Source organism: Glycine max, chromosome 7, assembly GCF_000004515.6.
Source record: "Glycine max cultivar Williams 82 chromosome 7, Glycine_max_v4.0, whole genome shotgun sequence".
Taxonomy (NCBI): Eukaryota; Viridiplantae; Streptophyta; class Magnoliopsida; order Fabales; family Fabaceae; genus Glycine; species Glycine max.
The window spans coordinates 1791941-2080298 of NC_038243.2; the positions used below are offsets into that span (position 1 = coordinate 1791941).

Here is a 288358-nt window from a genome sequence, read left to right on the forward strand (position 1 = left end):
ATAACATCTTCCAATGTACATGAATGGATTTCAAGGGAATGGATCCATATATATTCATAAATTGTTTAAGTTCACAAGCACATGGTAGATCGTGAGTAACTCTAAGTGTGCAATCACAAGTAGAACTATTAGTATCTACGATGTCAACCCGTTGCAACTCAAGGAAAATGATGTCTTGTACTTTTCTCGATACAAAGCGCCATATAACTTCTTATATACTAGAGAATTACACCTCTGCTCAACCACATTTATGCTTTTATGAAACAAAGCCTTAATCATCGCATATTGCAAGGCAAGTATGATATTCATAACAAGAAGTTTTGATGGAATTTAGATGTGCCCACAACATATCTCTGACAACATCTTCATTGTCTAGGCATCTAAACCACTAAACATATTTGTCGTGTTATATCAACTTCATCAGGTTGTATTTCCATTCTTGGTCCCTTTTGTTCATGATGATAACTTTGACATTCATTGCACATGGTTTTGATGGTGTTGAGATTTGTCTGGTCTTGATCTTTGATTGTCAAAAAATTTGACTAGGCTTCACCATGCTTTGGGTCAATTGATTAACCATAATTTTTCTCCACTACTTAAACGATTAACATATGAATGACTAAGTAGTGTTGTCATCACTTTATGGTTATAGAAACCACATTCTAGAGTAACTTTCCACCATATGGTTCTCACAAACTTTTTTTTTAATTTAAAAGAATACCTACATTTTCTAATTCTAATGAACTTGCACACTAACTTGTCTTTGTATTGTTTGTACTTCTTTTCCTTTTTTTCGCAACCCAATACAACATATTTTTTTACTTACCTCTAACTTATGAATCACAAGCAGAAACATGTGCTCATTTCCCACAAGTTGAGCCCAATTTAACAATTCATTGTGCTCTCAAAAAATTTAAAAGATTCAAAAAAATTATTTCATAACAAAACACAAGACTTTACAAAACATAAACACATAAAAGTCATGAAATAAATAGAAAAGTCAGGATAGCTAGGTTGCAGTTGCATTTTAGTGTCTTCACCACCCACATTTTCATCATTGTCATTCTCCGTACCATTATCCTTAGGGTTGACTCCATATAAAAAGTCGTGTTAGTAAAATAATTAGCTTCTATAATTCATATTTTCTCATTCATTTAACATTGTAACCTCATCAGATATAAATATATTTCAATCCATTGACCTACAAAAGCAATACAAAAATAAACTGGTTATTTATAAGAAAAAAAATGTTTGCAACATAATTTGCAACCTAATGGAATTGTGATCCCGTTATGTAATAATTTATCTATCACACTGAAATCGTGATTTCATTGTGTAATAATTTGTATAACACAATGGAATCGTGATTTCGTTGTGTTAGACAAATTATTATACAACGGAATCATGGTTCTATTGTGTTACATGAGGGACGAACTTGTAACACAACAAAATTTCAATTTCATTGTGTTACAAATATGTTATACAACGGAATTATAATTTCATTGTGTAACGAAAATCCTAAAAAAAAATTATGATTATGTTATGTTTATGAAAACAGAAAGAAAAAAAAAAACCCTTCAACAACAATGAAAGATAGGGAAAAAGGTAAGAGGCAGAGGATAATGAATTGTGAAGAAAGGGAAGGAAAATAAAATATTTTGGATAGGATGGAAAAGGATAATTTGACTCTTGGTCCGAATTTGGAAGGTTCCCAAACAAAAACGGAAGCAGCTTAAGCCAATAATTGAAAGCCCATTCCATTATTCCCAACCCAAAAAAACAAAACCATTTGATCCAACAGACACACTCCCTCTCTCTCTTGATCATTCTCTCTCAGTGCTCTCGATCTCCATCTGCAACTTCCTTGTCTGACAGGTACATTATTTACACCTTCAAATCATTTTAATTTAATTTAATCCTCCGTTTCAATTTTCTCCGTTTAACGAACGCGAATTTGCATTGGTTTTGATCGATCAGATCCTGTGTTCCGGAGAAAGGAAAGGAAAGGAAAGATGTCGGGGCAAACGCAGCGTCTGAACGTGGTCCCCACCGTGACGATGCTGGGAGTGGTGAAGGCCCGATTGGTCGGCGCCACGCGCGGCCACGCGCTCCTGAAGAAGAAGAGCGACGCGCTCACGGTGCAGTTCCGCCAGATCCTGAAGAAGATCGTCTCCACAAAAGAATCCATGGGCGACATCATGAAAACGTCGTCGTTCGCGCTTACCGAGGCCAAGTACGTCGCCGGCGACAACATCAAGCACGTCGTCCTCGAGAATGTGAAAGAGGCCTCCCTCCGCGTCCGCTCGCGCCAGGAGAATGTCGCCGGCGTGAAGCTCCCGAAGTTCGACTACACCGCCGACGCCGACGCCACGAAAAACGACCTCACCGGACTCGCACGCGGCGGGCAGCAGGTGCAGCAGTGCCGCGCCGCGTACATAAAGGCCATCGAGGTGCTCGTCGAACTTGCGTCCCTTCAAACATCGTTTCTGACTCTGGATGAGGCCATCAAGACCACGAATCGTAGGGTTAACGCTCTGGAAAACGTGGTGAAGCCGCGGTTGGAGAACACGATTAGTTACATCAAGGGAGAGCTGGACGAGCTGGAGAGGGAGGATTTCTTCAGGCTGAAGAAGATTCAGGGGTATAAGAAGAGGGAGATTGAGAGGCAGATGCTGCAGCAGAACAACTCCAAGCTTGACACTAATCTCCCTTTGCGCAAAGGTCTTTCCTACAATTCTGCTCACAACTTGTTGTCTGTGGGTGACAAAGATGAGGATATCATTTTCTGAATGTGCTGCTGCTGCTGCTGCTGATGGGTGAGACTGAGACTACTCTGCTATTGTTTAGGTCTCAGTTGAGTGTATCATGAATAAAGGATGATACTGGTTAGTATATGTTTATTTATTTCTTTGTTCATTTAATTCAGACATTCATCGTTTTTAAGTATGTGATCTTATGGAAGATTTTTGAAGTTTTTGTGATTAGCTGTATTTTCGTTTCGAAATATATTACATCTCAAAAGAGTTATGAGACTTGTGGAAAGAAAGGCATATTTTTTGAAGTTACCTTTTGAGAATAGTTATTACTTTAGCTTATCATCACTTATATCTGTATATCAATGACGGCAGATGTTTTAAATTTTGGTTCGGTATGAAGAATGGGTTTATAGATATGCTCTTTAGAATAAGAAAGGTTAAGGTTTTGTTTTCAGGGCTTCAGATATTTTAATTTTTTTGTCTTGTTTAATTACATGTCATTAGTTGGATTTTTTTTTGCTGGTTTAGTGATACATTTCCGAAAGATTTTGGTGACCACTGGTCAGAGAGACTTACTAAGATAATTTTGTTTAATGCAAGAAAAATGTAATGATCTCTTTTAAAATTAAGTGATAAATTGGTGAAAAATGAAAACTCTCCTTCGATCAATTCTTGTACAGTTGAGTTTATATACACGACCACAACAAAACCCAACTACCTAGTCTAAATGTAACCAAATGAAAACCGAAATCACTAACTTAACTAATGATAGTTAGTTTAGCCATGCTTAATAATCCACTCAAGTAGAGAGGCAGATATATACTGTTACCAACTCGGACAATGAGGTCTGGATTTTGCAGCTGGAAGGGATTTGACAAGAAGATCTGCCAATTGATTTGGTGTTTTCATGCGAACTAGTTTAAGAAAGCAACATGTTCCCAGATAAAATGGCAATTGATGTCTACTTGTTTAGATCTCTCATGATGTCCAGGATTTGATTCTAAGTGAATAGCTGATTGGCTGTCATGAAACACTATTTTTTTTAGGATTGTAATACCAAAGTTGGGCAGAAGTTATCTGAGCCACAGCAGCTCACAAGTCACTCCAACAGATGAATGTGGGACTATTGGTTGTTTATTGGATTTCCAGGACACTAGGGGTTGGCCTAGGAAGACAGAACCCTATGGTAGATCTCCTTGTGTGTGGGCAATTGCCCCAATTAGCATAAAGCAAATGCCATGAGGTTGAATCCTAACTGAGTTGGAAATAGAAGTCGTTGGATTGGAGCACTATTCAAGTGGTGAAGGACATGATGGACAGCCTGTAAGTGGTAGATCACTTGGATCTTGGAGCAAACATAAACTCACCAATTTTCTTGACCATGCATGTGATGTCAACTTTGAGGTCATTAAGTACATTAAACTACCAATCTATCTTCTCTATAAAGATAAATCTTCTAATAGATCACCAGCATCCCATTAAATTGGAGGTTGGGATCTATAGACAACGACACTGGTTTTGTTTAGCCCCTAGGAAGCCTGTATATATTCCAGTAGAGAAACGGTGTGCATTGGCATAGAGAAATGCCTTTGGTTAAAGAATTTTAGGTCCCCAAGAGAGCCTTGAGCTTGAACAAATTTTGGAGTAATGCTGAATCTCTGTCAAATTGTATTTATTTGGGCCAGCCAGGATTGTTTATATCTTTGGAAATTTGAGGTAAGCTAGGAAAACCACCAGTGGATAGACCAGAACCAACAGTGAATAGGAAGTAGTCACTTTTAGATTAGGTGAAACCATTGTTAAGCCAGGTATGGAGATCTTATGAAACCATTGTCTCAAAGCTTGTCTGAGACCATAATTGGGCTTCTGTAACCTGCAAATCAGCAGCCTCCCTTTAAGTGGACGTCCCAATGATCTTGTAAACAAGTTATAGCGTAAGGATAATGTATCCACAAAGCACTAAATGATATTAAGTTGATATGAAAAATGGGTATGTATAGGACTTCATGTAAAATACGATCAGGGGTCAATTGAACTATGCCAATAACCACTGGCAGAGATAGGATTTTTAAAACCATTTGGTAGAGTGATACATTTGTTTTGGAAAGGTGTATGAGAGTGAAAATTGAATATATGACATGACAAGAAGCACCGGAGTCTAAACCATTTATAATTATGTGCTGGAAAAGAAAAGATGTTAGTAGGCAGAACAAGACCAGTATTCTGTGGGTCTAATACTTGGTTCTCAGAATTTTGCAGAGAAGCTTGAACCAATTGAGATTGTGGCAAAGCAAGAAGCTGCTCATGGTGTTGAGGAGTTAACTGCGGGGCTGGGCAGATGGAAACAAACCATAACTATGATCAGAAAGGTGATTGGTTTTGCTGGTGGATCTGTATTACTTATAACCAGGTGAAATCTGTGTAATTTGCAACATTTATCCTCGATGTTTCCAAGGATGTCTCACAATGAGTACAAATAGGTCTATCTTTCTTCGTGCCTTTGGGTTTTTGATCTTGACCATACTTGGATGAAGAAGACACAACAAATGCAAGTTGTGATTCTTGCTGAGTCGTTCCAAGCTAACGTAGTTTTTCTTCTTGGATCAATGGATCACAACAAATGGTGGGAATCAGTTCCATCATGAGGCTCTGAAATCGAAATTGGGAGATTGATCCATCCAATCCTATAAAGAAGCAAATTTAGATACTCTGTATCCAAATTATCTAACAAAGTTTTGACTTCGCCACAGGTGCAATTATGCACTCGACCAAATTCCCACCAATTCTTCCCAAATGCCTTCCAGCTTAGTAAAGTACTAACTATTAAGTAACTGATAAAAAAAGTATTAACTATTAAGTAACTATTAACTATTAAGCATAGAGTTCCCTCTTCAGTTGAAAAATGCGATGACCAGTTTGCTGCTCAAATTCACGAATATCTGGCAAGATTGCATTGTAGATGAGGAATAAATCACACTAGCTGTGATTGCTTTAGTGTTGCGATTCCAATAAACTGGCGACTTTGTTGTTGCGATTCCAATAAAAACTATTTTCTGTTTTCATCCTAATGATTAGATGGAACTTACCAATCTTTATTTTCTGTTTCCATACCTATTTTTTTTATTAAAAATATTATTATCTTGGTTGGAGATGGAAGGAGTCAGTTAACTGGAATCAATTCGGACCTGCAGTCTTGGGTTAATAGGGCAAAGACCAATTATCCGTTCATGTGCAAAGGTAATATGATTTAATGGTATAGGTTTATAGTTTTTATTTTTCACAATAACAAGATAACAAGAGTTCTCACTGTATTTAGTCCCTTTTCTCTTAACATAGCTGAAAAGAGTTCTAACTGGGCCCATCGTAACTTGGGCCTTATTGTTAACCAGTATTTTTTTTTAACTCTCTTTAAGGACAGCAAACTGTTGCCCCAAAAGGATACATAACCAGTTCGCCTCATTATATGGAATGATAATTTCTTAGTATGTGCTTCCTAATTAAGACGTTCCTTACATTATTCCATTTGATTGTGTGTCACCTTACCTATGTAAAAAAGGTTATTAAAAATGAGATATAGTGTGATTTACAACATTGAAATGATATGCATTAAATAATTCAGAATCAGATTTCTTTGTTGTTTCAAGAACACTTTAGGTCTTTATTAATTGAAAGTTTTTCAAGGAAAACAAAAAAGAAAGTACTTTGAAAATCATGAGGCAGTAGAACCTGGTTTTTGTTAATTGTATTTCACTCAAGAATTTCGATGCCAAGCCACATCGCTCATGTGATGTGGTACTTAAACCATTGGGCAAGTCGAAGTAGCTAACCTGTGGGATAACTAAGGACAGTGATAAACTTTTAACCTTGTCTTTGAAATATGTAGTTAAAAATTTGATTCTCAAATCTATGTATTGGAGACTCTATGTAGAGATGACTGATAAGGATTAACTGCGTCATAGTCGATATATTTTTTCTTTCTTTCAAAAGTAAAAAACGTGCCCTCAACTTTGTTTATAGGCCACTGTAGTTACACATTTTATTTTTATTTTCCTCACTGCAATTCAAGTTTTCTTTAACTCGGAGAGTTCCCAGGCGTTTAAACCGAATCTATTATTCCCATGGAATTACGTAGCATCTTCTATTTTTGACTTTGTAATATCAAATATGGAAATGGTGTTACAGATTGAACGTAGGTTCACTTAGATCGATGTGAATGCAATGTCGTTTAAGACTTTCCCATATATAAAGGAAATTTATAAACACAAACGGAGTAACCTTCCTACAAGTTTGGTCAAAATGTACTTCCGTTCCGAAAAGCTTCCCCCTTCTTTCATATATAATAATGTGTGGATACTATTACATATGATTTATGTCACGTTGATCATACGTGATTCTCAATATCTCCGTATAACCATCATACAATATTTAAATCAGTGATGTTCAGCGTTAATCTATCGAGGTATAATTTTCGAAATGAATTTCTATTTTTGTGAGCCAAACCCTGATGATGTACTTAAAGGGATTTCGACGCTTAAACTCAACATATACAAGATATAAATAGTGTAAAAAAAATTATATATATATATATATCTTAGACCTTTTTAGCCTATTTATATTGTCATATTTAAATTGTCATCACACTAATCCCTCAAATATTTTGTCACTAAATTATCTTTCAAAAACTTGTTATGTCATTAAATTCGTTTCTTAAAAAAAATAAGATGTCATTAAATTAATCTCTCAAATATATAAATGTCGTTAATTATATTAATTTTATAAAAGACCAATAATAAAAAAATTAATTTAACGATAAAATAAATCTTCAAAGGGTTATTTGAATAACTATTTTTTTGAATAAATTAATGTTATATAGTATAACTTTAAAATTTCTAATGAGAATTTTGTAACAATTTCGTCCAAAGAGACATGAAGAAATAGATGGTCGTGGACTTTATATTGGTTGTGGTTGTGGTTCTCAGATTTCTAAAGAGATGAGATGAGAGGGTGGCAATGCGTATGACGTTGACGTCCTTGTCGTTTTTTAATTGCTTTCAAATCAGAACTGCCCAATGCGGTGCCCGGAAAGGGGTCGGAATCTATGGACTGCCTTTGGGAAAATCGCCAAAACCATGCATTCATTTGATATTGTTTGCATTTTTAAAAAAAAAATATATCAGTTTTTTGTTTGCATGTTTAAAATAGAAAAATTAAGGGATAATTTAGTTTGAGAAAATGTTTTTCTTTCTTCTTACTTTTCTTTTTTTAAAAAAATGTATCAAAATGAAAATAAACTAATAACAACTGCGTTTGTTACTTTGGAAATAAACTTTTAAAAATAGAAAACAAATATTTTTTCTAAATAAAAATTTTTGTTCATTCATTTAAATTCGTCAATGACAATCACCTGGGTTATATATATATATATATATATATATTGATTTTTTATTTAGAATTCGAATTTATCACTTTAATTTTCATGTCAATGAAAAAACGAGATAAACAAATAAAATCAATAGTTTTCAAGATTAAGAATTAAAAAAGATTAAAAAAATAGAGATTAAATTAACTAACACTTACAATTTTAGAACTAATTTGAGAGTTTACTGAAAAATTTAATAAAGCTATACTCAAACATTTATTCAGTAAATCTTAGACACTCTTTTTTCTTAATAACATTTTTTTCAATACAAATTTTGTAAATGTAAATGCAAATGCTGAATCGTGTGATATCATTTTGATAAGTGTGTATATCAAAGTTTAGATAAATTGAATAATTATAAATATATTTTTTAGCCAATATTTATTTATGTTTAAAAAATATATTGTACATTAAAACAAAATTAATTACTGGAGTATCAAATAACTTTAAAACATGTAATTTCTTTTATATTTGATCTACTTAATAAAAACATTTCAACAAATGATCTGATAATGAAATTTGAAGTCTATAATACCATGAAAATTAAAATTGGACTTATATATAATTTAATTTCTGTGAAAAAATTAAAGACGAACAATTTAGATTTTTTCACCCCAATAATGCAAATAAAATAAATATTTATCCAAATAATAAATAGTTATCCAGGAACCGATTTTCCTAACGTGAACTGTACTATTTTTTCAGAAATTAATTTCAATTCGTGTTCGTGGGAAATTGATTTCTAAATTAGGTTTTTTTAAAAAAACTCATTTCAAATGATAATTGAGTTTTTTTTTTCTGTTTTTAAAATTTATTTTCTATTTTTTTTCTTACATTTTTTTAAAAATTAACTGTTTTTTGTTTTACTAATTTATATATATTAATTTATAAAAAATATAATTTATCTAGAATAGCATTTAAGAAAATACATATATTTAAGTGATCTAATTTTTTTACTTAAACAAATTAAATAAATAAAATATGTTCAATTTTAATATAGAATAAATATAACAATAAAATTAATATTTTTAATTCATAAATCTGGAACTTGTTTTCCTTAAAGAAACTTGATGAATGATTTGCTTTAACTTTTGTTTCTGTTTCTATTATTTTTTTTTGCCTAAATATGTTTATATTAAATTAAGCGAACCTAAAAATAATAAAAAGATCAAGATAAAACAAAACAAACAGAGAACTAATTAAATTTCATATATAACGAATAATTATACTTTTTTGTAGGAATGAATAATTACAATGTAGTGAAATGAAATAAGTGATTTAGTGAATAATTAAAGTTATTTAGTGAAAATAAAAAGTGATTTGAATTATCCAACATAATAAAATAACAATGAAATATTAAGAAAAAAGTGTAAAAATTATACAAAATTTCATTTAACAGCTTATGGAATTTTTTTTTCTATACTAGCACATAGATAATTAAAAAGAAAAAAAATAAAGAAATAAAAAACCAAAACAAAAAACTCAGTTCTGAACTGAATTTTAAAAAGAAATCTTAGTTTAAAAATCAATCAATAAGAAATCAATTTTTAAATTAAGACAAAAAAATAACACTGTTAAAAAATTGGTTCTTCAAGGAAACGATTTATTAACATGAACAATATTTTATATTATTGGAATAAATATTTTTAAATTGTATTATTTAGATAAATGTTTATTTATTTTTGTATTATTTAGATGAAAAAATCCAATAATTTATGCAATGATTATATTAGTTCTACACTTTTTTCATTCAGTGACAATGAATTTCATCTATAAATAGCCAATTAAATCTTATCTGAGACATAGGATTATAGGAATAGTGAAGAAACAAAGGGTCAACTCCATATATGCTCTGCCTTAGCCTACTTTTCCCTCAAGCTATTTCTGTCTCGTGATTGTTCTGATGAACCCTATTTTGTTCCTTTGTTCGGCATATCTTATCTCAAATCTTTAATTCATGTTACAATTCCTATTCTTCTATCTACTTTGAAGCCAATTTGGGCAAAAAAAAATGTATAAAACTCATTTTCACTAAATCAGGTGATCCGTTATTGACATATTGGGACTTACTCTGCCCAAGTTGTTTCTTGGATTATCATTCATGAAAGTGAAATTTGTTATCTGTGCCAATGTTGAATTGTAGTTTTTTTAACGATAGTGACGCCAAACTGTTGAATCATACAAAAATATAACACATTTTTACATTTTAAGTATTATTTTTTGGGTACATTTTCACATTCTATGTATCAATATTGAAAATTTAAATATATTAATATATAACTTTTGTTTAAAGAATTATTGGATTTTTAATATTCTTCTAAAAAAAATTGTTAATCACGTGTTTTTTCTTTGGAATTAATCATGTATGGTTAAAGATTGGCTATATATACATCCTTTTATTCTTCACTTTTTTTCACTCTAAATTCGATCGATCATCATAAAAATTATAAATGGATCTTTAATATTGTGATTTGATGTGTGTTTGTGATAAAACTGAAAGAAAGATAAACTTATAGTTTTACGTGTGTGTTTTACTTTGTACTAAAACTTTTAAGTAAGTGAAACCATTATTTTAATCATTTAAAGATAATAGTTTTGCTGTTTTCAATAAAATTTAAAAATAAAAAAGAGTTTGATAGAAATTATGTTGCCAATAATCTATCACTCCTCCTAAAAAGAATCGGAGAGGATACTTTAGTTTTGCTGTTTGTACATTTCATGTGTTATAATTAGCTTAATTTCTATTAATAAAACTTAATTTCCCTATAAAAAAAACTTGATATGTTAGTTATTTTATTTTTCTTTTTTCTTGTTTTAATGTTTCTACGGATACTAAGTAATATTGTATTTGCATTGTCTGTGTGTCTGTACTCTGTACATAAAAGTGCAAGTGTTAGCCACAAAAAATAAAATAAAAAGTGTAAGTGTTACATCTAATAGTTCGTTATTTATAGTTTCCAAATAAAAGTATTTTTATTTTAAATTTCTTAATAATATCTTTAACATATGTGTTAGCATTTTTTTTTTTGAATAAGTTAAATTTGTTCACGGTAGTTAGTAAAGAGAGTGAGAAGGAATTAATGGCTTGGTTTGATATATTTTCCTTTATATTGAATAACATGGTTGAGGCGACTGAATGATGGCTGCGTTTATTATGTACAATAATATTACTAGAATTGGGAAAGGAAAAATCAACTACGTATAGTAATAGAGTTTACTTAAAATAACAGTAGAGTTGCATTATTTACTATACCCAAAAAGAGAATTGTATTATTAATACATTCACTCATACAACATTTTATACAATAATACATTGATATTATTATATTTTTTATTGATAAATATTAGTTATTAATTATTAATTTTTTTTATCAGTGAGAATAAGATTATCAAACTCGAAAGTCTATATAGATTCATAAAAATTCTATAGACTCAACTCACATACTTAGAAAAGTTTACTTTATATTAAAATAACAACAAAATATATATAAATAATATATCAATCAAACATTTCAACAACATAATTAAGTAAAATAATAAATCATAAATTTTACAATACATATCTAATCAAATTTAATAGTGCATAATTATTAGATAATAACTTACGGAAGTGATAATAACAGTAGAACATTTCAATTGAGGATTTGATGTTGTTGGAGGTGATGATTCTTCGATTCAAGAACAACATGTCAAATGAAGGTATATTGAACCTTAAACACACAAAAATACAACCTAAAATGATTTGTGTTTTGGTTTTTTTTTTTTAATTTGTTGACTTGATAGTAAACTCAAAGTCTATCAAGATGACTTAAAGGAGAGTTTGCACATGATTCAACTAGTTAAAAATAAGTGAATTTATAAAAGTTAACTCAAGAATTTGATAACTATGAATCCAGAATCTTTTTCTTGCTTCCCTTTTCTTTTATCATCAAATCAAACTTATAATTTTCAATATTGTTGTGTCTATATTTCTTAATTGCATCATTATATTTCTTCTCTCTCTTATAAGAAGATAAGGTTGTACTTAATTTGAGTGTTTTTTGTTTTTATCTTAAAAAAATAGGAGAAAAAATACGTTTTCTTTGTATTTTTAAAAATGGATCCAAAACTAAAAATAATAAATTAACTTTTTCAGTCTTTTTTAATAAAATTGCAATTACACTTTAGAATACTTTTTTTTCGATATATGTTTTCTAAATCTTAAAAATTTCAAAAATAAATTATTTTTAGAAAATAAAAAAAAAAACAAAAAATAGAGATAAAGCTAAGCACAGTCTAATTTGTTGTATGAGTTTGTTGTTATACAAATATCATTTCTCATGTCAATAATTCCTGATAACCAAGCTAAATGGTTCTGTATATGGCCATGGAAAATTGAAAACGATGGCCACACAGATGAGGGATTGATACCAATTCTCCACAGCCATTCATGTCAAACCTATATATATCTACCTGCTTTATAGTATATTGAAGAACAATGTTATGTGGGCATTGGCATTGGAATTAGACTTGGACAAGAATCCAAGCCACACTCGATCATTGGCTTTAGCTTTATGCCTTAATATTAGCTGTAATCGACTCAAACGCACGTCAGCAGGAGTCCCACGCTTCTCTACCCTTGACCTAGGTTTCAAACCACGTTTGGATTTTTTTAGAAAGATAACGGCGCCCATTTATCATTATTAACGTGTGGTGGGATGTCTAACTAATTAATTGCGATCTTCTAGTATTAACATTTTTTTATTCCATTCCATATATTATGTGATTTTTTTAATTTGAGAGGACCATATACTATGTGCTACTATATTTAAACAAAATATAAGAAGAAGAAAAATTACTTAATTGATTCATATAAATTGTTTAGGAGACTTCTTTTTAATTAGTACATACACCGAAAGTTTAGATATATAATGAACTAAATGGTAAGAGTAAACCTCCACTTTATATATGTGTTATACTAATAAGTTTGCCTTAGATTACTGTGTTGGAATAACTTATATTTAAAGAAAATCGAAACGTGAATATAAATATTAAGCTTAATGTTTATATTAATAGTATGATAGTTTGTTGATTTCGTAGTGTTTGCTGCACTCATACTTCTTTGATGATTTGACAAGATATCAGCAAACCATAATGCCAAAGAGAGGAATTGTGGCAGTAAGATTTATTACGTTAATAGATATTTTTTTTAGTATAAAAAGTTAATATATGTTATAAACATATCAAATATTAATATAATATTACTAGTATAGATACATGATTAGTTTTTTTCCAAAACACTCGACCATTTTCTTAAATTGATTGATGAATGATCGTAATTTTTTTTATCACTCTACTTATTTATTAGGACAACATTTTCAAGGATCAACTCAATAATATTTTACCTTTCAATTAATCATTAACCCTGCTAACTTTAACCGGGAACCCACAAACTTTATGAAAACAAATGACCATTATTCCAATCCAACCACGGATCTGATACTCTGTTTGGTTAAGAAAAAAGAAAAAAGAATGAAACACAGGAGAGAGAATACAGACAAATGATCAGATACATTGCTTTTTCGAGATAAGAAATATGCATTGCTTAGGTGAATAGATATTGAAATCATATATTTGAAATAAGAATAAAAAAATATTAAAATTTTTAGTCATTTATTTGATTATGTAAAAAAATAAAATAGAATATTTTTACAGACAATTTTATCATTTAACAGCTACGTTTTTGGCACAGAATAAATAAAACAAACAAATAATTTATGTATAATGCTCATATAATATAAAAGTTTTTCACATTCATTTAATTTATAGATTGTTATTTCAGAAGAAAGAAGCGCCGCCCTATCTCCCTCTTTGAATGGCACCGAGTTGGGTTACTTTTTTAAATAAATAAAACGCCATCCTATCTTCAGGTTCATTTATTTAAGAATAGTAACACTAAACATAAAGAGTTCAAAAGTAAGATCATATATAATGTAGGATGGCGAATGCCAATTTGGCGACACCCAAGGAACAAATTAAAATAAGATAAATTTAATAAATTATAAGACACAATCATAGAAAAAATTTAATGAAGAGAGAATCATCCTTAAAAAAATTAAGATATGAATATAATTACTTTTGCTGACTAGTTTGTTCTATTTTTACATATTAATTAATAAATTAAATATAAATAAAACTATTATTATATTCATAGATTTTTATATTACAATAAATATCATTCAATCATGATTTTAATTGATTGATAATGTATTATTTTTAACGCTAACAATATATAGAAATTTTAAATTATTATATTTTATGGTTGCAAATTAATCATACTATTATGTTATATTTAATTTAGTTAAATATTTTATAATTAAGATATGAATTTTTTTAAAATATTTTTTATTAGAATAAACGTTAGATATTTAATATTTTTGCAATTAACTTTAATATTAAAATAACAATTTTATGTTACTAATTTGTTAAAATTAAGAAGATGCTGATTAAAAATATGAGTATGAATACGTTGATATTCATAAGTAGGAATGAATACTAAAAAAAAATGCTATTTACAAAATAAGTATGAAGTTATAAATGACTTTTCTTTAAATATGGGTATGAAAATAAGTACAAACGTTAGTAATTTTTAATTGGGAAGAGGGTAGACCGTCTAATTCTTATTAGAAAGTCTTGAATTTTATATATAAGATTAATAATAAAATTGAGTAGTTATAAAATCAACAAGTAAGTTTTAAAAACTTTTAAAGAGTTACTACTTTAACCAACAATAATTTATACAAATAATAATAATTTGTGTCTTGAATCAAGTTATTTAAATCAAGTGATTCAGGATGATAAGAAAAAATTAAATTATATGAATGTGATAGATAATTTATTTTTTTATATAAAATTTAAATGAACACCTCATTATTATTATATATAAAAGAAAAAAAAATACAAATTGGATTGCAATAATGATTACAACAAAACCTAACGGCGCTCAGTAGGAACTTGGGAACCAATTGGCTTATATCCCCAAGACGTGATGTAGGCAAGTTGATCCAATTTTGGCTTCCCCGAATATTTCATCTTCTATTATTAATTCACAAAATACTCAGCAACAGAACAGTAACCACATCTCTCTTTCTTCACTTTCTTAAACCTCTTCTCCACATCTTTCTAGACACACACCCCAACCCAAACAAATTATCCCCTTCATTTTTTTTCTTCTTTCAAACGTTACACCGCATAACTTGCTCATCTAGAACTGAACACCCTTATCCTCTTCCAAATCCCGCTGCTACCTTTTCCTTATATACTATAGAAATCTCTATCTACTCATTCCCATCACACACCATCTTGTTCCTACCAGTCCCACTGGGTATTCTTTTTTACTTTGCATCTTCTTCATCATACATGCATGATGAAGATTTTCAACCCCTCTGAATGCTTTCTTCGGAACGTGGTATGTCCATCCGATACCATCTTCCTGAAAAGCATCAATCTTTCCCATCTGGGTGTTTCCCATCTCTACCTATTCAGAATGTCCATTCTCTCCTGGCCCAATTAGCAGCTACACTACACCCCAATACAACACTATACTTCTTCTCCTATGGATCCACAAAACCAACACCCCCCTAACCCGAGAAGCATTATCTTCAACAAGTACGAGATGGGGCGGGTCCTGGGGCAAGGAAACTTCGCCAAAGTCTACCACGCCCGAAACCTCAACACCAACGAGAGCGTCGCCATCAAAGTCATCAAGAAAGAGAAGCTCAAGAAAGAGCGACTCGTGAAGCAGATCAAGCGCGAGGTGTCGGTGATGAGACTCGTCCGCCATCCCCACATCGTTGAACTCAAGGAAGTCATGGCCACAAAGGGAAAAATCTTCCTCGTCATGGAATACGTTAAAGGCGGTGAACTCTTCGCCAAAGTCAACAAAGGAAAACTCACCGAAGATCTCGCCAGAAAGTACTTCCAACAACTCATCAGCGCCGTCGACTTCTGTCACAGCCGCGGCGTCACCCACCGCGACCTCAAGCCGGAGAATCTCCTCTTAGACCAAAACGAAGACCTCAAAGTCTCCGACTTCGGACTCTCCACGCTGCCGGAGCAGCGCCGCGCCGACGGCATGCTCGTAACCCCGTGTGGGACCCCTGCTTACGTTGCACCCGAGGTCTTAAAGAAAAAAGGTTACGACGGTTCAAAGGCCGATTTATGGTCCTGTGGGGTAATCCTCTTCGCTTTGCTTTGTGGCTATTTACCCTTCCAAGGTGAGAACGTTATGAGAATTTACCGAAAGGCTTTCAGAGCTGAATATGAATTCCCAGAATGGATTTCTCCGCAGGCCAAGAATCTTATTTCGAATCTCCTCGTTGCTGATCCTGGCAAGAGGTATTCCATTCCTGATATAATGAGGGATCCTTGGTTTCAAGTTGGGTTCATGAGGCCAATCGCGTTTTCTATTAAGGAGTCTTACGTTGAAGACAACATTGATTTCGACGATGTGGAGAACAACCAGGAGGAGGAGGTTACAATGAGGAAACCTGCCAGGCCGTTTTACAACGCGTTCGAGATAATATCGTCCTTGTCGCACGGCTTTGATCTTAGGAGTTTGTTTGAGACGAGGAAGCGGTCGCCGTCGATGTTCATATGCAAGTTTTCGGCTTCGGCGGTGTTGGCGAAGGTGGAGGCGGTGGCGAAGAAGCTGAACTTTAGGGTGACGGGGAAGAAGGAGTTTGTGGTGAGGATGCAGGGGACGGAGGAGGGGAGGAAGGGGAAGCTGGCGATGACGGTGGAGGTTTTCGAGGTGGCGCCGGAGGTGGCGGTGGCGGAGTTTACTAAGTCTGCCGGAGATACGTTGGAGTATGTTAAGTTCTGTGAGGAGCAAGTGAGGCCTTCCCTCAAAGACATTGTTTGGAGCTGGCAGGGTGATTGATACTAATAATAACTCCAACAGTAGTTACTAAGTCATTTCTCATTTCTGTGTCTTTTTTTTTTATAGTACTAGTACTTTCTATGATCCATCATGGTCGTGGTTTAATTTAGTTTGTCTTTGATTTGCTTAATTTGATTTCATACATACTATGTAAATTTGGACTGTGGAGTTTGTGACGGTGTTTGATTTGAATATACTACACTACAGTAGTATATATATATACTAGCAAAAATAATCCCGCAAATCATGGAAAAGTGAAAACATTGTTGTTCACTTTACAGCACTAGTCTTGGTTTTTTATTAGAGTTTCAGTTGGCTGGCTCCAATTAACAGAATATGATTGATGTTCACCAAAACGAAAAATGATTGGTGGAGGTGATGACCGATTCAGGGGTTTGGTTTGATCGTAGTTGGTGGTTAATTGGGTCCCTCGTGTAGTGTTATTAAAAGTTTGATGGGTATTTTGGGAGAAATTTTGAAAGGCTAACTGTGTTAGCGGAAACAAGATGTTGTTGAGATTTAAAAGGCAAACTATTTGATTAAACAGCCAGAAAACGTGGAAATCCCGATTAATCATATCGTAACATCAACTTTAAAAAATAAGTACAAATCGTTTACACAAATCAATCATCCAAATCAGTTTTAAAAAACAAACTAAGCTTGCTTCAGCGCTTCTCGGTGCTCCAAATCAGTTTTACATGTTTGTTGTTTCCTTACATATGCATTGGTTTTCAATTTCAATTTATTCACGACAGTCATCAACTCATCATGAATTTGAAAATATAATTTACACATGCGTAAGTTATCTTCTCTAGAGATACTCATTTGATCAAACTAGAGCAAATTATTTGATGCTTTTGAAGGTTGATGTGATAAAAGAACAAGCAACGCTATTTACATTGCCGTAATTTAAGACGTTTAACTGTTGCTCTTTTTGTTGGAGATAAAGTCATTTGATCAAATTAAAGCAAATTGTTTTAAAAGTAAAATGTTATTAAAAGCAAGGTGTGCACCTTATTTTTTAGCAGTAAAAAAAGGACCATGATCTTTTGCAGATAGAGGGCGTTAACGTTTCTAGCAGTGGAAGATCTTACTTGGGTAGATGATTCGCACTTATTTTTGGAAATTAATTTTTAATTATTTGATTAGTTGTGGTTTTCTCCTTTTTGGCTGTTAAATCGATTAGTTTGTTTCTTAAATCTCAAAACATTTGATTTCCTCCAACACCGGTAAGTATCTTTTAAGCTATATATCTCATGATTATTACCTTATTAACCGGGATCAAAACTGATGTGAAGATTTAAGATCACTTAATAATTTTTCATATTTTGGAAGGTGGGGTAGATTGCTTCCAAATTATTTTAAAAGAGATTTGGAAGGGCTGGAATTGGACCATGGAGCATAAGAAAGACCAAGTGGGCACCAACATTAGTGTGATGTTAGACTTGAATCCATTAATCTCTCTTTGATCCAGTGGATGAAAATAGAAGAAAAAGATTTAAATTAAAGTAAAATATAGAATATGTGAGATTCATACGAGATTGGTTTTTTTCTTATTTTTTTCCCTACCAAACACAAGTTTAATTCTGTAAAAAAAAAAACACAAGCTTAAGGTTTTCAATTTCAGAAAAATGTTTTTTTAAATGCATTCAAAAAAATGTAGTTATAAGAAGAGATTTTATCTAAAAATTTATTGCACTTAATCTTGAAAAAAAAAAGTGATTGCACTTGGATTCTTAATAAATTTTAGGATTTGATTTTTGACTTTTGAATGAAGTTACAATCAGAATACTATTATTTTATTTAAAATGGGCCGATTCAACAAATAAAATTAGTTGAATGTCAAATCAAAATTTAAATAAAAGTTAATTATATTTGACAAAAAAATAATTATTAATTATACTAAAATAAGATTTTAATAAAAGAGATTAATTATTAATAAAATTAATAAATATATGACTTAAAATATTTTTTATACTTATAAAATCATTTATTTTGATTTTATTACCCCAACTATTTTTTTAATTATATTATCTGACATTTGTTTATGCTTGATTTTAATATTTATTGTTGGTAAAATGTTAGAGTAAATTTAGATAATAAAATCAAAATAAATCATTTTATAGGTACAAATGACATGTTTAAATCTAAATAATTTGTATATGTTAATTACCGAATTTCAGTTCAATTAGATTAAGTTGGTGCGTGTTTGGATTGCCCTTATACATGAAGAACTGTACCACCCTACTTGGAGCAGTGATGGATACCAACCAAACACAAGGTACACTGGAGGGCACGAGACACACTTTCTTATCATGGCATGCCATCTAACTTAGATATTTTAAGTACTTAACAATTAAAAATTAATATATTAAATTTATTTTTTAAAAAATATATTTTATAAATTGAATACTATGTGTTAGACTATAAATAAATTGAATTATGAATGAATTATTTTACTTTGATTGTTAAATTTTTATTCAAGTTCGTTTATCTAACAATAAGATTATTTTATAGTTAGAATTAATTATTTATATAAATTAAATTTAAATTTTATAAACTTGATATTTAATATTTACATATATATATATATAAAATTTAAGTAACTGTAATTCATTTGGTGTATTTATTTAAATATTGTAATTTTGTATATAGTCATTTCATATATTAATCATTTACTTAATGTTAATTTTCAAGATTCATATTCTGAATAAATGATTACAATTTTTTAAAAATATATTTATAATTTAGGAATACTTTATTTGTCAACATAAAATTATTTTTTAAATATAAAATTAATAAATAGAACTTTAATTGAAGAAAAATGTAAAAAAGAGTTAAAGCCAAAAACAAATTAATTAGTGAGTCAAGTTTTAAGTTTTGGAAATTTTAATTAAATTAAATTAAATTTGAAAAAATAATTATGTCAAATTTAAATACTAATTAAGAATCATGGATACCCCTGTTATGCATCCCAAATTAGGGGTTTGTTGAAATTTGTGTTGGCACCATTTTTTTGTCAAATACGTTGATTGAGAATTTGAAGGGGTAAATTATGACCTTCGGCTCATAATCATAGATTCATAAATTCATAATCCACTTACGTCAAAGAGCATGGACCAACAAGGTTGGAAAAGGGTAAATTGAAAGACATGCAAGCTAAGGCTTGGGATTTTCTACGGTTTAATCATTGTTAATTATTATTATAGTATTTAGGTTGTGCCCTTTTTGCAGTTCTGTCCCCCTGCTGTATAAGTTTTAACCAAAATAATCCAATGGGTAAACTGCCCTTGCTGTCTATGTGATCCATCTTTCGTGGTGCCAGTTTAACATCTCGAAAGGACATTGAATGTAAAAAAATATTTGATAAACATCTCATATATTATTTTACATTTTAAAAAATATAAATATAATAAAATTTATGATGTAATAAAAGAAGAGATAAAAAAATATAAAATATTAATAAAATATTTAAAATAAAGAATGTTTTACATATTATTATTTTTAATTCTATTTTTTTTTCCAATAAAATGGATATTAGGCAGTGCCAGTGGAGGAAACATTAGGAGGTGTCCCTTTTGAGAAAAGGCTCGAGTGCGAATGGTGTTTGTACCCTGTACACAAAAAAACACTAACAAGTACCAACAGTGGTTGTATATATCAAGATTTATGGGACCTCCACAACATAGGACGTACCATCAGCTGACTCGGATCATACTCAGTTTTGTCAAAATGAGGCTCCAAATGCCCTCTGACAGTGGATATTTCAACAGCTCATTCAAATCTTTCTCATGCTCAACTTGTCAAGTTGCCTATAAATAGACATTAAAATATATTATGATGCATTTTTTCCACGACACTAGCCTCTCACCTAAATACATAATTAATCCCTTGGTGAGAGAACTATATTATCGATAAACTCAATTCATATCATATGATTAGGTGAATGCATGTCATATGCTTAAGTTGAAAAAGTTATTCCCTAAAAAAAAATGAGAAAGTTATCTAAAATATATTGAAGATGATCATGTTAATTATTACTTAATTACACATAACGACTTTTATCACTATATATATATATTTTTGTTCATCTTCTTAATTCTTCACTATTAATTGTACACAATTTTATATTTGAGTTACAAATCATGTCAATTAATTAATTGCGTTATTTACAAAATAAGAACTTCCATCTGTGTGGTACTCTCACAAGAGGCAGGTTACGTAAGTGGGGATGCATAGCTCACTGATTATCCACTCAAACTATTTTTTCTCTCCCCAGCTTGATGTTTGACACATTATATTATGCCTTCCTTTGTATAAAATTCATCGACCGAGAAATATTTATAATAGTGAATTCGATTATTCAAAAAAGTTGGGTTATATTGTTTGAATTAGATTATTACAATGAGTGGAAAGGGTTATAATGAAATAGTTGTGTTGCTTAAAAAATATAACAAATTATAAGACAGAAGTCTATATATATCTTGAGGTTTCTGTCAAAGGCAAGCACATATATTATAATGCTGTATGATTGTAGTAACCACTAAGTCAAATGAATGAATTTCTTTGGGTAAGAGAAATACAAAGAAAATAAAGAGCACCCAATTCGGAAATTCGATCGGTGTGACAATCCCACTCGCCAATAAGTTATAAATTATAATATTATATGAATGTAATAATTATTCAATCGAATAAATGAATTTCTTTTATTTGGGGAAGAGAAATACAAAGAAAAGAACATCCAATTTGGAAATTTTAATCAGTGTTGCCACACGCCAATCATATTGCTTAATGGTTGATTCTGGGCTTGCTAATGCGTAGTCCTTTCAAGCTAATCGTGATCATTATGTATTGCTTGTCTTGGTTGTTTCCAGAGTTGAAGATTAAAAACGAACACATACAAAACAATTATGTGAGGATTAAAATGTGAATTTTACACCTTTCTTGCACATAATTAAGATCTTAAAAAACAAAGTGGTTAAGTCAAACCGCGGCATGTGTGAGAGAAGTGTATATCAAAATCTAAAGGAGAGGGAATAGTTTTTCTTTTCTTTATTTTTCTTAATAGAGGGGACCTAAGCCCAACTAAAAGATAACGATGAGAGCTAGCAAGCCTGAGGAAAATAAAATGAATGTAACAAAAAAAAAAGAAAGAGTAGCATCAAACTATATAGGAACATATAATTGACTTGGGCACGAGACAATCTAAACTTCGCCATAACATCTGTCGGTCGATATATTGGCTTCACAATAAATATGACTCCATCATTAATTGCAAAAACTACACCCTTATCTCTAAAGGCTGTTATATGTATATATATATATATATATATATATATATATATATATATATATATATATATATATATATATTCGGGACTAAAACGTAGCACGTATGAGATTTGAAACACCCTTGTCTAAGAAGTATATATAATTGCCTGAATTCAAAGGAAATCTGATTCAACAATAATGTTATAAAAACCGGCTGGCAAGCAATATGAATTCCATGGAGGATTCCTAGAGTTCAACATTAAGAACCGTATATTCCTCCAAGTACGAAAAGTAAGCCAAAACTAACTAATACTTCTACTTTTTAAAATTTAATATAATATATATTAAGCAATATATAACAAAATAACATAATATTCATTTCATAACATTAAAATAAAAGTTAAGCGTTACTTTTAAGTATGTATTAAACCAATACAAAGCTTTTTGTCTTAAGATATTATACGTATTAGGATTAGAATCTTATATACTACTAAAACTAACTATTATTTTTTTCTTTCTTTTCTAACGTACTTTGTTGCATTTTTTTATTTCTTTAATATACAGAAGGTTTACATATAGTTTGTTATTACTCAAAGTTTCTCTTGTCTGAACCCAGAATTAGTCTCACATTGTTTTACTTTAAAGTTATTGATAAAAAGTTTTACTCAAAGAAGCCTCTCTGCAGATTCCACGTCGTTAAAAATGGATTATGTGCTGGCTTTCAGTAATCAGCACCATCGTTAAAATAGACTGTGTGCACGCATTAGTGGCATATATATATATATATATTTAAAGGTTTAGTTCATTAGTTTGACAATTGATCGAGTCCTGTATGTATTGGTAATAAAAGTGCACTTCTCATACTATAAAGAAAACGACAAAGATAAACATGTGATGAGTATACTCGATGCCAAATGATCTATTATAGAATGATTTTTAACTAGTTTTACAGGTTTAAGAACAGTTCTATATAATTGGACTATTTTATGGTCTATTATATCAATAAGTCGTGATTTTAATCGGTGATTATTTTTATTCAGTAGTTGACATGCGATGATAATTAACTTAGTGACAAAGCCGTGCTATGATATAGGAATATCATCATGATTGTTTAATATCTGTAAAATATTTGGATTTTTTTTGTTAACATGTTTCGATCGATTGATACATACTGTAATTTTGTTTAACATATTCTGCATGTGATAAACTTGTCTATATGGTTATTGGTTGTTTCCGTAAAATATTTTTTACCAATTAATTGATTTTTCTTATTAGTTAATTTCTTAGATTATTAATTGCTTTTACCTTGATATTTATAACCGTAATGAATAAATCTGTCAAATAATCCTTGAGATAAAACACTCATTGATTACTTAATCTAGGAAATTCCTTACTTTAATTTGACAAAATCTAGAAAGTTAAAATTTAAAAAATAAAAAAGTAATAATAAAGGAAGGAAATTAATTAAAAAGAGTTAATACGTAATACTACTGTTAATAATTATTAACTAACATACATATATAACAAAATATATTTAATTAATATAATAAATAATAGGTTATAACTTATGAATTTCATATATTTAGATACGTATGTAAGACAATCTCTGCCGTATTTGCGTAAGTCAAATATGTAGCTTGTTGCATTATTACGATCTCATACACGCCGTGCTGAAAACAAAACAAATTGATAGAATCAGTGTGATGTGAAATTTAAAATCATCATGCATAAAAAATATTCATAATTGATACTTTTTCAAACTAATGGAATTGTATTCTTCTTTCCTTTTTCTCTTAATTTGTTAACTGGATGTTGCTGTTGAGTCCAAGATGTTGACACTGCTTGGAATGAATTAACATGCAATCTTATAGGGATGATGGAATGAATGGTAGGTGGATTAGTTGAACAAACAAAAATTTGCCACATAGCTAGCAGGCTTGGGGATCTTCTGGATCCCTTGTGTGATTGGTAACTTGAAGGAGTTCTCCAGATAACTTGGGAGTAACATATTGGATAATGGAGACTAGAAATGTCCATGTGTCCCTATCTCTTTTGGCTATTATTTGCCCTTATCCTGATAATATTGCTTCCTGACATGCCATTCAACTCGGAGGGAAAATTGAAAATTGTCATTTTCTTAAATTAGGACAGTTTTCTTTTAGTAGTATATAACTGACTCAAACATGTATTTATTAAGATTTTTTTATGGATAAATATTAGTTAATTAATTTTTTAAAAAATATTAGTTAGTAGATTGGAATCTATAATCTCTTTTTTTCTTCTTCTTCTTTCACCCTTAAACTCTCTTCTTTAGCCCTCAAACATGCATTTATTAAGATTTTAAGTTATAAACATTATAAAAATTAAAAGAGTATTTTAATATTTTAATTTTTCACTCACTTATAAATTGCTTTATCAAATAGAAAATAGACTCACATATTTAATGAACATAAATATAATTTAATAAGAATTAGTATATAAAGAACAAAGTGATATGTTGTTAACATTTATCTCTTTCCCCTGTACATTGACAAAGTATTTGATAAATATGTAATAAATAAGCTCTTACTACGTGACAACTCGAGAATGATAGTAGCTTAGTAGTTTTATTTAAGAATTTAATTAAAATTTACTAATAATAACAAAGTTTGTCAACATATTTTAGACTGATGTTCAATCATAAAATTTTATGTATAATAAGATTTTGTTTTTATAATAATTACTTTAAAAGACATATATGATATAATTTCTATTTAGTTAAAAAAATTTAAAAATCTTAGGATCAAATGTATTTCTGCCTTTAACCAAAAATAGAATAATCTAAATCATCAAATCTTTACAATAAGATTGTACTATGAAAATTAAATTAATAGAAATCTGTGGAACACTGTTGATCACAAGAACACTGAAACCTATAATGGTATTACAAAGCTAGTTCATCACTTGGATTTGGGCTCGCTAAATTTGCATGCCAGGATTGCTTTTGGGCCACCTGATGGACCTGTCAGCTTCCCGCATTGCATTCTAGGCAATTACTTAACGCATAGTGTGTTTGCTTTGGTGCATTAAATAATTACCTGCATTATAGTTAGAAGAACAAAAAAACAAAGCATTTCCTTTGTTCTTTGTTGAGAAGGGTCAGAGTCCAAAGATTAGATTAAACTAGATACAGGCTCGTTAATTATCGTTTGAATATGACTTGTTTTTCAATTTAAGGTATGAGCTAACTCTTTTTTTTTTTTTTAAGAGATGAGTTAACTTATTCATTTGACATAGATTTTTTTTAAATTATACACATATAATTTTGGTTGATTAAAAAAAAAAAAATCAAAGCACTAGTATGCCGCAGGCCAGCAGGGTTATCTTTCCCTGATCTGATAAATAGGTTTTTCAGTTTTTTATTTCCCCTTTTTCGATATATGAAATATGAAGCTTTTCAAAGCACGTGCAGCAGGGTAGTTCACCTAAGCCAATTTGGTATAAACTAATAATATCTTATTCGCTTAGTCTACTAATAAATTCCTTGAACGGGTATTGTGTCTACGTGAAATAATATGAACTGATATTAGATGTTAATTTGATATATAACTTTTTATAAACATTAACAGTTATCAATATACTAATTATATTGAAATAAGCTTTTATGGAATAAATGCAGAACACGCATTTTATATAATTTAAAAATTGATCAATACTTTATCATAATATTTTATTTTAATTTGTAGCATTCTATTTAAAGTACAATCAATTTTTTTAATAACAAATCACATGTTTATGAATGTTTAAATTATTTAATAATATATATTGTCGCCAGGATAATATTCTATAATTTATCAGTTTAATTGATAAATTTAGTATTTATAAAAATATATATTAAAAGTATAATTAACCAAGAGCAATTTCTCAATATTTAATGTAGTATAATCCGATATATTACAAATATATAGATTAATCTAATCCTATACTAAATAACACTATCTTCATAGTTTACAATATTTAGTGTTAGAAGCCAAACACAATTTTTCAATTGAGTATCATGTCTCACTCGGATAGTTGACTTCTTCAAAAACAAATTAGCCGAGATTAAGAAATAAAATAGAAGGAGGAGATGGCGATCGACTGCAACAAACAATGAATAGCAGCACGTAAATAAGATATTAATAGGTGCTGTTACTTTATGCCTAAAAAGAAGGTGCTGTTACTTTAATTATATTACATAAACAATACATATTTCTCACACTTGAAGTGCCATAAGTATGATTTAAACTATTTAATTCGCTCAAATTTTAATGATCGACGGAAAAAAAAGCATTATAATGACAACGTATATACACACAAATCAATAATTTTTTTTCATCGGACATAAAAATTACGACAACAAAAAAACACCTTATTCCTTTTCATAAACCTTTTTTTTCCACAAGAACGTGCAAAATACTTGTTGACTTATTCCATATTTTTTTTAATTATCTAGTAAATGTATTGATTAGTTATTCCATTTTAACCATTCACGATATAAGGACAATTCTTGGGACATTCATTCCTGGACAATGGCTGCAGTTTGCTAAGTTCAGAAGAGTTTTGTATTGCAAAAGGTGGACTGGACGGTGTACGCAATCATTGTAACTACTAACAACTGCACTCTCTCTCTTCTTTTTTCCTTTATGCATACATATTAGTACATATACAATACTTGCAGTTTCAGTTCTCCGACTCTTTTCATTCTTTCCACCTACCAAACTTCATATAGCAAGTAGCCTCTCTATTGCTTTACACCTCGATCTTCATGTTTCATTCTTCTTGTTCTTCACCAAGTTTTTTTATTAATTTAACATTTATGTTACCTAGAATCTTAATATATTGAAGACTTGTGACTTCTTTTTTTCTCAGTTTTGGGTGCAGAAATTAAGGAGTAGAGAATATGACTGTGACAGGTTCATCATCTGGGCAACCTCAATTCATTGCCAGCACCGGTGGTAACCGGAACTTCTCGAATGCACCCTTGATTGAAAACTCAGATACTGATCAAATTGTTGTACCTGATGTGAGTTTGTTTTGCCATTTAATATAATTGTTCATCTAATGTTACTGATTGACTTCGCATAATTTTAAGATGTTTGCTTTATTGATTTGAAAAATTGTGTGGGACATACACGAATATTGCTTTATGTTTGAGATTAAGGTTTATTAGTTCATAGTGGGATGCTTTATTCTCAGTTTATATCCTAATGCTAAAGTAAAATCTTATTTTTTTTAGTTTGATTGATTTGCATATACTCATAAGATGCTGGGAATATTACATGGAAAATGGAAAGAGAATAAGTCGTAAAAGGGGCACAAAGTAGGCATTTGAGTTGACTTGGACAAATTAATTTTAAGAGGAATCCTTATTTATTGAGATTCAATTTGTAGAATTTATTATCTTTTTCTCTCTTACTTTTCTCAGAAAATTATATAAAACCAATTCTCTATAGTTTTTTCTATCTGATTGATTATAATTTTTTCTTAATTTTAACATAAAAATATGACATAAAATGTGTTTTAACCTTTTCTTTTTGTCTGGTCTGGGTGCTGTAGTTACCAAATATAACGTCAATCTTCTTTTTTTCTCTAGTATCACAAAAGACAATAGATAAGAGTATGTTTTATGGTAAATTTGTAGATAAATTATTGTATAATCTAGGAGGACTACGTGTTTATAGATCAGTATCAAATTTTATATGAAACTAATAAAATACTCAGTTGTATCATATGAAATTGACCGAAATTATAGATACATATATAGTAACCATATAATAATAATTTCTCCAGTTTTATGTCAGTAGCTTTGGACATGTTTGATTACTGATCCAGAGAGACAGTAGATGTGATTTTCGACATTTCAATGGAAGTTATCAATTGTAACTATTACGGCTTTTAGCCTGCTAATGTCATAATCTGCTTCAGCAACCTATTTCCAAACACACTGTAGTAAACTTTCAAGTAATTATTTGACTGGTGACATGTTGAAAATAAAATAATTTTTCATTTGGCACTTTATGAAGTGAAAAGAATATCAAGATTTATTTCGCACAGCCCGAGTTAGTGATTTGATTGCAAAGTACACTTCGGTAACTCATATTCATTGCCATGGACTGAAATTAACTTGGTATCCATCATTTATGTCTGTTTGTATTTTGCAGACAACAGGCTGGAAAAACCTATTTGCATACGTGGGACCTGGATTTCTAGTTTCCATTGCATATATCGACCCGGGAAACTGTAAGATCACTTATTCATCACTTTCTTCTGAAAGAAAAGGAAATATATTCCCAACATAGATATGATTATTGTATTTTCACCTTGACTTGCAGTTGAGACAGATCTTCAATCAGGAGCGCAATATAAATATGAGGTATGTATGGTATATATATTTTCATGTAGTTGCTTCAACTTGGATTTATCATTTTGTTTCTATTCTAGACAAGAGGTGTCTTGAACTAGTTTATGAAGTCAAAGTATGTATGCCTTGGAGTTTACTAGTTATCCTGTTAGAAATCATAAGTTACATATAAAATGAAAAATATGAGGATCATATCCACAAGAACTCCCATAATATTTTACAAAACAACAACATTCACAAATTACGGCTATTGGAATCAAGATTTTAATTGGATTATGAAAATGTAAATAACAATAGTATAAATAAACAAAAAATATTTTTGACATTTTTAAGAACATAAAGAGTACAATAAAAAAGTAAAATAACAAAACCACAAGAGTTGAGATTGATTTTACCATCTCCTCATGCAAACAATGATCACTTATTTAGTTCAAAGTTCAATTATTATCATTAACTCACAAAAAATACTCAAATCTAAATCCTTTAAATGAAAGAATTTAAGTTCCTTAACCAAACTATCAATCCATTAATTAATCTAATCAAATGATTTATTTTAAGAATAAAAGTCAAAAGATGACTAATAAGTCTTATTCCATTTGTAGACACAAAACCTATTAGATTTTCTTTTTCATTTCTAAGTTCAAATGCATTTTTCAATGATAATTCAGATCACAAAATCAAACAATGGATGATCAAGACAAGACAAACATTAAGCATAGAAGAGAATACTTAACAATGAACAATAAACATAGATTCTTAACTTGAATGTAAATATAAGGATGAATTCAGTTATATCAATCCGCACAAGGAGTAAACCTAATTATATAACTACAAGAAGAGAAGAAGATACAAAAAATGAAGGAAAATCATGCACAAAATGGAGTTGGTAAGGAAGCCGTAGAGAACAAATGAGAGCTTTCCAGCTCCTCACAATCCCTAGATAGCTCCTCAAAATCAAAACTCCCGAAAATTCCTTTAATTGGACGTTTTATGCTTGTGTTTCAACCTCACTTAAGTCACATTAGCACTCCCACGTCCAGCTTTAGCTTTCTCACGTCCTGCCTCAGGTGGACAACAAGCAAATATGTTTTTCTAATACTCTCTGGCCCAACCTCAAATCTTTCAAGTCCAGCCTCAGCTAGCAAAGAGGAAAATGATGGCTTTAGGCTTTCAAAATGTGCTTCCAAAGATGTGTGATTTGAACTTCCAAAGCTATTTTTTCAAAATCTTCAATTCTTCTTCTTTCCCTACAATAAAACATAAAAAACTAATAAAATTTATTAAAAGTTAAAGACACTAAATTTATTAGCATCAGAGTGATTAAAACAAAGTTCTAAGTAATGAAAAATGTAAGATAAATGCTAAAATTTGTAAGCATATATAGCATTTATCAGGGTCACTTTACCAGATTCTCATGGCTTTTTTAAAAGCCACAATCAATTACTTGTTATATTTGTGTTCTTACTAAATAAGTCCATATTTTGAGCTGGACAGTGATTTTTTTGGGTCCAGATCATGCCTCCACAGATGCCTTCATTGGGGATGGTGGTTGTGTACTTCAGTTGTTTCTCATCGATGATTGTTTTGCACTTTTAAAATTTGTTGTTGAATGCAATTAATCCATTTTCCATTGAAAAATAGGTTATTATACACCTATGCTCTAGTCTTCCCATTTTTGTTTTGTCACATTTATACTTCCAGTTACTTTGGATCATATTGGTGGCGTCATGTGCTGCACTTCTAATTCAAACAATGGCAGCTAATCTTGGGGTTGTCACTGGTACTTGATTCAATTCTCTCTTCTTCTTTTTTTTTTTTACTGAATAAATTTGATCAGTATAGGAATGGATGCTAACTTCTTTGTTATCAATTCTTTTAAATTCTATTTTCTGCTTGCAGGAATGCACCTAGCAGAGCATTGTAGAGCTGAATATTCTCGGGTGCCCAACTTTATCCTTTGGGTGATTGCTGAAATTGCCATAGTGGCGTGTGACATTCCTGAAGGTATAGTATAGAGGCTAATTTAATATTTTTGAACTGTTGCTACTTATTTGTAAATTGTACATATCATACATTGTTTTCTAATGCTGATCTTAGATGGTTGATAGGAATGCTTTTGAAATATATAACATGAGTACATGACAAATGAAAACATATACAATAACCATGGTATTGAATAAATTCAACACATTCTCCCCCACCCCTACCACAACATGAGATGCATTTAGTACACTTGATAGAAAAATACGATTAGAGTTATTGGTACACTACTGGATGACAATAATGAAAGTCATCACATAATGTTTTTGGGTTCTCTTTAACTTCTATTTTATTTTTATCTTGACTTTCTGCCATGCGTATGCAGTAATTGGGACAGCCTTTGCATTGAACATGCTCTTCAACATACCAGTTTGGGTTGGTGTTCTTCTGACAGGATTCAGTACATTGATCCTCTTAGCATTACAGCAATATGGGGTAGTTTTCTATATTCTATAGAATCTATACAGCCCTCTTCCCCATGGGTACCTGGCATCTTTCTATGATTTGATATGATATAGAAATTATTATATTATTATATCCTGAACAAATCAATGGTTGACATTGCATTTTCTTTGTTGTTAAACAGGTTAGGAAACTTGAATTCTTCATTGCATTTCTAGTATTCACAATTGCTGGTTGCTTTATGGCTGAGCTTGGATATGCAAAGCCGGTGGCCAAAGAAGTTGTGGCCGGTCTTTTTGTTCCAAAACTTCAGGGGCATGGTGCCACTGGTCTTGCAATTTCACTCCTTGGGGCAATGGTTATGCCGTGGGTGTCTCACTTCTTTTGCATCCATTTCTTTTTCTGTCCCTTAACATATAATGTGATCTAATGATATGTTTCTTTATACATTTGTTTTTATTATGATAGGGTTTTACATTAGCAGTTACAATATATAATATATGTGTTGCTGTAACCTAGCCACTAGTATGCTCTCTCTTGTACCCTTTTTCAACAGTGAATTGCTTTTCCTCTGCCGTGATTTTTTCACGATTCCACGTAAAATCTGTGGATTATTTCTTCTTTACTTTATCTCTGTTGGTCACATTATTCTACATTTCTTTATACATTTGCTTCAGCCACAATCTATTCCTCCACTCAGCACTGGTGCTTTCCAGGAAAATACCGCGATCAGTTCGTGGAATCAAAGTAAACTGTTAATCTCTTGTGTGCATGCATTAAATTTCATTTCTAGTTATAGTTTAATTTAAGTGATGTTGACCTACTTGGAATATTGATATAATAAAATCAATGGATATGTGAGGCCTTCCAGATTACAATGGGTTATTCAATAGTATGGTTACTTCATTCACAATGTTCCACAATATAATTGTCTTTGTCTAATAATGACCTTATCTGACCCATTTACAGATTAAAGAGAAAATATTGTTCAATTTGTAACAACCCATAGTTTTTATCTTTTTCATTGTTCAGTCAGAGAGTATTGTGTTGTGAAAGAATAAACTTAGAAACTTATTGGAGACAACAAAAACAATGGTAAAGTTGTAACTGATGTCAACTGACCCCCTTATTCAATTTTTTTTTACAGGAGGCCTGTAGATTTTACATGATAGAAAGTGCCTTTGCTCTTACGGTGGCCTTCCTCATAAATATTTCTGTTATTTCTGTAAGTGGTGCAGTATGCAATTCTTCAAATTTAAGTGTTGAAGATCAGAATAGCTGTCAGGATTTGGATTTGAACAAGGCCTCCTTTTTATTAAGAGTACGTGACACTGCCACATGTCTTCTTATGACAAACACCATATGTGCCTAGTTCTTGAACATCATATATCATTTTTGCTGGAAAGTGTGCTAATAAAATCATTGATGATAATTTCTTATATGGGCCACACACAGAATGTCTTGGGCAAATGGAGCTCAAAACTATTTGCAATTGCTTTACTTGCCTCAGGTCAAAGTTCTACCATAACAGGAACATATGCAGGACAATACGTCATGCAGGTATACTGCTAGCTCCACCCTTCAAATTAATACTTATTTATTAGTTTGCATAAAAAATATTTCTTTTGGTCATGTTCATTATGATGAATCCATAGATTAGATTACATGATGTATCTCACCATATGATAGCCCACAATAACGCCTTACATAGCATTTTGTGATTTGAATTTTCCATTAAAAAAATTAAGAAGGACGGGTTATGATTCTTTAAAGTAAATTATGAAGGTAGGGTAAGCAGTTGACCATTTTTGTATTTTCATATTCAATTATGAACCCGTCTTATTGTATAAAGAGCTTTGAATGGTGGTGATGGACATCCCTAATAATGATCACTCTTAGTATTGTTCATCTTAGGCAATTTCTATTTTTCATTTCCCCGTAATTTCCATGTTATTTCAGGGATTTCTTGATTTGCGACTGAAGTCATGGATTCGGAATCTGCTAACTCGTTGCTTAGCCATTGTTCCTAGTTTGATTGTTGCACTCATTGGTGGCTCTGCTGGAGCTGGGGAGCTCATCATAATTGCATCGGTAAGAATACCTTGCCATTAGGTTCTCTATTTTTTTAACCATATCATATTATCTTATGCATTTCATTTAGAAATTTGTTGGTAATAAAGTAAAAAAGTTGTTCACATTGTCACAAATTCATGGAAGTTTCTCGTACTCATGTAATTTGAATACATGGCCTCCTATGAACTGTAGAGACAATGTTATATCATTATTCATAACCCTTTGACCTAGGGTTTAATGTTGGACAATTCTATCGTACACAAGATGGATCAAGTCATAGACAAATGACAACATTTTATTGGGACAAGCCCCAAATTTAAGAGATGCAACAACTCTGGTAATCACAAGTCACAACTAAGCATAACTGCACTGGTGGGCATAACTAGGATTGTAGGACCACTCATGCAGTTGCATACAGTTACTTCTGCTGATATGCACCATTTTTGTTGTTGAAAACAATTTTGCATACATGGCATCAATTTATAATTCCTGTCAGATTGTGTATTGGTACATCTTGTGCATCATATGCAGTTATGCACCACTTGTGCTTCTGTGATCAATTTTGTATACATGACATCATTCTGTAATTGCTGTCAGATTGTGTATTGATAAATCCCGTGTATGATACAATTGACCTTGTGAGATTATCATTTGGGCTATATGTGCTGAAGTCCTTCTGTATCTGCTGATCAGATGATCTTATCATTTGAGCTTCCTTTTGCTTTGATTCCACTCCTCAAGTTCACTAGCAGCAAAATCAAGATGGGAGAACATGTCAACTCAATCTCGGTAATTTTTTTGGTGACATGAAAATTGAAACTTGTTACAAATAGTAAATTGATTGCCAACTTCACAAATGTTGTCAAAATATTTAGAATCATTGTCTGACATATGCTATTTGAAAGCAAGAAAGACGCATGTACTATTTGCTTAATTTAACCGTGACATGCAGTTTCCCCTACACTTCAATTAGCCATAATTCTTGAAGTTAATGTTGGAAAAGGGTGTTATTGCTTCATGCTACAAGTTATTTGTCTTCTGCATCTTGTCTGATATATGATTTTCTATATATACTTTAATTGCAGATCTCGGCTGTTACTTGGATCATTGGTTCCCTCATCATGGGCATAAATATATACTATTTATTGACTAGCTTTGTCAAATTGCTTCTGCATGTCCACTTAAAAATTGTTACTAAGGTGTTTCTCGGGATATTGGGATTTTCGGGTGTGGCACTATATATGGGAGGCATTGCGTATCTAGTGTTTCGCAAAAATAAAAAAACTACACACATTTTGGCATTTAGAACATTGGAAGAACAACAAGTGGCAAATGAACAAGGTGATATATCAATTTATAGTCTCCCAAGAGAAGACATAGTAAGCATGCAATTGCCTCAAAAAAGGAGTCCAGCAGAAATTGATTGAGAAATATCTCAATAAGGAAGATTAACTACAGTCCTAGCAAAGGTTTCATCAAGGATATATAATATATAATAATATCCAATTTTATGTTAATTTCTAAAAATTGAACATATGCAAAAGGGAACATTGCTCGGTGCAAATTAAGTACCAAGCACATCACCTCACATATATGTATAAAGTTACTATCAGTGCGAATGTAGAAAATGGGTGAGATCAATTGTAATGAGATGGTAAAAGCTATGGAACTATAAATAGGTTGTGTGTATCTAAGTGTAGGTAACATAATTTTATAGAAGATAAGTATCTCTTTGGAATATTGATGAGCAGGACTTCTGGTATCACTTGGCTGGAATTGCTAAAGCTTTTTAATTATTCATTTAGTGCTTATATTGATAGCCTTTTTCTTGAAATTTGGGTGGAAGGACTGTGTTATCCTTTCCACCCCTCATATTGTCACTTGTTGTACCACATTGCTCATAATCAACAGAAAAAACATTTTTCCTCTCAAAAAAGAGCTTTGTATAGTGCTTCGTTTATTATGGGAGAGTGTTTGGGAGAATTTATAGAGTTTGTGAAAATAATATAAGGTTCTTACAACTCTTTAATTTATTTTTTATTAAATTTCTGGGTATGATTATTAAAAATAAGTTTTTATCTTATTTTTAAAAAAAATCATAGTCAAAATTTGAACATAGTTATCATATTGTAAAAGCTTAATAAACGCTTAACTAAATCATTTATTTAAATACACCCATTTATAATTGAAATAGAGTAGGTGTAACTCCACTTCAAAAGTCATCTAAAGATACTTCACTATGACTATGAGTATTTGTTACTATCAACCACCTTTTCATGTTTCATTGTTGAACAGTTCCTCTTTCCCTAGCTACCATTAAAAAAGATCCTTCCGTCAACAAACTTTTTCCCACATATATACACGCGTATAAGCCATAGCCAATCTAAATAAAAAGTTTGAGATTTATAAGTAATGTGAAAAAGGAGAAACTTGTGGAGAATGATGGAGTTTGAGTAACGTAGTATATTTATTTAAACATTTTGGAGGAAAAAAATAATGAGGCTCATGATTCACATGACCTCTTACCAAAAGACGAAAAACTGATCATTCATAAAGTTAAACGTGTCCCTAGCTACATGATTTTTTCCTTCCCATTTCTTTCATTTTCAGTACTAACAAATACATAATCTCAGTGAACATAAAGCAGCGCTAAATGTCAAGGTCAGACTCAGTGCCTACATTTATCAAATTGTACGGAAAGTTGCTTGGCCTTCGGAAGGGAGCAAGTAAGGATTAATTAGACAGAAAAAAAAAACTTGATGTAAATTAAGAAAAGGAATTCAGCAAAAAAAAAAATTAAAAGAAAATATATGATGACAAAATATAATCCATTAATGTTATCGGTTATACTTTTACAAAAGGCAACAATTTGTGTGGTGTGTGTCTTAAAAACTGAAAATACGTACTTCTAAGGATTAAATATAAATTGATTAACAACTACAATTGTAATTTGTACCAGAATTAAACTTGTTAATTAATTTATGGCAACCTAGCTAGGTAGGATCTAACTTCAATAGGAATCTTTTTGCTTTGGGGGGACAGGAAGGTGGCCATTCTCTTGCAGATTTTTAACGGTGTCATATAGACACTGCTTCACTGGGGTGAATTCCAATCCCAAATCTTTCAGCTTTTGATTTGAAAATATGTAGGGTTTTACTCTCGGGTTCTTTTCATCTGAACATCTGCACAAGTCAAAAATCATGTTAAGTTCCATAATATACTGAGATGTAATAATATAAAATGTTTATATTGGTCTTGGGTTGTAGGTTTCCCAATTTCAACTATATATAATTATATATGACATAATCTTCTAGGTAAAATGTGAAAGCAGCCAAGCAGAGTCTTTGGTGGTTAGAGTGGTGAGGTCCACTGCACTGTCTACTCATTTTTTCATACGAGACGAAATCATTGAATTGTTGTGAGACTTGGATTTCAATTTGACTCAACTTTCTCCTTGTCCTAGACGCCGAGATTAGTATACATAAACAAGTCAAATTTGGTATACCTACGGCCCAATACCTTTCTGAATTTGTCTCCACAATGTTTTACATTTATATACTCCAAATTAACAAAGTGATGACTCATTCATTTTTCTTTTTCTTTTTTTCCCCTTTTCTTGCATGAATAATGAACCTCGGAAGGTTCTTATATGGCCATGTCTGACCCCAAAACTTCTCAAGCCATTTGTGTGGAGGCATTTCATTTTAGCCTTTTAGGGAGTTATTTAATTCTTTGGATTCTGTCCAAAAATAAAATAAAATATATAGTAAAAGTAACAGAAAAGAAAAGACAAGAAACACAGCTTACTTGGTAGGAATTGGGTACTCGGGGAAAAACTTGGCCAAAATTTCAACTAGCTCACCACGATGCAGCGAGCTTTCAGCACATATGAATCGACCAGAAGCTGAAGGTGTCTCATAAACAAGAATGTGGGCTAATGCCACATCCCTCACATGTACGTAAGCCTGAGTGGCATTTACATAAGTTTTGGCAGAGCCAGTAAGGTACTTTAGGATGTGAATTGTACTAGCATTAATGGTTGGTTGCAACAATGGTCCAATCACCAAAACTGGGTTCACCACAACCAAGTCCACCCCTCTCTCTTTTGCTACATCCCATGCTGCTTGTTCAGCCACCGTCTTCCCGTAGCAATACCAATTCTGCAAATTAGCCCTCATCAGTTAAGAACTAACCATTAATTATTTCAAAATGTTAAATTCTCATTCGGTCAATTATTAAAATTCCCATTTCAAACATTACAACTTCATTTTTTTTTTTGGGTAAACCACCGTACTTAAAGTCTTTAGCTTTTCGGTGGGATTTCAACTGTGAGATTAATCTTCGGTCCAGAATTTAATCGTACTTATCACCTTTATATCCAAGAATGAATTCTGCAGATATCGAACATATATAGTTCATTTCTTACAAGTTGTCAACTGAGCTGCGCCTTCGTATATGAGATTAATGACCATGTTTTTTTTAATTGATCAAAGTATGAAAATTATTAAAGTCTTGTTAGTTCTACGTAAGAGGTCACGCACAAATTAATATATAGCCTAGTATTTAAGTCAATGAATTAGCAGTTTGCTGACCTTGGTGTTTTTACAGTACTCCAAGTCACTCCAGAATGATTCATCAACCAACGCATCCCTACTCGTATTGGGGTCCATATAGACGGTGCCAATTGAAGAAGTGAACACCACGCGTCGCACTTTTGCTTCTGCTGCTGCTATGATCACATTCTTCGTTCCTTTCACTGCTGGCTCCACCATCTCTTCCTGAGTACCACGTACAAAGGATTAATTGTTGCTCATTATATCACCAATTTAGTACAAAATCAATTGTTCTTTTTTTTTTTTTTTTCTGGTGAAATGATTAGTACACAAATGTGCCACAGTGAGAAATATGTACCGTGTGATGGTGTCCCACGGAAATAAAAAAAATGTTGGTGGTTGGGAAACTCCTAATCAAGTAAATATAGAAAAAAGAATATATTATAGGTTTTATACAAAATATATAAAACTTAGTTAAATAGTTTATAATTTAATTATGTTTTAAAATATATATTTTTAAAATTTACTAGTTTATTGTAACTACCGGTAATATTAGATCTTTAATAAACTTTTATGTAATTGATTATGAGATTAATAATCGGTTTAATTTTAATTTAATACTTTTCTAAAGATATATTCTGTAAAGATTGAACAATTAACTTATTTAATAAAATAAACAAAGTTGAACAAATGTTTTTGTAAAATAATAATTAATGTGTAGTTAGCTGATTGGGCGGTTCAGAAAATGATAATGATGGATTGAAGGAAAGGAGAAAGAGGGAGAGAAAACTGACAGGGTTGTCGGTGACCGGAGAAGCGGTGTGGAAGACACCGTGGCAACCGTGAAGAGCTGCTTTAATGGAGGCAATATCGAAGAGATCAACTTTATGCAGAGTTAGCCTCTCCTTGCCTCCTTCCAACTCTTTCAAATGACCATTCTTCGGATCATCTGATAGATATATAATTTTATTAACAACCATGCATGCATAACATATCTAAATTTCAGCTACCTAAACCAACAACGTTAAACAAACAAATTAAATTATGCGTGCCTGGATTTCTCACGGTTCCTCTCACAGTGTAGCCTTTCTCTAAGAGAAGTTTGACAAGCCAAGAGGCTATGAAACCGCCGGCACCGGTCACACACACGATTTCGCCGGAAACTGATGACGTGTCAGTTGGCATCTTAAGAAATAAAATGAATTGTGAATTGGTGAATGAGAAGAGAAAAGATGAATAATGCGGTGATGGAAGAAGATGCTTATGGAATATGATGAGTGTGGCACAAAGCAGTATGGCCAAAGGATGCCTTTTATAAAGCTACATCATGTGGCTTTTTTACGAATACCGTATAATTTACTTTTAAATTTATCAAAGTTGGTAGACCAAGTTTTTGAAAATTTATCACTAATATTGCGAGCAAGTACCTGTTTGGAAATTGAAGAAGATAATATCAGAATTTTACAATAACTCATGCATCTTCAATCAATTCAAGAACAAAGTTGTAGAATAGGCCAAGATTATGACGTTTACACAATTATAATTTCTCTTAAAACCCAAAACTAAATTTATACCAAACAATCATTTATAAATTTGAATACTCGTTGGCCCTTTCTCACCCACTTCAATTAATTAACTATACTATTTTTTTTATATTCTGAAAGTAATTAAGATTAACTTTTACATATTTTATAATTTTTTAAATTTAAATTATTGTTATAAATCAGTAGAAAGTTGAGAAAATATTTACTCTGTATACTTGTGACTCTGAGAATTAAAATACTAACTATTGTTATAAGTCAATTGCTTAAAACTAAAGAAATTGAATTCATAAATTACAACTTACCCCACATGAATAAAATTTTAATTAAAAATTACAATAATTTAATAATTTTAAAAACAAATTACAGTATATAATAAGAAAAAATAGGATATACACCAACCATTAAAAAAAAAACCGCTATGCAACTAATTATATATATATAGGATTATATAATTCATACGGTAGAATTTTGTATTTATACCAAATCTTATTCGCATTCCACTTAAATTTAAAGACTGCCATTTCATCATCTATCGAATCACGTGATCATAATATTAAACAAAACGTCATTAAAAAGGGAAGCAAATTGAATCTCCAGCAGATCGATATCGCAAAGAAATATCTCTGTTGTGAAAATGTCATGGCTTCAAATAATTACTGAATTGGACTTTTATTATGATGTTTGTTCTTAAATTTGTAGCTAATGTGAATCGATACTATATTTTATGGAGAGAAGTTTCTTTTTGAGATCTTCTTTTTCACTAAAGATATTCTATAACTAATAACCAAAGACTATATTAATTTACTTTCAAGAAAAAAAATCTTAAAATTAACTACTTTATTTTTTGAATATTTTTCATTCACATGGTTGATAGTTGAAGTGTAATTAACATATGTTTAAAGAATTCGTGTATATTCAGCAACTAGGTCAAACTTTGTACTTTGTTCTTGAAAATTATTTGAATATAATTGTTTATATAACATTGTACACGTGTGAACTTAAAATTGTAAACGCGGTTTCAACTCAAACTTGAGTTGACGTAAAACTCGTCTCATTTTACTTTATCGTGCAACAACTTATTTACCTCGTAATCAAATTTTAATTACATGCATAAGAGTAATCTCCATTCTACAGTTCTGTATTTTTTTTTTTTTTGTGAAACTAACACTTCTAATATTTACTTAAAAAAAAATACTTATAATATTTTATTATTCAAAAATTAACTAAAATTGAAAAATAGCTTGCCCGTATAAATGTTTGTATAAGCGAAGAAAATTTGTCCTGAGAACATATACTGACAAAATATAATAAAAACATATTTAATAAAAAATAGTTTATAGGCGTCTCCGTTATAATTTAGAAACTATATATGTGTTTGTTTGTTTATATATTGTTTGTTACGTGGTACAAAACTTAATAGGTGGGATTCCCTTTGAGATGTAAGATGTTAGATTGTGCATTGTTAATTCTGAAACTATGCATACGTTTGTCTAATTGACTTGTTTGTTAGTGTTTTGTAAAACTCAGTAAGTGTAATCCTATTTGAGATGTAATACGATATATATGCTGATAGTTTAAAAACTTGGTGTTGGAAATAAAATCATATTAACATTTTATAGGATTAAAATAGAATTTTGAGAGACTAAAACTACGTTCTATTGGGATAAAAATATCAAACATTTATGTTTTTAAAAGATTAAATATTTATTTTTACTTAATATCTTATATAAAACATTAAATGAATGAATAAAAATATTATGAGAGAAGTACTAGCTAGGGTTAACCTATCGGTAAGATTTTGGATAATTTGGGCAAATTTTTAAGTTCTAACTTTGTTGTGTTATTGTAAAAAAAAAAAATTATAAGTATAACATAATTTATAAATAAAAACCTCTCCAATACATTTAACATAAGTCTCTGTATTGGATTAAACGAATCGTCGTAAATAAGACGAGTAATCTTAAATAAGATTACTGCCATGCATGAAACATCGCATTCGCATACAGAATCTGACAATAATTGAACCCTAAATTTCATTATTATGTACGTATATCTGGCAATATAATTATTTTTGTGACAACATAAACTTAAACAAAAAGACACAAATCTTTGAATTAAATAATAAATTAATATGATAATTAAGTAGTCTTTGAACTACCGTTTGGAATTCTTTCGCTTGCAGCGTTATTCCCCATTTTCATAACTTGGTTTCCATCAATTACAAAATACACCTATAGATCATCGAAAAATAATGCACTATCTACACATTGCACCTTCTCTTCATTTATGTGATTTTTATTTTCACATGCGTCAATTCTCTTTAGTCTCTTCAAAAGTATGCGAAATGTCAGGATCTAAAACTTATAAGCATTTTTAATAATATGAAAACATTTAATTATACTTTTAGTCCTTCTGATTTAGACTGTTAAAGAATGCAGTCCTTCAAGTTTTTTCAGACTAATTAAATCAAGTCCTTCCATTTTTAAAATCAAGCAAATTTCGTTTCCATTATTTTCTTTTTAAAAATCTCAAATTATTATTATTATCCGAATATTTAAAATTTATGATGGGATTGAGATATATGTAATTACGAGTCTGATTTAGACTGTTAAAGTGGGGAGAGAGAACTTGTTGGAGAGGATCCTAACTAGAAATATTTTAGAATTTTAGTTTGCACATATTTTTGTGATGGAAGACTTTTTAGCAAAGTAATAATTATAATTATAATACAGAAGTGATGTAATGTGCAACCATCACAATTTAAAGACTTGCCATATTTTCTCCATTTTGTAGACTGGTCAAGCGAAATCTGCCTATAATGTCATGCAATGTGGGGGCTTGGATCTACCATCACCATGGATCAGTGATATTTGTCATTGTTTGTATACAACAAGAAAAGGGAGGTGGGAACGGAATCATAGTCTTTTGTTAAGTGGGAAAGGCGAAATATGCTGCATGGGTTGGTGTATGAACGAAATTCGAGGTCTTAGTATTAGAGTAATTGAGTAAATATGGCCCAAAATCAACAACCCCAACCCAATGAAAGGAATTCTTTCCGTCCAATGTCCAACATTCACCTTACATTTACATTGAATGTCGAATGCAATAGTGTATAAACAGTATGGGAAAGTTTGTTTTCAAAAGGTTTGGTGAGTAGTATTTTTCTGCCTTTTGACTTTAAAGTTAAAAACTATGTCAACAACATCAAACTAAAGCTCTGCTGTGCTGATTCAAGCATGAAGTTGACCCTATGATGCTGTAATGCCAATGCTTTTAATTTACCAGACTGTAGCTTAACATATATGAGGGTGCTGTAATTTTTTTTAGCGTAACTGCAGACGTTACCCTTGCACTGCAATGCGTCATTAGATTTTATTTTATTTTATTTTATCTAAAATAACTCATAATAAATTTTACAAGTTTAGCTACGGAGAAGATAACTAGATAAAGGAGCGATTGATGTACATTTTGAGGGTGTATGTAGGTTGGAAAAAGAGAGGCATGAGGGGGAAAAAGAAGAAAAAATTCCACTAATGTGATATGAAAAAAAGAGTCACAGATTGACTGAGACTTGTCCCAAACAAGCATGTTAATCCTTGCAAATGCGTAGACATAAACATTTTTTTAGTTAATTACCTTTTTCATCTCTAGAGCTACAACAACTTTCTCATTTAATTTTTATAGTTTAAACATCTCATTTTAGCTCTTATAAGTATATAAAAAATTTAATCTTTTTTATCTTTTAGTCATCGTCATAAGTATCAACTTACTAATAAATGTGGCATGACTCCTTCAATCTAGGTTCATCTCAAAAAGTAGAAAAATGACAACTATAAGAATAAAATTGAAATAAAATAATTAAACCGTAGGGATCAAATAAGTTGGATAGGTGATTAAGAAAAAAGAAAATGTGAAAAAGATTGCAAATTGGATCCCTTGCTAATTAAAAAAATCCAAATATGTAATTAAACCAATATTTTTTATATATAATTGTTTAATAATAAATATTAAATTATTTTATTATATTATTTCAATTAATCAAATACAAAAATAATATTTAGTTTAATTTAAATTAGAACATAATAGTAAAGTATAGCAATAATATTTTAAAAATAATAAAATTTTATTAGAACTTAAAATAACAGAATTTAATTTGAATTGAACACTGGTTATAAATATTTTTTTTATTAAACACCTCGTCTTTGAAAAAACACTTTTTTTTTTTTTACAAAAACTTGCTATTAGCACAATCACAACATAAATTTTTGACGCGTCAAAATTAGCAAAATGTTAAAAGGTGTGTAGTGTGTTTGGTACATACTCAAGGACAATTCAAATACAATAAAGTAATACCATTTAAATCACATCACAACTTTTTAGTTTTGTATCTCTATGATGATGTTTGATATGCAAAAATATTAAACATAATAATACAAAAAATTATATAATATGCCGACCACCGATAGTGATGACAAGAACAATATTGTCAACCAGTGAGGTTATAATTTTGACATGGGAGAGGTTTAATAGTGTGAGGGTACATTATATGTTCTCGTCTTTCACAAAAATTTAGACTTTTGTGTTGTTCTCGTGTGTTATGTTTCTCAAGCCCATTTTTAAAATCAAAGATGAAGTCAGTCCTTTTCATTTTCTAAGGCATCAAAGGGACCATAAATGTTAAGTACTTTTGAGAGACCTGAAGAAATTCACCCTATGAAGCCAGTCCCTTATCCATGCGGAATCAAAGGTGACAAATCATTTCCTCTGTTATTCAAGAATACTAACCTTGCCAATCAACAAGAATGAACAAACCCTTCTATTCTAACACAAATAGATGACTTAATTTACCTATATGGAACCAAGTTTTGAAAAGGGTGTGAAAAAACCCTTCTGAAGAAAATAGTCTTAGACACCATAATATATCAAACCATGCTAGAGACTAACCAGTTTGCAGGGTTCTTGACACTAACTATGAAACAAAACAAGACTAACTAGTAAACACTGCACAGCTTCACTGCATTGAGGCCCGTAGCTGGTAACCTTTTTCATGCCCTTCTTCATTTACACCCTTCTTCTTTTGGTTTTAGGTGTCCTAGAGTCTTTTCTGCTAAAAATGATAGGTGAATCATCAGCCAAATCAACAGCAGAAGTATCCGCAGATTTCACAGATTTGAAGATGCCTGCAGAAGCTGAAGCTCTTCCCCTACTGATCCATTAAAAAATTCCAATAAGGATCCAAATAACACACCTGCTTTACCTAAATATCTTGCCTAGCATGGAGACTAACCTGGACTGAGAATTTATATTTGCACCCTTGGCTGACTCCAATGCGGATTTTTCCTTGCCATTTTCTGCTCTGTACATTATGAATAACTTGACAGTATAAGCTTAATATATCAGATAAGGATTAATAGCAAAAAAACTGTATAGAACTTAGTTGAGGACACCAACTCAACAATCATATTATTAGATAAAAGGCCTGTTATTGGTATGAAATCGAAGATAATTATGTCTGCTATACTATAGATATGATATAGTTCGAGGGATTTAAAATAACATATAAGAGAAAAAACCTTCTAGTTTGAGGTTCTTTCAATTGAAACTGGATTCGGAAAAGAAAAAATGACAAGTTGAAACATAACAAGTAATGAAAACAGTGCTTTATTAATAACAAAATTTCAATGCATCTAAAATACATAATAGAGGTACTTACATAAAAGAGTCATACTGAGTAGACCCACATGTTAAGATTACACTTACTAATGACCAGTTATTTGGGCCAATAAAAAGCACAACAGTAAACTTATTATTATGTAGGAGTAATGGCATCTATCAGTAGCATTATTGATTAATGAAGGTATAAATATTTAGACAAAACAAGAGAGATCCTTTACTCTTATGAGATGTCTTAGGGTATGTTTGAATTTGAGATTTTGGAGGGAAAGGGAAAGGAACGAAAATTTTTAATTTTAAATTAAGAGAGTCATGCGATGTTTATAAAAAAATAAGCAAAAGACTGCTATGCTAATCTATTATATTATTTATTCCATTTTAAAAAATTATCAAATTAGAAAATATTAAGCATTTATGTCCTTCAAGACCAGATTATACTTACATGTCTGATGCTTGTGCATGCCTCTGATGTGCAAGTCCTTCCTGATAGCAGAATATCAGGCATGCATGAATTAAATTTATAATACAATATCATACTACACACACATGCACTCACTTAAGAACATACAATGATTAAATTAGCATCTAAGCTTTATATTCACCTCATCTAATGAAACGGAAACAGCAGCACATACATGTGACACATGTACATACAATCATTAAATAAGCATCAAAACATGATACTCACCTCATCTATGAAAAATCATCAGCAACACACAAACACGCGGTAATTAAATAAGCATCAAAGCTTTATGGTCACCTCATGTAACAAAACATCAACAGTAACTGGTTCCCAACGCTGTCTTTTGAGGTTCAACACTTCAACATCACCATCGGCATACAAAATCTATTGAAAAGCAATCCAAAATATTAACAAATATAATTATAAACTTATTCAATGGTTTATACTTTTAAAGTTAAGTGTAAGTCTAACTCACACGAATAATTTTGTTTTAAATAATTGTGCACAAGAAGAGTGAAAAAATGAGAATATAAGAGTAATAACATTTTCCTTTCAACTCTCAGGTAAGGCAGTAAGTCTTACAGTTCAGTAGCCAGAAGTTTTAAATTCTAGCTCTTACTGTTTTCATATACCTTAGAAAATGAGTGCTAAAGTTGGGAAACCATCAGAAAGAAATATTAGGACCTATTTGGTTTGGCAAAATGTCTATGATTTTTATTTCCTAAACAAATCTTTGAAAACAGAAAATAAAGTAAAAACAAAGTAACACTTTGTAATTAATAGTAAAAACAAGTAATGAAAACAGAAAATATTGTTACCTACTTTCATGAGGAGAAACCAGGCACATGAATAAATAAAAATCCATGCTTTTCAATAGTTAAAGCCTTAAACTAAATTGTACTTTGTAGTTACAAAGCCCAAAAAAGAAAGATAAAACTTACCACAGGATTAGTAATATTGAAAAAAAGAATGGTTTAAAAGGTCATATGCCACCAAGATATTATCAGAGTCAATGCTACTGTTTGCAACACAAGGACTAGAATATCTTGAATCAGCATGTTACATGGTTTTGATTTATAGAATAGCATACATAATGCATTCCAAATAAGTAGCAACATATAAAGCCTAAATATGCAAAGATGCATGAACGAATACTAGAGCTGAAAAGCCTCAACAAAAAATAAAAAAAGATCAGTAACAGGCATCTCACCTTGTGCTTTCCTTTGATAGGATCATAAGAATCAATAACACCTTCATAAAACCTGAAGTAAAGAATCACACACGGAATTACTGGATAAAATAAAGCAAGCAACAACAGCACACACACACTTAAACTAAAATTACGAAACAAGATAAACATTTAGTAGGTTTCGGGAAGATGTTAAATAACAACCTACCGATATCTTTAAAAGAAAAAACTTCCACAGCATAGCATTTAGCTCTAAAGCTAAAGTTAAAAAACAACCTTCTTTGAATTCTTTATTTAAATCACATAGCATGATTCTTAATTCAAATGTTCTAACACAATCCAATAGGCAAACCAAGAGAAAAGAGATGGTAGATGATCATAAGTGCCTCCACTCTATTTTCAAAAGCACATGCAATTATCTTATAAACCTACTGAATGAGTTTGCAAGACATGGATGGTTATTTCGAAATATAAAAATTCAAAAAGAATCCTTTACAATTAACTTTTTTAAACAATCTCCACCAAAATATAAAAGTATTGCACATGCCAACTCTATTAAGTATTGACAGAGGAAGTTCACATCATAAAAAGGTGGCTCATGGTAAACCTTCATCCTCCATTTTTATGTGTCTATGCTTCCGAACACAACTATGACTTATAACAAAGTTCCCTCTAAATATAAGTATTGTCCTAAACCCATAGTTCATAAGCATGAACCTAAATGTTAGAACCAAGATGGTTTAGCAAAAATATTTCACAAAAGCGTTCAAGAGGAAGAAAAGCCCACTTGTGTTTTTTTTTATTCTCCTTTATCCCTGCACATCATAGGGTCTAATGTAGCTAAGGCTACAGTATACTTGCTTAGAAATTGGAAATAGAGGAATACAGAGATAGAAATAGGTTACAAAATAAGCTACTGAGATACTTACATCTTATCCTTTGGCCACCAGACCTTGATCCTTCTACAAACCAATGAGCTACCATCATCACAAGATTCAGATGCCTGAAGAAAAAATGTACAGCAAACAGCAATTTATTGAGAGAGAAAAAAGTTAATAGGGTATAAATTAGGAGGAAAAATTAATAGAAGAGGAAATTTCCGGTATACACACAACATTGAGAACAATAATCTAATTCAAACCGTTGTCAAAAGCTTGAAATATTATGTCAAATATTATTAGTTAGAGTTTATGCCACTATTGCTATGTAGTAGTGAGGAGAACAGAGTACAATTTTTAGAATAGGCATTGGTCAATGAGAGATGATCAGATATAAATCTTTAATTAAGAAGTCAAAAGCAGCAATAGGAACACTATACTGCCATTAGACTTTCCAAGGCATATCATCTTGTTTGCATAATTAGTACATAATCTTAGAGAGTATCACACATTAAGGACCTTCCAGTGTAAATCAATGAAATTTCATGGGGGGTTTTATTGGAAAAAACTAAAATTTCAATAACTCCGATGAATTTCAAATGCATACCTCTACATTCGCAGTAATGTGTCTCCTCCTCAAACTTGCTTGTGGGGTTTCCTTGACACCACCTAACGTTTTACTTGCAGATTCTACAATCAGCTCCTAAAAAGTGGAGACATCAGCCCCAAAAGACAAAACATGTGAGGTTTTACTAATATATCGTGTTGTTCTGGAGGATTGTAAAAAGGTACTTGCTATACCTTCACAGCTGATGATTTGTTGACACCCTTATTAGGAGTAGCATTAAGCCTCCTCCTTTTCTTAACATCTGTTTGAGCTGAGGATCTGCTCTCTTCTATATTTTCTAGCTCAATATTCACAAATGACTTGTGTTTCCCCTCATATCCACAAGAAGCGCTAGGTTCCCTCTTAGCAACTGATTCTGGAGCCACAAGTTTCCCATCAACCCTTACAGAAAATTTGATTTTCCTAATGGGTTTTATTTCAGAATCCTTCCTTACTTCAGATTCCTTTTCCAACCTAACTGCTGGGGAATCCAGAGAAGTCTTCTCAAGAAGAGAATTCAAGTTGTCTTCCTTTAATATTGACAGAGAATTGGAATGAACATCTTGATTCCCAGTGTTATTTATTTTCCTTGGCTGACCGCATTTGATATGACGTCCATCAGGAATGTTATTATTTACAGGAGCAGCATCCGTATTCTCATCAGTTTTATGTTTAGGTTCACTTGTATCATTAGCTGGAAAATCACTGCCAATATTTTGAGTCCTTCTGGATTGGGCAGGTTTTGCTATGTTCTCACTTTTCAACATAGAAACTAGAGTTTCACTTACAGTTTTAGGCTTCCGATGCAACTTATCCTTTCTGGAAGTAGGTTTTTCAGAAGATGGATATGGAGAACTGCAATTGCAAGCCTTCCTGGATAGAGCTGATTTCCCAGGTTTTCTTTCTTGATAAATCCATGAGTGATCATAGCCTTCCTCTGCATTCAGTAAAGAATTAGGCTTACGGCCCCTCTTCCTTGGCACAGTATTCAACTGCATTTCTGATTTTGGTTCCTGAACAGACTCTAAATTGTCAGTTTCCAAATTGGCTTTTGCACTTCCTCTTTTGGAGTTCTTAGTTATTGCAGAATGTGGTCTCCTTTTTGAACCAGATATGTTTATCGATTCACCATCCATGGCAGAAGTACCACTTCTTATGTTTGACTTTGTATCATCCAAAATTTGGACATCTCTCTCACCAGTAATATCCAGTTCATGCCCCTTGGTTTCCTGATTAAGTTAAAAGTTTAATACTGCATCTATATTGACAGTTGCTTTTAACTAAGCAAGCGTTGTAATTGTATTTAAAGGAAAATTTAATAATCAAATAACTCATTGAGAAGGACAGAAAATAATTTACATCAACTGGTTGTTCCTCTGCATCTTTAGGAACATTAAGTTTGTTCTCAGCTTCCTGAACCTGAAGCAATGCAACACAACCAATCCTAACTTAATCTAGCTCAAAGACTAAAATCAAGTAAAAACTTGTTGCAAATAAAAACAAAAAAAATATCAAGATATCAATGTAATAGTGAAAGGAACCATCCATAATCAAATAACTCATTGAGAAGGGCAGAATATAATTTACATCACATGGTTGTTCCTTTGCATCTTTAGGAGCATCAAGCTTGTTCTCAGCTTCCTGAACCTGAAGCATTGTAACACAACCAATCCTAACTTCAATCTAGCTCAAAGACTACAATCATGTAACAACTTGTAGCAAATAACAATTAAAAAAATATGAAGATAATGTAATAGTAAAGGAACCATCCATAATCAAATAACTCATTGAGAAGGGTAGAAGATAATTTACATCACACGGTTGTTCCTCTGCCTCTTTAGAAACATCAAGCTTGTTCTGAGCTTCCTGAACCTGAAGCATTGCAACACAACAAATCCTAACTTCAATCTAGCTCAAAGACTGAAATCAAGTAACAACTTGTTGCAAATAACAACAAAAAATATTAAGATATCAATGTAATAGTGAAAGGAACCACCTATAATCAAATAACTCATTGAGAAGGGAAAAAGATAATTTACATCACATGATTGTTCCTCTGCATCTTTAGGAACATCAAGCTTGTTCTCAGCTTCCTGAACCTGAAGCATTGCAACACCACCAATCTTAACTTAGCTCAAAGACTAAAATCAAGTGACAATTTGTTGCAAATAACAATAAAAAAATATGAAGATTTCAATGTAATAGTGATAGGCACCATCCATATCCCCCAACCCCTTGTAACAGAACTAGAGTGTTATTACATATGGGAACAGCTTGAGTGAGCAAGAATATTTTGATGGTAAATTACTGGTTTATTAGCAATCAGCTAGAGTGGTTATTTTTCTCTGCTGGAATTTGATCAGAGCTTCCTCCTTGAATGGAACACAGGTGACATGGTTGACAGCTGTTCATTTCCTACTCGAGTTTTTAGTATGCCTATGCTTTTTGGGCATATTTCAAGAAGGAGAACCAGTCTGCTTATGATTTGAAACATTTTTAGAAAACATTTAACATACTAAAGAAACAACTGCAACATTCAAGGTTCTAGAGAACTTGCAGAATTCAGCTAAATTCTTCCATGGTTTCCAATATGCAGCAAAATTAATACTAAGCAAGAATATCACATATTAGCTATAACAGTTTATCTGATAGAGTGTTGCAAGTAAAACTCACCACTGTCTTCTTAGAACCATTTGAATCATCACACTGAGGGGATTCAGATTGGTTCTGGCAAATATCAGTTAGTATCTGTGCATACTCATTTAGAGCTCTGCCTGAGGACTCCACCGCCTTCATGAGATAAGGCTTGAGATTAACAGCACAGTTGCTAATTACTTTCTCCCCCAATGACCAAGACATAGGTGAAATAATCTGGGAAAATAAATCAAACTAGATTGTAAATTACATAAAAGGACATGAAATAACAAATAAGCAAATAAATCAAAGAAACAAAAAGATAAGAGATCAACATCATGCAAAGCATGTTACCTGATTTTCATTCCCTACGCTATCCAACAGAGGTCTAAGAAGAGCTGGGGAAATTTGTTCAATTTCTTGCAAAATCAGGGTCATTATTGGTTCCATTGAATGAATTGCATTACAGGGATGGTCTGACCTTTAAATTGAGCAAATACTTTAAGTAATTAATAATTCTAGAAGTGAATGAAAACTTAAAGGTGGGGAAAAAAAAGGAAAAGGCAATCAACTTTTGTTTTAGTAGCAAGCAATCTGCATTTTCATCAGCATTTATTAATGTAAAACAACTACCCAATGTTTCATCTATGACTAGTCATTTGCAAAAGGAAAATGCAAAGGAGACCTTAATTTCCTTGGCTACACTGCTTCATTCTTGAATACGTACAACACAAAGAATTCACAAGAAAATTGCTTCATCTTCAGAAGCATCTCAAGTAAATTGATAGGAGAACTGTAAAATAGAGCCATGTTTTACTGAAAGTATTCACTCAAATTTCTTCTGTTTCTACTGATACTAAAGTGATATTAGTATCCCTCTGGTACAAGAACTGATACAAAAGCTCACCCAAACAGATAGAGACTGTTAGATATAAAATCATCTGTGAGCCTTCACCTTACAGCCACTTAACCTGTTAGGTGGAAGCTAATAAATGGTTTCAATTCTAACACAGACAATGCAGACACTTCAGGATCCTGGATCTGCTTCGTCCCCTTGCTCCTCACACTTGTAACTTGCTCACCCCCTCTATCCCTCCTCCCTTCCTCTCATTGCTTTCATTTCAAATTTACAACTGATTCTATTCATTGCATTTTAAATATCGCTGATGGTTATCTCTACTATTTTCCTCAATGCCCAGGTGAAACCCAATGTCCTGCTGCCCTTCCCTATCTTCCTAACATACACCTTAGCAATGGGAGGGTGTCTAACAAATGTTTTCAAGAATTTCAATCAGGACAGCATGCAGATAAACTTACACATGACCGAAATTTAAATATGATCCTCTAGTCTTGTGATCAACTACAACATGCTTCAACAAAAATGCAGAACTGTTTAAATGTCAACTATTTCAACAGATCTCAAATATCCACTTAGAAGAAATAAAGAAGAAACTTAAAAGTTGGGTGCAGGAAGAAATAGAGTTATGTTCCTTTGTTAAATAAGTAATTGAAAATAAAGAAACATATAAAAGTTTGAAACAGGAAGAAACAGATAAGAGAGACATTGTTAAGGCTCTAACCTTATATATCTCAAGAAATGCTGAAACATTTCAATAACCAGGTCATTACACTCAAGGTCCAGCATGACCAAGCATAATCTGACTTTATTGGCATTATCGAGTATGGTAAGTGCTTTTTCATAGCCACGGCCAGATATGTGAGACAATTTCTCAAAAGATGCCACTGTGAGCTTGAATATTTCCTGCTCACCATGAAACGAAATGAAATGCTATATTATAATTTGAACAAGAAAAACCATAGTTATAAAAAAGCATTAACATCATTTATGGTATACATTTTACAGTATACTTGGATAATTTAATATAAAAAAATACAAGTACATCAAATTAAAATTAGTACCTTCATTTGTTCATCATCATAAGGGACATCTGGTGCAGTGATTCTTGTAATCTCATTGATGCAAGATGTAACTGAAATCTTAACATCCCCATCTGTGTGCCTCAAAAGTTCATCGGAAATCAATGCCTTCATTGCAGGTACAAGTGATTCTTGAATTGGCTTAGTTGGTTCTTGATCCAGGGATGATAATAGCAGCTCCAATTTCTAAAAGTTAGAAAACCAAAAATAAAAAGTCAAAGTTCAACAAGCTTGGAAGGCCTGTTGTAACAATGTTGTTAAACTTTGCCCAGAATTCATAAGCAGCACTGAAATACATGAGGAAAACTCCCAATTTATTTTTTTACTAAAGAAGAGTTAAACCTGATATTCCACTTGATCTTTTCAACTCAGGTGATGGAATAAACAAAACCCTTTCTGAATATCCATATTTTATTGCACAATTTGTGAGCACATGTCAAATATCAAAGCAAACAATAATGGAAGGTAAATCATACATTCATCCCCAATAAACAAAAAAATATTTGTTTGCATCTAATTAACAAGCCATATAATATAACTCACGATCAAATTCAACAAAGTAGTAAATTCATTTGACTAATTGTCACAACCAAACAAGAAATACAAAAGGGGCCTAAGTTATAACATCAAGGAGATAGAGAGCCTCAAACTCCATAGGTCAAAACTACTAAGCTGTTCTTGAGTAGCACTCTAGCATGGCCTCCCAGATTTGTAGCTGTCAAGGGAAAGTAACTCCTCCCCTGTTAGCGGTGGTTCCCTTAAGTTCGAGACTAAGGGTAGTCTCCAAGAGGAAGAAAGGAAATAACAAACTTAAGCCTAAATATTCTACGTTTTATTCTGTGCCTCTTGATATTTAAAGGCCTATCAAATATGTATAATAACCGCAATCCCACTATAATAACCGCACTCCCACTACGATAACCACTACAATAACCACGACAATAACTACTTCTAGAATGACAACTACCCCTATGGCAAGTTTTCATGGCAGAGCATCTTTTTCCTAACATTCCCTAGCCCATCAAAAACACCTTGTCCTCAAGGTGTTGGGTGCAGAAAACAGAACCTGGATCTCAAATGAAAATGGGTGTAAGAATTAGTGCCTGAAGATGATTGCGGAGACAGAGCCCTTTGGCAGCGACGAGAATGGTGAAGAGGATGAGGAGGAAGGGGTGGTTGAGATTTGTGTCCCTGACCGTGGCAGCACACACAATAGAAAGGGAGAAGCGAATGTCGAAGAGAAGGATGCTGCGACTGGATGGCTTTGTGTGGGACCGGTTACTGGCGGTTGGGAGGGGGTCGGAGGAGAGTGTGTGGTGCTTGTTAACGGGAAGGTGGGAAGTTGCCATGGGAAGGGGAGGCAACGTGGTTTCTACTGTTGGTGGAGGCAGTATGGTTTTTGCTGTTGGTGGTGGTTTAGCAGAGGAAGAAGATGGGTTGGTTACCTTGGGAAGCAAAGGCGACATAGATGGTGACTTCTCAAAGGCAGAAGATGGAGAGGGTTGTCTGGGTACCATGGTATTCAGTATCCGGAGAATGTCATCAAGTTTGGAAGCAATGGAAGTTTGGGCTGCAGTAGTGGAAGTTTGGATTGCAGCAAGTTTGGCCATGGCGGCCTCAAGACGATCCACACAGGCGGTGGAAAGTTCGGTGTCCGCCATTGAAGAGTGGCAGGTCGGACCAATTGTTAGCGGTGGTTCCCTTAAGTTCGAGACTAAGGGTAGTCTCCAAGAGGAAGAAAGGAAATAACAAACTTATGCCTAAATGTTCTACGTTTTATTTAGTGCCTCTTGATATTTAAAGGCCTATCAAATATGTATAATAACCGCACTCCCACTATAATAACCGCACTCCCACTACGATAACCGCTACAATAACCACTACAATAACCACCACAATAACTACTTCTAGAATGACAACTACCCCTATGGCAAGTTTCCATGGCAGAGCATCTTTTTCCTAACATCCCCCTTCCCAGGGAACATGGGAACCGCCCCAGTAACAAAATGTCACTAGCATTAACTATTAATTCTATCAAGCACCACAGTTCAAATTAAAAACTTGATCTTCAAGGAGGATTTGGACTTCCAAATCCAAATGGGCTTATAAAGATGGACCTGACAGTCACTCTATTCAACCAATGATTCGGAAATAGGAAAAGGGATTTTCAGACAAACGCCCCATTAGATAAGTGAATAGAGCCACAGGGACCCAAAGAGACTCAAACTTACAAAATTCAGGAAAAATGAAAACTTGAAGGCTTCAGAAAAAATGAAAGACATTTTTTTTACACATTCTCTTTGGTAAAAATCCAAAATTTGGGCGTCCCAATCCATTTGAGTTCAGAAATACCAAACATGAAGATAAACAACTGTATCACAGAATGGTTGTGAAGAAAACATGTATCTACACCGAATATAAGAAATTACAGACAGCAACAAATCTCTTAAACAAATGATCGTCCAACTGATGGAAATTCACGATCAATTTCAGAAGACACAGCAGAATTCATGACACAAAAAACCAGCAGAGAGATATACATGCATCTGAAAAACAGAGGTAACACAAGATTAGAAATTACATCAAGGAGTTGCAGAAGCTTGTGAACCGAAGAGCACTTGAGGAGCTTTCTCCCCACATGTCTAAGGCTCTTTGCTGTGCTCCTCTCTGTCTCTGTCAAATCATTAGCAGAAGCCATTTTGTGCCTCAAGCTCTGCACATTCGCACTCTAAAAAACCGTTTTTTATAGCCCTAAGACTCACTCTAGCTGCAAACAACTCAGCGGACCCAAATTCAAGGGCTTAAGGCCAAGTGATGGACATGCAAGCAGGCACACACAAAAATCATCACTTTCAGTCAATGATTTATTAATTTCATACATCATTCAGTTTGTTTCTGGGTTGAAAATCAACACTTTACTGGGATTACTTTTTGTTGTTTTTTTTCCTTTTATTTGATTTTGATTACCTTAAAAAGAAAAAAGGAAAAAGCTTTAAACGGGTCATTTCTTTTCTTCCTCATTGGCGCTTTAATGCCTGTTTTTGAGCGTCCAGGACAGTGCTGATGAGCTGAGCTTCGGTAATATTCTTGCTGCAATTACCATTATACCACTTGCTCGTATAATATTTTTTTGAATTACAGAGCTTATGTGTCACTAACACACACTTGCATACCGCTGAGTAGAGTATCTAGTACGTCAATTTTTTAAATTTGAATTGTTATTGAGGTGTGCAAGAGGATTTGTATTGTATATTTCTATCCTTCACCCAAAATTAAACATCTTCATATTTTTTGTTATAAAAAATACTATTCATTCTACTCTACTCTGTTCAATAGATTACTAAGGTGTTTGAATAACATACATAAATCAATTTTACTCGATAAAATTATTATTTTGTTTTTACCATGAAAGTTTAATTAATTATTTTTCACCATAAATCTAATTCAAACGTACTATATAACAACTTGAATTCTTACAAGAGGATTTGTCTTGTGTATCTATATCTTTCACTCAAAATTATAAAATTTCATATTTTTTACTATAAAAAATACCATAAGTTAAAATCCAATCACTTTCATTAAACCATACTAAGAGTAATTTCCAATTGATTAACAATGTTAAAATATTCATAAGAAAAGTCCATGAAAATTAAACTTACAATTCTTATAATCAAATTTTAGAAGAAAAAAATATTTAAGAAAAAATTATATTACACACCTAAATGGAAATTGTAGTTGTTCACATAATAGACTAATAGACGCTAATGTGTAAGTAACACATAAGAGTCATGCAATGCTAAGTGTTCAATTAAAAATAAATACACAAGCAACAAGATATAATAATTGTTCACAACGACTACATTAGATTAGGGCTATAAAATAGTTTAGAGTGTGAATGTACAAACCTTGAGGCAGAAAAAAGTGTCTACTAATGAGTCTGAAGATTTATCAGAGAGAAACACAATAAAGCAACTTGGACATGTAGGGTGGATGTTTCTCAAGTGTTCTTTAGTTCATAAGCAGAGCAACTTCTTAATGTAATCTTTTATGCTATATTTCCTCTGTTTTTCATATGCATGTATATCTTTATGTAGATTTATGGAAATGTTATAAGATGAAAAGTAATTAGAAAATAATGTAAGTTGACCACTCCATTATCAAATTCACAAAGATAAATAACTATCTCATTATCAACTTATGAATATTTTTCAATATAGAAGAGTTTACAATGTTAGGGATTCAATATTCATCAATAACTAATTGATGTATAGATGGACCTAATTTTGAGATTAGAGATTTTATAGCAATACATGAATCTCAATTTTGAGACCGAGAATAAAATAACTTTGACATTTGAAGATCTCAAAACCAAAAATGAAAGTAAAAAATATGAAAGAAATATTTTGAAACTAGGGATTTCAAAACTATAGTAAAAAGAGAAAAACTATTGAGAATCAAAATTTTACAACAATAACATAAAAGTATATTATTCAACACAAGTTCAAGGAAAGTAATTGGAATAAAAGAAACATATAAAAGTTTGGAACAGGAAGAAACGAATTAAAGACGTCAAGGCTCTAACCTTATAAATATCAGAAAATGCTTAAACATTTCAATAGCCAGGTATGTCAAGTGCTTTTTCATGACCAGATATGTGAGAAAATTTCTCGAAAGATGCCACTATAAGCTTGAAGATTTCCTGTTAACCATAAAATGAAATGCTATAGTATCGTAATTTGAACAAGAAAAATAATGGTTACAGAAGAAAAAAAAAAGCATTAACATCATATTTATAGTATACACTATACAGTATACTTGAATAATTTAATAAAAAAAATACAAATACATCAAAGTAAAATTAATACCGTACCTTCATTTGTCCATCATCATAAGGGACATCAGTGATTCTTGTAATCTCAATGAGGCAAGATGTAACTGAAATCTTAACATCCTCATCTGTGAGCCTCAAAAGTTTAATGGAAATCAAAGCCTTCTTTGAAGATACAAGTGATTCTTGAATTGGCTCGGTTAGCTCTTGTCCCAGGGTTGATAGTAGCAGCTCCAATTTCAAAAAGTTAGAAAACCAAAAATACCATAAGCTTGGAAGGCATGTTGTGTTGTAACAATGTTGTTAAAGTTTGTACCAAAATTCATAAGAGTCACTAAAATACAATAGTTGAAGCAGTGGCAGAAGTTTATGAACAGAAGAGTTCTTGAGGAGCTTCTCCCCCACACGTCCAAGCTTCCTTGCTGCTGCATTCCTCTCACTCTCATCCGGATTCGGCATTTTCACTGAAACCCGCAATGAGAATCAATTCATTGGCGCTTATTTTTTGAGTTTCAGTACTATGATTGCTGCAATTACCTTTATATCCCTTCCTCATTTCTTATGTGAGGGAACTATTTTTGAGATTTGAAAATAAAAATGGTTTAAAAGAAAATTATTTGAAATTAAGAATTGAACAAGATAAATATATGTTTAAAATTAGGGATTTCACAATCGTCAATTGATGAATTAAAAAAAAAACATGGATGTATAAAAGAATTTAATTTTGAGACTAGAAATTTCACAATAATACATTGACAACATTGATCAACTAAAAACAAAGCCTTCTGTTAAGCAAAAAACTATATTAAAAAAAAAGGTGCTTTTGACCAGATTTTAAAACAAAAATATAGACAAAGATGTTTTGAAACTAAGGGATTTCAATACCATAACAAAAGGATGGAAACCGAGAATCAGAATTTTATAACAATAATAGAAGAGTATTATTAAGCACAAGCTCAAGGGGAGAGAGTAATCACATACCTTAAGATCTTAGAGGAATTTGACTTTTAACTATAGATTCCAAAACATTCAGTTGGATATTCTTCTTTGCTTCGTATAAAAAAGGTGTCTATGTAAAGATTTTGACTCTCAAATCAATATCGATTAAAGTCAAAAGATTAGAGAGATGAAGTAATTTGTCTCTCTCAAAAGTTAAACTTAGGATTTTTTAAGGTATACAACTTTCACAAATGAGGATAAATTATTGAGCCCTTCTATAACGGTACAATATTTCAGAACAAGTATTGACTCGGCGAATTTTCAATGCAATTTAATGTTGATCTTTTTTTTTATTTCTCACTTTTTCTATTGGGTTTGCTCATAGCGTGTGAAGCACCCAGACCACTCACGAATTTAATAAAAATCACTTCTCATAATAAGAGCACAAAAACTTAAGCACGTCTTATCATCGTAACTTCTTTTTGTAGCAAAAACATTACCAAGTCATTCAAGAATTACCTCGATCTAACAAAAAAAATTATCCATAAATATTAGTTGTTAGTTTTGTTAATTTTTTGTTAGTAGGAGATTTCAAAATTTAAATAAATATTTCTAAGAAAAATAGATTATATTCCTAGACAAAACTTTTTTTTATTGGAAGTTGATATCAATATTGAATCTTGAATTTGTGTGAATTTAAAGGAATGATTTTCTCTTGGTTAATTAATAAATATAAAATATAAAAGAAAGTCAAAAAATGAAATTGAAATTAGACATGTAGCTTTAATTTTTCGACAAAAGAAATTTGTACAATCTAATAATATTAAATTCATGACTGATTTTTGTTTAATTCTTTTAATATTAAATTCCAAATGCGAAGTTTATCACTTATCTAAATTCTCTTATGATATTTAAAACTAAAACATTTTTATAATATAATAAAGGTTTAACAAAGTCAAGAGACTTAGCAATATCAAAATATCATATTAAAATTGACTATTTTAGAGTTACTTTTCATTTTCATTATTTATTTTCTTAAAATGTAATTATTATAATAAACAGTTAATCTTTATTATTAGATTCAAAAAAATCAACGACTATAATAAAGAACAACTCTTAGTTATCCTTAAAATAAGTTAACCTCTTCTCTCTCTCATATATATATATATTACCTAAACAGACTAAATTTTCATTAGTAAATAATACACATATTAATTGTGTAAAAAAAAATTTCACGATCAACTAATTAGAAATTATGTATAATAATTTTATTTACTTTTAAAATAGTTATTAAAAGTGATTTCCAATATGATTTTTCATTGAATAATTGGATAAAACACTTTTGCAGTGCTCAGTGTAAAAAAATAACCTTTTGCGGTACATAGGTTTTACACTTTCTTCGTATGGCCGTAATCTCTTCCTCTTTTAATTTCTAAGGTAGGCCTAGTAAGTAATTTCTACGGTGTACTCGAATTTTCCAACACAAACTACCAAACCTAAGCTCCTAGAGTCGAAATTTTCCCTGAATGAAATAACAAAGGCGAGGCCAGCCGATAATTATTCCAACCAAGGTAAACCAAAAACACTCTTGTTCAAGATAGCCGAAAGCTTATTTTCAAAAACTAGATTTCAAACCAAACTAGTTATAAAATTATAAACGGGTTAAAACAGTTTAAAAAATCACATCAATCCTTTCAAATTATTTTTGATTATGATTTTGACTAAAAATCTAAAACAAAAACTAAAGAAGTACAAAAGCCACACCGAAAAGACACTATGAATCCAATCCTACTTCCAATTATATATCATTTCAAATGTGCCACTAGGATTACCCCTCATATTGAATCATAGAGCTGTTTAACATATCATACCCTCGACGGCATATGTGGTAGTGAAATTAACGCCCTAAACTTAATATCCAGTCCATATATCAAGAAGTACAAACTAAACAATATCACTATTTAAATTAAATTGCAGTAGTCAGACCAAAATTTTCACGGGCAACGCATGAATTAACATTAATGCCAAATAAAGGGCCAAATTCTTAACTTCTACTTTATATGATTAATGTGAAACAAGAGTTCCTAATTAGAGCCACAGCAATGCATCAGAGGATAAAAAAAAGTAACAGCAACATTGAGAATGTGGCAAAGTCATATTAAACAATCAAAACCCAAGGTAGATATAATCCAGCCACAAGGCAAAATTCATTCTCAAGGAATAACCCAAAATGAAAATGTGAAGTGCATAAAATCTATGAATCTTGCAACTCATTGAGATTTCACATGCTGCAGAACGACGTTATAGGCTTCATGCTCCTCACCGAAATCCTGCAAGCAGCCAATAGTTAAATAATGACAATGCATTGTAAAACACTATAAACAAACATTTTCATTTCTACACATTTCATACCTTCACAACCACACAGGAGCAACCAGTAACCTTCCTTGCTTTTCCTTCGGAATCAATCTTGCACAACTGCAGGGAGAAGGCCCACCAGAATTAAAACACAAGAACAATGACATAATCAATATTAAATATTGACCAACAAAAATTAAATGAAATTCCCCAAAGGAATGAAATCAACAAGGTTTACTGTCAATGACACTTACACCAGCCCATTCTCCAAGGGTCTTTGCACTCGGAACTGTCAGCAGGCTAACATTGTGCTCTGCACAAAGGGCCTTAACCAGTTTAACATAGTCAGGCTGGTCACAGTCTTCTGCAAGAACACAGAGTTGTGCAGCATGCTTCTCAATCACTTTTGCACCTTCATGAAGGCCACGCGACAAACCACCATAAGCCAGAGATTTTCTGAGCACAAGTTGTAAGGCAGTCATGATATCCATTGGCTCGCCTGGGATGGCAGCAGCAGCAGCAGCTGGCTCAACTGCAATGACACCCTCTTCACTGCAGGGAAAAATATGAACAAAGACACCCATATAAGAATTTATACTTGATAAACACGAAGACTAACACACTAGAAAAATATGGGCAACTTTTACTAACAGCACACAAAAGTATTCTTTTTCATTTGTTCCTAAAAATGAAACAATGCATAACAATACCATGAACAGAGCAACCCATATATGAATTGATACTTGGATAATGATACACTATTCTCAAGAGAAACACAATGACTAGAACACACTATCGGAATAATGAGAACAACTTTTACTAAAGGCCCACAAAATAACCATTTTTCACTCCATAAATAAGGTTTTCAAATCCAATTCCCTAACCAGTCAATTTGAATAGAAGCGAATTCAGGACCAACCCTTTTCATAGTATAAGAGAACAAATTATAACCAAATCCACAGGCTCCGATTAAAATTGCAATTCGTAACTTAGACAAATATCATCTCTAACAAGATTTTCATCCATGAAGGTCAGATAGCATAACCAATAATTATCATTATATTATACAATCACTCACGAAAGCAAAACTATCATACCCTGACATTTTACTTGTTGATAGAGAATAACAAGCTCTCCTTCCTGCACAAACAAAATAACACAGAGAATCAGATCGTATGCTATGAATCAGCATTCAGACGTTCATGCAAACGCTTCCTTTATTTATTAAGATACAGCGAAAGTTGCAACTTTGCAGCTGCAGCATTGACTTATACTAAAATTAAATTGGGAAATCACCAAATTTCAACAGTAGAAAGCTGCAACAACCAATGTCTTCCCAAATGAATAAAAAAAAATCCTAAAATCTTTTACTATAAACCCCAAAAATTAAAAATTAAAAAGGATTTAGCACGATCAAGAGTAGAGACAAATTATTTGAAGTGTACTCAGTATTTGGTAACGCTTAAAAGCACAATCATATAGAGGGGGAGAAAGAAAGGTACCTTGAAGCAGAAGCCGATTGCGCCGAAACCTGGAAACGAAACTTGTGAACAGAGAGGGAAAACCCTAACTACTACCTCACTATTTATTTACTAAAATGTCCCATTAACTCTGAATTGGGTTCTATTGGGCCTCTTGTGCACAGTTGGGCTCAAAGATGATCTTCATGAGGCCTTTATTCTCTACCCATGTTTACTAAGGTCACCCCTAAACTTTTCAAAAACAAAATTAACAAAAATATCCTCGATGGCAATACCTTTTAAATGTGTACGGTGAAGTCATACTCCTAAGTTCTAATAACACATTATATAATTTGATCCCTCTATTTTGTCACATAGGATTCAAATGATGTACACAGTTTTCTATTGATGTGGAGATCATGTTCGTGAAATGAATACGATTGCATTGAAACCAATTGCTAAGAAAGGAACTTGTGAGTAAAGAATCTTATAACCAAAGAGAGAAGAACCCTAGCCACTATCTCGCTTTTTATTTACTAAAATATCCCTTTAACTCTGAAATTGAGTTTTATTAGGCCTACATCCACTTATATTTAAAGAGTTGTTATTGACGCATTCTCATTGTTAATGGCCGTTATCATGAGGCTGAACCTTTTTTTATTTATTTTGAAAATGTCATTTTCATAAAATTATGATTATGTTGTATAGTCGTGTACAATATCTATAACGAAAACGTATTTTTATTGTAATAATAAAATATAAAACTGAAACATATTTTTGTTTTAGATTTTATATACATAAACATGTTTCCCTTGAGTATTTTGTATGCATATATCGTTAGGTATTTTTTTCATGAAAAATAATTATAAAAATAGGTTACTTTTCTTACTTTGATATAAATTATATTAATGATCACATACATTACCTTTTTAACGGTAAACAAATCCATTGTTAATTAAATTACCTTTTTATTTAAATTTAAAGTAAATATGACATAAATTACTATTTTTATTGTAATCAAATTAATACCATTAATTGATTTTATTACTATCAGTGAAGGTCATTTTTATAATAATTAATTTAATTACCTTTAATTTGTATACAATCAATTTAATTTAAATTAAAAATACCTAATACTGTTACAAAATGGTAAATTGCATCACAATTAATTGACTACTTTAAAAAAAGGATAACTTGCATTTGATTAATAAAAAAAATCATAAAAACAGAAATACGATTTTGTTATATATTTTGTCAACATGCACATTGAAATTGTATTTCCTTTGAGTATTTTTTAAAAACAAAAAAATATATATAACAAAAATATAATTTTATTGTGTACTTCAACAAATATCACAATAAATTTGTGTTTTCGTTTTAAAAATACAAACAAAAATGTGATTTATTGTGTATCTCAATTAAGGTATAATAGAATCATGGTTGTGTATTTAAGACGAGGGTAAGAAAAAGGGGCCGCGGGTAAGAGGAAGGGGAAAGAGGGAGGGGTTGGGCGTTTGAACAGATACATAAAATGGTCGTTTGAACAGAAACATAGAATCATGTTCTCATTGGGTTCTATTGGGCCTGCATCTACTTATATTCAATTTGCTTGAGTTGTGTATTTTGTGCTAGTTGGGCTCAAAGGTGACCTTCACAAGGGTTTTGTTATAAACTCATTTGATTTTGAGTTATTGCTTCTTACACTCTCCATGTTGCTTCCATCACTTCCTTTTTCCTTTTGGAATGTATATTTCGGAATGTAAAATTAACTTTCAGAATGCACTTCTTTTTTAACTTTCAAAATAACCATTCAGGAAGGTTAAAAAACATTATGAAAAGAGTGTAGGAAACAATGACCTCAATTTTGCTAAGTTTACCCTTATCCATAAAAAAAACAAAATTGACAAAAAAAACACTTATGGAAACACACTTATGTTGTGTACCTCAACAAAAATGTGTTTGTCATATATTGTGAAGTCACATTAACACAACACAAAAACATATTTTTGTTGTATATAATTTTTTTTTGGTCCAAATACATAACAAAAACATATTTTGTTGTATATTAAGTCTTTAAGTTAAAAGTAAATAGTTTTTTGATTGCTTCTAGAAGTGTGTTTTTGAATAATAACTTTTTAAATGAACTTTTGAACATTTGAAAGTTTTATGTTTATCTTCTTAAGCTTCATCAAGTGAGTGGAATACATATCTCACTCTTAACAATCTTTTAATCGCATAGAAATATCTTGAGCAAAAGCATGATACAAATTTTCAAGTTATGCCACATATGCTAAAAGCTTATAAGGACAAGGGTTCGACCATTTTTGTAACTCTTTATTCTCTAATCCAATGGAATGTTGTTGTCAATTTTTTTTAGACTATTTATCACAAAAACACAAATAGATATGAAAGAAAAATCAAATATACCCGTATAACTCTAAAAGTGTTATACATGTTGATATTATTATCATTTAATTAGTTTAATAAACCTTTACATTAAATCATGCCCATTTAATTGTGTTTAATTTAAAGGTTAATATTAATTTCAATTATATATTTAATTCACTACTATTCACCACCATTATCACTACTATTATCACAATACTTACAATAACAATAACAATAATAAAACCAACAACAATAATAATAAATAAAATAATGAGTCAAAGTCCATTAGAGTCCTATATGATAACAAAATCAATAAATAATAATAAGTCTAGTTAACATTTTTAAAGTGACACTGAACACAATATAATTTGATTCTTCTATTACACACAATCACAATCATTGAAAGATTTATATTATCCTTCTATTCATATTTATCAAATTTCACATGAATTCGATATTTATTGATATGCCATCCAACAATAAATATTTACTTATATTTTAAATAACATATTATTGATCAAAATAAAATCATATGATGAAATATTTATCAATTTTTTTATTTATAAAAAATACAAACTTAATCTTTTCTAACAACTAACTTAATTAATTTAATATTTTTTAAAAATTATAACATATTACATGATAAACAAATTAAAACAGTGTAAAATTTGGTAGGGTGTCATTAGTTGGTAGTTGTCAATCATCTTTTTTTTCAGCTTTCTCTTTTATACTATTGTCCAACAATTTTTTGGGGTTAGCCGAAGATTTGAATTTACCGTGTGAAAAAAAATGATAAAACAACCCATTTGACTTGAAAACTTTGTAGCCAAGGATTCTGAGATGACATACACAATTTTCTTTTGATAAAGAGATCGTGTTCGTGTACACATTTTTTACCATTAAAATATTTTGTTTCATTCTAAAAAATATCTTAATCCATAAATTGCAAAACAAATAGCAACTGTTATAATATGTACACGATAAATCCTTTTCCATGGCCACTTTTGCTTTCCTTTTTCTCTCTCTCTACACAATTCTAGAGAAAGAATGGCTTCCACGAAGCAAACAAACAGATTCTTCCACAATAATAATAATAATATACATTAAAAGCAAAACAAGTTGAGCAACCAAAGAAAAAACCAATTCCATGACCACTAATTTCTAACAAAATATTTTAATTTGCTCCTCCTCTTTCGCCCCCTTCTCCCTCTCTCTATTTTTTTTTTCTTTCCCGCTTTTTCATAGCAAAACGAAAAAGAAAACCCTAGAACGGGAGAGATTTCATTCCCCAAAAAATCTCTTCCTTCTCTCTCCTCATTTCTGAGTTCCCAACTTTCCTCACCTGAGGTCAGAATCATACAATAATTCCTTTCTGTTTTCAGTTTCTTATTACAATTCAATTGGATGATGATTATTGAGTCTAATAATTTTGAACAGATCTGGTGTGACGTGCATCACAATTGAATCGAATTGAAATTTGTTGTCGTGGTTGCAGCAAGGAATGCCGCTGGTATTAGCGAAAAGCGATTCGATCCAGATTCGCGAGGTATGGAACGATAACCTGGAAGAGGAGTTCGCGTTGATTCGCGAAATTGTGGACGATTACCCTTACATCGCCATGGACACGGAGTTTCCAGGGATCGTTCTCCGACCTGTGGGGAATTTCAAGAACAGCTACGATTACCATTACCAAACCCTAAAGGACAACGTCGACATGCTCAAACTCATCCAATTGGGCCTCACTTTCTCCGACGAGCACGGCAACCTTCCCACGTGCGGCGACGAATCCGGCACGTGCTGCATCTGGCAATTCAACTTTCGCGAATTCAACGTTAACGAGGACGTCTTCGCCAACGACTCCATCGAGCTCTTGCGGCAGAGCGGGATTGATTTCAAGAGGAACAACGAAAACGGCATCGACGCCCACCGTTTCGGGGAGCTTCTCATGTCCTCCGGGATCGTCTTGAATGACAACGTTCATTGGGTTACTTTCCACAGCGGTTACGATTTCGGGTACTTGTTGAAGCTCTTGACGTGTCAGGATTTGCCCGATACACAAGTGGGCTTCTTCAATTTGATAAACATGTATTTCCCAACTGTGTACGACATAAAACACCTCATGAAGTTTTGCAACAGCCTCCATGGAGGCTTGAACAAGCTTGCCGAGTTGTTGGAGGTCGAGAGGGTTGGGATTTGCCATCAGGCCGGTTCCGATAGCTTGCTCACTTCCTGTACATTCAGGAAATTGAAGGACAATTTCTTTAGTGGCTCCTTGGAGAAGTATGCAGGTGTCTTGTATGGGTTAGGTGTTGAGAATGGACAGGGTTCTCATTGAGAAGGAAAAAAAAAACAAATAAAAAATGAAATTAGAAAAAAAAAAAAAAAAACTTGGTAGATCTCTCTTTGTTTGAGCTGCTGTATATCTGGCGTAATACCAATTTCTATTAATTTAAACCTTTGGCATTAAGTGTCTTTACTAATACTCCCTCTTTGTTACTTACTACTTTATCTTGTGTTGTGTGTGCCTAACTCTCTGGCTTTGATTATCCTTTTTCCTGTATCTGTGTTGTTGCTTGCTTTTGATGTGAATTTGTAGGCTAACATGAAGCAAGTCAGGCTTGTTTCTGTGTTATTTGCTTGTTTTAGACATGAATTTGCAGGCTAACATGCATCCTGGATGTCAATCAAAACACGCACTTCATCTTCTAGCCAATGAATTCGGTGTCACTATGATCAGAATTGGTTTATTTTTTCAGGGAACGGATGGGGGAAGACAGTTGTTCAGAGTCAGCAATTGGTTTTCCAACTATTTCTGGTCTCGGCACGTACCTTAAAAATGTTATCCGTGTCTTATGATTTCTTGGTAGTTGAGCTCATATAACATCAAAGGAACTAAACTGTTTGGTGTTTTTTTTTTATATTTTTATTATTTGAAGAAAGAAAATAATTATGCTGTTACGTTAATATACTTCCTAGTATATCATTGGTGTATATCAAACTTAGAATGACAACTGATAACTATTTTGGAAGAACTTTTGCATCAGATAGAAGAGGAGGTAAAGCATTGACTTGCAATTGGAGGTGTAGCAACAGCTTATATTAATTTTACTTCATAGCTTTGCTGCTTTAACTAACGACTTATCCTTTGGTTTGATTAGAATTTTGAGACCAAAAAATGCTGTTTGATAAGGTGGAAGGAAGTATTTCTTTCTTTGGTGGTTGTTTCACCGAGGCCTTGTTTTTATTTTACTTTTGTGCCAATTCAACAGTAAAACATACAAGCTGTTCATTGGTTTTTTAGTAGGACATTCATGTTTATACCATTGCTAGAGCATAAGGAGAAAATCCTCTGTAATAAAAAAGGTGGCCATAAGTTCTGCTGGTGTTTTTAGTGTACCATGAAGGACATTGTTCTCGTCAATAAAAAATGGTTTCCTCTTGTTTGTTAATCTGCTTTGTCTGTAGGATGTTGGCGTCAACACAAGACTAAAATGCCATGCAATGAATTGTGAACGATTGCGCTCAATGCACTCTTCCTTGATGTTGTCTTGTTTAGTTTTTAAGATATTCAATAATGCAGATTGAATGACTCGTATTTTGATCACAGCAAAATCAGATTTGAAACATGAACTTGAATGTGAATAGTCTAATTTTTAGACAACGGTTTCAATTTTGATAACTGCACCAAATGCACCAATTCCTTTCTGCATAAAATCTGGGTACGCTAGCGTCGTCTTCTTTTTTTTCTTTTTTCTTTTTTTTTAAGATAAACTTGTCAAATTCAATCAACTTAAAATGGCCAGATGCCTTATATCACGCTAGCTTGAAAGCCTAGCTTTTATGATTCTTATAAAAGTTGTCATATGGAATGCGATTGATTTGCGAATCTTTGTTTGTTAAGGCCATTGAAGAAAAATAAACACTTATTAAATTAAACAATTAAAGATGAAAAAGGTTGTGTTAATAAATGTTCTTTCTTATTATAACCTTTTTCATCTTTAATTCTTTAAAATAAATTTAAAGAACTAATAGTAAGAAAGTCATTTTATTTTAGCATACATTTCCATCTTGAAAATGAGTTTATTAAACTTTCCACATCAAACACGGGAAAGATTGAAAGGTAAAACCCTACATTTTCATTAAAATTTCAAGCGTGTCTATCCATTTATTTTTTAACAGGATCTTAATCTATTTTAAAACCTTCAAATATATAGCTTGTAATTTAACTATATATATATATATTTTTTAAAATTCCTGCAGATCATACAAAATAAACCATAAATAAGTTATTAAAATCAATAGTAACAACAAACAGTAGCTCTCACATCATTGTAAACATTTATCAGTAGAGTATAATGATAATCATAGTAAGAACTTATTCAAAACTTAAAAAAATGTAACGACTTCAAATAATAAAAAATAATAAAAACATTTAAAAACTAGGAGTGTCCATCCATTAATTTGGATTAATCTTGTGAATTCGAAACACTAAACCACATTAATGAAACCCGATCAATTTCAGTTGAAGTATCTATTCTACAATATAAAATACTATGGAAATCATAGCAAATAAAGGTATATACATTTTTAAAAACCATGGCTTATCTATTGGCTAATGCAATCCACAAATCGCCAATACATTCGCTAAAAGTAGAGACCTTGACCACGTTTCATAAAAAAATATAAGGACTAAAACACATTTTCCCCCCTCTAATGAGCCACATTGGTCAGTTATATCATGGCTAAAATCACTAATAATTGGTTAAATACTCATTAATCAGCCACACAAATATAGATCAGCAACCATTGACATAAAATCCGCGGACACAACCTCAGAGAAATTGATTCATAGTATTTAGGGAAATTTGTCAGATTACAGATATTCAAATCTATTATTGGTGACATGTTATCATATTCTGCGCATATCTTCAGCAGCTTGTTTCAAATGGCTCATATAAGCCCAAGAAAACTGTGCTACTTCCATCTTCCCGTTGAGCTATCAGGCATTTGTCCCCTGCAAAGACTTGGATGGAACATTTATTCAAATATTAAGAGATATGTTAGTTAAACTGAAATATGTACAAATCAGAATTTCTTGTCTTTCTGAAAACAAATTTATAAAACCGGTATATTTATTTCTCATTCATTGCCATTTCATTTTCATCTTCTGCTTCTAAAATTATTCATAATAAACAATGATAGCAAAATTAGGCAACTTCTAGGAAACCAAAAACCTCTTGATGAAGTTATTGAATAAAACAGAAAGCAACTAACAGATGGTGATGCAAAGCTTAGAAAATAAGGATTGTCAGCAACATACTATCAGTAGATTACTTAATCCTAAATCGCTCAGTTCATATTTCACATACAAATTCTTTGCTGATAAAAAAAAAATATATTTCACATACAAATTATTTACTACTGCACCCAATAAGAACCTAAAGTTGTCACATGCACAGAGATTCAACCATGTTTTTAATTCTTTCTTTCTTTCAAAATTCTATTTTTATTCAGCAAGGCCATCACAGGAATATCAATCGAAACACATTAATCAGCCACACAAAACAACGCTCAACAAAACTCAACTGGAAGTAAGAAACACTAACCTTTTGCCTAAGCTCTCTTGCGCTTAAGTGGTTTGATATGTTCCATAATATAATTGATAACTTCTTTCAATGTAGCCTTCCTATTATCCTTGAAGTTCCATAGCTCCACAACAGTATACCCACCGCTTGCATTGTATTCATTTATTTCTTTTAAGGCTGTAACAACAGCTGAATATATCTCATCTCCCCATTCATGCTTGAGGCTTCGTAACTTCTCATCTTCCTCATTTATAATATTCTGTATAAATTAAACATCATTATATGTGTTCCATATTATACTACTCTGCTCTACAAGGATTAATGATACAAGCCAGATCAAGAGCTAAAGAGTATTAATAACACAGACCTTTTACATATGCCAAGACAAGTCCTTAACAATAAATTAAATAATCAATTAATTACTAACAATGAAAACCATTTTCTTGGGACAATAAAGCATATAAATGAAACTTCCTTCGTGTGTGAACAGAAAATTACAAGCAACCACGCCAACTAACCAATTGAGGCAGAACTCCTTTATGAACACAAAGCATGTCAAGGTTGTACATACCTCTGCTTTATCATCAACTGTGACCACTTTAAATGGATGCCAAGCTGAATTCTTCACATTTTCCTGCCACAAAGAACAAAGCTCGACACCTTTGGTCCCAGCTTCTTCAAGAGGAAATCTTTTCTTGCAGTTATTCACAAAAACCTTCTGATCAAGTTCTCCCATTCTCTTGAGCCCAATTTTAGTTCTAGGAGCATTCAGCATATCGTCTAACCCCTAAAACATAAAAATATTAGTCTCCACAATCTACTCACACAAAATAGAATTTCAAAATTCTTATTTCCTTCAGAAAGGTGAAGAGAATCTTCTTGCAAACATATTCACAGCTTGGCATAATTAGATGCAGGAACAGAAGCAGTTGCTTTTTAGAGTGGTTATCTTCAAGAATCAATGAAGAGAAAAGTTAAGCCATGGAATCTAAGTGAAAGATATAACTAGGATTTTCTTAAATGCATCCAAGGCCAAGGTATAGTTTGCTAAATTAAAATACTCCTAAAAAAGGTCGGGGTAAATTAGCAAATCTCTATATATGGATAGAGAAAAGGGGACCAGGGGGTATAATTTTATCAGGGAGAAAGTAAACAAGGTCATACTTTTATTAATTCTTTACGAGCTTCCTGCAGTTCATCATTACTCTGACGCTCCTTCACAATGAGGGTTTGATTCATGGCCTCCATATTTTCCAAATTATCTACTTTTTCTTGCAATTCATCATTCATCTCTTTTATTTTATTCTGAACAGCTGCATCATCTTCATCTCCAAGATGCTTCATAACTTGCAATTTCCCTTTTAACTCTTCAATTTCCATTTCCAACTTTTGTTTGGCATCTAGCTGTTTTTCCAACTGAAGTATCTTGTTATAGGCCTCCTCTTTCTCTCGCTGGAAATTTTGAAGTTTACATCAATAAGATGTATTCACAATGTATAAGAATGAAGTGATAAATAGCAAGCTTTTCATAACCAAGACACTAAATAGTAAATAAGAGGCAAACCTTTTGCTCTTCAACAAGCCTTAAGACATTCTCATCGGCTATCTTTTGTTCCTTTGAAGCCAATTGGAGTGACTCATTCCTCAGATCTTTCTAGAAAGACAAAGGGATTATGTAAGAATCCTATAAAGGCAGATCATAAATGCTAATGTTTTCAAAGTCTACAAGCACCTTAAGCAAGGCAGTGTGGAAGCTATAAATGTTTTCAAGTATGCTGCTTTTTTTCCTCCAAAAACTAACCTTGGCTCTTTAGACGTTAGAGTTTACTGTTTCGCATAATATATGAATATTATATACAAATGGTTTTTAATAATTATTGTCATAGATGACATAATCACATAAATAAAACTGAAACCATTTTTATGATTTGATATTTCCTCACAATGAATGGAAGCCATAAATTTGCCAATATTGACTTAGGGGTCCAATCTTAAGGGAGTGAATAGAATCAGAATAAATTACTTGGCTCAAATCAGTAGCAACCAATAAAATAATTTTAGTAACAGAAAAAAGACAAAAACATGCCAAAAAGTTTTGAACTGACAGTTATTTATAAGCCAGAAAGATCTAGGTATAAAAATTATATTTAAAATGAGTACATATTTACAGGCCAAAAAATATAATATACATTACCTTCTTGTTGTCCTCTTCAAGTTTCTTCTTCTCTTGATCAGTTAGGGCCTCACGTTTGTTTAGATCTCTACTCCAGGAATCAAGCTTCCGCTTTTTTTCCTCCAATTCACTACTCAGCTTTTCTTGTTCATCCAAGATCCTCCGTACCTCATTACGAGCTCTACGCTGCATATTCCTTGATTCTGAGGAAGAAAAGAAACAATTATGTAGTATTATCAACTACAAAGTTTGCATGAGAATGTATCTCATAATAGTAGAACGTATATAGCCACATTTGAAAAACATGGATTATACAAGAAAGGCAAACTCAGAAGAAGCTACAAATCAAAAGTATACAAACCTTCTTCAAAGGCATTGTGAAGCTTATCTTTCTCCTCAAGCATCCTACTCAAGGACATGGTCTTTTCATTAAACTTATATTGCATTTTATCAAGGTTTTCGTTTGTAATCTCAATTTCATTAGTCAAGTTTGTCACAATACTATTCCTGCTTTCAGATGCCTCTTGAACAATATCTGTAACTGTCCTCAACCTTCCTTTGTTGCGGAGGTATTCCCCTATTGGCCCTCCACAATTATAATCATCTTCCCGGGCAACCCATCCATAAATGTTTGAGCCAGCTTCTAATTTCCTTGAATTCCAATCCTTCTTACCATGACGTGCAGCTTCAAATGACTTCTCAAAGTCACTTGCATTCATGAAACCATTCCAGTCGTTGTTGAAGTCTACCACAGCCCCAGCAATGAGGTCATCATCTTTCAAGAATATACGGAAATCTATTGGTCTGAATTTAGCAAATTCCTTCAACCAATATCCAGAATCGATAGATTTTCCCTTTATGTTAACAATTATACCTGTCCAAGGCCAAACATAAAGATCTTCTTGATGTAAAGGTTGATTGACAGCTTGGGGTAGAGCTGGGCGCTGGATTGGCTCTGCTTCACAGGCTAGGTCGGTCTCCAAATACTTTGCTAGAGCAAGGTGGTTTGCCTTTTGTTGTGCACTTCTGTTAGCAGAACCCTTACCAACTCCTGATGCATGTTGCAATAAATCCTTATATTTGAATTCTTGTTTTTTCTTCCCAGCACAGTAAGGACATCTAAGAGTTCCATTCAAATTTTTAACCTTGTATTTCCCAGCCCTTAACTGTTCATATGGTTTCTCTGCGTACTCTTCAATCTCAGATTCACTGATATCAGAATCTTCTTCAGAGCTGTAGTCCATTGAAGCTCTGCATACAAATACAAAAAAAATCAGTCCAGGAACAACGGTTGTGTACAATTTGAGGGGAGACAATTTTTTCAGAAAGCACCAATGCAAAAACTTGCAGAAAAAGCTTAGGAAATGTACATTAATAATTTGCACACAAAAAAATTCAGATAACAACAGAAAAATAATGCTACCGAGTGGTAAGCAAACAATGGTCTGCCTTGGCAGACTATCCACATCTTCATGAAATGAGTAGAACAAAAAAGAAACAACAATAATAGCAAACAGTCAGGGACGCAAGTTATCATCAGCAGCTTCAGAGTTTTGATTGCCAATTTTCTAAGTTAATACGCCGTTCACTGAGTTATTAACAAAATTTCTCGAAGTATCACAAACAATAGTCACCAAACCCCTAAATCAGACACAAGAACAACCACATTTGGCTGGCAAACAGATAAACCCTCGAACAATGCGTCTCTTAGCACATGCAGCAAATCGCAAAAACGAAAACATACGCGACATTCGAGAAATCACACATGATTTTCAACCGCATTATGAGCTGAGATAGTGAGAGGTTGAACTTACAGTTGGGAGAGTGAAACGATGGGTGCAGTGAGAAATGAGAAAGGCAAGCCCTAGTTAAGTTGATTTGGGTGCGTGCGTGCGTGCCAGCGAGAGATAAATGAGCAGCTGTGTCGAGGCTGCACAGGTTTAAGCTAACGATGAGTGGAATTGTTTGATTCTGATTCCTAACGCCCTTGGGGAATGCTCTTACTATCGGAATGCTCCAACTCCAACACTCAACAACAAAGACTGGAATATTCTACAAAAAAGCTCCTTTGTATGCAATCTCCTTGATAACTAGTAATCAAGTTTGAGATATCCTCTAAGAGAAAGAGAATCAGTGTAGAGAAAAAATGACAAGATTTTATAAATCTTCTTTCTTGAAATAACTATTACATTTATAATTTTTTCCTCCTTTTATAAAAGTGGACATGGCTTCTTTATCTCCTTTAAATGAGATATTTATGTTTGTTTAAAAAAATCTTACTTAAACATTTAAAGATGAAATATGAAATATGATAAATTTTGATGGGAAAAAATATGAAGATATCAAGGAGTCTAACTCAATTATTTTAGCATGATGCATAAATTGTTGCAAACTCTTACTATATTTATCTTTGATTCGATAAAAAAACAAACACACAAAAAAAAATCTACATTTTAGAAAACTCAAATAATGCAAGTTAAGAAGAATGATATTACTAAGATATAACATTAGAATTATGAAATTTCAAGTATTTTCAAATTAGCTAATTTAATGAATAGAAAAAACAATTATTTATAAAAGTAATAAGAAAACACATGAGAAATATAAAATTGATAGATTAATTGCAAATCATTGTCTATACTTATGCAAAACATAACATTATTACATTAAATTAACTTAAATATTCTATAAACTATTGTTAATTAATAAAATATAATTTCTACTAGTGACATTTTACTATCAATCATACATTAGTCTTCCAATAACATTACCTACTAATTCACCCACTATCATTCTTGCTCAATAAAAAATTTTAGTGTTTGTTTTCCATTGTAATTTTCATCAACATTGTTGAATACTTTTCTAGCTCAAATCTTTTTATCTCATTTATTTATTTGAAATTTCAAATTTAAGTCTATTAATAATTTTCATTTGTATAAATTTGGAAACAAAATTAGAACCCCAATGTGTTTCTATGTTTATCTTTATAAAAAATTGAAATAATTCTTGTACAAAAATTAGGATTATTGACACCAAGAGACAATTCCTTTGGAGCACCAAGTTGTTTAAAGTAATAAAGTTTGATGAAGCGTTATTGGAGTCTAAGTGCAAGTAACAAGTCAAACATTGATAAAAATAGGCATGTTGTTGAACAACATATAAGTGAAAATGACTTGCAAATCGTATACTTTATGGCTTTAGATTGGATGCCGTTGTCAAGTTGAATCATATAGTTTTCTTGTGGCCCATCTATAGATATCTCAATTTTATTTTACTCATTGTATTCCTAAACAACAGGTATCGAGGCAAATGGTTCCCTTATGGAGGAACTTCATTTACGAAGAATTTCACTGTTTTTCTTTTATTAGCAAATATAAATGTGTAACTTGTTTGATATTTATTAATCAATCACTTTTAATAGAAGAAATGAAACGTAAATCTGAGTTTGAATTTGTGAGATTCAGAGCGTTAGCTTTTCAATGTGAAAGAGATTAAATAATAATATGGTAAGACATGTTTTTGTTCTTTATAAAATTTTTGAAGTTTAGTTTTAGTCTATTAAAAAATTTTAGTTTGTTTTTCATGTTTCTAATTTTATAATGTATCACTTTTATCCCCTCAAGTATTATTTAAACAACTTTTTGTCTCTGTATAAAGTACTATCTAAGCCACATCAAAGATAAAAAGTGGTGCGCTTCAATATTAGAAGGACAAAAAAATGGACAAATTTTTAGAGGGACTAAAACCAAACATTATAAATTTGAGAGATCAAAGACAGATTCTACAAAAAGATAACACACAAAGTAGCAAGGGTCAAATAAAAAATATAAAAACTTTTATTCCATGTTAATTTTACCCATACTTTACAAGTTAAAATTACCTTCTATATCAAATCAATTTTAATAGCCATACATCACTCATAAGGTGATACACCTTACCCTGGACCATACATCTAATAGCATTTATTTTGAAATATGAAAAAATTGTTATATCTAATATTCATATTGTTTAAAATATTAAATATTCATACCAATACACCTAAAGTTTAAGAAGATACGTGTTAAATAAACATATTAGTTTAAAAAGTAAATTATACTAATTGTCCCTAAAGTTTCGTGAAATTATACAAATTTCTCCTATTTTTATCTACTCCTACACTAACCCCCTAATTCTTTTTAAAATATATATCCATACACCTTATGCACTACAATAACTGCCCTTAATTGCCGGGAAAACATTACACCATCCTCCCATATAAGGGAGGTTATTGTAAATATTAAAAAATGAGAAAAATTTTATGTAATTTCACGAAATCTCATTGAATGTTTGTGTATTTTACTCTAGTTTAAAATTATAGTTAGATGTTTATGGAGCATTTGCTAACTTGTCTTAAGGAAATGTTTGTGTACAAACAAGAGTTGTTCCTTAATTTTAAACTTTGGAGGTCATTTTTTAAGTGTACGCATACGAAAAAAATTATACAAAGATAATAACTATATATAATAAAAATATATTATATTAATTATTTCATATTCAAATAAAAAACTATTTGTTTGATCATTTTTTTATTGTAGACGTTTAAGAGTGAATGAAAGTAAGAAAATTTCCAATTTGTAACCCGTGTTTAAGACTGGTGTATATTGTAGTACCAACTATAGACCTTGTCTCATACCGCATTTACTACTGGTAGAACGTAAATCAAGGTTATAACTTGATGGATTAGCATAAAATTTGTCAAAAACAAGTCATAAAGGCTAACCATATACATAATGTGGTCTTTACATTCCCTCTCTCCCTTATTTTAGAAAATATGATTTTTAGCGTTTTAACAAACCACAAATTCCATTTGAATGATTCAACTGTATTAGGTGTTCAATATCATTTTTTGTATGTATAAATAACACTTTACTTTGTATCCCCAAACTACAGAAACATATTCTTCAATGGAATTTGGCAAAAAGTAGCCATCGCCCCAACGATCCCATTTCCCTTGACTTCTCTACGTGAAGATCCTTGTGTCACATAGTACGTGCATAAATTATTATACAAGTTAATTTGAGGAATACAATATATTTATATTTTATGTAAATGTGACTTTCTTATTATTAGATTTCGATCTTTTAAAAAATTGTGCCTATAGTTACTTAATAATGATGTTATATGCTTTTCGTTATACCCTGTTACATGTCACATCAAAATGGTTGGTGGTGTGACATGAGTAGTTGCATGACATACTATAACCAAGAGACTATATAAAGTTTTTTTTAAAAACAATTATAGAGATGAAAAAAAAGAATCAAAATCAAATAAGCCATGTTTAGAGTTTAAAAGCATGCCCATTCTTAATTAGTGCAGAGGAATATTATGGTCATTACTTGTCATATTAACTAATTTTACATAAATATTCATTTCTCACAGGAGCTAGTTAAAATGTCAGAGGGAAATGCAGGGAAAGGAAAGAGAATCGCCATCATTGGCGTCTCAACCTTATTGTTGGTGGCTATGGTTGTGGCGGTCACAATTGGGGTCAATCTCAATGAGAATGGTTCCAACAATGATATAGAGGACAACAAGAAAAATCATGTTGCTTCTTCCATAAAAGCCGTCCAAACCCTTTGTCATCCCACAAATTATGAGAAAGAATGCGAGGAAAGCCTTATAGCTGGGGCTGGAAATACCACAGATCCAAAAGAACTCGTCAAAATTTTCTTCAACATCACCATTACAAAAATTGGTGATAAACTCAAAGAAACTAATATTTTGCATGAGATTGAGGAGGAACCCAGAGCCAAGATGGCACTTGACACTTGCAAGCAACTCATGGATCTTTCTATTGGGGAATTAACAAGGTCACTTGATGGAATAAATGAGTTTAACCTCATAAATGTTGACAAAATCCTCATGAATTTAAAAGTTTGGCTTAGTGGTGCGATTACATACCAAGATACTTGCTTGGATGGGTTTGAGAACACCACTAGTGATGCTGGCAAAAAGATGAAGGATTTGTTGACGATAGGCATGCATATGAGCAGCAATGCCCTTGCCATTGTAACAGATTTGGCTGACACTGTTAATGATTGGAATATCACAAAATCATTTGGGCGTCGCCTCCTTCAAGATTCTGAGCTTCCGTCATGGGTTGATCAACATAGACTCCTTAATGAAAATGCAAGTCCATTCAAACGCAAGCCTAATGTTACTGTAGCCATAGATGGTAGTGGAGATTTCAAAAGCATCAATGAGGCATTGAAGCAAGTGCCTGAGAAAAACCGAAAGCCATTTGTGATCTACATCAAGGAAGGCGTTTACCAAGAGTATGTTGAAGTTACAAAAAAAATGACCCATGTGGTGTTTATTGGTGAAGGGGGGAAAAAGACACGAATATCTGGTAACAAAAACTTCATAGATGGAACGAACACTTATAGAACTGCCACTGTCGGTATGTCTCTTTTCGTGATTATCAACTTAATTAACTTACTACTCCTATGCATTTGAGTAAAAAAAAAAAACTTAATAACTTATCCAATAAATTAGTTAAATGAAACCTTATTCATGACTCAGACTGTGAAGCTTACCAAAATGAGATTAAAAAAACTAAATTTATTACTCATGTGCATTTGGGTAAAAAAAACATAATTAAAAACTTATTCAATAAATTTATTAAATGAAACCTTATTCTTGAGTCAAACTTTGAAGCTTACTAAAATGAGATTAAAAAAACTAAATTTGATAAGTTTCTCCATAAAACTCTTAAGTTTATAAAAATATCATAGGTCATGTTCTTCAACTAGAATAAACTCTTTGAAAAGTCCTTTCCTTACTTAACATTTTAAGGTCCATAGTTTTTATTTGAAAACACCTTTAACCCGCCCCAAAATGAATAAATTAATAAAAGATACATTTACAAAATTTAATTAAACAAAAAAATTTAAAATAAACCATTTGTAATTCAAGGGAATTTTTTATTCAAATAAATAAATTAACTACTTTATGCATGCAGCTATTCAAGGAGATCACTTTGTGGCCATCAATATGGGGTTTGAGAATTCTGCTGGACCTCATAAGCATCAAGCGGTGGCATTGAGAGTCCAAGCAGACAAGTCCATCTTTTACAATTGCTCAATGGATGGGTATCAAGACACACTTTATGCACACACCATGCGTCAATTCTATAGAGATTGCACCATTTCAGGTACCATCGACTTTGTGTTCGGTAATGCACTAGCTGTTTTTCAAAATTGCACTTTCGTGGTCCGAAAGCCACTGGAGAACCAACAATGCATTGTGACTGCACAAGGTAGAAAAGAGATACAACAACCATCGGGAATAGTAATCCAAGGGGGATCCATTGTGTCTGACCCTGAGTTCTACTCTGTGAGATTTGAGAACAAGGCTTACCTAGCTCGTCCATGGAAGAATTACTCCAGGACCATCATCATGGACACATACATTGATGATTTGATTGACGCTGATGGGTATTTGCCATGGCAAGGACTAGAGGGTCCTTCTGGTATGGATACTTGCTTCTATGCCGAGTACCACAACATTGGCCCCGGTTCAGACAAATCCAAGCGTGTGAAATGGGCTGGGATTTGGAACCTCAATTCAAAAGCTGCACGTTGGTTCTCACCATCTAAGTTTTTTCATGGAACTGATTGGATTGAGGTTACTGGAATTCCTTGCTTTCCTGGCGTGCCGAAACACCATAGGCACAAAAAGACAATACTTAATTGGCAATAAAAGTAATGAGTTGCAAAATCAAGCAATATAAATTAATTAAAAAGTAATGATTGTGCTTCTTTATTCTTTAATTATTTTCATTTCATTAATTAACTCTAGAGTTAACTATATTTTTTTATCTCAAGCAATTAAATTTTGTCCATAGTGAAGCTTCTCTCTTGTGTACTTTGATTCCTTGAAAGATGAGAAAATGAAGATTTTGCTTCCTTGACTATTCTTTGTCTCTCTACATTTGTGATCAGTATGAGTCATATGGATTGACAATTCATATGATTCATACGGATCAACAATTCGTATGAGTTTTTTAAAAAAACTCATATAGATCGCCAATTCGTGTGAGTCATACGGATCGTCAATTCATATAAATTATATGGATCACCAATCCCTTTCACCTGTGTTGCTGGGTGTTGCTGGGTGTCTCACCAAAAATGTTGGGTGGCCAAAGCAACTACCTTTTTTATTGGTTGGTATTTTTCCAGGGTTGCTAGCAACATGTGATGCAACTTGGGCTACTTTTTGCATCTCCAACTTTTTCATGTAGGGTCTGGCTATTACACCTATGTATTTCCTAAGTACACCCGTATGCCCCCACTACAGATAGCCAATTACCCTTTATACTCTTTTTCTTAAAAGCACATGCCCTTTTTGCTTTCAGAAATGTATTTATGGAATTACACATACATATTCTAGAAATGTATCTCTGAAACTATGATTCATAGTTCCAGAGATATACTTTTGGAATTGGTATATATTTTTTAATAAAATATCATTTAAGAATTAAGATGATTGATAAGAAATTAAAAAAAATATGATAAACATTTATCTTTTATTCATGTTTATTAGTCTTATTTTCATCCCATCATTAATGCTCTTTAAACCCTAATCGTAAACTGTTGTCACCGTATATTCATTATATAATATAACATTTTTATCATTATTTTACAATATTTTATGTTTTTCTTCATATGACACTGAGTTTCAACATACGTTCATTACTAACTTACTTCATATATTATACATCTTTATTACAAAGCAAAGTTGTTGACGATGATTTTCTTCCTTTAAGTGTGTTCATTCATTTTATAATCAGAGTCTATGTCAATGATTCAGTATCACGTAAAGTTAGTGATGAAAATACCTTGAAACACATTTTCACATGAAGTAAAATGAAGAAATTATAATCATTCTTAGCCAAAATTGACTATCAAATAAACTTAAATTTTATAGTTATCATGCACCAAGTTGTTTAAAGTAATAAAGTTTGATGACACAATGTAATGCATTTCCTCTCTTGAGATTGTTTAACTAATAACTTTTGAGATTGTTGTGAGATTGTTTTGAGATACCTAGCTAGCAAATAATTCCTTTACATTTGATGGATAATTAATAACTTTTGAGATTGTTTAACTTTTTTATTTGTGTTCACGCTGGTTTGGAATCAAATGTTTGACAAAAAATAAATAAAATAATTTATTTAATTAAAATAATTTATTTTCAAAATGTATAAATCAATTATCAAAATGTATAATCAATTATTCACAAAAAAAATTGATAATCAATTGTAGGACATGAAAATCAATTTTCTAAGTTTTCAAAATCGATTTTCATATAAGTTTGGAGGTATATAGTTAAATTAAAGTATAATGGGATAATTAAGTATTAGGTTTATCTTAAAATTATCTCTATTGTACTATTGTGTTTACTAAGCCTAATTTAACTAAAAATCCCTTTAGAAGATCTTCTTGCTTATTTATTAAGTATGAATCAATCTAATAAAAGTAATAAGGACTCAAGAATTTATTCATTTGCAATCCATCATATAACATGAGAACGTCTAGCGATAACTCAAACATCACCACTTATTTCCACTACCACACAAATCACACCACCATGTGCTTCAAGGAAGTGTAAATCTGAATATGACATAAGAGATATAAGTAAACATGTGCCTATGGCTCATTTCTAGTCATATTGCTACATACTATAACATGTCTAAGATCTAATGTGGAGTGGAGAAAGTTACGCCAAAAGTAGAGGCAAAATAACTTCAATAATGTTATTTCAAATGGGTTAAGGAGGCTGGCTTTTGGACAAGTCATAGCATATTTGATTTGAATTATGCCCAATCCTATGGTGATAATCAACTGTGGTTGGGATCTGTGCTGAATTTATTTATGATCATAGGATACAAATAAACAACAATAAGTTATATGCAAGAATTTCTCATCCGGATTTGTTAATGATTTCCAATCAAACTAATATATAAAGGACCAAAGGCTACCACTTCAAAAGCATTAGAAACTAAAAAAAATTCTAAGTTGCATCCTTTTGCTAAAAGCAAATTCTTTTAGCTTTTTTTTTTCTAGAATGCGTTAGCAGTTTTTTAATAAATAAGAGATTCATACTGTTGACTCCTTGGCAAGTGCACCAAATTGTCACAAGTAGTGAAGTACTCGGATGTCTGAGTGTCGAATCCACAGGGACTTTGTTTGTACTTAGATTAATGCAAATCCAATTTTAGAAGCAAGAGATAAAAAATTTAAAATAAAAGATAAAGAAAGATAAGATAAATATTTAAAGATAAAAATAGAAGATAAAGAAAAAGATAAAGGAATTAAAGATAAGATTAAAAGATAGAAGATTAGAAAGATAAAAGATTTAGATAAAAGATAAATTCAAGATAAGATAATGTTAGGAACTGACTTGCCTAGCCTGCCTAGGATGTATGAGTTTATGATGTTTCTTTACCAATTCAGGTATCTCCCAAATGCCTTTGCAAAGACTCAACAACAGATAAAATGCCTGAAGTTGTTCTAATTCTAGATGTTTGCTTTGACGCATGGACATAATGCAATCACTCTATGCCTAGCAATGATTTTATTATGATATCTTTTCTTCTTGTTCTATTAGAAGTTATCCTCTCCCGAGCGTCTAGCCCCTAAAACTAATGCATGCATATCTTCTTTAAATCTTATTTAGAAGTTACCCTTTCCCGAGCATCTAACCCCTAATAGAATATAAAGATGAGTATGCAAGATGAAAACATAAAAGAAAATAGGAAAGAAAAACCTGGTATTGCATTGATAAATGGTGAAGAGTACATCATACATTACAATGGCTTCTAGACCTGTCAGGCCCTAACTAAGGGTTTAGCCACTCATGGCCATTGAGGGCTTTACAATGAGAAGAGGGATGAAAGAAAGGGAGTAAATGAAACCCCTAAGAGAGGGGGTTCTATTGTGGTGTGTTGTCCTCCTTGGACTGGCTGTCTATTTATAGCTGCTGAAATGGGCTTTGGGCCTTCGTAGGCGCGCTTAGCGCGACACCCCTCGCTCAGCGCGTGTAGATCGCGTGCTTAGCGCGCTTGTTGCAGGCTTAGCGCGTGCTTCTGTTGGATCGTGGGCTTAGCGTGCGTGTTGCAGGCTTAACACGTGCTTCTGTTGAATCACAGGCTTAGCGCGTGTTTTGCAGGCTTAGCGCACATGACTACTCTCGAGCTTAACGTCTCACTTAGCGTCTGTGCTTCCTGGCCCACTTAGCACATGACACGCGCTAAGCGCACGTATTGGGCTGGGTCTACTTCAGATTTTCTTCTTTTCTTCAATTTTTCTGAGCTTTTTGCTTGTTACACCTCCAGTTTTTATATCTGCAGCCAAAATTCAACAAAACCTTTATGCTCTCTTAGAACCCTAAAATAAGGTTAAAGATATCATAATTAGGCTCAGGGGTTTTATTTAGAAAAATAATTACTAATTTTGGCTCAACAAGGGTGCAAGGTATAAATTTCATCACAAGTTGGCGTTTTGGCTAAGTGGCTAAAATAAAAAAAGAAACATGGCCTTGATTATATCCACCTTATGTAAATAATCTAACAGTCTAAGAATGATGCAAAATTAGGAATTTAAAAACAGATGTTCTCTCATAATTAAGTTCACACAGCTCACCGGGACAAGATAAAGTTATTGGCTTACCGGACCATGATCTCTTTCCATCAAGCTAACCTTTTCTCTCTTTGTGATTCATGTTCCACTATTTGACTGACTCTTGCTTCCAGGAAACCAGTATTTTCACAATTGTCATGCAACATTTCAAGTGTTGAATCCATAAGAAAAAGTCTAAATAGTCTCTTCACAAATATCATGCAATTTTTATTCAATGACTAAATTTAAAGTACTGGAATTAAAATGCATAAAATCAAAATGCAAAAATTCAAAATAAAAAAAGAAATAACACAATTATCCTAAAAGAAACAAATTGCAATTAACTAAAAGAGATAAAGTAAGAAATCCTGGGTTGCCTCCCAGTAAGCGCTTCTTTAACATCATTAGCTTGATGGGTCAAATGCATTCAAGGTGGCATGAAGGTCACATAAAACACATCTTCCTTGCATTTTCGCCTCTTAGCTAGAGACGCCATGAAACTCATGTATCCCGGAAACACCTTCCATATTGTTGCAAGGGAAGTGCTGGTGGTCAAGGAGAGAAGGACACTTAAGGGTTTATCATGTTTTCCATGTCTTTCTTACTTGACAATCAGTTGATGAGGAGGGTTTCTTGTTGAATTTCTACTTGTGAGTGTTTCTCCCATTGTTGTGCTTTCTCCTCATTTCTTTCTATCTCTTCCTTATTTTCTTCTTCCACATCTTCCTCAGTTAAAATTACTTTGCACTCCTCTTTGGGCTTCATCTCAGTATTGACCCTAAAGGTTTCGGTGGGCCTTTCAGCAACTAGCTTAGCTAGTTGTACTTCCAGATTTCTGATGTGACCTTGTTTCCTGCATGAATTGTAATAACAATTCTTCTAGCCTAGTGCTTTCTTCCTGTGGGCTGGGCTCTTGGTCACGTAGAATGACATGATCATTGGCCGCCATATTCTCTATTAGCTCAATAGCTTCTTTCGGAGTCTTTAACTTGATCTTCCCATCGGCTAAGGCATCGAGGAGCTGCTTGGAATGGGGTTGTAAGACATCAATAAAGATGTTGAGCTGGATTGGATCGCTAAACCCATGTGTAGGAGTCTTCCAAAGTAACCCATGAAAGTGATCAAGGGCTTCACTCAACGATTCATGAGGATGTTGGTGGAAGGATGAGATTTCCACCTTTCCCTCAATGGTCTTGGACTCTGGGAAGTACTTCTTCAGGAACTTCTCCACCACCTCGTCCCATGTCCGCAGGCTATTCCCCTTAAACGAGCGAATCCATGTTTTTGCTTTATCGGCCAAGGAAAAACAAAATAAGTCGAGGCAGATGGCATCTTCAGGCACTCCTACTATCTTCACCGTGTTACAAATATCTATGTATGTGGTCAAGTGTGCATATGGATCTTCACTTGGTAGGCCGTAAAATAAATTCCCTTGAATTAGCTGGATCAAGTAATATGGATATGAGAAGTTGGCTGTCTGCACCTCTGGTTTAACTATCCTGGTGAAGTATTGAAGTATAATAGGACTAGAGTAATCCTCTAGTGTTATCCTCTGTGGATGATCTCTTGCCATGATGAGTTCTTCAAAGAAGAAATGTGCATTGTTCATAAGAGAAATAACTACCATGCACGTTATCACAGAATAAATATTTTTTTTTTAATTTTATTTTTCTTTGTTAAAAAGAAAAGAATAAAAAAAGAATGAATACAGAGAAGAAAAAAAATTGAAAAAAAATGAAGCAACTAAAAATAATAAAAATAGATAAAAAAAAGTAAAAATAAAAAATAAAAAGTGAAAACTAATTGCTTTAAAATTGGAATATGCAAATAATCAAGTACGAAAGTCCTCGGCAACGGCGTCAAAAACTTTGTTTGTACTTAGATTAATGCAAATCCAATTTTAGAAGCAAGAGATAAAAATTCAAAAATAAAAGATAAAAAAGATAAGATAAATATTTAAAGATAAAAATAGAAGATAAAGAAAAAGATAAAGGAATTAAAGATAAAATTAAAAGATAAAGAAAAGGATAAAAGATTAGAAAAGTGAAAGATAAGAAAGATAAAAGATTTAGATAAAAAAAGATAATTTCAAAATAAAATAAGATAATGTTGGAAACTGACTTGCCTAGCCTGCCTAGGATGTATTAGTTTATGATTTTTCTTTACCAATTCAGGTAATTCTATCCTACTCACATCTATTTATTTACTTGCCTTGCCCCTGATGCCTCACGATGACAAGCCTATTTTACCTATCTATATTCCAAACATGGGCATAATGCAATCACTCTATGCCTAACAATGATTTTATTATGATATCTTTTCTTCTTATTCTATTAGAAGTTATCCTCTCCCGAGCGTCTAACTCGTAAAACTAATGCATGCATATCTTCTTTAAATCTTATTTAGAAGTTACCCTTTCCCGAGCATCTAATCCCTAACAAAATATAAGGATGAGTATGCAAGATAAAAACAAAAAACAAATTAGGAAAGAAAAACCTGATATTGCATTGATAAATAGTGAAGAGTACATCATACATCGTGTTTGCTTTTAGGCCTGCTAGGCCCTAACTAAGGGTTTAGCCACTCATGGTCATTGAGGACTTTACAATGAGAATGGGTGAAAGAAAGAGAGGGAGTAAATGAAACCCTTGGGAGAGGGGTTCTGTGGTGGTGTGTTGTTCTCCTTTGAACTAACTCTCTATTTATAGCTGCTGAAGTGGGCTTTGAGCCTTCGTAGGCGCGCTTAACGCGACACCCCCTCGCTCAGCGCGTGTAGATCGCGCGCTTAGTGCGCGTTTTGCAAGCTTAGCGCACATGACAACTCTCGAGCTTAATGTCTCGTTTAGCGCCTGTGCTTCCTGGCCCACTTAGCGTGTGACGTGCGCTAAGCGCACATATTGGGCATGGCCTACTTCAGATTTTTTTATTTTCTTCAATTTTTCTGAGTTTTTTGCTTGTTACACCTCCAGTTTTTATATCTGCAGCCAAAATTCAACAAAACATCAATTCTTTAATATTTAAGCGCAAATAACTACTAAATAATTATTTATAAAGATAATTTTACCTTATTTTCTATTATCAAAATACAATTATTTAACGGTTATCACATATCTCTATGACTTTGTCCAGCACCTAATGTAACATGTCTGGATTAGGCCTATGACCAGGATATCTTACTGAAAACAATTTATTTTATACTAACATTAAAATAAACTTCGAACACCACTAATATCATGATAAATTTTAAGAATAAGAACAGGCTCAAAGAAATGGCAAGACAAGTTGGCAGTTACCAAATATAAATACTCTTGCGTGATTATGCGTGCAGGTAAGATAATTCTGGGATCAATTCTGTTATATGCTGTGTCCGTTTATTAATTAATTACCTTTTTTTTTTATCTCACGGTAGATCTTAGTGTATAAAACGAAAGTTCTCAAATTAAGGGGCAGAGAAAATTTTTTATTTTCCGTGAATTAGAGGGGTAAAAATTAGGTTTTAATATTTGATATGTATTTTAAAAAATTAATATTTCTGAAAAAAAATGTTTCTCAAGAATTTTTTTAATCAGTTTCCGATGAAAAAAATTTCTATGTGAAGTAAGAATCTTATTTTTTAATTTTTTTTTTCCTATAGTAAAAATATCATATTATTTTTTTATTAAATTATATAATATGATAAATACAAAAATCATAAAAAATATGTAATTCTTTATTTTTTATAAAACTTATTTAAAGATTTCCAATATCAATCAAATAAATTTAATTTATTTTAAAAAATATGATTCTCAGACATTATAATTCTTGAATATAAAAAAACTTCTTCCTCCTAAACGTCCCTAAAAGAAATGTTCACTCTAGTCAAAGTTTGGGTTAGCAACATTGAGTCAACAATTTATTTATTTGGATCTAAGACTCAAACTTAACATCAATGCATTAAGTTGGTACCTAGTCTCAATTCCCTTTTTATGACTGAGATTAATTAAATCCTAATCCTTAGTTAAAGAATCTAAATTCTAAATCACTTGTATATTAACAACTTGTTAATTAGTGTCATCATCTTTTATTATGTGTAAAAAAAACATGATCTGGTTTTTTTCTCAGCTCCCCTCAGTTTTAGTTTGTCCAAACATAAACGTATAAGCCCACAGAAAAACAGATATGGATAATAAGGTTTGTGTTTCTCTGAATTCAAATCTTGGAAATGTTCATATATATGTTATTATGATACTCACGAGAGCAGTGTATTAGGCAGTGTATTTAATTACAGTTATTAATGAAGAAGGGTTCTCTAGCAATAGACCAGAAGATAGAGCATTCAATTTATGTCATGAATTATGCGATTTGAGTTCTGAAAATCACCCTGGAATCCGCCTTACTTTGATGCTGAAAATATAAAGAAAATAGGCCTCAGTGCCCCGTTGCACCAGTGGGGATTTGATATGTATAGCACCTTTGATTGACTGATTGCACCCCAAGTAATAATAAATTAATAGAAAAATATATTCCACCTTACTTTCATATCCAAATATTTATTTTAAACTTTATTATATTTTTAGTTCATTAAATTAAAAGGTATATGTCCTTCAAGTAAAAATTTATATTTTTTTAGTTCCTTAAACTTATAATAAAATACTTTTTTAGTCTTTTCAAATTGAGTTTTTTTTATAGTTTAGATACATAATTTATGGAGTTTTTTTTAATAGAAGTACTAATCAAACATTTTGTAAAATTGAGTGAATAAAAAATATAAATTTTAATCTGAAAACTTAAAAAGAGACCTCAAAGGACTAAAAAATATATTAAAATTTTTATTTTAATACCAAAAGCAAAATCCTTGTACTATGATTGCTAGTTCCCAATTTATGTTATAAAATTAAAATATAAAACGGTATTACATTTATATATTAAAATAAAACGTGATTCCTAAGAATTTGATATTATTAATTGACAACTATTGTGTACTTGCAGTTTTTTCACGTCAATCCCTCATGGAGAAACTTTGTTTATGAAGAATTTCAGTGTTTTTCTGTTATTGGTAGATATAAATTTGCAATTTGTTTGATATTTATTAATCAATCGCTATTAATAGAAGTAATGAAAGGTGAATCTGAGTTTGAATTTGTGAGATTCAGAATGTGTTAGATTTTGAATGTGAAAGAGATTAAATAATAATATGGTAAAACATGTTTTTGTTCTCTATAAAACATTTGAAGTTTAGTTTTAGTCTCTTAAAATAATTTGGTTTATTTTTCATTATAAATGTATCATTTTTATCCCTCAAGTATTATTTAAACCACTTCTTGTCTCTTCATAAAGTATTATATAAGTCACATCAAAAATAAAAAGTGACACGCTTAAATAATAGAAAGATAAAAAAAAATGAACAAGTTTTTAGAGGAACTAAAACTAAACATTAGAAATTTGAGAGACCAAAATCATATTCTACAAAAAGATACACCACAAAGTAGCAAAGGTCAAATAAAAAATATAAACTTTTATTTCAAGTCAATTTGACAAAAAATTTACCAGTTGAAATTACCTTCTATACCAAATCAATTTTAATATTTAGTCATACATCACTTATAAGGTGATACTCGGTGGTACACCTTACCCTGAACCATACATCTAATAACATTAATTTTGAAATACGAAGAAAATTGTTATATCTCACTTACAACATATCACTTTAAGCAACACCATTATTTGTGCTATTTAAATTTATTTTTATAACCATGAGATAAATTTATTTTAAGGCAGTGAGTAAGTTAAGAAATGTTTGTGCTATTTAAATTTTTCTTTGAACCAAACTATATGGCTGTCGAAACAATTATGGTAATGCAATAGTTAAGAGTAGTTAGTTACATAATAATTAATTACAAGTCATCTGGTATAATTTATAAAATAAGTATTATAAAATTTAATAAATTTATAATATAATATGAGGTTTATGATTGAGTAATAATGTAAAAAAAATTATTTTATCCGTATATATACTATTTACTCTATTTTGTGTTCATTTCTTTTATTTCTTTCTATTATTTTTAGGGTCTTATTTTTCTATTTTAAAATGTAAATAATAAGTTTTCTTATTTATACTATATAGTATGAATATCCAAATAGTAGAACAGAGACTGTAATATATGTTTTATCTTATTTTATTTTATTTTCATTTTATTTCGACTTAATTTCCACATATATGATTTATATTAACATGCATGCCATTAGTTTGAGTGCTGAAACTAAATTCATATCTATTAGTTTGAGTACTGAAACTAAATTCATATCTTTTAATTAAGATGTTAAATTTGAATCTTATAAATAAATAAAAATTTGATTGAGAGAAGAAATTTTCCTTTTTTTATATAAAAGAAAAAATCTTACTAAAGTGATTTGATCTGAATTGTATTGTAAAACATATATGATTGAGAGAAAACTAGCTACATTTTGCAATAGAAATTAGGCATTTTAGAAAGTAAATATTTACATCAGTAAGAAGGAAAAAAACTTAATGCCTATATTATTTATTATATTCATTAGTTAGCTGGAGGAGTAGTTAAGTCACCCTCAACTTTATTCAAATTAATTTCCTATAGATCATTGGACTTGCAGTGTTAATGATCTGATTTGACGTCAACATAATTTAAATTGATCCGGTGCAGGTGATGATTTGGTCTGAATTGTATTATTATTCAATTGCGTTCTTTCCGAAAATAATTTCATAACCTTTTCATATCATTAAAATTCATGCACATTTTCTTTTTTATTCTAATTGCACATTTGGTTTATTTATACATGGTTAAGAAATTTCATTGTTAGGTGGTTAAGAGTAGTTAGTTACATAATTGGTCAAGTGATTAGGTTAAATGGATGGACAAGAGTGGAAGGAGATTTCATTCTCAATAGTTAGTATTAAGAAAACTGAGCATTAGCTCAATTGTAGAATGGGAAACCCCTGGACGGAGTATTAATAACATCATATTTTTGCCGTCTTGTGCTCTGAATCTATATGCATTTCTTCCTTAATACTTCGTAATTTATCTTTCCTTTCTTTTATCACTTCACATAGAGGATGAAATTGATGATATCCAGAAGGTATAATCTTGTAGATTACATGTACTTGATATTTGTTGTACCCAAATTTTTAAATTTTGATTATGTTCAATATTTTCAGGAAATTTCTGTTCTGTCCCAATGTCGATGTCCATACATTACTGAATATTATGGTTCCTATCTCAATCAAACTAAACTTTGGATAATAATGGAATACATGGCTGGTGGCTCAGTTGTTGATCTAGTAGGCAAAGGCTGCTGGTGACAGAAATTCAAATGCCTCAATGGAAGATAGTGCAACAAGTCTTGCTGAGGTAACATTTCTCTTTGATATAACTTGTAATTTTCACTTGCATGTTGATTAATACAAGCTGAGCCTCCCCCCTTTCTTTTGTATAGATTTGGTTCCATGATGCTGTTGATTTATTTGTAGAACAATATTTATTATTTTCCCTTGTTATATAGTTGCCTGAGTTACCCACCTAGGTGTTTTGTAGGGTATATTCTTAAACCATTTCCTATGTATCTGTGTCGAAATTTTTTCACTTTATATTCATTTATAATTTATTACGAGACTTGACATGTTTGTGATTACTTCGGATTGATATTGCTTATAAACAACATTTTCCTACCTGTTTGTCTTTGTAGGCAAAGGGTGCTATCATGAGGAAACAAAAAAAAATAGCTCCAATAACAAAAATAACAAAAAAAAGTTGCATTCTACATTGGTTCTAGAAAGATCGTCGTAGAATGCTATCCATTCTAAGACGGTCACATGTGAATGACCGTCTTAGAATGAGTACCTGATACTCATTCTAAGACGATCTTTCACACATGACCGTCTTAAAAATATACCTATTCTAAGATGATTCTGCGCGATCGTTGTAGAATACCTACTCCTTTTTACGACGTCATCTAGAATGACTCAATTAATCGATGTAGAATGCACCTTCTCTAGTAGTGACACATTAATTAAACATATTTGTTTAAAAAGTAAATTACACTAATCGTTCCTAAAGTTTTGTGAAATTACATAAATTTTTTCTACTTGTATGTACTCCTACACTAAACCCTTAATTTTATGAAAATATATATCAATACACCTTATACATTACATTAACCGCCCTTAATTGCTTTGAAAAACATTACGCCATCCTCCCCTACAAGGGAGGTTTTTGTAAATATTAAAAATTGAGAAAAACTTTATGTACACCAAATCTCATGGAATGCTAATTAGTGTATTTTACTATAGTTTAAAATTATAGTTAAATATTTATGGAGTGTGTGCTAACTTGTCTTAAGGAATTTGTGTACAAACAAAACTTGTTCCTTAATTTTAAACTTTGGAGGTCATTTTCAAAGTGTACGCATATGAAAAAAGTATTAAAAAAATTATACAAAGATAATAATTGTATATAATAAAATAGATTATATTAATTATTTCGTATTCAAAAAGAATTATTTGTTTGATCATTTTTTTATTGCTGACATTTAAGAGTGAATTAAAGTAAGAAAACTTTCAATTTGTAACCCATGTTTAAGACTGGTGTATATTGTACTACCAACTATAGACCTGGTCTGATACCACATTTACTATTGGTAGAGCGTAAATCAAGGTTATAACTTAGTGGATTAGCATAAAATTTGTCAAAAATAGGTCATATAAGCTAACCATATACACAATGTGGCCTTTACATTCCCTCTCTCCCTTTCTTATTTTAGAAAATATGATTTTTAACGTTTTAACAAACCACAAATTGCATTTGAATGATTCAATTGTATTAGCTGTTCAATACCATTTTTTGTATGCATAAATAACACTTTACATTGCATCCCTAAACTACAAAAACGTATTCTTTGAGGGAATTTGACAAAAAAGTAGCCACTGCCCCAACGATCCCATTTCCCTTGACTTCTCTACCTGAAGCTCCTTGTTTCGCATAGTATGTGCATAAATTAATATACAAGTTAATTTGAGGAATACAATATATTTATATGTTATGTAAATGTGACTTTCTTATTATTAGATTTTGATCTTTAAAAAAATTAATTTTGTTTATTTTGATCTTCAACAAAATTATTATATTTCAAATAGTGTCTATAGTTACTTGATGATGATGTTAAATGCATTTAGTTATACCCTGTTACATGTCACAACAAAATGGTTGGTGGTGCGATATGAGTAGCTGCATGACATTTTATAACCAAGCGCATTATATGAAGTTTTTTTCAACAATTGTAGAGATAAAAACAAAAGAAAAAAGAATCAAAATCAAACAAGCCATGTTTAGAGTTTAAAAACATGCCCATTCTTAAATAGTGTATAGGAATATTATGGCCATATTACTTGTCACATTAACTAATTTTACAGTAATACTCATTAATGACAGGGAGGTAGTTGAAATGTCCGAGGGAAATGCAGGGAAAGGAAAGAAAATCGCCATCATTGGTGTCTCAACCTTATTGTTGGTGGCTATGGTTGTGGCGGTCACAATTGGGGTCAATCTCAATGAGAATGGTTCCAACAATGATATAGAGGACAACAAGAAAGATCATGTTGCTTCTTCCATAAAAGCCGTCCAAACCCTTTGTCATCCCACAAATTATGAGAAAGAATGCGAGGAAAGCCTTATAGCTGGGGCTGGAAATACCACAGATCCAAAAGAACTCATCAAAATTTTCTTCAACATCACCATTACAAAAATTGGTGATAAACTCAAAGAAACTAATATTTTGCATGAGATTGAGGAGGAACCCAGAGCCAAGATGGCACTTGACACTTGCAAGCAACTCATGGATCTTTCTATTGGGGAATTAACAAGGTCACTTGATGGAATAAATGAGTTTAACCTCATAAATGTTGACAAAATCCTCATGAATTTAAAAGTTTGGCTTAGTGGTGCGGTTACATACCAAGATACTTGCTTGGATGGGTTTGAGAACACCACTAGTGATGCTGGCAAAAAGATGAAGGATTTGTTGACGATAGGCATGCATATGAGCAGCAATGCCCTTGCCATTGTAACAGGTTTGGCTGACACTGTTAATGATTGGAATATCACAAAATCATTTGGGCGTCGCCTCCTTCAAGATTCTGAGCTTCCGTCATGGGTTGATCAACATAGACTCCTTAATGAAAATGCAAGTCCATTCAAACGCAAGCCTAATGTTACTGTAGCCATAGATGATAGTGGAGATTTCAAAAGCATCAATGAGGCATTGAAGCAAGTGCCTGAGAAAAACCGAAAGCCATTTGTGATCTACATCAAGGAGGGCGTTTACCAAGAGTATGTTGAAGTTACAAAAAAAATGACCCATGTGGTGTTTATTGGTGAAGGGGGGAAAAAGACACGAATATCTGGTAACAAAAACTTCATAGATGGAACGAACACTTATAGAACTGCCACTGTCGGTATGTCTCTTTTCGTGATTATCAACTTAATTAACTTACTACTCCTATGCATTTGAGTAAAAAAAAAACTTAATAACTTATCCAATAAATTTATTAAATATCATATGTCATGTTCTTCAACTTGAATAAACTCTTTGAAAAGTCCTTTCCTTACTTAACATTTTAAGGTCCATAGTTTTTATTTGAAAACACCTTTAACCCGCCCCAAAATGAATAAATTAATAAAAGATACATTTACAAAATTTAAAAAATAAAAATATAAACCATTTTCAATTCAAGGGAAATTTTTCATTCGAATAAATAAATTAACTACTTTACGCATGCAGCTATTCAAGGAGATCACTTTGTGGCCATCAATATGGGGTTTGAGAATTCTGCTGGACCTCATAAGCATCAAGCGGTGGCATTGAGAGTCCAAGCAGACAAGTCCATCTTTTACAATTGCTCAATGGATGGGTATCAAGACACACTTTATGCACACACCATGCGTCAATTCTATTTTTCATTCGAATAAATAAATTAACTACTTTACGCATGCAGCTATTCAAGGAGATCACTTTGTGGCCATCAATATGGGGTTTGAGAATTCTGCTGGACCTCATAAGCATCAAGCGGTGGCATTGAGAGTCCAAGCAGACAAGTCCATCTTTTACAATTGCTCAATGGATGGGTATCAAGACACACTTTATGCACACACCATGCGTCAATTCTATAGAGATTGCACCATTTCAGGTACCATCGACTTTGTGTTCGGTAATGCACTAGCTGTTTTTCAAAATTGCACTTTCGTGGTCCGAAAGCCAATGGAGAACCAACAATGCATTGTGACTGCACAAGGTAGAAAAGAGATACAACAACCATCTGGAATAGTAATCCAAGGGGGATCCATTGTGTCTGATCCTGAATTCTACTCAGTGAGATTTGAGAACAAGGCTTACCTAGCTCGTCCATGGAAGAATTACTCTAGGACCATTATCATGGACACATACATTGATGATTTGATTGACGCGGATGGGTATTTGCCATGGCAAGGACTAGAGGGTCCTTCTGGTATGGATACTTGCTTCTATGCCGAGTACCACAACATTGGCCCTGGTTCAGACAAATCCAAGCGTGTGAAATGGGCTGGGATTTGGAACCTCAATTCAAAAGCAGCACGTTGGTTCTCACCATCTAAGTTTTTTCATGGAACTGATTGGATTGAGGTTACTGGAATTCCTTACTTTCCTGGCGTGCCGAAACACCATAGGCACAAAAAGACAATACTTAATTGGCAATAAAAGTAATGAGTTGCGAAAGCAAGCAATATAAATTAATTAAAAAGTAATGATTGTGCTTCTTTATTCTTTAATTATTTTTATTTCATTACTTAACTTTAGAGTTAGCTACATTTTTTTATCTCAAGGAATTGAAATCAATGTAGCACAATTCCTCTCTTGATAACTTTTTGTTTAGTGGATAATAAATGGGTCTTCTATATATTCTTAATTACATTTGCATCTAATTTGATTTTTACGTAAGTAAAGTGATTTGTTGCTATGTACTTTTAATTGTTACATTTGGCCTTTTCTTTTTCAACCATCATTTATCAAAATAAAATTATGATGAAGCATTTACATATTGGTGAATTTAATCAACACGACTACTTAAATTTAACTCATTGAATGTGCTGTTTAAGTTTTATTAATCTTGTCACAAGTCTTTATTGTATTCTATATAGATAAAAAAATAAGTAAAAAAAAATGACAAGGATAAAAAATAATATTTCAAACAAATAATTAATGATATTTTATTATAAATGAAGTATATCCGTATCAAAGCCATTAGATTTGAACCTTAGTGTGATCATTGTACATAAAAAAAAAATATCAATGTGTCATATTATTTTATGACAACATTGTTTGTGCAAGCTACATTATTATTAAGAAATTATATATATATAGGTTTCAAGGACATTAAGCTTAAGCTTACCTACATCTATAAAACATTTTCCTCTTGACTTGTCCATCAATACAATTTAAATTTTTATTAATTTAACCAATAAAAAAATACATTAAAAAGGTATTTCTAGCACTACTCTTAAATACAATGACAAGGAAAGAAACCAAGTTACTCAAGTTGTTATTCGCTAGGTAGGTAATATTACATCCCATTTAGAAGAGAAATTTTAGCAAAGATATTGTTAATACTATTATTAACTGAAATTTTTTAGAAATTATAAAATTATTTAATTTTTGTTAAATTACAATTTTTCTTACCTTCATTTTCCAAATTCATGATTTTGGTCCTCCTGATTTTTAATTTTAAAATTTGATCTTCCAAATTTTGTAAATTTATAATTTTGGTCATCCTTATAGAATATTAAACTAATAATTATGATTAACAGATTTATTAAATTAACTATAAATTAAATAAAAATTATTAATCATTAAAAAATCTTAACAAATGATTATTAATTCTAATGATATTGTTGCTAGTGGATTCCTATGTGATGATAGAGGTGAAAGAAGTATTTACAGAAAAAAGTAAGGACACTCTCTTGTGAAGGATCAAGGTTAATAATTTTTATTAAAATTTTAATAGTTAGTGGGTTTTAATTAATTTATAATTAAATTAATAACAGTTTAATCAAAATTATTTATTAATAATCTATCAGTGGAACAAAAATCATCAATTTATAAAAATAAGAAAATCAAATGTTATAATTAAAAATCAAGAGGACCAAAAGCATAGATTAAAAAAATAGAAGGACAAAAATTATAATTTAACCTTTAATTTTTATTATTTATTTAATAAATCTCATTATTGATTTTTAAACTTTTAATGAATTTAAAATAGAAGGAATAAAACTCTCTCTTATTTAAGTTTTAAAATTTAAAATTATAAAAATAAGAAAATAATTTTTTTTAAATTTCTTTGCTTTCCTTCTTAATTAAATAAAACATTTAATTAAAATATTTTTTTTCTCTCTTCAGTTTAGATCACTCACATTCCTTCCTGAAATATTCATTCACCAAGAAACTCAATATATTTTATTTGGATTTCCAAGACAATTTTCTCTTGTTTGAAACGATAAAAATTTAAGGAAAGAAAACTCAACACAAATCTCACCTCGAAATGTTTTCCAGCTCCCCATCATGCCAAAATATCCTGACAGGTAGCGACTAAGGGCATATTGTGAGGAAAATAGTTTCACGTGTTGGTTTCACCTCCACTCAAAAGATAACTACATAAAATACAAGTTTTCTATAAGAATGATTTAGTGAGAGAATTTAAAGATAAAGGGTGAAGGAGAAAAGAAGAAGAGATTGTAATGGTAAATCTCTTATCAACATTTTTAATAAAAACTAACAAATGAACATCTGTTGATAAAAAAATCATAAACTACAATTGTCTCTTGTATTCTTTCTTATTATTAAAAGGAGAAGGAAAAAAAATAAAAAATAAAAACTCATTTATTTGTAATTTCCTTTATAACTAATGATGAAGGCTGAGATGTACTCTAAGAGATAGAAAGAGAACATAGTGTAGAGAAAAGATGAGAAAATTATATACGAGTTATTATTCTTTCTTGAAATAAATTTATATTTATAATTTTTCCTGTTTCATAAAAGTGAGCATTACTTATTTAGCTCTTTTAAATGATATATTTATGTTTGACTGTGAAATGTCTTGCTTAAACCATCAAAGATCAAATATGAAAGATGATCAATTTGAAAGGAAAAAAACATGAAAAATATTAAAGAATTTAACTGAATAACTTAAGATGATACATAAATTATTGTGAACTCTCACATTATCTATCTTAGATTTAAAAAAAAACAAACCTGAAAAAACTATATTTTAAAAAAATTCAAAGGGATACAAGTCAAGAAAAATGATATTACTAAGATATAGCATTAGAATTATGAAATTTTAAGTATTACATTACAATTTAAATCGTATGTATTGCTAACCAAATTAACCTCAAATGTCATGCACCTAACCAAATTAACCTTCTATAAATCTATGTACAAACATAATTTTTCACTTATCACCTCTCGACCATATTCTAACAGCACCTAACCTTCGAAATCCACATATTTTGACTCTTTCAACGTCACCTTCTCCATTTGATTATTCAAATTTACCATATCAATAACAACTCAACTCCCCTTCCCACCTCAATTTTCATATTCCATCTAATGCAAAATCAATCATAATTTTGTGTCAAAGATATAAGGTGAATTGAATGATTAAAGAAAAACTAAAGAGAAAAAAGTCACAAATTTAATCTCTTTTATTAACAGTAGTAACAATAAATATTTATATTTTAAAAAAACATAGTTTTGTCTGGAAAATGCCTAGTGATGAACTGATGATGCACTCAAGTACTAAATTGACATACATCATTTCCTCTCCACGATTGACACGTTGGTTTTCCGCTCCAAGGAAAAAAAGACTTGAATGTAATTAGATTATATCTCTCTCCTTAAGTTGTAACAACAGTTACAACATTTCCATGGTTCCACCTATTTCTTGAGGTGTGTGGATTATCTCCTGCCATCTTGCCTCTCCAACAAGAAAAACAAAGAGAGGAGAGGGCATAGAATAGAAAAGAGAGAGATAAGTTGAAAGATAAAAAAAAAAACAATAGAAAAGGAAGAGAAAGATAGAGATGTTGAAGAAGGTCGGAGAGGATCTGAATATTTACTCAAGCTAAGCTTGTAGTATCTAATAACATTATTGTTTGTATTTTAAAAAACTCAGGATATTTATTTTTCATAAATTAATAACTAATTCTTTGAAGTATTGAAATGATTTAAAAGACCAACCTTTTCTTATAGATTTTTTTTTACTCCTAATAGATATCAAGAATGACAAGGCTTAATCAAATTTGTTTGATAAATAAAAATGAGAGACACAAGAACAACTTTAAATAATTTGAAACTAACAAAGTATGACTGCATTAAAATAATAAAATGTATACTAAAAATAATAAGATATAATTTTGGCCATAAAATCATGAAAACAATAACTGAGTATTGTATTTTTATAATATATAATATATAATTATATAAATATGAGTATTGTAATTTTATAACTATGGACAAAGATATGCACTATTTATCTATTGATTTTCACAAACAATAAATAAATAGTGCGTATCTTTGTCCACAGTGAAGTTTTTCTTCTGTGTACTTTGATTCCGGAGAAGATGAGAAAAAGAAGATTTTAATTTGCTTTCTTGACTATTCTTTGTCCCTGTATGTTTGTGATCCTATGAGTCATATGGATTGACAATTCATATGATTCATACGGGTCAACAATTCGTATGAGTTTTAAAAAAATTCATACAGGTCACCAATCCGTATAACTTATACAGATCGTCAATCCATATGAATCATACGGATCACCAACTCCTTTCACCCGTGTTGCTGGATGTTCCAACAAAAATGTTGGGTGACCAAAACAACTACCTTTTTACTGGTTGGTACTTTTCCAGGGTCGCTAGCAACATGTGATGCAACTTGGACTGTTACTTTCTCCATCTCCAACTATTTCATGTAGGCTCTGGCTATTACACCTACGTATTTCCTAAGTACACCCCTGTACCCCCTATGCCTCTCAATTACCCTTTATACTCTTTTTCTTAAAAGCATATGTCCCTTTTGCTTTCAGAAATGTATTTATGGAATTACACATTCATATTCTGGAAATGTATCTTCGAAACTATGATTCATAGTTCCAAAGATATACTTCTAGAATTGGTATATATTTTTTTAATAAAATATCATTTAAGAATTAAGATGATTGATAAGAAATTAAAAAAATATAATAAATAATTATCTTATATTCATGTTTATTAGTCTTATTTTCATCTCATCATTAATGTTCTTTAAACCTTAATCATAAACTATTGTCATCGTATATTCATTATATGATATAATATTTTTATCATTATTTTAGAATATTTTATGTTTTCCTTTATGTGACACTAAATTCCAACATACGTTCACCACTAACTTCATATAGTATACATCTTTATTACAAAGCAAGACTGTTGACGATGATTTTCTTTCTTTAAGTGTGTTCCTTCATTTTATAATCATAGTCTACGTCAATGATTCAGTGTCACGTGAAGTTAATGATGAACGTACCTTGAAACGCATTTTCACATGAAGTAAAACATAAAATATTGTATAATAAAGATTAAAAAATAATATAATATAAAAAATATATGGTGAAAATAGTTTAAAATTAGGATTTAAAGAATAATAAAGATAAGATAAAAATAACATTTTAGATAAGATTTAAAGAACATTAATGATAGGATGAAAATAAAACTAATAAACATGGACATAAATACGTTTATAATCTTTTTTAGTTTCTTGTCAACCATCTTAATTCTTAGGTGATATTTTATTAAAAAAATATACATATTCTTGAAGTATATCTCTAAAACTATGGAACTATGAATCATAGGTCTGAGAATATATTTTCAAAATAGGTATATGTAATTTCAGAATTACATTTCAAGAAAACCAAAGGGGTATACTTCTTTAAGAAGAAGACATAATAATTAATTGAGGTAAAAAAGGAAATAAGGGATGTACTTAAAAAATGAGGATGTAAATAGCAAGAACCTATCATTTTCATAATATTATTTTATCTTTAGGAAGGAAAAAAAAATTCTTGAAGTATAATTTTGCATTTTGAATTCATCATTTCATTTACGCGGCCTGTGCCTACTTTTCTTTGTGGTGAGCTTTCGTTGGTCAAAATTAAGCAGGGTGTGGTGTAACAATATTGTGTATTATAAAAATTAACTTCCATAGTGTTTTGAACTGAATAAATATTAGATCGTGAACATGGTTTTTTTTAATTAGTGAACTGATATTATGACTTGTCTTTATTTATCTCTCTAATCTAGCTTTGATATAGACTAACGTACTAGGATTAAAATACCCGTTAATCGCAATACTCTCTTCTAATAAAATTTTGCTTATGGGAAGAAAAGATAAATTATTAAATTAAGAAACCTTATTATTTAATTTTGAGTGAAGTGAAGATGAATGGAATAGGAAAAGTCCACAACAACAAGATGACAAAATGGGAGGTAAAGATCCCATGCTGCTCGTTTTCTTTCTACTCATAATATTTAGTAAAACAACAACAGCCACAGAAGATGCATGCATGGTACGTGCATGTGCAAAAATAACTCATACTTTACATTAAACAGATCGATATGTAATCTAATATATAGGTACGTGCAGCATGTGATGAAGAATTGCCGGGGATATGGTTAATCATATCATCACCTTCTGAAGCTCCCATTATGAGCAGAAGGTGCCTTTGTTGCTATCACTCTTCCTGCATAGTAGTGTTGCGATCAGGCAGCTTGAGCACAGTGTAGGCACCTGCCCCACATAGAGATCCAAGTATTGGAGCTGTGAGATAGATCCATATGCCCTTGTAGTTGTGTGCAGCAATTGCTGGACCCAGTGTTCTAGCCGGGTTCATTGAACTCCCAGTTGCTGCCCTTTAATTAGTAGTACATGATAATAATTAATTAGGGGACCATTTTTTTTATAAATAAATAAAAAAGATTGGATTATGCCAAGAATAATTCAAATTATCGAAACAACTGCTAAACGTTTGCGTAATACTATATCATTTAACGACGTCATATCTTATGTTCCTAGTGATGCTTGTTGTAATATGTTTTATATTTTCTTTTATGGATAACCTTGCCCCCGAGCAATTAGCATATTTGAATAATAAGATGGGACATATATATACCCCGCCATGAGTATGTTGATCATGACAGTGGCTCCCACCACGATTCCCGCGAACAATCGCACCTGCACCATAATGATTCCCGGGAACTCTCGCACCTGCACCATAATATAACACGTCAAATTAAATCAACAGCATTATAATGATACGATTTAGCTGTTATCAATAATCTATATACTATAATATAACATATATATACTTACTAATTTGTTACATATATTAATGCACCTGTATTATTGCTATATATTGTTCAATTATTCATCATAACAATATGTTATGTTTCAAACAAACTATGTTTAATTTTTATGGGTTGCAATTAACGGCAAAGTTCCAAATCCCTTTTGTTGTTTAGCTCATAAACACACCAAACTGTATGTTCATGTTTAATATCGCAAATTAACGAACAAAAATATGCGGAGATTTATTTTCCATTAATAACCCTCGTCTTGGATACGTACCGCCCTCCTCTTGTCTGGGTAGGTAGACTCTTGCATATTTCATCAGCAATGAGAACCAATTTCTGGCTCAACTACGGAAACTTACTCCCTACGTGCATGCCTAAAATCTTTTAAAAATAATTTTATTTATAACTTGTTTTCTTTATGGTCTATTTTTGGTGCATGCACGAATATCATGAGCTTCGTGGATCTAGGTGGCAGGGCATGAGGGCCTCCCATGTATTGTCGTTGACTTGTGTCCTTTTAAAATTGAAATCATGTATTAATCGAACAAAACTTAATAATGATCTGATATGACACAAAAGCATATAAAAACCTAGAAATACACCAAAACGTTCTTCAGAGTTTACAGTATCACTTATCTCCTTCAAATTAACACTTGTTTGACGTAATTAATTAAGCTTTGTCGATCTCAGAACATCCTTTTCACATACTTCAACTGATTCGGCTTAGTTACTTAATTATCAGATGAAGAAAGTAGTGGTTAGTAGAGTAAAATACTCACAACTCTTGTGCCGTCGGCCACTGCAGTGACAACGAACATAAGAGTAAAGCTGACCATGAACTCTGCAGCGAAAGCTTGCCCATATCCCACAGAAGGGACCGTCACTCCACCGCTCATGAATGGATGAAAAATTAACTTCAGAGCAAATGCAGCACTCACTGATGCCAAAACTTGTGCACCAATATACACAGGCACCTACAAATTAGTAATTCAGAAAAACCTTTAATATATAGTAATCAGAAAATAACAAATACTACAAAGCTTAATCAATTAGGTGCAGTTACTTAATCAACATTATCTGGATTTTTATTGAAAGACATTACCAGAAAGACCACCTACATATGTATGTCACTATACTGTTATTTAATTTGTCCAAAAAAATGAAGGAAAATTAATTAATCAAGGCTTCATTTTGAATTACATTCTTCCACGGCATGTGCTTTATTACAGCAAAGGAGATGGTGACAGCGGGGTTGAGATGAGCTCCGGAGATGTGGCCTATGGAGCATATGATTATCATCACAGTAACTCCACTAATTACTGCACATCCCACCACTGATCCTTGTGACTTCTCTTTTTCAATTGCAGCGCCTATTGCCGCAGACATGAGAAGGGAACGTGCCCAGAAACTCTGCTCCAACCTGGTTTAATTTAAAGTCAACTCAACAACATTAATTCACGCATATCATTTTGCTGGATAAAAAAACTTAGCTTAGTGTAATTTTGAATATACCTTTCTTCCGAGACTAATGTCCATTTCTTTGTTGATCTCTAAATGGTAAGTAAACTGAAATCAAGTAAAGGGTTGATAGATAAGACAAGAAAAACTATATTAGACTAAACAGGTAAAGAGAGAAAAAGAGAAAAAAAGAGAGAAAGTTAATCCGCAGCAATAATAGCAAACAGTCAAAGGGACGCAAAGTTATCATCAGCAGCTTCAGAGTTTTGATTGCCAATTTTCTTAGTTAATCCGCCGTTCACTGAGTTATTAACAAAATTTCTCGAAGTATCACAAACAATAGTCACCAAACCCCTAAATCAGACACAAGAACAACCACATTTGGCTAGCAAACAGATAAACCCTCGAACAATGCGTCTCTTAGCACATGAGAAGTTGAACTTACAGTTTGAGAGTGAAACGATCGGCGCAGTAAAAGTGAGAAATGAGAAAGGCAAGCACTAGTTGATTTGGGTGTGTGCGAGCGAGAGAAAAATGAGCAGCTGTGTCGACGCTGTACAGGTTTAACGGAAAGCCTATATATAGATGTTGAAAAAAATTATAAAAACAGGGCATGAGGGCCTCCTTCGTGTTTCATGCACGTTTATCATGAGCTTGGTGGGTGGCAGGGCATGAGGGCCTCCTTCGTGGTTCACGTTTATCATGAGCTTGGTGGATCTAGTGTAATAGCTTTCTTGATTTGGAGAAAGTGTATGAAAGTGGCATGGGTTGTGCTTTGCTAGTTTCTAGCATCAGCAGCTTTCATTTCCCTTTTGTTTCAAACAAACTATGTTTAATTTTTATGGGTTGCAATTAACCGGCAAGGTTCCAAATCCCTTCTGTTGTTTAGCTCATAAACACACCAAACTGTATGTTCATGTTTAATATCGCAAATTAACGAACAAAATTATGTGGAGATTTATTTTCCATTAATGAAGAAGGGTTCTCTAGCAATAGACCAGAAGATAGAGCATTCAATTTATGTCATGAATTATGCGATTTGAGTTCTGAAAATCACCCTGGAATCCGCCTTACTTTGATGCTGAAAATATAAAGAAAATAGGCCTCAGTGCCCGTTGCACCAGTGGGAATTTGATATGTATAGCACCTTTGATTGACTGATTGCACCCCAAGTAATAATAAATTAATAGAAAAAGTATATTCCACCTTACTTTCATATCCAAATATTTATTTTAAACTTTATTATATTTTTAGTTCATTAAATTAAAAGGTATATTGCACCCCAAGTAATAATAACTTTATAGAAAAAATATATTCCACCTTACTTTCATATCCAAATATTTATTTTAAACTTTATTATATTTTTAGTTCATTAAATTAAAAGGTATATGTCCTTCAAATAAAAATTTATATTTTTTTAGTTCCTTAAATTTATAATAAAATACTTTTTTAGTCTTTTCAAATTGAGTTTTTTTATAGTTTAGATACATAATTTGTGGAGTTTTTTTTAATAGAAGGACTAATCAAACATTTTGTAAAATTGGGTGAATAAAAAATATAAATTTTTATCTGAAAACTTGAAAAAGATACCTCAAAGGATTAAAAAATATATTAAAATTTTTATTTTAATACCAAAAGCAAAATCCTTGTACTATGATTGCTAGTTCGTTATAAAATTAAAATATAAAACGGTATTACATTTGTATTTTAAAATAAAACGTGATCCCTAAGGAATTGATATTATTAATTGACAATTATTGTGTACTTTTGGTTTTTTCACGTTAATCCCAGTGATGAAGAATGAGATATACTCTAAGAAAAAGAGAATAGGTTGTAGAGAAAAAAAGAGAAGATTATATTTCTTCAAATAAATTTTTATATTTATAATTTTTTCCTCTTTTATAAAAGTTAACATTGCTTTTTTTATCTCTTTTAAATGAGATATTTATATTTACTTGCGAAAAGTTTTGCTTAAAATCTCAAAGATCAATTATGAAAGATGACTGATTTAAAAAAAAAACATAAAAAATATTAAAGAGTTTAACTCAATTATTTAAGGGTGATACATACGTTATTGTAAACTCTCACATTATTTATGTTTGATGTGATAAAAACAAACATGAAAAAAAAAACTATATTTATAGTATCGATCATGTTGTACTTAGACAAAGGTCTTTGGTGCCAAACTTTATCTTATGTTGCTGCATGGTGATACTTTGTCAGCGCTGTATATTATGTCTTTTTGCGTAAGGTTCTTTCCCGCAATGTTTATACTCTAGATTTTTTTTAAGATACTACTTGGTTGGCACCTGTCTTACACTTTATCGCACATATTAAACAGTATTATTAAACTGCATCATAACACTGAACCTTTAATATTGAATATTAATAATAAATAATAAAAATATGACATGTAAAGGTGACAAGCAAAAACTAATATACTTGTAGCATTTCTATTCTTGCAAAATTATGTTGAACGACTAATTAATTAAAATGATTTTATGGAAAATTTCACATGTTTAGTTAACCAAAATCAATTTTGGCATCTCTTGTCCAAACACATACTTACTCCTCTCTCAGGAAATAAATTAAATGCCTCAATTTCTTTTAAGCGAAACTGTTATTTATGATCACAAATGTATTGTTAAGTAGATAGCTAATTAGAATTAGGTGACATTGAATTTGACATGACACATGATGTTAGATAAGTTATTATAATGATAAAACTAGACTATTATATATTTTGTCATGTTACTTGTATCACATCTTCACATAAAACATTGGCATAAATCAGGGAATGATTAATTTCTACTTTCTTTTAAGTACCAAGAAAAGTTTACAGTGATGTAATCCTGAAATGGTATGAGAAATGTGAGGTGTTTCTCGAAATTCTTATAACCTTTTCCTTTCTAGAGGGTTGGATCCAACCTCATTTTATTGTTGATTGTCACAACAGCTAACACAAAGTGTTGTACACAAACAAATGAGGCCACATGATTGGCTTGCATTGCCGAAACACATGTTGTGATACCTAGCTAACAAAGAATTCCTTTACATTTGATGGATAACTAATAACATAATAACTTTTGAGATTGTTTAACTCTTTTGTTTGTGCTCACGTTGGTTTGGAATCAAATGCTTGACAAAAAAGTATAATGACAAGAAAAGGATAATAAAAATGGTTTAAGAGAAATGTGTTTAGTTTAAGAGGAATGAATAAATAAATAAAAATGGTTTATTCAATTAAAATAATTTATTTTCAAAATGTAAAGATCGATTATAAAAAATGTATAATCAATTTTTCACAAAAAAAACTGTATAAACAATTGTAGGACATGAAAATCAATTTTCAAGTTTTCAAAATCGATTTTCATATGAGTGTTTACTGATATGGTTGGAGGTATATAATTAAATTAAAGTATAATGGGATAATTAAGTACTAGCTTTCTCTTAAAATTATCTGTTTCTGTACTATTGTGTTTACTAAGTCTAATTTACCTATAAATCCATTTAGAAGATCTTCTTGCTTATATTTTCAGTATGAATCAATATAATAAAAGTAATAAGAATTTAAGAATTTATCCATTTGCAACCTATCATATAACATGAGAACATCTAGCGATAACTCAAACATAACTACTTATTTTCACGACAATACAAATCACACCACCATGTACTTCAAGGAAGTGTAAATCTGAATATGACAGAAGAGATATAAGTAAACACGTGCCTATGACTCATTTGTAATCATATTGCTACATACTATAACATGTCTAAGATCTAATGCGGAGTGGAGAAAGTTAGGCCAAAAGTAAAGACAAAGTAGCTTCAATAATGTTATTTCAAATGAGTTGATGAGAGTGGCTTTTGGACAAGTCATAGCATATTTGATTTGAATTATGTCCAATTCTACGGTGATAATCAACTGTGGTTTGGATCTGTGCTGAATTTATTCATCATAGGATACAAATAAACAACAATAAGTTATATGCAAGAATTTCTATCTGGATTTGTTAATGATTTCCAATCAAACTATTATGTCAAGGACTAAAGGCTACCACTGCAAAAGCATTAAAAAATAAAAAAAAATTCTATGTTGCATACTTTTTCTAAAAGCAAATTCTGTCAGCCTTTTTTTTTTTTTTCTCTAGAATGCGTTAGCAGTGTTTTTTTTTATTAAAACAACAACAACAGCCACAGAAGATGCATGCGTGATAAGTGCATGTGCAAAAATCACTCATTCTGGGTAAAGTCTTGCTATCACTCTTGCAGTGTTGCGATCACTCTTCCTGATGTGATCAGGCAGCTTGAGCACAGTGTAGGCACCTGCCCCACATAGAGATCTTGTAGTTGTGTGCAGCAATTGCTGGACCCAGTGTTCTAGCAGGGTTCATTGAACTCCCAGTTGCTGCCCTTTAATCAGTAGTACATGATAATAATTAATTAGGGGACCATTTTTTTATAAATAAATAAAAAAAAGATTGGATTATTCCAATAATAATCCAAATTATCGGAACAACTGCTAAACGTTTGCGTAATACTATATTATTTAACGACTTCATATATTATGTTCCTAGTGATGCTTGTTGTGATATGTTTATAATTTCTTTTATGGATAACCTGGCCCGCGAGCAATTAGCATATTTGAATAACGATACGATTTATCTGTTATCAATAATCTATATACTATAATATAGCATATATATACTTACTAATTTGTTACATATATTAATGCACCTGTGTTATTGCTATATATTGTTCAATTATTCATCATAACAATATGTTTTTTAAAATCTTTTTGATTAACTCACGTTTTTAAAAAAAAGTTAATTAATTACACTATCATTCTAAAATTATATTTTCCTTATCTCTTAATCTATTTCATTACTTTAGAAAGATAATAATTGAATAAAGATATACAATATAGGAAAAAAAATTAATATTCTAGAAATTAAAAAAAATTATAAAAAAACAAACAAATTTTTAAAAATAATTTTATTTATAACTTTTTTCTTTAAATGAATGCTCCGTTTTCTTTATGGTCTATTCTTGGTTCATGCACGAATATCATGAGCTTCGTGGATCTAGGTGGCAGGGCATGAGGGCCTCCTCCTATGTATTGTCGTTTACTTGTGTCCTTTTAAAATTGAAATCATGTATTATTAATCGAACAAAACTTATCATCTGATATGACACAAAAGCATATAAAAACCTAGAAATAGACCAAAACGTTCTTCAGAGTTTACAGTATCACTTATCTCCTTCAAATTAACACTTGTTTGACGTAATTAATTAAGCTTTGTCGATCTCAGAACATGGTTTTTACATACTTCAACTGATTCCGCTTAGTTACTTAATTATCAGATGAAGAAAGTAGTGGTTAGTAGAGTAAAATACTCAGTTCTTGTGCCGTTGGTCACTGCAGTGACAACGAACATAAAAATAAAGCTGACAATGAACTCATGTGATTAGTTTATTTTTTTAATTTGAAATTAAGATGTTAAAATATAGGAAATTAAGGTATCCTATGAAGTGGGATTTGGTTGGTTTATATGCATCATGTGATTAGTTTACACTGATGACTGGTTGCAGTGTAGTGTAGTAGCGTGAACATTATTAGATGAAGATAGTGTAGTAGCATGAGTATTATTGGATGAAGATAACATAATGCAAAAGAGAGAGAAAGAAAAGTTGCAAGTTGGTGACTGGTGCTACTCTGGAATAGCTTTCTTCATTTGGAGAAAGTGTATGGAAGTGACATGGATTGTGCTTTGCTAGTTTCTAGCATCAGCAGCTTTCATTTCCCTTTTGTTTCAAACAAACTATGTTTAATTTTTATGGGTTGCAATTAACCGGCAAGGTTCCAAATCCCTTCTGTTGTTTAGCTCATAAACACACCAAACTGTATGTTCATGTTTAATATCGCAAATTAACGAACAAAAATATGAGGAGATTTATTTTCCATTAATGAAGAAGGGTTTTCTAGCAATAGACCAGAAGATAGAGCATTCAATTTATGTCATGAATTATGGGATTTGAGTTCTGGAAATCACCCTGGAATCCGCCTTACTTTGATGCTGAAAATATAAAGAAAATAGGTTGCAGTGAGAACCATTTTTGGATTTTTTTTATTCAAGTGGTACGTACCGCCCTCCTCTTGTCTGGGTAGGTAGACTCTTGCATATTTCATCAGCAATGAGAACCAATTTCAGGCTCAACTACGGAAACTTACTCCCTACGTGCATGCCTAAAAAAAAGTTAATTAATTACATTATCATTCTAAAATTATATTTTCCTTATCTCTCAATCTATTTCATTACTTTAGAAAGATAATAATTGAATAAAGATATACAATATAGGAAAAAAATTATAAAAAAACAAACAAATTTTTAAAAATAATTTTATTTATAACTTGTTTTCTTTAAATGAATGCTCCGTTTTCTTTATGGTCTATTTTTGGTGCATGCACGAATATATCAGCTTCTTGGATCTAGGTGACAGGGCATGAGGGCCTCCTATATATTGTCGTTGACTTGTGTACTTTTAAAATGGAAATCATGTATTAATCGAACAAAACTTATCATCTGATATGACACAAAAGCATATAAAAACCTAGAAATAGACCAAAACGTTCTTCAGAGTTTACAGTATCACTTATCTCCTTCAAATTAACACTTGTTTGACGTAATTAAGTAAGCTTTGTCGGTCTCAGAACATCGTTTTCGCATACTTCAACTGATTCGGCTTAGTTACTTAATTATCAGATGAAGAAAGTAGTGGTTAGTAGAATAAAATACTCACAACTCTTGTGCGGGTGGCCACTACAGTGACAACGAACATAAGCATAAAGCTGACAATGAACTCTATAGCGAAAGCTTGCCCATATCCCATTGAAGGGACCGTCACTCCACCGCTCATGTACGGATGAAAAAGCGCCTTCAGAGCAAATGCAGCACTCACTGATGCCAAAACTTGTGCACCAATATACACAGGCACCTACAAATTAATAATTCAGAAAAACCTTTAATATATAGTAATCAATGCAAGAAAATAACAAATACTACAAAACTTAATTAATTAGGTGCAGTTACTTAATCAAAATTATCTGGATTTTTATTGAAAGACATTACCAGAAAGACCACCTACACATGTATGTTACTATACTGTTATTTAATTTGTCCAAAAAAATGAAGGGAAATTAATTAATAAATTAACACTTAATTTTGAATTACATTCTTTCCAGGGAAGTGCTTTAATGCAGCAAAGGAAATGGTGACAGTGGGGTTGAGATGAGTCTCAGAGATGTTTCCTGTGGAGAATATGATGATCATGACAACAAATCCACGTATCTTTACATTCTCAATTGCAGAAGAACTGATGAGTAGGTGGAAACTGATGAGTTAGGCACAAAGGAAAAGAAGAACTAACTTGTATGTGGAAGTGGAGTGTGACAATACAATATGGGATTTGTTAGCGGCCCATAATGGGTCAATCAATATGTTTTCCTCCTCTCTTAAGGGAAAAGATAAACACGAGTGGAAAAATACATGAATGGTTGAAACTGATGGCAGTTAGGTACAAAGAAAAGAAAAAAGAGGTAGCTGTTTACTTATGAGGACGTGTTTTGTGTGGGAAAATACACGGGTTTAGGAAATTGATGACAGTTAGGTACAAAGAAAAAGAGGAGGTAGTTATTTACTTGTACGTGGAAGTAGAGTGTGACAAATGCAATATGGGATTTGAAAAAGCGGCCCTTAACGTCAGACATCAATCATTATATGTACCATTCAATGTGCCTTCTGTTATTTTTTCTAATCCATCTTGGCCATGTTATTGGAGTCCAAGTGCGAGTAACAAGTCAAACATTGGAAAAAAATAAACACAATATTGATCAACATATAAGTGAAAATGACTTACAAACCGTATGCATTATGGCTTTAGATTAGACGTGGTGTCAAGTTGATTCATGTAATTTTCTTGTGGCTCATCTATAGATATCTCAATGTTATTTTAATCATTGTATTCCCAAACAAAGGGCATCGAGACAAATGGTGCCCTCATGGAGGAACTTTGTTTATGAAGAATTTCAATGTTTTTCTTTTATTAGCGGATATAAATTTGTAACTTGTTTGAAATTTATTAATCAATCACTTTTAATAAAAGAAATGAAATGTAAATCTGAGTTTGAATTTGTGAGATTAGAGTGTTAGCTTTTCAATGTAAAAGAGATTAAATAATAATATGGTAAGACATGTTTTTGTTCTCTATAAAACTTCTGAAGTTTACTTTTAGTCTATTAAAAAAAATTGGTTTATTTTTTGTCCTTCTAATTATATAATGTATCATTTTTATCCCCTCAAGTATTATTTAAACCACTTTTCGTCTCTCTATAAAGTACTATCTAAGCCACATTAAAGATAAAAAGTGGTGCGTTTCAATATTAGAAAGACAAAAAAATGGACAAATTTTTAGAAGGACTAAAACCAAACATTAGAAATTTGTGAGATCAAAGACATACTCTACAAAAAGATAAATCACAAAGTGGCAAGGGTCAAATAAAAAATATAAAACTTTTATTTCAGGTGAATTTTACCCATAGTTTACCTTCTATTTAAATGTTTGTGCTATTTAAATTTTTCTTTGAACCAAACTATATGGCTGTCGAAACAATTATGGTAATGCAATAGTTAAGAGTAGTTAGTTACATAATAATTAATTACAAGTCATCTGGTATGATTTATAAAATAATCATTATAAAAATCAATAAATTTATAATATAATATGAGGTTTATGATTGAGTAATAATGTAAAAAAAATTATTTTATCCGTATATATACTATTTACTCTATTTTGTGTTCATTTCTTTTATTTCTTTCTATTATTTTTAGGGTCTTATTTTTCTATTTTAAAATGTAAATAATAACTTTTCTTATTTATACTATATAGTATGAATATCCAAATAGTAGAACAGAGACTGTAATATATGTTTTATCTTATTTTATTTTATTTTCATTTTATTTCAACTTAAGTTCCACATATATGATTTATATTAACATGCATGCCATTAGTTTGAGTACTGAAACTAAATTCATATCGTTTAATTAAGATGTTAAATTTGAATCTTGTAAATAAATAAAAATTTGATTGAGAGAAGAAATTTTCCTTTTTTATATATAAAAGAAAAATTCTTACTAAAGTGATTTGATCTAAATTGTATTGTAAAACATATATGATTGAGAGAAAACTAGCTACATTTTGCAATAGAAATTAGGCATTTTAGAAAGTAAATATTTACATCAGTAAGAGGGAAAAAAACTTCATGCCTATATTATTTATTAGATTCATTAGTTAGCTGGAGGAGTAGTTAAGTCACCCTCAACTTTATTCAAATTAATTTCCTATAGATCATTGGACTTGCAGTGTTAATGATCTGATTTGACGTCAACATAATTTAAATTGATCCGGTGCAGGTGATGATTTGGTCTGAATTGTATTATTATTCAATTGCGTTCTTTCCGAAAATAATTTCATAAACTTTTCATATCATTAAAATTGATGCACATTTGCTTTTTTATTCTAATTGCACATTTGGTTTATTCATACATGGTTAAGAAATTTCATTGTTAGGTGGTTAAGGGTAGTTAGTTACATAATTGGTCAAGTGATTAGGTTAAATGGATGGACAAGAGTGGAAGGAGATTTCATTCTCAATAGTTAGTATTAAGAAAACTGAGCATTATCTCAATTGTAGAATGGGAAACCCCTGGACGGAGTATTAACATCATATTTGCCGTGTTGTGATCTGAATCTATATGCATTTCTTCCTTAATACTTCCTAATTTATCTTTCCTTTCTTTTGTCACTTCACATAGAGGATGAAATTGATGATATCCAGAAGGTATAAATCTTGTAAATTACATGTACTTGATATTTGTTGTACCCAAATTTTTACATTTTTATTCTGTTCAATATTTTCAGGAAATTTCTGTTCTGTCCCAATGTCGATGTCCATACATTACTGAATATTATGGTTCCTATCTCAATCAAACTAAACTTTGGATAATAATGGAATACATGGCTGGTGGCTCAGTTGTTGATCTAGTAGGCAAAGGCTGCTCGTGACAGAAATTCAAATGCCTCAATTAACCGATGTAGAATGTAACTTCTCTAGTAGTGACACATTAATTAAACATATTTGTTTAAAAAGTAAATTACACTAATCGTTCCTAAAATTTTGTGAAATTACATAAATTTTCTCTACTTGTATGTACTCCTACACTAAACCCTTAATTTTATGAAAATATATATCAATACACCTTATACATTACATTAACCGCCCTTAATTGCTTGAAAAACATTACGCCATCCTCCCCTACAAGGGAGGTTTTTGTAAATATTAAAAATTGAGAAAAACTTTATGTACACCAAATCTCATGGAATGCTAATTACTGTATTTTACTATAGTTTAAAATTATAGTTAAATATTTATGGAGTGTGTGCTAACTTGTCTTAAGGAATTTGTGTACAAACAAAACTTGTTCCTTAATTTTAAACTTTGGAGGTCATTTTCAAAGTGTACGCATATAAAAAAAGTATTAAAAAAATTATAGAAAGATAATAATTGTATATAATAAAATAGATTATATTAATTATTTCGTATTCAAAAAGAATTATTTGTTTGATCATTTTTTTATTGCTGACATTTAAGAGTGAATTAAAGTAAGAAAACTTTCAATTTGTAACCCGTGTTTAAGACTGGTGCATATTGTACTACCAACTATAGACCTGGTCTGATACCACATTTACTATTGGTAGAGCGTAAATCAAGGTTATAACTTAGTGGATTAGCATAAAATTTGTCAAAAATAGGTCATATAAGCTAACCATATACACAATGTGGCCTTTACATTCCCTCTCTCCCTTTCTTATTTTAGAAAATATGATTTTTAACGTTTTAACAAACCACAAATTGCATTTGAATGATTCAATTGTATTAGCTGTTCAATACCATTTTTTGTATGCATAAATAACACTTTACATTGCATCCCTAAACTACAAAAACGTATTCTTTGAGGGAATTTGACAAAAAAGTAGCCACTGCCCCAACGATCCCATTTCCCTTGACTTCTCTACGTGAAGCTCCTTGTTTTGCATAGTATGTGCATAAATTAATATACAAGTTAATTTGAGGAATACAATATATTTATATGTTATGTAAATGTGACTTTCTTATTATTAGATTTTGATCTTTAAAAAAATTAATTTTGTTTATTTCGATCTTCAACAAAATCATTATATTTCAAATAGTGTCTATAGTTACTTGATGATGATGTTAAATGCATTTAGTTATACCGTGTTACATGTCACATCAAAATGGTTGGTGGTGCGACATGAGTAGCTGCATGACATTTTATAACCAAGCGCATTATATGAAGTTTTTTTCAACAATTGTAGAGATAAAAACAAAAGAAAAAAGAATCAAAATCAAACAAGCCATGTTTAGAGTTTAAAAACATGCCCATTCTTAAATAGTGTATAGGAATATTATGGTCATATTACTTGTCACATTAACTAATTTTACAGTAATACTCATTAATGACAGGGAGCTAGTTGAAATGTCCGAGGGAAATGCAGGGAAAGGAAAGAAAATCGCCATCATTGGTGTCTCAACCTTATTGTTGGTGGCTATGGTTGTGGCGGTCACAATTGGGGTCAATCTCAATGAGAATGGTTCCAACAATGATATAGAGGACAACAAGAAAGATCATGTTGCTTCTTCCATAAAAGCCGTCCAAACCCTTTGTCATCCCACAAATTATGAGAAAGAATGCGAGGAAAGCCTTATAGCTGGGGCTGGAAATACCACAGATCCAAAAGAACTTATCAAAATTTTCTTCAACATCACCATTACAAAAATTGGTGATAAACTCAAAGAAACTAATATTTTGCATGAGGTTGAGGAGGAACCCAGAGCCAAGATGGCACTTGACACTTGCAAGCAACTCATGGATCTTTCTATTGGGGAATTAACAAGGTCACTTGATGGAATAAATGAGTTTAACCTCATAAATGTTGACAAAATCCTCATGAATTTAAAAGTTTGGCTTAGTGGTGCGGTTACATACCAAGATACTTGCTTGGATGGGTTTGAGAACACCACTAGTGATGCTGGCAAAAAGATGAAGGATTTGTTGACGATAGGCATGCATATGAGCAGCAATGCCCTTGCCATTGTAACAGATTTGGCTGACACTGTTAACGATTGGAATATCACAAAATCATTTGGGCGTCGCCTCCTTCAAGATTCTGAGCTTCCGTCATGGGTTGATCAACATAGACTCCTTAATGAAAATGCAAGTCCATTAAAACGCAAGCCTAATGTTACTGTAGCCATAGATGGTAGTGGAGATTTCAAAAGCATCAATGAGGCATTGAAGCAAGTGCCGGAGAAAAACCGAAAGCCATTTGTGATCTACATCAAGGAAGGCGTTTACCAAGAGTATGTTGAAGTTACAAAAAAAATGACCCATGTGGTGTTTATTGGTGAAGGGGGGAAAAAGACACGAATATCTGGTAACAAAAACTTCATAGATGGAACGAACACTTATAGAACTGCCACTGTCGGTATGTCTCTTTTCGTGATTATCAACTTAATTAACTTACTACTCCTATGCATTTGAGTAAAAAAAAAAACTTAATAACTTATCCAATAAATTTATTAAATGAAACCTTATTCATGACTCAGACTGTGAAGCTTACCAAAATGAGATTAAAAAAAACTAAATTTATTACTCATGTGCATTTGGGTAAAAAAAACATAATTAAAAACTTATTCAATAAATTTATTAAATGAAACCTTATTCTTGAGTCAAACTTTGAAGCTTACTAAAATGAGATTAAAAAAACTAAATTTGATAAGTTTCTCCATAAAACTCTTAAGTTTATAAAAATATCATATGTCATGTTCTTCAACTTGAATAAACTCTTTGAAAAGTCCTTTCCTTACTTAACATTTTAAGGTCCATAGTTTTTATTTGAAAACACCTTTAACCCGCCCCAAAATGAATAAATTAATAAAAGATACATTTACAAAATTTAAAAAATAAAAATATAAACCATTTTCAATTCAAGGGAAATTTTTCATTCGAATAAATAAATTAACTACTTTACGCATGCAGCTATTCAAGGAGATCACTTTGTGGCCATCAATATGGGGTTTGAGAATTCTGCTGGACCTCATAAGCATCAAGCGGTGGCATTGAGAGTCCAAGCAGACAAGTCCATCTTTTACAATTGCTCAATGGATGGGTATCAAGACACACTTTATGCACACACCATGCGTCAATTCTATAGAGATTGCACCATTTCAGGTACCATCGACTTTGTGTTCGGTAATGCACTAGCTGTTTTTCAAAATTGCACTTTCGTGGTCCGAAAGCCAATGGAGAACCAACAATGCATTGTGACTGCACAAGGTAGAAAAGAGATACAACAACCATCTGGAATAGTAATCCAAGGGGGATCCATTGTGTCTGATCCTGAATTCTACTCAGTGAGATTTGAGAACAAGGCTTACCTAGCTCGTCCATGGAAGAATTACTCTAGGACCATTATCATGGACACATACATTGATGATTTGATTGACGCGGATGGGTATTTGCCATGGCAAGGACTAGAGGGTCCTTCTGGTATGGATACTTGCTTCTATGCCGAGTACCACAACATTGGCCCTGGTTCAGACAAATCCAAGCGTGTGAAATGGGCTGGGATTTGGAACCTCAATTCAAAAGCAGCACGTTGGTTCTCACCATCTAAGTTTTTTCATGGAACTGATTGGATTGAGGTTACTGGAATTCCTTACTTTCCTGGCGTGCCGAAACACCATAGGCACAAAAAGACAATACTTAATTGGCAATAAAAGTAATGAGTTGCGAAAGCAAGCAATATAAATTAATTAAAAAGTAATGATTGTGCTTCTTTATTCTTTAATTATTTTTATTTCATTACTTAACTTTAGAGTTAGCTACATTTTTTTATCTCAAGGAATTGAAATCAATGTAACACAATTCCTCTCTTGATAACTTTTTGTTTAGTGGATAATAAATGGGTCTTCTATATATTCTTCATTACATTTGCATCTAATTTGATTTTTACGTAAGTAAAGTGATTTGTTGCTATGTACTTTTAATTGTTACATTGTTGGCCTTTTCTTTTTCACCTTCATTTATCAAAATAAAATTATGATGAAGCATTTACATATTGGTGAATTTAATCAACACGACTACTTAAATTTAACTCATTGAATGTGCTGTTTAAGTTTTATTAATCTTGTCACAAGTCTTTATTGTATTCTATATAGATAAAAAAATAAGTAAAAAAAATGACATGGATAAAAAATAATATTTCAAACAAATAATTAATGAGATTTTATTATAAATGAAGTATATCCGTATCAAAGCCACTAGATTTGAACCTTAGTGTGATCATTGTACATAAAAAAAAAAATATCAATGTGTCATATTATTTTATGACAACATTGTTTGTGCAAGCTACATTATTATTAAGAAATTATATATATATATATATATATATATATATATATATATATATATATATATATATATATATATATATATAGGTTTCAAGGACATTAAGCTTAAGCTTACCTACATCTATAAAACATTTTCCTCTTGACTTGTCCATCAATACAATTTAAATTTTTATTAATTTAACCAATAAAAAAATACATTAAAAAGGTATTTCTAGCACTACTCTTAAATACAATGACAAGGAAAGAAACCAAGTTACTCAAGTTGTTATTCGCTAGGTAGGTAATATTACATCCCATTTAGAAGAGAAATTTTAGCTAAGATATTGTTAATACTATTATTAACTGAAATTTTTTAGAAATTATAAAATTATTTAATTTTTGTTAAATTACAATTTTTCTTACCTTCATTTTCCAAATTCATGATTTTGGTCTTCCTGATTTTTAATTTTAAAATTTGATCTTCCAAATTTTGTAAATTTATAATTTTGGTCATCCTTATAGAATATTAAACTAATAATTATGATTAACAGATTTATTAAATTAACTATAAATTAAATAAAAATTATTAATCATTAAAAAATTTTAACAAATGATTATTAACTCTAATGTGATATTGTTGCTAGTGGATTCCTATGTGATGATAGAGGTGAAATAAGTATACACCGTGTTGTGAAGGATCAAGGTTAATAATTTTTATTAAAATTTTAATAATTAATGGGTTTTAATTAATTTATAATTAAATTAATAACAGTTTAATCAAAATTATTTATTAATAATCTATCTGTGGAACCAAAATCATCAATTTATAAAAATAAAAAAACTAAATGTTATAATTAAAAATCAAGACGACCAAAAGCATAGATTTAAAAAATAGAAGAAGAACAAAAATTATAATTTAACCTTTAATTTTTATTATTTATTTAATAAATCTCATTATTGATTTTTAAACTTTTAATGAATTTAAAATAGAAGGACTAAAACTCTCTCTTATTTAAGTTTTAAAATTTAAAATTATAAAAATAAGAAAATAAATAATTTTTAAAAATTTCTTTCCTTTCCTGCTTAATTAAATAAAGCATTTAATTAAAATCTCTTTTCTCTCTTCGATTTAGATCGCTCACATTCCTTCCTGAAATCATTGTTTCGGTTTTATTTCTTCTTAATATGAATTAGTAACCATGCGGCCAAAACCTCATAAATTATATCATTCACCAAGAAACTCAATATATTTTATTTGGATTTTCAAGATAATTTTCTCTTGTTTGAAACGGTAAAAATTTAAAGAAAGAAAACTCAACACAAATCTCACCTCTAAATGTTTTCCAGCCCCCCACCATGCCAAAATATCCTGGCAGGCAGTGGCTAGGGGCATATTTTGAGGAAAATAGTTTATCGTGCTGGTTTCACCTCCTCTCAAAAGATAACTACATAAAATACAAGTTTTCTATAAGAATGGTTTAGTGAGAGAATTTAAGGATAAAGGGTGAAGGAGAAAAGAAGAAGAGATTGTAATGGTAAATCTCTTATCAACATTTTTAACAAAAACTAACAAATGAACATCTGTTCATAAAAAAATCATAAACTACACTTGTCTCTTGTATTCTTTCTTATTATTAAAAGGCTGAGATGAAGGCTGAGATGTACTCTAAGAGATAGAAAGAGAACATAGTGTAGAGAAAAGATGAGAAAATTATATACGAGTTATTATTCTTTCTTGAAATAAATTTATATTTATAATTTTTCCTGTTTCATAAAAGTGAGCATTACTTCTTTATCTCTTTTAAATGATATATTTATGTTTGACTGTGAAATGTCTTGCTTAAACCATCAAAGATCAAATATGAAAGATGATCAATTTGAAAGGAAAAAAACATGAAAAATATTAAAAAATTTAACTGAATAACTTAAGATGATACATAAATTATTGTGAACTCTCACATTATCTATCTTAGATTTTTAAAAAACAAACCTGAAAAAACTATATTTTAAAAAAATTCAAAGGGATACAAGTCAAGAAAAATGATATTACTAAGATATAGCATTAGAATTATGAAATTTTAAGTATTACATTACAATTTAATTCGTATGTATTGCTAACCAAATTAACCTCAAATGTCATGCACCTAACCAAATTAACCTTCTATAAATCTATGTACAAACATAATTTTTCACTTATCACCTCTCGACCATATTCTAACAGCACCTAACCTTCGAAATCCACATATTTTGACTCTTTCAACGTCACCTTCTCCATTTGATTATTCAAATTTACCATATCAATAACAACTCAACTCCCCTTCCCACCTCAATTTTCATATTCCATCTAATGCAAAATCAATCATAATTTTGTGTCAAAGATATAAGGTGAATTGAATGATTAAAGAAAAACTAAAGAGAAAAAAGTCACAAATTTAATCTCTTTTATTAACAGTAGTAACAATAAATATTTATATTTAAAAAAAACATAGTTTTGTCTGGAAAATGCCTAGTGATGAACTGATGATGCACTCAAGTACTAAATTGACATACATCATTTCCTCTCCACGATTGACACGTTGGTTTTCCACTCCAAGGAAAAAAAGACTTTAATGTAATTAGATTATATATCTCTCCTTAAGTTGTAACAACAGTTACAACATTTCCATGGTTCCACCTATTTCTTGAGGTGTGTGGATTATCTCCTGCCATCTTGCCTCTCCAGCAAGAAAAACCAAGCGAGGAGAGGACATAGAATAGAAAAGAGAGAGATAAGTTGAAAGATAAAAGAAAAAATAGAAAAGGAAGAGAAAGATAGAGATATTGAAGAAGGTCGGAGAGGATCTGAATATTTACTCAAGCTAAGCTTGTAGTATCTAATAACATTATTGTTTGTATTTTAAAAAATTCAGGATATTTTTTTCATAAATTAATAACTAATCCTTTGAAGTATTGAAATGATTTAAAAGACACACCGTCTCTTATAGATTTTTTTTTTTTACTCGTAATAGATATCAAGAATGACAAGGCTTAATCAAATTTGTTTGATAAATAAAAATGAGAGACACAAGAACAACTCTAAATAATTTGAAACTAACAAATTATAACTGTATTAAAATAATAAAATGTATACTAAAAATAATAAGATATAATTTTGGCAATAAAATAATGAAAACAATAATTGAGTATTGTATTTTTTATAATATGTAATTATATAAATATGAGTATTGTAATTTTATAACTATGGACAAAGATACGCACTATTTATCTATTGATTTTTACAAACAATAGATAAATAGTGCGTACCTTTGTTCATAGTGAAGCTTCTCTTTTGTGTACTTTGATTCTTGGAAAGATGAGAAAAAGAAGATTTTAATTTGCTTTCTTGACTATTTTTTGTCCCTCTACGTTTGTGATTCGTATTGACAATTCATATGATTCATACGGATCAACAATTCATATGAGTTTAAAAAAAATTCATAAAGATCATCAATCCGTATGAGTTATATGGATCGCCAATCCATATGAATCATATGAATCACCAATCCCTTTCACCTATGTTGCTGGGTGTTCCAGCAAAAATGTTGGGTGGCCAAAACAACTACCTTTTTATTGGTTGGTACTTTTCGAGGGTCGCTAGCAACATGTGATGCAACTTGGGCTGTTACTATTTGCATCTCTAACTATTTCATGTAGGCTCTGGCTATTACACCTACGTATTCCCTAAGTACACCCATGTACCCCCCCTTTACCTCTCAATTACCCTTTATACTCTTTTTCTTAAAAGCATATACCCCTTTTGCTTTCAGAAATGTATTTATGGAATTACACATTCATATTCTGGAAATGTATCTCCGAAACTATGGTTCATAGTTCCAAAGATATACTTCTAGAATTGGTATATATTTTTTTAATAAAATATCATTTAAGAAATAAGATTATTGATAAGAAATTAAAAAAATATGATAAATATTTATCTTATATTCATGTTTATTAGTCTTATTTTCATCTCATCATTAATGTTCTTTAAACCTTAATCATAAACTATTGTCACCGTATATTCATTATATAATATAGCATTTTTATCATTATTTTACAATATTTTATGTTTTCCTTTATGTGACACTGAATTCCAACATACGTTCATCACTAATGTCCATTTTGCTAGATAAGGAACTTAGCTCAATACAATTTTGAATATACCTTTTTTCAAGAATAATGTTCATTTCTTTTTCTATTGATCTCTAAGTAGTTAGTAACTTAGAAACCAAGTAAAGGGTTGATAGATAAGACAAGAAAAACTATATTAGACTAAATAGGGAAAGAGAGAAAAAGAGAAAAAAAAGAGAAAGATATCCTTGAGATTGATGTTAAGATTGTTTTGTCTTTGATTTGGTTTGGTTTAGGGTGAGGATGCAAAGAGTGAAGATCTATTATATAGGAGGGGTGTGAGTGATTGAAACTGATGAGTTAGGCACAAAGGAAAAGAAGAACTAACTTGTACGTGGAAGTGGAGTGTGACAATGCAACATGGGATTTGTTAGGGCCCATAGTGGGTCAATCAATATGTTTTCCTCCTCTCTTAAGGGAAAAGATAGACACATGAGTGGGAAAATACATGAGTGGTTGAAACTGATGGCAGTTAGGTACAAAGGAAAAAAAGAGGTAGTTGTTTACTTGTACGAGGATGTGTTCGGTGTGTGGGAAAATACACGGGTTTGGGAAACTGATGATAGTTAGGTACAAAGAAAAAGAAGAGGTAACTGTTTAACTGTATGTGGAAGTGGAGTGTGACAAATGCAATATGGGATTTGAGAAAGAGGCCCTTAACGTTAGACATCAATCATTATATGTACCATTCAATGTGTCTTCTGTTATTTTTTCTATTCCGTTTCTTCTTGGCCATCGTTTTTCTCTGTGCATTACTGCACTGTAAGATGCATTTGTCTCAGCCATCATCAGGGATGAATTGAAATTATGAGCAATGCATGTTGTTTGTTATATAATATATATGTAATGGAACACATGACTTTCTGCATATTGCATGGTTGCAAGACACTGTGGATGTTGATCGAGCCTTGAATATGGCAGTTAGGTACACGGTTAGCATGCATTGCCGAAACACATGTTGTCATATCTAGCTAGCAAAGAATTCCTTTACATTTGATGGATAATTAATAACTTTTGAGATTGTTTAACTCTTTTGTTTGTGCTCACGTTGGTTTGGATTCAAATGCTTGACAAAAAAAGATAATGACAAGAAAAGGATAATCAAAATGGTTTAAGAGAAATGTGTTTAGTTTAAGAGGAATGAATAAATAAATAAAAATAATTTATTCAATTAAAATAATTTATTTTCAAAATATATAGATCGATTGTCAAAATGTATAATCAATTATTCAAAAAAAAAATTGATAATCAATTGTAGGACATGAAAATCAATTTTCAAGTTTTCAAAATCGATTTTCATAGAGTGTTTACTGATATGGTTGGAGGTATATAATTAAATTAAAGTATAATGGGATAATTAAGTATTAGGTTTCTCTTAAAATTATCTCTTTTGTTCTATTGTGTTTACTAAGCCTAATTTAACTAAAAATCCCTTTAGAAGATCTTCTTGCTTATTTATTCAGTATGAATCAATTTAATAAAAGTAATAAGGACTCAAGAATTATCCGTTTGCAACCCATCATATAACATGAGAACATCTAGCCATAACTCAAACATCACCACTTATTTCCACTACCACACAAATCACACCATCATGTGCTTCAAGGAAGTGTAAAAATGAATATGACAGAAGAGATATAAGTAAGCATGTGCCTATGGCTCATTTGTAGTCGTATTGCTACATACTATTAGCATGTCTAAGATCTAATGGGGAGTGGAGAAAGTTACGCCAAAAGTAGAGGCAAAGTAGCTTCAATAATGTTATTTCAATGGGTCAAGGAGGCTGGCTTTTGGACAAGTCATAGCATATTTGATTTGAATTATGGCCAATTCTACAGTGATAATCAACTGTGGTTGGGATCTGTGCTGAATTTATTCATTATCATAGGATACAAATAAACAACAATAAGTTGTATGCAAGAATTTCTCATTTGGATTTGTTAATGATTTCCAATCAAACTAATATGTAAAAAGGACTAAAGGCTACCACTTCAAAAGCATTAAAAACTAAATTTTGTTTATGTTGCATCCTTTTTCTAAAAGCAAATTCTTTCAGCTTTTTTTTTCTAGAATGCGTTAGCAGTGTTTTTTTTTTAATAAATAAGAGATTCATAAATCTATGACGTACTTTGTCCAGCTACCTATCTATTACCCTATATGAATCTTGGCAAAGTCTGACTAAATTCTATTCAGTCCTACCTAGCCCATGCAACAGATGTTGTTAGTTTGATTTGCGTTCTCATAGGAGAAGCCTGACAGCCTAATGTAACATGTTTGGATTAGGCCTATGAATATTATGCAGCACCATTGGAGTAAAAACTTGCCGAGTGCAAAAAACTAGTTCAGTGGCTAAAGAGAAGTGTTTTATAAGTGGACTAACATTCACAAGTGCTTGGATTATGAAGATCTCGAGTTACTATAGTTGTTCCTTGCTGGCTAGGTCATATCACATTTAGAACAAGAGAGATGCTATAACATATTTTCTAACTCTCCTTATTCCTTACACTTGTTGGAAATTATAAAATTATGTAAATTGTTAACTCATTGGCAAGTGCACCAATTTATCACAAATAGTAAAGTTAAAATGGAAGTACGAGCATCAAATCCACAAGGACTTTATTTGTATTTAAATTGATGCAAACCTAATTTACAAGTAAGAGATAAGGAATTTAAAATAAAAGATAATTAAAGAGAGTTAAAAGATAAGATAAATATTTAAATTAAAAGATGATAAAGATAGAAGATAAAAATGATGATAATATGTTCAAATTCTTAAAGATAAATTCAAAATTTAAAATATGTTGGGGCCAAGCATGCCTAATCCTTGATGGTGTTTCTCTATTTAATGTTATTCGATTTTCACCCATATCTATTAAGATACTGAACACTGTGATCCCTCATGATGAAGAGCTTAATTTATCTATTCTCTCTCAAATCTCTTTGCAGAGATAAAACAATAAATTGCATGTAGTTAGGATACTCTTTCCCTAGCAATGATTTGTTCAGATGTTCTCTTCCAATTCTTTAGAAATTATCATTTCCCAATGTCTAATCCCTAAACAAATGCAGGATGATCAGACCATACAATACAATAAAACACAAGAAAGAAACAATAAAAATTGACATTGCATTCAATAGATAGTAAGAAAAGATTATATTACAAGGACATTGGTTTCTCGGCTCCTAACAATGAAGGTTTAGTCTCTCATTGCATTCAATAGATAGTAAGGAAATAGTGTTGCTTGCACTAGTCTTAAATACAATAACCACTTTTAACTAAAACTCTCTGTTATATACGTCTTAAAATTTAAAATTATAAGAATATGAAAATTAATAATTTTTTAAAATTTATTTCCTATCCTTCTTAACTAAATAAAGTATCTAATCAAAATCTCTTTTCTCTCTTCCATTGAAATCACTCACGTTCCCTACTCTCTATCCAAGCAGTCCCAGAAGCCACTATTTCAGTTTTATTTCTTAATATAGCATTGTAAAAATTAGTAACCATCTGCCCAAAACCTCATCAATTATAGCATTCAACGAGAAACTCGTAATATATTTTGGTTGGATTTTCAAGATAAATTTCTCTTATTCTTATTTGAAACCGTGAAAAAGAAAGAAAACTCAACAAAAGTCCCACCTAGAAATGTTTTCCAGCCCCTCACCATGCCAAAATATCCTGGCAGGAAGCGGCAATAGGGGAATATTTTGAGCAAAAAGTCTATGATCTTAGTTTCACCTTCTCTCAAATCTTTTTATCTCATTTATTTAAAACTTCAAATTTAAGTCTATTAATATTTTTCATTTGTATAAATTTTGAATGTTTCTATGTTTATCTTTATAAAAAAATTGAAATAATTTTTGTACAAAAGTTAGGATTATTGACACCAAGAGAAAATTCCTTCGGTGCACCAAGTTGTTTAAAGTAATAAAGTTTGATGAAGCATTCTTGGAGTCCAAGTGCGAGTAACAAGTCAAACATTGGATAAAAATAGACATATTGTTGAACAACATATAAGTGAAAATGATTTGTAAATCGCTTGTTTTATGGCTTTAGATTAGATGTGGTGTCAAATTGATTTATGTAGTTTTCTTGTGGCCCATCTATAGATATCTCAATGTTATTTTACTCATTATATTTCCAAACAAAGGGTATCGAGGCAAATGGTGCCCTCATGGAGGAGCTTCGTTTATGAAGAATTTCAGTGTTTTTCTTTTATTAGCATATATAAATTCATAAATTTCGATCGAGTTTGAATTTGTGAGATTCAGAGTGTTAGTTTTTCAATGCGATAGAGATTAAATAATAATATGGTAAAACATGTTTTTGTTCTATAAAACGTCTGAAGTTTAGTTTTAGTCTATTAAAAAATTTGGTTTGTTTTTCGTCCTTCTAATTTTATAATGTATCATTTTTATTCCCTCAAGTATTATTTAAACCACTTTTCGTCTCTCTATAAAGTACTATCAAAGTCACATTAAAGATAAAAAGTGGCGCGCTTCAATATTAGAAAGACAAAAAAATGGACAAATTTTTAGACGGAATAAAACCAAACATTAAAAATTTGAGAGATCAAAGACATATTCTACAAAAAGATAAACCACAAAGTGGCAAGGGTCAAATAAAAAATATAAAAACCTTTATTTCAGGTCAATTTTACCCATACCTTACTGGTTTAAATTACCTTCGATATCAAATCAATTTTAATGCTTTGTCATACATCACTCATAAGGTGATACACCTTACCCTGAACCATATATCTAATAGCATTTATTTTGAAATATGAAAAAAAATAATTATATCTAATATTCATATTGTTTAAAATATTAAATATTCGTGCCAGTACACCTAAAGTTTAAGAAGACACATGTTAAAAAGACATATTAGTTTAAAAAGTAAATTACACTAATTTAAAGTTTTGTGAAATTACACAAATTGCATTCCATGTTAGTGTATTTTACTCTAATTTAAAATTACAGTTAGATGTTTATGGAGCATGTGCTAACTTGTCTTAAGGAAATGTTTGTGTACAAACAAAAGTTGTTCCTTAATTTTGAACTTTGGAGGTCATTTTCTAAGTGTACGCATATGAAAAAATATTTTAAAAAATTATACAAAAATAATAATTATATATAATAAAATAGATTATATTAATTATTTCATATTCAAATAAAAATTATTTGTTTAATCATTTTCTTATTGCAGACATTTAAGAGTGAATAAAAGTAAGAAATTTTTTAATTTGTAACCTGTCTCTAAGACGGGTGCATATTGTAGTACCAACTATAGACCTTAACTCATACCACATTTACTATTGGTAGAACGCAAATCAAGGTTATAAATTGATGGATTAGCATAAATTTGTCAAAAAAAAGTCATAAAGGCTAACCATATACACTATGTGGCCTTTACATTCCTTCTCTCCCTTTCTTATTTTAGAAAATATGATTTTTAGCATTTTAACAAACCACAAATAGCATTTGAATGATTCAACTGTATTAGGTGTTCAATATCATTTTTTTAATGTATAAATAACACTTTACATTGCATCCCCAAACTACAAAAACATATTCTTCAATGGAATTTGGCAAAAAGTAGCCATCGCCCCAACGATCCCATTTCCCTTGACTTCTCTACGTGAAGATCCTTGTGTCGCATAGTACGTGCATAAATTACTATACAAGTTAATTTGAGGAATGCAATATATTTATATTTTATGTAAATGTGACTTTCTTATTATTAGATTTCGATCTTTTAAAAAAATATTGTCTATAGTTTCTTGATGACGATGTTATATGCTTTTCGTTATACCCTATTACATGTCACATCAAAATGGTTGGTGGTGCGACATGAGTAGTTGCATGACATGTTATAACCAAGCGACTATATAAAGTTTTTTTTTAAAAAAAACAATTATAGAGATGAAAAAAGAATCAAAATCAAATAAGTCATGTTTAGAGTTTAAAAACATGTCCATTCTTAATTAGTGCAGAGGAATATTATGGTCATATTACTTGTCATATTAACTAATTTTACATAAATATTCATTTATGACAGGAGCTAGTTAAAATGTCTGAGGGAAATGCAGGGAAAGGAAAGAGAATCGCCATCATTGGCGTCTCAGCCTTATTGTTGGTGGCTATGGTTGTGGCAATCACAGTTGGGGTCAATCTCAATGAGAATGGTTCCAACAATGATACAGAGGACAACAAGAAAAATCATGTTGTTTCTTCTATAAAAGCCGTCCAAACCCTTTGTCATCCCACAAATTATAAGAAAGAATGCGAGGAAAGCCTTATAGCTGGGGCTGGAAATACCACAGATCCAAAAGAACTTATCAAAATTTTCTTCAACATCACCATTACAAAAATTGGTGATAAACTCAAAGAAACTAATATTTTGCATGAGGTTGAGGAGGAACCCAGAGCCAAGATGGCACTTGAAACATGCAAGCAACTCATGGATCTTTCTATTGGGGAATTAACAAGGTCACTTGATGGAATAGGTGAGTTTAACCTCATAAATGTTGACAAAATCCTCATGAATTTAAAAGTTTGGCTTAGTGGCGCGGTTACATACCAAGATACTTGCTTGGATGGGTTTGAGAACACCACTAGTGATGCTGGCAAAAAGATGAAGGATTTGTTGACGATAGGCATGCATATGAGCAGCAACGCCCTTGCCATTGTAACAGATTTAGCTGACACTGTTAATGATTGGAATATCACAAAATCATTTGGGCGTCGCCTCCTTCAAGATTCTGAGCTTCCGTCATGGGTTGATCAACATAGACTCCTTAATGAAAATGCAAGTCCATTAAAACGCAAGCCTAATGTTACTGTAGCCATAGATGGTAGTGGAGATTTCAAAAGCATCAATGAGGCATTGAAGCAAGTGCCTGAGAAAAACCGAAAGCCATTTGTGATCTACATCAAGGAAGGCGTTTACCAAGAGTATGTTGAAGTTACAAAAAAAATGACCCATGTGGTGTTTATTGGTGAAGGGGGGAAAAAGACACGAATATCTGGTAACAAAAACTTCATAGATGGAACGAACACTTATAGAACTGCCACTGTCGGTATGTCTCTTTTCGTGATTATCAACTTAATTAACTTACTAGTCCTATGCATTTGAGTAAAAAAAACTTAATTAATAACTTATCCAATAAATTTATTAAATGAAACCTTATTCATGAGTCAGACAGTGAAGCTTACCAAAATGAGATTAAAAGAAACTAAATTTATTACTCATGTGCATTTGGGTAAAAAAAAACATAATTAAAAACTTATTCAATAAATTTATTAAATGAAACCTTATTCTTGAGTCAAACTTTGAAGCTTGCTAAAATGAGATTAAAAAAACTAAATTTGATAAGTTTCTCCATAAAACTCTGAAGTTTATAAAAATATCATATGTCATGTTCTTCAACTTGAATAAACTCTTTGAAAAGTCCTTTCCTTACTTAACATTTTAAGGTCCATAGTTTTTATTTGAAAACACCTTTAACCCGCCCCAAAATGAATAAATTAATAAAAGATACATTTACAAAATTTAATTAAACAAAAAAATTAAAAATAAACCATTTGTAATTCAAGGGAATTTTTTATTCAAATAAATAAATTAACTACTTTATGCATGCAGCTATTCAAGGAGATCACTTTGTGGCCATCAATATGGGGTTTGAGAATTCTGCTGGACCTCATAAGCATCAAGCGGTGGCATTGAGAGTCCAAGCAGACAAGTCCATCTTTTACAATTGCTCAATGGATGGGTATCAAGACACACTTTATGCACACACCATGCGTCAATTCTATAGAGATTGCACCATTTCAGGTACCATCGACTTTGTGTTCGGTAATGCACTAGCTGTTTTTCAAAATTGCACTTTCGTGGTCCGAAAGCCACTGGAGAACCAACAATGCATTGTGACTGCACAAGGTAGAAAAGAGAGACAACAACCATCTGGAATAGTAATCCAAGGGGGATCCATTGTGTCTGACCCTGAGTTCTACTCAGTGAGATTTGAGAACAAGGCTTACCTAGCTCGTCCATGGAAGAATTACTCTAGGACCATTATCATGGACACGTACATTGATGATTTGATTGACGCTGATGGGTATTTGCCATGGCAAGGACTAGAGGGTCCTTCTGGTATGGATACTTGCTTCTATGCCGAGTACCACAACATTGGCCCCGGTTCAGACAAATCCAAGCGTGTGAAATGGGCTGGGATTTGGAACCTCAATTCAAAAGCAGCACGTTGGTTCTCACCATCTAAGTTTTTTCATGGAACTGATTGGATTGAGGTTACCGGAATTCCTTGCTTTCCTGGCGTGCCGAAACACCATAGGCACAAAAAGACAATACTTAATTGGCAATAAAAGTAATGAGTTACAAAATCAAGCAATATAAATTAATTAAAAAGTAATGATTGTGCTTCTTTATTCTTTAATTATTTTCATTTCATTAATTAACTCTAGTGTTAACTGCATTTTTTATTATCTCAAGCAATTAAATAGTGTGTATCTTTGTTTATAGTGAAGCTTTTCTCTTATGTACTTTGATTGACAATTCATATGATTCATACAGATTAATAATTCGTATGAGTTTAAAAAAAAAACTCATATAGATCGTCAATTCATGTGAGTCATACGGATCGTGAATCCATATAAATCATATGGATCACCAATCCCTTTCACCCAGAAAATGTATATCCGAAACTATGATTCATAGTTCTAGAGATATACGTCTGGAATTGGTATATATTTTTTAATAAAATATCATTTAAGAATTAAGATGATTGATAAGAAATTAAAAAAATATGATAAACATTTATCTTTTATTCATGTTTATTAGTCTTATTTTCATCTCATCATTAATGCTCTTTAAACTCTAATCGTAAACTGTTGTCATCGTATATTCATTATATAATATAGCATTTTTATCATTATTTTATAATATTTTATGTTTTTCTTCATATTTACTAACTTCATATATTATACATCTTTATTACAATGCAAAGTTGTTGACGATGATTTCCTTCCTTTAAGTGTGTTCATTCATTTTATAATGAGGGTCTATGTCAATGATTCAATGTCACGCGAAGTTAGTGATGAACATACCTTGAAACACATTTTCACATGAAGTAAAATGAAGAAATTGTAATAATTTTTAGTCAAAATTGACTATCAAATAAACTTAAATTTCATAGTTATCATGCACCAAGTTGTTTAAAGTAATAAAGTTTGATGACGCAATGTAACGCAATACCTCTCTTTGATAACTTTTTGTTTAGTGGATAATAAATGGGTCTTCTATATATTCTTAATTACATTTGCATCTAATTTGATTTTTACTTAAATAAAGTGATTTGTTGCTATGTACTTTTAATTGTTACATTGTTGGCCTTTTCTTTTTCAACTATCATTTATCAAATAAACTTATGATGAAGCATTTACATATTGGTGAATTTAATCAACACGACTACAAGTAGTAAAGTGCTCGGAAGTCCGAGTGTCGAATTCACAGGGACTTTGTTCGTACTTAGACTAATGAAAACCCAATTTACAAGCAAGAGATAAAAATAAAAAAATAGAAAAAGATAGAAGATAAGAAAAGATAAAATTAGAAGATAAAGGAAAAGATAAAAGAATTAAAGATAAAGAAAAAAGGAAGAAGATTAGAAAAGTGAAAGATAAGAAAGATGAAAGATTTAGATAAAAAAAAAGATAAATTCAAGATAAGATAATGTTGGGAATTGACTTGCCTAGCCTGCCTAGGATGTATAGGTTTATGATTTTTTCTTTACCAATTCTGGTGATTTTATCCCATCCACATCTATTCATTTACTTGCCCCTAATGCCTCACTATGACAAGCCTATTTTATCTATCTATCCCCCAAATGCCTTTGCAAAGACTCAATAGATAAAATGCATGAAGTTCTAATTCTAGATGTTTGCTTTGACGCATGGGCATAATGCAATCACTCTATGCCTAGCAATAATTTTATTATGATATCTTTTCTTCTTGTTCTATTAAAAGTTATCCTCTCCCGAGCGTCTAACCCCTGAAACTAATGCATGCATATCTTCTTTAAATCTTATTTAGAAGTTACCCTCTCCCGAACATCTAACCCCTAACAGAATATAAAGATGAGTATGCAAGGTAAAAACAGAAAAGAAAATAGGAAAGAAAAACCTGATATTGCATTGATAAATAATGAAGAGTACATCATACATCACATTGCCAAGGGGTGAAAGAAAGGGAGTAAGTGAAACCCCTAGGTGAGGGGGTTCTGTCGTGATGTGTTCTGTCCCTTGGACTGGCTCTCTATTTATAGCTGTTGAAGTGGGCTTTGGGCCTTCGTAGGCGAGCTCAGCGCGACACCCCCTCGCTCAGCGCGTGTAGATCGCGCGCTTAGCGCGCATGTTGTAGGCTTAGCGCGTGTAGATCGCGCGCTTAGCGCTCATGTTGCAGGCTTAGCGCGTGCTTCTGTTAGATCGCGGGCTTAGCGCCTGTGTTGCAGGCTTAGCGCGCGCTTCTGTTAGATCGCGGGCTTAGCGCGCGTGTTGCAGGCTTAGCGCGCGCTTCTGTTGGATCATGGGCTTAGCGCGTGACGCGCGCTCAGCGCGCGTATTGGACTGGGTCTGCTTCAGATTTTCTTCTTTTCTTCAATTTTTCTGGCCTTTTTACTTGTTACACCTCCAGTTTTCATATCTGTAGCCAAAATTCAACAAAACATCAATTCTTTAATATTTAAGCGCAAATAACTGCTAAATAATTATTTTTAAAGACAATTTTGCCTTATTTTCTATTATCAAAATACAATTATTTAACAGTTATCAAGGATCTATGTCAATGATTCAATGTCACGCGAAGTTAGTGATGAACATACCTTGAAACACATTTTCACATGAAATAAAATGAAGAAATTGTAATCATTTTTAGTCAAAATTGACTATCAAATAAACTTAAATTTCATAGTTATCATGCACCAAGTTGTTTAAAGTAATAAAGTTTGATGACGCAATGTAATGCAATTCCTCTCTTTGATAACTTTTTGTTTAGTGGATAATAAATGGGTCTTCTATATATTCTTAATTACATTTGCATCTAATTTGATTTTTACTTAAATAAAGTGATTTTTTGCTATGTACTTTTAATTGTTAGTTGGCCTTTTCTTTTTCAACTATCATTTATCAAATAAACTTATGATGAAGCATTTACATATTGGTGAATTTAATCAAGACGACTACAAAAATTTAACTCATTGAATGTGTTGTTTAAGTTTTATTAATCTTGTAACAAGTCTTTATTGTATTCTATATTGATAACAAATACGTAAAAAAAATACATAGATAAAAAATAACATTTCAAATAAATAATTAATGAGATTTTATTATAAACCAAGTATATCCCTATCAAACCCACTAGATTTGAAATTTTTTAGAAATTATAAAATTATTTATTTTTTTTAAATTAAAATTTTGCTTACCTTGATTTTCCAAATTCATGATTTTTGTGCTCCTGCTTTATAATTGTAAAATTTGGTCTTCAAAATTTTATAAATTTATAATTTGGTCATCCTATCCTTATAGAATATTAAACTAATAATTTTGATTTATAGGTTTATTAAATTAAATAAAAATTATTAATCATTAAAAACTTTAACAAAAGATTATTAACTCTAATGTGATGTTGTTGCTTCTGGATTCCTATGTGATGATAGAGATGAAAGAAGTATTTACAGAAAAAAAGTAAGGACACCGTGTTGTGAAGGATCAAGGTTAATAATTTTTATTAAAATTTTAATAATTAATGGGTTTTAATTAATTTATAATTAAATTAATAACAGTTTAATCAAAATTATTTATTAATAATCTACCAATGGAACCAAAAGCATCAATTTATAAAAATAAAAAAATTAAATGTTATAATTAAAAATCAAGAGGACCAAAAGCATAGATTTAAAAAATAGAAGGACAAAAATTATAATTTAACCTTTAATTTTTATTATTTATTTAATAAATCTCATTATTGATTTTTAAACTTATAATGAATTTAAAATAGAAGGACTAAAACTCTCTCTTAATTAAGTTTTAAAATTTAAAATTATAAAAAATAAGAAAATAATTTTTTTAAAAATTTCTTTCCTTTCCTTCTTAACTATATAAAGCATTTAATTAAAATCTCTTTTCTCTCTTCGGTTTAGATCACTCAGGTTCCTTCCTGAAATCATTGTTTCAATTTTATTTCTTCTTAATGTGAATTAGTAATCATGTTTCCAAAACCTCATAAATTATATCATTCACCAAGAAACTCAATATATTTTATTTGAATTTTCAAGATAATTTTCTCTTGTTTGAAACGGTAAAAATTTAAGGAAAGAAAACTCAACACAAATCTCACCTCGAAATGTTTTCCAGCCCCCCACCATGCCAAAATATCCTGGCAGGCATCGGCTAGGGGCATATTTTGAGGAAAAAAGTCTATTGTGTTGGTTTCACCTCGTCTCAAAATATAACTACATAAAATACAAGATTTCTATTAGAATGATTTAGTGAGAGAATTTAAGGATAAAGGGTGAAGGAGAAAAGAATAAGAGATTGTAATGGTAAATCTCTTATCAACATTTTTAACAAAAACTAGCAAATGAACATTGTTCATAAAAAAATCATAAACTACACTTGTCTCTTGTATTCTTTCTTATTATTAAAAGGAGAAGGAAAAAAATAAAAGCTCATTTATTTGTATTCTCCTTTATAACTAATGATGAAAGCTGAGATGTACTCTAAGAGATAAAAAGAGAACATAGTGTTGAGAAAAGATGAGAAGATTATATACGAGTTATTATTCTTTCTTGAAATAAATTTATATTTATAATTTTTCCTGTTTTATAAAAGTGAGCATTACTTCTTTATCTCCTTTAAATGAGATATTTATGTTTGATTGCGAAAAGTCTTGCTTAAATCATCAAAGATCAAATATGAAAGATGATCAATTTGAAAGGAAAAAAACATGAAAAATATTAAAGAATTTAACTCAATTACTTAAGATGGTACATAAATTATTGTAAACTCTCACATTATCTATCTTCGATTTTAAAAAAAAACCTGAAAAAAAATTCTATATTTTAAAAAACTCAAAGGGATACAAGTTAAGAAAAATAATATTACTAAGATATAGTATTAGAATTATGAAATTTTAAGTATTACATTACAATTTAATTCGTATGTATTGCTAGTCTCATAACTCCATAAATAAGCATAAAAAAGGTTAGTTTCATAACCTTTCACTTTTCACCTCCTATCTAAATGTTATGCACCTAACCAAATTAACCTTCTATAAATCTATGTACAAACACAACTTTTCACTTATCACCTCTCGACCATATTCTAACAGCACCTAACCTTTGAAACCCACGTGTTTTGACTCTTTCAACGTCACCTTCTCCATTTGATTATTCAAATTTACCAAATCAACAACAACTCAACTCCCCTTCCCACCTCAATTTCAAATTCCATCTAATGCAAAATCAACCATAATTTTGTGTCAAACATATAAGGTGAATTGAATGATTAAAGAAAAACTAAAGAGAAAAAAGTCACAAATTTAATCTCTTTTGTTAATAGAACTAATAATTAATATTTATATTTCGAAAAAAAAAAACATAATTTTATCTGGAAAATGCCTAGTGATGAACTGATGATGCACTCAAGTACTAAATTGACTTACATCATTTCCTCTCCACAATTGACGCGTTGGTTTTCCTCTCCAAGGAAAAAAAAAAGACTTTAATGTAATTAGATTATATATCTCTCCTTAAGTTGTAACAACAGTTACAACATTTCCATGGTTCCACCTATTTTTTGAGGTGTGTGGATTATCTCCTGCTATCTTGCCTCTCAAGCAAGAAAAACCAAGAGAGGAGAGGGCATAGAATAGAAAAGAAAGTGATATGTTACAGCTGAAGGCACAGAACATCAAAATGCAGAGTAAGAACCAAGCATAGTCGAATACAGAAAGCAAACAAAAGGCAGAAACACAGCCAAATTCAGAGGCAATTCAGGAAGCAGAATCAGAGCTAAACACAAGGGCGAGTGAAGAAGAAATACGAAGGCCAAAAAGGGAAATTACTAAGCCGCAGTAACTGAAGGATTTCGTGGAAAAATGAGCTGGCAGAGAGTAGTGGTGCTCAGCAACGCAGCAATCATCCTGAAATTCCCCTTGTCGACTGAGGTGCCACCATTCTGTTAGGATCATATTTCCTTTTTGTATTTGTCCTTTTCCTCCAAGGCAATATGCCAAAAGAACCATTAGAGCTTGTTAGTGGAAAAAAAAACTCTATACATGTATCTAATGGATCAAGTAATAACACAAATTTCCCTTCCTTACCTTGTTTCTGGAGGTACGAAAGCTAGGAATTCTACTTCTGTACTTAACAGATAAGTTGAAAGATAAAAGAAAAAATAGAAAAGGAAGAGAAAGATAGAGATGTTGAAGAAGGTTGGAGAGGATCTCAATATTTACTCAAGCTAAGCTTGTAGTATCTAATAGCATTATTGTTTGTATTTTAAAAAACTCAGAATATTTTTTTTTCATAAATTAACAACTAATCCTTTGAATTATTGAAATATATTTAAAAGACCAACCTTTTCTTATATATATATATATATATATATATATATTACTCCTAATAGATATCAAGAATGATAAGGCTTAATCAAATTTGTTTAATAAATAAAAATGAGAGACACAAGAACAACTTTAAATAATTTGAAACTAACAAATTATAACTGCATTAAAATAATAAAATGAATACTAAAAATAATAAGATCTAATTTTGGCAATAAAATCATGAAAACAATAATTGAGTATTGTAATTTTATAATATATAATTATATAAATATGAGTGAAAAATATTTTCATAAATAAAATCATACACTATACACATATACAAATATTTCAAAAAAAATACATGTACTAATATAAGTTCAATTTGAATTGAATTTATTTTTAAAATTAGATTCAAATTTTAATTTAATCTGATTTTTTTATTCACAATTTCTTTTGTGGAGTCTAGAAGGGTCACCTAAGTTCTAAAAAGCATAAAATGAATAGAAACCATGTCACATATTATATTCATGAAAATAGTATGGATTTTTTGCCTTACTAATACATTGTCATAAACATTGTTTTCGAGATATTATTCACCTTGGTTTTTGTATGGTAGAACTGTAAATTTTAAGGATTTTTTAGATTAACAATTATAGGAAATCAATAGAATCTTGAAAGATATAATTTTCACAAACAATAGGTAAATAGTGTGTATCTTTGTCTATAGTGAAATTTTTCTCTTATGTACTTTGATTCCTTAGAAGATGAGAAAAAAAAGATTTTACTTCTTTTACTATTCTTTGTCTCTCTAGGTTTGTGATCCGTATGACTCATATGGATTGACAATTCATATGATTCATACGGATCAACAATTCATGAGTTTAAAAACAAAACTCATACAGATCGTCAATTCACATGAAGTTAGTGATGAACGAATCTTGAAACGTATTTCCACATGAAGTAAACCATAAAATATTGTATAATAAAGATGAAAAAGAAATATAATATAAAAAATATATGGTGAAAATAATTTAAATTTAGAATTTAAAGAATAATAAAGATAAGATGAAAATAACATTTTAGATAAGATTTTAAAGAACATTAATGATAGGATGAAAATAAAACTAATAAACATGGACATAAAAGCGTTTATAATCTTTTTTAGTTTCTCGTCAACCATCTTAATTGTTAGGTGATATTTTATTAAAAAAATATATGTATTCTGATCTTGAAGTATATCTCTGAAACTATGAATCATAGGTCTGAAAATGTATTTTCAGAATAGGTATATATAATTTCAGAATTATATTTTCAGAAAATGAAAGGAGTATACTTCTTAAAGAAGAAGACATAATAATTAATTGAGAGGTAAAAAAGAAAATAAGGGATGTACTTAAAAAATGAGTGTGTAAATAACAAGAGCCTATCATTTTCATAATATTATTTTATCTTTGGGATTTGATTATTTGGGAAGAAAAAAAAAATCTTGAAATATAATCTTGCATTTTGAATTCATCATTTCAATTAAGCGGCCTGTGCTTACTTTTCTTTGTCGTGACCTTTCGTTTGTAAAAATTAAGCAGGGGTGGTGTAACAATATTGTGTATTATAAAAATTAACTTCCATAGTGTTTTGAACTTAATAAATATTAGATCGTGAACAGCATTTTTTTTATTAGTGAACTGATATTATGACTTGTCTTTATTTATCTCTCTAATCTAGCTTTGATATAGACTAACGTACTAGGATTAAAATACCCGCTAATCGCAATACTCTCTTCTAACAAAATTTTGCTTATGGGAAGAAAATATAAATTATTAAATTAAGAAACCTTATTATTTAATTTTGAGTGCAGTGAAGATGAATGGAATAGGAAAAGTCCACAACAACAAGATGACAAAATGGGAGGTAAAGATCCCATGCTGCTCGTTTTCTTTCTACTCATAATATTTAGTAAAACAACAACAGCCACAGAAGATGCATGCATGGTACGTGCATGTGCAAAAATCACTCATACTTTACAGTAAACAGATCGATATGTAATCTAATATATAGGTACGTGCAGCATGTGATGAAGAATTGCCGGGGATATGGTTAATCATATCATCACCTTCTGAAGCTCCCATTATGAGCAGAAGGTGCCTTTGTTGCTATCACTCTTCCTGCATAGTAGTGTTGCGATCAGGCAGCTTGAGCACAGTGTAGGCACCTGCCCCACATAGAGATCCAAGTATTGGAGCTGTGAGATAGATCCATATGCCCTTGTAGTTGTGTGCAGCAATTGCTGGACCCAGTGTTCTAGCCGGGTTCATTGAACTCCCAGTTGCTGCCCTTTAATTAGTAGTACATGATAATAATTAATTAGGGGACCATTTTTTTATAAATAAATAAAAAAGATTGGATTATGCCAAGAATAATTCAAATTATCGAAACAACTGCTAAACGTTTGCGTAATACTATATCATTTAACGACGTCATATCTTATGTTCCTAGTGATGCTTGTTGTAATATGTTTTAAATTTTCTTTTATGGATAACCTTGCCCCCGAGCAATTAGCATATTTGAATAATAATTAAGATGGGACATATATATACCCCGCCATGAGTATGTTGATCATGACAGTGGCTCCCACCATCATTCCCGGGAACTCTCGCACCTGCACCATAATGATTCCCGGGAACTCTCGCATCTGCACCATAATATAACACGTCAAATTAAATCAACAGCATTATAATGATACGATTTAGCTGTTATCAATAATCTATATACTATAATATAACATATATATACTTACTAATTTGTTACATATATTAATGCACCTGTATTATTGCTATATATTGTTCAATTATTCATCATAACAATATGTTATGTTTCAAACAAACTATGTTTAATTTTTATGGGTTGCAATTAACGGCAAAGTTCCAAATCCCTTTTGTTGTTTAGCTCATAAACACACCAAACTGTATGTTCATGTTTAATATCGCAAATTAACGAACAAAAATATGCGGAGATTTATTTTCCATTAATAACCCTCGTCTTGGATACGTACCGCCCTCCTCTTGTCTGGGTAGGTAGACTCTTGCATATTTCATCAGCAATGAGAACCAATTTCTGGCTCAACTACGGAAACTTACTCCCTACGTGCATGCCTAAAATCTTTTAAAAATAATTTTATTTATAACTTGTTTTCTTTATGGTCTATTTTTGGTGCATGCACGAATATCATGAGCTTCGTGGATCTAGGTGGCAGGGCATGAGGGCCTCCTATGTATTGTCGTTGACTTGTGTCCTTTTAAAATTGAAATCATGTATTAATCGAACAAAACTTAATTATGATCTGATATGACACAAAAGCATATAAAAACCTAGAAATAGACCAAAACGTTCTTCAGAGTTTACAGTATCACTTATCTCCTTCAAATTAACACTTGTTTGACGTAATTAATTAAGCTTTGTCGATCTCAGAACATCCTTTTCACATACTTCAACTGATTCGGCGTAGTTACTTAATTATCAGATGAAGAAAGTAGTGGTTAGTAGAGTAAAATACTCACAACTCTTGTGCCGCCGGCCACTGCAGTGACAACGAACATAAGAGTAAAGCTGACCATGAACTCTGCAGCGAAAGCTTGCCCATATCCCACCGAAGGGACCGTCACTCCACCGCTCATGAATGGATGAAAAATTAACTTCAGAGCAAATGCAGCACTCACTGATGCCAAAACTTGTGCACCAATATACACAGGCACCTACAAATTAGTAATTCAGAAAAACCTTTAATACATAGTAATCAGGAAATAACAAATACTACAAAGCTTAATCAATTAGATGCAGTTACTTAATCAAAATTATCTGGATTTTTATTGAAAGACATTACTAGAAAGACCACCTACATATGTATGTCACTATACTGTTATTTAATTTGTCCAAAAAAATGAAGGAAAATTAATTAATCAAGGCTTCATTTTGAATTACATTCTTCCACGGGATGTGCTTTATTACAGCAAAGGAGATGGTGACAGCGGGTTGAGATGAGCTCCGGAGATGTGGCCTATGGAGCATATGATTATCATCACAGTAACTCCACTAATTACTGCACATCTCACCACTGATCCTTGTGACTTCTCTTCTTCAATTGCAGCGCCTATTGCCGCAGACATGAGAAGAAACGTGCCCAGAAACTCTGCTCCAACCTGGTTTAATTTAGAGTCAACCCAACAACATTAATTCACGCATATCATTTTGCTGAATAAAAAACTTAGCTTAGTGTAATTTTGAATATACCTTTCTTCCGAGACTAATGTCCATTTCTTTGTTGATCTCTAAATGGTAAGTAAACTGAAATCAAGTAAAGGGTTGATAGATAAGACAAGAAAAACTATATTAGACTAAACAGGTAAAGAGAGAAAAAGAGAAAAAAAGAGAGAAAGTTAATCCGCAGCAATAATAGCAAACAGTCAAAGGGACGCAAAGTTATCATCAGCAGCTTCAGAGTTTTGATTGCCAATTTTCTTAGTTAATCCGCCGTTCACTGAGTTATTAACAAAATTTCTCGAAGTATCACAAACAATAGTCACCAAACCCCTAAATCAGACACAAGAACAACCACATTTGGCTAGCAAACAGATAAACCCTCGAACAATGCGTCTCTTAGCACATGAGAAGTTGAACTTACAGTTTGAGAGTGAAACGATCGGCGCAGTAAAAGTGAGAAATGAGAAAGGCAAGCACTAGTTGATTTGGGTGTGTGCGAGCGAGAGAAAAATGAGCAGCTGTGTCGACGCTGTACAGGTTTAACGGAAAGCCTATATATAGATGTTGAAAAAAATTATAAAAACAGGGCATGAGGGCCTCCTTCGTGTTTCATGCACGTTTATCATGAGCTTGGTGGGTGGCAGGGCATGAGGGCCTCCTTCGTGGTTCACGTTTATCATGAGCTTGGTGGATCTAGTGTAATAGCTTTCTTGATTTGGAGAAAGTGTATGAAAGTGGCATGGGTTGTGCTTTGCTAGTTTCTAGCATCAGCAGCTTTCATTTCCCTTTTGTTTCAAACAAACTATGTTTAATTTTTATGGGTTGCAATTAACCGGCAAGGTTCCAAATCCCTTCTGTTGTTTAGCTCATAAACACACCAAACTGTATGTTCATGTTTAATATCGCAAATTAACGAACAAAATTATGTGGAGATTTATTTTCCATTAATGAAGAAGGGTTCTCTAGCAATAGACCAGAAGATAGAGCATTCAATTTATGTCATGAATTATGCGATTTGAGTTCTGGAAATCACCCTGGAATCCGCCTTACTTTGATGCTGAAAATATAAAGAAAATAGGCCTCAGTGCCCGTTGCACCAGTGGGAATTTGATATGTATAGCACCTTTGATTGACTGATTGCACCCCAAGTAATAATAAATTAATAGAAAAAATATATTCCACCTTACTTTCATATCCAAATATTTATTTTAAACTTTATTATATTTTTAGTTCATTAAATTAAAAGGTATATTGCACCCCAAGTAATAATAACTTAATAGAAAAAATATATTCCACCTTACTTTCATATCCAAATATTTATTTTAAACTTTATTATATTTTTAGTTCATTAAATTAAAAGGTATATGTCCTTCAAATAAAAATTTATATTTTTTTAGTTACTTAAATTTATAATAAAATACTTTTTTAGTCTTTTCAAATTGAGTTTTTTTATAGTTTAGATACATAATTTGTGGAGTTTTTTTTAATAGAAGGACTAATCAAACATTTTGTAAAATTGAGTGAATAAAAAATATAAATTTTAATCTGAAAACTTGAAAAAGAGACCTCAAAGGATTAAAAAATATATTAAAATTTTTATTTTAATACCAAAAGCAAAATCCTTGTACTATGATTGCTAGTTCGTTATAAAATTAAAATATAAAACGGTATTACATTTATATTTTAAAATAAAACATGATCCCTAAGGATTTGATATTATTAATTAACAATTAGTGTGTACTTTTGGTTTTTTCACGTTAATCCCAGTGATGAAGAATGAGATATACTCTAAGAAAAAGAGAATAGGTTGTAGAGAAAAAAAGAGAAGATTATATTTCTTGAAATAGATTTTTATATTTATAATTTTTTCCAACATTGCTTTTTTATCTCTTTTAAATGAGATATTTATATTTACTTGCGAAAAGTTTTGCTTAAAATCTCAAAGATCAATTATGAAAGATGACTGATTTAAAAAAAAACATAAAAAATATTAAAGAGTTTAACTCAATTATTTAAGGGTGATACATATGTTATTGTAAACTCTAACATTATTTATGTTTGATTTGATAAAAACAAACATGAAAAAAAAATTATATTTATAGTATCGATCATGTTGTACTTAGACAAAGGTCTTTGGTGCCAAACTTTATCTTATGTTGCTGCATGGTGATATCTTTGTCAGCGCTGTATATTATGTCTTTTTGCGTAAGGTTCTTTCCCGCAATGTTTATACTCTAGATTTTTTTTAAGATACTTCTTGGTTGGCACCTGTCTTACACTTTATCGCACATATTAAACAGTATTATTAAACTGCATCATAACACTGAACCTTTAATATTGAATATTAATAATAAATAATAAAAATATGACATGTAAAGGTGACAAGCAAAAACTAATATACTTGTAGCATTTCTATTCTTGCAAAATTATGTTGAAAGACTAATTAATTAAAATGATTTTACGGAAAATTTCACATGTTTAGTTAACCAAAATCAATTTTGGCATGTCCAAACACACACTTACTCCTCTCTCAGGAAATAAATTAAATGCCTCAATCTCTTTTAAGCAAAACTGCTATTTATAATCACAAATGTATTGTTAAGTAGATAGCTAATTAGAATTAGGTGACATTGAATTTGACATGACACATGATGTTAGATAAGTTATTATAATGATAAAACTAGACTATTATATATTTTGTCATGTTACTTGTATCACATCTTCACATAAAGCATTGGCATAAATCAGGGAATGATTAATTTCTACTCTTCTTTTAAGTACCAAGAAAAATTGACAGTGATGTAATCCTAAAATGGTATGAGAAATGTGAGGTGTCCCACGAAATTCTTATAACCTTTCCCTTTCTAGAGGGTTGGACCCAACCTCATTTTATTGTTGATTGTCACAACAGCAACACAAAGTGTTGTACACAAACAAATGAGGACGGTTGGCTTGCATTGCCGAAACACATGTTGTGATACCTAGTTAACAAAGAATTCCTTTATATTTGATGGATAACTAATAACTTAATAACTTCTGAGATTGTTTAACTCTTTTATTTGTGCTCATGTTGGTTTGGAATCAAATGCTTGACAAAAAAGGATAATGACAAGAAAAGGATAATAAAAATGGTTTAAGAGAAATGTGTTTAATTTAAGAGGAATGAATAAATAAATAAAAATGGTTTATTCAATTAAAATAATTTATTTTCAAAATGTAAAGATCGATTATCAAAATATATAATCAATTATTCACAAAAAAAAACTGTATAAACAATTGTAGGACATGAAAATCAATTTTCAAGTTTTCAAAATCGATTTTCATATGAGTGTTTACTGATATAGTTGGAGGTATATAATTAAATTAAAGTATAATTGGATAATTAAGTACTAGGTTTCTCTTAATATTATCTGTTTCTGTACTATTGTGTTTACTAAGCCTAATTTACCTAAAAATCCATTTAGAAGATCTTCTTGCTTATATATTCAGTATGAATCAATATAATAAAAGTAATAAGGACTCAAGAATTTATCCATTTGCAACCCATCATATAACATGAGAACATCTAGCGATAACTCAAACATAACCACTTATTTCCACTCCATACAAATCACACCACCATGTGGTAGTGTAAATCTGAATATGACAAAAGAGATATAAGTAAACACGTGCCTATGGCTCATTTGTAATCATATTGCTATATACTATAGCATATCTAAGATCTAATGCGGAGTGAAGAAAGTTAGGCCAAAAGTAGAGACAAGGAAGCTTCAATAATGTTATTTCAAATGAGTCAATGAGGCTGACTTTTGGACAAGTCATAGCATATTTGATTTGAATTATGCCCAATTCTACGGTGATAATCAACTGTGGTTTGGATCTGCGCTGAATTTATTCATCATAGGATACAAATAAACAACAATAAGTTATATGCAAGAATTTCTGATCTGGATTTGTTAATGATTTCCAATCAAACTATTATGTCAAGGACTAAAGGCTACCACTCCAAAAGCATTAAAAAATAAAAAAAATTCTATGTTGCATACTTTTTCTAAAAGCAAATTCTTTCAGCTTTTTTTTCTAGAATGCGTTAGCAGTGTTTTTTTATTAAAACAACAACAGCCACAGAAGATGCATGCATGATAAGTGCATGTGCAAAAATTACTCATTCTGGGTAAAGTCTTGCTATCACTCTTGTAGTGTTGCGATCACTCTTCCTGATGTGATCAGGCAGCTTGAGCAGTGTAGGCACCTCCCCCACATATTAATTAAGGGACCATTTTTTTATAAATAAAAAAAAAAGATTGGATTATTCCAAGAATAATCCAAATTATCAGAACAACAGCTAAACGTTTGCGTAATACTATATTATTTAACGACTGCATATATTATGTTCCTAGTGATTCTTGTTGTAATATGTTTATAATTTCTTTTATGGATAACCTCGCCCGCGAGCAATTAGCATATTTGAATAACGATACGATTTATCGGTTATCAATAATCTATATACTATAATATAGCATATATATACTTACTAATTTGTTACATATATTAATGCACCTATGTTATTGCTATATATTGTTCAATTATTCATCATAACAATATGTTTTTTAAAATCTTTTTTATTAATTCACGTTTTTAAAAAAAAGTTAATTAATTACACTATCATTCTAAAATTATATTTTCCTTATCTCTTAATCTATTTCATTACTTTAGAAAGATAATAATTGAATAAAGATATACAATATAGGAAAAAAATTAATATTCTAGAAATTATAAAAAAATTATAAAAAAACAAACAAATTTTTAAAAATAATTTTATTTATAACTTGTTTTCTTTAAATGAATGCTCCGTTTTCTTTATGGTCTATTCTTGGTTCATGCACGAATATCATGAGCTTCGTGGATCTAGGTGGCAGGGCATGAGGGCCTCCTCCTATGTATTGTCGCTTACTTGTGTCCTTTTAAAATTGAAATCATGTATTATTAATCGAACAAAACTTATCATCTGATATGACACAAAAGCATATAAAAACCTAGAAATAGACCAAAACGTTCTTCAGAGTTTACAGTATCACTTATCTCCTTCAAATTAACACTTGTTTGACGTAATTAATTAAGCTTTGTCATCGTTTTTACATACTTCAACTGATTCCGCTTAGTTACTTAATTATCAGATGAAGAAAGTAGTGGTTAGTAAAGTAAAATACTCACAGTTCTTGTGCCGTTGGTCACTGCAGTGACAACGAACATAAGAATAAAGCTGACAATGAACTCATGTGATTAGTTTATTTTTTTAATTTGAAATTAAGATGTTAAAATATAGGAAATTAAGGTATCCTATAAAGTGGGATTTGGTTGGTTTATATGCATCATGTGATTAGTTTACACTGATGACTAGTTGCAGTGTAGTGTAGTAGCGTGAGCATTATTGGATGAAGATAGTGTAGTAGCATGAGTATTATTGGATGAAGATAACATAATGCAAAAGAGAGAGAAAGAAAAGTTGCAAGTTGATGACTGGTGCTACTGTGGAATAGCTTTCTTCATTTGGAGAAAGTGTATGTAAGTGGCATGAGTTGTGCTTGCTAGTTTCTAGCATCAGCAGCTTTCATTTCCCTTTTGTTTCAAACAAACTATGTTTAATTTTTATGGGTTGCAATTAACAGGCAAGGTTCCAAATCCCTTCTGTTGTTTAGCTCATAAACACACCAAACTGTATGTTCATGTTTAATATCGCAAATTAACGAACAAAAATATGCGGAGATTTATTTTCCATTAATGAAGAAGGGTTCTCTAGCAATAGACTAGAAGATAGAGCATTCAATTTATGTCATGAATTATGCGATTTGAGTTATGGAAATCACCCTGGAATCCGCCTTACTTTGATGCTGAAAATATAAAGAAAATAGGTTGCAGTGAGAACCATTTTTGGATTTTTTTTATTCAAGTGGTACGTACCGCCCTCCTCTTGTCTGGGTAGGTAGACTATTGCATATTTCATCAGCAATGAGAACCAATTTCTGGCTCAACTACGGAAACTTACTCCCTACGTGCATGCCTAAAAAAAAGTTAATTAATTACATTATCATTCTAAAAGAAAAAAATTATAAAAAAACAAACAAATTTTTAAAAATAATTTTATTTATAACTTGTTTTCTTTAAATGAATGCTCCGTTTTCTTTATGGTCTATTTTTGGTGCATGCACGAATATATCAGCTTCTTGGATCTAGGTGACAGGGCATGAGGGCCTCCTATATATTGTCGTTGACTTGTGTACTTTTAAAATTGAAATCATGTATTAATCGAACAAAACTTATCATCTGATATGACACAAAAGCATATAAAAACCTAGAAATAGACCAAAACGTTCTTCAGAGTTTACAGTATCACTTATCTCCTTCAAATTAACACTTGTTTGACGTAATTAAGTAAGCTTTGTCGGTCTCAGAACATCGTTTTCGCATACTTCAACTGATTCGGCTTAGTTACTTAATTATCAGATGAAGAAAGTAGTGGTTAGTAGAATAAAATACTCACAACTCTTGTGCGGGTGGCCACTGCAGTGACAACGAACATAAGCATAAAGCTGACAATGAACTCTATAGCGAAAGCTTGCCCATATCCCCCATTGAAGGGACCGTCACTCCACCGCTCATGTACGGATGAAAAAGCGCCTTCAGAGCAAATGCAGCACTCACTGATGCCAAAACTTGTGCACCAATATACACAGGCACCTACAAATTAATAATTCAGAAAAACCTTTAATATATAGTAATCAATGCAAGAAAATAACAAATACTACAAAACTTAATTAATTAGGTGCAGTTACTTAATCAAAATTATCTGGATTTTTATTGAAAGACATTACCAGAAAGACCACCTGCACATGTATGTTACTATACTGTTATTTAATTTGTCCAAAAAAATGAAGGGAAATTAATTAATTAATTAACACTTAATTTTGAATTACATTCTTTCCAGGGAAGTGCTTTAATGCAGCAAAGGAAATGGTGACAATGGGATTGAGATGAGTCTCAGAGATGTTTCCTATGGAGAATATGATGATCATGACAGCAAATCCACGTATCTTTACATTCTCAATTACAGAAGAACTGATCATGAGTAGGTGGAAACTGATGAGTTAGGCACAAAGGAAAAGAAAAACTAACTTGTATGTGGAAGTGGAGTGTGACAATACAATATGGGATTTGTTAGCGGCCCATAGTGGGTCAATCAATATGTTTTCCTCCTCTCTTAAGGAAAAAGATAAACACGAGTGAAAAAATACATGAATGGTTGAAACTGATGGCAGTTAGGTACAAAGAAAAAGTTTTGTGTGGGAAAATACACGGGTTTAGGAGACTGATGAAGGTACAAAGAAAAAGAAGAGGTATCTGTTTACTTGTAAGTGGAAGTGGAGTGTGACAAATGCAATATGGGATTTGAAAAAGCGGCCCTTAACGTCAGACATCAATCATTATATGTACCATTCAATGTGCCTTCTGTTATTTTTTCTAATCCATCTTGGCCATCGTTTTTTTCTGTGCATTACTGCACTGTAAGATGCATTTGTCTCAGTCGTCATCAAGGGATGAATTGAAACTGTGAGCAATGCATATTGTCTGTTATATAGGATATATGTAATGAAACACATGACTTTCTGCCTATTGCATGGTTGCAAGACTATCTTGTGATACCTAGCTAGCAAAGAATTCCTTTACATTTGATGGATAACTAATAACTGTTGTGATTGTTTAACTCTTTTGTTTGTGGTCACATTGGTTTAGAATCAAATGCTTGACAAAAAAGGATAATGGCAAGAAAAGGATAATCAAAATGCTTTGAATATGGCAGTTATAAGCAAACATGTGCCTATGGCTCATTTGTAGTCATATTGCTACATACTATAGCATGTCTAAAATTTAATGCGGAGTGAAGAAAGTTACACCAAAAGTATAGACAAAGTAGCTTCAATAATGTTATTTCAATGGGTCAAGGAGGCTGGCTTTTGAACAAGTCATAACATATTTGATTTGAATTATGCCCAATTCTACGGTGATACCGTGGTTGGGATCTGTGCTGAATTTATTCATTATCATAGGATACAAATAAACAACAGTAAGTTGTATGCAAGAATTTCTCATTTGGATTTGTTAATGATTTCCAATCAAACTAATATGTAAAGGACTAAAGGCTACCACTTCAAAAGCATTAAAAACTAAAAAAATTCTATGTTGCATCCTTTTTCTAAAAGCAAATTCTTTCAGCTTTTTTTTTCCTAGACTGCGTTAGCAGTGTTTTTTCTGATAAATAAGAGATTCATACCTCTATGTCTTTGTCCAGCTACCTATCTATTACCCTTGATGAATCTTGGCAAAGTCTGACTAAATTCTATTCAGTCCCGTCTAGCCCACGCAACGGATGTTGTTAGTTTGATTTGCGTTCTCATAAGAGAAGCCTGACAGCCTAATGTAACATGTTTGGATTAGGCCTATGAATATTATGCAGCACCATTGGAGTAAAAACTTGCCGAGTGCAAAAAACTAGTTCAGTGGCTAAAGACAAGTGTTTTATAAGTGGACTAACATTCACAAGTGCTTGGATTATGTAGATCTCGAGTTACTATAGTTGTTCCTTGCTGGCTAGGTCATATCACATTTAGAACAAGAGAAATGCTATAACATTTTTTAACTCTCCTTATCATTGACACTTGTTGGAAATTATAAAATTATATAAATTGTTAACTCATTGTCAAGTGCACTAATTTATCACAAATAGTAAAGTTAAAATTGAAGTACGAGCGTCGAATTCACAAGAATTTTATTTGTACTTAAATTGATGCAAACATAATTAACAAGTAAGAGATAAGAAATTTAAAATAAAAGATAATTAAAGAGTTAAAAGATAAGATAAATATTTAAATTAAAAGATGATAAAGATAGAAGATAAAAATGATGATAATATGTTCAAATGCTTAAAGATAAATTCAAAATTTAAAATATGTTGGGGCAAAGCATGCCTAACCCTTGATGGTGTTTCTCTATTTAATGTTATTCGATTTTCACCTACATCCTGGTCCCTCATGATGAAGAGTCTAATTTATCTATTATTTCATAAATTCCTTTGCAAAGATAAAACAATAAATTGCATGAGGTTAGGATTTTCTTTCCCTGGCAATGATTTGTTTAGATGCTCTTTTCCAATTATTTAGAAATTATCATTTTCCAATGTCTAATCCCTAAATAAATGCATGAATGATCAGACCATACAATACAATAAAGCGCAAGAAAGAAACAATAAAAATTGACATTGCATTCGATCAATAGATAGTAAGGAAAGATTACATTACAATGACATTATTGATTGTTCAACTCCTAACAATGGAGGTTTAGTCTCTCATTGTTATGAGAGTCTTTACACTTTAGGGACTGATGTGGATAGGAGAAGAGAGATGGATAAAGGAAGAGAAGAGAATAATGAACATAGAGAAAGTTTCCCCTATTAGAGATACTCAGTATGTATTCATTATAGAGCTCTAAGTCTCAGTGTGTGTTTCTCTTTTGCATCCTAATCTTTTTATAGGCCTAAGGTCACTTAAGATTCACCTGACTTCATTGCTAAGTGGGCATCTGGGCTTAGCGAGTATGACGTGATAATGTGGTTAACGCAGTATTCGCACTAAACACGACTTTGAGCTTCTTTGTGTATCTTCTTCGTGTTAAACATGAGCTAACCATGAGGAGACACACTGGACTTGTCTTATTTGCTAATTGAACTGTTTCAATCTCTAACTTTTTTTCAAATCTTTTTATCTCATTTATTTATTTAAAACTTCAAATTTAAGTATATTAATAATTTTCATTTGTATAAATTTTGAATGTTTCTATGTTTATCTTTATAAAAAAATTGAAATAATTCTTGTCCAAAAATTAGGATTATTGACACCAAGAGAAAATTTCTTTGGTGCACCAAATTGTTTAAAGTAATAAAGTTTGATGAAACATTATTAGAGTCCAAGTGCGAGTAACAAGTCAAACATTGGATAAAAATAGACATGTTGTTGAACAACATTTAAGTGAAAATGACTTGCAAATTACTTGTTTTATGGCTTTAGATTATGTAGTTTTCTTGTGGTCCATCTATAGATATCTCAATGTTATTTTACTCATTGTATTCGCAAACAAAGGGTATTGAGGCAAATGGTGCCCTCACGGAGGAACTTCGTTTATGAAGAATTTCAATGTTTTTCGTTTATTAGCATATATAAATTAATAAATTTCAAACGAGTTTGAATTTGTGAGATTCAGAGTGTTAGCTTTTCAATATGATAGAGATTAAACAATAATATGGTAAAACATGTTTTTGTTCTCTATAAAACTTCTGAAGTTTAGTTTTAGTCTATTAAAAAATTTGGTTTGTTTTTCCTCCTTCTAATTTTATAATGTATCATTTTTATCCCATCAAGTATTATTTAAATCACTTTTTGTCTCTCTATAAAGTACTATCAAAGTCACATTAAAGATAAAAAGTAGTGCGCTTCAATATTAGAAGGACAATAAAATGGACAAATTTTTAGACACAATAAAACCAGACATTAGAAATTTGAGAGATGAAAGACATATTCTACAAAATGATAAACCACAAAGTGGCAAGGGTCAAATAAAAAATATAAAAACTTTTATTTTAGGTCAATTTTACCCATACTTTACCGGTTTAAATTACCTTCTATATCAAATCAATTTTAATGCTTTGTCATACATCACTTATCAAATCAATTTTAATGCTTTGTCATACATCACTCATAAGGTGATACACCTTACCCCGAACCATATATCTAATAGCATTTATTTTGAAATATTAAAAAAAATTATCTAATATTCATATGGTTTAAAATATTAAATATTTGTCCCAATACACCTAAAGTTTAAGAAGACACATGTTAATTAAACATATTAGTTTAAAAAGTAAATTACACTAATTATCCCTAAAGTTTTGAGAAATTACACAAATTTCCCCTACTTTTATCTACTCCTACACTAACCCCCTAATTTTTTGAAAATATATATTGATACACCTTATATACAACAATAACTGCCCTTAATTGCTCAAATTTCCACTCTGAGCCTCTTTATCAAATCTCATATTGCATTGTCACACTCCACGTCAGTTGCAATCACTCACACCCCTCCTATATAATACATCTTCACTCTTTGCATCCTCACCCTAAACCAAACCAAATCGAAGACAAAACAATTTTAACATCAATCTCAAGGGTATTTTTCTCTCTCTTTTCTCTTTCCTTATTTAGTTTAATATATATTTTCTTGTCTTATCTATCAACCATTTAGTTGATTTTAGGTTATTAACTACTTAGAGATCAACAGAGAAAGGAAAGGAATGGACATTACTCTTGCAAAAAAGGTATGTTCAAAATTGCACTAAGCTAAGTTCCTTATCTAACAAAATAAATTATATACGTGAATTGATGAGTTGACTCCAAATTAAACCAAGTTGGAGCAGAGTTTATTGGCACATTCATTCTCATGTTTGCGGCAATAGGCTCTGCAATTGAGAAGGAAAAGACAGAGCAAAACTTTAATTATGCAGCGTCAGTGGACTTGCTGTCATGATCTGTCATATCCTCCACATGTCACATCTTTGGGGCTCATTTCAACCCCCGAGATGTGGTGTGTGGAGAATATGACGATCATGACAGCAAGTCCACTAGCGCTGCATAATTAGAGTTTCTGATCCATGTGTCTTTTCGTTCTCAATTGCAAAGCCTATTGTCACAAACATGAGAATAAATGTGCCAATAAACTCTGCTCCAACCTAATTTAATTTTCAACTCAACAACATCAATTCACATATATCATTTTACTAGATAAGGAACTTAGCTTAGTGCAATTTTGGATATATCTTTTTTGCAAGAATAATGTTCATTCTTTTCTCTATTAATCTCTAATTAGTTGGTACCCTAAAACCAAATAAAGGGTAGATAGATAAGACAAGAAAAACTATATTAGACTAAATAGGAAGAGAATAAAGAGAGAAAGATACCCTTGAGATTGATGTTAAAATTGTTATGTCTTTGGTTTATTAGATCTGGGACGAGGATACAAAGAGTGAAGAAGTATGTATTACATAGGAGGAATGTGATTGACTAGAGAATCGAGATGGAAAGAAAGGAAAAATACATGAGGTTTGAAATTTATTACAGTTAGGCACAAAGGAAAAGAAGAGGTAGTTGTTTACTTGTACAGAGAAGTGTTCGATGTGAGAAAGATACATTGGTTGAAACTGATGTTGGGTGTGGCGAGTTTGGAAAACTGATGGCTGTTAGATACAAAGGAAAAGAAGAGTTATCGGTTAACTTGTACGTGGAATGTGACAAATGTAATATGGAATTTGAGAAAGAGGCCTTTAACGTCAGACATCAATCATTGGTACAAACATATTCACAGCTTATAGCATAAAAAGACGCATGAACAGAAACAGTTGCTTTTTAGAGCGGTTATCTGCAAGAATCAATGGAGAGAAAAGTTAAGCCATGGAATCTAAGTGAATGATATAACTAGGATTTTCTTAAATGCATCCAAGGTCAAGGTATAGTTTGCTAAATTAAAATACTACTAAATAAGGTCGGGGTAAATTAGCAAATCTCTATATATGGATAGAGAAAAGGGAACCACGGGGTATACTTTTATTAGGGAGAAAGTAAACAAGGTCATACTATTATTAATTCTTTACGAGCTTCCTGCAGTTCATCATTACTCTGACGCTCCTTCACAACAAGGATTTGATTCATGGCCTCCATATTTTCCAAATTATCTACTTTTTCTTGCAATTCATCATTCATCTCTTCTGTTTTATTCTGAACAGCTGCATCATCTTCATCTCCAAGATGCTTCATAACTTGCAATTTCCCTTTTAACTCTTCAATTTCCATTTCCAACTTTTGTTTGGCATCTAGCTGTTTTTCCAACTGAAGTATCTTGTTATAGGCCTCCTCTTTCTCTCGCTGAAAATTTTGAAGTTTACACCAATAAGATGTATTCACAATGTATAAGAATGAAGTGATAAATAGCAATCTTTTCATAACCAAGACACTAAATAGTAAATAAGAGGCAAACCTTTTGCTCTTCAACAAGCCTTAAGACACTCTCATGGGCTATCTTTTGTTCCTTTGAAGCCAATAGGAGTGACTCATTCCTCAGATCTTTCTAGAAAGACAAATATTATGTAAGAATCCTATAAAGGCACATCATAAATGCTATTGTTTTCAAAGTCTGCAAGCACCTTAAGCAAGGCAGTGTGGAAGCTATAAATGTTTTCAAGTATGCTGCTTTTTTTCCTCCAAAAACTAACATTGGCTCTTTAGACGTTAGAGTTTACTGTTTCGCATAATATATGAATATTATATACAAATGGTTTTTAATAATTATTGTCATAGATGGCATAATCACATAAATAAAACTGAAACCATTTTTATGAATTGATATTTCCTCACAATGAATGGAAGCCATAAATTTGCCAATATTGACTTAAGGGTCCAATCTTAAGGGAGTGAATAGAATCAGAATAAATTACTTGGCTCAAATCAGTAGCAACCAATAAAATAATTTTAGTGACAGAAAAAAGACAAAAGCATGCCAAAAAGTTTTGAACTGACAGTTATTTATAAGCCAGAAAGATCCAGGTATAAAAATTATATTTAAAATGAGTACATATTTACAGGCCAAAAAATATAATATACATTACCTTCTTGTTGTCCTCTTCAAGTTTCTTCTTCTCTTGATCAGTTAGGGCCTCACGTTTGTTTAGATCTCTACTCCAGGAATCAAGCTTCCGCTTTTTTTCCTCCAATTCACTACTCAGCTTTTCTTGTTCATCCAGGAATCAAACATAAAGATCTTGTTGATGTAAAGGTTGATTGACAGCTTGAGGTAGAGCTGGGCGCTGGATTGGCTCTGCTTCACAGGCTAGGTCGGTCTCCAAATACTTTCCTAGAGCAAGGTGGTTTGCCTTTTGTTGTGCACTTCTGTTAGCAGAACTCTTACCAACTCCTGATGCATGTTGCAATAAATCCTTATATTTGAATTCTTGTTTTTTTTCCCAGCACAGTAAGGACATCTAAGAGTTCCATTCAAATTTTTAACCTTGTATTTCCCAGCCCTTAACTGTTCATATCGTTTCTCTGCGTACTCTTCAATCTAAGATTCGCTGATATCAGAATCTTCTTCAGAGCTGTAGTCCATTGAAGCTCTGCATACAAATACAAAAAAATCAGTCCAGGAACAACGGTTGTGTACAATTTGAGGGGAGACAAATTTTCAGAAAGCACCAATGCAAAAACTTGCAGAAAAAACTAAGGAAATGTACATTAATAATTTGCACGCAAAAAAATTCAGACAACGACAGAAAAATAATGCTACCGAGTGACAAGCAAACAATGGTCTGCCTTGGCAGACTATCCACATCTTCATGAAATGAGTAGAACAAAAAAGAAACAGCAATAATAGCAAACAGTCAGGGACGCAAGTTATCATCAGCAGCTTCAGAGTTTTGATTGCCAATTTTCTTAGTTAATCCGCAGTTCACTGAGTTATTAACAAAATTTCTCCAAGTATCACAAACAATAGTCACCAAACCCCTAAATCAGACACAAGAACAACCACATTTGGCTAGCAAACAGATAAACCCTCGAACAATGCGTCTCTTAGCACATGCAACAAAGCACATGCAGCAAATCGCAAAAATGAAAACATACGCGACATTCGAGAAATCACACATGATTTTCAACCGCATTATGAGCTGAGATAGTGAGAAGTTGAACTTACAGTTTGAGAGTGAAACGATCGGTGCAGTAAAAGTGAGAAATGAGAAAGGCAAGCCCTAGTTGATTTGGGTGTGTGCGAGCTAGAGAAAAATGAGCAGCTGTGACGACGCTGTACAGGTTTAACGGAAAGCCTTATTTTGCCATTGGTTGAAGCTAACCATGAGTGGAATTGTTTGATTCTGATTCCTATTCCTGAGGCTGCAGGATTTTGGTCTATATATAGATGTTGAACTTATTCATTCAGTGTAAGGAGGATAATTAAGATTGATATGATATATTCAATAAATATTTTTTTTTCTTTTTTTATTACATCTTATCACTAAATGTTCATGTATTTTTTTTCTCTTACACTGTATTTGGTAGAAAAGTAAAAAAAATTTATGAAAAATAAGATGGACAAAAACAAAAAAGAAATAGAATAAAATTAAAATAAAAAAATAGAATGAAAATAAATGTGTTTAGTTTAAGAAAAATGAATAAATAAATAAATAAATTTATTTAATTAAAATATTTTTTCTCAAAATGTATAATCAATTATTCAAAAAAAAACTTGATGGTCAATTGTAGGACATGAAAATTAATTTTTAAATTTTGAAAATCCATTTTCATTTGAGTGTTTATGAATAAACACATGATATTATTCATTTTTACACTCTTTTGGAGAGAGAAAGCGTGAATCTCACATTTTAATATAATGATCACATATATATTTGTATTCATGGCTGGGACAGGATCCCGCATTATTAAACAATAGATTTCTATTTTCAAAAATAGATCATATGTATGAGTGTGGCATCATTGAATAAAGTTATACTAAAACAATTCCATCTAAATAATTCCTTTAAGCTTGCTTTGAAGAAGATAGCTTTTGGCATACCAAATGATGCCTTTAAACCTGCACTGAACTTTCATAATAAACGTATTTTAAGCATTATTATCACTTCACTTGTGACCCTAGGGGAGTAAATATAGGTTGGGAGTGGTTTTGCCAGAAAAAGTAAGCGATGTTTAGAAGCTCATAGAATAGGTAGGTACATATATTTATATGAAAGTTTAAAGGCTGAGTGAGTGGGTCATGGTAAGTGTACACACTACACACATAATAGTGTCCACTAGTATATCCTATTATAGGGCAGAGAGAGCAGAACCTTAAAAGCACCCAACAGTTAAATGAGTGAATCATACACTGGAATTGAGCAGTGCGAAATGTAGTACAATTTTTATATATTGGGATCAGGAATTGGGAATTGCGGGGAATTCCCACCAATTAAATGAATCAGCTTAGGCTTGTCTACTGAAAATCAATGTATAAAACTTATTAGTATTGAGACATTAATTAAATGATTTTTAGTATTAATTATGATTTTCAGTATTAATTGTGGGGATTTTTGTTCGGTTATTGAGTTATTTTAGTTGTTAATGCTTATGTTAGCTTATTTAGCTCTAGTTCTAAATGAAAAAACAATGATTTAGATTTGTGGTGTCATGCTTAATGCATTAATCGTTGGTTTCTTTCTATACTTATTCTTTTTATATGATTTAGTTATACTTGTTAAGACTTCATTCAGGTAAAACTTGTTTGATCCCTGGTTTAATAAACTTTCATTCGTTTCTGTTCTTGTTATTTTAGTCCTATTATTACTTAATGATGAATTAAATGACTTTATTTATTTAAGTTTTATTATTTAAGCTGCGTTAATCTAGTTTAATTAATTATCTTAACTTTGAATTTTAAATTGTCTAATTATTGATTTTTATGAGTTTTGAATTGTTTTTGTTCAGATTACATGTGGTTTCTATCTTTATTTTTTTATTTGAAATTAAGAGGTTAAAATATAGGAAATTAAGATATCCTATAAAGTGGGGTTTGCTTGGTTTATATGCATCATGTGATTAGCTTATTTTGTGCTTAAAATATTACTGTGAAGAAGATAAGAAAAAATTATTCAAATAATTAAGTAAATTTTTTGGTTGCAATGTAATTAAGGTATCCTATAAAGTGGAGTTTGCTGGATTTACATGCATCATGTGATTAGTTTATTTTGTGCTTAAAATATTACCATGAAGAAGATAAGAAAAAGTTATTTAAATAATTAAGTAAATTTTTATACACTACTACGTGAATATTTGTACACTGAATTGATGATGGTGGTTGCATGTAGTGTAGTAGTGCCAACGTGAGCGTTATTGGGTGAAGATAACATAACGCAAAATGAGAGAAAGAAAGGTTGCAAGTTGGTGACTGGTGTTACTGTGGAATAGCTCCCTTAATTTGGAAAAAAATGTATGGAAGTGACATGGGTTGTGCTTTGCTATTTTCTAGCATCATCCGCTGGCTGTCATTTCTTGTTCTCCTTTCTTTTGGTGTCTTCTGTTGTTGTATCCACTATTACGGATAGATATTCATCCCTTAGCTAACTCTATATTTACTTTAATTTGTGTTTCATTAAATTCTTGGAAGTCTAAAAAAAACATATATGTTATGTTAAATAACAATGAAATTTGGCAGTTTTATTATATTCAAAATATTAGTTTGAGGAGGCACTAATGTAATTGAGACAGTTTATACAAGATAAAATCTGCATGATTTATGAGTCATGACAAACACGATTATATGCATATATATGTTTTTAATTGTAGTCATTTTATTACTTGTAGCTCCTTAACTCGTTTATGTTGTTAATTGTAGCTCCTAGAGAAATGAATTTCTTTTGACAACAAGACAATTGGCCTTTGTACTAGAGTACAATTCTTCCTAATAAATATTTGTCTTATTTAATATAAAAAAACATATGTATGCATATAATGTAACCATCATAATGCAAATTGGAGTGGGGTAGCTGTACTGCATAATACAATTGTACTACAAGAAAAATAACCTATGTCTACAACACTTCTTAGTTCCAGACCAAAATAAAAATAACCTATGCAAATTAGTGTAGGTATATCTCAAAAACACTTTTACCTACAACTAACTATTGTAGATAAAAAGTCAACCACTTGTACTAACCATTATTTGGTGTAGGCAAATTCATTAAAACTAAAAAAATACTTCTACCTACAACTATGTTGTGTAGGTAAAACTCCAAAAAAACTTATGCCTATAATTGATTATAGTGTAGGTAAAACTTAAAAGAATTAACAGAAGCACCGTGTAGGCAAAATTTTAAATTTTTTTAAAAAACTTATACCTACAACTACGTTATGTAGATAAAATTTTATAAAATATGTGCCTATAAGTGATTGATGTAGGTATAATTTCAAAAGTCTTATCCCTACAATTGTTGGTGTAAGTAAAACTCTTTAAGACATAAATTGGAGAATCCAAAGAACATTAACATTAATCAACGAAAATAACCTCAAAAGTACTTTTTTTAAAATGAAAATAACATGCATGGAAAGAAACGAATAAAGCACAAGAGTTGATTAGCAATAATAAAATAATTAATCAACGAAAATCAATTACAGTAACAAGCACCAACATTAACATTATAATAAAGCATGAGTGTTAATTAAATAATTGTACGAGTTTAATTAATAATTAATAAAATATTCTCTCACCTTCGTTTCTTCTGTATCTGTCGTCACTTTAGAGCTCTCTCTCTCATATGTCCCTTTCAGTCATAAATTAGGGAAAAGCAAGCAGACAGCTACACACAATACTCTCTCCCATTCCTCCTTCTTCTTCTCTCCTAGTCTGAGAGCGCAAAACTTTAATTACTCTCTTTCTCTCTCATCTAATCATCCATGTTCCTCTTTTCTCAGTCTTCTTCTTCTTCTTCTTCTTCTTCTTCTTCATAGTCTCTCCCTTCTTGTAATCACTGATCATGGTGGCGGCTACGTTTGATGGATTCTCCATAAGGTATATCTATTTGTCTATTATCTATTGTTTGTGGATTTGGTTTTACTAATACATAAAAGCGCGCCACAGAAGTTTAACATATATAGTCATGACAAACACGATTATCAAACCTCTGGTTCCATTCTACACCAATTTCTGTGAGTTTTGAGCGCAATGCAACTCTAAATGGCGTTGTTTGATTTAATTTCTGTGTTTTGATTGGATTTTAGAGTTTCCAGCCTCGAGGCTGATTCGGTTTGGTTGGAGATGGAAAATTCCAAATCGACGCAGTGTGTTCGAGTTGCTGTCAAAGTTTGGCCTCTGATTACGTCGGAGCTTATGCTTGGATGCACCGATTGCATCTCCATGGTTCCCGGTGAACCTCAGGTGTGTTTTCTGTTTGAATCTATGCTCTGTTCGTTTTGCAGTTCAAAACCATTCACAGAACTAATATCAATGTGTTTGAATCTATGCTCTGTTTGTTTTCTGTTTGAATCTATGCTCTGTGTGTTATTTCTTACTCTAACTATAATAGAATAGAATAAAATCACACACCTAACACGTGGATGGCTTTTATCAGCAGGAAATTCACCAACAAAATCTCACACGTAGATTTTTACTAATATATTATAATCTGTTCGTGCGTGCGCTCAAAACTGTGCATAATATATGAATATGATTGCCTTTTTACTTTCTTATAATGCAGGTTCATGCATTAGCATTGAAACCCTGTTATTTGGTGTGACCTCTCAATCTAATGGTGGGTCTCCACTCTCCACTATCCACACTCAAAAGGCAATTGGGGGAGTTTTCGTCCTCAGTATTTTTTTAGCGGCTCTTTTAGTCTTATATGGATTAGTGACTTTTTGTGAATTCAAATGTGAAGTCGGTATTGCGTTTTCTCAATTCAAACCATTACACCATAGCCGTCATAGTACCCAATCATTACTTGAAGGCAAGTGCAAATCATTTTGGATTTAGTCCATCAATAACAACACTAGAATCCAAAACTAGAATTTATTGACATTATCATGAAATCAATATTGCAGACACATATGGCTCGAAAACATTTGACATGTACTAAGTTTTATTTAGTTAGAGTAAGAAATAACGCATTGATCATGTGTCTACAAATGGGAAATCCTATTATTTCATGCCGTCAAAGTTTGGCCTCTGTTCGTCAGAGCTTACGTCGGAGCTTATGCTTGGAATGTATAATTTTTCTATGGAACGAATGCCTATGCAAACACATGTTTAGCTTGGTTTGATCTTAATTGTTAGTCTTGCAGCAATCAGCATATTACTATACATTTAATTTATTTTGGTGAAAAGCATAGTACTAAATAGTAGTTCAGTCCTTGATAAAAAAAACAATGTTAATTAATTAAGTTAATGTTCCCCCATATAATAATCTCCTATTTTAGAGCATTGGTGTAGAATGCAGATGCTGCTGTGGCTCTGACATTACACAACTGGAAAAATGTCAGTGTATAGGCTTTGTGGAATGAGGTGAGTAGTGATGGTGTTCCTTCTTTCTTGTTATAGGTGTTGGCTATGTCCAAGGCCGACATGATAGGAAGTGCAAACTAATCGTAGTTTAGTTATTCTGGATTTCGTTCGTTCCCACTCTCAATTCTCAAACCTCAAAATCGGAGGCTGAGCTGAGAATGAGATGATACTCAGTTACTTGATCAACTAAATAAGGTAAGGTAACAACTTTTCATCTATTTTATTATTATTTGAAATCTGCATTTTCATGTTCCGTTGCGATGGCGATTGGGAATTGGGATGAAAATCAATATGCAATTAAATGGTCCTTGCTATGTTACCCACTTCGATTCTCATCATGTCCTTTTAACCAAATTGGACTCTCAGCCACTTGAGAACAATGATCTTCCTCATGAGGATGCATTGAGTTCCATTTGACTTTGTCACTTGGGAACAAATATAGTCTTTGGCTTTTCATTTACTGTTTTTTTAACAAAAATTTATGCTTTCTCTTTTCAAGTTGTGAGCTAAATTGGATTGTTTTGCTTTAAAATTGATGATATCGTGCAGAAATGTATACATTGATGTTTTGCTAGTTTCATAAAAATTGGAGAATCATCTAGGAAACATGGCTCATTTTGAAAAGGATGAGGTGCCAATGCTGTCAGAAACACATGCTCAACTATCTGATGAAGTTGTGGATTCTAGTTTCCGAAGGCTTGTATCTAGGACACGAAGTGCTTCAATTTCTATTCCTATGGCCTCCTTGGAATCATATGAGAAAGAAACTAGTCTTGTGGGACATACTGGTCCACTTTGTAGTGTGAGAAAAACCCCCTTTGTGCAGATGAGTGGTCCACTGTATGCTACCAATGGAACTGGAAATCTTTCACGACAGAATATAGTTGCGACACGAACCAAAGTAGTGGAGAGCAAGACAGAAAAGTTTTCTACTTTCAATGGCACAGATGAAAATCGTTGGGATAACGACTACAATAGAAAGAATGAGCACTTAATGAGGTCTGGGCAACTTGGAATGTGTAATGATCCTTATTGTACTACTTGCCCCACTTATTTCAAGGCTTCTCAGCCAAGAACCCGGAGAACTTCAGCTATATTTGATCCCAAGGTGCTTTTCTTCCAAAAATAGACTTTTGTTTCTCCTTAAATTTAAGAGAACGTTGAATTCTATGTTTTGAACTTGACTTTAATTATGTGCTGCATAGCCAAAAAAATCATTTTACAGATGTGATTTTGCACTGTACAATCATCTTTATTCTGACCATAGTCTGGAGTTCATGTAGATGATTTTACTAATCTAATAATTTATAGACATTTGATTGAATTATGCTGTAACTTTGTGGTCTTAAGTAGCATTTAATTTTCATATTTATGCACAACTTCACTTTTATGTTCAGTTTTTTTTTTATCAGCAAACTTTTATGTTCAGTTATTATCAATCAATACAATGAATATATAGTGATGGCTTTTGGTCTATCAGAATGATATTTCTATGAGAAGTTCTCTGTTTCAATTGCTATTTACTTACATCTATATTCAAGATAAAAGATTGCGGATTTATTGTCCTAAGACCCTATTTAGCTTTAAGGTTTTAAAGTTTTCCTGCTATGTAATTTTGGTTTATCAGAAGTAGCCAATGTTGTAGAAAATTCGGAAAATCTAAAAAAAATTAAAACTATACATTGTTTAATGTGCAGTCTGTAACTTAATTCCTAAATTTTTTAAACACTAATTTGACTATGCTTTTCTACTGTGAATATGGGATTCTAAACAGGTTAGATGCTCCTACATGTTTATTATTTTTTTAAGAAAAAATACTGTTTGAAAAGAAGGAAACTGATTTCTAGGAAATAACTTATGTTCTCTAAGTTGAAGGCACCACTCTGATCATGTTTACTAGCATTTCCTACTAGGAAACTGATTTCTAGGAGAAGCTTTGGCTTGCTTGGTGCTTATCTCTTCTCTTTATAATCATAAATTTTTAAAGTACGGAGCCGGCACAATTGAATCCAGAGTCCACACCATATCCACTAGTTCCAAATATGAGTTTTATATATATATATATATATATATATATATATATATATATATATATATATATATATATATATATATATATATATATATATAACTTTTGTTGATCAGTGCCTATACATTATGTTCATTTACTAATTACTATTCTTAATCTTGAATTCTCAGTGAATAGATGATGTGTGTATAACACGTGAAAAACATATACGAGTATTTTATTACTATTTTTATTTGTCGTATAATAATAATAATATTATGTATATTATTCAATTATTATTGATATCTCAAATTGTCATCCACTGATATAACTGTGTCTTCTGAGGATATATAACTCTCATCATAGACTGACACCACATTTTTTGGATCTAACGTCATTACTTACCAATTCATTAAATTTAAATATATTGTCAACATATAAAAATTTTATTATATAATTATATATTATCATCATCTATATAAATTTTTTTTATTAGATTAAATGCTTATTAAATTAATTAAAATATTAATATTATATATAATTAATATAATATTCATATTAAAATTTAGTGTAGAATTTAATTTCAATAAAAATTTAATGTAGAATTATTAATTTGATCACTATTGTTTTAGTCAAGCTCTATTTATTCCCTATCTTTCAAATTCTTTTAAAAAGTCTGTATATTTTTCAAATATTGCGAATTTGCTTTCCATTAGTTTAGTTTATTCCATATTTGGAGATGGACCTTTTTGCCTTGCTTTAAAATTACAAAGGCTTTTTACATTGTTTAGGTACATGTACATTAAAATAGATCACTCTCTTAAAATTAAAAAAAAAAAAAAAAAAAAAACTGTATTCAAGTCTTCAAGATGAACTATTTACGTTGTTCCTTTTGTTGATATCATTGTCCACTATAGGGGCAATAGAAGTATTGTCAATAAACAATTTCAGTTTTTTTTCATTATTTATGCAACACTTACATTCTGAAGGCTACTATACAAACTTTTCTGTATCCTTATACTTGATCTTGCGACCTTTTCAATTTCCTTTTGTAAGTTTTTTTTATTTTATAAGTCTTTTTTGCTTCTTTACAGTTTAGGTTGGCTTATGTTTCTCCTGAGTCAAGGGTAGTAGGTGCTGGAGATTTAGTTGATCATCCCAAGAAAATTGCTCTTAATTATCTGAAGGGTTATTTTTTCATTGACCTATTTGTTGTATTGCCTCTACCTCAGGTAAACTTCTTACCATCTCCCTTTTTTGCTTTGTGGAAACTTTCTTTATATAATTTCCTTGGCTGAGTTTGCTCATCGTAACTTAGTATTTTGGGTATTCACTTTTATGTGCCACAAAGCACAAAGTTTATGATGTGAATTATGAGACGTACCAGTCTTACAATTGAACATGAATGCTTATCGGTATTTTCTCTCTACTCATATTGTGTGATATCTGTTCCGTTGAATTTTCAGTGGCTTTGTATCTTTGATTTACTAGAAAATAAGGAGGTCTTTGATGTTGCCATATGAAGTTGAGTTTTTTCTTGTTTCTTTCAAAATATCAGTTTTTAGTTGTGATATTCTTATTCAAAATAAATAAGGAGTTCTTGTGATGAGCTATTAAGTTTTCTATAATAGGACTATTGTAGTTGCTATTGTCAAGTGCCTTCACATAAATAGTTTTCATCTCTCACAAACTCTGCATGCAAAAACTCTTTCTCCTTGAAGCATACAAATGCCAAAGGCCCACTTATTTTGTAATCAATTTGAAATTAATTTAGAACATGAGAGAATTGGGGATCTGTCCTCTACAATTAGTCATAAAGGCTATGGTACCTTGTTACCAACCAATTACCTTGTTACAATTAGAACTCTGAAGATTTTTGTTGTCATTTTTCTATCTTTATCTTTATAAACTGCTTAGTGTTCTATATCAGCTTTTTCAAATAGAAATGAACCACAAGGATTGAACCTTTCATTGTGTCTGATGAATTAATAGTCTGTGGACGATGAACATGAACATATACTTGAGATCAAGCAGGCAGCAGGGGAAGGAAAGGGTTTTCGATTTGTGAAAAAGACTAATGATTTATTGTGTACTCTTCAAATTCCATGTCATGACATGTGATGAAATATTTGCAGATAATGATATCATTTGTCCTACGAAAGTACTTGGGAATATCAGGAGCAAATTTTGCTAAAAATCTTCTGCGTGCAGCAATCCTTTTGCAGTATTTTCCCAGATTATTCAGGTTTCTGCCTCTGCTAATTGGCCAGTCTCCTACAGGATTCATATTTGAGTCAGCCTGGGCAAATTTCATTATAAATCTTCTTTTTTTTACCCTACAACCAATGTCCCTTCCACTGGCTGTCGCCTTGGCTAAAGTACAGGAATACAAACTTTTGGATCATTGTCACGGTGCTTGATTTTATCCCACTCCCTCAACCTCCCATGCGTCGTCATCCTTCAACACAACTTCTACTTCCCGTTTGCCCCTTAAGCACTTCTCACCTGAGGAACCACTGTCGTGCTACCGTTGTGATGACAAGTGGGTCCAGGGCCATCGTTGTAAACCATGCCTGCATCTATTTATCGCAGACGATGGTAAAGAGGTCCAGCCTTTGTCCCCACTGTAGGTGTCTGAACCTCTGACCGAATCATCCCTCTCGAATTCCTCCGCTTACATCACACCTCAACTTAGCCTCAATGCACTAGTCGGGATGCTCTAATCAGAAACCTTCCATGTTTATGGCCACATTCATCGCCATAGTGTCATGATCTTTGTGGATGGTGGGAGCATCCACAACTTCATCCAATCCAGTGTGATGAAGTATTTGAACCTCCCTTCCTCCCCGAAGCTGTAGCTACAGGTTATGGTGGGAAACATAACTAACATGGAGTGCACACCACCTCCTATTCTCAGGTTCCCATCGATATCCAAGGCCATCATTTCACCCTTGATCAATTTGCCCTTCCCCTCAACGGCGATTTGGTACTAGGGGTCCAGTGGCTTAAAGAGTTGGGCCCCGTTACCATGGACTATAATATTATCACCATGTCTTTTTCACATTTGGGCCACCCCGTTACCCTCCAAGTTGACGTCCCATTACAAGCCAACTTTAGCTTCAACACAACAATTTAAATGCCTTCTTCGTATGTAAAGTGTCTAGCCTTGTTCCAGTTGTCCCTCACACGCGACCTGGCCCAACCCTTCATTTTTTCAATGCCCAATTTTGACTTCTTTGAGCAACAGTTAGGTTTCTAGGTCGACCGCTGGCTTATCTTTTTGCAAGAAAGGATATGGATTCCTTCGGACAATCCATTCATTTCACTTCTTCATGTACATAAAAACTTCATAAATAATATATATATATGTATGTATGTATGTATTTTTTACAATTAGATTAAAATATTTTATAGACACCTAGGTGCTAATTGACACTTACTCTTTATTTGATGTCACATAAATAGTGAAAAAAATAAGGTATAAAGAGAATAAATGCATGAGAATTAGAAAATTGAGTCTATCTAGAGAAATTAAAATGTGACATTCACACATTTTCTCTCCAAGATAGTGTAAAAATGAATGGTACTACGTGTTTATTCGTAAACACTCAAATGAAAATCAATTTAGAAAACTTAAAAATTGATTTTCATGTCCTACAATTGATTGTCATGTTTTTTTTTTGGTGAATAATTGATTATACATTTTGATAATCGATTTTTACATTTTGAAAAAAAATATTTTAATTGAATAAATCATTTTATTTATTTATTCATCTCTCTTAAACTAAACACATTCATTTTCATTCTATTTTTCTTATTTTTATTTAATTCTATTTCTTCTTTGTTTTTGTCCACCTTATTTTTCACATACTTTCATTTTTTTTCTACCCAATACAATGTAAGAGAAAAAAAAAACATGAATAGTTAGTGATAAAATGTAATAAAAAGAGGAAAAAATAGATATTAATTGAATATATTATTATGATATTCGAATGTATCATATTAATCTTAAATCCTCCTCTGTGCATTGAATTAATCAGTTAAACAATATCCCACCCAAACACAAGTACAATTAATTTAATTCACTTGATGGTTCATTATTTTTAACCCCTATATGCATTTCCCATATGATGTAGTCACAATGCTTATCCTTTTCTTGTCATTATCCTTTTTTGTCAAGCATTTGATTCCAAGCCAACGTGAGCTCAAGCAAAAGAGTTAAACAATCTCAAAAGTTATTAGTTATCCATCAAATGCAAATGAATTATATGCTAGTTAGGTATCACATCACATCACGCGTTTTCGCAATACAAGTCAACCATATGGCCTCAATTGCTTGTATACAACATTTTGTGTTGACTGCTGTTACAATCAACAATAAAATGAAGTTAGTTCCAACCTCCACAAAAGGAAAAATTTATAAGAGTTTTAAGGGGGACTTCACATTTCTCATACCATTTCAAGATTATTGCCAATTTTCTTTGGTACTTAAAATAAGATAAAAAAATTAATCATTCCTTGGTTTATATCAATGCTGTATGTGAAGATGTGTCACAATTGTATTATGTGGTAGAGCTGCCCCACTCCAATTTGGATTATGATGGTTACATTATATGCATACATATGTTTTTTTATATCAAATAGGACAAACATTTATTAGGAAGAATTGTACCTTAGTACTAAGGCCAGTTCTCTTGTTGTCAAAAGAAATTCATTTCTGGATGAGCTACAATTAACAACATAAAATGACTACAATTAAAAACACAACACTCATAAATCATGCAGATTTTATCTTGTATAAACTGCCTCAATTACATTAGTGTCTCCTCAAACTAATCTTTTGAATATAATAAAACTGCCCAATTTCATTGTTATTTAACATATATGTTTTTCTTTAGACTTCGAAGGATTTAATGAAACACAACCCAAAGAGGAAAAAAGCACCAAAATAGAAAATTGTACGTATTAGTAAAAAAATAGAGTTAGCTAGGAGAATGAATATTTATCCATAACGGTGGATACAACAACACAAGACACCAAACTAAAGGAACAATAGATGACAGCGGATGATGCTAGAAACTAGCAAAGCACAACCCATGCCACTTCCATACATTTTTTCCAAATCAAGAAAGCTATTCCATAATAGCACCAGTCACCAACTTGCAACCTTTCTTTCTCTCTTTTTGGGTTACGTTATCTTCATCCAATAATGCTCACGTTGACACTACTACACTGCACTGTAACTAGCATCATCAGTGTAAATATTCACGTAGTAGTATATAAAAATTTACTTAATTATTTAAATAACTTTTTCTTATCTTTTTCATGATAATATTTTAAGCACCACTATATAGGATACCTTAATTACACTGCAACCAGCATCATCAGTGTACAGATGTTAAAATAAACTAATCACATGATGCATATAAACCAAACAAACCCCATTTTATAGGATACCTTAATTTCCTATATTTTAACCTCTTAATTTCAAATAAAAAAATAAAAATAGAAACCACACCACATGTAATCTGAACAAAAACAATTCAAAACTCATAAAAATCAATAATTAGACAATTTAAAATTCAAAGTTAAGATAATTCATTAAACTAAGCTAACAACAGCATTAACAACTAAAATAACTCAATAACCAAACAAAAATTCCCACAATTAATACTGAAAATCATTTAATTAATGAATCAGCTTAGGCTTGTCTACTGAAAATCATATAAACATATGTACCTACCTATCCTATGAGCTTCTAAACATTTTTTCCCTTATGCCAAAGAAAACATCTTTGGCATGAGGGAAAAAATGTTTAGAAGCTCATAGAATAGATAGGTACATATGTTTATATGAAAGTTTAAAGGCTGAGTGAGTGAGTCATGGTAAGTGTACACGCTACACACATAATAGTGTCCACTAGTATATCCTATTATAGGGCAGAGAGTGTCCACTAGTATATCCTATTATAGGGCAGAGAGAGCAGAACCTTAAAAGCACCCAAGAGTTAAATGGGTCAATCATTCACTGGAATGGAGCTTTGCGAAATGTAGTACAATTTTTATATATTGGGATCAGGAATCGGGAATTGCCTGGAATTCCCACCAATTAAATGAATCAGCTTAGGCTTGTCTACTGAAGATCAATGTATAAAACTTATTAGTATTGAGACATTAATTAAATGATTTTCAGTATTAATTGTGGGGATTTTTGTTCGGTTATTGAGTTATTTTAGTTGTTAATGCTGCTGTTAGCTTATTTAGCTCTAGTTCTAAATGAAAAAACAATGATTTAGATCTGTGGTGTCATGCTTAATGCGTTAATCCTTGGTTTCTTTCTATACTTATTCTTTTTATATGATTTAGTTATACTTGTTAAGACTTCATTCAGGTAAAACTTGTTTGATCCCGAGTTTAATAAACTTTTATTCGTTCCTGTTCTTGTTATTTTAGTCTTATTATTACTTAATGATGAATTAAATGACTTTATTTATTTAAGTTTTATTATTTAAGCTGCGTTAATTTAGTTTAATGAATTATCTTAACTTTGAATTTTAAATTGTCTAATTATTGATTTTTATGAGTTTTGAATTGTTTTTGTTCAGATTACATGTGGTTTCTTTTTTTATTTTTTTATTTAAAATTAAGAGGTTAAAATATAGGAAATTAAGGTATCCTATAAAGTGGGGTTTGCTTGGTTTATATGCATCATGTGATTAGTTTATTTTGTGCTTAAAATATTACTGTGAAGAAGATAAGAAAAAGTTATTCAAATAATTAAGTAAACTTTTATATACTACTACGTTAATATCTGTACACTGATGATGCTGGATGCAGTGTAATTAAGGTATCCTATAAAGTGGTGCTTAAAATGTTACCATGAAGAAGATAAGAAAAAGTTATTTAAATAATTAAGTAAATTTTTATATACTACTAAGTGAATATGTACACTGATGATGCTGGTTGCAGTGTAGTGTAGTAGTGCCGCCAACGTGAGCGTTATTGGGTGAAGATAACATAACGCAAAAAGAGAGAAAGAAAGGTTGCAAGTTGGTGACGGGTGCTAGTGTGATTTGGACAAAATGTATGGAAGTGGCATGGGTTGTGCTTTGCTAGTTTCTAGCCTCATTTCTTGTTCCTTTTGTTTGGTGTCTTGTGTTGTTGTATTCACCATTATGGAATAAATATCCATACCCCTAGCTAACTCTATTTTTACTAATACGTACAATTTTCTATTTTGGTGCTTTTTTTCCCTTTGATTTGTGTTTCATTAAATCCTTCGAAGTCTAAAGAAAAACATATATGTTAAATAACAATGAAATTGGGCAGTTATTATATTCAAAATATTAGTTTGAGGAGGCACTAATGTAATTGAGGCAGTTTATACAAGATAAAATCTGCATGATTTATGAGTGCTGTGTTTTCAATTGTAGTCATTTTATTACTTGTAGCTCCTTAACTCGTTTATGTTGTTAATTGTAGCTCCTCAAGAAATGAATTTCTTTTGACAACAAGACAATTGGCCTTGGTACTAAGGTACAATTCTTCCTAATAAATGTTTGTCATATTTAATATAAAGAAAGCATATGTATGTATATAATGTAACCATCATAATGCAAATTGGAGTGGGGCAGTTGTACCACATAATACAATTGTGCCACATCTTCACATGAAGCATTGATATAAACCAAGGAATGATTAATTTTTTATCTTATTTTAAGTACCAAAGAAAATGGGCAATAATCTTGAAATGGTATGAGAAATGTGAAGTCCCCCTTAAAACTCTTATAAATTTTTCCTTCTGTGAAGGTTGGAACTAACTTCATTTTATTGTTGATTGTAACAGCAGCCAACACAAAATGTTGTATACAAGCAATTGAGGCCATATGGTTGGCTTGTATTGCGGAAACACTTGATGTGATACCTAACTAGCAAATAATTCCTTTGCATTTGATGGATAACTAATAACTTTTGAGATTGTTTAACTCTTTTGCTTGAGCTCACGTTGGCTTGGAATCAAATGCTTAACAAAAAAGTATAATGACAAGAAAAGGATATGCATTGTGACTACATCATATGGGAAATGCATATAGGGGTTAAAGATAATGAACCATCAAGTGAATTAAATTAATTGTACTTGTGTGCTTGGGTGGGATATTGTTGAGAGGCTCTTAATTAATTGAAGATGCGGCTTGGCTTTCCTACCTTGTTTTTTTTGTTCAACTGTCATGTTGCACATAGTGGCTGAGAATGTGACATGTGGTCTATATGTAGATGTTTAACTGATTAATTCAGTGTAAGGAGGAGGATTTATTAATATAATACATTCGAATATCATAATAATATATTCAATTAATATCTATTTTTTCCTCTTTTTATTACATTTTATCACTAACTATTCATGTTTTTTTTTCTCTTACATTGTATTGGGTAGATAAGAAAATAAAAGTATGTGAAAAATAAGGTGGACAAAAACAAAGAAAAAATAGAATTAAATAAAAATAAGAAAAATAGAATGAGAATGAATGTGTTTAGTTTAAGAGAAATAAATAAAATGGTTTATTCAATTAAAATATTTTTTTTCAAAATGTAAAAATCGATTATCAAAATGTATAATCAATTATTCACAAAAAAAAACATGACAATCAATTGTAGGACATGAAAATCAATTTTTAAGTTTTCTAAATTGATTTTCATTTGAGTGTTTACGGACAAACACGTAGTACCATTCATTTTTACACTATTTTGGAGAGAAAATGTGTGAATGTCACATTTTAATGTCTCTAAATATACTCAATTTTCTAATTCTCATGCATTTATTCTTTTTATACCTTATTTTTTTCACTATTTATGTGACATCAAATAAAGAGTAAGTGTCAATGAGCACCTAGGTGTCTATAAAATATTTTAATCTAATTGTAAAAAATAATTACATATATATATATATATATATATATATATATATATATATTATTTATGAAGTTTTTATGTACATGTAAGGGCCAGAAGAAGTGAAATGAATGGATTGTCCGAAGGAATCCATATCCTTTCCTGCAAAAAGATAAGCCAGCGATCGACCTAGAAACCTAACTGTTGCTTAGGATTTTGGCGGATATTCTACAGCATGTCCAAATAAATAGTTGAAGAATGCAATGATTTGCGTAATTGCTCAAAGAAGTCAAAATTGGGCATTGAAAGAATGAAGGGTTGGGCCAGGTCGCGTGTGAGGGACAACTAGAACAAGGCTGAGTGGCTTGTAATGGGACGTCAACTTGGAGGATAACGGGGTGGCCCAAATGTGAAGAAGACATGGTGATAGTATTATAGTCCATGGTAATGGGCCCAACTCTTTAAGCCACTGGACCCCTAGTACCAAATCTGCGCCGTTGAGGGGAAGGGCAAATAGACCAAGGGTGAAATGATGGCCTTGGATATCGATGGGAACCTGAGAATAGGAGGTGGTGTTACACTCCATGTTAGTTATGTTTCCCACCATAACTTGTAGCCACAGCTTCGGGGAGGAAGGGAGGTTCAAATACTTCATCACACTGGATTGGATGAAGTTGTGGATGCTCCCACCATCCACAAAGATCATGACACTATGGCGATGAATGTGGCCATAAACATGGAAGGTTTTTGGTTAGAGTATCTCGACTAGTGCGTTGAGGTGTGATGTAAGCGGGGGAATTCGAGAGGGATGATTCCGTCAGAGGTTCAGACACCTACAGTGGGGACAGAGGCTGGACCTCTTTATCATCGTCTGCGATAAATAGATGCAGGCATGGTTTACAACGATGGCCCTGGACCCACTTGTCATCACAATGGTAGCACGACGGTGGTTCCTCAGGTGAGAAGTGCTTAAGGGGCAAACGGGAAGTAGAAGTTGTGTTGAAGGATGACGCATGGGAGGTTGAGGGAGTGGGATAAAATCATGCACCGTGACGATGATCCAAAAGTTTGTATTCCTGTACTTTAGCCAAGGCGACAGCCAGCGGAAGGGACATTGGTTGTAGGGCCTGGACTATGCTGCGCAACTCAAGGTTTAGGCTGAAAATGAAACAGTTGAGGAGAAATGGTGGTGCAAGGCTTACGATTCTATTGGCAAACCGCTTAAACTCCGTGAGATAATCATTCACGAATCCACGTTGTTGGAGTTTGAAAAGAGCGTCGTGAGGATCGTCTTAAAAGGATGGGGTGAAACACGACTCCAAGGCATGAAGCATTGCCGACCATGTGGTGAGGAAGCCATTCCAGGACATCCATCGGTACCAGCAGAGGGCTGGACCTTCCATGTTGAATGAGCCGACAATGAGGTGCTCCACATTAGGTATGCCTTGATAGTTGGAAAACTGTGTAATCTTGAAAATCCAACCTAGAGGATCCTGACCATCAAACCAGGGAACCTCAAGTTTCATATGAGTGCAAGGATGAGGGAAGATGGTGGGGATTTGGGCGAAGTGTTGGTGGCTGGAATTACAGCAAATCGTTCCAATATGGAATCAATTTTGCTATTAAGGGTTGTTTGGGCCTCTGAGAGGGAAGCATGGTTCTGAGTGAGGGTATGGTGGTCCTACGTGAGGTGATTTATGGCTTATTCGAGGCGGTTCGTGGTGGTTTGGCAGGTGTGATGGTCTAGCATGGTGAAAACAAAGGGAGCAGAAAAGGGTAGGTGAGACCAAATTATTATAACTCTAATATGCTAAAAGGACTAGAATTACCTGATAAGCTTCTCTTTCCTGTTTTATTCATTGATGTGGTATTTACAATGAATTACGAAAGATAATTGTAATATTAGATTCTTTGCAATATATTTCTAGGTGGTTGTAATAAAATTATGGTCAAGGTAGTTGGAAATCTTCTTCACTAAAGTAGTGGGAAATCTTCTTCAATGAAATTTACACTTCTATCCTCATCACTTTTACACATAGTCGTTGAAGTGAGCTGATCTGTTGGTGGACTTTGTGGGCCTTCCTGCTCAAGGCTCAAGTGGTGTTGTTGCTATCATTAAAGGTAATTTTTTTAACACTCGCCTTATTTAACCCACCTTATTGTCTTTGAAACCCACACGAGAGACAAAGTGAATATAGCACCTCAATTGAGTTCTACCTTACGTAAAAAAAAATGAGGTTCTACCATACAAAAACCAAGGTTAAAAATATCTCGAAAACAATGTTTCTGACAATGTATTAGTAAGGCAAAAAGTCCATACCATTTTCATGAATACAGCATGTGATATGGTTTCTATTCATTTTATGCTTTTTAGAACTTAGGTGACCCTTCAAGCAAAAGGAATTGTGAATAAAAAATCAGATTAAATTAAATTTTAAATCTAATTTTAAAAAAATCAAATTGAACTTATATTACTACATCTATTTTTTTTTGGTGAAATATTTGTATATGTGTATAGCATATGATTTTATTTATGAAAATATTTTTCACTCATATTTATATAATTATATATTATATATTATAAAATTACAATACTCAATTATTGTTTTCATGATTTTATTGTCAAAATTGTATCTTATTATTTTTAGTATACATTTTATTATTTTAATGCAGTTATAATTTGTTAGTTTTAAATTATTTAAAGTTATTATTGTGTCTCTCATTTTTTTTTATTAAATTAAGTCTTGTAATTCTTGATATCTATTTGGAGTAAAAAAAATCTATAAGAAAAGGTTGGTCTTTTAAATACATTTCAATACTTCAAAGGATTAGTTATTAATTTTTGGAAAAAAAATATCCTGAGTTTTTTAAAATACAAACAATAATGCTATTAGATACTACAAGCTTAGCTTGAGTAAATATTGAGATCCTCTCCGACCTTCTTCAACATCTCCATCTTTCTCTTCCTTTTCTATGTTTTCTTTTATCTTTCAACTTATCTCTCTCTTTTCTATTCTATGTCTTCTCCTCTCTTGGTTTTTCTTGCTGGAGAGGCAAGATGGCAGGAGATAATCCACACACCTCGAGAAATAGGTGAAACCATGGAAATGTTGTAACTGTTGTTACAACTTAAGGAGAGATATCTAATCTAATTACATTGAAGTCTTTTTTTTTTTTATCCTTGGAGAGGAAAACGAAATTGAGGTGTCAATTGTGGAGAGGAAATGATGTATGTCAATTTATTACTTGAGTGCATCATCAGTTCATAACTAGGCATTTCCCATGAAACGTGGAGATAAAATCATGTTTTTTTTTCTCAAACAATAAATATTAATTATTAGTATCATTAACAAAATAGATTAAATTGTGATTTTTATTATTATTTTTTTAATCATTAATCCATTGTATATTTTTGTCCACCTTATATCTTTGAGACAAAATTATGGTTGATTTTGCATTAGGTGGAATATGAGATTGACGTAGGAAGGGGAGTTGAGTTGTTGTTGATTTGGTAATTTTGAATAATCAAATGGAGAAGGTGACGTTGAAAGAGTCAAAACATGTGGATTTCGAAGGTTAGGTGCTGTTAGAATATGGTCGGGAGGTGATAAGTGAAAAATTGAATTTGTACATAGATTTATAGAAGGTTGATTTGGTTAGGTGCACGACATTTAGATAGGAGGTGAAAAGTGAAAGGTAATAAGACTAACCTTTTTTTTATTATTTATAGATTTATGAGACTAGCAATACATACGGATTAAATTGTACTGTAATACTTAAATTTCATAATTCTAATGCTATATCTTAGTAATATCATTTTTTTAACTTTATTGCTTTGAGTTTTCTAAAATATAGAGTTTTTTCATGTTTGTTTTTATCAAATCAAAGATAGATAATGTGAGAATTTACAATAATTTATATATCATGCTTAAATAATTGAGTTAAAATCTTTAGTATTTTTCATGTTTTTTTCCTTCAAATTAGTCGACTTTCATATCTGATGTTTGAGTGTTTTAAGCAAGAACTTTCGTAAGCAAATATAAATGTCTGATTTAAAGGAGATAAGGAAGCAATGTTCATTTTTATAAAAGAGGAAAAATTATAAATATAAAATTTATTTCAAGAAAGAAGATTAAACTTAACTCGTATATAATTTTCTCTTCTTTTTTCTACACTCTATTCTCTTTTTCTTAGAATATATCTCAACCTTCATCATTTGTTATCAACGAGACTACAAACAAACGAGCGTTTTTTTTTTTCTTCTCCTTTTAATAGTAAGAAAGAATACAAGAAACAAGTGTAGTTAATTTTTTTTATTAACAGATGTTATTGTGATCGTTCTTATTAGAAATATCGGTGAGAGATTTACATTTACAATCTCTTTTTTTTCCCACCCTTAATCCTTAATTTCTCTTACTAAATCAATTTTATAAGAGATCTCAAATCTTATGTAGTTATCTTTTGAGAGAAGGTGAAACCAAGACAATAGATTTTTTCCTCAAAGTCAGTCAGGATAGTTTGGCATCGTCGGTTGCTGGAAAATATTTCGAGGTGAGATTTGTGTTAGAGTTTTCTTTCCTTTAATTTTCACTTTTCAAACAAGAGAAAATTATCTTGAAAATCCAACTAAAATATATTGAGTTTCTCGGTTAATGATATAATTTATGAGGTTTTGGAGAAATGGTTACTAATTTATATTAAGAAGAAATAAAACCGAAACAATAACTTCTGGAAGGAATGTGAGTGATTTAAATGGAAGAGAGAAAAGAGATTTTAATAGAATATTTTATTTAGTTAAGAAGGTAAGGAAAGAAATTTTAAAAAACTATTTGTTTTCTTATTTTTATAATTTTAAAACTTAAATAAGAGAGTTTTAGTCCTTCTATTTTAAATTTATTAAAAAATTAAAAATCACTAATGAGATTTATTAAATAAATAATAAAAATTAAAGATTTAATTAATGTAATAAAAGTAACAGGGTTGAAGAATTTGTCCATTAACAACCCATCACACTAACATGAGAACATCTAGCGATAACTCAAACATCATTTATTTTCACTACCACACAAATCACACCACCATGTACTTCAAGGAAGTGTAAATCTGAATAGGACAGAAGAGATATACCTATACACATGTCTATGGTTCATTTGTAGTCATATTGCTACATATTATATCATGTCTAAGATCTAATGCGAAGTGGAGAAAGTTAGGTCGAAAGTAGAGACAAAGTAGCTTTAATAATTTACAGAAGAGATATACCTATGCACATGTCTATGGCTCATTTGTAGTCATATTGCTACATACTAAACCATGTCTAAGATCTAATGCGAAGTGAAGAAAGTTAGGTCAAAAGTAGAGACAAAGTAGCTTTAATAATTTGAAACACCATTATTGAAGCTACTTTGCCTCTACTTTTGACCTAACTTTCTCCACTTCGCATTAGATCTTTAGACATGATATAGTATGTAGCAATATGACTACAAATGAGCCATAGACACGTGTATAGGTATATCTCTTATGTCCTATTCAAATTTACACTTCCTTGAAGTATATGGTGGTGTGATTTGTATGGTAGTGAAAATAAATGATGTTTGAGTTATTGTTTGATGTTCTCATGTTAGTATGATGGGTTGTTAATGGACAAATTCTTCCGCCGTGTTACTTTTATTACATTGATTCAACCTTTAATTTTTATTATTTATTTAATAAATCTCATTAGTGAAAGAACAATATCTTTCGAAGAGACCTAGTTGAGAGGATAGTTATGTCCCGACAATATTGACAACTTTTCCTTTTTATTCCATACCACTAAGATTAATTCAGGAAAAATGATCGTGTTTTATTTTCAATTTTCAAAAACTATTTCAACAAACTGATATATATTATTTTCACTCACTACAAATTATGATATATGAAATCGGAACCAAGAAATGGAACACTATGTAATATGTAATTTCTGATCTTTACTCGGTATTGCTTTCTGATACATGGATAAACGATCGATTAAAAAAATAGACAACTTGCAAAATGTGTTTCAGCATGGCACGAGCTATCAAGGCCAATAGACAAAGGAACATACAAGAGTTTACAAAAGTTGAGCACCCAACAAAAACAACAGCTTCACTTGGATAGCCAGTACATGAAAATGAGAAATGTGCATACGGCTGCAACAAGGGAAAGTCTAATGGTATCCATTGACTTTTTTCTCTTTATTGCTGAAAGTATGTTATTTACCTGCAACATTATTCAAAAAGTGGTACATTAAACACCAGAATTTCAAGTAACATCCATCCATGTTTAATAAACAAAAACTTCAGAACCAAAAGGTGGTTTCAACATTCTCAAAATATGAAATCCATCATCATATTTTATGTATAACTTAACATCCTTATTTAATCTCACAACACATGGACGATGTAGATGACCAAAAGGAAGTGATTAAAACACCAAAATCCATGATGATGAGAATCATACCGTTGGGAGGCGACTGCTCACATTGCCGAGCTTTGAATTGATACCGCCAAATGTTGAACGTTGGAAGACAAGTGCTCCTAGTGTTGCTTGTGCTTGTGAAATTACATTGTCCATCTGCAGCACAAGAATAGGCAGAAAACCTCAAAATAAGACTAGCCCAATTGGACATTAGACACAATTTTGAAAAATCAAAGGCCTCTCAGAAAAGGGAAATTGCTAGGGGCACCCTGCAAGATTGCTGGTGCATCCAGTAATTTTTAGAATTCCCAAAATACCCCTTAACGTTTTCGCGGAAGAACCTTCTTCTACAGTTAATGTTACAACTGTGGAAGAATCTTCTTCCGTCCCATCTCACAGAAGAACTTCTTCTGTAAGAAGCCACAGAAAAAGGTTATTCCGTAGTTGTAAATTACAACAACGGAAGAACTTTCTTCCATGAATTCTTACGGAAGAAGGTTCTTCCACAGTTGTAACATTAAATGCGGAAGAACCTTCTTCTGGGCCATCTCGCGGAAGAACTTCTTCCGCAAGAAGCCACGGAAAAACCTTTTTCCGTGAGTTAATTTATGCTTTTGATTTTTAAATTTTTAGATTATTTTGTATTTTGTATTTTACTATTACAAAATTTAATGCATATTTAATTCAGATTATTGTTACAAAATAAAAAAAAATATTTATTTGATATATATTAAATTTTGTAATAATAAAAAAATTTGTGATGGTAAATATTTTTTATTTTTAAAAAATATATGGATTAAATATTTTTTATTTAATCTGGGTTATTATTACAAAATTCAATGTATATTTAATTTGGATTATTATTACAAAATTTAATTCATTAAATATTTTTGTAATAGTAACCCGAATTAATGCATTAAATATTTTTTTATTTAATTCAGATTACTATTATAAAATTTAATACATTAAATATTTTTGTAATAATAACCAGAATTAAATATGCATTAAATATTTTTTTTTTAATTTGGGTTATTATTACAAAATTTAGTGCATATTTAATTTGGGTTATTATTACAAAATAAAAAATATTTATTTAATATATATTAAATTTTGTAATAGTAAAATTTTTTGTTAAAGTAAATATTTTTTATTTTTAAAAAAATATATGGATTAAATATTTTTTATTTAATCTGGGTTACTATTACAAAATTTAATGTATACTTAATTTGGATTACTATTACAAAATTTAATGCATTAAATATTTTTGTAATAGTAATCCGAATTAAAGCATTAAATATTTTTTATTTAATTCGGATTATTATTATAAAATTTAATGTATTAAATATTTTTGTAATAGTAACGATAATTAAATATACATTAAATATTTTTTATTTAATTCGGGTTACTATTACAAAATTTAGTGCATATTTAATTCGGGTTATTATTATAAAATAAAAAACATTTATTTAACATATATTAAATTTTGTAATAGTAAAAAAATTGTGATAATAAATATTTTTTATTTTAAAGAAATATACGGATTAAAAAGCAGTTTTTTCAACAAGTTAAAAAGCTGCTAACCCAGTTATGGAAAAATCACCCTTTATTAAAAAATGTATACCTATTGCATAAGTATATTTTTGAAACTATCAATCATAGTTTTAGAGATACATTTCTGGTAATATGTATGTGTAATTCGAGAAAGATGTTTCGGGAAGAAAAGGGGTATATTTTTTTAAGAAAAAGAATATAAAGGGTAATTGAGAGGTAGAGGGAGTACAGGGATGTACTTAGGAAATACCTAAGCGTAAATAGCAAAAGCGTACAACAAAAAATTGGACTAGCAGAAAGTAACAGACCCAAGTTGCATCAAATGCTGCTAGCTACCTGGAAAAATACCAACCAACAAAAAAAATACGCCTTTTCTTCCTGCGTCAAGATCTTTTTTACACCCAACATTTTTTCAAATTTTTCAAAATTATCCTTGCTAATAAAACATACAATTCATAATCCTTAAGAGACTTACGGATTCATGATCCATAATCAATTGAACTAATAGATCAATTATGTTATAAAATAATTAATGTAGTTATATATAATACTAAAATTTCTAATGTATATTTAATGCACATGTAAGTTTATATAATAATTTTTTTGATAATTAATTTTGATCTAATAATTAATTATTTTACATATATAAATTTTTATTAAATCTATGATTTTTATTTAAAATTTATATATATATATATATATAAATACATTATTAGATCAAAATTAATTATAATATGGTCAAAAACAAAAATCTATTTAATGTAATAATTATAAAAAGCTATAATTAAATTAATTAAAAAAACATTAAATATATATATTTTTTAATCTTTTTAAAAAAATTAGTTTGTACAAATTTACAATTCGTAAGATTCATATGAATTGTCAATCCGTATGTTGCATATGGATTCCCTTTCGCAACAAAGAAAAGCTTAAAGGGTAAGATACATACTCATGCAACGGTGACGATGAAAGCAACAAACAAAGGGGAGTTCGCGGCGCAAGGGAGCGTTTGATGAACGGATGAAGGAGGGGAGATCATGATGAAGCAAGGGAGCACGACAAAACTAGTAGCAGGGAAAGGGGATGGATGTAGGGGATGCTGTTCTTAATTTTAACTGAAGGGCAATTTCGCCATTTCACTAAAATTGTTGGTGAAGAAGAAAAGTTTTCGGTGCAGGAAGTAATTTCCTAAACAATAGCGAGCCCGGCCCATGAATTAATAATCATCAATTATACAGTTAGCAGAGCGCCACAAAAACAACTTTATCCCTGAAATGGATAGCAAAAAACTTTCCTGGAAAAGCTGGTGTTTTCTCTGCCAAATGCCTGCAAAGTACAAACGTACCAAAAAGCCCCATCAAATGCAGATACTTTCTTAATCATTTTTTATGACATAATTCCAAAATAAAGTTGTATGCAAATGATATAATGTGGCAATAATTTACATTTAATTAAATGCACAATAACAATATAGAAAGTTGTTATATTTGCACAGTGGTGACAACAGTTGTACCACTTTTTTAAAATTATATGTACAGTACAACGGAGAAAAATATGTTCACAATGAATCAGACGGTTATGAATACAAAATCCAAATATTTAAGAAAATTACATATTTAATATTCAAATTCAAAATTAACTAGTCATTTTTATAATCAAGTGTGTAAATAAATGTATATAAAATTATTTCAACTTAATTAAAAGTAAGTCTCAAGTTTGAGTCCTTCAATAAAAATATTTATGGTCTAAAAAAAAGTAAAACAATATCTTGTGACTTCTATTTTAATTGTGTATTTAATTAACAATATAAATATATCTTTTAGCAAGAATGTAAATTTTAATTTTGTCACATGTATATAAGATCTAATTTTATCCGTGTAATTTAAATAATTATAACATCATTCAATAATTTAATATAAAATATAATTTTTATTTATATATTATTAAAATTATTTATCTAAATTTTATTTAAAATGAGTAATAATAAAAATAATTAAATGATTAATTTATTAATATATTTTAAAAACATTATATTAAGTTAATTTTAATTTATATAAATAAAATATAAATAATTCTGAATTAATAATTTTTTTATATTCAATTTATGAAAGAAAATTTCAATTCATTGTGAATTTTAGAAGAACTTTATCAAATTCAACTATTGATTACATGTTAATGATTCTTTAATTTTTCTTCCCCATAAACATTGCTCGACACACGTCTTATCCAAGAAAGGAAAAGACTCAGATCTATCTAAAATTCTGGATTAGAAAGAAAGCAAACTCATTTATTTTTCTTTTTTAGCCCTATTGGAGAAAAACACAATAAATAGTAAGAGAATAAAAATCATTAAAAGAGAAAAAGGAAGAGGAAGGAAGGAATCGCAAGTCGTCTGTCCCGCAGGTGCAGACGACCTGTCTTCATAGCCAAACAACCTCAAAAACATTCAACAACGTTCACTATTAATTCATCATAAAATAAAAACAAGTTTCGATTTTTTATCTTTGTTTTGTTTCTGATCCATTCATGGAGGTGCCGAGTTCCTGGGATGCTCTTCGCAAACAGGTTCCAATTATTCTCCTCCTTATCATGCTTTAATTTGCCAGATTCTGCTTCTGATTATGTTGTAAATGATTCAATTAATCTGGGCATGCACAATTCGAGTGCCAAATTGGTAAAACTTCGGTTTTTTCTTCTTCTAGGGTTTCTTCATTTTGTCGGTGATGGGGAATTCATGGGATCAAGGATGGGATTCTACTACCCTTTTGCTATCTGTGCTTTGAACATGGTTTGATTTGTTGAGTTGCAGGTTTTCAGTGTTGGAATTCCCCCCCGCGGTGACGAGGCTTTAGTTTGCTTTTTGAATTGTTAATGGATTGGATTATGAATTTTTGCAATGCTTTAGATGATTGTTTTGTTCGTACATTTAGGTGCTTAGGATAGGATTGGCAGGCTAGGAATGCACCTGATTTGTTTAGGAATCAAGGTTTTTGCATTGTGATCTACATCCACAGAGGATGAGTTTAGGCAGAAGAATATTATGTGAAGCTACCAGCTAAAAAAATGTTCTGTGATAACAAGGTGATCATAGATGGTGTAGAGATATTGTTTTGTGCTTAAACAACACTGGAGCACAGTGATGTAAACTCTTTCGAAAATATGAAGTGATTTTGAGTGACTAATGCCCTATTTGTTTTACCATTATAAAATCAGTTTTCCCACTTTCCAATGATAATAAAATTTTCAGTGCAATTCCTCTTTCAGCTTTTTCAAAATTAATTCTATTTTGTCTTTACTCCAATGCTAAACCAAATAGGCAATTGAATTGAGACTCAAATCGTGAAACGTGAATTGTTGAGCTAATTTTAATCATAATTTGTATTGAATCGTAACATTCTAAGACAACGAAAAATAGTTTTAAATATATCACATAGATGATACATGGTGTTCAATGTAATATTTATAAATAGATAAAATGCCTTGTAAAACAAAATTATTAGTTATATCTTAGTTTGTGAAGCCTCTATTTTGGAAGAATGGAAATGAAGAAATGCAACAACCAATTAGAGTTCATGCATTGAGTGACAAATAAAGTAGTGGAATAATAAAATAGGATAAGTTCAAAAATGCTTCTTCAATTATTTTTCATTTATCAATTTAAGCTTATATGACTTTTCAAATTTCTTTATGTGAATTGCGTAAGGAAAAGTAAAAAGAAAAAAAAATAACAAATTCTTGAATCGTGTGATTGGTGTTGATTATATGAAATTGCATCAATTCATTCATACATTATAAGATTCAAAGAAAATTGCAATTGATCTTATGATACGAATTGATAGCTAGCTGAATCGCATCAAATCATATGATTAAAATCATGAATCGTAAGATTTTATGCTGAATAGTTAAGTTGCAAGCCGTTGACAATTCAAACCTTTTGTTTATATGTACTGGTGGTTAAAATCAGTAGATTTTTTAGATATGCTTCTCAATATTTGCCTTTTCTCTATCTACACTGACACAGTATGGATTAGAATGTTAATTTTGTCAGAACCTTCCATGTTTTTGGCAGTGCTAGTATTTGCTGGAGTCCTGATGGAAAAGCTTATGCAATAGAGAAATTGTATTTGAAGTTGTACAATTTTGTGTACAACAAAGTGAGAGATGGAAAGAGAAGAAAGAAGAGTGTGAGATAAGATGGTCGATGTAATATAGAGGGAAAAAATAGTTATATGAATGATATAACTGTACATAGTATTATGGAATTTTAGTTGTATTAGTAGTTTGCATCTTCAAGCTTGCAATTCATGTATATTGCAAATGATTGATAGCAGAAATCTCCCCCTGCCCAATCTTTTGCAGGCGAGAAAACTTGAAGCTCAGTTGGATGAGCAGATGAATTCTTATCGTAAATTGGTTTCTGCTAATGTTTCTACAAAAGCTGACATTGCAGAGAGTGATCTAGGGTCTTGGATTGAGCGTTTACTAAAGCAACTCCAACAAGTAAACACACAGATGCAAGCTTGGGTATCATCTGGTGGTTCAGAAATGGTTTCTCATACATTGACTAGACACCAAGAAATTCTTCAAGATCTCACCCAGGTATTCTACAGTCTGAGCTTGAGTTAGCCTATATCATTTTGTGTGAGCGGTGAGCCTATGCATTATGTGGTGGTTTCATTATTTTGAATTGCTTTCTGCATGCAAATAGGGGTATACATTTCATGTATCCTGAGACCAATGGTTTATTCTGATAACTAAGGATTTTAAAACAAATGTGTCCAACTTCTTCACTTCGATTAATGGCAAGTGAATATTGGAACTTTCCCAATTTTATTTATAAGGTTTTGTATAGAAAGAATCCTTTCACTGCCTGGAGATTTGACAAACTGCTTGTAACTGTAATCAGCATCGTATCTTGTTAATGCCATAACCTTGTGAATTGTTATTGGATTATATACGTTATTTAATCTTTAATTTATCCACCAGTATTCAACACTATGATCTCCCTATTTTGTATCCCAATTTCTTTCTCAAAGTCTTTAAGATATTTTAAGCTAGGTGATACTTGATACTGATTTTCAAAGTTTTACTATATATTACATCCATAATTTGCTCTTAGATATTTGACATAAAGTTTACCTTTGTCTTTACTTTGTAATGTTTTATTTGTTTTTGTTTTTATTAATTACTTTATTTCTTCAAACTTTTTGCACTAAGCTTGGATGTAATTGAACTGCAGGAGTTTTATCGTCTTCACTCAAGTGTTAAAGCTAAGCAAGAACATGCTTCACTGCTAGAAGATTTTAAAGAATTTGATCGAACAAGATTAGATTTGGAACAAGGTGTAGACTCTGAACAGCATGCACTCCTAAAAGAGCGCTCATCTATCAGCCGAAGTGCAGGACATGTCAGTGATACAAAACACTTATTTTGCTTTTCTGATATAAAGTGCTGTTTTCTTTCTTTTTAATCCATAGATTCCAGATATTCCCAACGGAATATTACACTATTATATGATTTATTTTTCCCCTACAATGCATCTGATTTGTATATTATCTAATTTTCTTTAACTGGGTTAGCAGCTTTTTAACTTGTTGCAAAAAACTGCTTTTCTGAGAGGCCTTTGATTTTTCAAAATTGTGTCTGATGTCCAATTGGGCTAGTCTTATTTTGAGGTTTTCTGCCTATTCTTGTGCTGCAGATGGACAATGTAATTTCACAAGCACAAGCATCACTAGGAGCACTTGTCTTCCAACGTTCGACATTTGGCGGTATCAATTCAAAGCTTGGCAATGTGAGCAGTCGCCTCCCAACGGTATGATTCTCATCATCATGGATTTTGGTGTTTTAATCATTTCCTTTTGGCCATCTACATTGTCCATGTCTTGTGAGATTAAATAAGGATGTTAAGTTATACATAAAATATGATTGATGGATTTCATATTTTGAGAATGTTGAAACCACCTTTTGGTTCTGAAGTTTTTGTTTATTAAACATGGATGGATTTTACTTGAAATTCTGGTGTTTGATGTACCACTTTTTGAATAATTTTGCAGGTAAATAACATACTTTCAGCAATAAAGAGAAAAAAGTCAATGGAGACCATTATACTTTCCCTTGTTTCTGCCGTATGCACATTTCTCATTTTCATGTACTGGCTATCCAAGTGAAGCTGTTGTTTGTGTTGGGTGCTCAACTTTTGTAAACTCTTGTATGTTCCTTGTCTATTGGCCTTGGTAGCTCGTGCCATGCTGAAACACATTTTGCAAGTAGTCTATTTTTTAATCGATTGTTTATCCATGTATCAGAAAGCAATACCGAGTAAAGATCAGAAATTACATATTACATAGTGTTCCATTTCTTGGTTCCGATTTCATATATCATAACTTGTAGTGAGTGAAAAGAATATATTTTTTTACAGTGTGTTCGGCTCAATTTATTTTGAGGAATTACTTTTATATCAGTTTGTTGAAATAGTTTTTGAAAAATTGAAAATAAAACATGATTATATTTCCTGAATTAATCTTAGTGGTATGGAATAAAAAGAAAAACTTGCCAATATTGTCGAGACATAACTACCCTCTTAACTGGGTCTTTTGGGAAGATAATGTTCTAAAGAGAAGTTCTATCTAAACTTTTTAATATCCATTTTATTTGTTAAAAATTTAAAAATCACTAATGAGATTTATTAAATAAATAATAAAAATAAAGGCTAAATTATAATTTTCATTCTTTTATTTTTTAAAATTTAAGATTTTGGTCCTCTTGACTTTTGATTGTAACATTTAATTTTTCTAATTTTATAAATTAATGATTTTGGTTCCATCGGTAGATTATCAACAAATGATTATGATTAAATAGTTATTAAGTTACTTATAAATTAATTAAAAATTATTAATTATTAAAATTTTAATAAAAATTATTAACCTTGAACCTCCATAATATGGTGTTCTTCCTTTCTCCTGCAAATATTTTTTCCACCTCTATCATCACATGGGACTCCGCTAGCAACAACACCACATTAGAGTTAATGATCTTTTGTCAATTTTTTTAATAATTAATATGTTTTATTTAATTTATAATTAAATTTATAAATCTATGAATCACAATTATTAGTCTAATATTCTATTAGAAGGACTAAAATTATAAATTTATAAAATTAGGAAGATCAAATATTACAATTAAAAATCAGAAGGATCAAAATCATGAATTTAAAAAATCAAAAAAAGCAAAATTATAATTTAACAAAAATTAAATAATTTTATAATTTATAACAAATTTCAGTTAATAATAGTGTTAACATTTATCTTTGCTAAAATTTCTCTTCTGAATGTGATGTAATATAACCTACCTACCTAGCAAGTGACAACTAGAATATCTTGGTCTCTTTCCAAGTCATTGTATTTAAGGGTAGAGCTAGCAATACTTTTTTAATGTATTTATTATTGGTTAAATTATTAAAAATTTAAATTGTACTGTAATACTTGAAATTTCATAAATCTAATGCTATGTCTTAGTAATATCATTCTTCTTGACTTGTATTGCTTTGAGTTTTCTAAAATATAGTTTTTTTGTGTGTTTATTTTCATCGAATCAAAGATAGATACAACAAAGAGTTTACAATAATTTATGCATGATACTTAAATAATTGAGTTAGACTCCTTGATATTTTTCATATTTTTTTAATCAAAATTAGTCATATTTCATATTTGATCTTTGAGGGTTAAAGTAAGACTTTTTGGGAACAAACATAAATATCTCATTTAAAGGAGATAAAGAAGCAATGTCCACTTTTATAAAGGGAGGAAAAAATTATAAATATAAAAGTTATTTCAAGAAAGAAGATTAAAGTCATATAAAATCTTCTCATCTTTTCTCTACCCTCATTCTTGTTCTCTTAGATTATATCTCAATCTTCATCACTAGTTATCAAGGAGATTACAAATAAAAGAGTTTTTTTTTTTAATTTTTTTTTCTTCTCCTTCTAATAATAAGAAGGAATTTGAGAAACAAGAATTATTAATTTTTTATTTATAAATGTTATTTTGTTAGTTTTTGTTAGAAATATCGGTGAAAGATTTAAACTTGCAATCTCTTTTTCCTTTTTTCTTCACTCTTCACCCTTCAGTTCTCTCTTCCAACCGTTAAATCAACCTTATAAGAGACCTTCTATCTTATGTAGTTATCATTTGAGAGAAGGTGAAATCAAGATCTTAGACTTTTTGCTCAAAATATGCCCTTGTAGTCACTGCCTGCCAGGATATTTTGGCATGGTGAGGGGCTGGAAAACATTTCAAGGTGGGACTTGTGTTTTCTTTCTTTTTCATGGTTTCAAACAAGAAAAAATTATCTTGAAAATCCAACCAAAATATATTATGAGTTTCTCGTTGAATGATATAATTGATGAGGTTTTGGGCAGATGGTTACTAATTTTTACATTGTTATATTAAGAAGAAATAAAACTGAAATAGTGGCTTCTGGGACTGCTTGGATAGAGAGTAGGGAACGTGAGTGATTTCAATGGAAGAAAGAAAAAAGATTTTGATTAGATACTTTATTTAGTTATGAAGAAAAGGAAATAAATTTTAAAAAATTATTTATTTTGATATTCTTATAATTTTAAATTTTAAGACGTAAATAAGAGAGAGTTTTAGTTAAGAGTGGTTATTGTACTTTAGTGCAAGCAACAATCTTTTAATGCACTTTTTATTGGTTAAAATTATTAAAAATTATGAATAAGATTTATTAAATAAGAAATGTGATTTACATAATTTTATAATTTCCAACAAGTGTCAGTTAGTAATAAGGAAAGTTAGAAAATATTTTATAGCATTTCTCTTGTTCTAAATGTGATATGACCTAGTCAGCAAGGAACAGCTAGAATAACTCGAGATCTACATAATCCAAGCACTTGTGAATGTTAGTCCACTTATAAAACATTATATTTGTCTTTAGCCACTGAACTAGTTTTTTGCACTCCGCAAGTTTTTACTCCAATGGTGCTGCGTAATATTCATAGGCCTAATCCAGACATGGTACATTAGGCTGTCAGGCTTCTCCCATGAGAAAGCAAATCAAACTAACAACATCTGTTACATGGGCTAGACAGGACTGAATAGAATTTAGTCAGACTTTGCCAAGATTCATCAAGGGTAGTAGATGGCCGGGTAGCTGGACCAAGTCATAGAGGTATGAATCTTTTATTTATTAAAAAAACAAACAACACTGCTAACGTATTCTGAAAAAAAAAAACTGACAGAATTTACTTTTAGAAAAAGGATGCAACATAGAATTTTTTAGTTTTTAATGTTTTTGGAGTGGTAGCCTTTAGTCCTTTACATATTAGTTTGATTGGAAACCATCAACAATCCGAATGAGAAATTCTTGCATATAATTTATTGTTGTTTATTTGTATCCTATGATCATGAATAAATTGGACAGAATTCAAATCAAATATACTATTACTTGTCCAAAAGTCAGCCTCCTTGACTCATTTGAAATATCATTATTGAGGCTACTTTGCCTTTACTTTTGGCCTAATTTTTTCCACTTCACATTAAATATTACTAGACATGATATAGTATGCAGCAATATAACTACAAATGAGCCATAAACACCGTGTATCTCTTTTGTCATATTCAAATTTACACTTCCTTGAAGCATATGATGTTATGATTTGTGTGATAGTGAAAATAAGTGGTGATGTTCAAGTTATCGCTACATGTTCTCATGTTGATATAATGGGTTGTTAATGAACAAATTCTTGAGTCCCTATTACTTTTATTACATTGATTCATACTTAATAAATAAGCAAGAAGATCTTCAAAAGGATTTTTAGTCAAATTAGACTTAGCAAACGTAACAGTACAAAAGAGCAGATAACTTTGAGAGAAACTTAATACTTAATTATCCCATTACGCCTTAATTTATCTCCAACCATATCAATTCATATTCTGATGTTTCAATGACTTTGATCGACAACAATGAATTTCACCTACGCAATCCATCATGTAAATATTCTTTTCCAGAAGTCAGTCTTTCTTTATAATGGAACACGTTATATTAATATTATTATTATGATAAATAAGTTTATATATATGTATATATATATATTGATTTTTTGAATTCTCCGCATGTAACTCACTCCTTGTAATTTGTCATACATTTTAGGGATTTTTCCTGGACAAGTGTAGTGCATATACATAAAAACTTCATAAATACAATTGATTATCAAGTTTTTTTTTTTTGAATAATTGATTATACATTTTGATAATTCATTTTTACATTTTGATAAAAATTATTTTAATTGAATAAATCATTTTTATTTATTTATTCATTTCTCTTAAACTAAATACATTCATTCTCATTCTATTTTTCTTATTTTTATTTCATTCTATTTTTAGTTTGTTTTTCTCCTCCTTATTTTTCACATATATTTTTTTCTACAAAATACATTCTAAGAGAAAAAAACAGGCATGAATAGTTAGTGATAAATGTAATAAAAAAAGAAAAAATAGATATTAATTATTTGATATATGAGTATGATATTCGAATGTCTCGTATCAATCTTAAATCCTCCTCCTTACACTTAATTAATCAGTTCCATCTACATATAGGCCAAACATCACATTCTCCACTGTTATGTGCAATACCATAGTTGATAAAAAAAAAAAAGTAGGGAGGCCAAACCGCATCTTCCAATCAGATTTATCGTTCAAACTTCAAACTAACCAAGTAATTAAGAGCCTATCAACAATATCTCACGCATCCAAACACACAAGTACAATTAGTTTAATTCACTCGATGATTAATTATCTTTAACCCCTATATGCATTTCCCATATGATGTAGACACACAACGTATCCTTTTCTTGTCATTATTCTTTTTTGTCAAGCATTTGATACAAGGTCAACGTGAACACAAGCAAAAGAGTTAAACAATCTCAAAAGTTATCAGTTATCCATCAAATATAAAGGAATTCTTTGCTAGCTAGGTATCACAACATGTGTTTCTACAATGCATGTCAATCGTGCGGCCTCAGTTAATTGTGTACAAAACTTTTTGTGTGGTTGTTGTCACAATCAAAAATAAAATGAGGATGGCTTCAACCCTCAGGAAAGGGAAAGGTTATAAGAGTTTCAAGAAAGACTTCACATTTCTCATACCATTTCAGGATTATATCATTGTCAATTTTCCTTAATACTTAAAAGAATATTAGAAATTAATCATTCACTGATTTATGTCAATGTTTCATGTAAAGATGTGATACAAGTAACAAAACAAAATATATAATAGTTTAGTTTTATCGTTATAGTAACTTATTTAACATCACGATGTCAAATTCAATGTCACCTAAACCTAGTAGTTATCTACCTAATAATACACTCCTGACCACAAATAGCAATTTCACTTCAAAGAGATCGAGACATTTAATTTACCTCTTGAGAGTGGAGTAAGTGTGTGTTTGTACAAGAGATGACAAAATTGATTTTGGTTAGCTAAAAATGTGTTTTTTTTCCGTAAAATCATGTTAATTAATTAGACTTTCAACATAATTTTGCAAGAGTAGAAATGCTATAAGTATATTAGTTTTTGCTTGCCACCTTTACATCTCTTGTTTTTATTATTTATTATTAATATTTAATATTGAAAGTTTATTGTTATGATGCAGTTTAATAATACTATTTAATACATGCGATAAACTGTAAGACAGGTTCGAACTAAGTAGTATCTTGAAAATAATCTCGAGTATAAACATCGCGGGAAAGAACCTTGCACAAAAAGACATAATATAAAACGCTGACAAAGATATCACCATGCAGCAGCATAAGATAAAGTTTGGCACCAAAGACCTTTGTCTGAGTACAACATGACGGACACTGTAAAATTATTTATTTACTTATTTCTAAAAGGAATTAGCTAAATTCTTATTTCTCCTTGTCCTGAGTTTTTTAATTTATAATCTTCTGGTGAATATATACTTAAAGAGTCATGTTTAAGTTTAAGGGATCAGGTATATATATGTAGCTGCCATTGTTGCTACGTTAACATTATTATGAATCTCTGGCTGTTGCATTATGACAAACTTTTATAAAAACACTAGCTAGTGAAATCTATTTGTCAATTCTTAGCAATAACTAAGCTGCTAAGGAGGGTAGCGCACAATTTGGATAGTAGTTGGTTGAACAACAGCTTAGAAAGTTTGGTGTAAATAAATCCCATATTTTTATCAAAATTCCCAAGCAATCAAACTAGCTTTAAGCATCTGCACATGTGCTTCTGCTGCTTTATAACTAGTTCAAAGTATAGTTTTAAATTGAGGTTGTAGCTACTTGAAGTAGTTTACAATTGTTGAAATTACAGAAAAATATGAGAAAATGCAGAATGTCATTGTGGATACTTCAAAAATTGCAAACTACAATTTAAAAGCATCATTTCCAAAATTAGGATCATCTTCAATTATTTTGAAAGTACATCATCACATCCTGACTTTTCAGAACTTTGTCTTGCATAACTTTTTATTTTTATTTTTAAAATTGCAAATGAGTAAATTGAGTCTGAATCATGAACTGCTCGCCATTCACATCCTAAGTTAGAAACATCAACGTAGGGCCTACTACATCGACATTGGGAAGTGGTGATTAGCAATGAGGGCAGCATATTCTTCTTGCATGCCTTTAAGGCAATTCAAATCTTTGGTTGCTTGTTCGTATGTGTGGAGGGTTCATCTGAAAAATGGTGAACAAATACAGAAACAGAGGGCCTAGCAAGATTATTACATCTTGAAATCAGCCACAAGAGCTTCAATGAAATGAAAGAATGCATTGTCATAACGTTTAGAAAAATAAGACAGCTCAATATTGATTGAAGATATTTATGCATGATATATAGAGATATAAAATCACCCATGCGTCTGTTATAGATTTTTTTCTGTTAACTATCTTTGCATGGTTAATATAGAGATATAAGGATCATTACTAGAGAGAGGACAGCATACTCTGAATTAATGCTTTTTCATTAAATTCTCCTCAATTGTATTGATTTACTTGAAAGATTTTTCTTTTTATTTATTTGGTTGAAGTTTTTGGAATAATTAGTTTATGGAGATTTCATAATTTAGTGGTTAGGACATTAATCCTTGGAACAACTTAAATTTTTTGAATAATTGATTCATGACAATGAAAAATACACAAAAGACATAAACTCAACCCAATAGCTAACTGTCATAGGATATGTTGACTTGTATTTTCTTTGATAATAATCACTCATATGTAATACGTGGAAATAGAGGATAAAGACTTTGTGTTACATTTTTTTTCTTTGCCACTAGTTTAAATAGGAGATTAGTTGCTAACAAGGATTTATATATGTAAGTTGGTCTTCTAGAATCGAATCAATTACTGTGCAAGGATTAAAGTGATATAAGTTGAACACTTCAAAAAAAGTAACGTGCAAATGCTCCCCTGCTAAAAATAAATTAAAAGTGTGGACAAGTCTATTTCCTAGACGAGATAAACAAACCATAATGCAGGACAAGGACAGAAGAGTTTCAGTGAAGATACTGCAAATCCACCAACAGCGTTAAGAAATTCAGAATACCACACCTTTTATAAGACAAGTCCATTCTACAATACCACATTATTCTGAAATTCAAAAGTAGGCTATTGATCTTATCTTGGATTTTAGCCCGTCATATACCGATAAAAGGCAGATACAGAGACCAGAAATGTAAAGTGATAAGTGAGAAGACAAATAAAAATTACAAAAAATATATATAAAAAGAAACGTTCAATGGGGTATGAACTAGCAAATTGTACGTGGGTGTTCTACATATGTTCCAATCAAGCACACACAGACAAATGCATTTCTTAATTTTTAGGTCTTGCTATATTAAGACCTCGTAACTGCAAAATAGTGCTATCTACTTCTATACATAGCACACACCATTTATTGTTGTTACATCATTCACAAACTCCATCTTTCTTGCCGTTAAACCAAACTTCCATAGCCAATACTACCACCAACTCCAAGGCAATTGTTGCTAATTTCTTGCCACATGGATCTTCAAAGGCAAGAGTCATGCCCTTCTGAAAATTTGAACATCATCACATTTTCAGATACTGTGCCATGCCAAAATCCTGAACCTTCCATCAACACTCAAACAAAGACGAATCAGACACAAACGGAAGATCAAAAACACCCACATGACTCGGTTCCTCGTGTTTTACTAGATCTAAGTCTCTCCAACAAGGATTCAAGTGATGATGACTCAAAGTCAGAACTCAACCTCCTCAATTGTTTCCATACAAATTTCTCTGAAAACACATCAGAATCCAGTCAGGGAAATGAACTGGATCCTCGAGTCTTCTCATGCAACTACTGCCAAAGAAAGTTTTATAGTTCCCAGGCACTAGGGGGACACCAGAATGCACACAAACGTGAAAGAACTTTGGCAAGAAGAGGATACAAAGCTGGCGTAGCAGATTTTGGACACACATACTCCAACATGCATTTTCTGCCTTCACATGACTTGTACAACAAAGCACTTGGAATTCAGGTTCATTCTATGATTAACAAACCTTCTTATCAAACACCCATTTTTGGGCCGTGCCGTTCAATTGGATGGCAGAGGCAACCTTTGGATGCACAACCAGCGATTGGGAACTTTCGCGTGGGGGCAGAAACTGAGTCATCTTTGGCTGATAGTGTTCCAAAGTTAGGCAAGTTTTCCACAAGGTTGGTGACAGAAGGGTTTGGAGGGTACTGCTTTGGTAGCATTACTAATTTGAAGTCTAAACAACAAGAGAAGTTGCAGAAGCTTGACTTGTCCCTTAAGCTCTAAGTAGTTACTATCCAACATGCCATACCCCAGTTGATTTGTGTCTTTTCTCATTGGCCAAGAGCTTGACACCTCTTTCCTTTTTCACTTCTTTTGTCTTCATGTATCACTTGCTCCAGCAAGTCTAAATACATTTTGGCTACTTACCAGAAGACTGTGTTTTGATTTTAATGTTGTTTGCTTTATTTTGTCATGAGTAATGGTTCAACATGGATAGATTTATTTCCAAGTTATTCCATCAATCTTTAAATTGCTTTGTAATGGCATTGAATACATCAAACTCTCTTTTCTTCGCCAATTCTTAGAGGTAGGGAAGTTAGGTCCTCACTGCTTTGAGTTGTTCAATAATTGATTTGAGAATTGTAGAAGTTGATGGATCTGCATGTGTTTGATTCGTCCAAAAACGCAAGTCAGTTCTAAAAAAGCAGGTAGAGCTTATTTCACTAGAGTAGTGATATTTTTTAACTATATTGGTCAAGCTTCTACTTAGTTAATTCCTATGCCACTATTAGATACTGAGCAAAGCATGTTCTACTCCGAGAATTAAGAACTCTAGTCTAGCACCATGTTGTTGTTATTATTTGACAATGCAGTAAATGTCAACCTGGAACTGTTTGGATCAGGGCATATGTCTCACATATTGGGTAACAAAGGTCCACACAATGTAGAAATTTGGATGGTAGTGAGTGTCGGTTTTTCAATTGCTATGGAAGATTGGTCCACCAAAATGCACTGTTTAAATGGCTGTGGTTGTCTCACTGACTCCTACTTTGACCCACCTGTAGTTGGAGAAATCGACCATCTACATTGGGATCAGAGAAGTAGGTGAGGCAAGCCATGTGAAAGTAGGCCAAAATGACACACAGCTCTGCTATCACATCATTTTTAAAATGGAAAACGTTGTTGATTAAAATCTTGAATCTTGATGCTCTTGATTTCTTACCTAAAGATATCCCAAGGGACAAACAAATCCGCCTGACGTTTACACTAATCTTGTTTTAATCATGAAACATAAGTACTAGTATGATGAAATTAAGGAGCAAAAGCAACTGAAAGTCTAGTCTAATAATCATAGTAATCTCACGCTAACAAAGGATCTGAGATGTTCCATTTCCAAACATGGATTCTGAGTTTGGGCTTTCTTCTTCCTATATGTAGCACTTCGGTTGGGCTGTCTATTTTACTTGTGGTGGCATACCTCAGTCTTCAGTACCATTCGTCCAATAAAATATTAGAAACCTTTAGTTTGGCCTCCCAACCAAGAAAGAAAACACAAATGAACAAATCCAACGGAACACGTGGAGCTGAAATTTTGAACCTAAAATTAGCTTCTTGTTCATCAAGATCTTATGATAATCAAATTTGAGATTGCATATACTCGTCTTTAACGTCAACATCTCAACTAGGCTAGTGAAACTTGCTTGTTCTTTCTATTCTTATTATTCTACTTTTACTTTGGTATCAAATTAGTAGCTTATCAAACATTAGATTTCAGCAACTGTTGATAGTTTATTTCCTTTTCACCTAATAAGTTAGATCACAACCATTTCTTCATCTGTAAAGAAACACGCCGCGTTAATTATATAAGGCAAATTGCATGGTATAAGAAGGTCTGCATCCTTAATTTCAGATTCATTTAAAAAATAAAATAAAGAATAATAGTTGTATTTTGACTTCTTGTTTTTTTTACCTGGCTAAGAACCTTAAAATGATCCTTTTATAGATTGCTCTACCAGATAATTATTCGGTTTGTACTGTCAACCAATTAAAAAACAATTTATATATAATTCCTAAAATAATTATTACAAAATTCATATTTTCTTATCAGGTAACGATTCATGATTGAATTCGCACTGACAATGTGTTTCAATTAAATTATAATTATTCCTTCTATGAACCTTTGTTGATAGGAATGACCTATCTTTAAGTATATTTATTGACTTAACATTTCTTGTACATACCTCTCCCATTATTCATTAAAATTCTCCACGATTCAAGTTTTCCTTTAAGTTTTCTTGTCATTTATCCTAGCTTAGCTTAGTTGTAGTAACTTGAACATGAAATGTTTTAGGTCTGGTTTGTTCAAACTTTAAAAAAATAATTTAAAATAAGCATTTTTTAAAATAATACTTTTAATGAGCAGAAAACATTTTTTTAAGCAAAAGTTAGACAAACATACCAAGAAAACAAAAAGTTGTTTATTTTATTAAAATAAGTATTTTTTCAATAAATAAATTTAAACAAACTCACCCTAATTATTTCATTTAAATGATTAAAAATTATTTCATTAGAGAGATTTTATAGATTGCTATAATCATGTAATAAAAACCTCAAGAAATGAAAAACAGAACGGATAAAATATGAAGAGATTAATGTGATGTTCACAGAAATAAACAAAAGATTAAAATGTTAAATTAAAGCTAATCTATTACTTTATTTTTTTATTTAAAAAATTGTTCTCTCTTCCTTCTTCTCTAAAACTCAACTCCCAAACACACCTTTACAAAACAAACTTTCTACATTCAGTAACTTTGACAACCAAACTAACAATCTACAAATACTTGTTTTGCCAATACTTGCCTTTCGGTTATAATCATGCTTCGATATTTACGGGCCCAGGTCTGAATGTTGATGCGCATAACTAGTATTACAAGCATAGACTTGTGTGAAGTTATAACAGAAAATGAGTATGCAACGAATGTTTTTACCATGGTACCCAAACCACAGAGTTGCCAAATTTTGTTGGATGCCAATTTTATCATAAACCACTAAAATCACCAAGCAATAAAAACAACTAGCCCCAAACATTAGTATTCTTGGAGAGAGAGAGAGAGAGGAATCCCAAATCCTAATAACTTAACGGAATATCACTACTAGCTTAGCCAATCCAGTTTACGGGTTTGATATATTCTAACACAGTGACTGGGATAAAATCGGTTATATTAGTGCCTCTGCCATCCAACAAATTCGCTCTGAATCTTGTTCTAACAACTATGAATTCTATATTCTGTTCTGTGGTTCAATTTGAATCACCAAGTTAGCATAAACCTCACTCAGCTGGGAATAGACTATAAGATTATACTGATTGACAAAGCTTTCGTATTTCAACACGATTACATATCTGTCCCAGAAGTTACTCGGCCAGAAAGAAGCCTGTGGTTCCAACCTTTTCAGTATCTGAGTCTAAACACATCTAGTAACGAACATGTTAAATTACCTACTTTAACTATAGCAGGATATATACATAATTCTATGCCAATAAATAATCTTGTATAGATGAGATTGCTAGGGGCAGCACATGAGGGAAAATGACAATTCAAATGACGGTATGGATAAACTCCCCCGATTATAAGTAATATCTGCCAAGCCATTATTTTTAAACAAGCTCAATATAATTGCATCTATTCAGCTGTTGGCTACTAGTAATCAAACATTACGAATCACTGTTCATAAATTGTAAAGTTGAAATCAAAATCATAAATGTGAATAAACATGCAGAATCAACAGAAGAGAGAAAAACCTTCCAATAACAATGCTGTAATTCACTATCATATGTTTGCTCTCTTTTTTCTCAGGAAGAGGGAATCTGAAGCAAAAACCACAAATACAAAGATGTGTACCTGCTTAGATTCACACTTCAGGGACAAAAAAACACAAGAGAGGGTTTTAATGGCTTATCTAATACAGAACAATGAATTTGAACGCCCTTATTTCCTTTCAATAAAAGATTTAACCCTTTTCATCCATCCTATGAGCTCCGCTTTATCCTTGTTTTTCATGTACTGATGCAAGAAACAAGCGAGTTCATCATTTATACCCCTCACTTCCAAGAAATCATAAAGTCTGTATTGCAGCTCATCATCCAATTCCCTGTCAAGAACCAACATCAAAAGGTGTTGTCAACACAATTCCAAATCTAGCCATCATCCAAAAATTTAAGCAAACAACTAGGAGTGGAAATGAATCGGTAAACCTACATGAATTCAGGACCAGCATAGGGCTCAGCTATTATTTTCTCATTTGCACGAATGAACAACCTTTTTATCTCTATACTGTCAGGCCAAGCAGAGCACATGATTTCCAACACGCAACCTTCTCCCTTGGAAATGGTGACAATGACAGTAATGTGCATCTGCATTTCATCAGAATTAACTACACCACCATTTGGAGTTGGAGTTGGAGCAGGAACAGCTCCACCAAACATGGTGACTTCAAGTTTAATGTCTTCTTCTGCGTATTGTCTTTTCAACGTAATCCATCGCTCCCCAGCTCAACCATCCACAATAAAAGAATTAAACTTGGTAAATGGCTGCAAAACAAAAAACAGCCCCCTAAGTATTCATGTCCCCAAGGAAGTTGGACATCTTCCCCAAATGATGCTGATTACAAAGAAAATTATGAGCGGGAAAAAATTCATAGCTGCCCAATTGATACAAAGAAAAATGCCAGCAACACACTCTTTAATACACTCTCCTGAACATACTCTATATTACAAGCTGAAATTTGTCGAAAATCACAAAAAACATGATCTAGTGATTTTCATCAAAACATGGAGCGTTGAAGAAATAGTAACGGGTGGTTTGTCTAAGCATTTTGAAGCTCTGAAACCTTAATTCTACGCAGAATTTAGAGGGAAAAGAGAAAAGAAAACGTACGTTGTTGGGAGGAAAGGATTGGAGCTCGTACTGAATCTCGTTGCGGAGGAGTCTCGAAAGCTGATTTGCGCATCTCGGATATGTAACTTGTTCGAGAAATGCATGGTTGATGCTGAAATTGGTGTGTTAGGGTTAGGGGTTTTCTGAGGGAACGAATTAGGCGTGCCATTGAACAAGAAAAACACGCAGGGTGCAGGGTTTAGAGGTGAAAAGGGTTTATGAGAAAGTTTTCTCTAGCACTTAACGGTTGGGTAAGAAAAACAATCTAATATTGAAATTCTGAATTTAGAATAAAATTTGGACTTGCAATTTGAGGACTTGGGCCTGTCTATTTATGTATTGTGTTTAACTTGCATGGAAAATTATGTTGATGAACCCTCTTAACTTCGAGTAAAAAGATGGGAAAAGAACTAAAACTATGCTTATTTTTTTTCTGCATGTGTTTATAGATATTAGATATCACTAATGAATGTGAAATTTTTTAGACATTAAGAATATTTCTCAGCTGATAATTAGAAATTAATCCTTCCAAGACCTAACGATTATCAAAATAAGATTTACTTTTCTTTTTCTATATACACAACAAGGAATACAACTATCTGCTAACCAAATCAAGTTTTATTGATAAGGAATGTAGATCTTGATATGAAAAATACTATTTGGTACGAAAATAATTTTGTTACTTCGTACGATCGGTGATTTCTGCCAAAAATTTATTTATGTTTTTAAAATTTGTTAACAACTATCGTGGGAAGCTAAGTAACGTTTAAATTTCGTAAATTAGGATGAAATTTATTTATTTTTTAAATATGAAGGAGAATAAAGTGAAAAGCTGATGTAATGTTTGACTTGAGTGTTTTTCATTTTCATTTTCCAAATAAAATAAAAATACGTTTACTTATAATTTAAAAAAATATTTTTTAAAAAAATATGTTCAAAACAAGACCAAGACGGAAAACAACAAATCAGTATTTTTAAGTGAAAACACCACAGCACCTTATGATATTTCCTTCTCAATATATGTTTTATAAATCTTGAAATTTTGTAAGTAAAAATTATTTTTTGAAAATAAACATTCAAATTAAACGCCACCTAAGTAACACCGTTGATTTTGTAAGTTATGATGAAATTTTATTTAAAAAAATAGTGGAATAGGATCTATTCCACTTTATTATTTACCATCATTCTTAATTTGTGGATAGGCCTAAATTGTCCACGGGCCAAGCTAAACTGGATTTTTTTCTCTTTTTTTTAAAAAAAATATTTATTTTTTATATGGGTGAATGAACTAATCCATAAAGCTACATTTTTATTCATTTATACTGGGGTCACGTTTGAGATTTTGGGGTGCAGGAAAAAACACCCACACATAAGCAAATCAATATTTCACCAAATCTTTGTAAAAAAAAATTAAATCTACACCAAATCTAATCCTGTGCAGAGCATATGTTCTAAGGTATTTTACTAGACGACTACCCGCGCCGTAGCCTCTAGCCACTCAAAATCCCCTAAAAAAGGATGACCCAACAAGATTACTAGCCAAAAGGTGACTGAAATAATGCACTTTGAATATGTGAGGGAAAAGTAAAGGTTATAATTAAGCTGCTTACTTCTAAGTACGCTTTAAACACATGAACTAAATCTGCCAGCAGTACCCGAGGTCCCATCTTAATTTTTCTTCCAAATTTCTGGATGCGATTAATGAGACATAACCATCAGGAGCCTAGCAGTGAGAAGATAAGCATTTACATTTTGAACATAAAAGAGTTGTATTGACTAGAAAAAATCAAGAAAGCAAGGTGTCGTTATCTTTTAGGTAAAAGCAGTAGTTTTATCTACTAAGTTTAATTTAAGTTTCAGTTTAATTATTTTTTGTTAAGGATAAAAGGATTCAGTTTAATCCTTTAACTTATTTTTATTTAGTCCCCTCAGCTATATTTTCATGTCCACATCTTCTCTCCATAAATTCCATCTCCCAACTTAAAAGAGGCTTCTTACATGGCGTTTAACGCTGTTAATGTTAATTGACTACAAAGCACTATCATTTTGGACTATAATTTCTTCTTCTTCCCTTCCATTGTTGTTCTTAGCATGGATCACCATGTAAATAAAGTTAACTTAGTTTATTACACTTAATTATGAGTTAGCTCCTCTTACAATTAACTATATAATTAGCTGGAATAACCAACTTTGTGAGCTAATTCATTCATGTTATTCATTCCCTTCTATTTTCTCTCTTTAACTTTCAAGCTTTGTACTTATCCATGACATGCATGAGGTTTATGATGATATCAGAGAAGAACTTTGTTGCGCAACTCTATATTCTTGCTTCTTCTATAATTTTCTTTCGATTTCTTCATCATGAATATCAATTCATCTTTGCAAGATCAATCTTTGAATATACACAACCCATACTATCTTCATCAAGGAGAAAATCCAGCGACTACACTAGTTTCTCCAGTTCTTGATTCAACAAATTACAATTCATGGAGTCGATCAATGCTTATTGTATTAAGTGTGAAAAATAAAGTTGAATTTGTCGATGGATCCATTCAAGGATATGCATTGAACCATACACTTCATACAACTTGGAAGAGGTGCAATAATATGGTGGTTTCTTGACTTGTTTACTCAATCTCACATTCAAATAGACAGAGTATTCTTTGGATGAATGATGCACGAGACAAGGTGATCAATCTATAACTGATTTGCTTTACAAAATTGCATGTTATTTGGGATGAATTGGAAAGTTATAGGCCGGATCCAATTTGTTCATGTGATCCAAAGTGTGCGTGTTCTTACCAATGTTATAGAGAGAAAGAAACAAGATTAGGTTATACAGTTTCTTAGAGGTCTGGATAATCAATTTAATATTGTTAGATCCAATGTATTGATGATGGATCCTTTGCCTAACATAGCTAAGGTCTTCTCATATATTGTTCAACAAGAGAGACAACTTGCAAGTAATGATATAATGGGAAACACCAACCTATTTAATGCAATCAACACCAACTCGTCTAATTCAAGAAATTCGTGCACCTATTGTGGTAAAGATAATCATACTCTCGATAGGTGTTTGTTAACTCACAAATGCACCAAATTGTCTCAAGTAATAAAGTACTCGAAAGTACGAGTGAAAAACATCAACCTGTTTAATGCAATCAACATCAACTCGTCTAATTCAGGAAATTCGTGCACCTATTGTGGTAAAGATAATCATACTCTCGATAGGTGTTTGTTAACTCACAAATGCACTAAATTGTCTCAAGTAGTCAAATACTCGGAAGTTCGAATGTTAAATCCACATGAACTTTATTTGTATTTAGATTGATACAAACCCAATTTATAAGTAAGAGATAAAATAAATTTAAAATAAAAGATAAATAAAGATAAAAGATAAGACAAAGATTTAAAATAAAACGTAATAAAACAAATACGAAATTTTAAAATAGAAGATAATAAAAATAAAAGATAAAGATGATAAAAAAAATTCAAAATGCAAATATGTTGAGGCCTAGCATGTCAAAACTACCTTATGATGCAATGTTAATGATTTTTTCTATATAATGATATCTCTATTTCTGCCCATATATACTAAGACACTCTATTTTTGGTTTCTCACATAAAGAACCTAATTTATTTATTCTTTTCTTCCAAATTTATTTGCAAAGATAAAAATAATAAATTACATTAAGATTAGAGATGCATGAAATGGGCCAAACGAATATCAATCTATTTCTAGTAATGATTTCATTTAGATACTCTTTCCTAGTTCTTTAGAAAATAACCATTTTTAATGCATTATTCCCTAAGCACTATATGAATGGGTAGATCATAATAAATAATTAAGCATAGAAAAGAATAATAGAAACAGGATTGCATTAAATAGATATTAAAAAAAGAGTTACATTATAAGAGTTGGTCTGCGAGGCTCAATGGAGGTTTCTTATTGTCATGGGAGGTTTTACACTTTAAGGATTGATGTTGGAAAAATATAAGATTGATTTACAGCATCCTGCTATATTGTACTGTGATAATAAATATGTTCTTCATATTGTAACAAATCCTATTTTTCATGAAAGAACAAAACACATTGAAATTGATTGCCACATAGTTCGTGAGAAGATGATGAATGGTCTTGTGAAACTTCTTCCTATGTCTTCTGCAAATCGGATGGACGACATTTACACCAAGGCCTTGATTCTAGGTGCTTTTCAATTTTTGTATTCCAAGTCTAGAATGTCTGATATCCATTCTTAGCTTGAGGAGGGCTCTTAGCATGGATCATTATGTAACTAGAGTTAGATTAGTTGGTTAGTCTCTATGTAACTAGAGTTAGCTTAGTTAGTTATAGTTAGTTGTGAGTTAGTTACTCTTACAACTAACTATATAATCAGCTGTAATAACCAACTTTGTGAGCTAATTCATTCATGCTATTCATTCCCTTCCATATCTGTTTTCTCTCTTTAACTTTTTCTACAAGCTTTGCACTTATTCATGGCAGGCATGACGTTTATGAGCTCTCAGCATTCTTTCTTTTACTAAACCAAGACGAACATTCCACCACACCAAATTAGCATAATTTCCTTCGAGCCTATGGAATTGAACCACTCATGTTTTATACCAGTTAACATAACAGATCTAATACCCTTTTGCAACCACAACAAAAAAGACAAAAAAATAAAATGACACTCTGGTTTCTGCTTCGGTTCACGCAGGAGAATAAGAGACACCAAGTGAGTTAACTAAATTTTGGTTCACTCAATTGATGGTCCAAGAGTGTTTCAAGTCCAAACCCTATTTGAAACCCACACCATTTCCCATGACTATGAAGAACCTTTATTTCTCTGCACATTTGACAACCACTTCAAGATCGCAATCTTGCTTCTTGCCATTACTGTTGCTACTGCTGCTTTCATCTGTCACACCCACATCTAAGGGAAAAAGAAGATAGGGAAGAAGAGACACCAGTCCCAAATAACAGCAATTTGGATTCAATCAATGGGTTAAACATTGCGTGAGACAGCTCCATTAAGTTGAGAAACAAATCTAACATGGAGAAAAATGTTGGCATAAAAAAATTAACTTAAGGACTTAATTCAATAAAAAAAAAGTTGAAGGACTAAACTGAACTTAAATTAAAGTTGGAGGATGAAAAGATGCATCCAAAGTTCACTCCCCAAATCATTCAAAATGATCATAGCCTAGAAAAGTAGGAATTGCTTTCTAGCTTCCACATATAGCAACTTAACTAATGCACCAACAATAGCTTTCCCATTTAAATCTTCCTTCCCAGTAAAACTTGAAAAATCTTTCGCAGATGAAGGAGGATTTACAGGTTAGGTAATCTGTGAAACATGATCAAATAACTATTCATTTCTTGAGAAAAATATCAATATAAAACCCTATAGCTTTTGATCAATTATGTCTATTGACATAAAAAATTCTCAAGATCTTAGTACCTTATGAAGCCCTTCCAGTTTGATTTCCTTTGGGATCCTGAAGAGAAGGATTTGGAGTTGCTACTGAACCCTTGCTCTCTTCACGTAATTCAGGCTTTGACTTGAGAATATCATGCTTACCAGAATGGTCTTCATCTACATATTTTTTTGATGCAGAATCAGTGGTACTTCTGTCCCTTAGTGCAGAAGAATTTAGGTGTTTTTCTCATCATCAGTTATCTGATTTTTTTCAAGGTTGCTGCTTGAATGTTTCTTTGTTTCAACCACAATCTCCTTCACAGCCTCTTCAAGTTTCTCAAGTCTCACTTTCACCTCTGCAAGCTGGGGATCAGATTTTTCTTCCTTTTCTTCTGGAGGATTTTATTCCATTTCTTTTTCTTTTTCCTTCGCTTCTTCTTCTTCTTTCTGCTTCCTTTTCTGTTCCATTCCTATGAAGTGATAAGGTAAAAAACCATTATCAGGGAGGAAAATCAACCCAAAAATGAAGTACCATTCATCCAATTATTTAAATATGTAATTACTTGGTCAAATTGATATACAAATATAAACCCACAATTTTTGTTCATAAAGTACAACAAAAAACAGCTCCAACAAAAACATGGAATATAATCTAAAAAACTTATATATCAAATAAATAGTAAACTAGTAGTAGACCATATCACTCATTAGTTCTCAGTCTGCAATTCCACACTGCCACCACAGCAAACAATTGTAGAATTATGAAGTATCAATATTATATACATCACCAATGTCTAGCCAGGAAAACAAAATGAATCAGAACACCAAATAGTATGTACAAGTCTTGTTAGATTCTCATACAAGAAGTTTCATTTCCAAAGGATTCCAAACAGAGTACTTTAGACAGAGCCCTGAACTGAATGCTCAGATTATGAATAGGAATAAGATGATCACAAGCATCCTACCAACATTTATATGAAGCTTGAAATTTCACCCCTATATTACAATATCAGAACAAAGGAAAGACAACATACCACTTCCATTTTTCTCATCTAATAACGAGCATACTGTGCCACCAAATATACAGCTGTGTGGGAAAAAATTACTTAGATGATTGCACTAAGCAGTAGAATCTTAAGAAATAATGGGGCTAGTGATAGATAAAAAACTTGAAAATGTGAGTATCATACCCACGGAAGGCAAACAGGCAAAAAAGAACTGTACAAGATGGAAATCAAACCTGACAAATAAAAACAAAAATACAAAGTAAGAATATTTTTCATCTATTAACAGTATAACAAATAAAGTAATTTCCCCTACCCCGTCAAAAAAGAAAAAGAGTAAACCACTACTTTAGTCCTCATATTGTATGCATCAGTCATTTTAGTCCTTGCTTGGCTTTTATTTCCCTCTTGTCTCTAACTTTGAAATTCATGATTTGCTCTAGTCATTTTCCACTGCCTTTTTTACTAATGTTAAGGACCGACAAGAAGGATGTATCAATTGTTTTAGTCCATGACTTTAAAAAAGCATCATTTACATTAATCATTTTCCATTAGGAAAGCTTATTGTAGCGAAATTATTTTGATTTAATGACTTATGAAAGTGACTTATGATCTTCTCATAAATACTTTTTTCAACAAATTTCACAATATTAGCTTATCAAAATAAATTCATGGTATAAACTTTAAAGTAGCAAGCCTTCTGAACAAGTACTTAATCTAACAACTTACCCAAATGCAAAAGTTAAGGACCATTGCAGAATTTTTCAATTCAAGAAAAAAAAATTGAACAGGTTTTTTAGAGTATCTATTTGCAGCTTGAAACACCAAATGTGGTAGTAAAAAATTGTTTTTTAGAGGTAGTGAAGTGGACATATTAACTGCAGCGAGGATGCTCGACGAAATTCAAAAGAGATCGAGAGGTGAATGAGTAAACATAGTTAGTGGGAAGGAAAATGGATACCCAAACTTCCTCTTCTTAGGGGGGTCGCTGAAAAGCATCTTAGCGGCAGTCACCATGTCGAGATTCTCCAGCTGCCGATGCCTTTCATCAACGATCATGTTTTTGATGTTGTTAGCGGATGAAGAGCAAAAGGAATAATAACTGGTCTTGGCGTTGGTGGAGAGTGACGTTGTCATAAACTTGAATCGCTCCGAGGAGCGCAACCACCTTACTCCGCCACCAAGCATAGATTCATCAGAGAAAACATCCACCCTACCACCTCCAATTCAAATATCGAATCCAGAATACCCACCCCCGTCTTCGGTCTCTCTTAATTTATTTAGGATAAATAGTCGAATTTGTGTATGAATCCGTGAGATAATAAATTAATTTTAAGGATGAAAACTTTAAATTTGGATATTAAATGTATAAAAATGGTGATAAATTCATCTTTTAAATAATTTAATAATAAAATAATCTTTTAAATTTAATAATAAAATTAATTTATCATACTTTTTATATTTTTAACTAAAATTATATTTTAGAAGAATAATTTATCATCACATCATAATTACATAAATAAATTTAATTATTTATCTTTCATTTAACAAATTCTCCCACTCTCAAAACAACACATGAAATTTACAGTCAAAGCCAACAATATTTTTTTATAAAAGATACTCAAACCATTTCATTCATAATAGCATAAATACAAACTGAAATACCTTATAATGATGAAAGAGCAAGCATATAATCTTGTCGTTCTAGTCAAAGAATGAGCGGCATAATTTGTTGGTCTCTTTTACCAAACTCACCATTGAATTCTAAAAGATAAAAAATAAATTATACTTAGAAATGAAAATAATGAACTTTAAGAAAATATTTTCTATTGCTTAATAAATTTAAAATGTGAGAAAAAATTTGTTGGTCTCTTTTTAAAAAAATATAGTGAAATTATTTTCTCATTTTTTAATCACTAATTTAGTTTTTACAATTAATAGATAAGATAATAGAATGATGATGCATGGAACAAAAATTTATGAGAGTATCATTTTGTATTTTTATATAATATGTTTTTTAAAATATAAAACTATATTAAGATGGCATATTTGAGACTTTTTTTGGATTGAAAGTGATAATAGATTTAGTCCTCTGATTAATATATATTTGCTTATACAAAGTTCAGGTGAGTTAAGTTTTAGAAATTCACCATGATTAGAGTAAGTTTCAATGCTCAAAGAATTCTTACATAGGTATTTATATATTATCTACCAACAAAACTTTCATATAAACATTAAAAATCAAACTTACATTCTTTTAAGATATAAATTTCTTTCCTATCCATTGGACCAACCTTTGTTGGCATATTGTGTATATATATTTGAGACTTAAAAAATTTGTTGTGTTTAATATTATTAAGAGATGGATAAGAAGAGTAGCCTCTCACTTGACACATATTCACAATTATTTAAAAAATAAGACTTAATTTTACACTAACTTGTTGTTGCTTGAAAAATTTGCATTAAAATATTTTAATATAAATGTTTAACAACAATGCTCTACAATAATAATTTCTATTAGGTTTATTGGAATTTTGTCTTATCCGAATATATTTTTTCGTTTATTTGTATTTAATTTAAAGAGTTTAATGATGAGATACGAAATTTACTGTTAATTTGACTTTTTTACTTATTATAAAAATTAATAAATTTATCATAATTTATAATTAAATAATAATATAAAACTTATATTATTAGTGTATATTTTTTATGTAAAATTGAGATACTAAAAATTTATAATAATTTACACATATTAATTGTTGATCAATGTTACACTAACCGGTTACTTCTGATTTATATTTAATATTAAAGTAAATAAATTTTAGAATTTGAAATAGGAAATGTCGGTTCAACTGTCCAAGATCAGGTTAACTGTAGCTCCCCAAATATTGCATAAAATATGCGCCAATAGTTACTTCAAACGTTCGAAAATGAAGTCAAGTTAAATATATTCAAACAGATTTTTTTATAATAAAACAAAGAAATAAATCTAGTTAAATAACAATTCCACTATTGTTACAATACACCAAGAAAATAACAATACTAATATCTGTCGTCTCTCGTTCACATTTGTGGTAAGCTAATAGAGTACATTCTTTACCAATTTACTTGCTATTCTAATTACAAAACCTATTACTCGAACTACGATATGAAACCTTCCATGGCCTCAAAATCGGTTGTGCAATATCTCAATTTCTGTTTAAAAATCGATGTCACGAATCTCAACCACATGAAATTAGAATTTGTTGGTGCTGTTATTTACCACACCCACGTGAGGACCAAGTTAAAGCCTATGCATGATTATAATCACCCACAAACAACTTTAACAACCAAGAGAGGCCTAATTAACAACTAATTCTACCACTTTCCGAGGTCAAAGTCACGATGTCAGTGTCTTTTCTATCTCGTTTACTTCACTTGACTTCGAATAGAAGGGTAGATTCCAAAAAGAAGAGCACGAGTTGGTGTGATTCATAACATCAATACTGCCAGTGCCACATACCTAATTAAATTCTTTAATCCAAAAAAAGTTGTTAATTGAATCCATTATCATATATACCCCCCCTTCCCCCGAAAGCCATCATGACCTTCCCCTTTTCTTTACTTTAAGATCAAAACTCCACTAACTACACACAGTTTATAATATATATTTACACATAACATAACATGGAACCCCCACCCATGCGCCATAATTATGAGCAAACGTTACTTTCTTTGTCCTAAGAAATCCTACATCCGAGACCACCAGCTCATGCTTGAGGCAAAACCGTAATTTCGCCGCAAATCAAAGCCCATTCAATTCCAGGACCCCGATTTATAAATACATTTACATGCGTGTGTAACACACTATATATGCTCTCAATAAACACACACGCACCGGCAGCACCCGCCGCCGGTGGAACCCATTAACAAACACCACAAGAAACTTATCATTCCCTTGTTCTTCTCCTTCCTCCTCATCTTCTCTTACCCATTTTCCATCTAATAAAAATTCGAATACCCAATTGGAAAAAGCAATCAACTTTGCAAACACTCGGTGGAAAAAACGCATTCCACCTCCAATCTTCATTCGCATTGAGCTCTGTTTCTTTTCCACATGAAACGGCGATGAAGTAGCTGTCGTTTTTCGATTCAGAACGCCGCCGCAGAATGCTGTGCAGGAAGAGCTCCAAAAACGACGTCGGCTCGGGATCGGTGCCGGTGCACCTCAACGTCTACGATTTGACACCCATCAACGGTTACGCTTATTGGTTCGGCCTCGGAGTGTATCATTCCGGCGTGCAAGGTTCGTCGGAATAAAAACATTTTTTCTCTCTCTACCCCTTTTGAATATGCGCAAGAACCCACATCAGATCTACGATCTACGATAAAAAAAAAAACAGCTTCCGGGTCCCTCTCTTTCTTCTTCAATTGAATAATTTTTTTTTAAAAAATTGTTGTTGTTGTTGTTGTGGGTGCAGTTCACGGCGTTGAGTTCGCGTTCGGGGCTCACGAGTACTCGTTGACGGGGATATTCGAAGGAGAACCGAAGAGGTGCGAAGGTTTCGCGTTCAGGAAAACGATTCTGATCGGAAAAACCGATATGAGACCCGGTGAGGTTAAGGCGGTGATGGAAGAACTTGCTGCTAAGTACAGAGGTAATGCTTACAATCTCATCACAAAGAATTGCAACCATTTCTGTAACGATGCTTGTCTTAGACTCACCGGAAATCCTATTCCAAGTTGGGTCAATCGTCTTGCTCGAATTGGTAAGTGGTAACTCACCATTGACTCTTCACTAGTTACTACTATTTGCTACAACAACAACAACAACGTTAACTCAACATGTTTATTTATTTTTTAAAAATGTTTAAATTAATGTCTATTAGTCTATTATTGGTCGTTTTCAGCTCAGGTGTTCTTGATTGCTTGTTGAAATTCGAAATTTGAAAATTGAAAGAGTGTAGTTGTGGGTGTGATTTTCTGGTGAAGTTGTTGTATCCCCAATAAAATATAGCTATTCAGTGATGTGGAAATTAGTTGGATATATGACATAGCGACCAAGGTAAAATTTAAAAATAGTAGTTATGGTTGACTTGTATCGTAGAGGATGGTACAAAAGAAAGGATAATTTTAGAAGGGATACAGAAGAAATTACTTTGGAATTATATTTGATTCGTTTGTAAGAACATGAAAATTGTTACGGAAAATTGAGTGAGTGATGATGATGACAACATCAACATCAGTCATCTGCCACGTGATATTTTATAATAAAAAAATTGTGATAGGCCTCATTATTTCTGGTTCTTATTTACCAACTGTGAATTTATTGGTTCTGGGTGACAATGATTGAGGTAAACGAAGTTCGGGATTAAAATGAGGAAGACAGACTAGCTTTTAATTTTTCATTTGATTCTAGTTTAATCAATTTAATTCCAAAGATTCAATTGAAATTTTTAGCTTGATTTATTAGTTCACGTGATTAATTTTATGTTTGGATGGGTTGGTTTATGATTGGGTTGTAGGATTTATGTGCAATTGTGTTCTTCCGGTGACATTGAACTCAACAAAAGTTAGGCATCACAAGATGGAAGAAAAGCAATGTGAAGGAGAGAAACAAGCATTAGCGACTAAGGCAAAGAAACTTAGTGCTTCAAATTCATCATCATCTTCCCCTGAGGGACTGCGCAGGGGAAGGAGTAGAAACCGACGTGCCCTTCCTCCATCTTCACCTTTGATTATTGGATCTTCTTCATCTTGATGCCCAAACTCTTAATTTTTATTTATTTTTTTATCTTTAATATGGCCAATTACAGAAGTTGCTCTAAGGAAGAAAGGCAACAGATTGGATTTTCAATTTAAAATTGTTTTTTTTCATTCTTTTCATCCAATGACCATATAAAGTTATGAAAAAACCTGCCAGGAATCCCGGATTCACAACTTTTTTTTTGTTTCTTTTTTTTAAAAGAGAGGATTCACCTTATAGAAAAAATTGCTACCCCACGAAGACGAGGAGGAGAAGGAAATAGGAATTTGAACCTATGCTCTTGTTTTATTATATTATATATATGATGGATTAATATTGATTAGGATTATTGCTGTTTGAAGTAGATTAATATGGATTGACTAGAGTAAGGCCTATAGAATGGATAAGGATGATAGAAATTGGTAAACATGATATAATAGTATTATGATTTATGTAAGTATATTTATAAAACCTTTTCTCCACACTAAAATAATGAATAGAAGACATTGGGAAGTCAATAGAAGACTTGGTTGGGTTTTGATATATAGTTGCAAGCACATCGGACTATTTTTTTAATGTCAGTATTAACTTACACATTAATATATTTAAATTAGGGATGTAAGGAAATTGGAGTGAATTCATGTCCAATTCAATTTCATTAGATTTTTTTGTTGAATTAAATTATTGGATTGGATTGATTTTAATTTAATAAAAAATGATTATAATTAGCTTGATATTATTTTTTTAATGTTTTCCCAAGACATAAGACGATAATTTTGTAATAGCTTAATTGGATTGGATTAAAAAAAATAGATAAAACTCGATTTAATTCGTGCTACTTACACCCTGGTTTAAATTATTAGTTTTGAAAATTAAATACATTATAATTTTGTTTTTCTTATAGTTAATTTTTTTGGTAGAGTGGAGTGTCCTTCCCCCTCCCCCCTCTTCCGGTTTTCTTTATGTACATATGAGAGAAACAAAAATACTAAGAAAGAAAAATGGATAAAAATATATTTTTGAGTTAATATTTGACTTCCTCTCTTTCCCTTTCTATTCTGGTATGACCCTTTAATTTATATGTATGAGAAAAACAATTAAAAAATATTAAGAAAAATATATTTATTTGTTTAATTTTCTTCCATCAGTAAATTATATTTCTAATTTTACACAAAATTAATAATAAATATTTTTTAAATATATTATTTATTAAAATGTAAATATTTAAAAAATTGTGTAATTTTTTTCTTCCTTTGATACAATGTTGAATCCGTCCATGTTTAGGATAGACTAATTTGTCATTTCGATATATATATATATATATATCCTGCAACCAATCTGCTTAGTTATCGTTGCCCATCTCCTTTATTTATTTATATCTTCTTTTTTGGTGCATAACTGCAAGTGACATACAAAGCCAACTGCCATTGTTTTTGGTTTGATCACTATCTTCTAACAAACTTCGTGGGTCGATTGCCAAAGGGTGGATGGTCACTTAAAAAAAAAAAACATGAATTTAACGGGAGTCATTGTGAAAGAAAAGTATAATTTATAGCTTTATGTTCACAAGAGTTGGGTGAACTAATAAGATTGAACAGTTTGAACAACTTTGCTAAAGAAAAAAGTCTGATATATTACTACGCCTTTCCGTAAACCTTCATTTATACGTATTCTTATGGTCTTTGTTGCAGCTTATGCTTATGCTTATGCATGCCATGCTTTTAAAATAATAAAATCAAAGAGATCTAACTCAGTTTGTTCAGTATGATACATAAGTGATTATAAATTTTATGAATGCCTTAAAAAAATGCTCTATAGCCAACCCAAAAAATAATGTAGTTTTTTTTTAATTCTTGTGTTTAAAATGAAGATTGCTAAATAAGAAAATATATATGCAATGGAATGGAACCAACGCATTGAGTCTCTATAGAAGCAGACAAGATTACCTACTTTTTATATTCTGTCGAAGTCGTAAATGATGATGAACTAATGACAAATTACAACCGCCAGGATTCATCCTCTGTTGCCCACATGCTAAGATGCATAAACCACATAATGTATAGTTGCCATTTCCAAGCAGTGAGATCGAGAGACATGGACTACAGAAGAACTTTGGTGCTGTCATTTTCTGTCAATCTCTGTCCCCTATTGTTTCATTTTTCCATTTTTAGGGTCATGACTTTTGCTGTTTGGACTTTCCACTTTTTTCCTCCAAAGGGACTATTATTAGAGTCAACAAAGCTGGATGTTAGAACAAAAACTTTTGACCACCAAAGCAATAATGGACTCAATGAAACAATTAGAACTACATATTTTTCTTTCAATGAAACAAAATTTTCATGGCTAAGAATAAGATCAACAAAATGATTGAGGAAGTAAATCCAGTCCACGATGCTTCGTTAAAATAATGGTGACCTACATAAATCTCTTTTACAAAACCAACCTACCGAGACAGGGAACTTTGTAGAAAAGGACAAATATTAACCGTTGCATTGGAGAGTTGTGAAAACTTGGTGCACATATTTTTTTTCAACTTATCTTGAAGAAATAATAATTTTTATTAGCTTTTTGAATCAAATTATAAAAGAAAATATACTCTTTTTTTTTGTGAAGTAAAGGGGACTAGCCCTCTAGCGAGAAAATAAAATCAAAATCTACAAGCAAAGGAAGTAGCAGATATATCAATTGGGATCCTCAAAAAAACAAAGGAGGGAACCCAATAAAAAATAACTAATCCAGAAGCTCCGAGATCATACTTAACAAAGCAATCGACAACTTGGTTGACTTTCGTAAGGACTATTGGCAAATGAAATTATAAAAGAAAATACGTTCTAAAAAAAGTGTTGTCTACCATGCACTTTTAATTTCTATGGCCAATAATGACTATTGGCAAGTGAAGCGATTTGTTACGAATATGAAGAATATAATCCTAGAGGATTTGATTCAGTTACAAACTAACAAATTACTATTATTTGAACCAGTTATTATGCTAATGAACTGAATTTGGACTGATGAAAACCATGCAAGTACCAGACGACAAGTATGCAACAACAATGTAGGTCAACAAATTAAAAATAGCGAAAAGTTATGCAACTCTTGTGAATTTCCCAAATTTTTACCTCCTCTTCCGCCCCTAAAAATTGAAATTAAGAAAAAGGATGAATGGTTTAAATGGGTACAAATGCATAAAAAACTGATACAAGAAATCACAAAAATACACATATATATACTACACGATGCAACTGTTATAATTTACTATGATCATGACTTGCACACAACTCACAACGCTACATCTAGTTACTTAATATTTCATCACAATTATAACCTAATGAAACACTTATCAATGACTGTATGTAGTATCAACGGCATAAATGAAAATAAGTTAACCTTTTGAGGTAAAAAGGCATTAAGCACAATGTGATAAGAAAAAACCACGAATCAACTCAGCAATCTATCAATGTTATAAAACCAATTGGGTCAAAACTGGGCTGAACTAGTGTGAAATAATACCATGTTAATTATTTAAATTGGTTCACTAAAATACTTAATGCTAAGTTTTAGTGGTGATCTTCAATCCTGTGACATGATAATTAACTCAAATAACATCAATAGTCATAATTGTATGCTAGTTATAGTATTTCTATTATTACATGCTATAATAATATACATGATTCAACCGGTTCTGCTAGAAATTTAATATATATTGTAACGTAGATTTTATAAAACGCTTTACAATAGAAGATTTTGCAACATCAGCAAAACATGTTTAATTAAGTGAAAGAAACGAAACATTCTACGTCCAATAAGTTCAGGATTTTCTGATGTTAAATAGATGAGACTCGAAGGTCTTGTTAAAGAGATGAAAGCAGAAGTAGAACTTAATTATTTCCCCACCCATTAAGATAAATTAATGTATAAGTAAAATTTGTTTCTCTCTCCCAACATGTATAAACTTATATATGTATAACATCATGATAATTCCATCCCATGCGTTGAAAAATCCCCCGCCAATAGGTTAAAAACCAGATTTCAATTAAGTTGAAATGTGAACTTTTTACACTTGAATTATATGTAAGCGCCAATAGGTCTAATTGGCGTTCAACTCCTCCCACCCCCACCAAAATCTACTCTCTCTCTCTGTGGAATAAGACGTGTTTTATTAACCAAGAGAAATAGGGGCCTGAACCTGTACAATGTACATTACCAAAAAGCCCGTTAATTGTTGATTTTTCATTTTTTTAAATATGTTATTTTTTACTTAAAAATTATAAATATCTATTCTTTCATTTAAATAATTCTCATTTTGAAGAAACCAAGTCTCACCAAAAAAAAATGTAGAAGTTGGGGATAAGGATGCCATAAGTTTCAAATGCCATAATTATTAGAATCATACGATTCACTGTTTGAATCATACAATTTGATGGCAATTTATAGCAGCTGAATTTAATTTAATTATTTTGACTACATATCAGCTGAATTTCAAATGATTTTAAATCTTACAATATACTAATTAATTAGTCCAATTTTACGAATTACACGATTCGGAAATTTGTTATATTTTTTTCCACCAATTTTCATTAAAGAATAAAAGGTATTCAATTTAAATTGTTAAAAGGAATTAAAGAATAACTTTTCCTTTTTTTAGGGGAAAGAATAACTTTTCCTATTAAATCATTTCGCTGCTCTTGTTTCTCACTCTTCAATGCAAACACCCTGTTTGGTTGTTAAATTGCTTCATTCCATTATGTTAAAATAGAGGTTTCATAATTATTTTGTTTATGAAATTTATGGTTAAATTGTGTTATGTATTTCTAATATAAAATTAACACTATATATCTATATATGATATATTTAAAAGTATTTTTCGCTGTCTCTGAATTTGGCGATTCACAATTTAAAACTTAGCCTGATTTGATGATAACCCTTGCCTCACACGCACATGCAGTGCACACACCAATATGGGCAATGATACAAAATAAAATAAAATTGAATATAATTACGACAATATGAAACTGATCATACTCAATTCAGTTCTATAAAAGCTCTTATGTATGATAAATGTGGTTGGCATTGGCAGTGATCACAACGTAAAACTTGTATCTAGCCTCAACTGCGCCTATACCATATAATGGAAAATTTAAACAGAAGTAATAATGGTTTGTGTTTAAAATGCCCAAAATAAGAAACTGGGCCAACAAAAAAACAACAACTTGTTAAGTACAATAAACGGAGCCACAAGGCATATCTATCTGATTTAGTTGCAGAATCCGACAGTTTCTCTTAAAAGGGGTTCTGCCAACAAACCAATTTGCACAAGTTAGAAGGCAAATTTGAAAAATCACAGACACAAGAGCGATGCACAATTGTTTAAAACAATTCAGGAACACACGAACCAATGGTTGCAGTTACAGAGAATCAGCCAGCTTATCAGGCTATTTTTGCTTTTCTCGCAGCCATTCAACGAAATTATCCAGGATCAAGGGCCAGGCAAGTTCAGGATCATAGTCATTGAGGGTTGGAAAACTTATCTGTGAATAGATTGGAACTTGCAAGTCAGTTAGAATTTTTCAAAAAGAACAAAAAAATGATCCAAAGAAATCACACAAAGCAAACGGTGGTTAAAAATTAGATGCTGTTACAACAGATATGTTCTTCTGTGAAGAGCAAACAATGCTGAATACTTTAGAGTGAAAAAAAAGCCAAAAAATACCATCCTCTTGATAACTAATATATAAGCAATCTAGAAGTAGCAGAGAAAAAGAGGCTACCTCATTGCAAAAACGGAAAAATCCCATCCATTGATCCATGTTTATGACCTTGTAATCATTTTGAGCCTGCAATAAATAATAAATAAATAAAATATGTAAGAAGCACTGGTAAGAACTAAAACAATGGGGTAAAACCTATTACTAACCTTCAAATATTCCACAAACAAGTTGACTTGGGCTGGAAATGTTGAACCCAAAACAAGAGTAAGTAACTCACAAATGCTCTCTATATCAATGCTTTTCTGTTTCTCCTCTGGCAAAATTGGACAAATTAGATATAGGACATATAATGAATTGTAGTTTAGGAGAAGAAGTGATAATTCTTATTTTATTGATTAATCAAGGTTACAAAGGATGACATAAATAGGCAGAGTTGGTTAGAGATTTTCTAACCAATCTGATTACAGTTCAAACTAAAAGACAAGGGAAAAATAAAATAAAAGGCTGAGATCAGATGAATCTAATCTTATTCTATCCAAGTTTCTAGAATAACTATTTAAATTTTGAAAGAAAAAAACTCCAAACAACTTTGACATGAATGAACATTAGAAAAGAAAACAAAAGGTTAAAATTAACGTACACAAAATCACATTAAAGTTTACCTGTTAAACAATATTGGAAAGCATAAGAATAGAAATCTGTGAAGTTCGATGGCCTCCTGACCTTTACGGTAGATGTCAAATTAAAAATGTTAACAACTGATAAAATATTTCCACCATAAATAAGTAACAATTGCCAAAAATTAATTTGTCCATGACTTGTCATAGTCATAAAGAGTATCACTTCAATAATTGTACCTCTTTTTCTAGGTCTGGAAGTGCCTTCTTCAATTTACTTACTGTATCGGCCCTTAATGCTTTTAAGCCTCTCCTCCACTCATCCTATAAAATTTTGGAATGTGTAAGTGATTTCAGTATAAGGAAGGCGTAAGAAAGATACCAAAACTCCATGTTTGTGCACTAAACATCAAAGAAATTCAAGTATCTACTTGTATCTGTGTCTTTGAATATCTATGTGAGTTTGTATTTAAAAAATTGAAATAATTCCAAAAATAAGTTTTATGAACAATGAACATGATAATATACAAACCAAGGTAAAATATCCTTGCTCCTCAGCTTTCATTTTCCTGTTAAATTTAGTCCTCATCAACTCCAAACACAAACTTAAGATAATGATATAAGAAATTAATAATGATATAAGCAATTAATTGTAGCACAATAACTTACCATGCAAGCATCAAAACCCTCACATCTGTATGATCCACCTCCATATCAGCACAAAGTGTTTCGATTCCTTCTGGGCTGTAACCAAAGTTATTAAAATATATCAAACCTACTTTCAAATGTAAACACCTTCACCTAGAAAGTACATAAAATAATAGCCACTTATACACCAAGAATCACTTTCTGGCACTCTAAACATGTTAATTCTTCTTCATTTGATCTTTTTGTTTCTTTTGTTTTCCATTTACACGATTGATGTCTTACACAGTAAATTCCCTGTCATTCTATCTTTCGCCCAAGGCAGCGTTCAGCACATTGCAGAAGGAGGACCTGATAATATAAGCTGATATTATCAAGTATTTAGTGCATCCACCTGATAGTATAGTCAAATATCTGATAACCCTATCCTCTACCTCACCAGTCACCACATGACTCTAAGTCTCCCCCTCTGCCAAGACCACCACCAGACTTGCAAACACTCAAACATGCCAGTATACTAAATTGCAAGCCTACATACTGAAATCTGAAACCTAATGTTCATAAACCCACAAAAAAAAACAATTAAAGAAACCTAACGTTCATAAATTTCAAATGATTCCTAAATGTACGAATCCAATTAAAGAAACCATCATCCACAACATGAAAAGAAAAAAAATGGAGATGTTATTGCCAAAACATGGGAGAAGAAACTAGAGCACCACCATTGCCTGAGCTTCTGGTTTCCACTGCCACACTTACATCACAAGCTAGAAGCTAGTCCACGCCACACTGTGAAGGGATTCATGGCATCTAGGTGAGTGTCCATTGCCAACATTGGGAAACATGATATACTTGAAGAGAAGCATGTCAATCACCATAACCCTACACAATAGTTTGATCATAGCAGGAGAGGTAGGGTGAAGGAAGAGAGTGAAGAGAATAAACTGCTGGACTGGAAGTGAGGGGTCAGTTGGGTTCAGGCTTGGAGGTTTCTGTGAGGAATTGGGTGAGATACCAAAGAAAAAAAGCAGCAGGCAGCAGGCAGTTGTATAGTCATAGCAGATAGTCATATATATATACAATTAAGTCACTTACACTACGCACACCAAATGCCTGATAATACAAGAGTTGATCAAATTTTTTATACTTACCCTATTACGTTACTATCATATTTATATACGGAACGAACCTTATAGTCCAAGTATTTCAGTATAATAGGACTAGGGTGTTATTGTCATTTTATCTGTGCATATACCCCCCAAAATCCTGCTCATAACTACTTGCGAAATTCACCTAGCTACATTAAATGAGATATGCACCTTTAACAGGTCATTTATAACAGTATGTAATAGTTGATTGAATGCTATTTATCCCCAACAGATTCATGCAGTGGCGCATCCACACTTAAATGAGGGGCTGCACATGCACCCCTCACTTTCAATCCAATATTTTGTGCCTCCTAATTTTGCATATTTGAACCCCTGCCCTTAATTTTCCCCTCCTTTCATGATAATACTTGTTAATTTTTATTCTTTAAATAGATTGTCCTAGATCTGCCACTGGATCCATGTCCAAGGTTTGAAACTTGAATTAAGAAAACAACAACAGGATAATGCAATTTGATATATGCATATTGAATGGAGGAAAGAAAACAAACAGTCTTGGATGAAGCACACTTACTCAATCAACCCGGTAGACCCATTGGCATATGAATAGAATAGACTATCAATTCGTTCTGATTCCTTCGAGCTTGCCTTACTTGAAGCTGAAAAATTATGCTTGTACGATTAGAGTATTGAACAACTAATTGCCTACTACAAAAGTGTTTGCTAAATACAGTCCAATTATGTTTAAAAAAACACACACACGGATGGCATCAACGAGCCAGCACGGGAGTGTTTGATTCGGGTGTCCCAATCTTTAAATTAAAGAGGTTTTCATTGAGCCTGCGTAGTCCATACTTAAAGTCTTTGTTTGATGAAGAGCTAAATTGACTCGATAATTACAGGGAAGATATGTTCTTCTTTCTTCTTAAGATCTAAACCCTTAAGTAAGAATTTCTATGCCTCTCCTATCTCACTAGTCCTTACCAACTACCACAATCCCCGAATCCCACCGAATTCCCAAAAGGATACATCTATAATCTTTAACAAACATAAACTTATGTCATGCATAGGCAGCGCACAAAGTAGGAAAAAAACATAAACTTTAACAAGAGCAGAAGATAAAAGAAAACAGCAACACCCAAAATCTAAGCTTTAAATAATGGTGATTCGAATTATTAGTAGAAGATAAAAGGGGGGGGGGGGGGGGGGGAGAGAGAAGTTATGGCATGCATAGGCGCGGTGAATTATGAAAGGAAAGGGTAAAATTGGAGAATACCAGAGCGGAAGAGATCGGCGGCGTTGGGAGTGGAATTGGATTGACCCGACTTTTTGGATGCAGAAGAGCGTCGCATCTTCAACAAGAAATCCAGAATCCCTCTGATTCGGAAGAAGAATCGAAACGCACGCGCCAAATTCAAGAAAGAGAGAAAAAGAGAAAGGGGTAACACTAACACAACACGTTTTCTTCTTGAGTCTGGTTCTCGCTCGCTGGCTCGGAGAGGTTGAGGTTGAGGATGATGACGTGGATGCGCTGAAGTGGGGCTTTATAATTGTGGTGCCTACACAGTTTTATTCAAGTAGGTTGTACCTTGCATTTGACTTGTCACGCTTTTAATACGCTAATTCAGTAAATACTCTGCTTCAATTGAATGTTCACACTATTCAGCAAAGTACGTGCATATTTCTATTAGTTTTTTTCAATAAGAAAAAATGAAAATGCTGACCCATTTTAGGTTGGATTGGCCAGAAAATACAGAGAAATTAGAAAATGATAGATATGATATAGTAATAAAAATGGTGAAGAGATATAAAATAAAAAATGAGGAAAAAAACAAATTATAAGAGAATGGTTTATATATATATACCGAAATTATTTTTTTACAATTAAATTATTATTTTTTATGTTTCTTTAAAAAAATTGTCAAAATATTTTTTGAGAAAAGTTTTTAAACGCTGTATATGGTTGTTCTTTGAATTGGATTGATGAAGGAAATGGCATAAGGATGAATCTTTATTATACGTGTAAAAATATTGATATTGATTATTCTTTATTATGAATTTTGATTTTCTTTTATTTCAAAATAATGACACATTTAAAAAAAGATATACAGAAAAAAATATAAAATAATTTTATATCGTAATTTAATAAAAAAATCATCATATATAATAAATTTATTAATTTTCACCAAATTATTCTGATGTCATAATATATAATGATTTGTAATTAATGTATCATTATTAAACTCATATTTTAGTTGCACACTTATTAATTTCTTAATATTATTATATATTACATTTATTATAGGACAAAACATGCATATGGTTTTACTATCAATAATTGCAAGTGAAAGTCACACACAACATAGATCGAATATTCAACACTATCGAGCAATGATAAAATCCTCTATCTTAATCAAGAACACACGCTCAATTAAGAAGTCACCCATCCATTTATTTTTAGTCCCTTTAGGATAAGTTTGTTTTTAAATTTGATCTTTGTAATATCTGTAATTTGAAAGAAAAACAAGAGTCTCTTTGCCTAAACCACAGCTACTCAAAGTCTTCAAATTAAATATTTTAAAAGGAAACCACGCATATTTTAGAGTAAAGATAAATTTAACCCGACAATATTTATCATTTGAGATTTATATCATTTTATTATGTATTTATTTAAAATCCAAAAAATATAATAATTTGTAGTTTTATTTTTTTTATCTTTATTATTAAATGTTATGTTTAAATTATTATTGTTTATTTACTAGTTTAGATAATAAAAATTTATGATATTAGATAACTATTACGCAAAACTTTATACGAACAATAACTCTTATTTATCAAATATTATTTGACAATTTAATATATTTTCCAATGATTCAACACAATTACAATTAATAGTTTTACCTATTTTTTTCACGTTAAATTCTATCCTTGTTACAAGTGGTATAAGGAGTTTGATTCCCCTTAGATAAAGTTTCAAGATAAATTTTAGAGAAAGAAAAATAATTGTTAGATGAATTTGCCACTTAAATAAGTTTATTCAATCCAACTAATTAAGATTTAATATAATACGTTGAAAGTCTCAGAAAAAAATATGTATAATGATACAATGCGAATGATTCTTCCACTTGAAATATAATACATTGAAAGTCTCTGAAAAAAAGTTTATTCAATCCAACTAATTAAGATGCATACAAGTAATGTTACATTTGTCAAATTTAGACAGACAAATTTAACAAAATTTGTCAGTATGTAAAATTGATGAAAATATTTGAAAAATTATAGTTAGAGAAGCCTTGCAAAAGAGAAGAAAAGCTTTTGTCAACAATATTTAGAGGAATATGCTGGTGTTATTATGCTTACAGAGCCTAAAAAAACACAAACTCTGAAAATGAAAAGCAATAGACTGTAATTAACTAAAAGTAAAACAAAATCATAGCATTGTCCAGGTGATAAGCAAACCTATGTTCCAAGATATATCAAATGTCAGTAATTTTTGTAATGCAATTTGCTCTTCTTCATCAATGATAGAATAAGTACGTTTTCTTGTTTTAGTAGATGTCTAAGAGAATATCACAGTTTTCACATTTTTTTTTATAAATTAATGCATTGGGAAATTGTAGATTTGGTGTTCGTAACAAATATTTTCCTACAAGTTTTTTTTTTTAAATACGGTAAAATATTAACTAGGCTCGTACTGTCTAAAGGAGATTGAAACGATAATTTACTAGTTTCTGAAAGGTATTTGAATTTGTCAGTTTAGTTGTTTAAATTATCTCCTAAAAATTCTTACATTAAAATGAGCACTTGTAAGCTTTCAAGTTGGATTTTCTGAATTGTGGGCCCCTGAGAAAAATATGGGATCACAAGTAATCCATATCCTCTGGTTCTAGCTGGAGTATAGTGTTTTTTTTTTTGTTAGTAGTGTTTGGATCTTGGTAAAAACATGAAAACAAATGACATAAAATACAAAATAAACCAGAGTCTTGCGTGCGAGAAAAGCATCGCTACGAATCAAAAGTTTCAAGAAATGCAGTTATGTACTACATTACATATGCTTCCCTCTTTACTTGTATCTTGCTTTAATATATTATCATATGTCAGTGTTAGAGAAACATTACATTTTCCTTTTTTTTTCGTTTTCTCTTTTTTCCTATCTTTTTAATTATTTAGGCTGACTGAATAATCCATTCCACAACAAACTAGTTGATCCTCTTAAGATGAGTGTGAAGAGTACATTAGCATGCACTTTTCAAGATTGTTGTAAGCTGTAACAGCTAAAATAGAAAGACTGTTCACTTATACTTTATTTTTCTTTAAGAGAAATGTTAAGATCATCGACATACTTTTTTAAACAAACTCTCTTTTATTAGCTGAAATTTATTAAAAATGAAAATATTTTGTGGGTGCAGGAAGCAAGTGCCATACGGTTTAATCAGCTTTCTCAGCATTGGATATCATGTAATTCTGGTCCATGAATTCGGGCCAAATTATGTATAGCCCAACAAAAATAAACATATGTAGCATACTAATAGGGCCACGAAGCAGTACCATCCCAATAAAGAAGAAAAGCTGTAGAAATTGCTATTGGCACCTTGTACTTTGCTATTTAATCCCCACCCCCACCAAGATTACCAACAACATTACTATTTCTTTTGTCCTAGGTCCATGAGTGTCCCTCAACCCAATGGATTAGAGACTAATCTCACTCATGATATGTCTCTATCATTGGTTTAAGGGAATTTTAAACACAAGAAAAATAAACACAAGTTCTCTTATTAAATAAATTATTCTTTTATATGTGAACACAAAGAGATCTTACATTACTCCGTGAACCCATGGGTTACCAACAATAGTACTAAGACAAATTCAAGGTGTGAAATTTATCATTTTCAAAAAGTATGAAATTTATCACATTAAGAATGCGTTGGAGACACATCAAATGATAGGATAAGCAATATATATATATATATATATATATATATATATATATATATATATATATATATATATATATATATATATATATATATATTCATAAATATTCTTTGAGTCTATAAATTTTTATATCTTGAATTAGACTCATTCTTTCTTCCTAAATTTTATACAAAATAAAATAAAACAAAAACTAGTAGCTATCATGCAAGTTATACACTCCTTAGATATAATCAATGATTATATTTAAGCTTAAATATAATTATAGTCTTTCTATTTTATTTAATCCATGATTTTAGTTTTTTTATTTTAAAATAAATATATTTAATTGTTTATTTTAAAAAATCTCTAATTTTAGTCTAATTCTTAATTTTATCTATATTTATTTCTTTTATTTCATACATTTTAATTAACTAAATCATTTATTGATAGTATCTTAAATAAATATGTTAGACATAGGATTAACTTGGACCAAAATAAAAAATATATAAAATGTTGGAAAAATTGAGGATTGAATTTTTTTTATAAATTTTCTAAAATAAAGAATCAAATGTATTAATTTTAAAATGAAGTGACAAAAATATAAATTAAGTAAAAGAGTGAAACATATTATATTTAAACTTGTATACAGTTAAAAAAAGATATAAATGTTAAAAATCTTATCCAAAATTATCTAAAAAGAAAACATGTTCCCAAATTATATAGCCTTAAATATGCATATACACATATTACTGTATTAGAGTGTATGACCATAAGCTTGTAAAAGTTGAATCATTGAAATATCACACTGTTAGTTATCTGTTACCATTAAAATTAGATTAGATAAACTTGTAAGATAATTTTTTATTTTACACAAAGTAAAATAAAGAAAAATAATTATATGCTCTTTTCCTCTTTGCTATTTTAGTGATTTTCTTTTTAATTTTAACTTATTAAAGTAGAAAATTGGTTTGCATATGTTTGTATTTTATTGATGAAGTCACATTGATTCAGTATTTTTTTATCAAGATTAATTTTCTTAGTATATTCATTATATACAATCTTCATTTACTAGGCAAGTTATTAAAACTTTTCATCATTCAAATCATTTTACCATAATTATGGATACTTTTCATTTTATTAAATAAAAACAAAATGTATTCATTTGTATTTTATTTCACCTACTAATTTTAGTATTTTATATAAAGAAATAAAGTATGCTTGAATATTTTGATTTTTGTTTTATTTAATAAATTTGTTGATTTTAATATTACATACCCATTCCATTCATTAAGAAAATGAATAAAATGAACTAAATAAAAACATAATTAAACTTATTAAAATATGAGTAGTCCCACCCGCGTCAAAAGGCCGGAAGTTGGGAAAACCCGATTCTTCCGAATGCTTCGTACGCGTTAATCGTTATCGCTTCGCGTACATTTCATTAGCATAATATATTCTTTTTCTTCCATTAGAAAAAAAAATAAAAATAAATTCCGGGCTTCATTTCTTTGCTTAACAGACTGTGAGACATGTGTCTAACAAAGCATATAATTGACAGCCCCTCTGCATATAACCTATCAAGTCCAAATCTATTAATAAATATCTTCTTGCTCCTAATTGTTTATCCAATACAACAACCATGTGTGAGTTCAATAGATTGTGTACTTGCACTTCATCTAATTTAATAAAATTATTGTTTTTATAATAATTATTTTAAAATTTATATTGATGATACTTTTTATTAAGTGAAGGTGTAATTTTTTTTAAATGAGTTTAATACATGATCATTAAACTCATTTAAAAATTATATTATATGGTTTATTAGAGTATTTATTTTTGTATTATAAATTAAAATACATCATATACACTTAAAAATTAGTTGGTGTCAAATCAAGTTACAAATTTTGTAAGAAAGTTACAAATTTGTGGTATAGAAAATCAGTACTAAAAGCCACATTATATATTTTATTTTATTTTATTAATTTTATAAAAATATATATTTTGTATAATATATAATAAAGTAAGATTCTCTCTCTAATAACTTGATTTTAGTATATAAATCAAAACTCGTGCTTTTCGCGTTGCGCTAAGTTATAATCACGCTAATTAAAAGTAATGTTAGTCATATACTCAGCTACTAGCTTGATTTTTATCAGCCATTTTTTTTGACAAATTTTTTGAATTAATATTGATGAAATGTACAAGGGTATGCCGTATGCATATATATGATAAAATATGTATTTATATCTCTTAAAAAAATGTATGTATATGCTTAGTGCCGGCAGGATTTTTGTCTCTTGTCTTGTGTCGTGAACCTATTTTCTTAAAACTCTTTTTAATAATTAGAGTAAATAATAGAATAAAGCTGTACCAAAAAAGAAGATGATGTAATTAAGTTTAGCATTAAGTAATTAATGTGAAGATATACATGCAAAGCTTCAGCTAAGCTTGAAAAAAGCATTTACCATGTCAACGACAGACGGACAACAGTAAGAGATGACTTAATTATATATATATTTGGCTCCTAAATTAGTTTATCAAGCTTTTAGAATGACTTTTCATCCTCTCTAGAGACCCCATCACTGTCTGAGAGGCGTATGCTGAATAACTCAGAAAATTTATTGTCTTGTAAAGCCAATTCTCTTATTATTTGTTTTAGAAAAATGGCTGATAATTCCATTGACTCTGCCTGCAACATTAAATAAATAAATAAATAAATGAATATTTTCCTGTGAATAAACAAATTATTGGTATTTATCATTAAATTAAAAACAAAGACGGTAAATCTATCTAAAAAATTTACTTGCATATTTTCGTCATAGCATATGAAAATCATTATAAAATTGGATGCATGCACTCGAAAACGCAGTCTATCGAAGCTCATTGTAGTTGTTTATTATTATTATTATGTTGTGCGATCATTGTGGTTATATACTACTACATTGTATACTTTTTGGAGTATCTAAAAGGCCCAAATATTTCTTTTCTTGTTTTTGGTTATAAATTTTTACCACAAAAAAGTATGTAAGTAATTTTCATACAATCCTATATTTTAGTTAGATCGGATTTAATTAATAAGATGAATTTGAGAATTTTTATTGAATTTAATTTTTTTATTTATAAGAATGGAAGACAAGTATCATAAATTTATAATAATTCATGGACACGTGAGTTAGAATTTACTAATATTATAAATATTTTTATATCATTATTTAATAATAAATTATTGTGTATGATAATTATTGATTTTTGTAATAATTACTTTAAAAGTGATATAAAAAATAATTTCTAATTGATTGATAATCTAATTATTTTTACACCAACAATTATGAAAATTAAACTCTTATTTATTTTTAAGTAAAATGTCAACTTTTAAAAAAATAAAAAACATAAAACACTGAATTACTAAAACTGTAAATTGTTACGTAAACATGCAAAGATTTTTATATTGTTAGTTAAATAAAAATCAATTTAAATGTTTTTAAAAATAATTCTTAATATATAAATTTTAATCAATAGTAGAGTGGTGTGTTAAAAAAATTATATTAGAAGTATGTTTGGATTTTGAGTGAGAAAGCTCAAAAGTATGTTTGTTTGAAAATAAAATCAATTATGTTTGAAGTTATCCTTTAAAAATACGTTTGAGAGTAAAATTGTCTAAAAATTCAATTTTGGAGAAATGAGACTTGTGATACTTTTACAAACTCATCAAATTTAATCAAAACTTAAGGTTGTAAATTTTAATTCAAATATGTACTAGAAAGTATATTGTTAGCATTCCTAAAAAAATTGGGTAGGTAAATAAGAAAAAATGCATACATGTTCATCCCTCGCAAGCTCTTATGGGCGGATTTTATATAACCAATAACGCTACTTACATTTTATTAGAGATGGAATGTAAAATTGTTTTTTGTATCTTTTATCTAATGATTAAAATTATTGGGATTGTTGATACATGACATATCAAAGTCTTTATGAAGTGATTTAGGATTTGATTCTTAATCAATGTCCACACTTCATATCACTCATATATGTATTTTCACGAAATGATTCAAATTAATTTTTGAAATTCTTGGCTCGTGATACATATAATACATCAGTTGATATCTATGTTATCTTTTACTGTATCATTTAATTATAATTGGTTTCACTATATTATTTTTTTTACACGCTCATGCTTTTTGCCTTTCCTTTCCACGCAAACATGAAATCAGTGTTTAAACACACCAATTATTATTCTAATGTAACATTGTACTACCTTATAGCTTACGTTTTCACACAACATGCGTTTTTGGATGAGCCTTGTAATTTCCTTGGGGATAGCAAGACCAAAACTTAGTTGGCAGAGGCTGATCTAAGCCTCGAGAGAACGATAACCGCATTATATAAATCATATAAATTGCCTAATGCAACAAATAATGGTCAAATATAGCAGCAGCTATAACGAACACTATATAATAAGGCTCCAGTTCCTGGCGTGCCTGCTCACACAAAATCCAGAGGATGGGTTTTAAAATTACCTAAAAAGAAATTATGTATGAACATAAAACTTTTCTTGTATAATCCTCGTATATACGTAAACGAAGGGTTAAATAAATCTAATTCATCACATGTAACTTACACCTAACCTAAAACTTCTTAATTACAACTTCTTTATTTGGATATCCTAATCCTAATTGTCTTGTCTTTGGTATAGTTATAGCTAATTACATAATGATTTTGGAGTATATGCAAATAGACGACGACAATTGACAAGCATGTGACACTGAAATTAAGTCAAAGAAAGAGCTAGCAGAGTGTGAATTTGATATTGTGCCAACCAAAACACCAAATACTTTCTTGATGAGAATAATGAGGCTAGCTAGTTGAGTAATGAAGACTCTAGTTAATTACTGTACAACTTCGAACTAGTGAGTGTGTGTATTCCCTGACTTGAAGAATATGTCTTAATCTTAAGAGGCACATCTCATTATGAAGTTTAAGTTTTTCTTTCACTAAAAAGAAGATTTCTTAGTGCTGCTCGCAAACCCATGGTATTGTTGAGCTTTCTTACTTTCCTTTCTTAAATATTTTTCACAGTTAACTATCAGTTTGAAAGCAGCATCCCACTCACTTATAACCATAAGTACTCACTACTCACTAGCATCTAACTAGCAACCTTGTGTAACTGATAAGTAGTGGACAAAAGCTAACTAGATCGACCTTTAGACGTAACCAAGCTAACTTTAATTATTTATAAAGTGGCTCCAACTAAACAAAAAAATGAAACTAACTCACTTTAATTAGTTCTAAAGTGGCTCCAAACAAAAAAATTAAATCTGTTAGTTGTATATTTAGTCCGATAAGATTCACCTGTTTATGAAACTACAAAATGGATTAGTGTTTGACACTCATTTGGAGTTACACTCCATTTACACCCATAGAAATAAGTAGAATTGGAGAGCTATGGTGAGAAATATGATGGAAAGTGAAGAAAATGATAAAGATCGAGGAGTACAGAGTGACAGTAAACAAATCAACACTCCTCAAAACTGTAGAATCACTCTTTTTCATTGCCTGCGAAAATTACTTTTCTTTCATTGCAGTTATTTATATTAATGTTTTTAACTTGAAAAGTTTTTCTGTACTTTTAAAAGAAAATATGACATGTACAATTCAATTAAGTTCAAATGATATTGTTTTACCAATCTCATGCCTCACTTAGGACTCCTACGCCCATAGTTTTTGATATCAAATTACATTAAATATTTGAAAGAAAGATTTTGTTGTTTATTGTGATTTTACATTACCCGACTCAAAGTTGATGATACATTTAATCTATAAAAAATATTTTTTTCAAATAAGTTTTTGCCAAGGATATTTTGGTCTCGTTGGCTTAATTGAACATGTTTATCTTTTAAAATCAACATAATCAAACTCAAACAAATAAAATATTTTTTTTTTGAAATTTAAGATAGAATAAAAGTTATTTATAAAAAATATTAATAGTCCTTCTCCAAGAACTTTACCTGCATCAAAGGGGTGAAGCATTAGTGTGGGCCTTTGTAAATTGATAGAGGACGAAACTCCATAAAGAGCATTGTATAAATAATGTAGCCGAGCTCCTTCTCCTTCACTTCACTTCACTTCAGTCACCTTTTCCTTTTCTCTGATAGAGGACGAAACACGTTTCTCTCTCTCTCTTTTTTTTCCTCATCATCATGGCCAGACCCCAACAACGCTATCGTGGAGTCCGCCAAAGGCACTGGGGCTCTTGGGTCTCTGAAATTCGCCACCCTTTATTGTAATTCACTTTCCCTCACTAACAAACTGATCACACCACATTCACTTGACCTTTTTCTTTTTCTTTATTAAAGACAATAAATTTCCATCACAATTCTCCCTCTTAAGTTCTCTTTATGTGTCTTGAAAGCAATTTACTACATTGCTAATACTAAGCACTTGATATGGTTATTGCACTCTTGAGTTGATGGAAACTTAAACGGTTTAATTTGTCTTGTTTTTTTTCTTTGGACCACAGGAAGACTAGAATATGGCTAGGAACTTTTGAAACGGCAGAAGATGCAGCAAGAGCATATGATGAAGCAGCTAGGCTCATGTGTGGGCCAAAAGCACGCACCAATTTCCCATACAACCCCAATGAGCCACATTCATCCTCATCTAAGCTTCTCTCTGCCACTTTAACAGCTAAGTTACATAAGTGTCACATGGCTTCCCTTTCTCTTCAAATGGCCAAGCAGAAACCACCACAGAACAAAGAGCCTCAACCATCACACGGGTCCAATCCATTTGCCTCTGCCAATGCCATTGCTGGATCAAGCGCTGACACGAGTTTTCGATGGCCAGATAATAGACATGAGGAATTCAGGTGGCTTGAAGGGAATTGGGTTGGTGTTGAAGGCCAGGTTGAAGTTTCCAATCAACAGTTTCAGCCAGTTCTTGAAGATGATCACATAGAGCAGATGATACAGGAGTTGCTTGATTATGGATCAATTGAGCTTTGCCCTGTTAGCTCAACCTAGACTCTAAAGTGTAACATTCGAGGTTTTAAAAAACAGTCTGCAATCGTGTTTCCAGCCGCAACATAAAGGTTTTTGGGGTGTCTGCGACTGCAACAGTCACAATTGTGACTGATAGTCGTATTTGTCTGCAATTTTCTGTAATAAGAAGAAACATGATGAAACTGCGACTGCGGCCGTTTTTTAAAACCTTGATAGCATTCTCTATTGGCAAGTGCAAACATCTTTTTTGGGGTACTAATTCACCATGTAATAATAAAGGTATAAGCTTAGTTTAGTACCATAGGAATCTTAGTCACCTTTAGTTTCTATTACTTCACCAATTAGAAGACAACCATGCGGAACCAGAATGTAGCCAATGATGCGAATGGAATATCATGCATATGATGGACTATAATAGAGTACAATTTTCCAGCTTCTGTTTTTGTTTATATCCTACTACTAAAAGTTGTCCAAAATTCTTCAAATAAAACAGGATGGATGTGGGACCTTGTGTTAGACATGATATGATTGATATCTTCAGCTTTTATTTGTTTATGTGTTGTTTGTTATCATTATTATACGGATAATTTTTGGATTATATTTCAGTAAAGACAATAACGAGAAGAGAGAGAGATAAAAGGAGAAAATGTGGCTAATCAAGTTAGCAGTCAAATTCATCAGACATTTGTTACAAAGCAAATGTGGGAAAAAAAAACTAGGTGGATGCTACATATGACAAACTTTAACCGTTGTTCTGCCAAGGTAAAGGGAAATATTTCAAACATGATTAGCACATTGTTGTTATAAAGGCATCACTTTGGCAGTAGCAGGCACTGAAGTCAACAGTAGCTAGGCACAAAGAAACATGATGAGAAGAGAGAGATGGAAACAGAGAAAGCAGCAATTTGAAAAAATGATCACGCAATGTTTTTTGTCTAAAGTCAATCTCTTGGTATTGCATCCAAGGAATGTACAGACAGATACTGCCAATTATGACTAAGTATGCCAATCCGCAGGGATCATGATGAAGCATTCCTTCTTTGACAATAAACATTTCTTTCTCTATTGTTTCTACATAAAAGTGTAACGAGTTAAAGTTTTACCCCCAATTAAATCCAAGACAAAATGCCAACTTCATAACAGTGCAATTTGGTATGAGCAATTCTTGTGTGAATATAATGACACTCACACACACAAGTAATCATACTAAAATAAATTTGACACAAATGTCTTTACACACTTTATTATTATTTTATTAAACTTTTAATTGGTTGTGCTTATAAATATTGAGTTGTTACAATAATTACTTGTTTGTTTCATATTACCTACCAATAAAAGATCGAGATTCAAACTCAAGTTATGTGATTGTCAGTTTGTCACAAATGAAATGCTGACCATGTGAAACAAAATATCCTTGGTTATTCCTGTTTCGTAACGCGTTTTTTCAAGTTGATAACAGACCAGACGATCTTTTTATATTGTCTTTTGAAGTAATCTTCCTTCCATCCTCGATTTTTGCACACTGACCACAAAACTTGTCCATTCAAAATCCACGTACTCGATCAACTCCTTTTAATTTTAAGCACATTTCTGGTTTTATTTCCATTGTCATTTTAATCTCGTTTCCACCAAACATTCAAGTTAAAATGATAAATTTTATAACATTGAAAATTTCTTTCATCTCTTTGAGTTGCTTATTCAACGAGAGAATCATTTCTTTTTCTTAAACCGTATCTTTAGCAAAGACAATATTGGATTTTAATTATAAAGTCACAAGTTGCAATGCATGATACTTTAATTATCAATTAAGTAGATACCACTTTTAAATTTTTATCCGACTTAGCATAAAGGATGTGCGTCACTTTAGAAAATATCGACGGATTGTTGCATCACATTGCTTACTCTTTTTCAGACCGCTGTTCTTAAAAAAAACGAAATTTCAAGTCTAGTGTTAGAACAAAATTTCTTTGTGATAAAATAGTCTAGACTAACGTACAGTCGGCACTATGCAAACAAACACACATATATGTCTCGTGCATCTCTTCTCTTTTATCTTCAATAAATAAATAAATGAATTGGGAACTTTGTCTATAACTTTGGAAATGTTATGGTTGTTCAGCTACAACTTAAATTATGTGCACGGGAAGTGTCCTCCATGCTTACCATCACGATCATGTTGTTTCCAACATTGCGGACCCTTATGTCTCAATTGGCTATGCAATCATGCTTAAGTCAAACATTGTATCTAGCTGGTGGTCATACATTATCATAAAGTGCACATTTTAATTTCTTGCTATAACAAGAGATTTTCTTCAACTTAATTTTTGTCCTAGCATATTTTGGATGAAGATCACACACTTTACTATTTTTTGTGTAAACCAAACTGGATTCAATGTTCTCAGTGAGTTCTTTCTGCATGTTAAAAATGTTTATAGGGTGAAAACAACGGTTGTTATAATCATAAGATCGCCTTCATCATTTTATACTACTATATTTTTTTAACTTTTCTGAGTTTAATTCTTTGAAAGGTTGAGTGGCACAGTGAATTTCCACTATTTTATCCCCATGCTTAATGATTATTTATCTGTCTGGTAATTGATTTTGTCCCCCACAACCATTCAAAAGCACAAATTGATAAGCCTGGTGACATGACAATAAAAACCAATAAATCACATTAGTTGAGTAATCTCTTTAATGTTGTGTCTAGCAAGGATATTATAAACCAAAGTCATAATTCAGTCTTAATTAAACTAAGATGCTAATCAATAGAGTGGTTTGTTCTGAAATACGCGATAGTTAATAAACAATCGACGACTTGAGCTAGTACATTTCAGTGGTACAACATCAGTGGAAAAATAATGGGTGCTGTCAAATCTGAGACTTTTTACTAAAACTAAAAAACAAAGTAGGTTATGGACATTCCAATTTTAGGTTCAATGAACCTATCAATTTTGAGGCATTTCTGTTTGTTGAGCACATAGAAGCAACATTTATGTCCACACCGCACAGTAGCCAGCTACTATTCTAACAAGGAATAGGACACTTTCTCTATATATCTTAGCGAGAGAGACATACAACAGAGGCACACATGGGATGTTATGCATGCTTCCCTTTCGGTTGTCCTTCTCCTTCTCCATTGCTTCACAAGTTCTCAGCCTCTTGTAGTCGTCTCTGCTTGCAGGGTCTACTATCAGCCGATTGCAACTATTCAGCATCTGATTTTGGTATTCCTTTTTTCATTGTCTGTGTGTATGTTGCTATCTAGCCTTGCTATTATATGGGTACTGAAAATCGAAGACACATCCAAGTACAGTGAATCCAAAGAATGTTAGAAGTCTTGCTGATCATACGAGAGCTATTATTAACATATTTAATACTATATCTTAAACTACTAACAAGTAGTTGGTCTAAGAAATACTGAATTCGAATTGAATCCGGTTTTTTTAAGTAAAATTTTAGATTTAAATGTTAGAAGGTAAAGGAAAAACTTCACTAAAGATGGTTATCTCATCCTGATTCTTCAACAAAGATTAATTATCGATAAAAAAACAAACATGTTTTGATCTTAGTTATAATAATTTTTTTTTTGTTTTTATCTCAAATAAATTAAATCACTATTTTTGGTTAATATTTGTATGTAATATCTGTCTACTACTAATATATTTAATAGAAAGTCAAATAATCATCTTAGATAACACTTGTGGTAATCAGGGATGAATCCACATTATGAATTATGGGATAATTGATTCCACAATAAATATATATTTATATATATATATATATATATATAAACGTTTTTAATAATTTTATTTTTACCCCCTTAAAAAATTGTTGATACTTTCCTAAGACAATTGTCATATTTTTACATGTAATTAATCACATCTGATAGTTAATAATTTTATATTATTATTATTATTATTATTATTATTATTATTATTATTATTATTATTAACTATATGTAAAACAAAGTTAACTATATTTATACATCCAATTAATTATATTTTAAAGCGGTCACCAATTGTATAATTTTGAGTGGGATGAATAATATCATTTTCTAATTTTAATGCGAAACTAAGTACCTGAATTGAACAATTAGATTGCCTTCTCTCCCCTGTCTTGCATACTAGCATATATAAGCTCACATGGGTTGTCTTTTTTAGTTCTATTTCTCCTTCTGCATTCCTGTTTCATGATTCTGACAAGTTTCACATAAAAACCACATGGGTTTGGCTGTTTGGGCCTCTTGAACTATAATTTTTAAGTTTCGAATGAGTCTAATGTCAAGGGATTTGAGTAGTCCATGTGAAGTTCAAATTTTGTATAAAAAATGAAACCTTGTATGTTTGGCTAGAAATGAAGTGAGAGGAAATAAGAAGAAAAAAACAAGATAGAAATATTGAATTTTCATCATTTCTTCAAAAAAAAAAAAAAAAGAAAGAAAGATAACAATCATTTTCATTAGATTGACTGAAAACATTTCATGCCCAAAATGATGAAATAAAGTATGATATTAAGATTTCATATGCAATCTTCTAACGCAACAACAAGTAGTATAGTTTATCAAGATTAAACAATACAATAAAAAGATCTTCATACGCAATATTGGACATACCATTTAACCCTTATTCTTCTATGTTGGAAAGTATTTTAGACAACAATTGGTTGTAATCCAATGCTCATATAAGACACGTGAGACTTCATGTACAAAATACATGGATGTACAAAATTATACACAAATTGATGTTAGATTCCAATTTCTTTATTTTCTCCTAATGGTCATGGTCATTTCTCACGGTTCTGAATGACGGATAACCATTAATTATAAGTATATTTTGTGGTTAAATTATATAGGAATTTGTAATTTGTCTCTCCTAATTTTTTTTAGCAAGTAATTGTTAAATTAACATCATTTAAGTTTTTGTGCAGAAATTATTAAAAGTGATGAATTTATTATGCTTAATGAGTAAAATAAAGCTAAAAAAATAAGTTAATTCAGAAAAGTAGAGCTAATTAAGGAACATGTTAATTAAGGAAAGAAGGTTAATTAAGAAAAAACATGACTAATTAAGGAAAATAGGACTAATTAAGAAAATCAGATTAATGAAGAAAAACATGTTAATTAAGGAAACGAGGACTAATTAAAGAAAGAAGGCTAATTCAAAAGTTCGCTAATGTGTACCTGTAAAAGAAAAAGAGAGAATAAGAAGAAAATACACAGAAATTCCAGGAGAATATAATTTCTTATAGAAGGCAAAAGCTAGAAGAAGGAGAAACAAGCATTGAAAGTCATTTCTTTCCTTCATTCCCTTTCTTATCTTTTACACTCTTACTGAATATTCTTCTCTTGCAATTGTAAAACCTTCATGACAATGAGAGACTGATAACTAGAAAATATGAACTAATTTGATAGTTAATTTTGACTAATAAATGAGTGTAATTTCTCTACTTTATTATTGTTTTTAATGAAATAATGAAGAAATTAACATTTTTGCTATTTTTATTAGCAAAAGTCAAGAGACGAAGAATTCAAGTGTTTTGAAGGGAAATTGAGACAAAAAATGGAAGAAAAAACCTTGAAAAATGGAAGAAGTGGGCAGCTCGCTCAGTGCGCCACCCAGGCTTAGCACCTGAAAAAGTCCACAATGAAGCCCAAAGGTGCACTTAGTGTGAGAACTTGCGCTAAGTCAGAAGATAATGTGAAAATTAAGCTACCTTGAGCCTATATAAGAAGAAGAAAGCAAAAGGAAAAAACACACCGAGTCTCAGAGCTCTCCAGTGAAGAAATCCAAAATATGAGTCTTTCTCTTAGTCATTCCCGATTTTCTTGTTATTAGTCATTCATCTCCTTCTTCTATTAGCCTCTGAAGTGTAAAGCCTTTCATTTCATGGCTATGAGAGGCTAAACCCTCTCTATTGGGAGCCTAGTAGCCAATGCCCTTGTAATGTAATTACTTTTTTTATCTATTAATGCAATTTCAAGTTCTATTATCTCTTTTCTGCTCTTTATCTTTATTGTGTGGTTTGACCATCCATGCACTTGTTTTTAGGAGTTATACATTGGAAAATGGTAATGTCTAAAGAACTGGGAAAGAGCATCTCAACAATGCTTTATTAAGGATAAACTGACTTTGTTGTGTCTCTGCACACATCTTCATGCTTAATGCAATTTATGATTCAATATTTGCAAAGGGATTTGAGAGAGAGAATACATAAATTAGGCTATTCATCATGAAGGATCAGAGTTGAGTATATTAGTAGATGTGGGTGGAAATTAGAAGAGCAGTTAATAGAGAAAATCATTAATATTGCATAAAGGGTAGTTAGACATGCTAGGTCCCAACATAATTGCATTCTGGAGTCATCTTTTGCACTCAACTTATTTAATTTCTTGTTTATTTTATCATTCTTGTTTGTTTATTTCAATTTCTTTCTTTCTTTTTATTTCTATTATACTTCATCTTCTCTTGCTTACAAATTGAGTATTCATCAACACAGGTATAAATAAAGTTCTTGTGGACTTGACACTCAGTCTTTCATTTTAATCTTTACCACTTGTGATAAAATTGGTGCACTTGCCAATCAGGTAACGGAGGCTAAAGCCCATTTGTTGGGAACTTGGCAATCAACTACTCTTGATATAATTTGTCTTCCTATCTATTTATAATATTAGATTTGCATTACCTTTTCCTATGCTTAATATTATTGTTTTTCGCTTGATCACCCATTTGCGTGGTAAGTTTTAGGGATAGCGTTGGAAAACTTTATTTTCTAATAGAACTGGAAAAGACTATCTAAATAAAGTCATCACTAAGGATAGGTTCATATTTGTTTAGCCTGTTATACATCTATATTCTTAATGTAATTTACTATTTTAGCTATGCAAAGGGATTTAGGAGAAAAAATAAATAAAGTAGGCTATTTCATGCGGAGGACCAAAGTTAAAGTATGCTAGTAGGTACATGTGTAAATTGTAATAATTATAAATAGAGAAAAATCATTAATATTACATCAAATAGTAGTTCTGGTAGGCTAAGTTTCCAACATTCTCATCTTCAGAATTTTTTTTTACAATAATATTGGATTTTCTCATCTTTTCTGTTTTTAATTCATTAATTTAATTAATTCCTATTCAATTTCTCCTCTTGTTTGATTTAATTTTCTATGAATTTAAATTAATTTTTTTTCATAACATTTTCAAGTCAATTTTCTTTAACTTCTTTTATTAATAAAATATTCATCTACCTAAGTATAAACAAAATTTCGATGAATTCGACAGTCGAACTTCCATTTTAACTTTACTAAGGTGGTGGATATTTATTAATGGTCTTGCTTCTTTGAATAGTGTCAAAATTTAAAAGTGTAAGTGGATCAGATTGAGTTGAGTTTTGTTAATTTTTAAAATCAATCAAATTAAAATTATTTGGATTAAATTTGATTTGGTATCTTTTTTGTTTTGTCAATCCAATCCAACTTTTGTTGGATTTGGTAGGTTATCGGGTTGAGTTATTAGAAACTATTACCTCTTTAGGTTTTAGGAAAAAAATTTAAAAAATCCTCAAACTCAAAAATTGTAAGGAATTTTATTTTGGACAAAATAATAAGAATTTTTTTTTAAAAAAATACTCATGAAACATTGTATTATTCACATGATAAACAAAAAAAATCATAAATATATACTTACATTACCATTCTAAAACAATATATTATCTTGAAATAAACAAAAAAAGATAAACTCTAAAATAATGCATTACCTTGAGAACGACTAAATAAAAGTGTACTTAGTTTAGGATTTTTAAATTAGTAATTTAATTGTATACGAGTTAGGTTGAGTTTTTGTCATGTCTAAAACTCCAAACCCATCATTCAATCCAATTTTAATTGGATTCATTAAACTAAAATCAATCAAATCCAATGACTTAATCCAACTTACAAAAATCTAATTAGATTGGGTTGGATTGGGCAGGTTCACGGATTGGGTCTGATTCTCTTACACCCCAACCAAAATTCACTTCAAAACTTTTACAATTCAACTATTTTGATGCAAAATCTCTTGGAACCCTGTCTTACACAAACTAATGTCAATTCTTGAGTTTTGCCAAGCAAAATATACCAAAATGTGTAAATATGACATGAAAACTCACTTTAAGTGGGTTATCAACACATGGCAAGATGATTTAAAAGAGCTGGAGGATGAAATTAGTGAGTTACAATTCATTGTGAGTACTTTCAAAGAATCACTTTAAGCTTTTGAGATAAATCTGACGCATGATATGTAAAACTACTCTATGATGACATAAAAGGTAATTTTAAACATTTTTAGGTTATTTTTTGTTAATTGATGTTGATTTTTTTTTAATCAGCAAATATATTATAACCTTGGCACCAGAAGTATCAAGAAAAACAAAAAACAATGATTAGAATCACAAAGGTTGAGCACACAAGTTAATGGATATCAATATTCATATAAGATATAAATAGATCTTAACCCCAAAGCTAGCAACAAAAGACCTTACACCACAAAAACAAGGGGATAAGATTAATATGATGATTAAACAACCCCCCAAAATACTCCTTAACATCCTTTTAGCTTACCTATATTATCAATACAATTGTCCAACACCCTTAAAAAATCATAAACCAACAATGCCACTACCAATACAAACAAACCCACTTATCCACTAGATAAACAAGCAGCAATATTCATGCTCCATTGAACGAAAGAATGATGGAATCTTGAGGATAGAGAGTGCAGCCATGTCTAAGCAATGAACTTTATGTCCTATAACATAGATTGCATATAAATCGAATCTTGATTGAAAATGCAACTATTCATTTTCCTCTAAACACAAAAAGTTATTGCACACTAAATTATCTTCCAAATACAATTCTTACTATACGATTTTCCAATACCTGAATGAACCCAGAAGTGGTCAGTGAAAAAATCAGGTAAAGCAATTGCAAAATCAAAGGAAATCCAATTACAACATTCCTTCCAAATTTTGCTTACCATTGGACATGATATAAAAACATGATAGCTTGACTCATGATGCTTTTGACATGGGTTTAAATCTTAATGGTTTTTATAAGGATCACAATAATAGAAAACCAAAAAGGATCTTGAAATCAATAATTCTCACAAATAATAAATAAACAGTGTGTATCTTTATTCATAGTGAAACTTGTCTCTGATGTGCTTTGATTTCTTGAAAGAGAAGAAAAACAAGATTTTACTTTCTTTGAGTCTTCTTTCTATTCTCTCTATCTTTCGTGATAGCTAGGGTTATGAAAACACTCTAATATAGAGAAGGGAACTTTATCTCATGTTAGTAGGTATTAGTCTCTTTATAATCACTACTCCCATCAAATAGTAGTTGTCTTTAGAAATTGTTCCACTTAAGCCCACGACCTATTTACAACTTAGTTCATAGCAATTAGTTATTTATTTATTAATCCTTAATAAATCACATGACTTTCATTTGAGACATTAAATCTTACATTCTCCCACTTGACTCATGTGACATTACCTAACATCATGGACAAATAAATAAATAAACCAAACTTATGTAACGCGCATTGAAATGACTAAATCATTTCATACATTTGGCACATCATATTTTCATAATTAAGAATAAGAACTAATCTAAGTCATGATGGTTGTACATCACTTAATCGTTATAGCCCCTTCCATGTACCACAAATTAGACTTCTCCTTAATATGAACATAATTATGAGCACATAATTGGTCTAACTAATGTCTTTATTAATTAAGACAATACCTATTTACATTATTTTAATAAAAATATGCATGTAAACATAGAAATCAGTAATTAGAAACATATCATAATTAAGCTCAAAGTGTCATTAACACAATACTGAGTAACGTTACACTCAACAATCTTTATTATCAATAATTGTTATCTTTTCAACATGCTCAATAAATGTCCTGGACAGTAATCCCTTTGCCAAAATGTCAACTATTATAAGGTTTATGCTAATATGTTTTGTTGGCACTCTGTGTTTATAAACTTCTTTCATGACAATGTAGTTTAATTTCACATGCTTATTAGCACCTTTAGAGTACTTGTCATTCTTAGAAAAACATTGTTATAGAGTTATCATAATAAATTTTCAACAACTTAGCAATAATGTTAAGAATTTCAAGCCCTGAAATAAAGTTCTGCAACCAATTAGCCTGAATTGTAGCATCAAAACATTCTACTAATTCAATTTGTTTCCGTTCCAAATTATTTTAGGATATTATGCAAGACTAAGCTTGTCTCCTTTCTAAATTGGAATAGGTGATCTTGAGCACTTTTCCATCCTAAATCTCTCTAGCACTTTATTGATGTATATACATTTTGAGACAAAACCCAACAGTCCATGTGTACCATTTCAAAATATCTTTATTCATATCACACATATAGCTTGCCTCATTCATATATAGCAAGCATATGAAGGTTGTTGGAAGGGGATATGAAGTTCAGTGCGTGCTCAGCACGAGGTGCACACTAAGTCAATTGTTTCCACTACCACTAATTTGGGCTAAGCGTGAAACCTAGGCTTAGGGTGTAGTCACTTAACCAGGTGTTGCTTTTGTGTGCGCGCTTAGCGTGGAAGTCAGGCTAAGCATGCAAGCCTTAATGAGACAGTGCAACATTTTGGAGTGAAACTTTAAAAAAGGAGAACTGTTTCAGTGCTTAGGGAGCATGGTTTTTTTGGAGAAGAACTTCTAGGGTGCCTTTGTTTCTCCTTGGTATTCATTTTCTTATTCTTCTTATATTTTTCTTCTTCTTGTTTAGGGTCTGTCATGGCTATGAAAAGCTAACTTTACCATTGTTGGGGACTTGGATACCAAAAAATTTGTGATGTAATTATGCTTACTATCCATTTAATGTTATCTCATTATTATCGTTTCCTTTCTATGCTTATTGCCTTGTTCATGGTTTGATCACCCTTGTGTATGTATGTTGTAGTGTAATGATCATTGGGAAATATCTTTACATTAAGGTCTGGAAGAGGCTTCTAGTTAACCCATGCCTAAGGATGGAATGGTGTTGATTAGCCTTTTATAAACATTTTCTCTCAATCAAATCCACTAGTTTAATTTGCTAAGGTATTAGGAGTAGAGCCAAGTGATTTAGGCTCTTTTATATAAGGTAATGGTTATGATAACATTGATTGGTGAAAAATCATTTCTGTTACATCAATAACTCATTTGATATTTCAAGCACCCAACATCTCTACAAAATATTTACTATATCTCCTCTTGCATCCAAAGTGTTTTTGTTTTTGTGCCTTTGAACTTTGTCCTTTTTTTTTGTCTTTGCTTAGTATTAAGTATTAAATTTCTCTGTCTTTATTTTAAAAATCAGTTAACTCTTTTTATTTCGTTGCTTAGAACTTGGGTCACATGAACTACTTAGCATAAGCAAAGTTCATGTGAATACAACACTCAATCTTACTATTTATTTATTACTTGCAATTTTGTTCACTTGTCAGTCGGTTAACACCATACATGATAGGTTATGATTTGATGATGGTGTAATTTTTTTTTACAGGACCATAATCAATCACAATTGACCATATATGATAAATTTATTATTTGTTGATTTTTATGATAGTTACTTTAAAATTCATACTAACAAAGAATTATGATTCAGAGAATAGTGTAAGAATGTTCTACACTGTTCATACATGACCATTAAAGTCTTTAAAATTTGTATCTAATAGTTAGTTACAACTTGTTAAATTTAGAATCTGATTTGAGTAAAGATTTGCTCTACTCATTTTAGATATTTTTTTGGGATTAGTTACCAAGTTTGGGTAAAATGCCCTCTCCAAGTTTGGGTGTGTTGGTAGATATATTTAAGAAATAAAATGTTTTCAATGCCTATTTTTGTTTATAATATTTAAATTCAAGACTTTTTTTTAAAAGAATATTAATTAATTATTAGAATCATCATTACCTAATTTTGATAATTACTATTTTAATCATATATTGGAAGTTTCATATTTGATAATTAATATTTAGTATTACATTGACTTGACTAACTGAAAATTGAGCAAACAGATACAGTCAAAATAACTGTATACAAAAATCAATTTTAACCAAATCAACCATTTAAAAATTCATGAGGTATAGTTATATTATAGTATGTGAAATAAGATAATTAAGATAAACTAATGGTATATAAAGGAAAAAAAGTTAATACTAAAAAACATTATAAAAATCACATGAATAAATATATAAATCATGTGTCAAATGTGAGAATTGGAAAAAAGAAAACAGAATAACGAATGGCGAATGACCGGGACCAATGGCATTTGGTAAAAGCCCACGAGGCCCGCCAATGCTGCTTCGCCTATTTGGAATTTTGAATCTTATTATTATTTATTTTCCCCCATAAAATCAAAAGCTTTTAGGTTTGTAGTTCTGTACATTACGCAAGAAAGACCGCCGTACGGCTTACACCCCCAAAGTCCAAACCAACCAACCCGTGAGTGAGTCAACCACCACAGTACGTCAGTACCAGTGCTGCTTGGTCTTAGTTTTAGTATTTTATTATTTATTTAAATTAAATAGATAAAATAAATAATTTTAAAAGAAATATAAAATTGATCCAGAGAAGGGAATGAATGAGAGATTGTGCATATGGGTTTGAATTCTTTTACTAATAAAAATTAACCATTTACATTTTTCAAAAAAAAAAAAAAGTAATTTTAAATATTAATGAAAAAATAACAAATACATGTACTGGTTGATTTATTTGTAAACAGCTGAAATAGTTTATTTAATTAATGAGTTAACTGTTTACTTTATATTCTCTAGGCTGACTTGCATAGTAATTATTTATTTATAGAGAACGCAGAGTGTATGGTACATGCATGATGCATCGCATCGCATAATTCACGCGAATGGAGAGAGATTCATAACTAGTCACATTCTGTTATCGTAGTCTCGCTCTCGCTCTCGCACATTATATATAAACCACTGAAGGTTTCACTGATGCAGTTGGAGCGGCGCTGCTACTGAAACAAAAACAACAAACCTTCTCTCTCTCTCTCTCTCTCTCTCTTTCTGCCAATCGGCGATGGATAATCTCGAAAAACTGAAGAATGAAAATCTCGATCTCGTTAGTATCCTTTCTCCTTTTGTCTTCTTCTCTTATTATATCGTTTTCTTTATATATATGAAATTCTCCCGTCTGCGTGCGTAATAGCCAGCTGATTATCTATAATATATAATGCTTCGAATGTGTTTTTTTGTCATTTTGTGATGCTTCGATTGTATTTGTCATTTTGTGGAATTATGATTTGACTATCACTGATTTATGATTTTGTATTGTGAACGTATGAAATTTCCGATCCTGGCTGCGACTCATCAATTGTGTTTTAATCTGCCCTCGCATTTGATTTCTGATTCAGAATACCTATAGTTTACGTCGAAAAACTCGTAATATATGCATTATTCCTTCAACAAAATATATATGCATTAATTAAGCCAAACGGACTTTATATTGTTTTTATTGGGCAAAATGTGTTTTTAAGGTTCTTCAATCAAAATTTGTCTCAATTTTTTTTATCAAGGTTTTAAATTATAATTTCAGTCACAATTGTGACTTTATCGCACTTTTTAATATTGTGGAAAATTACAAAAAATTACTTTTGAAATATGATCGTAAAGAGTTAAAAAATTTTTATGTTGCGGTTGAAATCACGGTTGTGTATCATTTTTAAAACTTTAATCCAATATTTTTAAAAACTATGATTTTGGTCATTGTATTTTTATAATTGGTATTTTCATCTCTTTTTATGGTACTAGGTGAGGAACAAAATTCACCAATTATATAAAAAAATACAATGACCAAAAGTCATTGTTGTTAAAGTATAAGACTAAGATAAATTTTGACCGAAAATTAAGTAGTCTAAAAATACTTTTCTAGTTAATAGATGTTACACCAACGTTTTCTTCTTCGTCCATGTCCATGACCACTTATTCGAGGAAACATTCATTTTTCAATTGCACTTGTCACTCTTGCAATTTTAGAGCATACATAATTTTCTAGTAATCAGACATTCCATCATTCTATCTACTTAGTGTGAATCTTTAATGTGTTACACTTTTTTATTTATTGGGAAGCTATATTGTGTAATCTTTGATTTTTGCCATGTTGATTGGGTTGAATCATTATTGATGATATGCTTGTGTTGCAGGAGAAAATACCTTTGGAGCAAGTCTTCCAACAGTTGAACTGTTCGGAGGAGGGTCTCACAACTGAGGAAGGCCGAAAGAGGTTGCAACTTTTTGGGCCCAACAAGTTAGAAGAAAAGAAGGCAATGAATTAATCTCTACCAGACCAGTTGCTATTTGGATTAATACAAAACTTTCTTTTTTTTTTTACTTTAAACTTTTGTCAGTTTAGAGAGAATGTTACTCATCAATTAATCAGTTACTAAGCTTTGCCAAACTATTCTGCAAACAGGAAAGTAAGCTGCTGAAATTCTTGGGGTTTATGTGGAATCCTCTGTCATGGGTCATGGAAGCGGCTGCTATCATGGCGATTGCATTGGCCAATGGAGGGGTAACTATGCATTTTAAAAAAAGAAGAATCAAAAAAGTTTTATGAACATGCTAATAAAAAGTTGTTTCTTTTCCTTTTGGGTGTACTTTTAAATGTATGTGTACAAAAAAAATGAGATAAAGATTATTATACACGTATCACATAAAATGTCATTTTTTTATGTTCAATTGAACTAGCTAGAAGTTAAAAATAATAATAATCCTGTAATGGTATACTGTTTGCTTAGTTTTTGTTCTTTTTCACTCGGTTTTCAATCTCATTGGCATTCTCTTGAAACACACAGGGCAGGCCACCAGATTGGCAGGACTTCGTGGGAATACTAGCATTGCTTGTTATCAACTCCACCATTAGTTTTATTGAAGAAAATAATGCCGGCAATGCTGCTGCTGCACTTATGGCAGGTCTTGCTCCGAAAACTAAGGTATAGTTTCCATAAATGCTCATTAAGGTCTTGCTACATGTAGTAGGATTCATTACGTCGATTTTGTTTGAATGGATGGCAGGTTCTAAGGGACGGAAAGTGGACCGAGGAGGATGCTGCTATATTGGTACCAGGAGACATTATCAGCATCAAGTTAGGAGACATCGTCCCAGCTGATGCTCGTCTCTTGGATGGTGATCCACTCAAGATTGATCAATCTGCACTTACTGGCGAATCATTGCCTGTTTCAAAGAATCCAGGTGATGAAGTCTTCTCCGGGTCTACAGTTAAGCAAGGAGAGCTTGAGGCTGTTGTAATCGCTACTGGGGTACACACCTTTTTTGGTAAGGCTGCTCACTTGGTGGACAGCACTAACCAAGAAGGGCATTTTCAGAAGGTACTATCTCTTGCTCTTCCTCTAATATGATGTTTGCCAGCTATTTAAGCAAATTTTACGTTAGCAGATGTCTGATAGAATTTGATGGGTTTCAACTTGGTCAGGTATTAACAGCCATTGGTAACTTCTGCATTTGCTCAATAGCTGTGGGTATGGTCATAGAGATCATTGTCATGTACCCAATTCAGCACCGACCTTATAGGAGTGGAATTGACAATCTCTTGGTGCTGCTCATTGGAGGGATTCCTATTGCCATGCCAACGGTTTTGTCAGTGACTATGGCTATTGGTTCTCATCGGCTGTCCCAACAAGGTGCTATCACTAAGAGGATGACAGCCATTGAGGAGATGGCTGGGATGGATGTTTTATGCAGTGACAAGACTGGCACTCTAACTCTGAACAAGCTCACTGTAGACAAGACTTTGATTGAGGTCAGTAGATGTAGATCACGAACAAATGATTTTTAAATTTATTATTTATATATGAATGAGGATCCGTCAATTTAATATTCAACTAATCAATTTTGATGTAGTATGGTTAACTGTCTAGAGGTATTTCTGATTTACTAATCATGGAAGTGACTTGTCCATGTTGCAGGTTTTTGCAAAAGATGCCGACAAAGACACTGTAATTTTACTTGCAGCTAGAGCGTCTAGGGTAGAGAATCAAGATGCTATTGATGCTTGCATTGTTGGAATGTTGGGTGACCCAAAGGAGGTTTGTAATTCTTCTGAATGATATATTGACTAGCTAGGTTCTGCTTGCCTGTGTACCTTAGTATCGATTACTAGAACCTGCAGCATAAACGGAGCAAACAATTTGCATCATTCTTTTGAGTTCTCGCACCCATCATGGATGTGGATTGATTATACAATGAATATGATCATGACATGAAGCTAGATAAATTGCAGAGTTTTAGGAAATGAGCATGTTGAGCCAAAAATCCATATTAATACAAGAAAAAGTCCGATTTTGCATGCATAAAGATCTCTTGTTGGCATCATTAATGGCATCGATTTTAGACTTGTAAAATCTCCTAGGGTAATTCTTTTAACAAGCATATCAAACATTTTAATAATCACGATCTTTTGGTTTTGATAGATTGTAACTGTGTTAACAACTTTCTCACACTTGTCACAGGCCAGAGATGGCATCAAAGAGGTCCATTTCTTACCCTTTAATCCAGTGGACAAGCGTACGGCCATCACATATATAGACAACAATGGCAATTGGAACCGAGCAAGCAAAGGGGCACCAGAGCAGGTAAATAGATGTTTTATTGCATAAGATTGATCTTTCTTGCTAACTTAAACATATCCACCATCAGTGTATCTCAAAGTGAATTTTTGCCAGATTATACATCTCTGCAATCTCCGGGAAGATGTGAAGAAGAAAGCTCATGCTATTATTGGAAAATTTGCTGATCGGGGTCTTCGTTCCCTTGCTGTTGCCAAGCAAGTAAGTTGATGTTCTTTGTACACCCATATCTTGTGATCTGCAGCGATAATCATTCTAATTAAAGCTTGTCTTGTGATTTATTATCTACTACCAGGAAGTTCCAGAGAAGACCAAGGAGAGTCCAGGAGGACCATGGCAGTTTGTGGGTCTCTTGCCTCTCTTTGACCCTCCTAGGCATGACAGTGCAGAGACCATTCGCCGTGCTCTCCATCTTGGAGTGAACGTTAAGATGATTACAGGCGATCAGCTAGCTATTGGAAAGGAGACTGCTCGCAGGCTTGGCATGGGAAGTAACATGTACCCTTCTTCCTCCCTCCTTGGCGATCACAAGGATGAGTCTATTGCTGCACTTCCAGTTGATGAGCTTATTGAAAAGGCTGATGGCTTTGCTGGTGTCTTTCCTGGTAAATAGCTTTATCTAAAAATGCGCCTTTAGTTGGTGATCCTAACTTGATAATAACTTGCTGCAATTTGGTCCAGCGATAAACTGAATATATTCTAATTTGAAGGATTGAGACATAATTTTGTTACAAATAACTTCTTGAACTAATGATTGATGTGAAATGCAGAGCACAAATATGAGATTGTGAAGATACTCCAGGATAGAAAGCATATATGTGGGATGACTGGAGATGGTGTCAATGATGCTCCTGCCCTAAAAAAGGCAGACATTGGGATTGCAGTGGCTGATGCAACCGATGCAGCTCGAGGTGCATCAGACATAGTTCTTACAGAGCCTGGTCTGAGTGTGATTGTGAGTGCAGTTTTGACAAGCAGAGCCATTTTCCAGAGAATGAAGAACTACACCATCTATGCTGTTTCTATCACAATCCGAATCGTGCTGGGCTTTATGCTGCTAGCTCTTATCTGGAAATTTGATTTCTCACCTTTTATGGTTTTGATCATTGCAATACTAAATGACGGAACAATTATGACCATTTCCAAGGACAGAGTGAAGCCATCACCTCTGCCAGATTCATGGAAGTTGAATGAGATTTTTGCCACAGGCATAGTGCTTGGTGCCTACCTTGCTATAATGACTGTTGTCTTCTTCTGGGCTGCTCATGCTTCTGATTTCTTCACGGTAAGCATGAAAGCTTATAATTAAGAAGAATTCAGGACAAAAATGTTTAAAAGTTTCTTTCAGGCTTAACCAAATTAAGTACAACAATATTGGCAGGAAAAATTTGGTGTCAGACCTATCAGGAATGTCCAGGATGAGCTCACAGCGGCTGTTTACCTTCAAGTGAGTATTGTAAGTCAGGCTCTCATCTTTGTTACTCGGTCAAGGAACTTCTCTTTTCTTGAGCGCCCTGGTCTCTTGCTTGTTACAGCCTTTATAATAGCACAGCTGGTGAGTTGTACTTGTAATATAATACTAATATATAGGTTGATTTGTCCATATTTTCTGTCTCTCGAGTATAACAAATTATTCAACTCTAATATTTTATTTTCTCTCGTATCTCGCAGATTGCCACACTCATAGCTGTTTATGCAAACTGGGGCTTTGCAAGGATGAGAGGTATTGGGTGGGGCTGGGCTGGTGTCATTTGGCTTTACAGCATCATTTTCTACATTCCGTTGGATTTTCTTAAATTCGGCATTCGATATTTTTTGAGTGGCAAGGCATGGAATAATATTACCGAGAACAAGGTGCCGTTTCAATGTTATTACTACTTAATGGTATCATTATCAGATAAATGATAAATCTTTATTTCCTTAATTTGCTTATATGCATGCGTTTTTGTTCCCTACGAGATGCAGACTGCTTTCACAACAAAGAAGGATTATGGAAAGGAAGAGCGAGAAGCACAATGGGCCACAGCTCAACGCACCCTACATGGGTTGAATCCTCCAGAAACAGAACAGATATTTAGTGAAAAGAACAACTACCGCGAATTATCTGAAATCGCAGATCAGGCTAGGAAACGAGCAGAAGTTGCAAGGTAATGTGCAGTGAATTAATGCTAATGTGCATTATTTCTCATTTAAAGCTGAACCAAAACCAATCTGATATAATACTTGTTTTCTAGATTGCGGGAGCTTCACACATTGAAGGGACATGTCGAATCCGTCGTGAAACTCAAGGGACTGGACATTGATACAATTCAGCAGCATTACACTGTTTGAGTAAAGCAAGCAAGTCCCCCCTGGAACTGTTAACAGCATAGCTATCTTTTATTAGATATGTTGTCATTTATTTTCTTAAAGCTCATTGGACTTCGTAGGATACATGGGCTTTAAAATAATCCAATATTTGAGATTGGCCCAGACAATCCAATGTTGGATAGATAGACCAAATTATCAGCAGATGTTATTATTATGTTATTTTGAAATCATATTGAAATCGTTTTAGCATTGTTACAGATAATCAAATATTGTTTTTCGGCGAGAAATGAGATAAAATGAAGGGTAAAATATACTCTTGTATGCTTTTAGGGTCGTATCGTGGAATTTTGTTTGTTCAAGACAAGGTTAAAAATATAGTCATTGAATATAAAATTGAAATAGAAATTTTATCTAAAATTGTTGCGAGATGTAGAGCTGACCAAATGTATAATTCAATGGTTATAGCTATATAATGATATATCTTTATATCTTTCACATGCAAACATCTTGGCCTAACAAATCATTATCGGCTAAGAAACTTAGACAAAGTCTCCCTAAAAAAGAATTACTGCATACAAATCAATGGATGGCTTACTGCACAAGCCTGTAGCCTAGTTATGAAACTAGTAATTTGAAAACAGGATGCTAAACTGGTTTAGGCTACAAGAAGCAAGTTTTAACCACTATGCCACATTTTTTTTTGTTAAATAGATGCATATTATAATATATATTACTTTAACTCAATTTAATACAAGACTATTTTCTATAGCTAGGAACATTTAATAGTATATATCAGAAAAATGAGTTAGCCCAACAGAGCACACAGCCGAGGGCAAAGGATCCTCCATTCTCCCAAGCAAAAATCCATGACATTGCATCTTGAACTTCTCTGACTATAAAACAAACTTAAAGAATCCCGAGACCTATATCTAACAATAAAAGCCAATGCACAACACTACTAAAATGTGAGTGAGGTACGTGAGAGTGTGCGTAAGAGAATGTGATCTGATCGTATATCACAAAATTAATTAACTTCCAAAATTAGTTTCAGCAACAATTGTAACACTTTCACTAATTAATTTTTTACATGTACTATCAACTTGCAACAAGAAAAATGTATCATCAACTAATTAAGTTTTGGAACTTAACTTTCGAAGAGCGGGCAATTTAAAAAAAAAATGCAAAAATATAAAGTGGAGTGTCTTGGTAGAAAAAGGGATATGAATAGCAATTGTCTTGTATAACATAATTTTATAATATTTTTATAAAAATTATTTTATTTCTTTTAACACATCAGGCATCAGTCTTATTATATCATACTTTTCTCTTCTGTTTTTCTATTTATCTTATAATTCTATATATCTGTATACAATATTGTTCAATGAACATAACTTTCTAGATCTTCTTAATTTCTTTGCAAAATGTAGATCCTCGGTTAACGAGGTGTGCCAACTACCAATGAACACCTCTCCTCATACCTGAGTACTGAGGGGCTCTAAGTTTGTATGCATGCAAATGCTTGGAATAAGGATTTGACACGCAAAGGCACCACTTACAAATACAATACACACATTCATTTATTCATAGTGGAGAAGAATCAAATTGGCACGTACAACTAGGCATCTCTTCAATTCCTTCCATTAATTCACCATGTTGTTGTTCTGCCTGCAAGTCTCGGATCTATACACAAGGAAAATGAAAAGAAAGGAAGCCTCACGTTTGATTTGTGTGTGTGTGTCAACTAGAGAGAGCGCATGGTTGATGAGCATAGCAGACCCATTAAAATGCGTATTTACTTTTTGTCTAAATCGATATGCACATTGTATTTAAGCCCTCCACGGACATACACGCACTAAACTATTCAAGTTGCATGTGTCTGTATATAATACTACTACTACAGTAGACATCACGTTCACGTAGTAGGAGTAGTTTCACATTGTTCACTAAACAGTGCCAAAAACAATCCAAAAGCACCAGAAATGAAGAAAGCAAATACTGTGACTACAACTTTATTTGCACTACTTTTGCTCACACACTCTCTTGCTGCTGAAACTAGAACAACCCCTCTCCAAGACCACAAACATGAAGCAGAGCTAAGAGGATCTAGAACAAGCAGAAGAAACAGACACAGCAGTGGAGGAAGAAGAACAAGAGGATCAAACTGTGATCAATTTTACCTATATCTGTTTGGAAAGTGTGGCCTTTGGCCTTTTCCTACCTTTACTTGCCCTGACAACCCTTTTGACCAAACACCAATGCCTTCGTCTCCTTTTCCTCCACCAATAACTTACACACCAAGAATCCCTCCACCAGTGCAATATTCCGCACCACCTCCCCCACCACAATCGCCGCCATCGCCACCACCACTACCTCCATCGCCGCCGCCGCCGCCGCCACCATTATGTCCACCGTGGCCACTACCGTGTCCATCACCACCCAAACCAGCATGTCCATCGCCTCCTCCGCCACCGCCACCGCCACCGGTGTGTTCACCCCCGCCGGTTGCACCCTGCTGCCCATTACCACCGCCTGTTCAACCCTGCTGCCCACTTCCATCACCCTCCCCACCACCTCTGCCGCCGGCGCCGCCATTAGTCCCATCGCCGCCGCCACCTGCTCCTACCCTTTTACCACCTCTTGTTCTTCCCCCTCCAATGTCTCAAATGCCAACATTTCCATGGCTATCACCTCCGAACCCCTTCATGAATAATGCACCACCACTTGTCCCATTCTTATCTTCGCCACCTCTCCTTTCAACTCCAACACTGCCAGACATTTCCTTTCCCCCTCCACTTGAACCGACGCCGTTTCTTTCAACGCCACCGGTTTTCACTATGCCGCAAACACCAAATGCCTTCTTTCCACCACCGTTGGTTGCTGACGTACCACCGGCTTTTACTGTGCCGGAAACACCGGAGATGCCGGAGGAACCGCCGACTTTTAACATGCCCACTACACCGGATGTTTTCCTGGCGCCACCGGAGCTTCCGGAGGACCCACCGGATGTTTTCTTAACGCCACCAGAGCTGCCGGAGGACCCACCGGATGTTTTCTTGGCGCCACCAGAACTGCCGGAGGAGCCACCAGAGAATTTGGTTCCTGACCCTGAAGAGCCGCCGTCGCCATTCACCATCGGCTGATAAGCCTTCACTTTGTTTATAAGCGCATACGTACATCTTTGTGTTTAGATAATCAACGATATTTTCCACTTTTCCCCCGCCTTTTAATTAAAATTCAAATATCATTTCGAGTGTTTTCGGAATTTGGACAAAGGCTTCTAAGCTAGGAGTTCAACTTTTCTTGAGATGTTAAATTCTGTGTGCTAGTATAATATTAATGGTTTTTAGATGTTTTATGTTTTCCAATTTGAAAGAAAATTTAACCCTAAGTGGATTGGAAGAATTTGAAAGGAGAATGTTTCATGAACGTTCAATATGCTATCCAATTTGCATTAAAAAAATCTTAATATATACTCATTACTCATTAGACGATTTGCTCTTGCTAATTATCTTTCTCAAGTAAACTTGTTTCAATCATCATTTGGTTTTCTCTGTTACTTCTCATGTATGAGTTCAAGTTTCCACTTGTTCGATCGTTCTTTTTCATATTTTAATTTGAAAGAAAGATGTCTTAAACTTCGATCTATAAAAGAATAGGAGCATAAACCAATAAATTCTCTTAGCTGATAGTCAGGGTCTATTTACCCGTTTTCTGTTGTGCTTTTAGGTTTTAGCCCTTTATTTCGTATCCATTTAGCAAATCGTTTTCTTCTTGTAAGACATAACTAGATACTTGTGCTTGCATTGTTATCCCTCGTGAATATCCCCAACAGTATACAATCTCTAGAAAATCATTCTCAAATTAAACCAAATCATTTTTAATGATAAAAGTTTCAATTCCATATATAATCAAAATAATTACTCCTTTCACATTTTTATAAATCATTTATTTTTAACAATAATGCTTAACTCAATAGTTTCAGAGTCATAAAAAAATAATATAAAGATTGTTTCCCAATCAAATATGCATTAGATAATAATAGAGGGAAGAAATAAAATAAAATAAAAACATAAATAGTAATATAGTTGCAAAAAAAATAGTACAATAATACAGTATTTTTTTTACTTAATTTGAAAATTTTGTAGTACTATTATTATTTTTAAGTTAAATTGTAATTTTGGTTCTCTTCTAATTTTAAATCAGCAATTTTAATGTCCCTATTTTTAAATTAAGACATTTAATCTCACTATTTTTAGAATAAATAATATTTTTTTCTTCCATCAATTGATTATTATAATCAAACATTGACTTTGATGTGTTATATTAATGTTGACGTGACATATATACATGTAGACCTTCACATGGTACTTATGAGATAAGATGATAAATAAAGTGATAGACACTTATTTCATTTAGTTAATTTTATAAACATTATTTAGTATGTATTGTTAATCAAGAGTGATAATTGCCTTAGGAACTTTATCTTAATGACCATTTTTTAGGTAATTATCTTAATATATCAATACACTTAAACTTGTTTGGTCTTGTTTATAATCAAGTTTTGAATAAACTAGAATAACTTTAAAATAGTTTGATTTTTCATCTAATTTTAGTTTATTTTGGTGTATGAATAAATGAAGAAAATGATAGATGGTATTAGGACCCAATTTAAAGCTCTTTTAAAGGAAATTTTTGAAACTGAAGGGATTAGAAATGTCAAGTTTAGCATGCACTGTAGGCAGAGCGAGTTGTTTCCACTACATGATATCAAGCTCAATGCGCAGTCACTTATAACAGTCTTTTTTTGCATGTAGGCTTAGCTCACAACTCACGCTCAATGCACAATCACTTAGACAAGTATTATTTTTGTATGCACGTTTAGCGTGAAAGCTGGGCTAAGCGCACAGGCCATAATGTAAAAATGATAGTGCAACATGTTTGGTCTTATTTAAGCTCCAATGTTGTGAATTGAAGGTAGATTTAGCTGTGGGAGATATCTAGGGTTGAGAGTGAAGGCTGAGAAGCTCTCCCTTGCTCTCTATGATTTCCTTATCACTTGTTATCATCTCTTTCTTCTAGTTTCTTCTTTTCTTCTTGTAGTTATATAGTTAGATTTACCCATTTTGGAGGTTGATGTAACTAAACTCATCCTTATGTTTATATTTTGATTATTAATCTATGTTTATTGTTAGTTATTAAGTATTCTCTTTTATGCTTAATGTTTGTTTTTGCTTCATCACCCTTTGCTTGATGTTGTGGTTTGAATTGTCATTGAGAAATATTTTTGAATTTAGAAATGGAGAGGAACACCTAATGGGTTTTGTGTCTGGGATAGAACAAGACTTGTTAGTCATTTTTTAATTCTTGTTCTTAAAGCAAGTCATTTGGTTAGATTAGTCAAGAAATTAGTAATTTGGTCAAGGGATTTAGATTTTTTCCATTCTAGGGATCAGAGTGTGAGTATTTGATATCTGCTAATTATGAGTATATTTTGGGGTTAAATTATATATGAATTTGTAGTTTTTCTCTCATAATTCTTCATTTTTGAGCAAATAATTGTTAAATTAACATGATTCAAGTTTTTTGTGTACAACATATTAAAAGTGATGAATTTATGATTCTTAGTGAGTAAAATAAAGCCCAAAAAAGCAAGATATTTAAGGAAAGCATGATAGCTAAGGAAAACATGGTTAATTAAGGAAAACAAGATTAATTAAAGAAAGCAAGTTAATTCAAGAAAGTAAAGATGAACTTAGTCCGAGAAGTCCATTTAGTACTAAGCTAATTTGCACCTATAAAAGAAGAGAGAAGAAGGTAAAAACAAAGAGATTTTAAGAGGATTATAAAAGGCAAAGACTAAAAGAAGAAGAAACAACTATTAAGAGTCATTCATTTCCTCTACTTCCTTTCCTCTATTTCCATTCATTTAGATGTTATTTTAAATAATTTTGTATGAATTAAATAAAATAATTTTTTTAAATAATCTATATATTATTTTGTGTAATTTTTTTTGTAAATTATAATAATTAATACAAATTTTTATATATAATAATTTTTGTAATTTTTGCAATTTTTGTAATACAAATAAATACATGAAAAATTAAATATTTTTTTATTTACAAATTTTTATATTTCACAAAAATTAATAATTCTTAACTTTTGATACATATAAAATAGAGTTTATAAAATTAAGTTAACAAAGTAAATGTGTTAATGGTTTGTGACTTTATCCTTAAATAAAAAGTTACAGTTTAATTCCTATAAAAAAATTATTTTATTTAATCTCTTATAACATGAGTACACAATTATTTATTTTAAAAATTAAAAGAACTAGATATCTTGATTTAAAAATAGGAAAATCAAATTATGAATTTGATATTATAAAAGACAAAAATTATAATTTAACCTTATTTTTATTATTTTTCCTCTAATTTAAATTTAATTTGGTTGACATTGTTTTTATTGAACTGGTGAAGATCCAACAGGGATAAAATTGATTTTTAATAAAATAATTTTTAAAAATATTTTAATATAATATCTTATTAATATTTAAAAAAAACATAATATATAAAAATTAATAATAATAAAATTTAATCTTCCCTTGAAAGGGTTATAAGTAAATATTTTTTAAAACCAAAACAACCTAATTTTAAAAGTTAAAAAAGAATAGTTTTAAGTTAAACTAATTAGCCCACCGGATTTTACCCATTTTCAATTGATTCAACTATTTTTAACACTGATTTAAGAAGAATCAATTTTTAAGAAGCATACCAGACACAACATCCCCGTTCGAAGAGATGAGTTTCAAAACCATAGTGTTTCCTCTTCAAGCCAAGTGTGAGACGTGCGTTAATTAATTAATAAATACTGTAAAATTAAAAGCAGGGATTGGATCCGAAAAGTTGGATGAGGTCACACCAGTATTCCTTTAGTTTGAATTTAAATTCTCAGACTCACTCACACAACAATAGGTAACAACCAAATTGTTGTTAGAATTCAGAATTGGATTTAGGAAAAAACATTTACAATGTCAGAATCAGAAGAATTACACTTACCCGACGAGTGCTGGGAATTGGTATTGAAATTCCTGAAATCCCATCGTCACTTTGAGCCTCTCTCTCTTCTCTCCACCCAATTCCTCTCCATCACCAACCGCCTCCGAACCTCCCTCACCATTTCCGACCCTACGCTCCCTCTTCTCCCGAACCTCTTCCTCAGGTTCCCCTTTCTCACCTCCCTCGACCTCACGCGCCTCCACCACTCCCACCTCCACGCGCTCTTCCTCCATATATCACGCGCCACATTACCCCTCCAATCCCTCAACCTCTCCGGCCACCCCGCAATTCCTTCAAATGGGTTCCGAATTTTGGCCAAAAAGGTTACAACTTTGAAGTCTCTCACCTGTTCCCACATGGGTTCTCTCAGAAACTCGGATCTCATCCTCATCGCCCAGTGTTTCCCTTTCCTCGAACATCTCGACCTTAGTTTCCCCGAAGACACCGACAATTCCACCTTCCCCGTCTCCGATGTCGGCGTAAAGGCCCTCTCTTTGGCCCTCCCTATGCTCCTCAGCGTTGACCTCTCCGGCAATTTCTTCATCAACGACGCTTCCATTCTCAGCCTCTGCAAAAACTGCAACTTTCTCGAGCAAGTTACGATCTTCGAGTGCCACTTCATCACCCAGCGTGGCATCGCTTCCGCCATCAGGGAGAGACCCTGTTTGCGTTCTTTCCGCGTCAGCAACTTCGGTTGTGGAACCAAAAAAGGGGACTTTTTGAGACCCTCTGTGACTTCTGATTTCATTACGGCGCTGGTGAGTTTGAAGGGCTTGACTTGTCTCGATTTGTCGTGTTCCTCTATCTCCGATGAGTTGCTATGTTGTGTTGCGGAGGAAGGGATTCCTCTGAAGAAGCTTGTTTTGCAAGGTTGCTGTAACTATAGCTATGTTGGAGTGCTTTGCTTGTTGTCCACGTGTCAGTCTTTGGAGCATTTGGATCTTCAAAACGCTGAGTTTCTGTGTGATCAGCGTGTGGAAGAGTTGTGTGGGTATCTTGGGAATTTGGTGTCTGTAAATGTTAGTGGTTGTAGGATGTTAACTGATTTAGCTTTGTTTGCACTAGTTAGGGGGTGTCCTTTGTTGAATGAGATCAGAATGGGGGGAACTGATGTTGGGAAGAGGAGGGTTGATCAGGATTTGATGAATGGTGTTGTGAATTGTCAAGTGAAGTCTCTCTATTTGGGAAACAATTCCTTGTTGAGGGATGAGAGTGTAGAAATGTTTGCTTCTGTTTGCCCCAGTTTGGAGGTTCTTGATTTGAGCTCTTGCTGTGGCATATCTGAAGGTGTTGTTGAGGTTCTAAGGAGGTGTTGTGAGGTTAGGCATTTGAGTTTGGCCTTTTGTTCAGGAGTGGAGCTAGCTGGGTTGAACTTTGAAGTTCCAAAACTTGAGGAGTTGAACTTGTCACGCTCAGGGGTTGATGATGAAATGCTTTCTGTGATCTCAAAGTGTTGTCGGGGGCTGCTGCATTTGGACTTGGAAAATTGCTCTGGTGTCACGGCCAATGGAGTGAGGCAAGTGGTGGGGAAGTGCACCCGATTGAGAGAGATTAATTTGGGGTCTTGTGATGAAGTGGGGGCTAATGTTGTTGCTTGGATGGTGTTTTCAAGGCCATCCTTGAGAAGGATAATGGCTCCCCCGAGTTTTGATCTCAGTGATGGCCAGAAGGAACTCCTCTTGCGTCATGGATGCCTTGTTTGCTAGCAAGGTTTTAAAAATTGGTCTGGTTTCGGCTGTAACGTTGGAACTTCTGATGTATTCGCAACCGCATCTGCAATTTAAAACCTTGTTTTAGTATGAGGCTCTGCCCCCCCCCCCTCCTCCATTTGTTGTCTTAGACTATTTGCTTATAAGATTGTCCATGATTATGTAATTGTGTACCTTGGTCGCATTTTTTTTTTTGTTTTGATAATGCTTGTAAGCATCCCTTTATTATGAAGTGTGAATAGCATACGTTGTAAGCAGTTGGACTGGAGTGTTATATAATATATACAGTTCCAAATTGTATTACTCTTCCTTGCTACGCCCTGAATTACGTTACTTGGATTGGATTCTTCTGGATTATGCTTATTGGAAATAGTTTCACTATTCATTTTATCCAAGTGCTGAAAGGCAACTATAGAGTGAGAAATAAGTTTAAACTTGATATTTCAGCTACCTTTAGCAGCTATGTAAAATACTGGGTTTTTCCAACCTGTCTTGGAACACAGTTATGCAATATTTTGTGTTTAGATGAGATCTGTCAACTTTCAAAAACAGCTCTACATTATTGTCTTTTTTGGACCAATGATGAATGAGTGTTAACAACCTTGTTTTTCACACCCTTTTATTTTTGGATGATCCAAACCTTTGAATAATTTGTTAGGTCAAAACAACATTATTGGATAGGATCTAAACTAATCACTTTCAAGAGCCTTTTATAACAATATCAATGGTGATATGGATTCGTGTGTTTAGAATTTAGATCAGTCATCAGTCTTTTAATTTGTTGTAAAATTTGAGAAATTCTCCAGGAAAAACTTGTGTACAAATCTATGCAACAATTAGCCGTCTAGCACCATCAACAAAATTTTGGTTTTTTCTATTCTTTTATACCAACCAAATTGGTCTTCAAAGACAGTCTAAACTCTAAATTTGTCACAATCTTTTCTTTAAAAAAATATATTTTTTTAAAAAAATAATTTTTAAAGTTTTCCATGCATTTATTTTAGTCTTTTAAAATAATCAAAAGTTAAAAGAAATGAGAATCTGATTAAAATTAGAAATTATTTTAAATAATTTATCATAAAATCAATTTTTTATAAAAGAAAAGTGATTTTAATGTTTGTAAATAAACACAAATTAGCTTATTATTTTTAGAATCTCTAAAATATAATCACTATCTTTTACCAAAATCGCTTTTTTTTTAATTTGTAACAAACTGGTCCTAAATATTAAAAAAATATTTACTGTGTATTATAAAAAAATCATTAGAAAAATAAGATTTACTGTAATCATCTCTAATTCTCTACAACTTTAAATTCTAATTATCAATTAAATAGCCTTAATACATAAAAATATTTTAAAATGTAAATAATTAATAAAAAGTAAACTTAGTTTTTTTTTACTGAAAAAAGTAAACTTGGTTATTTAATGAGACTCGCCTAAATTGACCTAATAATAAAAACATTTTAAGAAAAAATCAATTATGTTGATACCTATCTTCTCCCATTAAAGAACGAGATTTGCTGTAAATTAGTGTAAATGTGCAGAAAAATACAGAATTCCAAATGCATTGTAATGATTCAGAAATCAGGATAATTAGGCATTTTCATGACTGTAGTTAAGCAGTCAGATTGATCGTATTCATCTAACAAATTAATATTTTTTCTGGGTCATTACTCTTTTCTGAATCTCTTGTCAAATTGCCAAATTTTATATATAACCTTATCTCTGTCAAGAGATTTAATTTTTAGGTTTATATTATGAAAAGAGTAATGATATTTCAACGTTCTTTTAGTTTGAACAAATGATATTTTTTATTTTTCTTTATCTCTCTTATTATCATATTATATCACCTTTTATATCAATATTTGAATACTATGTAGAGTATTCAAGTATATTTTTACTTATGGAAATAAAAAAAGCATTTATTAGAAAAGTCAACCCCTTAATTAAATATGAGTGTTTTGAGAGATTAATACTTCATTTCCAATTCAGAGATACTGTGAATTCAGTTAAAAAATATGTTGTCATACTTTTTGCCACTTGTGTCAAGAAAGAAGAAAGTCCTCACTATCCTTCTGTACGTGTTGCTGGTGTGCTTGCACTCCACACCTCACAACTCATAAATAGTTACATAATTATTATCTTTTTCGAGACAATTATTCAAATGAAGATCATATCTTATGACCAATATTATTAAATGGCATCAAAATGTATAAAAATGCCATCGGCAGCGTTTATCTGTTTCATTTCCAATTACTTTACCCCAATGGCAATTTTTTTATTTAAAATTACTTCATGTGTGCATGAACCTTTTAGGAAGTCGTCATGGTCACTGACCATGTATGTGTGTTGAATTCAAGGAAATCGTGCGCTGCATTTTTATACAAATTTCATGGCTAGGTCGATTGGTCATAGTTAATGTCCATAAGACAGTAACTTAGTACAAAGAAAGCAAATAAGAGAGTAATGCAATCAGGATAGATGTTATGTATACAAGGAAATGTCTTATGAGTGGTAATTTTATTTGTGTGTAGTGAATGTCGAATGAGAAATATGAGGGCTGAAGAGTATTTGTTTGTTGAATGAAAAGTAAAAGCCTTAAAAGTGATAATTACATATCACCATAACATATGCCAACTTAACAAGCGAAAGACTTTCTAGAGCTTCATGATTTGGACCAGCACTAGTCAAATATAAAAAAAAAGAGGCTTCTTCAAGAATAAAAAGCTTCATTTCGACGTCTTGATCACCAAATCCTGAAACTTGTTGAATAAATATCCACCCCATTGGGATGGTTTGTTGTTAAATCATTGAGCCACACTAATCATATCGTGACTTGATGATCACTTGTACTAGCCCTCCCTCTTAAACTTGTTATAGTGCTTGATAGATAGAACATTGCCATGATGTCAGTGAAAGATCTTCCTGAAGAATGCTGGGAATTGGTCTTCAGATTCATTGGCCATGGCCGTCATTTGGAGTCTCTATCTTTGGTTTGCAAGCAGTTCCTTTCCATCACAAACCGGCTTCAATTTTCTCTCACAATATATGATCCAACCATTCCACTCCTTCCTCGGTTACTCCTGAGGTTTCCAAGGCTCAGAATCTTAGACTTCAGTCACTTGAATGGCCACCATGAAGCCTTGCTTCATCAAATTTCACAATCCAGGTTGGACCTTGATTTGCTTAATCTATCCAACCAGAAAACACTTTCTGTTGATGGCTTGCGAGAACTTGGCTCAAACATGAAAAATTTGAGGGTGCTGATCTGCTCTAACATTGGCTCTCTTCGCGATAGCCATCTGGTAGTCATAGCTTATTGTTTCCCATTTCTTGAAGAGCTTGACATAAGCTTCCCATTGGATTCTCAAGCATCTGATTTTGGGGTGCTAAGGCTGTCTTCCATGCTTGAGAATCTTCGCAAGATTAATATTTCTGGTAATTACTTGATCACTGATAAATCATTGTTCTCTCTATGCCAAAACTGTTTGTCATTGGAAGAGATTTCATTCTTCACCTGTTATAAGATCACTCAATTAGGCATTGCCTCTGCGATTCGCCTCAGACCCGGTTTGAATTCCATTTCCTTTAACATTGAAAAGAAAAGAATACATGGACCTGGTTTAACACTCACCCCCATTGACTTGGATTTGATTGATTCATTCAGGAGTTTGAAAAGTTTAACTGCTATTGATTTGTCAAATTCTGTTATCTCGGATGAGTTTCTCTTTGCGGTTGCAGAAGGTGGTGGTCTTCTGCTAAAGAAGCTTATCCTCCAAGACTGTTGCAATTGCACATTTTCAGGAATCTCTTATGTGCTATCCAAATGCCAATCTGTTCAACGATTGGATCTTCGGAAAGCTGATTTTTTAACCGATCAATGTATCAGCAAGTTATCTATATTTCTTCTTAACGTAACTTCTATAAACCTTAGTGGTTGTTGCCAGCTTACCAATTCAACATTTTTCATACTCACAAGGAACTGTCCTTTGCTCAGTGAGATCAAAATGGAGAGAACATATCTTGGGGTGGAAGGGGAAGAAGATTCAATACAAGATTCTTTTGTCAACCTTGAAGTGAAAAAAGTTTATTTGGGTGATAATGTTTTGCTGAGTGATGCAAGTTTGATAAAATTTGCTTCCGTTTGCCCCAGTTTGCAGCTTCTTGACTTAAACGGCTGCGAGGGTGTTTCTGGTGAAGGTATTGTTGAGGTTTTAAAGAGATGCTGTGAGATAAGGCATTTGAACCTGGCCTATACAGGAATGAAAGTGTTTGAGATGATGGACTTTGAAGTTTCTCAACTTGAGGTGTTGAAGTTGTCAGGGTCAAGAATTGAGGATGAAGCACTCTCAATAATCTCGAAGAGGTGTAGTGGACTACTACTTCTGGACATCCAGAGTTGCTGACATGTTACACCAAAGGGTGTAGGTGAAGTTGTTGAAAAATGCAGGACATTGAAAGGGTTGATTCTAAAGAATTGAAGGTTGGTGGGTGATGATTTTATTGCTTGGGTGGAGTTTTCAAGACTATCTATCATTGAAAACAATAACGACACCTTCTGTGTTGGTGCTTATTGCTGATATCAATTAGCTGAGGAAGAAAACTCAATTGTTTGGTAGTGCTGTACCTGCCAGTGTTAAGGATCATGTGCGTTAAGAGTAGAGCTATTTTAACGACACATTCTCACAAAGAAAGGAACAAAAAGAAGATGGATGATATGATGGAAAGAAATAAGAAAAAAAGTGTATTACAAGAATGTATTGTTAAAATAGCGTTGCACTGTTAATAGCATTCTTATGATAAGTTGCAAGCTGTGTGTGATTTTTTTAGTTATTGTTGTTTTTTTTGTGATTGAGGAAAAAATTGAGGCATGTAACATTAATGTTGGGAAAAAGCTGAGGCATGTAACTCTACAAATTTATTTATTTTGAATAAATTAAACTCTACAAATAATCTCCATGAGTGTAACACACTTACTAAAAGGCAAAGAGTATAATTTTTATTAAAGTTGATTTCCAGTGTCTCGTCGCCATTCAAGACAAATCTAACTGAGAATATTATTTGCTGGACAATTTCCTGAACTAGATTCAAAGGAGCCAATGAGTTTTAGCAATAATCAAATCAAACAGCGTTTCTGTTGCCATATAAATGGAGGCTAAATGCACCTTTACTTTAAGAAAACATTTTTTATTTTAATTATTTATTACAAAAATAACACATTATTTTTATATGTTTATAAAGAAATAATGAAAATAAACTGACTTTTTCATAATTGAAAGTGAAAATAGAAAAATAGCAAATATCTTTGAGAAACTAAACAATTACTCTAAAGTTGTATACCATGAGATTTATATGATGTAAGAAACATGTAAATTAGACATGAGAGTTAATTTAGTTCTCCACTCTTGTCTCCACAAAAGAGAGAGTTTAGGAGAGATGAGGATAAATTTTTTTAACTTCAGTTCTTTTCAATCGGGTTTTATCAAACTCAAGAGATACTTGCCTCATATTATGTTAAAATGATTAATTTACTCATATTTTTAGATAAATTATGTATTAAATTACTAATTATATTTTTATTCAAGCAATATATAAAATTTAATAAATAAGAAACATCTTTCAAATATAAAATTAAGAATTAAATTGTATTTTTAATTACTTTATATTTTTATTATTAATTAATATTATATTTACATTATTTAAATATTAAAATAATTAATTTATATTTTACAATTATAAAAAATGATAAAGTTATTTATATGTATGGATTGGGAGGGGGCGTATATTCCCAATCCGGTTTTTACATGTCCAAAAATCACTAAACCCAAACTCCATCAAAGAAAACACTGAGATGTTCATCAGCGATCGTCTGAAATGAACTTATTTTAAAGATATAGTTGTGGTCATAATTTACGAGAACCCCATACAAATCAAATCCAGGTCAAGCTGGTATCCACATTTAAATTTAAGTGAAATACCTACTATCTTACTTTAAGTAAATTTTATGTTCATTCTGCCATTCTATTCGGTGATAGACCATTAGACATTGACGATGTCAATTGTATTCTTATAAAAAGTTTTAGAAGAGTAGTATGAAAATGTACTTTTTCTTGGTTTACACTAGAATATTCCTCCGGACGCTGGAGACTAACCCGAGATTACCAAACTACCTACAACATCCCTCATTATATAGTCTTTTTCATACTCACACTAGAATCGAATCGAATCCTAATAAAGATTTTAAAAAACTGAAGTATCTACTATCATATAGCACTTAGTTTTATTCTATTCTACTAAGTCACATTTATTCTGATTGCAGATGGCCAGCTTCCCGATAGCTCTCAACAGAATCAACGAGTGTTTCCTCCAGTGACCTGTATTTCCAACCCAACCTTTGCAGTTTCTCTGAGCTGAAACTTATGTAATCATCCACCTCAGTATACCTGCCACATAAGTGAAACTTATTGTTAAGCATGTAACTACAAAATAGTATATATTAGCAGTTGTAATAACTCATCCCCTTCTATGTGAATTTGCATTATATAAAATCATACAAATTTAATGTAATTCGACCTAACATGGCTACATCCAGGGATAAGAATCAAGGATTTGCAAACATTAAAATACAACATTACAATACAGCTTCTGGAGGAAAAAGCTGCTGCTGCAAACCTTCTCCTACTATCAACGCAATTTTTTACAACAAAATTGCAAACCGTTCAAACTTCTGTGTATAAAGTTGCAAACACTTCACGGTTGCAACATTACTAACATAATTTTCTCTCTCTTTCTCATGGCTCAATCGATTTGATGATACGAGTATTTAAGCTCGCAACAACTGACTTAACAAGTAACCCACTTCATATGCACTCATTTTTTCAGTTTGAAAAGTGCTTGCAACACACTTATTAGGTGAAATTCATGTAGAGCTAGCAAAGAGGGAGTAGGGCACACATCATTTAGTGGATTCCACGTAAATTTCAACCAATAGTTAGAGTGTGTAACTAACATTCATATATCATACATATTCTAATAATAATTACAAAATTTGTATGTACATATAAAATAAGAAATTATCAATAACAGCAGTTAAATCAAGAATTCAGACCAAACACAACAAGCTGGAGCTTGGGGTCATAAATAAGATTTCTATGCAGGTGCATCAAATCCAAAATAAGGGTCAAGACACATTTAGGTTGATACTTGGCTTATTACTACAACTTTCCTTTGTATTATAAATCAAGTGAAACTGAGAATCTTACTTCGCAGGGTATTTGTAGTTGGGATATATACTCTTTAGTTTCTCCAGCATATCCCGTGTCTTGATGGTATGTGAATGGCATATGTATCTCCCTTCTGCCTCAAGCTTCTCATAAGCCAAAAGTATTGCATCAGCTACATCTCGTACATCGACTATCCAACGGATCTTATTCTCCATTGAGTTGACACCTTCAATTTCAGACAAACCAAAAAAACAAGCCCAATACTATGACTTTTTTATTATATGATAACTATGCTATTCTAAAGTATAAATCAAATTAATATATGGCGTCACTTTAAGTGTAGTGGCATGAAAGCTAGTGACACAGTGCAAAATCCCCAAGAAGGGCACAATCATGTTGACTAGACATGACACCTGTGTCAACCAAATTGACAAGGCCAAACTCAGAATTAATTCTGCACACCACTTTCACATGACCAAAAATGTTATGGAAGACATGTGATTACCATGTAAAGCAACAAGGCATTTGAACTACCATTGCACAGTAAGGAAATTAATGTAAAGTAATAAGAATAATCTGATAAGGCAATAATGGTAGGCACCTTTTAAAAGTTTGAGGAGAGCCAGGCTACTTGCATTAACAGTGGTTGACTGTAAAATTGGCCCGAGAACAAGGGAAGGGCAAATGCTTACCACATCAAGGCCAGTTCTTTTGGCAAAGTCCAAGGCCTGCTCCTCCGCCTCTGTCTTGGAAAAACAGTACCAGTTCTGGATCATAGGTGAGATATTTAGTTACATTAACACAAACATTCTTAATGATTGAAACTTGGCATATTTTGCAACCGAACGATCTGAAATAAAATAGTATACCCCAACCAAAGACAATGCTACTAGCATCATAGAAATAAGACTAACGACAAGTAGGAGATATAAGATTGGCCCCAGTGGTTCGGAAAGGGTGAAGGGGGGGGGAGAGGTCACGCGTTTGAATCCCCAACAAAACTAACATTTGCCCATAAAAAAAGACTAACGACAAATACACATCATAATAAGCACATATGTAATAAATTTAGAGACCTGAGTTGTTTTGCAGTAATCTTTATCAGACCAATAGGACTCATCAATCACTTTATCTTTAGGCAAATTGGGGCTATTGGAAATAGCAGCTAAAGATGATACAAAGACAAGTCGTTGCACTTTAGCTTCAAGGCTAGCTTCAAGTACATTAGTTGTTCCTTTCACAGCAGGCTCAATCATTTCAACCTGCAGAAGAATTGATTAAATGACATACCTTTTTTATTGTTTTTGTAAGCAATGAAAGCCCAAAAGAAAGAATTGCCTGAGGGTTGGGAACACTGATTGAGGGTACAGGGCAAGCAAGATGGAAAACTGCAGTGCATCCAGAAATTGCTGAGCGAAGAGATTCGTAGTTCAAGAGATCTGCCTTGAAGAGAGTGAGGTTTTCAGAAGCTCCGTGGAGTTTGAGCAAGTGTTCATATTTCTGAGTAGCAGGTTCAGGGTCTCTCACAGTTCCATGGACAATGTAGCCTTTGGAAAGAAGAAGCTTAACAAGCCAAGACGCTACGAATCCTCCAGCACCTGTTACACACACCTTCTTTGCTGCCATTGCTATCCAACCATGCAAACTCACACATCCGCTTATATTTTTCTCTCTCTAGTAATCAATAACTTGTTTGTAGTTATCCATATACTCCCCCGGTCCTTTTTTTTTATTATTAAATCTTTAAGAATAAAAAATAATATCATAAAATTTATAATAAATCTCTTTAATCCTCTGATCCTGTCTAATTATCCATTTCATACTAGTTACTTTGATTAATAATAATATCTTTTAAATTTTTATTTTTTTCAAAACCATGATAATTATTAAAATAATCAAAGTTAATAATAAGAGATTGGATTTTATAAAATAATCAAAGTTCACTTTCAATCTTATATAATTAACAAGAAGTCTAACCACCTTGTTCAAGAAAAAAGAAAAGTCTAAACACCTTCTTATGATGTCATACATTTGTCATATGTATTTTTTCTTTCTTCTCTATAGTCTATATCAAATGGTCAATCAATCTTTATTCTTTTATTATACGGTATATTGATAAATAATTGTGTATTTTATTGGAAAATGAGATTTTGTCAATAGCAACTCCTATTTGTGAGGGTCTTATAGCTTTTGTTTGAACGTCCCTTCGAATACTTGGAAGGTTAAAACAAACTTGTTACTTACTACTTAGTCATCTAAAGTAACTCCGTAATATGACAAGTAAAAGATTTAATGATGTAATATAATTCATTTTAATCTTACCTACCCAAGCGTGTCCTTTCATGGAAAAACCTGGACATTTGGGAGACGCAATGCATTTGACAACCAAGAAGGATTTTAGAGATGCTTTAACAAACTACAATATATTGGTTGATTACACGTTTACGTCAATGTTAAACGTATAATTTTGGAATGCAAAATTATCACAAGCTTATATAAAAACATGTTATATTTTCTAATTATTTTTGTTAAAATTAATTTTAAAGTGTCGTGGTTTAATTATTTTTACATGTTTCTATTGTAAAAATAAGTTAAAAATAAAATTTAATATAATTTTTTTTTCTAATGCAAAAACCATAAAGTTACCTCAAATTACATTATTTGATATTTTAATGTGATTCGACATAAAACTTTCCCGTTTTCTTTCATTTTGAAATGAAAATGTGCCCACATGTACGTAGATAAAACCAAATAAATCAACTGTAGAATTTTTTAAAATATAAAAACTCCAATTACCAAAAATAGAACAAAATATAAAACCAATATATCAACTGTTGAGTTATGAAAGGAGAATATTCCACTTAAAAATACTATGCTGCTAACTTGAAATTAAATTGAAGTTGCGTTGTAAATAATAGGTTGTGATGATGGCTAGTGAACGAAAACAAAATTGCTTTCACAACCAAATTATTTGTTTCCCATTATGTTGAGTAAGTGGAGTTCTAAGTTGGAAATTATTTAAGTTGAAGCTGTTGGGTCTTGCTGCGTTACGATGCAGAAAAAAGCGAATCAGTTTCAAGTGTAGAAACTGCCACTGCCAGGGAGAGAAGAAAAATCAGATGAGAAACTGTCCAACTATCCTCCCTTTTCTATTTCATTCCATATTGTCTTTATACATCTATATAACTGCACACATTGTCAAAACCTCCCAACTTACAACGTGTCTCTCCATCTAACGAAAATACCAATTATATTATAAAAAGACGAAAACAGAAACTATAAAATCAGTATTAAAAACAAACATAAGCCATTCTAAAATCTAAGTATTATGCATCAGTGTACAAAATCATTCCAAGTTGCATGCCTGTTACGATTACGCTTGGGCCTCTCTTGCAGCTGCTGATCATTTGACCCAATGTTCATTCACAGGCCCACTCGTGGCTACTGCTGTTTCATCTCTACTCAATTCACTATCATGCTGTGTCAATAATTCTTATTTGTCAGGAGCAGTTTTTCTGTATTTTCTTAATATATCTACTACATGTTATTAGGATTGGTACAAGGTGGGTGGGCAGCAGTTTAATTTACTGCTTGTAATGGCTATCTATGAGTCAAGTTGTTTTTCTGATTCAATAAGAATTCATTCTCAAAATGCTCGTCATAGTTCTGCTTCAGGGTCAGATTTTTCTAAATACGATTCATGATATATTATTCAAATGGGAACGACAGCCAAAAACATGCAAAACAAACAACGCAAGGGAAATGAAAACATTTGTCATAAATTCAACCCAAGGCTGGTAAAAAATAATTAAATGGGCTGACCATCGTATCAATCCCCTCCTCGTACAGAAAGAAAAATGGAATACATCAGTAACTGATATGCGGATCATAGTTGTAAAAACCAGACCTGAAAAACCGGTGATTCAGCACTTGACCAGTTTGGTTTACACCCTGACTGACCTGAACGAAACCTCCACAACCCAGCCAGCTTTCCATCAACCAGCTGATTTTCTTTTTCCATTTTGCTTATTTTGAGTTTTCTTTCATCTGACCACCAGATATGTGATCCTATGTCGCCGTACCAGATCGAGCTCTATAAATATGATCGGGATTATCACGTAGACCCAGCTTGGAGATAACAAAACAATAGGAATCCCAATCAGTTCTTCTGAGGTATTTCAGTAATCTTTTTCTCCTCTGAACCATTGCTAGCAAACCTTTACGAGAATGAACATCCTAAAGCACAATAGAGTGAATAGAATCAGGGATAAAGTATTGTATAGACTATATACCTAGTCTACCTTTAATTTGGATCAAGTGGACCCTACAAAAAAAAGACAGGGTCACACTGCATAGAACAAATCTGATCAGTTATGTTCAGAGTAAATTCGGACTGGTCAGCCATAGTATAGGATAGGCTGGTAAAATGACAAACAACAGCAAGATAAAACAAAGAACACGATAAGTGAATGAGGAGAATATGCAGTCACCAATTCAAACTTCCATCTGTGAACACATTCAAGATTTTAACAGAAGCCATAACAGCATTTAATATATTTTCTCTGCTCTAGGAATCAAATGAAGCTAAAAATCAAACCATTCTCCATGTAAAACAAGTGAAACACTCAGATAATATAGGAAACTACAACTTTTAACAACTTCTGAATACAAATGGCATGGAAGCAAGCTAATCTCAAAAATCTCAAATCATATGCTTTTAGTTATGACAGAACATATAATACCAATACCAAATAAAGCTTGAAGCCAGACGAAATCAAGTTAAATCAATTGTTAGAAAAAAAATTTAAATGCAAGTCAAAGTTCTAACCTAAATAACAGAACATCCAACAAAGGTCATGCATAATTGGTGTGTTTTCTTTTGTAATCATATGGCTATGCCTCATTGTACAGTCGTGGATCACAAACACAATAATAACGTATTTAAGAACAATGGCATACAAAGGGGCAACTCACCTTCTTGTGTAGAACTGCTGATAGATGCTTAATCTTTGTTGTGAGTTGTGCAACTGCATAACACATAACATCAACGGGATAGTATTAATTCCCTAACTAACTAACATTGTCATAAGCATCAACAAACAAGATAAATTAGAAATGATGACCTCAACTTCCACCAAGATCTATACTCCACACCAATAAGAAACAAACACACGGGTTGGAAGCCAGATAGATAAGCAAAACAAACATACATATCCCCCTCCTTCCAAATCCTACTTATGAAACAGTGCACAAATCAGTTAATGAAGAAATCCCCTTACTTTGAACACGCGCAGAACCGCAATCGGAGTCGGACATTTTAAACTCATCTCTAACCTTGGCAAGCTCGATTTTCAACTTCTCGGAGGAGGACATATTATCCGGATGAAAGTACTGGAAGATAAAGACAAGAACATTAGGACATCAAACTAATAAACACACGAGACAATGAATGAAACGAAGATATAATGATTGCCTTTTCAACAAGGTGGGGTTTGGGAGGGTCGAGGGAGAAGGTTGGAGTCCCATTCAAGTGGCTCAATATACTAAGTCCCTGGCGTGAAGCTTTCTTAGCGGCCTCAGTTTGATTTTGATCCAACTGAGCGAGGGATCCTCTGACATGATCTAGCACAGCTTTATTGAAACCGTATTGGGTATTGGAATGGGCTTGCTTCTCCACCTCCTCCTCCTCCATCTTCCTCAACCTTCTAAGCCTCTCACTCAACTCCCTCACAGAAAACCAATCATTTCTCATTCCCTCCGGCCTCAACATCCTCAATTTCTCCCCCAAATCATCCACGCTGTAAGTCCTCAAGAACGACAACGACGACGACGACGACGCTGGAGAGCCGTCGCTGCTCACTTCCTTCCCCAAAAAGGAGCCGCTGGTGGTGGAAGGCATTGGGCGCGACCAGGTTTGGGTGGTCTGGGCGGCGGGCTTGATGTTTTTTAGGCTGTCGCGAATGGAATTGAAGTTGAAGGAAGAGGAGTTGGGCGGGTTCCGGTTCATGTTTTCCTGGTAGATTTTCTGGAACGAGATTTGCTGCTGCTGCGGCGGAGGCGCGGTGGTCCGGGCGCGGAATTCATGGAGGTTTTTGTTGATCTCGTCGCGGAAATTCGAGGAGCGCGGGGTGTTTGAAGGAGAGGGAGAGGATTCTTTGAAATTGTTTTTGATTTCACTGAAGAGGTCAGAGAAAGGAGAATTGGAGTTGGAGTTGGAGTTGGAATTGGAATTGGAGGTGGAGAAGAACACGATATGAGAAGAAGGGTGGTTCCCTTTGCTTCTGCTTCTGCTTCCAAGACGGAGAACAATGGCCATCGCTAATGTGAAGGTTGCTGCGACGACGTTTTCCTCCGCAGGGTTTCGTTAGGGTTTTGTTTAGGTGTGACTGGGCTACTGAGTCGGGAACTTCATACTCGCTCGTGCAATGTTTTTTTTTTTTTTTTGCTAGGGTAATTGGGTGATAAACTAATAATGTTAAACTCGTGTAAATTTTTAACAAATTCATACTTAAATACTTTTTAATGTAATTAAATTTATTTTTTTGTTTTTTCTTATAAAATTATTTTTTATTTTTAATCTTTTGTAAATTATATTTATTTTATTTTTCATTTTTAAAATACTTTACCTAATGTTTTAAATAGTAAAAAAATACTATCTAACATATTATACGGATTGAAATTACAAAATTTATGTGCATACGGTACTTTAAAAAAAAAATAAGAAAGAGATTTGTGTATTGTGCTTGTACATGTAATACTGGGGTTTAATTTTCTTACGTTAATTTAGAACTATTATACTTTAGCTGAAAATCCACTTAATAATAACCAAATTTATTGTTGCAATAAATATAAAATGTGGTTTTTTAAAGAGATAAAATAAGTAGTTATTAATTTGCAGTAAAAAAAAGTAGTTATTAATTTGCAATGAGATTTCTTCCTTGTGTTTCTTAGGTGTATAGACTTGTAACAACAAAATAACATAATGTGGTATGGTTATTTATCCTTTAAGCATGTAGTTGTATGTTCGTTTCATTGTTCTATATATGAAAAAAAGTATGTTAAAAGAAATTGCTGGCAATTTCACGTGTACCAGCAATTTCACGATTTCCCCATTTTAACTTTCCGTAAAAGTTAGTTGATCTGTAAGTATTTTTTTAAAATAAAATTTCAAAAATAAGTAATGGTCTAAGCAGAGTTAAATTTGTGGTTTTCAATTTATTAGTAGGATGCCCTTAATCAATCGAGCTAATAGCTTAATTATGTTATAAAATAAATAATATTGTTATATATAATATTAAAAATTTCTAATGTATATTTAATATGTATGTAAATTTAAATAATATATTTTATGATAATTAATTTTTTTATAAATAAAAAAATATTTACTATTAAAAAAATTAATTTATTAAATTAAAAAAATACTTATAAATCACATAATCCTTATGAATCGTACGACTTACTGATTAGACTCATACAGATTAATTAATCCGTACTAGACTTACGGATTAACTATTTCGTCATCCTTTTACCAAAGGATAAGATAGGAAAATCATAAAATTACTCTATGTATCAACGGTGCACGTAACAATGCCCAAGGTTGTAACACACAATAAAAAGCCTAAAGGAAACTGGAAACAATCTCCAATAAATGAGCAAATGTGCATATGCGGACGGTTATTTTTTATTCTATTTTTTGACAGCACTGATTATATAGAAGAAATATCTAAAGTATTAAAAGATAAATTTATATATGATTAAATTGGAATAGGAGAGTGTGAATAGCACTTAGTTAATAAAAGCAAATTTTTATATAAAAAAAAACAATAAATTAGTGAATTTGGACAAATTAGATTGAGCGTATGGTCGTAGATAAACCAATTTATCTAAAACTTACTTAATTGAGTTAACCAACTTAAGGTAAATTTAGGGGGGATAAAATATAGTTATTTAGGTTTAACTGAAGCTCGATTAATAGAGTCAAATTAGTGAATTACTGTGGAAAGAAATTTTATTTTTAAGTCATGCGATGGGTGGAATCACTCCCATTCTTAAGGGTGTGTTGGGTAGGAAGAGAAGAAATAGAGGAAGAGGATGAAGGTAAGTAAGAAAAAAAGAAAAGAGACATAAGTGAGAAATAAAAGTTGTTTGACTAATAAGAAAGAAAAAAAGTAACAGAAAAATATTTGAATTAAAGTGATTTAGTGAAAAAAATAATAATATTTTGATAATATTGCAAGCACAATACTTTTTTTTTTAGCATTTCTTCGCATTCTAGAGATGAAAGCATGGGACCCATTGGTACTTTAAATATTTTGAGGCTATTTCACCTTGCCAAACCACAACAGAAAAACAGCATATTCCAGACACTTCTTCACCTTTCTTTCTCCCTCTGGGCTATTTCGGTTCTAACAAACACAGGGTAATAAAAACAAAAACTTGGTAGACATTGTCATGAATGAAATTTAAAGCGGATCAATAATCACAACTTTAAAGATATAAAGTTCATGATTAAGAAAAACAGAAGAAAGATTATGAGTTTAAATTTTTCTAACTAATATTTTTAATAAAATTAATAAATTAACATTTAATGATAAAAAGGATAGTCACAACTTCCTGTCATACATTAAAAAAAAAAATCTAATGGTAGGAAGACAATTTTGCTTGAAAGTAAGATACACAAGATTTACATAATTTTGAATGCTGGAGGCAACTTAAAGCCCTTGTGTGGTGTATGATCAGGTAAATTATTTATCTTAATTCTTAAACTATGTAAAACTAACTCAGTCTCACTAGGCATAAGTATACTCTATGAAATTAATAAATTGTTTGCGTACTTGATTTATTATGGATTGACTCTTTAAAACTTTCTGGAATTGATCGGGTGTATGATTATTGACCGCTTGAGTTGTGAATGTTTCTAATTGAGTTTGTCACATGCATATATAATAGTAGGAACTTTAGATTAAAATTGGATTCATTCAAAGATGCAAAACTACTGATGTTGTCAAGTAGAGAACAGTAGTACGTGACACCTATTAATGGTGAGTTGTGAATTTATAATAAGATTTTGATACTCTTAAATAATACTACAAACTCTAACTAGATTCGACTTTGCTCATACAACTATTGCTTATCATGGATGCGAATTTTGTAGTAGAGGCCTAATAACTTAAGAAAGTTTGATGTACATGTCATTCGACAGAAGGCTAGAGGATCGCGACATTGGATCATGATTAAGACAGTTTATATATGCATTAATGTTCCTAATGAATTATTACATTTATCTATAATCAGTGTATTATTGCTCTGAATGTTGTAGCTTTGGTTTATGAATAATCTAACTAACGTTGTTTCTATTCCAAATTAAGGTGGATATGAATGTTGATTTGCTTGCAGACGGTTAGTGGTACGTTCGAAAGGGATTTTCTTTCTTTCTAATATATGTCTCAAGTGATGTTTTTCCTATTATGTGACTGATAAGATTTCAGACACAAGATTGAACAAATCACTACAAAATGTAAAGTAATATAATAGTATCAATTATTAATATTATGTACACATGCATAATAAATTATAAATATAATATAATATTATTTACTGACTAATATTATTTATTTTCTCATAAAATAAATTTTAATAATTATTTACTAAAAATATAAAATAATTTTATACCTTCATTAAATTACAAATCTTCATTATCATCATTACAAGTATAAAGTACTGCAAATCTAAATCTATATTATCATATACCAATTCAATTTAACCAACCCAACACGTAATTCTCAGTAAAGTTCATTAAGATGAAATTGACAAACTTTGAAAATTAAATTATTATTAGAAGTTTAATTATTTCATAATTAATCAGAAATATATTTTTTAATGGTAATATAAGTTACTTCTTTAATTCTGTCGATCTTGAAAATTACCGTTGAAATATGTGCACAAAAGAACAAAACTAATTATATAGAATATCAAATGCATATTTTTTTCATTTTTAAAATAAATATTTATTTTTAACCTTTTAAGAATTTTTCTAAAGATAAATATTTTTACCTCTTAAATATATATATGATTAAGAGTTTTATCTTCAAGTTTAAATGTATGAAAAATATATTTGAAAGAAGGTATATTAACTCCCTAAACTCCGATCGTATCTATCATTAAATTTCATAAATATGATGTATTTTTTGTATTTTATTATCTAAAAAAATTTCAGCACATGTATAAAGTATTGCAAATCTATATCTAAATTATCATTCCTCTTTCATTCAAACTAACCCAAGTACCCATCACCAAATTTAATTGGTAAAGTTCAAAAAATTGAAATAGACAATATTTGAAATTTAGATCATTATAGGAAGTTTATTACATAATTAATCAGAAATTTTTTTCATGGCAGAAAAAGTTATTTCTTTACTTCTTCTCGTCTTGAATATTACAGTTGAAATATGTGGATAAAAGAATAAAACTAATCATATAGAATATTAAAAGCGTGTTTAATTTTTTTTTCACTTTAAAATCAACTATTTTTTTTAACTTTTTAAGAGTTTTTCTAAAACAAACAAATCATAATAATAACATTAATGTCTTTAGTTTAAGTTAAAATAATCCGTGTATTGTAAATAATAAATTACCTATTTTAATTTAAACATAATTTGTAATTAAAAAACTTGTAAAATAATCAATATATTATGATTTAGTACATATGTATTAAACTAAATTTTAATTTATTAATAATATTTTTTTAAAATGAAAATGGAATACATAAATAAGAAACGGGGTGTTGCTAGGTGCACCCAACAATTATATGAATGGGTCATATTGCCCTTAAAATAAAATATTTTTAAAAAGCTTAATGTTTTTCTTCTTCCGCCTTCCGTCATTGTCGCTCGTTGCTCAAGTTTTTTGGTGTGTTTGCTGCGTCTGTCGTCGAGGTTAGTATTTTGTATCTCCCCTCCCTTTTTATCTGCTAGTATAATGTAGTTTAAGGTGGTTTTAGGGTAGGAGACGAAGAGCTTTTTGGTCTGAGAATCCATTGGAGAGAGAGGTAGGAGACAAAGAGTTTTTTGGAACACGAAAGAACGTTCTTCCGTACACCTTTGAGTGTGAAAATTGTTCATATAGAAGAACTTCTTTCGTGAGAAGATACGGAAGAACCTTCTTCCGTAACACAGCTTTCACCAAAGATATATTAGTATGTCGTTGTTGCAATGAAAGCCAAACTTATTACTTAAGATGCTCCTATTTTGTCTGGTCACATTCATAGAAAAAAAACTTGAGTATATGTCTATTAATCTGTTCACCTGAACTGCAACAAAACAAGTAAACAATGTGATTAATAACCTGAACTCGATCAAGGCTTGCCTCAGCAAATAGAAGCAAATCATATGGCTAGTTACTTCTTTAAAATGAGACAGCTTCGTTATGTCTTATCTGACATATGGCTAGTTACTTCTTTAAAATGCTTTAAAGAAATAGTAGAAGTATGAAAAAATCAAAATTCAACTTTAATTCCTTCATGGTAATTGCCGTTAATTAGCCTCTTAACCTTTTGTAGGTGCTCATGATTTATGAAATGTTGTCTATGGCTTTTGAACCTCATCAAAATATATGGATCTGACATGTCTATAATTTTTAACCAAATTGAGAGCTTTTAGTTCTTGTGTGATGCTATATAAACATGGTGAGAACAGCCAAAGCATAATAAGCTGGCACCCAAGAATCCTTCTTCCATTAACAATCATATCCACTCTTTAATTGTTCACAACAATCTTCCCATTAAACCTCGCAAACACCGTGAAAAGCATGATTGGAACAAAATTTAACAGTAGCACAAAATACATATTATATATATATATAAAATATTTATAAATGTTTTTACAAGATGCACAACATACTGATAGTCATGATTATACCAAAAAACACAATTTACATAAACTATGCAGATTACAATAATGAAATCATCCAAGGGTATCTTCTGTCCTTATTTAAAATATTTTATATTATATTCATTAACTGGTAGACAAAACATGAAACAGAATCATCCATATCAAAATTCTCTGTACATCGAACTATCATACGTCTATTGATCTGAACAATCAACATGGCCTTCATTCACGCCACATTGTTGTTCATCATCAAAATCCATATCTAATTCTCCGTACATCATACTATCATACGTTTATTGATCTTCGTCCATCTTAACGAAAACTCAAAAAAAAGTTGTGCATCATCCACAACTTCATCCAAACTATAACTATCCACTCATTCAACATTTTAACAATCCATTGATTAAACATTTTACGACCTAATTTTTATCAATTAATTCAACATTTTACTACCAAATTTCGACATCGTAACTACCTACCTAAATAAATTGTCAAATATATACATGATACAAAAAAAATATCAACTAATTAAATATTTTGTTACCTATTTTCATAATTATTACTACACAAATAAACTCACAAAAATCAAATAATTCATTTTACTACCTAATTTTCTCGACTAATTCAACATTTAACTACCTAATTTGAACATCATAACTACCTAAATAAAACCTACCAACTAATTTAATATATATTCTACATACTTTATAAATCTATCCCAATTTAAAATATTAACATTTAATCTTAAAAAAAAACAAAAAAAATACTTCATACGGAAGAAGTTCCTCCGTGGATTTCTTAGGATTTCTTACGGAAGAACTTCTTCCGGAGGAATCCTACGGAGGAACTTCTTCTGTGGTTTCCTTACGGAAGAAGTTCTTCCGTAGTTGTTGATTCTTCCGTATAGGATCCACGAAGGAACTTCTTCCGTAGTTGTTGATGAACAGCTACGAAAGAACTTCTTCCATAGTTGTTCATCACCTAATACATAAGAACTTCTTCCGTATGGGCTCCACGGAAGAAGTTCCTCCATAGGATTCCTACAGAAGAACTTCTTCCATAATGACAAAATTATACATACGGAATAAGTTCTTCCGTAAGTATACATTTTGCATTATGGAAGAAGTTCTTCCATATGAATCCTACTTCTTCCGTATGTTCAAAATTCTCACAAAAATCTTCTTCCATAACAAGCTAAAGGAAGAACACTTCATCGATCACAAAAAAATATACGAAACACCCCATACCTCGGTCGAGTCGAATTGAAAACAACACGTTCCAAGTACACAGCAACACTAACCCTCCAACAGCTTCAAAAAACCACACTTTAACATAGCAACGAGACCACACCGAAAAAACAACACTTAAACGATAAGCTAGTAGGGACCACAGGAAAAAAACGCAAAAAAACAAAGCGGAAAACGTAAGCGAGGAGGGACCATAGCTTTCCTTTTAAAGAAAATAACCATAGGGGCAAAATGAGAATATTAAAAATTTATTGGGTGCACCAACAATGTTGCTGGTGCACCTAGCAACACCCTAAGAAACACCACATAAGACAAGGCAGCATGAGGCAGTGCGGCGCAAACCTAGGCATGTCAATAACAAAGACATTGTAAACCCGAAATTGGCTTCTCTGCTGTCATTTTTCCAGCTTTTCATGTGTTGTCCACATAGTTGTGTTAATATTTAATTTTGTGATTCAATTTTAGTTTTGTGTGATTTTCAAGAGACAACACAGGGACAACTGGGAAAGGGACAACAGAGAAGTCAGGTCCCTATAAACTCCCTCATTCCATGCTTTTCAATGCATCCCATCCTACACTACAATACAATATTTAGACTTATTCTTATAAAATTAGTTTGTCTATTTTGACTTTTATCTCATACTTTGAGTAATAATTATTTTAATTTTTATAATTATAGTTTGTTTTACATAAAATTTTGTATCGTTAACCTATTAGTCTGTTAGTTCATATAGAAAGAAAAAAAAATAGAGTTATATAATTTTTTTAATATAAAATATATTTTTAAGTAGACTAACATAGATAGACTTTCATTCTTGTATGGTATATTAGATTTAGAAGTTTAGAATTTTATTATTGAGAAAAATTATTGTGATGTATTATATATATGTTTTTTTTATAATATTTAATAAATGATAATTAAATGTAGTGAATAAATGTATTTGAAATAATGTTTTTTTTTATAAGAGGAGTACTAACAACATATTCTTTAACATACTCTCTCTTATTAGTTAAAATATATTAAAAACTAGAAAATCAGAAGAAAGATTATTAAATAAGTTGTGAGACCTACTTAATTTTATGATTTTTAATTAATTTTAATCAATAAAAAATGTGTTTAAAAAATATGCTAAAGAATATAATCCTAACATTTCTCTTTTTATAATTAATTAAAATACGGAAAAAAAAATATAAATATGGATACATAGGTATGTAGTAGACAAGAGTTCAAATATTAAAATTACTTTTAATCTATATTTAAATATTTCTCTTATAAAATACAAATCTAAAGACAACTATCATATATAGTATCATATTCAAACTATACCAATTATAATCCCTGCCGATATAAAAAATAAAAAAAATGATCCCTACCACTTATTAAGTTGCCAATATCTTGTAAGACAAACCGGATCGGATAACATGGATATCCATGTTTCGTAAAGATTGTTCAAGTGCATTTGCAACTTAAAACGTTTATACCCAAAATAGTATTGTTAGATTGGATCTAAACTCAGACCTTATTCCATAATTCTAATTTGTTCTTGTAATTTTAAATAATAAGATATATCATCACATGTACCTACTACAAATCTAAATCTACAATGTATCACTCTTTATTCATACAAACCCAACACATAGTTTAGTAAAGTTCATAAAGATGAGATTGACAATATTTGAAAAACAAATTATTATAGGAAGTCTTTATTACATAATTAATCAGTATTTGTTCTCTCTCATGGTAACAGAAGTTATTTCTGTAATTCTTTCGATCTTGGAAATTACCATTGAAATGTGCAGAAAAGAATAAGATATCAAATGCGTGTTTTCTTTTTCATTTTAAAATTAAATATTTATTTTTAAATTTTTAAGAAATTTTCTAAAACAAATAATAATAATAATAATAATAATAATAATAATAATAGTAATAATAAATATTTTAAATTTAAATTAAACTAAACATGATATACAAATATGATTTGTTTATTGTGTAACATGATTAATAAATAACTTTCTTCTCAAACATGTAATTAAAAATTCAAATATCTGATTTGCTAAAAAAAATATCTATTAGACATATAAATCCTTTAAACTAATCTCATTATTTTGAAAATTTTATCCTTAATTTTTAATTTGCAATAATTTGAGTTCTAGAAAAAATTATTAACTAATAAAAAATATATTATCTCACAATAATGAGATTAATTATTACAAATGATATAATAATTTTATTAATAAATAATATATAAGTATAAATATTTCTGTAAACACTTATTATACTTAGGGAATGTCTTCATACTAGTATGACTTATTACCCAATTCTCATGTAATCTTGACATAAAAACAAATTAAAATGATTTAATTGAGGAAAGAAGTAATTGATAAACGCTTTGACTTGATTAGTTATTAATGATGTTTGTTTGAAAGTGATGGAAAAAGTAAAGAATTGGGACGTGAGACAAGGCAGCAACCCCCACCCTAGTAGGTTTATTTGTTTGTCAACAACAAAGACACCATCCTCTTCATTTCACTCTTCTCAACATTTGCACCATCGCACAACATTTTCTTCTTCGCTCCCTCGCTCAACCAACTCTTCTGCCATTATCATGTCTAAGGTCAATGACCAATGGGTTACAATGGTCATGGCCGACGACACCCTCGTCGCCAACCAGCTCCTCCTCCTCCGTCACCACCACCACCACCGACCCTCCGTCATCCGCCGCTGGGTCCACCGCCAGCGCCGCACCCCAAGGCTCCCCATCAGCGGCGCCCGGGACACCCCCACCACTCCCCTCACCTGGACCACCGCCACCTCCATCGACGGCTACGAGGGCCACACTCGCAAAACCGCAACAACCCATCCCTCAGCAGCATCTAAGGTGAGTCCTTTCTTTCTTTCTTTCTTCGCTTCGGTTATTTTTACGGTTACCACCACTAGGAAACTCTCTTTTCTGTTTTCTTCACTCTCCCTCTCACACTTTCGACTCTTCCTTCTGATTCCATCCAAAAATTACCATTCACAATTTGTCATTACATTTGTTTTACACTTTTACCCAACACCCCTCTGATCGCCGCCTACCATCTCCGCCGTGAACGCCTTCCGTAACTTCCGTTCCGTTCCCTTCTCGCGTTTTTTCCTCGCCGCTTCTCTCTCGGAAATTACCGTAATTGCCCTTCACCCCAAGACATTTTTTTGTTATTGTAAATTGTAATATTAAATTCTTTTATTTTTTATTATATATATTTTTCTAGTTTGGAATTTCTTATCCTTAATTAAAAACGTCAGAATATTTTTTTTAGCGTTTTATTAAGCAAAAAAGATTTTATATAAAAGTAATTTAATTTATTATAATTATTTGTTAGAAGGATGTGTCCTAAATGTTTGCCGGAATTAATACATTTACAACAAGAACGGCGGCGAACGAGGATCAGGGGCAGTTTCGTAATATCCGACTTGTACCCGTTTGCTTTTCGGGTGGCGTGTACTATGGTGGTGTTGTGTCGTGTTATTAGTGGTGTTGTGTTGTGAGGTTATGCACAACATAGTTCACTGTGATCTTCCTCACTGCAACTCTTCTGTTTCCTTCATTCATAATTCCCTGACAACGGATGAAAGTACAAACACCAAATCTACATTAAATTATATTTTTCGATGAGTTTGTTTGATTTTAATGTATAATTAAAATAAAACTAATTGTTTAGTTTATTCACAACGATCGACGAACACTTAATGCTGATAATATTAATTTGATTGTAAAATATTAAATGTTTTTAATTATTTAATAGCTAATATTAAATAATTTTATATTTTAATGTAATAGCTGATAAGTAGTACCTTCCTTAATAAAAATATTATATTCTATTATACTCCCTCCTATTGATATTTAATATTTTGTAATCAAATCAATTTATCCTCATTTGATTTAGAGTTGCTTCACTTGTTTGATTAAGAGTAATTAATATTTAGTTTTTAATAATTAAAGATATTCGACAGAAAATAGAAATATACAGCATTAAATATTCTTCAATTAATGCGACACACACTAACATCATTGTAATTCCGGGTAGTGGTTGGTTATTGGTTGTGCATGTTTTTTTAACTTGCCCTGGTATTTCAAAGGATAATATGGTCTTTTTCCGACCTGATAACAGTGGAATCCAAAAAGTGAGAATCTTTGGTTAAATTTTTTGATATATTTTATTCCCGATTCATACGAAGTAGCTTTGCTTTTACTTCGTTTTTTTCTTCCTCCAGAATGAATGAGTAAAAGGCTAATAGTGAAGAACTGAATATGTGATGGAATGCAACCAAACCACGTACAAAGGATAATGAAGTTGGAGAAAAAGTGCACTAGGCTGAGACTATTTTTTAGCTCCCATATTTGTCACCAAATTAATGATGCCAGTGTCGAGATGTTTCTTTCAATAAAAGTCATGTTAATTTTTTTTAACACTAGTCTTCATATGATTTTTTTAAATTCTCACTAATACGTACCTAGTTGTACGTGCGGTAGAATGAGCGATGTGTTTATTTTAGAAACGATGGGAGCTTATGACTTATATACTTACTGTAAGAGTCGTGGGAATTACGATAGCAGAGTAGTGTCTATATATATATATATAATTAGATTCTTTAAAAATGATATTTATATTTATAATTATGATGAGGGCGAGCCCTGGTACAGCGATAAAGTTGTGCCTTGATGACTTGTTGGTCATGGGTTCTCCCCCATACCTTCGCATAGCGAAGAGTCTCCGGACAATAGGGTACGAAGTTTTTTTTTTATTTATAATTACGATACAGTTTGGTACGGGTGGGAATTATATTTATAATTAGATTAGTCTATTTTGGAGTTAAATTCTTTCTTCAATCTTCAGTAATTTCTTGAAAGAATTTTTAAAAATTAACTCTTTAATTAAACATTACAAAATGTGACTAAATGCATGCTATTCATTAGTAAGAAGGGATAAACAGTGTGTGTAGTTAGTTTTAAACTGAATAATTGCATATCGTATAGTTCTATTTGTTAAAGGAGGAAAATATCTAATATTCACCCAATTCTTAATGTATAGTTTTTTTATTTATTTAATCACTACTAGAAAATAAGGTTTTAACATCGGTTATTTAAGACTTTCAACATCGGTTATTAATTGATGTTGAAAGTACCGATGTGGAAAGTAGTATCATTAACATCGGTTTTTCAAAACCGATGTTAACTAATAAATACAACATCGGTTATTTAAATAAGCGATGTTATATGATACGAATTATGAAAAAAAAAATTATAAATCTATAAATTAACATCGGTTTTTTAAAAAACTGATGTTGTAAGTGACATTTAACATCAGTTTTTTAAAAAACTGATGTTGTAAGTGACATTTAACATCAGTTTTTTAAATAACCAATGTTAAATGTGACATGTGACATCGGTTTTTTAAAAACTGATGTTGTAAGTAACATTTCACATCAGTTTTTTAAAAATCTGATGTTGTAAGTGATATTTAACATCGGTTATTTAAATAGGCGATGTTATATGATATGAATTATGAAGAAAAAAAAGTTATAAATCTATAAATCAACATCGATTTTTAAAAAACTGATGTTGTTAGTGACATGTAAGTGACATTTAACATCGGTTTTTTAAAAAATTGATGTTGTAAGTGACATTTAACATCGGTTTTTTAAAAAACTGATGTTGTAAGTGACATTTAACATCGGTTTTTTAATTAAAAAACTGATGTTGTAAGTAACATTTAACATCGGTTTTTTAAAAAACTGATGTTGTTTTAGAAATTTATTTTTAACATGATGTCTGTTTTTTCAATAAATCCCAAAAATAACCTGCAAATTTTAAAATCAGACCACACAACATATAATTTTCATTCTGTTTTGAAATAGTTTTTACCAGAAAATTCAATAAGAAATTTACTAATTACTATGAATTTAAAACATATTTAATGTTGAGACATGAATTGTAAATTAAGTAAGTAAATATAAACTACAATTACAAGATTGTCTAAACATCATAAGTTTCATTTTTCACTTTCAAATAGTACTTTGCCCACTGGTTGCGAAGTGCCTTCAATCTTTCTGGTTCCAATGGTCTAGGATCAGTGAAATACTGCATGATATAATAAAACATAAGTTAATAATATATTAGCAATCATAATAATATGAAATTTGGTGAATTAAAAATTACCATTTCCCAATTATTCTGGAAATTTCCTAAGATTATAGTTGACATCCAATGCATGACGTAATACCCACACTCAGTGCTTCCTTTTTGTCTATTACACTAAATACATTATGAAATTTAGATATGCAACGTTCAGTACAAATTAGTCTACACAATACTAAAATATAAGTGAAAACATATTGTAACTTTTAGGCAATGTGTTTTCCTCTGGAAGCATGTCGTGCATTACTTGAAGCAGTGAACTAAAGCTTTTGTCACTCCACCCATATCTGGCTTTGATATTAACCAGACTTAAAACTGCCGACAACAGCGTCAACGAATTCTTGCACCCCGGATACAAAGGTTTCTTTGAATCAGTTTGTAATGTATCATACATAGGGGCATGTGCTTGCTGAAAAGACTCTTGTCCAAGGTCACGAATCATATCCTCCAAGCGATCTCCCATTTCTACATCAAACGGTTTGGATTGTTGCCCACTCTGCATGTCTGTCATTTCACCATGCCATATCCACGTCGTATAATTCCTCTTAATTCCATCACACAACAGATGCTCTCGTATGTCATCCAGTATTTGTCGTCTTCCATTCAAACAATTGATGCAAGGACAATAATATTTTCCATCTTCATCCGGTTGACCTCTTTGTGAAGCAAATTGTAAGAATTGCTCGACGCCTTCCTCATATTCTGGGCTGATGCGACTTTCATTCATCCAACTTCGATCCATCTAAGTAATAACTCGGTCATACTCTCAAAGTTATTCGATGCATGAAAATCTCACTTTTTTATTATAGGTGTGGCCCTATCCCATTTGGGAAGACCGTCTTTTATGGTAGCTTCATACATCAGGGTTAATTCTATTTTGTTAAATTTGACAAAATTTTGGCAGCATTTCGCATTGGTCTCCAAGTACACAACATGAAATCGGTGAAATTAATTTTCCGATAATCAAGTATGCACCCAGAGAACAACTAGAAATGCATTACCGAAATTTCATCAAATTAAACAAAATAATTTTAACCTTAACACATGAATCTACCATAAAAATATCAGTCTCCCCAAACTGTCCAAACGGACAATTCAAGATTAAATACAATGATTAATGCAAACTATCCGCAAGAATTATTGCATTCAATCTCAAACGGGAATCTAAGGTTCACTCATCATGAACACAATTTATATAGCATATATCAATTGTCATTAATGGCAGTGAACACGTAATAAAAATATTCATTGGTAACAAACATTTGTACCTGTGATGATGAGCAGCACGATCCAAAATGAAAACAAGAATCAAAGAAATAACTGAATGAACACCTACATAAGACAATCTTGTGTATGATAAAAAAAAAAGAGTAAGATTAAGTATAACAAGCGCTCAGAAGATACGAGAACAATTTATTCTAAATTATACACACAACTTCTATTACCTCTCACAAGATCACACGAGAGATGTGGGAGGTGGGGATTCAAACACGACTGCGCTGAGTTTTGTGTGTGTTCTCTAATTGGACAAATCAAATCTCATTACTCTCTGCTTATTTATTAGAAAGAAAAGAGAAGGCATATATTTGTAGAAAAGTGATTACAATTAGATATATACCTGGTAGTACGTTTCGATAATTTTCAGTGGCCCTTCAGCTGAATTAGGGAGTACGTGCCCTCAAGTTGAATGTTAGAGTTGTTGATGTCTCTTAAGCAATCTTCAAGTTGAAAGTGAAGCAAGAGCGACTGTCTACTAAGCAAATTAATTATTAATCATCAATGATATGGATAAACAAA

At 31.5% G+C, this 288358-nt stretch overlaps 28 protein-coding genes, 2 long non-coding RNA genes, 2 other non-coding genes and 4 pseudogenes across 57 annotated transcripts in view; 18 read left to right on the forward strand and 18 right to left on the reverse strand.

The window, feature by feature from the left end:
• The first annotated feature begins 1622 nt into the window (after positions 1-1622).
• Positions 1623-5550, forward strand: LOC100808847 (V-type proton ATPase subunit D). 3 transcript variants are annotated; one of them, XR_415031.3, is made up of 3 exons: positions 1715-1875; positions 1978-2885; positions 5006-5550. XR_415031.3 is itself a non-coding variant. In XM_003530219.5 (2 exons), the coding sequence occupies exon 2, from the start codon at positions 2013-2015 to the stop codon at positions 2787-2789; it is 777 nt and encodes a 258-aa protein (XP_003530267.1). In that variant the 5' UTR covers positions 1623-1875; positions 1978-2012; the 3' UTR covers positions 2790-3042. The 3 variants fall into 3 exon arrangements, 1 of the variants encoding a protein (XP_003530267.1); XR_415032.3 differs by having other exon boundaries at positions 5016-5550; XM_003530219.5 differs by lacking the exon at positions 5006-5550 and having other exon boundaries at positions 1623-1875; positions 1978-3042.
• A 9461-nt stretch (positions 5551-15011) lies between these two features.
• Positions 15012-17339, forward strand: LOC100812424 (CBL-interacting serine/threonine-protein kinase 25). The gene has a single exon (XM_014777667.2). The coding sequence runs from the start codon at positions 15770-15772 to the stop codon at positions 17093-17095; it is 1326 nt and encodes a 441-aa protein (XP_014633153.1). The 5' UTR covers positions 15012-15769; the 3' UTR covers positions 17096-17339.
• Positions 17340-26839: 9500 nt separating this feature from the next.
• Positions 26840-35074, forward strand: NRAMP5A (metal transporter Nramp5a). 2 transcript variants are annotated; one of them, XM_006583029.3, is made up of 14 exons: positions 26840-26988; positions 27257-27410; positions 28549-28627; positions 28720-28760; positions 30450-30528; positions 30648-30752; positions 31114-31223; positions 31375-31556; positions 31868-31937; positions 32338-32511; positions 32646-32750; positions 33150-33281; positions 33957-34052; positions 34349-35074. In XM_006583029.3, exons 2-14 carry the CDS (start codon positions 27288-27290, stop codon positions 34688-34690), a joined length of 1638 nt encoding a protein of 545 aa, XP_006583092.1. In that variant the 5' UTR covers positions 26840-26988; positions 27257-27287; the 3' UTR covers positions 34691-35074. The 2 variants fall into 2 exon arrangements, with proteins under 2 accessions (XP_006583092.1, XP_003530275.1); XM_003530227.4 differs by having other exon boundaries at positions 26982-27119.
• A 1000-nt stretch (positions 35075-36074) lies between these two features.
• Positions 36075-39112, reverse strand: LOC100811528 (cinnamoyl-CoA reductase 1). Its single transcript, XM_003529723.4, has 5 exons — positions 38869-39112; positions 38611-38765; positions 37856-38041; positions 37071-37423; positions 36075-36445 (listed from the first exon to the last, which is right to left on the reverse strand). The coding sequence occupies exons 1-5, from the start codon at positions 38999-39001 to the stop codon at positions 36274-36276; spliced, it is 999 nt and encodes a 332-aa protein (XP_003529771.1). The 5' UTR covers positions 39002-39112; the 3' UTR covers positions 36075-36273.
• A 4861-nt stretch (positions 39113-43973) lies between these two features.
• Positions 43974-55763, reverse strand: LOC100812058 (uncharacterized). 3 transcript variants are annotated; one of them, XM_006583030.4, is made up of 17 exons: positions 55324-55763; positions 52725-52928; positions 52385-52566; positions 51159-51285; positions 50844-51041; positions 50210-50269; positions 49983-50042; positions 49758-49817; positions 49530-49589; positions 48365-49399; positions 48171-48266; positions 47615-47688; positions 46707-46758; positions 45794-45880; positions 45476-45516; positions 44648-44716; positions 43974-44563 (listed from the first exon to the last, which is right to left on the reverse strand). In XM_006583030.4, exons 1-17 carry the CDS (start codon positions 55438-55440, stop codon positions 44422-44424), a joined length of 2664 nt encoding a protein of 887 aa, XP_006583093.1. In that variant the 5' UTR covers positions 55441-55763; the 3' UTR covers positions 43974-44421. The 3 variants fall into 3 exon arrangements, 2 of the variants coding, with proteins under 2 accessions (XP_006583093.1, XP_003529772.2); XM_003529724.5 differs by having other exon boundaries at positions 43974-44566; positions 55324-55762; XR_415033.4 differs by having other exon boundaries at positions 44539-44566; positions 45722-45880.
• A 1591-nt stretch (positions 55764-57354) lies between these two features.
• LOC106799206 (sister chromatid cohesion protein PDS5-like) lies at positions 57355-58029 on the reverse strand. Its single transcript, XM_014777376.1, has 3 exons — positions 57946-58029; positions 57613-57801; positions 57355-57441 (listed from the first exon to the last, which is right to left on the reverse strand). The coding sequence occupies exons 1-3, from the start codon at positions 58027-58029 to the stop codon at positions 57355-57357; spliced, it is 360 nt and encodes a 119-aa protein (XP_014632862.1).
• A 2521-nt stretch (positions 58030-60550) lies between these two features.
• On the reverse strand, positions 60551-62485 carry LOC100786733 (40S ribosomal protein S12). Of its 2 annotated transcripts, XM_003530247.5 has the most exons (5): positions 62370-62485; positions 61965-62007; positions 61122-61419; positions 60922-60987; positions 60551-60839 (listed from the first exon to the last, which is right to left on the reverse strand). In XM_003530247.5, exons 2-5 carry the CDS (start codon positions 61970-61972, stop codon positions 60780-60782), a joined length of 432 nt encoding a protein of 143 aa, XP_003530295.1. In that variant the 5' UTR covers positions 61973-62007; positions 62370-62485; the 3' UTR covers positions 60551-60779. The 2 variants fall into 2 exon arrangements, with proteins under 2 accessions (XP_003530295.1, XP_040873175.1); XM_041017241.1 differs by having other exon boundaries at positions 61122-62007; positions 62370-62430.
• Positions 62486-65714: 3229 nt separating this feature from the next.
• LOC100789409 (probable CCR4-associated factor 1 homolog 7) lies at positions 65715-67195 on the forward strand. 2 transcript variants are annotated; one of them, XM_003530249.5, is made up of 2 exons: positions 65715-66062; positions 66153-67195. In XM_003530249.5, exon 2 carries the CDS (start codon positions 66217-66219, stop codon positions 67048-67050), a length of 834 nt encoding a protein of 277 aa, XP_003530297.1. In that variant the 5' UTR covers positions 65715-66062; positions 66153-66216; the 3' UTR covers positions 67051-67195. The 2 variants fall into 2 exon arrangements, with proteins under 2 accessions (XP_003530297.1, XP_003530298.1); XM_003530250.5 differs by having other exon boundaries at positions 65731-66062; positions 66211-67195.
• A 2268-nt stretch (positions 67196-69463) lies between these two features.
• LOC100790829 (factor of DNA methylation 1) lies at positions 69464-74652 on the reverse strand. 2 transcript variants are annotated; one of them, XM_006583033.4, is made up of 8 exons: positions 74288-74652; positions 72835-73724; positions 72495-72676; positions 71865-71954; positions 71465-71752; positions 70872-71087; positions 70322-70559; positions 69464-69729 (listed from the first exon to the last, which is right to left on the reverse strand). In XM_006583033.4, the coding sequence occupies exons 2-7, from the start codon at positions 73715-73717 to the stop codon at positions 70329-70331; spliced, it is 1890 nt and encodes a 629-aa protein (XP_006583096.1). In that variant the 5' UTR covers positions 73718-73724; positions 74288-74652; the 3' UTR covers positions 69464-69729; positions 70322-70328. The 2 variants fall into 2 exon arrangements, with proteins under 2 accessions (XP_006583096.1, XP_003530299.1); XM_003530251.5 differs by having other exon boundaries at positions 69464-69738.
• Positions 74653-77398: 2746 nt separating this feature from the next.
• LOC100820556 (putative pectinesterase/pectinesterase inhibitor 28) lies at positions 77399-80416 on the forward strand. Its single transcript, XM_014777668.2, has 3 exons — positions 77399-77498; positions 77892-78912; positions 79474-80416. Exons 2-3 carry the CDS (start codon positions 77904-77906, stop codon positions 80211-80213), a joined length of 1749 nt encoding a protein of 582 aa, XP_014633154.1. The 5' UTR covers positions 77399-77498; positions 77892-77903; the 3' UTR covers positions 80214-80416.
• Positions 80417-92998: 12582 nt separating this feature from the next.
• Positions 92999-96110, forward strand: LOC100820023 (putative pectinesterase/pectinesterase inhibitor 28). The gene is made up of 3 exons (XM_014777669.2): positions 92999-93126; positions 93574-94595; positions 95136-96110. Exons 2-3 carry the CDS (start codon positions 93587-93589, stop codon positions 95873-95875), a joined length of 1749 nt encoding a protein of 582 aa, XP_014633155.1. The 5' UTR covers positions 92999-93126; positions 93574-93586; the 3' UTR covers positions 95876-96110.
• Positions 96111-101680: 5570 nt separating this feature from the next.
• Positions 101681-104094, reverse strand: LOC100813679 (aquaporin NIP6-1-like; annotated as a pseudogene).
• Positions 104095-104243: 149 nt separating this feature from the next.
• On the reverse strand, positions 104244-111347 carry LOC121175142 (aquaporin NIP6-1-like). The gene is made up of 4 exons (XM_041017142.1): positions 111249-111347; positions 110814-111012; positions 104462-104591; positions 104244-104370 (listed from the first exon to the last, which is right to left on the reverse strand). Exons 1-4 carry the CDS (start codon positions 111345-111347, stop codon positions 104244-104246), a joined length of 555 nt encoding a protein of 184 aa, XP_040873076.1.
• A 3723-nt stretch (positions 111348-115070) lies between these two features.
• LOC100815272 (putative pectinesterase/pectinesterase inhibitor 28) lies at positions 115071-118145 on the forward strand. Its single transcript, XM_003529730.5, has 3 exons — positions 115071-115171; positions 115619-116640; positions 117195-118145. The coding sequence occupies exons 2-3, from the start codon at positions 115632-115634 to the stop codon at positions 117932-117934; spliced, it is 1749 nt and encodes a 582-aa protein (XP_003529778.1). The 5' UTR covers positions 115071-115171; positions 115619-115631; the 3' UTR covers positions 117935-118145.
• Positions 118146-128273: 10128 nt separating this feature from the next.
• Positions 128274-131251, forward strand: LOC100803527 (putative pectinesterase/pectinesterase inhibitor 28). Its single transcript, XM_003530262.1, has 3 exons — positions 128274-128373; positions 128772-129792; positions 130356-131251. Exons 2-3 carry the CDS (start codon positions 128784-128786, stop codon positions 131093-131095), a joined length of 1749 nt encoding a protein of 582 aa, XP_003530310.1. The 5' UTR covers positions 128274-128373; positions 128772-128783; the 3' UTR covers positions 131096-131251.
• An 8166-nt stretch (positions 131252-139417) lies between these two features.
• LOC100805661 (aquaporin NIP6-1-like) lies at positions 139418-141638 on the reverse strand (annotated as a pseudogene).
• A 149-nt stretch (positions 141639-141787) lies between these two features.
• On the reverse strand, positions 141788-148708 carry LOC102669940 (glycerol uptake facilitator protein-like). The gene is made up of 4 exons (XM_041017143.1): positions 148559-148708; positions 148205-148322; positions 142006-142135; positions 141788-141914 (listed from the first exon to the last, which is right to left on the reverse strand). Exons 1-4 carry the CDS (start codon positions 148706-148708, stop codon positions 141788-141790), a joined length of 525 nt encoding a protein of 174 aa, XP_040873077.1.
• A 4575-nt stretch (positions 148709-153283) lies between these two features.
• Positions 153284-155846, reverse strand: LOC100815798 (factor of DNA methylation 5-like; annotated as a pseudogene). Its single transcript, XR_003267636.2, has 4 exons — positions 155350-155846; positions 154722-154811; positions 154322-154609; positions 153284-154106 (listed from the first exon to the last, which is right to left on the reverse strand). The product of XR_003267636.2 is annotated as a factor of DNA methylation 5-like (transcript).
• A 4203-nt stretch (positions 155847-160049) lies between these two features.
• Positions 160050-176489, forward strand: LOC100816338 (probable cyclic nucleotide-gated ion channel 20, chloroplastic). 14 transcript variants are annotated; one of them, XM_041017226.1, is made up of 8 exons: positions 160057-160289; positions 160499-160655; positions 160975-161223; positions 161814-161972; positions 162327-162885; positions 164880-165017; positions 171267-171320; positions 171634-172106. In XM_041017226.1, exons 5-7 carry the CDS (start codon positions 162385-162387, stop codon positions 171279-171281), a joined length of 654 nt encoding a protein of 217 aa, XP_040873160.1. In that variant the 5' UTR covers positions 160057-160289; positions 160499-160655; positions 160975-161223; positions 161814-161972; positions 162327-162384; the 3' UTR covers positions 171282-171320; positions 171634-172106. The 14 variants fall into 14 exon arrangements, 11 of the variants coding, with proteins under 11 accessions (XP_006583104.1, XP_006583100.1, XP_006583102.1 ...); XM_041017223.1 differs by lacking the exons at positions 171267-171320; positions 171634-172106 and adding an exon at positions 176135-176489 and having other exon boundaries at positions 160055-160289; positions 161814-161977; XM_006583040.4 differs by having other exon boundaries at positions 160055-160289; positions 160975-161028; positions 165921-172106.
• On the forward strand, positions 169481-169631 carry MIR5035 (microRNA MIR5035). The gene has a single exon (NR_048819.1). It is a non-coding gene; the product is annotated as a microRNA MIR5035 (primary transcript).
• Positions 176490-182980: 6491 nt separating the features above from the next.
• LOC100305690 (putative golgi SNARE protein) lies at positions 182981-187037 on the forward strand. Of its 2 annotated transcripts, none has more exons than NM_001361597.1 (5): positions 182981-183224; positions 184729-185258; positions 185899-186066; positions 186361-186474; positions 186716-187037. In NM_001361597.1, exons 2-5 carry the CDS (start codon positions 184977-184979, stop codon positions 186827-186829), a joined length of 678 nt encoding a protein of 225 aa, NP_001348526.1. In that variant the 5' UTR covers positions 182981-183224; positions 184729-184976; the 3' UTR covers positions 186830-187037. The 2 variants fall into 2 exon arrangements, with proteins under 2 accessions (NP_001348526.1, NP_001235346.1); NM_001248417.2 differs by having other exon boundaries at positions 185019-185258.
• Positions 187038-194323: 7286 nt separating this feature from the next.
• On the forward strand, positions 194324-195790 carry LOC100816861 (zinc finger protein 3). Its single transcript, XM_003529733.5, has one exon. The coding sequence runs from the start codon at positions 194716-194718 to the stop codon at positions 195499-195501; it is 786 nt and encodes a 261-aa protein (XP_003529781.1). The 5' UTR covers positions 194324-194715; the 3' UTR covers positions 195502-195790.
• A 3229-nt stretch (positions 195791-199019) lies between these two features.
• On the reverse strand, positions 199020-200469 carry LOC100816346 (uncharacterized protein At2g39795, mitochondrial-like; annotated as a pseudogene).
• Positions 200470-204726: 4257 nt separating this feature from the next.
• Positions 204727-207860, reverse strand: LOC100817399 (uncharacterized). The gene is made up of 3 exons (XR_005892318.1): positions 207539-207860; positions 206764-206813; positions 204727-206043 (listed from the first exon to the last, which is right to left on the reverse strand). It is a non-coding gene; the product is annotated as an uncharacterized protein (transcript).
• A 2355-nt stretch (positions 207861-210215) lies between these two features.
• Positions 210216-212651, forward strand: LOC100817929 (deSI-like protein At4g17486). 2 transcript variants are annotated; one of them, XM_006583043.4, is made up of 3 exons: positions 210216-210862; positions 211038-211214; positions 212082-212651. In XM_006583043.4, exons 1-3 carry the CDS (start codon positions 210727-210729, stop codon positions 212315-212317), a joined length of 549 nt encoding a protein of 182 aa, XP_006583106.1. In that variant the 5' UTR covers positions 210216-210726; the 3' UTR covers positions 212318-212651. The 2 variants fall into 2 exon arrangements, with proteins under 2 accessions (XP_006583106.1, XP_003529782.1); XM_003529734.5 differs by having other exon boundaries at positions 210221-210862; positions 211038-211325.
• Positions 212652-217171: 4520 nt separating this feature from the next.
• On the reverse strand, positions 217172-221971 carry LOC100776788 (DCN1-like protein 4-like). 2 transcript variants are annotated; one of them, NM_001414466.1, is made up of 10 exons: positions 221655-221971; positions 220953-221037; positions 219297-219371; positions 219160-219196; positions 218868-218951; positions 218673-218733; positions 218217-218323; positions 218071-218136; positions 217696-217830; positions 217172-217594 (listed from the first exon to the last, which is right to left on the reverse strand). In NM_001414466.1, the coding sequence occupies exons 1-9, from the start codon at positions 221728-221730 to the stop codon at positions 217735-217737; spliced, it is 687 nt and encodes a 228-aa protein (NP_001401395.1). In that variant the 5' UTR covers positions 221731-221971; the 3' UTR covers positions 217172-217594; positions 217696-217734. The 2 variants fall into 2 exon arrangements, with proteins under 2 accessions (NP_001401395.1, NP_001240087.1); NM_001253158.3 differs by having other exon boundaries at positions 217172-217830.
• Positions 221972-231406: 9435 nt separating this feature from the next.
• Positions 231407-232340, forward strand: LOC100777851 (ethylene-responsive transcription factor ERF003-like). The gene is given in 2 exon segments (NM_001253950.2): positions 231407-231575; positions 231813-232340. Coding segments are annotated over 2 exon segments (585 nt in total). The 5' UTR covers positions 231407-231492; the 3' UTR covers positions 232315-232340.
• Positions 232341-246776: 14436 nt separating this feature from the next.
• On the forward strand, positions 246777-251482 carry LOC100818997 (plasma membrane ATPase 4). The gene is made up of 13 exons (XM_003529736.5): positions 246777-246875; positions 247159-247296; positions 247379-247693; positions 247798-248124; positions 248291-248410; positions 248834-248956; positions 249047-249151; positions 249246-249555; positions 249721-250235; positions 250332-250505; positions 250622-250804; positions 250916-251097; positions 251185-251482. Exons 1-13 carry the CDS (start codon positions 246807-246809, stop codon positions 251279-251281), a joined length of 2658 nt encoding a protein of 885 aa, XP_003529784.2. The 5' UTR covers positions 246777-246806; the 3' UTR covers positions 251282-251482.
• A 2437-nt stretch (positions 251483-253919) lies between these two features.
• LOC102670219 (sericin-1-like) lies at positions 253920-254393 on the reverse strand. The gene has a single exon (XM_006584095.1). It carries the CDS (start codon positions 254391-254393, stop codon positions 253920-253922), a length of 474 nt encoding a protein of 157 aa, XP_006584158.1.
• Positions 254394-258046: 3653 nt separating this feature from the next.
• LOC100819538 (EIN3-binding F-box protein 2) lies at positions 258047-260281 on the forward strand. The gene has a single exon (XM_003529737.5). The coding sequence runs from the start codon at positions 258288-258290 to the stop codon at positions 260019-260021; it is 1734 nt and encodes a 577-aa protein (XP_003529785.1). The 5' UTR covers positions 258047-258287; the 3' UTR covers positions 260022-260281.
• Positions 260282-262743: 2462 nt separating this feature from the next.
• On the forward strand, positions 262744-264873 carry LOC100820070 (F-box/LRR-repeat protein 2). Its single transcript, XM_014777670.3, has one exon. The coding sequence runs from the start codon at positions 262928-262930 to the stop codon at positions 264428-264430; it is 1503 nt and encodes a 500-aa protein (XP_014633156.3). The 5' UTR covers positions 262744-262927; the 3' UTR covers positions 264431-264873.
• Positions 264874-266070: 1197 nt separating this feature from the next.
• On the reverse strand, positions 266071-269025 carry LOC100784817 (cinnamoyl-CoA reductase 1). Its single transcript, XM_003530281.5, has 5 exons — positions 268586-269025; positions 268324-268509; positions 267849-268014; positions 267287-267473; positions 266071-266467 (listed from the first exon to the last, which is right to left on the reverse strand). Exons 1-5 carry the CDS (start codon positions 268871-268873, stop codon positions 266329-266331), a joined length of 966 nt encoding a protein of 321 aa, XP_003530329.1. The 5' UTR covers positions 268874-269025; the 3' UTR covers positions 266071-266328.
• A 1904-nt stretch (positions 269026-270929) lies between these two features.
• Positions 270930-273669, reverse strand: LOC100820600 (uncharacterized). Its single transcript, XM_003529738.5, has 4 exons — positions 272721-273669; positions 272527-272638; positions 272222-272274; positions 270930-271483 (listed from the first exon to the last, which is right to left on the reverse strand). The coding sequence occupies exons 1-4, from the start codon at positions 273561-273563 to the stop codon at positions 271316-271318; spliced, it is 1176 nt and encodes a 391-aa protein (XP_003529786.1). The 5' UTR covers positions 273564-273669; the 3' UTR covers positions 270930-271315.
• Positions 273670-282858: 9189 nt separating this feature from the next.
• Positions 282859-288358, forward strand: part of LOC100775702 (uncharacterized) — a 10048-nt gene continuing 4548 nt past the window's right edge. Inside the window, exon 1 of the mRNA XM_006583044.3 lies at positions 282859-283261. Within this exon, the coding sequence (XP_006583107.1) occupies positions 282989-283261 (273 nt within the window). The 5' untranslated portion in view covers positions 282859-282988. The remainder of the gene's footprint in view (positions 283262-288358) is intronic.
• Positions 286282-286643, reverse strand: LOC102659354 (uncharacterized). The gene is made up of 2 exons (XR_415040.2): positions 286583-286643; positions 286282-286504 (listed from the first exon to the last, which is right to left on the reverse strand). It is a non-coding gene; the product is annotated as an uncharacterized lncRNA (long non-coding RNA).
• Positions 287083-288119, reverse strand: LOC106799406 (uncharacterized). Its single transcript, XR_001389104.3, has 3 exons — positions 288007-288119; positions 287830-287907; positions 287083-287303 (listed from the first exon to the last, which is right to left on the reverse strand). It is a non-coding gene; the product is annotated as an uncharacterized lncRNA (long non-coding RNA).

Excerpts from the sequence above, each read along its gene's own strand:
- LOC100820600 (XM_003529738.5), bottom strand. The coding sequence starts at position 273,563 with ATGGCCATTGTTCTCCGTCTTGGAAGCAGAAGCAGAAGCAAAGGGAAC. Across the intron at positions 272,275-272,526 it reads CGGTTCTGCGCGTGTTCAAA|TTGCACAACTCACAACAAAG; the intron begins GTAAGGGGATTT and ends TGTGTTATGCAG. Across the intron at positions 271,484-272,221 it reads CAGCAGTTCTACACAAGAAG|GATGTTCATTCTCGTAAAGG; the intron begins GTGAGTTGCCCC and ends ATTGTGCTTTAG.
- NRAMP5A (XM_006583029.3), top strand. The coding sequence starts at position 27,288 with ATGACTGTGACAGGTTCATCATCTGGGCAACCTCAATTCATTGCCAGC. Across the intron at positions 28,761-30,449 it reads GAGCGCAATATAAATATGAG|TTACTTTGGATCATATTGGT; the intron begins GTATGTATGGTA and ends TTATACTTCCAG. Across the intron at positions 31,557-31,867 it reads CTTGGGGCAATGGTTATGCC|CCACAATCTATTCCTCCACT; the intron begins GTGGGTGTCTCA and ends CATTTGCTTCAG.
- LOC106799206 (XM_014777376.1), bottom strand. The coding sequence starts at position 58,029 with ATGCCGAATCCGGATGAGAGTGAGAGGAATGCAGCAGCAAGGAAGCTT. Across the intron at positions 57,802-57,945 it reads AGCTCCTCAAGAACTCTTCT|CTGCTACTATCAACCCTGGG; the intron begins GTTCATAAACTT and ends TTGAAATTGGAG. Across the intron at positions 57,442-57,612 it reads ATGATGATGGACAAATGAAG|GAAATCTTCAAGCTTATAGT; the intron begins GTACGGTATTAA and ends TATGGTTAACAG.
- LOC100819538 (XM_003529737.5), top strand. The coding sequence starts at position 258,288 with ATGTCAGAATCAGAAGAATTACACTTACCCGACGAGTGCTGGGAATTG.
- LOC100789409 (XM_003530249.5), top strand. The coding sequence starts at position 66,217 with ATGCCGCTGGTATTAGCGAAAAGCGATTCGATCCAGATTCGCGAGGTA.
- LOC100790829 (XM_006583033.4), bottom strand. The coding sequence starts at position 73,717 with ATGGACTACAGCTCTGAAGAAGATTCTGATATCAGTGAATCTGAGATT. Across the intron at positions 72,677-72,834 it reads TCACAATGCCTTTGAAGAAG|AATCAAGGAATATGCAGCGT; the intron begins GTTTGTATACTT and ends TTTCTTCCTCAG. Across the intron at positions 71,088-71,464 it reads CTCGTAAAGAATTAATAAAA|GGGTTAGACGATATGCTGAA; the intron begins GTATGACCTTGT and ends TTTATGTTTTAG.
- LOC100786733 (XM_041017241.1), bottom strand. The coding sequence starts at position 61,451 with ATGGGTGTCTTTGTTCATATTTTTCCCTGCAGTGAAGAGGGTGTCATT. Across the intron at positions 60,988-61,121 it reads CCCTTGGAGAATGGGCTGGT|TTGTGCAAGATTGATTCCGA; the intron begins GTAAGTGTCATT and ends TTCTCCCTGCAG. Across the intron at positions 60,840-60,921 it reads GCTCCTGTGTGGTTGTGAAG|GATTTCGGTGAGGAGCATGA; the intron begins GTATGAAATGTG and ends GGCTGCTTGCAG.
- LOC100820070 (XM_014777670.3), top strand. The coding sequence starts at position 262,928 with ATGATGTCAGTGAAAGATCTTCCTGAAGAATGCTGGGAATTGGTCTTC.
- LOC100812058 (XM_003529724.5), bottom strand. The coding sequence starts at position 55,440 with ATGGCTTCTGCTAATGATTTGACAGAGACAGAGAGGAGCACAGCAAAG. Across the intron at positions 50,270-50,843 it reads ATGGTTCTAAGAAGACAGTG|GTTCAGGAAGCTGAGAACAA; the intron begins GTGAGTTTTACT and ends GCAATGCTTCAG. Across the intron at positions 50,043-50,209 it reads CAGAGGAACAATCATGTGAT|GTTCAGGAAGCTCAGAACAA; the intron begins GTAAATTATCTT and ends GCAATGCTTCAG.
- LOC100816861 (XM_003529733.5), top strand. The coding sequence starts at position 194,716 with ATGGATCTTCAAAGGCAAGAGTCATGCCCTTCTGAAAATTTGAACATC.
- LOC100820023 (XM_014777669.2), top strand. The coding sequence starts at position 93,587 with ATGTCCGAGGGAAATGCAGGGAAAGGAAAGAAAATCGCCATCATTGGT. Across the intron at positions 94,596-95,135 it reads TTATAGAACTGCCACTGTCG|CTATTCAAGGAGATCACTTT; the intron begins GTATGTCTCTTT and ends TTACGCATGCAG.
- LOC100784817 (XM_003530281.5), bottom strand. The coding sequence starts at position 268,873 with ATGGCAGCAAAGAAGGTGTGTGTAACAGGTGCTGGAGGATTCGTAGCG. Across the intron at positions 268,510-268,585 it reads TCAGTGTTCCCAACCCTCAG|GTTGAAATGATTGAGCCTGC; the intron begins GCAATTCTTTCT and ends ATTCTTCTGCAG. Across the intron at positions 266,468-267,286 it reads AACTACAAATACCCTGCGAA|GTATACTGAGGTGGATGATT; the intron begins GTAAGATTCTCA and ends CTTATGTGGCAG.
- LOC100820556 (XM_014777668.2), top strand. The coding sequence starts at position 77,904 with ATGTCAGAGGGAAATGCAGGGAAAGGAAAGAGAATCGCCATCATTGGC. Across the intron at positions 78,913-79,473 it reads TTATAGAACTGCCACTGTCG|CTATTCAAGGAGATCACTTT; the intron begins GTATGTCTCTTT and ends TTATGCATGCAG.
- LOC100812424 (XM_014777667.2), top strand. The coding sequence starts at position 15,770 with ATGGATCCACAAAACCAACACCCCCCTAACCCGAGAAGCATTATCTTC.
- LOC100817929 (XM_003529734.5), top strand. The coding sequence starts at position 210,727 with ATGCTGTGCAGGAAGAGCTCCAAAAACGACGTCGGCTCGGGATCGGTG. Across the intron at positions 210,863-211,037 it reads GTATCATTCCGGCGTGCAAG|TTCACGGCGTTGAGTTCGCG; the intron begins GTTCGTCGGAAT and ends TTGTGGGTGCAG. Across the intron at positions 211,326-212,081 it reads CAATCGTCTTGCTCGAATTG|GATTTATGTGCAATTGTGTT; the intron begins GTAAGTGGTAAC and ends ATTGGGTTGTAG.
- LOC100776788 (NM_001414466.1), bottom strand. The coding sequence starts at position 221,730 with ATGCGACGCTCTTCTGCATCCAAAAAGTCGGGTCAATCCAATTCCACT. Across the intron at positions 221,038-221,654 it reads CGCCGATCTCTTCCGCTCTG|CTTCAAGTAAGGCAAGCTCG; the intron begins GTATTCTCCAAT and ends ATAATTTTTCAG. Across the intron at positions 218,137-218,216 it reads TGTTTGTGGAATATTTGAAG|GCTCAAAATGATTACAAGGT; the intron begins GTTAGTAATAGG and ends TATTTATTGCAG.
- LOC100808847 (XM_003530219.5), top strand. The coding sequence starts at position 2,013 with ATGTCGGGGCAAACGCAGCGTCTGAACGTGGTCCCCACCGTGACGATG.
- LOC102669940 (XM_041017143.1), bottom strand. The coding sequence starts at position 148,708 with ATGATCAGTTCTTCTGTAATTGAGAATGTAAAGATACGTGGATTTGCT. Across the intron at positions 148,323-148,558 it reads AGCACTTCCCTGGAAAGAAT|GTGCCTGTGTATATTGGTGC; the intron begins GTAATTCAAAAT and ends ATTAATTTGTAG. Across the intron at positions 142,136-148,204 it reads CCCTTCAATGGGGGATATGG|GCTTTCCGTTAAACCTGTAC; the intron begins GCAAGCTTTCGC and ends ATCTATATATAG.
- LOC100816338 (XM_006583041.4), top strand. The coding sequence starts at position 162,385 with ATGGCTCATTTTGAAAAGGATGAGGTGCCAATGCTGTCAGAAACACAT. Across the intron at positions 162,886-164,879 it reads CAGCTATATTTGATCCCAAG|TTTAGGTTGGCTTATGTTTC; the intron begins GTGCTTTTCTTC and ends GCTTCTTTACAG. Across the intron at positions 165,018-165,920 it reads TTGTATTGCCTCTACCTCAG|ATAATGATATCATTTGTCCT; the intron begins GTAAACTTCTTA and ends AAATATTTGCAG.
- LOC121175142 (XM_041017142.1), bottom strand. The coding sequence starts at position 111,347 with ATGATCATCATATTCTCCACAGGAAACATCTCTGAGACTCATCTCAAC. Across the intron at positions 104,592-110,813 it reads CACCCGCACAAGAGTTGTGA|GCTTTCCGTTAAACCTGTAC; the intron begins GTATTTTATTCT and ends ATCTATATATAG. Across the intron at positions 104,371-104,461 it reads GATCGTTTCACTCTCAAACT|GGGTTTGGTGACTATTGTTT; the intron begins GTAAGTTCAACT and ends TGTCTGATTTAG.
- LOC100811528 (XM_003529723.4), bottom strand. The coding sequence starts at position 39,001 with ATGCCAACTGACACGTCATCAGTTTCCGGCGAAATCGTGTGTGTGACC. Across the intron at positions 38,766-38,868 it reads AGGAACCGTGAGAAATCCAG|ATGATCCGAAGAATGGTCAT; the intron begins GCACGCATAATT and ends TATATCTATCAG. Across the intron at positions 38,042-38,610 it reads CTCCGGTCACCGACAACCCT|GAAGAGATGGTGGAGCCAGC; the intron begins GTCAGTTTTCTC and ends CGTGGTACTCAG.
- LOC100803527 (XM_003530262.1), top strand. The coding sequence starts at position 128,784 with ATGTCTGAGGGAAATGCAGGGAAAGGAAAGAGAATCGCCATCATTGGC. Across the intron at positions 129,793-130,355 it reads TTATAGAACTGCCACTGTCG|CTATTCAAGGAGATCACTTT; the intron begins GTATGTCTCTTT and ends TTATGCATGCAG.
- LOC100815272 (XM_003529730.5), top strand. The coding sequence starts at position 115,632 with ATGTCCGAGGGAAATGCAGGGAAAGGAAAGAAAATCGCCATCATTGGT. Across the intron at positions 116,641-117,194 it reads TTATAGAACTGCCACTGTCG|CTATTCAAGGAGATCACTTT; the intron begins GTATGTCTCTTT and ends TTACGCATGCAG.
- LOC100305690 (NM_001361597.1), top strand. The coding sequence starts at position 184,977 with ATGATTGATAGCAGAAATCTCCCCCTGCCCAATCTTTTGCAGGCGAGA. Across the intron at positions 185,259-185,898 it reads TTCTTCAAGATCTCACCCAG|GAGTTTTATCGTCTTCACTC; the intron begins GTATTCTACAGT and ends ATTGAACTGCAG. Across the intron at positions 186,475-186,715 it reads TGAGCAGTCGCCTCCCAACG|GTAAATAACATACTTTCAGC; the intron begins GTATGATTCTCA and ends ATAATTTTGCAG.
- LOC102670219 (XM_006584095.1), bottom strand. The coding sequence starts at position 254,393 with ATGGTGAATGGCGACGGCGGCTCTTCAGGGTCAGGAACCAAATTCTCT.
- LOC100818997 (XM_003529736.5), top strand. The coding sequence starts at position 246,807 with ATGTGGAATCCTCTGTCATGGGTCATGGAAGCGGCTGCTATCATGGCG. Across the intron at positions 248,125-248,290 it reads TAGACAAGACTTTGATTGAG|GTTTTTGCAAAAGATGCCGA; the intron begins GTCAGTAGATGT and ends TCCATGTTGCAG. Across the intron at positions 248,957-249,046 it reads GCAAAGGGGCACCAGAGCAG|ATTATACATCTCTGCAATCT; the intron begins GTAAATAGATGT and ends AATTTTTGCCAG.